At 43.3% G+C, this 288,358-nt stretch overlaps 1 protein-coding gene across 4 annotated transcripts; it reads right to left on the reverse strand.

Annotated features, from left to right (window-relative positions):
• Positions 1-29,727: 29,727 nt before the first annotated feature.
• KCNMB2 (potassium calcium-activated channel subfamily M regulatory beta subunit 2) lies at positions 29,728-207,069 on the reverse strand. Of its 4 annotated transcripts, none has more exons than XM_029616729.1 (5): positions 206,034-207,069; positions 97,101-97,220; positions 48,534-48,704; positions 42,382-42,577; positions 29,728-30,885 (listed from the first exon to the last, which is right to left on the reverse strand). In XM_029616729.1, exons 2-5 carry the CDS (start codon positions 97,154-97,156, stop codon positions 30,601-30,603), a joined length of 708 nt encoding a protein of 235 aa, XP_029472589.1. In that variant the 5' UTR covers positions 97,157-97,220; positions 206,034-207,069; the 3' UTR covers positions 29,728-30,600. The 4 variants fall into 4 exon arrangements, with proteins under 4 accessions (XP_029472589.1, XP_029472588.1, XP_029472590.1 ...); XM_029616728.1 differs by lacking the exon at positions 206,034-207,069 and adding an exon at positions 188,632-188,762; XM_029616730.1 differs by lacking the exon at positions 206,034-207,069 and adding an exon at positions 131,000-131,380.
• Between the last annotated feature and the right edge of the window lie 81,289 nt (positions 207,070-288,358).

Raw genomic sequence — 288,358 nt, forward strand, 5'->3', positions numbered from 1 at the left:
AGCTCATCCAAAGATTCAGACAAAGCTTTTTCATGTTGCACCTCCTCTGATATGGCCATAGCACTTTCTGGAACTCCAGCTCCTGTAATCCAGGCCAGGAGTTCATTTCAGACTGCTGTGCCTCAGTTCCAGACTGAACCAGCTGTGGTCCACTCGGTCCATTTGATCCACTCCAGGAGGAGCCCGGTCCATCTGATCTGCTCCAAGAGGAGTCCAGTTTATCTAATACGCTCCAGGAGGAGCCTAGGTCCAGCTGATCTACTCCAGGAAGAGTCCACTCCTGCAATCCAGGCCAGGAGGAAGAGGCCAGTGGGCTCCAGGAGGAGCCTACTCCTACAGCTCCACCCCAGGAGGTGCCTTCTCCTGCAGCCCAGCACCTGATAGACTCTGGCCCAGCTACTCAGCGCCTGAGAGACTCTGGCTCAGCCACCTACCTCCTGAGAGTCTCTGGCCCAGCTACCCACCGGCCAAGAGATTCTGGTAAAACCCTTCTGTGCCAGAAAGATTCCAGACTGGTACCTCAGCTTGAGAAAGACTCTGACCCAGCACTTAAGCGCCAGAGAGACCCTGATCCAGTGTTTCATTGCCAGAAAGATCTTAATCTAACACTTCAGTGCCATAAAAATTCTGGTTCAGCACTTCTGCCCCAGAGAGACTATGGCTCAGCATTTCTGCCCCAGAGAGACTCTGGTTCTGCACCTCTGCCCCAGAGAGACTCTGGTTCAGCACTTCTGCCTAGAGAGACTCTGGTTCTGCACCTCTGCCCCAGAGAGACTGTTTCAACACCTCTGCCTCAGAGAGGCTCTTGGCCTGCACCTCTGCCCCAGAGACTCTGGTCCCATACATCTGTTCCAAGTTCTTTTTTCCTCCTTTCAGGACCTGGACTACACTGCCTGTGACTTCAGGAAACCCAGTACCTACTGGTCACAGTCCTCATGGCAAATGGGACCCAGGAGGAAGGGGGGTCTCAAAAGGGGGGATGGGGTACTGTCATGGTTTTGCCTGCTATACAGCCTTCCTGACAGCAGAGGACATCAGCGAACCTTGCTCACGGCTGCTCTAGCCACCTCCTCACTGATCACATGATTCTGCAGTTCCAGCCCTATTTTAACACAGACTGTCCATTCCCTCCTTGCCTCTTCATCAAATCTCCCTGGGTCCTTGACCTAGCTGTGCTTTCCTGCTTGCTTGGTGGCCTACCTTGGCCTCCTGCCTTGCTCTGTAGTCTTCCAGGCCTCCTTGTATTGTTCTGTGGCCTTTTAGGCCTTCTTGCCTTGCCCAATGGCCTCCTGGGCTTAACTGTCCTGACCTTGTGGCTTCAGGATTTCTAGGTTCGCATAGCCAGCCTTGTACCCAGTTTGGGCCTTCTTGTTTATTGTTGCCTGCTCTATTCCTGTTTTTGTCCAGTCCTTGTCTAGTCCTGACTTTGTCCAGTCTTTATCTAGTCTTGTCTTGTCCTGTCCGGTCCTGTCCTTCCAAGTCCAGTCCTTGTCCTGCCCTGCCCATTTCAGTCTCTTGTCTGTTTCCCAGGCCTTGCCTTTGTCCTCTGTCTCAGGCTTTGCCCTTGTTCTCTGGTCCCAGCCTGCCCTTAATTCCAGTCCGTAGCTTCAGCACTGCCTGCCCTCAGTCTCAGCCTGTACCTTGTTCCAGCTCCCAGCCCATACTTTGTTCCAGTTTTTAGCCCATACCATGCCTCAGCTCCCAGCATGTACTGTGTCCTAGCACCCAGCCTATGACTTGATCTTGCTGCAGCTATGCTCCTAGACTCAGCTTATCTGGTTCCAGTTAAGTCCTGCTGGCCACCAGAACCCAAGGGCTCAACCTGCGAGGGAGATAGCTGGTATAGGCAGAAGACTTAATGCACCCTGACCCTAAGTCTGGCCATACTCCTGCTGTGGGAAATCCCAGCCCAGCCAGCCAGCCTTACCCATGACAGTGGCATTCCAGAGTAGGTTCCATTTACCATTACTCGCTGTCTCCTTTCAGTCAACCAGTCTGTGGTCCACTCTACCACCTTGGTGATGAGTCCTAAGTTTCTCATTTTATTCACGAACTTCCTATGCAGGACAGTATCAAAAGCTTTGCTGAAATTCAAGTAAATCACATCGAGTGCTTCTTCTTCAACTAATTCTCTAGTCAAAAAAAGTCAATCAGATTTGTCTGACAGGATCTTCCCCTGGTGAATCCATGCTGCCTCGGATCCAGCAAACCACTGGATTGTAGATAGTTCACTATCCTTTCCTTTAGCAGCATCTCCATTAATTTTCCTACCACCTATGTAAGACTAACTGGCTTGTAGTTTCCAGCCTTCTCTGTGCTACCACTCTTGTGAAGTGGGACCACCACAGCTCTTCATCAGTCACAAGGCATCACTCTCGTTTCAAGGGATTTATTGAACAGGTCTTTCAGCGGACCCACCAGCACATCTCTGACCTCCTGCAGTTATCCTGGGATGTACCTCGTTCTGCCCTATGTCTCCTTGTTCACTTTCATTTTTCCTAGCTCTTCCCATACATTCTCTTCTGTAAACAGAGTTTCATCTATCCCACCCCCATCTACGGTCTTCTCAACAAGCAACGGTCCTTCTCAAGGATCTTCTTTAGTGAATACCAAACTGAAGTATTTGTTTAATATTTCTGCCATTTCTTCGTCTCTCTCCATACATTGCTCCTTGTTACCATTCAATTTCACTATACCACGTCGGGTCTCCTTTCTTTCTCTGATATCTGAAAATTATTTATTTATTTATTTATTTATTTATTTATTTATTTAACACTTTTCTATACCGACCTTCATGGGCAAGCCATATCAGATTGGTTTACATCGAACCAGGGTAAACAACTGTAGAGACAATAAACTTAAAACAAAAGTGTGGAAGAGGCAAAGTTACATTGAACAAGGAAAATGGAACTTGGAAGCTTAATCAGCTGGAAAAATAGGTTATAGCATGCTGAAGTTTATAACTATAATACTATTATTAAGATAATGCTTAAGGTGCTTAGGAGAATCGGAGTCTATTGTCCAGGCAGGAGATAGGCTAAACATTCACTCATGTCCTTCAAGCCTAGAGTAAGGGCAGACTAATGAATGTCAGGGGGTTCAGAGAAGGCTTGACTGAAGAGCCATGTCTTGAGTTTTTTCCTAAAAGTTAGGAGGCAGGGTTCCAATCTGAGGTCTGCGGGGATGTTATTCCAGATATCTGGGCCTGCTATCGAGAAGGCTCGGTCTTTTGTCGAGGTAAGGCGAGTGGCTTTGGTAGGGGGAAATTTCAGTATTCCTTTGTGAATTTCTCTCGTTGGTCTGTTTTGAGAATGTAGTTTGAAAGGGATTTCGAGATCTAATTGTAGTTGGTGGTGGATGGATTTGTGTATTAGAGTAATTGATTTGTGTAGGATTCTAAAATTCACTGGTAGCCAATGTAGGTTCCTGAGGATGGGTGATATGTGGTCTCCACGGATGGTATTGGTTAGTAGTCTCGCTGCGGCATTCTATATCATCTGTAATGGCTTGGTGGTAGATTTAGAGAGGCCTAGAAGGAGGGCGCTGCAGTAATCAATTTTGGCGAATAACAAAGATTGGAGAACTGTCCTGAAATCTTGGAAAAATAGGAGGGGTTTGATACGTTTTAGAACCTGGAGTCTGTAGAAGCAGTCTTTGGTTGTGGTATTGACCATTCTCTTCAGGTTTAGGCGGTTGTCAAGAAATACCCCGAGGTCTCTTACATATTGATGAGTGGAAAGAGTATTGTGAGTGGTCTGATGGTGGAAATTGTTTTGGTTTGAGGAGAAGGACTTGAACCAGTTGTGGGCTGAGTCGGAGATACCGATGTCTGTTAGGCGCTCCAGGAGGATGGAATGGTTGACGGTGTCAAACGCCGCCGAGATGTCAAGCAGGACTAGTAAAAATGTTTTGTCAACTTGCTTTACCTCTTTGGCAATCCTTTCTTCTGCTTGATCTTTTGCTCTCCTGATTTCTTTCTTCATCTCCCTCAGTTTCCTGTGTTCCTCATTTTGGGATCCTTTATATTTCTTGAATGCTGTTCTTTTTGCTTTTATTTTAACTGCCACCTCCTGTGAGAATCAGATCGGTTTCTTTTTCCTCTTACTTTTGTTTACTTTTCTAACATATAGACTTGTTGCCTTTGTAATAGCTCCTTTTAATTTGGCCCAGCTCACTCATTAGCCCAGTCTTCTAGTTCTTCCTCCAGGAACATTCCCATTTTGACAAAGTCCGTATTTTTGAAATTCAAAACTTGGGTCTTTGTGTGACTTTTCTGAATCTTATTTGCGATATCAAACCATACCGACTGATGATCAATGGTGCTCAGATGGGTACCTATGCTGACATTAGAGACATTGTCCCCATTTGTGAGCGCCAGGTCGAGTATTACACCCTTCCCTCCATGTGGGTTCAAACAGAGCCCTCTATATTTATTAGAAACATGGCTGATTTTTAAATGACACATCACCTTCTTGCATATAACTTATTTTTCTGAGATTGTGTCAGATGCCTTTGCTCCATTTCTTCATTTGTTGGTTTATTCTGATAGAATAACTGTCTTAACCCCCTGCTTCAAAAGGTTTCTGCCTTATGCTTAATGGCTGTCTTTCGCACAGAGACCACTACTATCACCACTATATCATTACAACATGTATACGCTGGAGGAAAGGAGGGAAGGGGGAGATATGATAGAGACATTTAAATACCTCCAGGGAATAAATATATGAGAGGTGGGCATCTTTCAACAGAAAAGAGGCTTTAGAATAAGGGTTCGTAGATTCGGGAGTAATCTAAGGAAATATTTCTTTACAGAAAAAAGTGGTTGATTCATGGGATTACATCTCTGTAGTGGTGGAGAAAACAAGAACAGTATCATTATTGAAGAAAGCATGGAACGAGCATAGGAGATCTTTGAGGGAGAGGAAAGTACCATAAAGCTGGGCAGAAGATATAGATGGGCAGACTGGATGGCCCATATGCTCTTTATTGCCATTATGCTCTAAGTTTCTATGAACAATAGGTAACTACTTTCTGAGAAAAACACTATTCTGTCTCACCTACTTTGTTTTCCAAAATCATATTTTCAGCTATGTGCTAATAATACAATAAAAAGCCCCACAAGCACTACAAAAAAACACTCCAGGATATTTATCTAATTGATTTGGTTGGTTTTCCTTTGAGTGGTATATTTTCATTTTATTCTTAATAATCATGAATCATAGATAACATATTTCCATTCATTGGGAAATCAGTGGGGGGAGTCAATGATAAAGTGCTATTAAGTTATTACTTATACTTTAGGGGGCATTTGAAGGATAAGAGGCCTTATGCTTCAGAAAAGTACATTGCTAAGTTAGAAATAAACATACTTGCATTCGCAGGGTCGACTAGGCCTCTTAGATGTACAAACGTTCAGCAATGGAAGGTTCTAGGGTGTGTATTAAATTACTGAGTTGTATTCAGAGTCCATGCCCTAAAAGGTAGGTCAATTGTCAACACCTATAAAGGTGACTCTGAGTTATTGAGAGGAGTCGTCAATGAAGGGAGCAAAGGAGATACAGCATGAGACAAGGGCTGGGGATCTCCTTAGCTCCCAGAGGGGAAAGGGGTTTTGCCTTTCATTTCCACTGGGAGAAGCATTCTCTCTCTCTTGCAAGTGGTTGGAGGGATTCCAGAAGGGATCCCATAGTCTTCAGTGCTTTGCAAGGCATTTGTCCTTATGTCTCAGGTCACAGCTTATCTGGGAGACTGAAGATACCAATCAGGTACTGTTCTACTTTCCAAGTGGGAAAGGAGGATTCTCAGATTCCTGAAGGGTTTGAAGGCAGAAATTACCCCATTTGAGAGCAGGAGGAGATCCTAGTTTTTCTATTAATTGACTTAAGAGGCAGGAGAAGCTGTATTTTTGTGCTCTAGACTGGTGAAACCCTATTAATGGTCTTTTCCTATGCTTATACTGCTGACATGCTTTATTAAGTATATTTTATATATTTCGGCAAACGTTCTGGGCATTCTGTCGTTTGAGAGACTGCAAGTGATTCCCTTGGGTTTTACAGGTTTGCTATCCCCATGTAAGAATTCAGATCTGGGTTTCCAGCCAGATTTTCCTCAACCTTGCAGCACCTGAAGGTTACGTCCTTGCCTATTTTAGGGAAGCCCTGAGAAAAAGGGTTACACATTATTCAAATGTCATTGTGAAAAATAACTTATTAGAAACCAATCTGCTGTAGACATAAGTAATTTTCCTTATTTAACTAATTGAGCTAATCCTGATATAATTATACTGGTATTGATTAAGTAAAGTACTCTAATTTATTTAAAAAAAAGAAAAAAAAAAGCTTTATTGCAATTAACAAGCAAGGTGCTGATACAGACTCTTGTGAATGATACAGGTCTCCTTCATAGAGAGGATTTATGCATAGGAAAAAGTTAAATCAATCAATCTGATGTTGCACAACATAAAAATCTTATTTATAGGATGAGTTCTAACTCAAAATAAAAAGTGATAATTGGTCTTGTTGAACATCTGCTTGCAGTACCCTGTAATGCTGCCTGTGTCTTAGATTCATGGGGTAAATTTTCAAAGGGGCCAGATGCCTAACTCCCAGAGGTTGGCGGATAGATCAGCCCGTTTGAAAATTGTTTGAGGCTGAGTGGTTAGATTTACCACCTAATTTCCCTGTAAGTCTAAATTTGGATACTCTAAGTGTGGGAGGAACCAGGGGTTTGAGGTTTGATCAGGGGGAGGGAAGTTAGGAACCTTCTGCAGATTTTTAGCACCTGGGGCAATTCAACCGTGGGCCTAACTTTAGCCATTCCTGAAGTTCAAAAGTGCTAAAACTCTTATTGAATAAGGCCCAATGTTCAATTCCATTTCTGTGGGTCAATAGTGAATTGCACATGTAAATTGGCTGTATGTAAATTGCCCTCTCTCAGTGCTGCTAAATGTAGATAATATTGCATGTGGATAGAAGTGATGAAGCTTCAGTTTTTAATTTAGTTAGATGGGATTCCTATTCTACTGTCTCTTCATGACAGATATCTGACTCATACTTTTCTTTGGATCCTTGTTCCTCTATAACTTATAAAACTTTGAAACCTATCCCTTATGGCATTTGTAAATCATTCTCTCCAAGAAGGATGCATGCCTACTTCTTTTAATTTGAACAGTGGTATGGCCTTTAATAAAGAAAGCTTTCCTTGACCTTAAAGATCCTTGCAATTATCAATCTATTTCTAACATCATATTTTTAGGTAAAGGGTTAGAACGTGCTGTGCTTCAGCAGCTACAAGATTTTCCTGATGATAAATGAGATTTTGCATCGGTTTCATCACGTTTTCGCAAGAATCCTAGCACAGAGACCTTGTTTGTTTCTCTTTTTAATTCCTGGCTGGTGAATTTAGATCAAGGGAAATCTGTGGTAAAAAAAATTATTTTTACACCACTTAACCCAATAGTTATTTTTTATATATTTATAGTAATTAACTGATCAAAAAAATATTTTTTAAATGGAAGGCAGAGGTTTCACACACAGCCAATTAAAGTACCATCCAGGTTACCATGCATGCTACTTAATCATTAACTACCAGCCCATCACCATATTTCAAACAGTTAATACTGTGTATGAGCGTTTGAAGTTGACTGTTGGAAATGTTAAAAAGCTGGAGGGCTCTTTTTTCCACCAAAGTGAAGTGATTCTTCCCCTGATGAAGGATTGGCATCTGAAACGTGGCCACATTGGGCTTGACATCAGTGAGCGGGACAGCCATGAGTTTTCTCAATTGAGCTTAAAGTGGGACATCGCAAACATTTCATGAACTTAAGTATTGCCATTTTATAGATAAAAAAATTATTTTTCAGCTGAATAATGGGAAATTACATTGTTGTCTTTTAAGCCCATCTTAATAATGATTTATGGACTTTTCCTCCAGGAACTTATCCAAACGTATTTTAAACCCAGCTATACTAACAGCTTTTACCACATCCTCCGGCAACATATTCCAGTATTCAATTATGCGTTGTGTAAAAAAATATTTTTTCCTAAATGTATTACCTAATAACTTCATTGCATGATCCCTAGTCTTTGTACTTTTTTGATAGAGTAAACAATTATTATTATTATTAGGAAGGGAATGGTTAATAAAACGGAAAATGTCATAATGCCTCTATATAGCTCCATGGTGAGACCGCACCTTGAATTCTGTGTACAATTCTGGTCGCCACATCCCAAAAAGATATAGTTGCGATGGAGAAGGTACAGAGAAGGGCAACCAAAATGATAAAGGGGATGGAACAGCTCCCCTATGAGGAAAGGCTGAAGAGGTTAGGGCTGTTCAGCTTGGAGAAGAGACGGCTGAGGGGGGATATGATAGAAGTCTTTAGGATCATGAGAGGTCTTGAACGAGTAGATGTGAATCGGTTATTTACACTTTTGGATAATAGAAGGACTAGGGGGCATTCCATGAAGTTAGCAAGTAGCACATTTAAGACTGATCGGAGAAAATTCTTTTTCACTCAATGCACAATTAAGCTCTGGAATTTGTTGCCAGAGGATGTGGTTAGTGCAGTTAGTGTAGCTGGGTTCAAAAAAGGTTTGGATAAGTTCTTGGAGAAGTCCATTAACTGCTATTAATCAAGTTTACTTAGGGAATAGCCACTGCTATTAATTGCATCAGTAGCATGGGATCTTCTTGGAGTTTGTGTAATTGCCAAGTTCTTGTGGCCTGGTTTGGCCTCTGTTGGAAATAGTATGCTGGGCTTGATGGACCCTTTGTCTGACCCAGGATGGCAATTTCTTATGTTCTTAATTGATTCACTGTTAACCATTCCATTCCAGTCATTATTTTATAAAGTTCTATCATATCTCCTCTCAGCTATCTCTTCTCCAAGCTGAAGAGCCCTAACCTCTTTAGCCTTTCCCCAGCAGGGGAATCATTCCGTCTCCTCTATCACTTTGGAGTGGAGGAGTAGCCTAGTGGTTAGAGAAGTGGGCTACAGACCAGGGTTTGAGTCCTGCTGTTGCTCCTTGTGACCTTGGGCAAGTCACTTTATCCTCCACTGCCTCAGGTATAAACTTAAGATTGTAAGCCCTCTGGGGATAGGGAAATACCTCTAGTACCTGAATATAATCCACTTTGAAGCACTGAAAAAAAAGCAGAATATAAATAAATAAATCAATCACCCTACTTTGTACCTCTTCTAATTCTACTATATCTTTTTTCAGATGCCATGACCAGAATTGCACACAATACTCAAGTCTGGTAACTCTGTTCTTTTCCTAATAATTATTAGCATTCTATTTACTTTCTTGGCCACCAGCAAACACTAATCAGAAGATTTCTAAATATCTACGATGACACCTAGATCCTTTATCTGGGTGCATTGTGTAGCTATAATTTGGGTTGCTCTTCCTGACGTGTATCACTTTGCACTTGTCCACATTAAATGTAATTTGCCATTTGGATGCCCACTTTCTCAATCTCACAAGGTCCTCATGCAATTTCTCACACTACTCTAGGGGATCGATTTTAAAAGGTCCGTGCTTGCATCCATGTATGCATGGTTCCCGGCGCATGCACATGGATGCGGATATATTATAACATGTGCGCGTTGGCGCATGCATTTTATAAAATATGGGTCCCGCGCACAAATGCATGCCGTATTTTAATGTCCATGCGCGCATGTGTGGGTGGGTGGCCTCCTCCAAGTGTGGAGTGTGTGTGTGTGAAATTTTAGAAAAATATGTGCAGTGACGCGATCTGGCCTAAACCAGTTCCTTCCCAGTCTGCTCTGTTCCATTGCCGCGTATGCTGGGAATGCAGGACCCGCTCAACTTGCTCCTTTCCTGGACTGCAGATAAGTTGTAAAACAAAAAAAAAAGAATGATAGATAGCTGGGGTTTAGGGGTAGGGACAGATATGGGAAAAGGGAGGTAGGTTAGCTAAGGGGTTTAGGAAGTTCCCTCCCAGTCCGCTCCTATTGGAACTGGGGAAAGGCCCTATTGCATCGCCATGCATTTCTTAGAAAATTTACCCCCCTTACGCATACAAGTTGGCACTCGCGCACATGTACAAGCCAGTATAACATCGGGCACACATGTGCGCATGGGTAGCAGATTTTATAACATGCACGCGTTGGTACGCACATGTTATAATCATATATACATATAATCATATATACATATAATCATCAGCCAATACTAAACATCAACTTTTTAACATTTTTTAAACTTTTTTTAATTTATGTAAATAAAACTTATCTCGTTCCGACGTGAATTGAAACACCCCGACACGGGTTCATGTTTCGTTTACTACATCAGGGGGAATTCTCTTATAATAGCCAATGTTTCTTTCATTTATCAATCCTTTTAAATGTCAGATTGTTGCCTTCATCACCATAGTGTCTCTCTCGGTGCCAGCTTCCGGTTCTCTGATGTTGGCGCTGAGAGAGATGCTATAATGATGAAGGTAACAACCTGATATTTAAAAGGATTGATAAATGAAAGAAACAATGGCTATTATAAGAGAATTCTCCCTGATGCAGTGAATGAAACACAGACCCGTGTTGGGGAGGTTCAATTCATGTCGGAACGAGATAAGTTTTATTTGCATTAGTTGAAAAAAGTAAAAAATAAAAAGTTAAAGAGTTGATGTTTAGTATTGGCTGATGATTATATGTAAGGCAAAAGTAGAAATTCTGTGCCGGGAGTGTCTAGTATGATGGCCACATAGATGGTGAAAATATTCTGCTTTGGAATGGCAGCTGAGATTCAATGACAAGAAGAGCAGATTCATGCATCTGGGGTGTAGTAATCCAAAAGAACTGTATGTGTTGGGGGGTGATGTGCACAGAACAGGAGAGAGACCTCGGGGTGATAGTGTCTAATGACCTGAAGTCAGCGAAGCAATGCGACAGGGCGATAACTAAAGCCAGAAGAATGCTGGGCTGTATAGAGAGGAATATCTAGTAAGAAAAGGGAAGTGATAATTCCCTTGTACAGGTCCTTGGTGAGGCCTTACCTGGAGTACTGTGTTCAGTTCTGTAGACTGTATCTGAAAAGGGACAGAGACAGGATGGAGGCGGTCCAGAGAAAGGTGACCAAAATGGTGGGTGGTCTCTATTGAATGCTTTATGAGGAGAGGTTGAGGAACCTGAATATGTATACCCTGGAGGAAAGGAGGAGCAGGGGTGATATGATACAGACCTTCAGATACTTGAAAGGTTTTAATGATCCATGGTCAACAACAGACCTTTTCCATAGGAAACAATTTAGTAGAACTAGGGGTCACAATTTGAAACTCCAGGGAGGAAGATTTAGAACCAATGTCAGAAAATATTTCTTCATGGAGAGGGAAGTGGATGCCTGGAATGACCTTCTGGAGGAAGTGGTGAAGACTAAAACCGTGAAGCCTTTCAAAGGGGCATGGGATAAACACTGTGGATCACTAAAGGCTAGAGGATGGGAAAGAATGAAAAGAAGTATGGGGGTAGTGGGCCTGGCAGTAACCTGCATGGAGCGGCAGTTGCTACCCTTGACACAATCATGAGGGTGACCTGCACGGAGTGGCAGTTACGACCTTTAACAGAATCATGGGGGCAACCTGCAGGGAGTGGCAGTCACTACCCTTAAACAGAAACATGGAATAACCTGCAGGGAGCAGCATTTACTGCTGTGGGAAGATTGCTGGGCAGACTGGATGGACCATTTGGTCTTTTTCTGCCGTCGTTACTATATTACTATGGAAGGTGGCTTATGTTTGTTTCCAATTTATTTCCTTACAGGCTTTATGCTTTGAATGTACTTGAAAAAGTTTTTCTTATGAGTTTTTGCTTCCACAGCAAGCTTCTTTTCAAAATCTGTCTTTGCCTTATCAATGCTATGCATCTAATTTGTTTATGCTGTTTCCTGCTTTCTTCATTCAGATCTCTTTTCCATTTTTTGAAAGATTAACTTTTGACTAGAATAGCCTCTCTTACCTCACCTTTTAAATTTGCCAGCAGTTTTTTGACCTTACACTTTTTTTAATGCATGGAATACATCTGGTCTGGACTTCCAAGATTGTATTTTTAAACAACACTCATGTGTCATGTAAACTTATGTAACCTTTGCAGTTGTTCCTTTCAGTTTTTTATTAACCATTTTCCTTATTTTATCATAATCTTCCTTTTGAAAATGAAATGCTATTGCAGTTGATTTCTTTAGTGTCCTCCCTCTAGTATGAAGACAAATAGGATCATATTATGATCACTGTTACCAAGTGGCCCCACTACTGATACCTCTTGCATCAAATCCTGTGTTTCACTAAGGACTAGATCTAAAATAGCAAACCCACTTATCAGCTTCTGTATCAGCTGCTCAAGAAGCAGACATTTATTTAATCTAGGATTTTTAGCTCATTATCATGTCCTGATGTGATATTTCCCCAATCAATACTGGGGTAATTTAAATCATTTACAATTACTGCATTGTTAATTTTGTTAGCTTCACTAATTTCATCATCTGTATGTTCATTCTGGTCAGGTAGATGGGGTAGTACACCCCCACTGCTATTCTATTCCTATTCTCACATGGGATTTCTATCTATATTCTATAGTGCATTTTGTTTCCTGTAGAACTTTTATTGTGTTTGACTCTATGCCCTTTTTAACATATAGTGCCATCCCTCCACCAATTTGATCATTGCAATATAATTTGTACTCTGGTATCACAGTGTCCCATTGGTTATCTTCTGAGATGCCAATTATATCTACCTCTTCATTCAGTGTTATACATTCTAACAGTAAATAGCAAGATAGGAGCACTACTGCACGCACAGAATCTCAGCAGTCAACAGGGAAATGTGCAGAAAAATGTGGACATTTAAATTTTTCTGCACATTTCCCTGTTGACTGCTGAGATACATTCTAACTGTCCCATCTTTTCTTTTTTTTAACTAGCATTTGTATACAGACATTTCAAAATATGCTTTTGTTTGTATAAACAGCCCTCTTATCAGTTGATGGGGTAATCTGGAATCTTTCTGCTCTGTCTGCTCTTTATTTAAAGGCAATTGGCTACTTTAGCATTTATTGCAATCTCTATCAGGATGCCCCAACTTCCCTGTATTGTTAGTATCCTTCAAAGATACATCATTTTGAACCATGCACTTCTGAGTGACTGTCCAGGTTGAAGAGTCTTAACCCATGTAGCCTCTCATCATAAGGGAGCAGTTTCATTTCCTTTATCATTTTTGCCGCCCTCTTCTGCAGTTTTTCTAATTCCATAATGTCTTTTTTATTTAGGTTGAATGATCGTAACTGCACACATTAATTAAGGTGCAGTCACACCATGGATCAATACAGAGGCAATATGATATTTTCTATGTTATTCTCCATTCCTTTTCCAATCATACCTAACATTCTGCTTATTTGATCACCATCGCACTCTGAACTGAGGTTAGATTGAGATCGATGTTAACACCACAAGATTTCTGAACTTTGATACAGGCTTTGGTTCTTCCATGTTGAGATTATTGTGATGTTGTTTATAGTAGGTTTCCTGGCACACTTTTGCACATTATTCAGAATGCAGGTGCCAGGATAATTTCTCAGGTTGCTCATCAGGAACATATGACTCCAGTGCTATAAAACCTTCATTGGTTACCCATTGCAGAGTGTATATAGTTTAAAATTTTAACTTTAGTTTTTCAAGCAATTCATAACTGGAGTCCTATATATTTGAGAGATTTACACAGGCATATGTTCCTTCCAGATACCTTCGGTCTGAGGGTGTTACACCAGCTAATTGTTCCTGCTTAAACTCTAATAGAAATTGTACCTTTTCGTTCGCTCCCCCCATTCTTTGGAATACTCTGTTGCGCGCCCCATCCGCGCTCGGCCTGCACATGGGCCTGCTCACCTCGCTAGCTCCTCTGCAGGTCATGGGTCGGCCTCCCCAGCTGCAGCCGCGAGCTCCTCCAGACCTCGGCGTCCTGCAGTGGTGGTCAACGGGCCTTCCACTGTGCACCAGGCCTCACGCCGGAGTTCGGCGTCCTCAGTGGTGTTGGCCATGCCCCTACGCGCACGTGGATTGCCCGGCCTCTTGTAGGGCCAGGGGTGGTTCCTAGCTCCGTGTCGCGTCCTGATTGAACGTACTACATAAGGAAGTTCCTGCCTGCACTTCCTTGCCTTGGCAATCGGGTCGGCACAGTAAGTGTACTAGTTTGCCTCCGCGTTCACAGTCTTGTTCCAGTCTTGCTCCAGTCTTGTTCCAGTGTTCTACTGTTCCAGAGTGCTACTGTTCCAGCCTTGTCCAACGTCCTCCTATTCCAGCGTCCTTCTGTTCCAGCGTATGTCTGTCCTGTCTCCCCAGGTAGTACCTTCGGACTGACTCTCTGGTACGGACCTCTGCCTGCTCCATTGATCATTCTGCTCACTGCCTGGATCTTGACCTCTGTCTGCCTTGTGACCTCATCTGACCTCTGGAACTTGACCCCTGCTTCGTTGACTACTCTCGGACTGATTCCTAGTATCTGATCCCTGCTTTGGCTGACTCTCCTTGGACTGATCCTCAGAACCTGACCCCGGCTGCTATTGACCACATCTCCTGATTCTGGATTTGTCCCTTGCCTTGTCATCGCCTACGCTGTACTGGCCTTCCCTGACTCTCCAGGCCTGTAGCATAATGACCGACCGTGCTGCCTTGCTGCTCGTGGGCACGTCTCTCTACTACTTCTCCAGGAGACCCTGCGAGGCCCACCTAAGTCCAAGCGGCTCGGGTCCTTACGGGCTCCATCTGGGGAGGGACCACAGGCTTCCAGTGGTGAAGCTCATCCTAGCCTGTCTCCTCCTGTGCTCTGCCCCTTGGGGGCAGGTGCTTCCTGGTCCCTACCAGGGAGCTGTTCTACACAGCTCCAGGACAAGGGTCCACCTCCAAATGCAACAGGTTGCCAAGGCCATGGACTCGGCGGAGTCTCCCGCCTCCAGGGCCCTACCGGGTTTGGCCGCAACAGTCCTGGAACATCGCAGAGCCTTGGAATCGTTAGCCTCTTCAGTGGAAGAGCTTCATTCCCAGCTGCGAGATACAGCTCTGGCCAATCCTGTGGGCCTATCGGCCTCTATGCTACCCATAGCATCATTGGCGTTCCCTGCACCTTCTCGATACAACGGGGACCCACGCTCCTGTCGTGGCTTCCTCAACCAGTGCTTCATGCAATTTGCACTGCAACCCTCCTTGTTCCTGAAGGAAACCACTAAAGTGACCTTCATCCTTTCCCGCCTAGAAGGGAAGGCTCTTGCATGGGCCTCTCCATTGTGGGAACACTCCGATCCCATGCTTTCCAAGTTATCCGAGTTTGTTGCTCTCTTCAAGCAGACCTTTGGAGACCAGGCTGCCAAGCTGTAGCCAGCCATAATCTACTCCACCTCCGCCAAGGGTCATGGACTCTCTCAGAGTATATGGTGGAATTCAGGACCCTGGCTACTGAGCTCGGGTGGCAAGAAGATTGTCTGCAAGCCATCTTCCTGCTCTCAAAGATGAACTCTTTCTCAATGAGACTCCCACGTCTCTAGAGGACCTGCTTTCCCTCACCGGGAAGATCGACCATTGATCGACCATTTCCGACAATGGCGCCTAGAAGTAAAGGCCTCTCACTCTCCTACTCCATGCCCCACACGTGTCGAGTCCTCCAGCCAAGATTCCATCACCACCACCTCCTCCCATGGTGGAACCCATGGAGGTGATCGGTGGGCGTCTGTCTCCGACTGGACATCTTCATCGGAGGAAGGAAGCACTCTGCCTTTACTGTGGTGCCTCCAGACATCTTCAGCAGTCCTGTCCATTTTGTCCTGAAAACTGCAATGCCTGAGCCTGGTGGGGGTCCCGAGCTTGAGCGCTACTGTCACTGGCCCTCAACCTTTGCTTCCAGTCTCTCTGAGCATCGAATCCCACCCCTTCGCCACCACTGCTCTTGTCGATACAGGGGCAAGTGGCAGCTTCATCATGGATGACATCGTCAAGCTTCTGAACATTCCTCTCCAGCCATTAGAGGTGAGCCTTTGTATTGCCTCCATCCAAGGAGAACATCTTCCAGGGCTCATCACCCATTGAACAGTGGCTGTTCATCTTACCGTGGGCACTCTCCATGAGGAGGAGATGTCCTTCTATGTGTTGAAATACTCCACACATTCAGTCATCCTGGGGCTGCCCTGGCTCCAGTCCCACGAACCCCAGTTTGATTGGCATCCCTGCAATTGGTGCAGTGGGGTTCCAAATGCCAGAAGACATGTCTACGTCAAGTATCTCCAGCTGGCTCTGTTTTGAAGTCTACCACCCTATCTGGTTTGCTACCCAGTATGCTGAGTTTGAAGATGTCTTCTCGAAGCAGAAGGCTGACACACTACCTCCACTAAGCAAGCTGAATTGCCCTATAGAACTTCTGCCAGGCACGATGCCTCCCAAGGGCAGAACTTATCCATTGTCTCATCCGGAAACCCTAGCCATGTCTGAGTATATTAAAGAGAACTTAGAAAAAGGGTTCATCCAACCCTCCGATTCTCCCGCCGGAGCAGGCTTTTTCTTCGTCAAGAAAAAGGACGGCAGTTTACGCCTTTGTATTGATTACAGAGGGCTCAACACCATAACCCGAAAAGACCGGTACCCATTGCCCCTTATCAGTGAGCTGTTTGACCACCTTCAAGGGGCACGGATCTTCACCAAGTTGGATCTGAGGGGTGCGTACAATCTGGTATGCATCCAACCTGAAGATATCTGGAAGACCGCATTCAACACAAGGGATGGTCACTATGAATATACCATGATGCCCTTTGAGTTATGCAATGCTCCAGCGGTCTTTTAACGCCTTATGAACGAAATCCTCCGAGACCTCTTGTTGTCATTCATAGTCATATACCTTGACGACATCCTGATCTTTTCTAAAGACCTTGAATCCCACCGAGATCATGTTAGGATCATCCTCCAATGTCTAAGAGAAAATCATCTTTATGCCAAGTTAGAAAAGTGCCTCTTTGAGTAAAATCATTTACTCTTCCTAGGGTACATCATATCCGATTGAGGGTTCTCCATGGATCCAGATAAAGTCCAGGGGATCCTGGACTGGCCCCAGCCAGTAGGCCAAATGGCCTTACAATGTTTCCTTGGCTTTAATTGCCAATTATTCTACATTAGCTGCTCCGCTTACCGCCATGACCAAGAAAGGGGCTAACACTCGTGTGTGGACTCCCAAAGCACAAGCCGCCTAAAAGAAGCATTCTGTTCTGGTCTCTGTCTTCAACACCCAGACCCAAGACATCCATTTGTCGTAGACGTTGACGCCTCTGCAATCGGAGCGGGGACCGTCTTAAGTCAGTTTTTCCCAAAGGGTAAATTGATAGTTTGTTCATTCTATTCACACAAGTTCTCTCCTACAGAGCAGCACTACACAGTTGGTGACCAAGAACTTCTAGCTGTCAAGCTGGCGCTCCAAGAGTGGCACCCCTGGTTGGAAGGGGAGCTACATAAATTTATCATTTTCACCGACCATAAGAATCTTGAGCACTTTAAAGAAGCTCAACTCTTGAACCCTAGACAAGCCCGATGGGCACTCTTCTTTGAACGGTTCAATTTTGAACTACATTATTGCCCGGCTTCCAAGAACCTCCGTGCTGATGCACTATCAAGATCCTTCAAACCAGAGGATGTTCCTGATGTTCCCAGACACATCATAGATCCTGCCTGCGTATCCCTTGCCATGACCACTACAGTTCCAGTTGGTAAAACTGTCATTCCACGTAGGTTACGTGAACGAGTTCTGAAATGGGCTCATGATTCCAAGTTGGCAGGACACTCGGGTCGTACTAGGACCCTAGAGATATTGCGGAGATATTACTGGTGGCCCAACATGGTGCAAGACTCTCGTAACTATGTAGATTCATATACCCTCTGTGCCCAACAGAAACCACCTACCGGATGGCCTTGGGGCCTACTCCAACTGTTTCCAGCACCTACTGAGCCATGGTCCAGCATCTCAATGGACTTCATCACAGACCTGCCTCTGTCCCAGAACAATACCATAATCTGGGTCATCATTGACCGTTTTTCGAAAATGGGTCACTTCATTCCCCTGCCGGGCCCCCCATCGGCCCCAGAATTAGCCAAGTTGTTTCTAAAACATATCTTCTGTCTCCATGGACTCCCAAAGGAAATCATATTTGACTGAGGACCGCAGTTTGCTGCCAGATACTGGCGCTCTCTCTGCAAAAAATTCAACATTGCCTTGAATTTCACGTCGGCCTATCACCCTCAGGCCAATGGTCAAGCTGAAAGGACCAACAGGACCTTGAAAACATTTCTTTGTTCCTACGTGAATGACCAGCAGTATAACTGATCCGATCTGTTACCCTGAGCTGAGTTGTCGCATAATACCCATGTTGCTTCTGCCACTTATGTATCACCGTTCTCCGTGGTAGTCGGGCGACAACCTCGGTTGCCACTTCCAGTTCCTGTCACCGTTCCTTCTCCAGCTGCGCAATTCATGGCCCACACCATTCTCCAGGTGTGGAATCAAGTCAAAGAATGCCTTACTCAGGCCGCTGAGCTCTCCAAGCGCACTTCTGATGCCCACAGACATCCTGCTCCACTCTTCCGTCCTGGTCAGAAGGTGTGGTTAAGCACCCGACACATAAAGTTGAGACTCTTTTCTCATTGCCTGGCTCCCAAGCTCATTGGCCCATTTCCAGTTCTCCGAAGAGTGGGAGCAGTGTCTTATCAACTTCATCTACCTTGTGCCATGGGCATCCACAAAACATTCCAGGTCTCCCTTTTGAAGCCATTGGTCCTCTCCTGGCCCTCTCACAGAGATCCTTCACCTCCGCGGATCTCTACCGATCCAGACTTGTCACTCCAGGTAAGAGAGGTCCTCAACGTCCGTCGGTGTCGAGGCAGATGGAAATACCTCTTATTCTGGGAGGGTTATGGGGCTGAAGAGAACTCATGGGAACCATCCCATAACATTCTTGATAAAGAACTCCTCAGAACATTCCACAGGACCTATCCTGAAAAGCCACGGCCGCATAGAGGGAGGCCTGGGGGGGGGGGGGGGTACTGTTGCGCACCCCGTCCGTGCTTGTCCCACACACGGGGCTGCTTACCTTGCTAGCTCCTCTGCAGGTCATGGGTCAGCCTCCTAAGCCGCAGCCATGAGCTCCTCCAGGCCTCGGCGTCCCGCGATGGCGGTCGCTGGGCCTTCCACTGTGCACCAGGCTTCAAGCCGGAGTTCAGCATCCTCAGTGGCATTGGCCACGCTGCTACGTGCGCGCATGCGGATCACCCAGCCTCTTGTAGGACCAGGGGCGGGTCCTAGCTCCGTGGTGCGTCCTGATTGAACGTACTACATAAGGAAGTTCCTGCCTGCCCTTCCTTGCCTTGGCAATCGGGTCGGCACTAAGTTTACTAGTTTGCCTCCTCGTTCACAGTCTTGTTCCAGCGTCCTCCTGTTCCAGCGTCTGTCTGTCTTGTCTCAGTACCTTCGGACTGACTCTCTGATACTACCTCTGCTTGCTCCAGTGATCATTCTGCTTGCTGCCTGGATTTTGACCTCTGCCTGACTTGTGTCCTTTTCTGACCTCTGGAACCTGACCTCTGCTTCGTTGACTACTCTCGGACTGATTCCTGGTATCTGATCCCTGCTTTGGCTGTCTCTCCTCGGACTGATCCTCGGAACCTGACCTCGGCTGCCATTGACCACGTTTCCTGATTCTGGCTTTGTCCCTTGCCTTGTCATCGCCTACACTGTACTGGCCTTTCCTGATTCTCCAGGCCTATAGCCTAGTGACCGACCACGCTCCCTTGCTGCTATTGGGCACGCCTCTCTACTACTTCACCAGGAGACCCTGTGAGGCCCACCTATGTCCAAGTGGCCTGGGTCCCTATGGGCTCCATCTGGGGGGGGGGGGGACCGCGGGCTTCCAGTGGTGAAGCTCATCCTAGCCTCTGTTTCCTCCTGTGCTCTGCCTGGTCCCTACCAGAGAACCGTTCTACACTGCTCCAGGACAAGGGTCCATCTCCAAGCGCAACATACTCTACCTTTAGATCTGCAATTAGAAGATTAGTATTTAGGAAAAAAATGAAACCCTATTTTTCCATCTAGATTTTGGTGACTTAAAAAAGAGAGTTTAAGATCTGGCAGTTTAGTTTAAAAGGGGTGCCTGTTGTAGTTTTATATTTTATTATTATTGTGACAATGATTTATTTTAGTAGCATGTTATGTTTGTGTAATATGTATGCTGAGTGAAAGAGTAATCTAGTGATTAGAGCAACAGGCTGTGAACCTTGGGTATGCCACTTCACTCTCCACTGCCTCAGGTACAAACTTAGGGCCTGATTTGCTACAGCTTTTCCTCCCAATATGTGTCTATGGGAAAAATGCTTGGTAAATGAGGCCCTTAGACTGTTAATCCTCTGGGGATAGGGGAATACCTACAATACCTGAATGTAATCTGCTTTGAAGGGTCATATGATGTATGTGATGAGTGGTGAAAGACTAAGATGTATGGATTGGGAGAGGGACCTTGAGATGATAGCATCTGGTGATCTGAAGGTGGCAAAGCAATATGACAAGGCGATAGCTAAAGCTAGAAGAATGTTGGGCTGTACAGAGAGAGGAATATCTAGTAAGAAAAGGGAAGTGATATTTCCCTTGTACAGGTCCTTGGTGAGGCCTCACCTGGAGTACTGTGTTCAGTACTGGAGCCCTTATCTCAAAACGGACAGAGATAGGAGGGAGGCAGTCCAAAGAAGAGCGACCAAAATGGTATTAGGTCAGCATTGAAAGTCTTATGAGGAGCGGTTGAAGGTTCTGAATATGAATACCCTGGAAGAGAGGAAGTGCAGGGGAGATATGATGCAGACTTTCAGATACCTGAAAGGTTTTAATAATGCACAATCTTCAAACTTTTTCCTTTGGAAAGAAATCAGTATAACTAGGGGTCATGAATTGAAACTCCAGAGAGAATGACTCAGAACCAACATCAGGAAATATTTCTTCATGGAGAGGGTGGCAAATGCCTGGAATTCCCTTCCGGAGGAGGTGGTGAAGACAAAAACAGTGAAAAAATTCAAAGGGGCATGGGATAAACACTGTGGATCCCTAAAGGCTAGGGGATGGAAATGAAGAAAAGTGTGCATGGGGGTAACTTGCTGGTGCGGCAGCTAGTATCCATTTCCAATAAGCCTTGATACTGTTGATGCAACTCTTATCATTTCTCTCTGCTTCAATGGCAGTGGGGAAAGGGGAATTGGATTCAGACAGCAACCAACAAGGGCTCCCACTTTTATGGTCTGGATAACAAATAAGCATAGGATAACTTGTTGATGTGGCTATTATTAACCAATAAGCCTGATACTTTGATGCAACTCCAACATTGCTCTCTGCTTCAACGGCAAGGGGTAAAGGAGAATTGCATTCAGACAGCAATCAACGATGGCCCTGAATTTTACAGTCTGGGAAACTGATAAGCATGGGGGTAACCTACACGGTGCAGGAGATACTATCATAAGCTTGCTGGGCAGACTGGATAGATCATTTGGTCCTTTTCTGTGGTCATTTTTATGTTTCTATGATTAAAAGGTATACATGAAAAAAAAAACATTATTAAATTATGGATGTCATGTTGTACAGTAGAAGAGGACCGGAAGGCTCATCTGCATACTGCTCCCAGTATCCCCCAGGAGAGGAGTCCAGAGGTCACCGCAAGCGATCCAGGGATTGAATTCCACAGCCCCAGCTGGCGAAGTAGTAGAAGAGGACTGGAAGCGCACGCCTAACGGTGCGCGAATCTCAAACCCTTCAATTAACTGAGTGAAGATCAAGTTAATGGTGGTTAAAGAGGATTGGTAAGTATTGCTTTGGGAAATCTTATAAAGGTTTGGTGAAAGGTGAAATAGAGAGATATATTCTTTAGAGTTTGTGTGTGTCTGAGGAGATAAGCAAGCCAGAGATAGTTAATTCCAGTGTTTGTCTTTCCCACCCACTCAACTCTTGATTTTTAGGCAAGAGACACTTTCTCATAAAAATCAATCAGGGTCTTATCTAAATCATACTATTGTACCAACCCTTACTAAAAATTTAATCATCCCCTTGTAGGACACTAGCTGATTAATTAGTAAATTCACCTGTAAATTTAAAGTACTCTAATTCCAACTCCCTTAGTATTCTAAACTTAATTAGGAACTCAATAAAATTAAGATGATGGCAGCAGTCTAGCAGCAAGAGAGGGGCTTTCCAGTCTTTTGCATTGAGTGTCACATGTATGATTTTTTACCCGCCAGTGAGAGATTGTATGTGTGCACTCAGTGCAAAGAGCTCCTGGCTCTCAGGGAATGAGTCCGATCTCTGGAGGCTAGAGTAGCAGACTTGGAGTTGCTGAGGCAGATAGAGAGGTACATTGATGAGACCTTCAGGGACTTAGTAGCCAAGTTCCAAATCCAGTCTGGCAGTACCAGTGCTGCCTTGGATCAGAAAGGTCTCCCAGTTGGAGAAGATCACCCTGGTGTAGCAGGAAGTGATCCTGTAGCAAGGACCTGCTCTCCAGGTGATGTATTATCCTCTCGCACTGAGGACAAGTCTCCCAGGGCTACTGCCCAGGAGGGAAGGGTTAGGCCGGCCATCATAGTTGGTGATTCAATTATTAGAAATGTAGAAAGGAGGGTGACTGGTGGACGTGAGGACCGCCTGGTAACTTGCCTGCCTGGTGCAAAGGTGGCAGACCTCACGCATCACCTAGATAGGATTATAAACAGTGCTGGGGAGGAGCCGGCTGTCGTGGTACAAGTGGGCACCAATGACATAGGAAAATGTGGGAGAGAGGTTCTGGAAGCCAAATTTAGGATTTTAGGTAGAAAGCTGAAATCCAGAACCTCCAGGGTGGCATTCTCTGAAATGCTTCCTGTTCCATGTGCAGGTCCCCAGAGGCAGGCAGAGCTCCAGACTTTCAATGCGTGGATGAGACGATGGTGCAGGAAAGAGGGATTCAGTTTTGTAAGGAACTGGAGAAACTTTTGGGGAAGGGGAGACTTTTCTGAAAGGATGTGCTCCACCTTAACCAGAGTGGAACCAAGCTGCTGGCACTAACTTTCAAAAAGGAGATAGAGCAGCTTTTAAACTAGAACAAGGGGGAAAGCTGACAGTCACTCAGCAGTGCATGGTTCAGAGCAATGTATCCTTGAAGGATACTAATGAAACAGGAGAGTTAGGGATCCCAACAGAGAGGTTCCAATAAAAGAAAACATAGCCCATGTGCCTATATGTAAAAAATCAGAAGTCTAAGAAGTAAGATGGAAGAGTTAGAATGTAAAGCAGTAAATGATGAGATTGACATAATTGGCATCACAGAGACTTGGTGGAAGGAGGATAACCAATGGGACAGTGCTATATCAGGGTACAAATTATATCACAATGATAGGGAGGATCAACTTGGTGGGGGTGTGGCACTTTATGTCCGGGAGGGTATAGAGTCCAACAGGATAAAGATCATACAAGAGACTTCGGCGATAGTACAAAATTTGGACATTGAAATTAAACAAGTAAAGCAGGTACAAGCAACACTAATCCAAGATTGTGGCAATATTAATAGAAGACTTGAGAATGTCGAGAACAACATGAGGCACTTAAACTGCGGGTATTAAATTTTCCCAGGGTGATGGGAGAATTACCAAGAATGACTGTTAAATGCTACTTTTTAGAAGCATTAGAAATTTCCCCTGACCATACTCCACCCCTGGATAAAGTGTATTTTCTTCCTGTTTGTTCTACCCAACAAGTACAAGTGGCCTCTAATGTTTTAGAGAACCTAACAACATTCTTGGAAACCTCTACATACGAGATAGTAGAAAGAACAACCTTATTGATATCCTTTTTCAAGAGGTGGATATGGGAAAGATTATGCGTGCCTACTTTAAAAAAAATTCAAGCCGTGTTTATGGGAGGAAATGTAAGGATTTATCCCGATTTAACTAAAGTGACTCAGATTAAGAGGAAGAATTTTCTGGCGTTGAAAGCTGAAGCATTAGCAGGGGGGGCATCATTTTTTTTTAGATTACTCTGCAAGTGAGTAATCAAGTATGGAGGGAATAACTACATCTTCTACCAACCTGAACAGCTTAAGAACTTTATAGAGGCAAAAAAAAAAATATTGTTGCAAATAGGCAACGTATAGTCCGTAAAATGGAAAATCTGGTTTTGCATGATGCCTTTTCTATATTGGAACTTATTTTGCTTTTTGATTCTCCTTTAATTTGCAGATATTCCTCCCCCCAGAGGATATTGGGGTCTAATGGGTTTTCTAACAATTTGCCTGAAATTTTGAAAATATTTCTTTTTCCTCAATTGTTCAAACCATATTACTTTGTCAAAGTGGATGATTCTTGCTTCCATTGTTAACTGGTTTTTTCCCCCTAGTTCATTGTAAACCGGTACGATAAGACCTGGTCTTGAGCATCGGTATATTAAAAGAATTTAAATAAATAAATAAATAAATAAATAAATAAATGATTTGTAAGAATGTTAAAACTTAATAAAGAAAGAATAAAAAAACAAAAACAAAAAACAAGAGACTAAATGCTCAGTAGAATCTATATGGATAGAAATCCCATGTGTGTTGGGTAAGAGTATAGTGATAGGAGTATACTACCGTCCACCTGGACAAAATGGTCAGACAGATGAAATGCTAAGAGAAATCAGGGAAGTTAACCAATTTGGCAGTGCAATAATAATTGGAGATTTCAATTATCCCAATATTGACTGGGTAAATGTAACATCAGGACTTGCTAGAGACATAAAGTACCTGGATGTAATAAATGACTGCTTCATGGAGCAATTGGGTCAGGAACCAACAAGAGAGGGAGCTATTTTAGATTTAATTCTTAGTGGAATGCAGTATTTCATGAGAGAGGTAACGGTGGTGGGGCCACTTAGCAACAGTGATCATAACATGATCAAATTTAAACTAATAACTGGAAGGGGGACAATAAGTAAATCTACAGCTCTAACACTAAACTTTCAAAAGGGAAACTTTGATAAAATGAGGAAAATAGAAAAAAACTGAAAGGTGCAGCTGCAAAGGTTAAAAATGTTCAACAAGCATGGACATTGTTTAAAAATACAATACTAGAGGCGCAGTCCAGATGTATTCCGCGCATAAAGGTAGAAGGAAGGCAAAACGATTACCCTCATGGTTAAAAGGTGAGGTGAAAGAGGCTATTTTAGCCAAGAAAACATCCTTCAAAAATTGGAAGAAGGATCCATCTGAAGAAAATAGGATAAAACATAAGCATTGTCAAGTTAAGTGTAAAACATTGATAAGACAGGCGAAGAGAGAATTTGAAATGAAGTTGGCCATAGAGGCAAATAACTCATAATAAAAACTTTTTAAAATATATACGAAGCAAGAAACCTGGGAGGGAGTCGGTTGGACCATTAGATTAAAGGGGCTCATAAGGAAGATAAGGCCAATGCAGAAAGACTAAATGAATTCTTTGCTTCTGTGTTTACTGAGGATGTTGGGGAGATACCAGTTCTGGAGATGGTTTTCAAGGGTGATAAGTCAGACGAACTAAACCAAATCACTGTGAACCTGGAAGATGTAGTAGGCCAGATTGACAAACTAAAGAGGAGCAAATCACCTGGACCGATGGTATGCATCCTAGGGTACTAAAGGAACTAAAAAATGAAGTTTCTGATCTATTAGTTAAAATTTGTAACCTATCATTAAAATCATCTATTGTACCTGAAGACTGGAGGGTGGCCAGTGTAACCCCAATATTTTAAAAGGGCTCAGGGGTGATCCGGGTAACTATAAACCAGTGAGCCTGACATCAGTGCCAGGAAAAATAGTGGAAACTATTCTAAAGATCAAAATCGTAGAGCATATAGAAAGACATGATTTAATGGAACACAATCAACATGGATTTACCCAAGGGAAGTCTTGTCTAACAAATCTGCTCCATTTTTTTTGAAGGGGTTAATAAACATGTGGATAAAGGTGAACCGGTAGATGTAGTGTATTTGGATTTTCAGAAGGCGTTTGACAAAGTCCCTCATGAGAGGCTTCTAAGAAAACTAAAAAGTCATGGGATAGGTGGTGATGTCCTTTCGTGGATTACAAACTGGTTAAAAGACAGGAAGAGAGTAGGATTAAATGGTCAATTTTCTCAGAGGAAAAGAGTAAACAATGGAGTACCTCAGGGATCTGTACTTGGACCGGTGCTTTTCAATATATATATTAATGATCTGGAAAGGAATTCGACGAGTGATTTGCAGATGATACAAAATTATTCAGAGTAGTTACATCACAAGCAGATTTTGATACATTACAGGAGGACCTTGCAAGACTGGAAGATTGGGCATCCAAATGGCAGATGAAATTTAATGTGGACAAGTGCAAGGTGTTGCAGATAGGGAAAAATAACCCTTGCTGTAGTTACACGATGTTAGATTCCATATTAGGAATTACCACCCAGGAAAAAGATCTAGGCATCATAGTGGATAATACTTTAAAATCGTTGGCTCAGTGTGCTGCAGCAGTCAAAAAAGCAAACAGAATGTTAGGAATTATTAGGAAGGGAATGGTTAATAAAACGGAAAATGTCATAATGCCTCTTTATCGCTCCATGGTGAGACCGAACCTTGACTACTGTGTACAATTCTGGTCACCGTATCTAAAAAAAGATATATTTGCGAAGGAGAAGGTACAGAGAAGAGCAACCAAAATGATAAAGGGGGTGGAACAGCTCCCCTATGAAGTAAGGCATAAGAAGTTAGGGCTGTTCAGCTTGGAGAAGAGTCGGCTGAGGGGGGATATGATAGAGGTCTAAGATCATGAGAGGTCTTGAATGAGTAGATGTGAATTGGTTATTTACACTTTCAGATAATAGAAGGACTAGGGGGCATTCCATGAAGTTAGCAAGTGGCACATTTAAGACTAATCGGAGAAAATTCTTTTTCACTCAATACACAATTAAGCTCTGGAATTTGTTGCCAGAGGATGTGGTTAGTGCAGTTAGTGTAGCTGGGTTCAAAAAAGGTTTGGATAAGTTCTTGGAGGAGAAGTCCATTAACGGCTATTAATCAAGTATACTTAGGGAATAGCCACTGCTATTAATTGCATCAGTAGCTTGGGATCTTCTTGGCGTTTGGGTAATTGCCAGGTTCTTGTGGTCTGGTTTGGCCTTTGTTGGAAACAGGATGCTGGGCTTGATAGACCTTGGTTTGACCCAGCATGGCAATTGCTTATGTTCTTACATTGCAGGAAGAATTTTGGACCTGTGGTTTAAAAATGAAAAATAAAATAAACGGTGCACAAAGTTTTAGCGGCATTGAGGGGATTCATTCTTTGGAGTTCTTTTAGGTGGGGGGAGGGAAAACTATGCACGTAGATTACATTTTCAACTGTCTTTTATTTGCTGAGGAGAAAGTCACTGCAGAAAAAGCAGGCACCAATGTCCACTGGTAATTTGTACCCACCGCAAGTTTGAAAGAGAAAGTACGTGTGTACTTCCTCTTTGAAAATTTGGTGGAGGCTGTGGGTGAAAAGTACTTGCTAACGTTGCCCCAATGCGGACAGTTTGAGAATGGCCCTCATTGTGCCGTTCCATGGGAGGATCCATGTACCTCCAACTTGGATCTGCTAGGTTCTACCATTAGTTTTATTTATAGACCGTCATTGCTTCTTCCATGCTTTGTACTGCCACCTACTACAGCCAAACTGCACAAACTTTATCCTTGCCATTCGTGGGTCATCGGCTGATAGCTCTTTCGATCAATGGCGACCTTCAGTGTTACCTGTGCTCAGGGTACCAACCAGTCCTTAAAGTCCTTTTCCTGAGCTGCGTTGCCATTCCACTCCTGTCTGCTACTGCTTGCTCAATTGACACAAATGCCACTTTTCCACATTTTAATGCAAACTGCAGCTTTTATTGCAGCTTGCTTCCTGAATCATTATCTGACAGTTGACTCGTAAACGCCAAGTGGAGACAGCAAGTTGGATACTCCTAACTTTGGCACAGTGTTTTTCCTGCACTGTTACAACCATCTATGGTAATTAAGATGCAAGTCATCTGCAGCAGTGGTTCCCAAACCTGTTCTGGGCAATCCCCAGCCAGTCAGGTTTTCAAGATAGCTGCAAGAAATATTCATGACAAAAATTTGCATGCACTGCCTTCATTGTATGCACATTTATTTCTTGCATATTCCTTGCAGTTATCCTGAAAACCTGACTGGCTGGGGATCATCCACTGATCTATGTAACATTTTTTTCTGTCATATTTAATGATGAAAAAAAAGTCTTCTATAAGAAACAAACTTCAGGATTGGTTACATCCCATTAAAAGATGTTTTAATGGTTTTATTATGGAAATATTCACTTTTCAGTATCTATAATTGTTTGGGTAGCTACAAATTATATTTTGAATGGAACTTAAAAGAGTTGTTAAAACAAACAATTTATTGAAACCTTGAGGATTTTTTTCTTTTTTTTTTATTACACATCTGGAATCCCAATAATATTCCAGGGTTTGTTTGCTTAAGAAAACCCATACTATGAATTACAACAGTGTTATTCAATTTGAGGCTTGACGTCACATGTGACCCCTTGGCAGCCTCAGCATGGCTTTTGTTTTTTGTACTACAGAAATTTTAAAATGCTGCAGAAAGAAAGAGATGTGGTTACTTACATTTTAAGGCTAAAAGAAGTTAGCATATGATTTTGTCTCTTGGAGACTTGGGCCCACCGCTGAAACAGCTCACTGAAGTGACAATGGTTGTATATCATCACATTACAAGATTGCAAGGTAAGCTAGATGACATTTCTTCATTTTATAGTTTGGACGACACTTGTGGGATTTGTATAATCCTGTGACGCCTTAACATTTTCAACACTACATAATGAAAAGGAAGTTCTACATGACAGAGCTGGAAAGAGAAAAAAAATATATACATCTATGCAAAACCACAATTGTGTGTTTTACCTACCAATGTTTTCTCTAACCAGCTCACGCCAAATGAATGGGCGTAAGCTAAGAGATTTCTTTAGATTGTTCCGTCAGTGTAAGTGCAAGTTTTAAGAAATCTCCAAATTGTCAGCAAACGTAGAACACAACATAGAAATCATGGATAGAAAACTAAACTTTGTAGAAGATGTACAATACCCAAGAAAGTGCCCACATAAGACAGGACTACATCTTAGCTTCAGCTCCTTTTCACACTGGAGCTTGGTACAGAACTCACACCAGCCAGCACTGCACTCTGAGTAAGATCATAGCATCCAGAAATGGCATCTATCGGCTGGATGGGATAGATGCAACAATGCAGACATCAAAATTCAATCCTATGTCACAACAAGACAGACCTTAATCTGACTGGAAATACAACATGGACAGCTGATAAGACAACATATTGTTCTTCGTGGATATTATGATCTTATTCAAGGCTGGGCGTGATGGAGCAACAATGGTATTCATTTTATGGGTTTATCAAAGAAAACATTTAGAATTACAACTCACAACTAGATATAGCATTTTTTTGATCCAGTACAAAATCTAAAATATTTGCAAGTAAAAATATGAAAAAACCCCCAAACCAACAAACAATAGCTGACAGTGTTTTCGATACAGCGATATGGCAGCAATACGAGACAAATGTTGAAGAAACCTTTAATAAGGTGTTCTGGTCCCATTTCTACTTATAGGGCTCAGTTTGAATTAGAAAAAATAAACATTTTTGGCTATAGCTTTAGTAAACAATGGATAATAAAAATATTGCAAAAATACTTCAAGATAAAATATGAATGAACAGGTTGTCTACTCAGCTTGAGCACTTTAATTAACTTGTCGTTGTCTATAACATGGACACTTTGAATGACCTTCCTTTGTTTATTCCTCCCCCTCTCCCTCACTTTCCACACTAGCACCATTTTCCTGCCCTGCTTTGCAGATGAATGATATCTGCAGCCCATTTACAATTTGGAGGTGAATCGGACATATGTTGTCTGATTGGCGTCAATCGAAGATTACACACAGAAATGGCCCCCGCTCCCCTCCCTCATTCCACAGATGGCCCATTCAAAGAAAAATGTAAAAAAAAAAAAAAGATGGCACATAAGAGAATTAATTGATGGTAGGCAAAGCTGGGGATCCGAAGGCTACCCTTTCAAAGTTGTCCATGTAACTCACACATTCCCTTTAAAATGCAGAATGCAGTCAATCTGAAACGTTTCGGAGGCCTCTGAAAAATAAGTGTGATTAATGGGGTAAACTGAGCCCTATTTGTGGCTGGTAAAAAAACTCAACACCGTAGTTCTAGTTCCGGCATGAAACAATGTTTTGAAAACAATGAACACAGTTTTCTTCTGCATAATAATAACATCATGTTTGCATATAGAACAGCTTTCTGCATTATTGCTCTACTTATAAGAATAGATTAAGGAACTTAGAAACAGATTACACGTTACAAACTTAAGGTTCTTTGGTGAAGAATGAAATAACAGCATATTGTAAATCAATGTCAAAAGATCCTTTTGTGTGTGTGTGTGTGTGTGTGTGCGCGCGCGTGTGTGTGTGCGTGTGGGCGCCTTTATCTGTTGATCCTTTGGATTCTCTCGCAGAGGAGGGAGAGGTACTGCGTAAGCTTCACCATAGCCACAATGGCAATTCCACCAATCATCATACAGGACGGCCAGAACAGCGAGTGGAACACCACATTCCAACTGTATAGTTTGGTTAAAATGACATTTTTCTGATTTCCTTCCGGATCATAGAAGCAAGAAAAGCGTTGGTATTTTCTGAAGTTTTCAATGATAACATTCACAAGAGACATGGATTCATCATAGTTCTTTCCACACTTGGGTACGTAGGAACACTGTCAAAAAGAATGGAAAACATTTTTTTTTTATGAATAAAATCATTTACCCATACTATGTTAGATGATCAAACATAAAAAGAGGCGCATTACATTTTTATTTTTGGTTTGACAAAAGAAGAAGACATTCAGATTCATGAGTTTCAGGGTCAGGACTGTTACTCTGCTGCAACTTTAGAAGTAATATACTGGTAACTCTCTTTGTATGCAGTCCCAATGTATGCACAGATAATCAATGTTTGACTTTGTTCTTATACTATTTATTTTAGTTTCACAATAATTTTTTAGCTCAACTTTGCACAAAATGCTAAAGATGGCTTACAGCATTATTTGAATTCAGGTACAATAAAATCCCTGCCACTAAGAGTTTATAACCTAAGTTAGTGGTTCTCTATAAACCCAGCCAGTGTATCTCCTGCATATTCAATGTGGAGATCCTGTAAATCAAACCTGGCTGCCATACTTAAGGAAGGGAGTTGCCTTTCCCTGCTCTCCCCATTAGGCTACTCCTTGTACATAGGCATGTAAGGAGAGAGGCAACCTTCAGCCCTTGTGGACACCAATCCACTTAGGTTTTCAGGATATCCCTAATGAATATGCATGAGATAGATTTGCATGCACATGCCTTCAATTGTACGTAAACCTAGCGCATACATGTTCATTAGGCATATGCTGAAAACCCAAGTGGATTGGTGTCCAGAAGACCTCGAGGTTGCCTGCATCTGCATTTAGGCTGCATACATAGCAGTTTATAACATTGAATATCACGTAATTTGAATAAAAAGCACGTCTGTGGTTACTGGTTAGTCCTAATATGCTTTGTTCAGAAAGGTTGGAAAACAAAACTAAAATACATAATTAGCATAATTCTTTCTCTTGACTACAATACAGGTATATATGTTAACTATGTACATAAGAACATAAGAAATGCCATACTGGGTCAGACCAAGGGTCCATCAAGCCCAGTATCCTGTTTCCAACAGTGGCCAATCCAAGACACAAGTACCTGGCAAGTACCAAAACATTAGATAGATCACAAGCTACTATTGCTTATTAATTACCGTCATAGCAGTTTATGGATTTATCCTCTAGGAACTTATTCAAACCTTTTTAAACCCAGTTACACTAACTGCTGTAACCACATCCTTTGGCAATGAATTCCAGAGCTTAACTATGCACTGAGTGAAAAAGAATTTTCTTCAATTTGTTTTAAATGAGCTACTTGCTAACTTCATGGAGGGCCCCCTGATCCTTCTATTATCTGAGAGAGTAAATAACCAATTTACATTAACTTGTTCAAGTTCTTTCATGATTTTGTAGACTTCTATCATATCCCCCTCAGTTATCTCTTCTCCAAACTGAACAGCACTAACTTCTTTAGTCTTTCCTCATAGGGCAGCCATTCCATGCCTCTTATCATTTTAGTCACTCTTCTCTGCACTTTCTCTAGTGTAGCTATATCCTTTTTGAGATGCGGGGACCAGAACTGCACACAGTATTCAAGGTGCGGTCTCACCATGGAGCGATACAGAGGCATTATGGCATCCTCCGTTTTATTTTCCATTCCCTTCTTAATAATTCCTAACACTCTGCTTTTTTGATCGCCACAGCACACTGGGCCGACAATTTCAATATGTTATCCACTATGACGCCTAGATCTCTTTCCTTTGCTATATGCAATTTCTAATGTATGCACATTTATTCGAGCTATGAGGGGTATGAACCTGAAAAGAGAATCTGTCATATGACAAATGGAAAATAAAAAGCATCTCACATAAGTCGTGAAACCCTAGAAATGAGTTGTTGACTGGGTGGAAAATTAATCTAACAATCTGAATGAAGACGCTCACATCATTCATAAAGAATGGCCGCTCCGACTTTGTGAGCCGACTAATTTTAATTATTTTCCTACTCGCCGAACATCAGCTGTTATTTTAATTTGGATTTCATTACTATATGTATATAAAAGCCCAAGTTAGAGAAATCCAAGGCAATTAAGCAGCAATCAATCTATGGCAGCATTTAATAGTGCTGTGCACATTCTGGCGCAGGCTCACACACTCGGTGCATGGGACACACAGACTCAGGGCGCAGCGCTGGTCCATTAAACCTTCCAGGACTCGGAAGTTACTAGGAAATATTCATGGCTGGTCCAAATTTCACCATTCAAGTAATGGCAAATTTTGCCCATATCCATGAATGGTATCTACCATACCTCATATCTACCATATCTGCTATACCTCGGTATATAAACTCTTCTAAATAAATAAAATAAATAAATACCAAATGACAATGGAGCACTGGCAACTTTAATACACACAACTGCAACTGCTCAGATACATGTAAAAGACTTCAGGTTCTGTAAACATTGCCCACTTTGCATTTAATGTCAATGGCTTTTTCAGCTTCAGTTATCAGACTGATGGGCAGTTGCTTAATATAGAATGTTTCACAGATATGAGCAACTAACTGTCTACAGTTATTAATGACTATAGGAAATTGGATGGAAAAAAATGGTCATGCTAATATGTATTTTACTTGTTCATTAAAATATTTTGTGCCTCTTTATCAGGAAATGAGGTATATGGTTGTTTACAGTTTAACCCCTGGTGCTGAATTGCTGATGAAAGAAAATCTGTCATTCCTTTCTTCTACACTTATGCTCATTACCTCTCTTCTCTTACCGTCACCTACATCCCTCCCTGTGACCTCTATTCCATCCAGCAAGCTGTCTGTATGGGTGCCCTTCTCCTCCGTCACCAACTCACCGACTATGCACTTTCCACCTCGCTGTGCCAAATGCCTGGAACATCATTCCTGAGTCGGTGTGTCAAGCCTCATCTCTGGCCATATTTGTCCCCACACAAAAAAACCTTCTTCAAAGTTGCTTTAAAATTTTAAACACTGGCTCTTCCTGGTCATAGCCTTCTCAATTTTACCCAGGTTTTACTGTAATTAATACATTTACTGACCCCTATTTGATGTATCTGTTTGTCTTGACTAGACTGTAACGCCACCAAATTGGGATTGTCTCTTGCACGTATCTGTAGAGTCCTGCACGTGTGCTTTAGAAATGATAAATAGCAGTAGTTTGGGATTGGAGCAATTAGCACTTTTAAAACTAAGATCAGGGTATGTTCCAGTGGTTTGCATGGTAATACCTATATCCTGTGATAAATACTTTATTCCTCTAACTTGGTTCTGAACCATGGGCTATGGTGGATTTTCTCGCTTTGTATACATTCACTTCCTTATGCATACACCCCCAGATAATCCAACTAGAGTGGTAATATTTTGCAATATATCTACACTCTCAGAAATCTGAGGCCAAAAGTAAACGAGACTGCACAAGAATAAGTATGTGATTGACAACGGAATTCTCTCTGATTTATAAAATTATACATAAGAACATAAGAAATTGCCATGCTGGGTCAGACCAAGGGTCCATCAAGCCCAGCATCCTGTTTCCAACAGAGGCCAAACCAGGACACAAGAACCTGGCAATCACCCAAACATGAGTGAATTCTTAAAAAGGTGAGATGAGATCAGCACTTGTAGTGATAGATTCATTCAGCAGAGTTGATCATTTAAATTATCATCTCCCAAACTCGTTTTAAAAAAATGTGTTCATTCTAAGATAAATGGCTAAATCATCTGTAGTGGGGACCAATTAAAAATTTTTTTTCTGGTAATATCTCACTTCCTATTTTTCTTTTTCCTTTTTTTGATGATTTCTTGATAGCCTCCTTTCCTTCATTCTCTTATGGGGACCTGAATTGCATTACGATTAGAATATATATTTTTTTATTGTTATTGACATTTCTGGTTCTATATCTTTATAATGCAAATTTGCTTGGCTTTTGTTTAATTAATGCGAGTAAATGCTAAAATATATTACATTAAAAAATGTGTTCATAAATCATCCATACATTAGTAATAATACTGTCCCTGAAATGGATACAAAATAAAAAATGGGCAATATTTTAAAATCTGTACAACAGATATTCAACAGGATAAACATTCTGCTGAATATCGCCGAATGGCCAGGCAAAGCTATCTGGATAACTTTGTAACCTAACCAGCAATATTCAAACCTAGCCAGTTAGGTTTCAAAGTTATCCTGATAATTTAACAACTGGCTATTTTGAAATAATATCTCCAGTTAAGCAATGATTACAATTAACCCCCCCCCCCCAAACTCCCAAATGCACCCTGTGTGGCCCAATCCCCCAATAAAAAGCTTGCTGGCCCTGCTGGGTGATCCTGGAGGCTCCCTCCCCAAATCCCTCTAAATAAACTATTAAAGTTGCAGGCCTCTAGGCCTGAAAAGCCTCCCTCCCCAAGGGATAAAAGCTGTTAATCTGAGGACCACATCAATATGCCTCCTCCCCCCTGCACCCCACCCCCACCAAATAGGCCCCAATCCTCCCGTCCCACCTACACCCCCAAACCTCAAATTGGGATTGGGAGCTTGGAACTTGAATTTGGTTTTCGGGTGCATCCAGCACTGCTGTATGCATATTGCTTTGACATTGTGAGATGTGGAACAGTGCTTGAAAACCCTCTGGGATGTATAACTTTGGTTTAAAGAGACACATTTGTGGCATAAATATGTGGATGTATGTAAGAATGTCCTCAAAAAGAGTATATTAGCTATATTTTGCTTGGTCAAACAGAAATGTGGTCAAATATATTCACCCCCAAGGACCTATAAGAACAATTTGCTAGTATATCTCCTGTCTATGGCCTTCCTATTTAAGGACCGAGCATGTTCAGTTTAGCGTGATGATGCTATTTAGCTCCTCTTCGGTAAGCAACAGGCTGGGTTAGTAAGCTAACACCGGTCCTAAGTAGATATTAAATAGTGTTCAGTTAGCGAGCGCTCCGTAAATTACATGGGAGGGGTGAGCATACCACCCTATTTATCAAGCACGCACCAAACTTCATTTGCATATGACACATCTTTATTTACATGCATTGGGATGCAAATTTTAGCATGCAAGATAAGGCCTTCCTGAATAGCATGCTATTTTTAGCTTCCACACCCATATATCAGCATCCATGCTAAAGTTTATTGCCTAGACCTCATAATGTGGTAATCATGTGTGTGATGAATCCATAATATACTCAGTCTGATGGTCATGCTAGAAATGTTAAATCACTAAGAATACATGTATCAAACAAGACTGTCTCCCTGACCTCAAGATATCATTCCTGATAAACCTGCTACAGTCACATGAGTATCAATACCCTTGTAAAGGTCCTTGACTCTTTGGATGGATGCTCACTTTACCTATAGTGATTATTTCTGCCTATAATAACTCGTGAAAAAATTCCTCATGCAAAATGTTGGCTAAACTATCCATGTTAAATATTAAATGATTTTTAACGACTAATAGCACAGCCTCATAGTGAAGTACAAGAGAGTGTTGATCCAATTTATTCTCCTTTAGGGCAACTGGCAGCCAGCAGCGGGGACGGTTAAAAGCTTAAGAGACTTTTATTGTTATAGTGCTGAGCATATCAAATGTACCAGTTCAGAAATCGAGAGAGGAAAGGAACAAAGAAATTAAGAGAAAATGAACATTCGATGCATCTGTCAACAGAGATTACAATAATGCAATCAGCACCACACATTTCCTGTTAATTTCAGACCCAAATTCATCTTAGAGCCCTTGCAGCCACTACATTTCTGATAAGATTTGATAAATCATTTGCTCTAGACTCTGAGCAAGGCTTTCCTTCTTGTCTAAACTAGAACAAGGGGGAAAGCCGACAGTCGCTCAGCACTGCATGGTTCGGAGGAAAGTATCTTTGAAAGATACTAATGAAACAGGAGAGTTAGGGCATCCCAACAGAGAAGGGTTGATTTTAAAAGGTGCGGTTCCTGGCGCGAGCACATGAATGCGCCGATTTTATAACATGCGTGCATGTTATAAAATACCATATCTGCGCGCACACACGTGCCCAATTTTATAATCGGTGCACACATGTGCGGGCGGGTGTCAGTCACGCATGCAACGGGGGGGGGGTGGATTTTTAAAAAAATAGATGCGGCGACACAGGAAGGCACACGTGTGTGTAAATTTCAGGGGTTATGCACGTGGCTGGGCCTTGACCACGCTGCGCGCATTTTACAAAGAGTTTTAACCCCCTAGGCCCCCTGCTGTTGTGCACCAAAGTGCCGGGCCTGCTGAAAGGGGCGGCCTGGGGGGGGCATAGTCTGGGCGGGAGGAAGCCTGAGACGGCGCCATTCGACTCTGTCCCCGGAGAAGCGCGTGCCAGCAGCCGGCCGGCGCACGGAGATTACTTCTGTAAGTAGCAAAAAAATAGGGGCTAGGTAGGGTTAGGTTAGGGGTCGGGGAGGAGAGGGGAAAAGGTAGGAAGGATAGGGTTAGGGAAGTTCCCTCCCAGTCTGCTCCTTAATTTGAGCAGACTGGGAGGGAACTGGGGGAGGCCCGATCGTGTCGCCGCGCGTACTTCATAAAATCTCCTCCACCCCTGCGCCAAGTCGCGGTCTGCCTGCGCACACGTGCGCAGATGTTCAAATCCAGTGGGCATGTGCGTGCGGTTATCATATTTTATAACTTGTGTGCGGCGGCGCGTGCTTGTTATAAAATCGGCGCGTCCATGTGCGTACACCGGGATACGCAGGCACATGGACGCGCGCTCGTGGCTTTGAAAATCTACCTTTATAGGGAACAGCCACTGCTAGTACTGGCATCAGTAGCACGGGATCTACTTAGTGTTTGGGTACTCGCCAGTTCCTTGTAGCCTGGATTGGCCACTGTTGGAAACAGGATGCTGGGCTTGATGGACCCTCAGTCTGACCCAATACGGCAATTTCTTATGTTCTAAGTTTGCTTTTTCTCGAGAGTGAGAGAAATGTGAACGTTGCTGGGAGGGTGGAAGGCATGAGGGATCCAGATTGAAACAGTAAGCAAAATGTTCTGCAGGGCAATTGCTACATCTGTCAGCATATGCCACTCTTTTTGCACTATTGATTTTCCCAGCACCAAATTTATGCCTTGGGCAAAACTTGTGTGATTTCCGGATTGCGCAGAAATATGCCTTGCGCCATTTTTGTGTGTCTCGTATTTGACATTTTTTTTTTTTTTTGCAGAGCTGCGGAAATTGTGACAGGGTATGTGCAAATCTGAAATCTGGTGCCAATGCACATTTATTGCAAATGTAAAATACAATTTTGTGGAGGTAGGGGAAAGGGGGGTTTGCAAATCTTTTAGCCCAATCCTTAAATCTGGCTCCTAGTGTTTCTCAAAGACCAACTAGGTTTAGCCAGTCAGCACACTGGCTCATTTGCACTAGCCTGATCTTCTAGATTGTAAACGCCTTTCCGTTCTCTGTATTGTCAGTAATATTTGGAATTTAATGAGACAGCTGCACGCTTTCAATCTTGATAATGCAAAGAGGTGGAGAAGACTGACAGCTGGCACCTAGGTGAAAGATAAAAAGTCAGTTACCCTGCATCCACATATCTTGCTTGCTACATGTCACCTCTTAGCCTTTTGAATGCATGGAAGCTTGTCAGGTTTAACAGTGGGAATCCCCCTGGCTTTCACTAGCTCCCTTTCACAGTTACTCCATGCTGCTGGCTTTCTGCAAAGAAGGCTATACACAAAGAGGCAGGATGGAAGATAATACAAAAATATTGAGCGCTTCCAAGAGTATTAGAAATACTCTAGTCAGATTAATTCTCTGGTGTTTCAGATACAAAATGGATTATATTGAAGTTTTGATTACTGTGGATATGAAAATATCATTATAAATAAACCTATGAAAGTTGAAGGTGTCAGGTGTTTTAGACAGTTACATCTATGGACTTACTACTATTTAAAATATCTTCTGCATTCAGGACCACGCACTTGGCAGTTCATCTCAAAAGCAAAGGAAACTCTCGTAGGACCAAAGCTTAACCTATAAAGCAGTCGTAGACTTGGCAAACAGAAGCAAGCTTTCCTGCTGATTAAGGAGGATGGAGTATTCAGGGGAATTAGAGAGTAGATGCTGACAAGTTAAATTTTGCACTGTTTTAAGATTTGTATTAACTCATTTGATGTATTTGTAGCCATTGTAGGAAAAAGCCTTTTTGAGTTGTTGTAATCCAAATACAGCACGGTTTTTTTTATTGCTTCCACTTCAGCCACACATCACATCTGCACTGGTTACTTGCTGAGCTAATCTTTCAGAACCATATTTTCAAAGAAAATACCAAACACGTACTACTAATACTGCTACTTGACATGTCTATAGCGCTACACGGCATACGCAGCGCTGTACAAACATACAAAAAGACAGTCCCTGCTCAATAGAGCTTACAATCTAATAAGACGTCTGTGTGACTTTGTAATGCAGTTTTGATCACCAATGCTTCTTATTAGCTCTTTGCCCATCAGGATTGCACCATTCCTATGTGGACATGATCATGAGATACTTCCCATTGCCTTAGAGAGATGGGGCAAGTGTCTTCTGATAGAGCAAATGCCATAGTTATGCTGATAATTAATGTTCTTCAGCAAACCCAAGGCATCTATTCTAGAAAAGAAGAACAAGGGTTTTTGAGGATGCTTTTACAGCTGCCTTTGTAAAAATAGCTTAACATACTCAGCAGCCAGCAATGCCATCTGCAAGGTCCCAGAGGAGAGAAAAAGAGAGATGAGTTGCTACGGTACCTGAACGTATCTCGCCTTGAGCTACCAATGAAAAGGCATGGGTTGAGTATGCAATAAATACAATAAAATAAATAAATGAAAAAACGAGCCTGGGGATTATCTTCCCCTGCAACTGCAGAGAAAGGGAGGAGAGACAAGCTGCTGCCAAATGGGCCATCTCCTTCCCCTAGGCCTTGATGGGAGGGAAGGAGAGAGGAATTGTCCATGGATTTGGGAACAGATGGTAGGATAGGTCCCATCCGCACATTTTTGCATATTGACACTTGTTACTGGACTTTACCTGAAGCATAATAATTACATTTTACTGATCAGTGCAAAGAACTCCACCAAATCATTTAAACTTTACTCAAGACATAAAAATTGGTAATTATACAATGGGTTGGAACAAAAATTTGATTTTACCTATTAAGGGTATACAGTAATGACACACGTGACACCAGGTCCTCCATGACCAAATCCTGCTCATATTGAACGATGCCCCTATTCAGCCACTGCCCGGCTGGCAAAGTTAGTCAGACAAACTTATCCAGCTAACTTTGAAGGGATATTCAACAACGTGGGGCGTACTACTGAATTTCCTGGCATTCTTAAAGTTAGCCGGAAAAGTTTATCTGTCTAACTACAGGATTGCTTTTTGGTTGTTCCAAAGTTATCCGCCCATGATAGCCAGATAACACTGAAAGCTGGAGTTTCCCTGGGTAATTTAGCTGGGTAGCTGACTCCAACCTGGAGCATCCCCCAGTTCTGTCTGAGGTATCCAGCTATCTCAGGGCCAGTCAGCCCGAACTTAGCCAGACAAATGGTGCTGACGCTCGGCCTCAAAATGTCCCATTTTCCAAACGGTTCTGCCGTAAACATAGAATGAAAAATGTATTTTAAAAATCCTTTTCGAAAATGGGGCCTAGAGTCTATGCTTAGCAGGTTCTGTTTGATACAATGGAGGACTTAACCAAGGTCACAAGGAGCACTGGCAGGGTCTGGTTTTCCTGGCTCTCAGTTTGTTGCTCTAACCATTAAGCTATTTCTCCACTTTACTAAGCCCCATCCTTGCCCTAAACCTGCCCTGATACCAGCCCTTATTCCTGGTCCAGACAGATAAAGAAAAATCAGCCTATAAAGCATCTTTTTCATAAAGGATACCTAAAACTTTAAATGACATAACATGAAAAATATCTTTTTTTTTATTTGATGAAAGTCCTGAAAATGAAATGAAATCAGGTCCCTGGTAATGATGCCATCCTTTAGTCAGGCAAATAAAAAAACATCCTAGCTATGTGTAACTCTGGACCATTCAAAGTAGTTAATTGCAGTACTAGGCAGATGGGGGATATTAGAAGAAGTCACGAGAAAATGAATTCAAAGTGCTATTCATTCCTACAAATAGACTCAAACTGGAATGTAGTACTGAGAATTAATCTTCGTGTAACTAATAGCTGTGCTGGCATATATCTTTATATTTGAAGTGCATATTGTTCTTTTGTGACTATGTGTTGTCTGAATTGCTATCAAAAACACAAAAACAATTTCTTACAATTGCACATTGATTGGAAACCAACTCAGTTGCATCTACTCTATCGCAATACTTTCCACGCCAGTTATCTTTTGATTTTTTTTTTTTTATACCTTTCTTCTCTTTGAAAGCTACTTTCATTTTTCACCACAGTCATAATATATAGTGCAAAGACACATTCGACGGCAGGTGCAGAGTCCCCCGTGTGCCTTTTCCTGCCATGGTTACCAAACTATGACAGATAATGAGAATGTATCGGCCGTCCTATTACCATGGCTACTGTGTTTACTCATTTAAAAGTCCTGCAGTCTCGCAGGCGCCGCCATTACCCGAGGTTTAATGAGCGACTTGGCCTACAGCTCAGGCACTTAATACAAGAGGCGGATTCTGGTTCCATACAGAGCCAGCTCCCTGCTAAGGCGGTTCCAGTACAATATATACATGATAAAGTACCAGAGTCGCACAGCAGGCAGCCCTCTTTTTTTTTTTTTCTCTCAGTTTCCTGAGTTTTGCACTTCTCTCGGTCACTGGCAGACATATTTGGGGTAAAGCGCAGTTTCCAAATCCAAGGAGAGGCCTACGCTCTTGAGACTGCATATTCAAATAAGTGCATTCATGGCTACCAATGGGCTGTCCCTTTTTGAAAACTGAGCCTAAAACGCTTCGGGCATTAAAACCTGATTTAAAAAAAAAAAAAAAAAAAGCTCTTCTCAAGTTTGGAAGCATAAAGAAGGGAACCAAAGACCCAGATTCAGTTCCTGGACCTGGTTCTTTCTTTTCTGTACTGTCAGGGGTTGGGAAGACTGTGGAGGCATTGATCAGAGCCCTCAGCCCACTCTCCTTGTGTTATGATCATTGCAAATTTATTTATTTATTTATTTAACTTTATATACCGACTTTCAAATTAATATCAAGGCGGTTAACAATGATTAGAATTTGCAGTAGCAGAATTCATAAAAACCAAAGCTCGTAAAACAGGTAACTCACTAAAAATTACATAGTTGATTCAAATATAATAATAAGCTAAAAAATAAATAAAATCCATTAGATTAAAAAAAAACTTAAAACATAAAAACAAAATAACAGTCTTAAAAACCTAAATTTTACCATTTAAGCCCTTCTAGCTACACCTCTATCTTTAACCTGGCCTAAACCTCGGCAGTTCAAACTCTCCCTCCTCCGCCATTTACCTGATGTCTTTTTTTCCTTCTTTTAAAGAAAAAAGGAGCTTACCCTTCCCCCAGATAGTGTTCTGAGTGTCTAAAAATGTAAAAGTGAATTAAAATCTGTTCCTACCTCAGAATTAGTTTTCATTGTCTCTTCATTGTGGTAGAGGAGGAGCTTCTGCCCGGAAGAAGTCAGATTTACGTAGACCTGTAGACAGGGGTATTGAGAGATTTTCCAGGAGTCTGGACCACAGCTAAATGAGCAGTTAAATGTTTCTGTGATGGATGCATTGAGTAGCGTGCATTGGGCCTCTTCGGTCCAAACGCTAAGTAAAGAAGAAAGTTACAAAATATCAAGACCTGACCTTACGAGCGAGAAACAAATAACTAGGATATTTAAATACAGCAGGGGGAGCCCTCACAGAACTGCTATAATTATTATTTATTTTTATATACTGACATTTGATCTGAGATATCACGTTGGTCTACATTCAAGATCACAAGGAGCGACAGCAGGACTTGAATGCTGGTCTCCTGCCCACTGCTCTAACCACTAGGCTATTCCTCCTCCCTTAAGGCTCTCAGCCACATTTTGCCTTTGTACTGTACGCTCGTTGAATCCTACAACTCCCCCCTCCCCAATAACATCCCCAAAAATACATTTTAGCCTTTTGGTTTCCAAACAAAAATTGTCTAACTTCGTAGTAATAATGATATCTCCTCATCCCTCAACTTTTCTCCACCTATCTGCTTCCTTTTCTCCACTCCCCTTTCTGGCTTCTGTCTTTCCTTTAAACCCACTCCCATAGTGTTCTCACTGTCACTACGCACCACTCGTCTTCTGCCTCATCAGGTCTCCCTTTTTATTTATTTTTTTAAACTGCATCTTAAGATTCACTTTTCCTTTCCTCACTCTTGATCTGTAGAGGTGGCATTTTCCCTAGAGGGAGGCTGGTCAAAGGGACTCTGTGGGTCAATGGGTGTTTACCTGAAGAAAAAGCCCCTTTCAAAATTACACCCTCCCCCCAGTAAACGGAAATGTATGCCCGCTCTCCACTCCCAACATGCTTTTCTCCGTGAGAAAAAATGGCAGGGCGAAGCAGGAAGCAAAGAAAGCTCCTTTGCATGCTGGGAGTTTAACGTCCTGCGTGCACCTGCAGCCTCTGTGAGTATTTACCGTAAGTGCTCGCAGCTCCAACTGGGCACAAAACCTTCAAAGGGAAACTGTGGGGAGTTTGGCATTGAAAATAAGCTTGTCTAGGATGGGGGAGAGGAGGACTGGAAATGTCCCCCCAGAAAGTACTTCAGGATAGGAAAAGATGCTCTTATATCATGTATGCATCCTGCACCATAGCAGATCATTGGACTGACACAGAACGTAATTCATGTAGACTCAAGAATGACACCACTTACTCTTTGACCAAGGGGTGTATGCAATAAAGGGCATTAAGCTTAATGCACTTTAAGCATACATTTGGCGTCTTAAAATAACTACCAGTTTGAAAAATGTTTTAGCACAACAAAAAGTGGGCTTTAATGGTAGTAAAAGAATGTGCTAAGAATAGTGCAGTTCCATGAAAATGCAAGGCTCATGAAGGTTAACGCTGAAATGTAGGTATTACTACCAATGCAGATAAGTGCATTGAGGCCTACTTAACTTAACACGGGATTTTTAACATGGAATCTTTACCTTGCCTTCAGAGATGAAGTTAAAGTTTAAAGCACTTAGTTTTCTGTATGATGCAAGTCGTGGGCAGAAGGTTAACAGCTACCTCCTGGGTCCCGGGGCTCTGTGGTCTGAGGCCTGGGAGTTCTGGGCCTAGGTGTATGTACATCTTCTTCCCATCGCCTCCCATTTCCATGGGTGTAGGTTCCAGAGCTCCCAGGCCTGGGTGTACTGGTTTATAGGGTTTCCAGGACTGAAAGCTCTAGAACCAACACCCCTGCTTCAGAGACCGCCCAGGCCAGACGCCTTCTGCCCCATGAACACAGACAAGAGACCCTCTGCCCCAGGACTAGGATTAGAGGGACCCATGGTCTTAGCTAAAGTTGTTCAATTAAACAAACTGTAGTTTTTGATCCAATGAAGAAAAGACAAGGTGCTCTTTAAACCTTGAGAGACTGGAGAACTGGGCATCTAAATGGCACTTGAAATTTAATGCGGACAAGTGCAAAGTGATGCACATAGGGAAAAATCACCCTAATTTTAGATGCACAATGACGGGTTCCTCATTAGGAATGACCACTCAAGAAAAAGAACTAGGAGTCATTGGGGATAGTGCATTGAAATCCTCTGCTCAGTGTGCAGTGGCGGCCAGAAAAGCAAACAGAATGCTAAGAATCATTTGGAAAGAAATGGAGAATAAAAAGGAGAATATCATATTTCCTCTGTATAGATCAATGGTGTGCATTGTGCAATGCTGGTCATCCCATCTCAAAAAGGATGTAGCAGAGTTAGAAAAGGTACAGAGAAGGGCAACAAAAATGATTAAGGAGTTGGAACGGCTCCCCTGTGAAGAAAGACTAAAGAGGTTACGGCTCTTTAGCTTTGAGAAGAAATGATTGAGGGGGATATGACTGAGGTTTACAAAATCATGAGTGGCATAGAACGGGTAAATAGGAAACAGTTATTTATCCTTTCAAATATCACTAGCCCTTTAAGCTAATATGCACCAGATTTAAAATAAATTGGAGAAAATATGTTTTTACTCAGCGCACAGACTGTTGAATTTGCTGCTGAAGAATATGGTCAAGGTAACTAGCATAGCAGGGTTTAAAAATAATTTGGACACGTTTATGGAAAAAAGTCCATACATAGTTATTAACCGGGTGACTCAAGGAAACCTACCTAATGTTGCCAACTGGCTCCAGATTTTCTGGACAGATTGATCCAGTCCTGCTTTTACCCCACTGCTTGCAAGGACTTGTAGTTTGGCTTTTTTTAAAGGAATGTATAGGTAAGTCAGAACTACAAGTCCCAGCATGCAATGGGGTAAAACCAGGACTGGAACAATCCATCCTGATTATCTGGAACCAGCTGGCAACCCTAAATCCACCATTCATCATAGGAAGTGAGCAATTGGATCTACTTGTAGAGATGGGTCCATTTGGAGACAGGATACTGGGTTTGATGGACTTTTGGCTGTAGCAGCATGGCACGTCTTATATTCTTAATGTGATAGACATGTTTATTCTAGACTGTTTAGTTTTACTTAACATGCAACATAGCTTATCTGCTACTTTCAGACAAGACAGGTGATTTTTTTAAATTGCACTTTTGCTGTCTGTAAATGTATTTAGAAAAATTTGCAATTTTGAAAACTAGCTATGCTGGGATGCAAGACTAGAAATGAGCCAGGTTGAACTTTATGAGTTATTTTCATTGTACTGCAACTGTGTTTACAGTAGCAACCTTAATTAGTAAACTGTGCAGACAGAAGAGAAAGTCACAAGGGAGATGCAGTGGTACAATGAGAAAAGCGTATATGCACACAATAATTCTCCAAATATTAGAAATCCTTTTTAGCAGCTTGCTAAAATAAGGGCTTTACACCGGTGCAGAACATCAAACCTTTCATTAGATTGAAATAACTTGTGGGTAACCTTTCGTCCCCACTAGCTGGCCTTAGATCCCTGCCTGGTAGGTAACAGCTAGGAGGAACAGACCTTCCCCCGAGGATGCCTGCAAAGGTTCAGGCCTTATAGTGAGTGTGGTCAGTTTAGTTTGGGTTTTGTTGAGAGAGGAGCTGGTCTTTGCTCTTGTGCTGTTTGTGGTTGGGAGACTGCCCAATTCCAGTGCACCCCTTGCCTGGTAGGGGCTATCCCTTCCCGAGCGATTTTCTAAATTTCTTTGTGCTTGGGTAAGGCAACCTCCATAACCACAGGGAGAAGACCTGGTTATTCCTTTTCAGCCAATGAGAGGACCACAGTGACTCCTCACCCAGTGGGGAAGTTTGGATTTTTGAAAGTTGTGTTTTAGTGGGGAGGTCTTTTTGTACCACCCCTCCTCACTGTGTGGCTGAGCCTCGAATGCTCTGCTGGTATCCAGAAAAAGACCTTTTCCCCCAAGACGTCAACTACAGAAAGAGTCCAGAGGAGAAGAGTTTTAAGATCAAATTGGAAACCCCAACCGGATCTGCACCCCGGGGAACATCTGGGACTCTGTATTAGGAGACTCCCCTAAATAGGTTTCCCTTCCTGGCTGGGACTCTAGACCCACAGACAAGAAAAAGGGGTGAGCTGCTCTCAGAGAGTAGTAGTAAGGGACACCTGCACAGAGTGAGGAGGAGAGAGTTCCCTCTGTATGACCCAGACTGAACATAAGAACATAAAAACATGCCATACTGGGTCAGACCAAGGGTCCATCAAGCCCAGCATCCTGTTTCCAACAGTGGCCAATCCGGCCATAAGAACCTGGCAAGTACCCAAAAACTAAGTCTATTCCATGTTACCGTTGCTAGTAATAGCAGTGGCTATTCTCTAAGTGAACTTAATTAATAGCAGGTAATGGACTTCTCCAAGGACTTATCCAATCCTTTTTTAAACACAGCTATACTAACTGCACTAACTACATCTTCTGGCAACAAATTCCAGAGTTTAATTGTGCGTTGAGTGAAAAAGAACTTTCTCCGATTAGTTTTAAATGTGCCACATGCTAACTTCATGGAGTGCCCCATAGTCTTTCTATTATCCGAAAGAGTAAATAACCACTTCACATCTACCCGTTCTAGACCTCTCATGATTTTAAACACCTCTATCATATCCCCTCTCAGCTGTCTCTTCTCCAGGCCGAAAAGTCCTAACCTCTTTAGTCTTTCCTTGTAGGGGAGCTGTTCCATTCTCCTTATCATTTTGGTAGCCCTTCTCTGTACCATGTTGTCCTGCCTGTTTCTACAGTTCTATCACCTCCAAAGGTGATAGTAATACATCTCAGAGAGGATTAACATTAACCACCTGGGCCTAAAAGGTAAGCCTTTCCCCCATAGAAAGAATTCCCTCCTTGGGACTTGTTAAAATTGGGGAACTGGCAAAAAGGAGATAGCCCCAAGACACCCTCGGACTACTATAAAATCTGAAAAAGGGTCACAAACCTTTTCTGCGTTTTGTCATTAAAATGAATGGTTTCTCTTGGTAGCTGACTATTTCTGTCATACACAAGAGGAGAGAAGGGCCACATAAATAACTCCACCTCTCAGCTGTGTGACTGAAAAAGAGCCTGGGTAGCACACCCACACAAGTAAATGTTCTCCCGGGGTGAGAGGCTGGAACAGAAAGTAAAAACAACATACAACAGACCCTCTGTGCGGCCCAAACTATAGTATTTTACAAACCTGCGTGTATCAGGTACATGCAGATTATAAAATACATGCATGTCCGCCCCCAACATATGTACATATAGAGTACATGCTTATGTGCGAAGAACTACAATGCATTTCCTACCTATTTTAGAATCGCACTTGGATATTTTACATGTGAGTACAAATTCTCACTCACCTAAAACCTCAATTTATGCACGGTAAGTTGGCATATTTTAAAACAGACAGCATAATTAAATCACCAGTTTTCCAGTCTGTTCACCAATCCACCCATTCCTTCTCCATGGAGACCCTCTTAGTTAGTATGAACTCTCCCCAGTTCACCCAGACTTTCCACACAACTAATAACAAAGAATAGATGGGTCTGACATCAACTGTGCAAAATAATAAGGTGTAAAATTTCGTGAATAAGTTGACAAGCGTATGAACGTAAATCTCTTATAAAATAGCAAACTGCTTGGTATCTCTGGGCCCCACCCAGAATGGCCCCTCCCCTTTCTTCAACTCATAAATGTGTGAGTGAGAGCGAAGATACGCACGTATTTTTGATATTTATAAAATAGCATGTATGTGAATACAATAAATAAATACATACTTATATGCATATAATGCTAATTTTACACACATAACTCCTTTGAAAATTCACCCCACAATGTATTACTATTACAAGTAATGCAAACAAATTCAGTGCATGCACATTTACATCATGCATTTGGATTCTCATATTCTATAGGAAACAGAAGCATATGGTATTATAGTAAAAATATATATATATATTAATGCTGGAAAATTAAGGACATTAGCTTTATGTGAGTTGTAACAAAAAAACCCAAAATAATATAGAAAGAGGAGTCAATCTGCTGGATATCAATGGTTTCAAATGCCAGAAAATGAAAATAATGTGTCAAAAAAACAAAATAAATAAGCACAAGATCTAAACCAGGAAAACCAATGCATATAAAGTTACCTTTGCATGTAGGATCGAAGTAGCGTGATACCTAGTAGAAAGTACATCATGATAGAGCAGGCCATCATCCCAAGTCCCAGCAGGATAGCCCTGTCTTCTCCTGCTTTCAGAGCGGTCACCGTTTTCCTTTTATCCAGAAGATCATGATCCCTGATTTTTTGGTAGATATTTCTGGGATTGAAAACAACACAACCTTTACAATAAAATCTGCACTCAGTTCAATATACCCTGCGCAGATAAAAAAAAAAGTCAAAATTATGCAAAATGAATTGCTTTTATTTTTACCATAGTACATGGCAAAAGCAATAATCGAAGCCATTTCTGCGGCCAAAACATGTAATAGACTTTTTTTTATTGCTGTCCACCCTCTCCATGGGTAAAAGTATCTGTGTGTGTCAGCAACGTGCAGACTTTTACTTACATATATTTGGAGGTGTTCCCGGAACGGGGTTTGATTGGGAGAAGCACTTACACAGGTGGTTCTGAATAATCCAAACTCCCCAGGCACGTTTTGCCTTGAGAAAGTACTCTCACAACAAAGGGGTCCAAAGTTGTTCAGGCACTTTTCTATGGGGCAATAATCAAAGCAAAACTACCCAAGCAGAGTTGCACTACATGGGTAGTGTTGCTTTGATTATTCAACTACCCATAGGATTTGCAGAAATGCAAGCAGTTCAATTATTACTTCCTAGAAATATGCACAGGAACAGCACAGAGGTTTTCAACCATTGCTTTTTATGCATTGTCCCTTCTGTCTTGAAGTTTCTGTTGCGGAAGTGAACCCTTAGGCCGAGGTGGAGTTGGCGCAACCCGCAGGGAGGAGCCCTGCAGTTCTCTACCATCGGCAGGCGGAGCTGGCTGGAGCAGAGGACCAACTGGAGCTTCACCAATACCAGCCCTCGTTCCCCTTAGGTTGAGCCCTTGGGTGCCGGGGCTGGCTGGACACAGGCCTCTGTGGAGGTGAAGATCCATTGCATAGAAGAGACTGCAGGCCAGCACAGTGAAGAAGGTGAAGTCGGGTCAAGCAGTGGTAAGGATAGACAAGAGTCAGGTTCAGGCAGTGATCGGAGGTGGGCGGAGTTCACTCAGTGTCGTGGTGAGGGCAGGCAATCATAAACAGTGAACAGGCTGTGGTCAGAGGCAGGGGAAACCAGCAGAGGCAGCGCCAAGGTCCAATCTGACGTCCGATCCAAGGTCAATGCCAAAAGTCCAATCTTATGAAACGAGGTACAAAGAGGAGGAAAGAGGACGAGGGGCCACAGAAGCAAGATGGGATGCTGAAGACAGATGAAGGGAAGACTGACCACGAAGATAATATCTCAGAGGATAACCAGACTGCCATGGAACCAGGACACAGGAACTCAGAAAAAACACACAGCAGAATCAGAATCTGGGAAGCGAGGAACCAGGATTGCAGTGGCAAAGTTCTTCTCCAACAAAGTCAACCTATTGCCGAGGCAACGGGCTACTGCAGCTGAGACCTTTATGGTCCCTCAATGGTGATGTCATCTGTAGGCGCCACCTTCCAATATTGCTCACACAGGCCATATCTCATCCCTTCATCTGTCCTGTGCAGGATGATGCCATCTCCTCCTTCCTTCTCCTTGGACAGATATCTCCTCCCTTCATCTGGTCCACCCAGGCTGATGCCATCTCCTCTTTCTGGCTTTCTGGATTGATGCTTCCTCCCCCTATTTCTTGCCCATGCGGACAGATAATGCTTCCTCTTTCCAGCTGTATGGGCTGACATGAATGCTTTTCTAAGCTGTGCACATACCTCCGTTTAATATGCCCTGCTTCAGCACTCTGGAGAAATATATGCAGATTTGCACGATTATGTAAGCGGTAATTAATTATGTACAAACTTTTGCTGTTGCATAATTGTATAATTCTCTGAGGGGTGCCTAAAGCAGGACATTGTGTGACAAAAATGAGTGCAGGTACGCTGAGTCTCTGCCCTGAAGACTTTGCAGTCTAAGTGGGCTCCTGAGGCCTCTGGCAATAAAGTGACTTGCCCAAGATGACAAAGAGCATCAGTGGGTGAAACAGGACTTGACGTCCAGTTTCTTGGCTATAAGTTCATTACTCTAACCACCCTAGGGTGTGCATCTGAAAATCTTTCATTTGTTTTCGTTTGTTTGTTTTTTAGTTTTGTGTTGTTATGTTTTTAACACATGCCAATTGGTTTTAGTGCATGTGAAACCCATATAGCATGTGTTTAACATGGGTTTTAACATGCGGTAAAAAAAATGTATGTGTGCTAAACGAAATGAAACGAAGCAAACAAAAGCACATCTTTAAACCACCCTCTACTCGAACACATTTTAAACTGTTTCTGAAACTGGTTTCAAATGTACAATGGAGAAGAGAAATATCCAGAACCATGTATATGAAATTAGCTATGTTTTCTTTTCCATTCTAACAGTGCCAAGAATTGTACAGTGAGCAAATATGGGAGTTATTAATGCTTTCAAGATTGTTTGAGTCCAGAATCAATTATACGTTGCTTGGCGCAATGTTAAATAATACAAAAAAACCCCTCTGTATTATTTTTCTGGCACTGTTATTGGTAAATCCCTTTAGAATTGGACTCATACATTTCAAAGTTTGATTTTCATTGATCAGAAATGTCAATGCAGTTTTAAATTGATGCTCAACAGAAAGGTGAGTCTGCACACTTCATTGACTCAGGTCTATTCTCAAGAGTATTTTTATATACTTTCATCAAGCTGAGCATAGCGTAGTTTTGCATTACTGTGCACTCTCAACCACACTGGCCTAATGCCTACAAGCTTTCATTACTCCTTGGTTTCATTGTGCGGGGATCAGATAGGCACCAGAACTCCTTTTATGCTGCAGGTTGAATTATCCCCACTCAATTATGTGTCTCAGGAAGTTTGCTGAACTGGGGTTAGTGTGATGTGATTATTCACCTCCTTATAAACATTTTTTTACAATTGTAGTGCTATTTTAAAATGCTCAGATAAACCAAAGTGTAAGTGCTCCGTGGAATGAATGTATCACACATATAACTTATCACTACAGTTGATGTGTTCATGTGTGAAGAGACCCTACTGATGGGACATTTTCCATGACCAGACCATGATTCTCCTCTCACTCTGGATGATGTCACAATGCAACTGTGACAAGAGGTCAAAAGCCTGGGAGTCATACTTGAATCTATCCTGACCATGGTGAGTCAAGCAGCAGCAGTAACGATAGAAATCTTCTGGCGTCTCTGCATGGTGAAGAAGACACTGTGCCCCTTTCGGCAAAAACTGACCTCAAAACCGTTATGCAGCCAGCAGTACTTACACATCTATTTAGGACTACTTCAAAAGATAATAACCAATCTACAGACACTCCCAAATGCTGCTGCCAGAACAATCATTAGCAGCAGAAAATGGGAACAGGCCTCCCCTCCTACTGTCTCTGAACTGGTTCTCAGTTTCTCTGCACATTACATTTAAAATTCATTCCTTGCATTGAAGGCAGTAAAGGGCATAGGCATGTCTTATTTGACAAAGAAAGTGAATAGTTACCACTCCACCCCAAATCCCCAATCTAGCCAAAAGCAACATCTGGCCACTCCTTTACATGACCTTCTGCTAAAAAACAAAAATAAAAAACAGGTCCAGTCACAGTAACACAAGATGGACGCTGCAGGATTGTATTTCCCGCGGTTCAGGCCTTTGAAATTCGGGGGACCTGAATTTCGGGTTAGTGCGCACTAATCTGAAAACCAAATTTTCCCGAAATTTTGGGAAAATTTGGTTCAGTTTTTGGGTTCCCTGAACCAGGACGAATTAGGCAATTTCAACGAAATTGCCTAATTCGTCCTAAATGATTGCACATCCCTAATAAATATACAGGACATTATCTGAACAGTTGACATAGTTGGACACAAACTTGAAACTACTATGGCCTTGACAGACATCGTATTCATCTAAGCAGCATATGCTGGTCAACAAGTATCTCTGCTAGCACATGTCCATTGACACATGAACCATGCGTGAATATGCCTGCTAAGAAGAAAACAGATTCTAAAACCCACCAAACATATACCAGATTGTCTATTTTGATTGTGGGGCATTCATATAAAGAAACTGATAAGGCTCCTGAAAGTTTTAAGAAAGGAGTAGGACAAAGAACGGTGCTTCCCTGTTTGCCACTACTTAGGCCCCTGCAGTGCCTGCTTGCCAAGTTCTTGTCTGTCACGTTGGTACATTTTATATGGTCCCTGCCTGTCTCAACTTGCTGGAAACTATCTACCAGGAGCTGTCTGCTAATGCTCTGAGACCCCATCTACAAGTCTCTGGGATTGATAAGAGACATCTCTAGACCAGCGATTTTCAACCGGTGTGTAGCGACACACCAATGTGTCGCCAAGCACCAGCTGGTGTGTCGTGGCTCCCGGTGTCCCACAACCCTATACTTCCCTTTACCTTTTTCCTGCCCTCGCAGGTCAATGGGAAGCCTCCTCCCTTCTTCCTGTCCCTGCGGGCCAATCGGAAGCCTCCTCTCTTCTTGCTGCCAGTGGGAGTAGGAAGAAGGGAGGAAGCCTCTGATTGGCCAGAGTGCAGGAAGAAGGGGGACATCTCATAGCTCGGGGGTGGAGTGGTTTGGGGGGGGCTGGGAGGAGTGGTAGTGTCCAGGCCCATGATGGCGAAGAAGCCCAACCCTGTTGAAGCAAGGCCACCACGGGCTGGAAGTGCTGTAATTAAACACAGCGGCAAGCCACAAAGAGAAGAAGCCAGCCGCACCAGGATTTACCGCTTCCAAAGTGGCAGGAAACTGCGATAGAGTAGGGATTCCCCAAAGCGGCAGTGAGTCACAAGCACGAAGAGGCCGGTTGCTCCAGGGATTCCCCCCCCCCCAATGCAACAGTGAGCATGGCAGAGATGCGATTAAAGCAAAAGTGGCACTTAGCCATGTTGATTACAGATGGGGCAATTAGAGCTCCTGGTGGCCTTAAAAGCAGGCAGATGGGGGGCTGTGGGAGGCTAGGGATATCCCGACAGCCAGAAGAAAGGCCTGAGTGCGGTGGCATATTTTTCTAAAATAAATGTTTGCTGCTTCAGTGCGGCTGAGAAGGCAGCGGCAGCACTGGGAAATCTGCCACTGCGAAATTAAAGGGGAATACAGCACTGGGGCTCTAAGCAAAGTGTGTGTGTGTGTGAGAGACAGAGACTGGGCATGGAGGTGACTGGGGTGTGTGTGAGAGACAGAGACTGGGCAGGGAGGTGACTGGGGTGTGTGTGAGAGAAGAGATAGACTGGGCAGGGAGGTAACTGGGTTGTGTGTGAGAGACAGAGACTGGTCAGGGAGGTGACTGGGTTGTGTATGAGAGACAGAGACTGGATAGGGAGGTGACTGGGTTGTGTGTGAGAGACAGACTAGCAGGAAGGTGACTGGGTTGTGTATGCTCAGGGAGGTGACTGGAGTGTGTGTGAGAGACAGAGAGAGATAGACTGGACAGGGAGGTGATGTGTTTCTGTGAGAAAGAGAGAGACAGACTGGGCAGGGAGGTGACTGGTGTCTGTGTGTGAGACAGACTGGTCGTAGGGTTTAATTGGGGTGTGTGTGTGTGTGTGAGTGACTTGTTGTGGGCCCTAAAGAAGAGGACCATGAGGACAGAGCTTCAGCAGCCGCTGCTGCTCCTGGTATGTGCTTTCAAGGGAAAAGAGTAGGAGAGTTGCTGGAGAGAGTAAGTAAAGGTGGCATTTTAAGTTTATTTTGCTTGATTGACTGCCATTTAAATTATTGGGTATTATGTGAGGTGTCTGCTGTTTTGAAATATTTTATTGATATTCGGACAATTTTTAATAATTTTTATGAGTTTATAATTGTTGGACGTTATTCTTTTCATCAGCTGTTTTAAAACATTTATTAATATAGTTTTACAATTATTTCTTTGTGGGGATCTATAGCAGCTTGGCTTGTTCTGTTTTCCTAATAGGAGGTATTTTAGTGTTTAGGGCTTAGTTTAATATTTGTAGTGTTGCCTTTTCATAGGTTGGGTTGTTACTGTTTGAATGAATTCCATAATACAGGTGTAACTTTGTGCTGGTTAGTTTGTGTGCATTATTATGTTAGGTGCTATATTTCTCTTTCCATTTCTCCAGGTTTGCACCTAATGCAGAGTGGCTTTTTTTGGTTTTCCATTCCAGTTTCTGTCTCCATATTTATAATTTGTGGTCTTTCTGTTCTTGGTGAAGTCAGTTCTGAGTGTGTGACCGAGGTAAGATATTTTACTAGCATGTAGACATTTGTATGAATCTTATTTGTTGTGTTTTCTCAATAGGACATGCATTAGTGGTAAATTATTGCCTTTTCATAAGGAGGACTATTGTGCCTGGTAGTAAAGGGAGTCTGCTTTGCTTTTACTGAGATGTCATCTGAACCAGAATATCTTTTTGTATGGTGAGTTTATTTATTTTATTTATTTATTTATTGCTTTTATATACCGACATTCGTTAGCGTACATCACATCGGTTCATATCAAAACAAATGGAATAGTATGACTAGAGGTCAAACTATTTTACATTAAAACATTATAACATTGTAACATTGTAACTTATTTTCGCATTAACATTGTAACTTATTTTCGCATTAACTTAAGAAGGAGAATAGGTGGCAAGAATAACATTTAACGAGAATAATTATAGATGTTGAGGAAGGTTAGTATGGTGGAGGGGCTCAATGCTGGAAGCCAGATGAACGAAGTTTGCAAAAAGAGAGCTTAGGAGGGCTAATGGTGGGGTGGGGGGAAGGTAGGGGATAGGTAGGGTGAAGGAAGGCTGGGGAGACGGGGAGTGGGGGTTAGGTTGTGTGTTGATAGGCTTTAAGGAATAGCCATGTTTTCAGTTTCTTTTTGAATGAGTGGATGGAGGGTTCCAGCCTGAGTTGGAGGGGAAGTTTATTCCAGAGGGTGGGGCCTGCTACAGAGAAAGTGCGTTGTCTGGTGGAGGAGAGGCGTGCTAGTTTAGTGTGGGGTATTGTGAGTAGACCTGTGTTTTGAGATCGCAGGTTTTTGTGGTAGTGTTGTGATCGGGGAGGGTCGTTGGTCAACTTGATATTTTGGGTGTTGATCGATTTGTGAAGTATGGTGAGAATTTTGTATTGTGATCTGTGTGATATGGGGAGCCAGTGGAGTTGTTTTAGTATTGGGGTGATGTGTTCGGAACGGTTGGTGTTTGTGAGGGATCTGGCGGCTGCATTTTGGAGCAGCTGGAGGGGTTTTAATGTGGAGGCGGGCAGTCCGAGGAGGAGGGAGTTACAGTAATCCAACTTGGATAGAATGAGGGATTGGAGTACTGTGCAGTAGTCATTTTGGAAAAGTAGTGGTTTGAGTTTTTTGAGGACTAGTAGTTTGTAGAAGCCCTCTTTGATTGTCGTGCTAATGTGTTTTTTCATGTTGAGATCGGAGTCCAGGGTGATGCCGAGATCTCTGACCTCATTGATGAGGCGAGAGTCTGGTTGGCTGGAGGCGATGTCTTTGTTGGTTTTGGTGGGAGGTTTGTTTGCTATGTGTAGTATTTCAGTTTTTTTGTGGTTGAGGGTAAGGGATATCTGCATGAGGAGGTTCTTTATTTGTGTGGCGAGGGTGTCCCAGAGTGCGATGTTGGTTAGGTTTTCTTTGATGGGGAGCAGAATCTGGACGTCATCTGCGTAGATGTAGAAGATGAGGTTCATGCTGGAGAGGAATTTACAGAGCGGGAGCATATATATATTGAACAGGGTTGATGAAAGGGAGGATCCTTGTGGAACTCCGTGGGGGAGTGGGTGTTGTTCTGATTCGCAGTTGTTGAGGTGAACTTTGTAGGATCTGTTGGATAGATATGAATGGAACCAATTGAGGGTGTTTTCACTTAGGCCGATCTCCACCAGTCGTGTCATGAGTATGTCATGGTTCACGGTGTCGAAGGCGGCAGAGATGTCCAGAAGGATGAGGAGGTAGGAGTGACCAGCATCGATGCCTCTTAGTGCCTCTTAGTGCTGTGTCTGTGAGTGATAGGAGGAGGGTCTTGGTGCTTAGGGATTTTCTGATGCCATGCTGGTTGGTGAAAAGGATGTTTTGACTTTCTAGGTGCTCGGATAGTTGGGTATTCACGTGTTTCTCAATGATCTTGGATATGAAGGAGAGATTTGAGATAGGTCTGTAGTTGGAGAGGTCGGATGGGTTGAGGTGTGGTTTTTTGAGGATGGGTTTAATTATGGCACATTTAAGTGCTTCCGGGTAAATGCCTTGTTCAAGTGAGGTGTTTATTATGTCTGTGATGGATTTGGTGATGATGTCAGGGATGAGTTTGAGGGTCTTGACTGGGATTGTGTCGATGGGGTGTGAGGTTGGGTTGATTTTCTGGATGATCTTCTTTACTTCGGTTGATGCGATGGGCTCAAAGTTGGTCCAGATGTTGGTGGTTCGTTGGTTGGGGTTGGTGGATCTTCGTTTGTATTGGGTTTGCAAGCTATGAGTTGGTGATTTTCTCAGAGAAGAAACGGGCAAGATCATCGCAGGTCTTTGCGTTGCCGTCTGAGGATGGAGTGATGTGGTTGGGTTGTGTCAATTTGGCGACGAAATCAAATAGTGCTCTGGGGTTGTGTTGATGTTGATGAATTTTTTTTCCGTAGAATTCACGCTTGGCTTTATCAGTGTCGGTTCTGTAAATGTAAAGGAGTGTTCTGTATCTGTCGAGGTGATGAGGAGATGGAAGTCTTCTCCAGGTTTTTTCAGCTTGGCGAAGGAGTCTTTTGGTATTTTTTAGTTCAGGGGTATACCATGGAGTTTTGTGGGTGCTGCTGTTGGGGATGGTTTTGGAAATGATGGGGCAGTTGTATGGGTAATGCCCTAGTTGTAAGGGTAATGCCCTAGTTCTGCAGTTGTATGGGAAATGCCCTAGTTCTGCTCTGCATCCATTGTTGGGGGTCAAGGAGGTTCCTGTGGATGCAGAATGTATGTTTATATTTAGCCCCGTGATGGTCACATGTTCAGCGTATCTCTGTATGTGAGAACCATCTGTCAGGTGTGTCCCGGCCGAAAAAAGGTTGAGAACCACTGCTCTAGACTACATAGATATTGACAATCTGTCTTCTTCCTGAACCACTGGTGTCAATACTGACCAAAACTGAACCCGTCAAGGTGAATAATTATGTAAACAATTATTCCCAATTCACCATGTGTAAGTGTTGAGACTTCAGTCACAATCAGTAACAAAATATCATGTAAAGAGAGAGTGAAGTGAATAGCAAATCTCAACTAATATCTTATAAGGAGTCCAGGAAAAGCAATAACCTTAAAGAGAGTACCTGGAAGGCTATGACCACAAATGCTCATAGTTTGGGAAATAAAATCCCAGATCTGCAGGCCCTAATGACTGAGGCAGAATTGGACATTGTTGCTATCACAGAAACATGGTTCACAGAATCTCATGAATGGGATACAACAATACCAGGCTACAACTTGTTAAGGAAGGACAGAGAGGATAGAAAAGGGGGAGGTGTGGCTCTTTATGTTAGAAACAACATCCAAGCATCTGAGCTACAAGGAAGTTGGGGTAAGGAAGAAGCTCTATGGCTCGACCTAAAAAAAGATGACGGAACGTCCATTTATATTGGAGTGGTTTACAGGCCTCCAAACCAAAAGGAAGAGCTGGACAGAGATCTGGTTGAAGACATCCATAAGATAGGTAAGAAGGGAGAAGTGGTGATCGTGGGTGACTTTAATATGCCAGATGTAGACTGGAAAATCCCATCTGCAGAAACTAAAAATAGTAGAGCGATAGTGGATGCCATGCAAGTATCTTTGTTCAAACAAATGGTGTTGGAACCCACGAGAGAAGGAGCTATACTCGACTTAGTGCTCACTAATGCAGATAATGTCTCAGATGTCCAGGTGGGCGCCCACCTCAGCAGTAGTGATCATCAAACGGTATGGTTTAATATCACTAAAAGAATAGGGAAAAGAACCACAAAGACCCGAGTTTTACAGTTCAAAAACACAGACTTTGAGGAAATGGGGAAGTACCTGGAGGAAGAACTTAAAGGATGGGAGAACGAGAGAGATGTGGATCAACAGTGGACCAATCTAAAAGGAGCAATCACCAAGGCAACTGCTCTATATGTTAGAAATGTAAAGAAAAGCAAAAGAAAATTGAAACCTATCTGGTTCTCAAAGGAGGTGGCTGACAAAATTAAAGCTAAAAGAATAGCATTCAAGAAATATAAAAGATCCCAAAGGAAGGAGCACAAAGAAGAATATTTGTATCAACTGAGGGAGACAAAGAAATTAATCAAGTTGGCAAAAAGTCAAGCAGAAGAGAGGATTGCCAAGGAGATAAAAAATGGTGACAAAACATTTTTCAGATACATCAGCGAAAAGAGAAAGGTCCAAAGTGGTATAGTGAAATTGAAAGGTGGTAATGATCAATGTGTGGAGAGAGACGAAGAAATGGCAGACATATTAAACAAATACTTCAGCTCTGTGTTCACTAAAGAAGACCCTGGAGAAGGACCATCTCTACACAACAAGAAACTGGAGGGAAGTGGAATAGATGAAAATCCTTTTACAGTAGAAAATGTGTGGGAAGAGCTAAAGAACCTGAAAGTGGACAAAGCCATGGGGTCTGATGGGATTCATCCAAGGATATTGAGGGAGCTCAGAGATGTTCTGGCAGCTCCGCTGTGTGACCTGTTCAATAGATCCCTAGAAACGGGAGTGGTGCCGAGTGATTGGAGAAGAGCGGTGGTGGTCCCGCTTCACAAGAGTGGGAATAGGGAGGAGGCTGGCAACTACAGACCGGTTAGCCTCACTTCGGTGGCGGGAAAAGTAATGGAGTCACTGCTGAAAGAGAGAATAGTGAACTATCTACAGTCCGGAGAATTGATGGACCAGAGGCAACATGGATTCACCAGGGGAAGATCCTGTCAGACAAATCTGATTAACTTTTTTGACTGGGTAACCAAGGAATTGGATCGAGGAAGAGCGCTTGATATCATATACTTGGATTTCAGCAAAGCTTTTGATACGGTTCCGCACAAGAGACTGGTGAATAAAACGAGAAGCTTAGGAGTGAGGGCCGAGGTGGTGACCTGGATTGCAAATTGGCTGACGGACAGAAGACAATGTGTGATGGTAAATGGAACCTTCTCTGAAGAGAGAGCGGTTTTAAGTGGTGTACCGCAAGGATCGGTGTTGGGACCGGTCCTGTTCAATATCTTTGTGAGCGACATTGCGGACGGGATAGAAGGTAAGGTTTGTCTTTTTGCGGATGACACGAAGATCAGCAACAGAGTGGACATGCCGGAAGGAGTGGAGAGAATGAGACGGGATCTAAGGAAACTGGAAGAGTGGTCGAAGATATGGCAGCTCAGATTCAATGCCAAGAAGTGCAAAGTCATGCATAAGGGGAGTGGAAATCCGAATGAACTGTATTCGATGGGGGGGGGGGGGGGGGGGAAAGCTGATGTGCACGGAGCAGGAGAGGGACCTTGGGGTGATAGTGTCTAATGATATGAAGTCTGCGAAACAATGCGACAAGGCGATAGCAAAAGCCAGAAGAATGCTGGGCTGCATAGAGAGAGGAATATCGAGTAAGAAAAGGGAAGTGATTATTCCCTTGTACAGGTCCTTGGTGAGGCCTCACCTGGAGTACTGTATTCAGTTCTGGAGACCGTATCTACAAAAAGACAAAGACAAGATGGAAGCGGTACAGAGAAGGGCGACCAAGAAGGTGGAGGATCTTCATCGCATGACGTACGAAGAGAGATTGAAGAATCTAAATATGTACACCCTGGAGGAAAGGAGGAGTAGAGGTGATATGATACAGACTTTCAGATACTTGAAAGGTTTTAATGATCCAAAGACAACGACAAACCTGTTCCGTAGGAAAAAAATCAGCAGAACCAGGGGTCACGATTTGAAGCTCCAGGGAGGAAGATTCAGAAGCAATGTCAGGAAGTATTTCTTCACGGAGAGGGTGGTGGACGCCTGGAATGCCCTTCCGGAGGATGTGGTGAAGACCAGAACTGTGAAGGACTTCAAAGGGGCGTGGGATAAACACTGTGGATCCATAAAGTCAAGAGGCCGCCAATGAAGAGTGGGTGACTCGCCAGAATGACAGCTACTGCCTGGAGACAATACCCTTATTCAATAAACATACACATGCTTACTGTGACTCCAACATCGCTCTAAGCTTCAACAGCAAGAGGAAATGTGGAAAAATGGATTTACACTCACAAAGAGGGGAGTAGCTGGCTTGTTACGGCGGTTACTACCCCAAACCAAATAAGCCTGATGCTTCACCTTCAATGCATATACAGCAAAGTTCTCTGCTTCAACGGCAGGGGAGAAGAAAAAAGGGTTCGCACTCACAAAGCGGGGAGTAGCTGGCTTGTTACGGCGGTTACTACCCCAAACCAATTGTGTCCGATACTTCACTTTCGATGCTTATCCAGCATGGCTCTCTGCTTCAACGGCATGGGAGAAGACTGATACATCACGCATTTCCAGCATAGCTCCCTGCTTCAACAGCAGGGGAGAAGAAAAACAACCAATAAGGACTGTATAACATAGTCTGGGTAAAACAAATAAGCATGGGTGTAGCTTGCTTATTGCGGCGGTTACTACCCCTACTACCCCTAACTAATCAAGCTAGATATTTCAATGGTGGGGGTGGAAGGGAAATAGAACCAAGAGCTAAGAGAAACAGATAAGTATGAGAGAAAAAAACGTGTGAAGCTTGCTGGGCAGACTGGATGGGCCGTTTGGTCTTCTTCTGCCGTCATTTCTATGTTTCTATGTTTCTATGTTTCTATGTAAAAGATTTGGTTCATAGTGACCTTCGTATATTCAGAGATGCTGCGTCACACTCATTAACACTCATTAAGCATAATCATCGGTCTTTGAACACTTGCTGTTTTTTTAAAATTTTTATATACTGCAATTAAAACACAATTTCAAGGTGACTGTTTGCACATCTTCAATGATTGTGCTGCCTATTCTGCTGCCTGACACTGTTCCAGTGTTTCATAGATCTGCATCAGGGGCAAAAGGAATAGATGTTAGCTATTAGCCATGATGGTCTCAACAAAAATCTCTCTAAAGCCAATGTAAAACTTATTGCAAGACACTACTGTTATGACCATTGGCCGCAGCCATCCGCGGCTGACCCAACTCACGTCATGTCATGCCTGGCTCTCCACTCCTGGTGAACTCGCGGCTGTGGCCAGCCGCTACCGCTGCATTCCTCCTGGCTCTCTGTGCTCCACGTGGCGGCTGGGACGCCGCTGACAGATGGCGCTGGGACGCCGCTGACAGATGGCGGCTGGGACGCCGCTGACAGATGGCGAGCGTGCGCCTCCTTAGGCGCACGCTCGCCATCTGTCCTCCCTTTAAAGGCCCAATGGCGGGAACTCCAGGGTCATCCCTGGCTGATAACATCACAAGTCTGAGATACTTAAGCACCTCCTTTGGCCTACGCTAACCGACTTGGCAACGAGTTCCCTGAGCTCCTCTGGTGCTTGTTCCTATTCTCCGGACCTGCGGTTCCTGCCTTGGATCTCTGCTCTCTGATTGAGGACTCTGGCTCTGGGTACCCACTCCTCGGGGGCCTGCTCTGCGCTTCCTTTCCTGGGACTCTGTCTCTGCGCTACCCCGCTCCTCGGGGTAGCCGTTGCACTACTTCACCAGAGATTCTGTCTCCACGCTTCCCCACTCCTTGGGGTAGCCTCAACACTACCACACCAGAGACCCTGTCTCTATGCTTCCCCGCTCCTTGGGGTAGCCTCAACACTACCACACCAGAGATCCTGTCTCTACGCTTCCCCGCTCCTTGGGGTAGCCTCAGTGTTACACCAGAGATCCTGTATCTACACTTCCCCGCTCCTCGGGGTAGCTTCAACGTTACCACACCAGAGAGCCTATCTCCACGCTTCCCTGCTCCTCGGGGCCACCTCAGTGTTACCTCATCAGGGGTCCTGTCTCCACATTCCCCATTCCTTGGGGCCTGCCCTGTGCGCTTCTGCATTGGAGATCCTTCCTTTGGTATCTCCTATCTCCTGACCTGCGATGCCATTCAAATGTCTCTCTCAGACCCCGCTCCTCGGGACACCCCGCAGTACTGCTTCAGTGCAGGTGCCTGCGATCACGTGGCTGTGACGCAGACAGCTCTTCTATGCCTCCTCTCTCCTGGGCTACAGCCATGGTCCTGTTGCCTGTGTTTCCAGTCTACCTCGCCTCCCAACGGTGGGGACCTGTGGGGCCCAACCCCTCAGATAGTGTCAACCCCCACCTCGGGCGAAGGGTCCACGAAACCTACAAAACCTAACAACTACTGGGAAAGTGCACCATATGAGATGTCTCTAGTCCACTTTACTTAGCTTCTGTATCAAAGAGGTTTTAGGTATGAGTGAGACTAAAAGAGCATAGTTCTCACTTGATATAGGTTTGTATTGCAAATGTCAGCGTCTCTATACAGTCAGAGCTGGTATAGCTGCACAGTTGCCATTTTAAAAGGGACAAAAGACCGGAGATAAGAACATGATGTGCCATACTGGGTCAGACCAAGGGTCCATCAAGCCCAGTATCCTGTTTCCAACAGTGACCAATCCAAGTCACAAGTACCTGGCAAGTACCCAAACATTAGATAGGTCACAAGCTACTATTCCTTATTAATTACCATAATAGCAGTTTATGGATTTATCTTCTAGGAACTTATCCAAACCTTTTTTAAACCCAGTTACACTAACTACTGTAACCACATCCTATGGCAATGAATTCACATCCTCTGGCAATGAATTCCCGAGCTTAATTATGCACTGAGTGAAAAACAATGTTCTTTGATTTGTTTTAAATGAGCTACTTGCTAACTTCATGGAGTGCCCTCTGATCCTTTTATTATCTGTGTTATTATTTGTGATAATTGTGGGTGGATCCTTGGGCCAGTGGCAGATGACCACACCCACGGGGGAAGATCCCGAGAGGGACCACCGGTCAGGCTCAGAGTTGGGAGACACACACTAGTTCTTTTATTAAACTGTTTTAGAGAACCACCAGAGGTGGCAGTAGTGAGCTTGAACAGCCCGCCTGGGCTGTAGTCCCTCAGGCACTGGAACAGCGATCCCAGGATGGCTGAGCTGTAGAGAAACTGAGATAGTGAGTAGGCAGAGTATGCAGAGTTCAGGAACAGAACCTTGATGGTAACACTCACACAATAGTCTCTTGGAACAGCCCAGGAGCTGGAATGAAGTTGGCCCTCGAGGAGCGAGTACCTGGTTCCAGGGAAAGCTCTGAGAGAGAGATGGTAACTCACTGGTGTGTAGGCAGCGGTGACTTCCTGGCAGAAGTTATATTCGGTAGCAGGTCCGGGAACGTGGGCCCTCGAGGAGCGAGTACCGGTTCCAGACTGCGACCTGAAAAGTAAAAGAAAGAGCGAGGCCCCTGAGGAGCAGGTAAAGTCTGAGGAGGCAGAGTAGCAAGGTATGCGGAGAGGGAATCCCATCCACAGTGATACCTGGAGGCAGCTAGGTAGGAAACCCTTTGCTAACTTAACTAGCTAGCAAAAGAAGAGACCTTAAATATCTGGTGATGATGATGTCATCTCAGGGGAACGCCCTTGAGGTTCGCGCCAACACTGGTACTTCAGTCGGGGCCGTGCCGCGTGCGCGCCCTTAGGCTTCAGGAGAACATGGCAGAAGGCAGCGTCGAGCCAGTCCAGGAACGCCGGAGGAGGTCGGCAAGATGACGCCGCGGCAGCCAAAGAGGGAGTCGCCAAAGAGGTAAGGAGGGCGGAGTGGAGATGTCGGGCAGCGACGGTCGCAACAATCTGAGAGAGTAAATAACCGATTTACATTAACTTGTTCAAGTCCTTTCATGATTTTGTGGACTTCTATCATATCCTCCCTCAGTTATCTTTTCTCCAAACTGAAGAGCCCTAACGTTTTTAGCCTTTCCTCATAGGACAGGCATTCCTGCCCCTTATCATTTTGGTCGCCCTTCTCTGATAGGTCAAAGTTCATACTGCTGATAGATAGAAATAATTTCAAAGCTAATATATAGTATACCAAAGTCCTCTTTGAGTCCATATGGAATGATAGTATTGAAATCAAAAATTCATCTCTATTCTTGATAATTCAACATTACTGTAATATCTCCGCCCTTAATGGATGTCCAAATAACTTGCAGTACTGTCCGCTGTAAATCTGCAAAAGTGCGCTGATAATCTATATAGTGTTTAACCATCAGGGCATTTAGTGTTTGATTGTTGATCTGACTCTGGTGTTTTCTGAGACAAGTATGGATTCTGCGAGTCTAATGTACACCAACTGACACAGACACTGTATTGCACAGATGATGTTATTAGTGGGGCAGTCAGAATATGATTTGCAGGTTATCTTTATATGAGAGGTGGGATGAGTCCAATGCTGGCCCATCATAGTATTAACACACATATCACTTTGGCCTGGATTTATCAAAATGCGTTAAATATCGCATGCGATGGGAAAAGGGCGTGTTTTATGGTAATAGGGAGTTTATCGCAATTTGCGCTAATACCTATGCGAAGAGCTAAGTTACTGCAAATTGTGATCATTTTTTCGCACTTAGACATTCAATGTGAGATGTATGAACAGAACAGTGCTCTCTTGTGAACATTTGATGATCCTCGGAGTGAGGAAACTCACCCAAAGATGAGATTTGTGCAATGTTCTCTCAACCTAGCTTGATATTACCCAGGTAGAGAGTCCATCAAGCTTGATATTTCCCAGGTAGAGAATCCATGCTTGCTTGACTGCTTTCTTTGGGTATCGTCTTTCCAAGAACTGCTGAGTGAGATCTTTGGACTGTCATTTATACTGTACCAAACCTGTGCAGATGCGCTGTGCTCTAAGAAATTGACTGACCATTTAAAAACCCTCAAGTGGTAACTTTGGAATCTAAAGAGATTGTTTCTCTTGCAAGGTTTGCAATAGAGATCAATCAGAATAGTAGTATCTTGTTTGTAAATGGTCATATTGAGAAATGAAATAGATGTTCTGCTATACTGCACTGGGACTTTCAAATTCTGGTCCAAATTACTCAACCATGTGTAAAATGACAATAAATGGCTTTCTTGACCTTCCCAAATAAAAAATATGTCATCTATGTATTGTGTCCAAATTGGTATATGCCTGAATTGTACACATATGCTTCTTCAAACATAGAAACATAAATATTAGCAACATCTGGAGCTACTAGAGATCCCATTGCCATAACGTGCCACTGATGATAAAATTGTGTTATGCTCAGGCTTGTGAACCCTTGGACCAACGGGAGGATGGTATACCTTAGGAGGTGGATCCGTAGGTTCTCCCATTGGGTGGCGAGGCAGAACAGAAGATGCGAGCAGCTGATCCTCGGCACTGGAGACTGAGGTGACTATGGAGGCAGACGAGGAGTCGTGAAGTCAAGGAGACAACTGAGTCTTTGCCACTGGAAGCCCGGGGTCCCCCCAGGAGGAGCCCATAGGGACCCGGGCCGCTGGGACTTAGGTGGACCTTTGAGAGGTCAAGGAGTCGTGAGATTGGTGCAAGGGCTAACTGGAGCTTCACCCCTGGAAGCCCACGGTCCCCCTGGGAGGAGCCCATAGGGACCCAGCCCGCTGGGACTTAGGTGGGCCCTTGGAGATGATGGCCCAGAAGAAGTCCAAGGTCAAGTGCCAGAGGATCGTCGCTTACAAGTCCGAGGTCACACACCAAGGGATCGCCGCTTGCCAGTCTGAAGTCACACACCAGGAAACACCGCTTGCCAGTCCGAAGTCACACACCAGGAATCACCGCTTGCCAATCCGAAGTCAGGAACCAGGAATCACTAAGACAAGACAGGGACCAAGAAGCAAGAGTCCGAAGCACAAGAAGACTCACTGAAGCAATCAGACTCGACTAACCCAAAAGTTGCCAAGTCAAGGAATGAGCAGAGGAAGTCTCCTTATATACTTCCTCTGATCTGGCTCATTGAACACAGGTGCAGGCACTTAAAGGGACGAGGTCCCTTTAAATCTAGTGAGGAGGCGCGGCCTCATGCCTAAGAATGGCGGCGGACATCTTGGATTCCCGGCCCGCAGGGGAAGCCGCCCAATGCTGCGAGGAGGGAGCAGAGACGGCTCCCAAGCCTGGGGACCATCGCGGATGTCCACGCCGGCGCGTGGGGACTACAGGCCTCAGTTTCCCATGACTTACCCGACGCTACCGCGGTGGCCTGCCAGTCCAGGTTAGGTGGGGGGATGCAGTCGCGGCCGTCTTCGGCCACGGAACACAACAAATTGGGCATCAAAAAGAAAATAATTCTCACAGGACAAGCTTGGCTACAGTATCTCTACAAGGAATGTCATAGATATGCGCTTTGGTATAGGGCAATGATCCAATACTTCTTCTGTTGCAGGATGCTAGTCTATAAGGATTCAATGTCCATACTCACTAGAAATGAATCCATGGATAATGCCTGTAAATTGCAGTTTGCATAACATATGGGACAAGTCTTGCAAAAATGAATGAGCTGATCTGACGTGTGTTTATAAAAAGTATCAAAAAATTATGCCAAAGGCTCCAAGCCTGACCCATTAGTGGATATTATAGGTCTACAAGGTGGCCTTACCACCATCTTATGCACTTTTAGTACCCCATACAATACTGGCCGTCTAGGACTAGAAACTCTCAAGAAGGCCGATTCTTGCTTATCAAAAAACCTCTGAGGCTTGCTGTAGTAATTCAATAATCATGTCAATAATATTGCCTGTGAGGTCATCTGCTAGTGTCACTTAATTGTCGCTACATTTCCTCCTTGTACAAAAGTATGTCCAGAACTACCACTGGCTGACAAGGGAGGCCTTGTCAGCCAGTTTTACAGTGATATGATTATCTGAAAGAGACCCGAAGGGCTTGTATTTTAGTATGGGTCAAATTGTGAAAAGTCTTAACTGGGCGATCCTCCATAGATTTCAAGTAATGTAACACAAGGTCTCTAAAGATTTGTAGGTGAGGGTCCACCGGGCCAGGTGGGATCCATCGTGATTTTTCAAGTGGTGTCTGTGCCGCTATACTAGCTCTGACTGGATAGAGATGCTGACATTTGAGTACAAGCCTACATCAAGTAAGAACTATGCTGTTTTAGTGTTACTCATATTATATCTAAAATGTCTTAGATACAGAAGCTAAGTAAAGAGGATTCTAGAGACATCTCATATGGTGCACTTTCCCAATAAGGTCTTGCAAAATGTTTTTCCATTGCCTTCAGAGAGATTTTTGTTGAGACCGTCATGGCTAACGTCTACCCCTTTGGCCAATACACAGGACTACGAAACACTGGAACACCTTCTAGTGGCACATAGGGGCCATACACATATGTAAGGCTGGGCTAGTTACTCTCTCATGCTGGGTATTTAGAAAACAATGTTCCTGGAATGCGCACGCTGAGATTAATTTGGCAATAGCAGTTTTAGGGTATTTGAACCAAGCATAATTTCATTATGTAGAACCACAAATTGAAAACCATGTCTAATGTAACTAATCTGTTGTGAGCTATTGCATGCCACAAGAAAACCTCATTAAAAACCATATGAAGTGTGAAGGAATCCAGTCTCTAAGGGCTCAGGATGCATATTCTGAGATCTAAGCAATTTCAGATAATATCTGTAAGCTTATCTTCCTTACAGCACTTAAGTGTCATTTTAATGTGATCCATTTACAGTGGCCACCCTCTAATCTTATTGTAGTCTTCCTTGAAGTGGCTGATCTGCCATGAAAGGCAGAACAGAAACCGAAAATTAAATTAAATTAGAATATTTAAGTAGAAGTTAGTTAAACTGAATAATATATAGGTGGTAATGAAGATTAACATGTGTGTGAAAAGAAAAAACCCCAGCATATCTCAAACCCCTTTGCATACTTTACCTTGCCAGGGTTGAGCCTAGGGGGGTTAAAGAACATGGGTTAGTTTAGCCAAAGTGGACTCCTTCCCCAAAGATTGGAGGAAGGGTCCCCCTCCCCCCCCAAGATATTGAAGAGCAGGGAAAAGGGAGAGGGGTACCTCCTGGTCTGATATTGATATCTCTGCTGTGTGGGCTGCGGTTGCTTCTGGCCCACCAGTGCTCCTGAGTCATACCAGACACTGGAGCAGGGTTACTAAGGCAACACAAGGGCCCCAGAAGAATAGGACCTGGATTAGTTTCCCTGATTTGCCCCCTAAAGGATGGTCCTATACTTTGCTGTCATTCCCCTAGGGGAGCTCATTCCCTTTACAAACACCACATAGGGTTCCAGGAACCACACCTCAAACATGGTCTTAAATAGTAAAGTTTCTCTTGATGTTAATTTCATCTGATGTCCCTGAGAAGGGGAAAGATTAATTTCGAGGCCCTGTGCATTGCTTTAAATCAAGTACCACTTTACAGTTCATTGTATGCAGCACCGACTATCTCTTAGTTGTAAGCAGCAGCTGTAATCACACTACAGACTGTTATGGTTTCCAACATAACTTTTATTGTGAATTATGCAATTGATAGAAAAGTTCTTTATAGCTTTTGTTATTCCCAGAACATGACGTGCAAGTTCCAGTGTTTTTTTCTTAATAAATTTGTGACCCTTCTCTCTCCTCAAATTCTAATACTCATTAAGGGCCAATTATCAAATTAAATTATTCTCCTGTCCAAACAGGTAGTAGGGACAACTCCCTCACAATGGATGAAAATATCTTTTTAGTGTATTCCAGAAAAAAATTCCCATTTTTCCTACCTCTCCTATAGTTCTCTTCTTGAATTCATCCTGCAGGGGGTACCTGAATTAATCCTCTTCTCCCATTATCTCCTCAAGATCGTAGTGAACCTTAGGGTAGACCCACGAAGACTCCTTCTCTCCCATTCCACTCCTTTAATAACTCCTATGCCATCCCTCCTGGAAGATACTGGTGATCCCATGATCCTCTCACAGTGAAAGGCACCCTTTTTTTGTAGTAGAACAGAAAAGGAAATATTAGAGTCCCTGGATCCTGAGGTACTCAGCAAACTCAAAAAGGACACCATACTCAATAAAGGATACCAAGAAACTGAGGTGGGAAAGGTAGAAAACTCCTTCCCCAGGCAAAGAAAAGGACTCCAAAAACATGGTACTCAAATGAGTAAAGGTACTCTGTCTCCAAACTTTTTCCACAGATCTCAGTCACAGGGATCTCAGAGTCATTTCTCAGCAAACTAAACAAAACAGCAATAATCATGCTGCCCCTGGAAGAGTCAGCTCAGGCTTCCACAATACAAAATGGTGGTGGGGGGTTTATATGCCAGAAACATTTTAGGCTTCCATATGGGAGATCTATGCCTCTCATAAATACTAATTCTGCTTCTCCCCTCCTTTTTTAGGAGAAACCAAATACTGCTGGTAGAGAACCTTGAAGCTTCTCTATATCAGAATTCCACAACTAAAAAGCTTCATTCTCCACTGAATCCATCCTAAGGTAATATGTTCTGATATCTCTATATAATACAATATTGTACAACCTAGCACAGCACAAGTAAGAAGAAAGGGAAAATATAGTCTTTGTAGTCTGCTAATGGGTTATAAAAACAGCAATATCACCATTCCTCAAGCAAGAAGCATAATTCTGCACTAAATCCATCCTTTATGTTTTTCAACTGGCTCCCCATGAAGGGCCTCTACCATTGGAGTCTATTTGGCTGCTTACAGTACTCCACCAAAAGTAATAACCCCCCATTTGAAAATTAGTTTTTAATATATAAAAAGCTCCTTGAAAGTTACAATCAATTTTACAAAATTCCTTTTTAATACTGACTTTTTAATTCCTTTCTGAAAACTTGAATTAGCAATCCCTAAATTCAAAGGCAGTGATCAATACCCACATTCACCTTCAGAACACAGTACTGAGCAATCAAGCACAGGAAGGGTGGGGAAGTCAAGGAAAATATGTCCTTTGTAGTAAGCATAAGGGGAGATGGGGAGAGTGTTTTGAAGGGCCTAGACCTCTGCAAAAAGACTTCAACTTTTCTAAGTGCTTTCAAAACCCCCTTAAAGACTGCCATTTGGACTGAAAAGAAGAGACAGATATTTACTGTATCATGAGAGTCTGCTTAAAACCGATTCTCAGAGCATGGGGCCCATCAGTACATAGAAGGGCATGCTAGCAAGTTTTTGTGTATTTTTTTCCTGCCCTAGCGTGCTGCATTTATGCTATAGAAAAAGAACCAGGCGATAGAGTTAATCTTCAAAGGCTGAAGAAGGGACTCCTGCTCAGTAGGTTTTTCCCGTCTGAGCTCTGCTGATCTGGTGAGCCAATCAGGTTGTCCCTTTTTGTTTACTCTGTGCTAGCCTGTATTCACGGGGTTTGTTTGGGGTTTTTTTTTTGGGTGGCAGGAAACCTTTTTTTTTTTTTTTTAGAGCTATGCTGGTTGGGGAAGCATCAGCAAGCAAGCGCCCTGGGGCCTAAGCCAGAGAAAGCCAGGTTCCTGGAAATTCTGGGAAGGATTGTGGCGTCTGACAGAGCACCAGCAGTGGCAGAGTGCAACTCAACAGGAGAGAAAGGTTGTGGTGAGAAATCCCTCTTTCCTGGAGTAAGATGGGAGCTGTAGAGGTAGCTGAGAAGCTGTGCTGGGAAAGCCAGCAGGACGTGGACTGCTCAAAGAAACTGTCAGTGCCTTGGAGGCTTCACTGAGAGACTAGAGAGAAGGGACTTCTCACCAGAGGATTATGAACAAGGCCTGCCTAATCAGTAGGCCAAGGTTTGGGTTACTTGGGGAAAGGGGTGCCTGTGGACCAGAGTACTGCTCAATTTGGGGGTTAAACAGCCTTCGGGGAGCTTACAGTGCGCCTCTAAAACCTGGGACAAATTGCTGGCTTCGAGGTCTCAATATCCCAAGGAGGTGTGTATCGGTTTATGAAAATGAACCCTAAGGAGCTGCATTTTTTTTTTTGTTTTGCCTGCCCTAAGATTTTTTTTTCCTCTCTTTTCCTCTGACAGGGACGGTGCATGTAGCAGGGGATTAAAGGGTTTTTCCTGTGCAACTGTGAAACATGTTTCTTTAAACTGTGCGGCCAGTTCCAAGGTAACTGTTACTAAATTTGCTTTTCATTTTCTGTTTGTATTGTCTCTTCCTTTACCAGTGATTTGGTACAACTCTGTCCTGCTTTCTTCATTTTACCTCTTCTGCTTTAGAAGTAAACATGTTTATAACAGTTCAAACTGTGTGGTATTGTGTTGCGGTACAGAGTTTGGGGAGTAAACTGCCATCCATACATTTCCTTTTTGGGTGCCCTGGGTGTGGTATGGGGGCCGGATATTATATTAACCGCCATCAGGCTTGTGAACGCACAGATATAGCAATTTGTTCTTTCTTCTATGGTGATTCCTGTTTCCTTGGTTCTGGGGGGGGCTGTGTGTGCACATAAACTAGTGGAATATAAAAAAACAACCATTCCTCCTAGTCACACTGACCTGCAAAAAATGCAGCACCTGGATAAGCTCCTTCCCTCTTCTTGTAGCTGGGCCATACAGGGTGGTAAAGCGTCATAGAACTGCTCCTTTGGAAGCTATTTATTTATTTATTCACAGACATAAGAAGTAGCCATACTGGGTCAGACCGAGGGTCCATCAAGCCCAGCATCCTGTTTCCAACCATGGCCAATCCAGGCCATAAGAACCTGGCAAGTACCCAAACAGTAAATAAATCCCATGCTACTAATGCCGGCAATAAACGGTAGCTATTCCCTAAGTCAACTTGATTAATAGCAGTTTATGGACTTCCCCTCCAGGAACTTGTCCAAACCTTTTCTAAACCCAGCTACACTAATTCCCTTTACCACCTACTCTGGCAATGAATTCCAGAACTTAATTGTGTTTTCAGTGAAAAATGATTTTCTCTGATTTGTTTTACATGTGCTACTTGTTAACTTCATGGAGTGCACCCTAGTTCTTGTATTATCTGAAAGATTAAATAACAGATTCACATTTACCTGTTCTAGTCCTCTCATGATCTTAAAGACCTCTATCATATCCTCCCTCAGCGGTCTCTTCTCCAAACTGAACAGCCCTAACCTCTTTAGCCTTTCCTCATAGGGAAGCCGTTCCATTTCCCTTTATCATCTTAGTGGCCCTTCTATATAGATTTTCTAGTGCAACTGTACCTTTTTTGAGATGTCGCAACCAGAAACATACACAGTAATCATGGTGCAGTCTCACCATGGAGCAATACATAGGTGTTACAACGTTCTCTATTTTATTAACCATTCCCTTCCTAATAATGCCTAACATTCTGTTTGCTTCTTTGACCGCTGCAGCACACTGAGCTGACAATTTCAATGTATTGTTCACTATGATGCCTAGATCTTTTTCCTGGGTGGTAACTCCTAATATGGAACCTAATATTGTACAGCTACAACATGGATTCTTTTTCACTATATGTATCATCTACACTTGTCCACATTAAATTTCACCTGCCATTTGGAGGCCCAATTTTCCAGTCTCCCAAGGGCCTCCTGCAATTTATCACAATCTGCTTGTGATTTAACAATTCTGAATAATTTTGTGTTATCTGCACATTTGATCATTTATAAATATACAAGCCATTAAGCCCGTTAAAACGGGCTACATCCCTCTGTCTCTCACCTCCCCCTCATTCTCTCTCCCCTACCTCCCTCATTCTCTCTCCCCTACCTCCCTCCCACCCACTCACCCACTCCTCCCCAGCCTCCCTCTCCTCTCACTCAGTCCCTCCCTCCCACTCAGTCTCACTCACTCCCTCCCCCTCTCTCCCTCTCACTCACACTCAGTCCCACTCACTCTCCCTCAGTCCCGCTCACTCCCCCTCACTCACTCCCTCCCCCTCACTCAGTCCCTCCCCTCACTCCCTCCCCCCTCACTCAATCCCTCCCTCTCACTCAGTCACTCCCTCCCACTCTCTCTCTTCGTCCCTCCCACTTAGTCCGTCCCTCCCTCCCTCCCTCTCTCTCCTCCCTCGCTACTGGCCGCTGCCGCTACCGCCGCCGCCCGCTACCGCCGCCACTGCCGCCCGCCGCTACCGCCTCCGCTGCCGCCCGCTACCGCCGCCCGCCCCCGCTGCCGCTACCGCCGCCGCCCGCTACCGCTACCGCCACCGCCCACCACCGCTGCCGCTACCGCCGCCGCTACCGCCCGCTACCGCTGCCGCTGCTACCACCGCTGCCGCCATGTTTTTTGGTTTTTTTTTGACGCCGCCTAAGACTGACGTGCTCGCCCGCACATGCGCAGTAGAGCTGCTCTCTACTGCGCATTTGCGGGCACGTCGGTCAAGCTTCATTTATCTAGTTAGATTGAAAAGCATCGGTCCAAGTACAGATCCCTGAGGCACTCCACTGTTTACCCTTTTCCACTGAGAAAACAGATCATTTAATCCTACGCTCTGTTCCCTGTCGGTCAACCAGTTTGCAATCCACGAAAGGACATCACCTCTTATCCCAACCCCTTTTTAATTTTCTTGAGACTTTATCAAACACCTTCTGAAAATCCAAATACACCACATCTACCGGTTCACCTTTATCCATATATTTATTAATGCCTTAAAAAATGTAGTAGATTGGTGAGGCAGTGTCCCATTAATCCATGTCTAGCTATATGTTCTGTGATTTTGTCCTTTAGAATAGTTTCCACGATTTTTCCCGGCACTGACATTTGTTTTTAGCTTTTTACCAGGAATGACCTCCTACCTACACCAATAAGTAGCATCTTACCAACAAATAAATAAAATAAATAAATATATATTTTACACAGTTAATAATCTGTGGTTAGTTGATTTACTCTATGAAAAGGGGTAATGATTGGGCAGCTAAAGAACTGTTCACAGCTGATTATGGAGTCATGACATAAATATGGCAATATATTACATTTCTTTCTTTTTTTTTCCTGATAGACACATGCGAAATGAAATCCTTATGTTGTGCAGGGCATGAATGGATGCTTCTTTGCTGGGAAGATGTACAGCAAGCTGTGAGGGCGTCTCACGAGCTGCGTGAATAGTCAGGGGAATATTTTGCCCCAGGTAGGTGCATATGGTATATCTGTTTCTTTCCTTCTGTGAATATTTTGCTTGTATCCTTCCTTGACTATTTCCATGCCTAATTCTATACATGTGTAGATGCTACTTTTTATTTTATATGATGTACTTCTTTGCTGCATGGATCATATGAAGGTGTAAGCATTATGATCAGTTTCTGTGGCAAAAAACTATCGTCTATGCAGTTCACTGGAAGGTCTCTTTTCTACCTAATTAAGGTCTTAATAATCATCAGGTCGATACTGTAAGACCGCGGGAGAGCGGACGAACGCCTGCTCTCCCGGCGCGCGCACCAGCCCTTCGCTGGTGCGGGCGATTCAGTATTTAAATGAGGTGACGCGGGAAAAACGGGGAAAAGGAGGCGCTAGGGACACTAGCGCGTCCCTAGCGCCTCCTTTTTGTCAGGAGTGGCGGCTGTCAGCGGGTTTGACAGCCGACGCTCAATTTTGCCGGCGTCGGTTCTCGAGCCCGCTGACAGCCACGGGCTCGGAAACCGGACGCCGGCAAAATTGAGCGTCCGGTTTTCGGCCCGACAGCCGCGGGCCGAATTCAAATTTATTTATTTTTTTTTTTACTTTTTTTTACTTTTGGGGACCTCCGACTTAATATCGCTATGATATTAAGTCGGAGGGTGCACAGAAAAGCAGTTTTTACTGCTTTTCTGTGCACTTTCCTGGCGCCGGAAGAAATTAGCGCCGACCCAAAGGTCGGCGCTAATTTCTTAGAGTAAAATGTGCGGCTTGGCTGCACATTTTACTTACTGGATCCCGCGCGCATACCTAATAAGGCCCTCAACATGCATTTGCATGTTGAGGGCCTTATTAGGTGCCGCGGGTTGGACGCGTGTTTTCCTCCCCTTACTGAATAAGGGGTAAGGGAAAACACGCATCCAGAGCAGGGTGACAGTGCGCTCCGACGGAGCACACTTTACTGTATCGACCTGCATGTTATTATATGCCATAGTTCTCGTTTAGTGCTGTCTGTAATGTATGGACAGTAGTTTCCAAGGTAGGCTAGTTGTCTGTTTGACCTTCACTTCAGGATCTGATGTGTTTGATGTCCCAGTGCTAACAGTTAGTATGTTACTATGATTTTAGGTTTTCAGTGTTATGACATTCTGCTCTCAGTCTATGGCTTTACTTTGATCTGATTGCATTATAGGGCTTGTTGTAGTCAATGTCATTATCACAGGCACTGAAAGCCAATGTTTCATGAATGTTTAATTTCCTTTTGACTCTTTTTTTTTCCACCTACAGAATGACATCTTCCTGGTTAGGAAGGAGGAAGCAACACAGAGGCAGAAGTCCCCCCACAGGACCAGGTGCTGAGAACAAGTGGACAGCCGAGATACTTCAGATTATTCCTATTTTTTTTTTCTCTGCAAAGCCAGAGGATTGCCGGCATATTTTTTCATACATTCTTGAGTCAGATATTTTCTTCTTTTTTTTTTTTTTTAATTTATTTATTGGCATTTATAAATCAAAGCATATGTTTCAACACTTTGTAGTGAGTCTTAAACAGAAATAACAAAGAAATATAAAAATGCAGAAACAATAAATGGTGTGCGTCCCGACCGCGTGGGTGCCGCGACCGGGCCTGCTCACCTGGCGTTATCTTCCACAAGCGCAGGCTTGCCCGCTGCTGCGAATCCCCGGTGCTCCCGTCGCTCACTGCGGCCTCCCTCTGTGTCTCCGTCCCTGCGGGCCTCACAGCGGAGCTCCTGTCGGGGCTCCGCGTCTTTGGCCAGCTCGGCCCCAGCCCTAGATGCATGCGCGGCCAACTTCTCCACTCTTAAAGGGAGCAGTGCGGGAAAACCCCGGGAGGCGCACACTGATGACATCACTAAGGCTCCATATATAAGGCAGGGCTCAAACCCCTGATCCCTGCCTTGGCAATCGGGTCCACACCGTTGGTGTGATAGTTTGCCTTCGTGTTCCAGTGTCTCCTGTTCCAGCGTTTCCTGTTCCAGCGTCTCCAGTCCCAGCATCTCCAGTCCCAGCGTCTCCTTCCCAGGTAGTACCTATCCGGACTGACTTCTTGGTACTGACCTCTGCCTGCCTGACCATTCTCTTGCCTGCTGCCTGGAACCGACCACTGCCTGCCTGACCATTCTCTTGCCTGCTGCCTGGAACTGACCACTATAGGGGGCCGTGAACTCCTAGCCGTGAAGCTAGCCCTCCAAGAATGGCGTCCTTGGTTGGAAGGGCACAACACAAGTTTACAATATTTACTGACCACAAGAATCTAGAACATCTAAGGGAGGCCCAATTACTTAATCCCAGACAAGCCCGCTGGGCCCTGTTTTTTGAACGTTTCAACTTCAAGCTCCGCTATCGCCCAGCAACTAAAAACCTCCGGGCAGATGTGCTCTCTCGCTCTGTCGAACCGGAGGATACACCTGAGACTCCCAGACACATCATCGATCCAGCCTGCATATCCATTGCAGTCACCACCATGGTACCAGCCGGGAAGATGGTGGTCCCCCGCCGTCTCCATGAGCATGTGTTCCGTTGGGCTCACAACTCTAAACTAGCTGATCATCCCGAATGAGCCCCGACTCTCGAGATGCTTTGAAGGCATTATTGGTGGCCTAGTATGTTAAAGGACTCCCACGACTACGTGGACTCCTGTCCAGTTTGTGCGCAACAAAAAACTCCAACTGGCCACCTATGGGGCCTCCTCCAACCTTTTCCTGCGCCCACCGAACCTTGGTCAAGTCTCGCTACTGATTTTATTGTGGATCTACCTCCTTCAGAAGGTAACACTGTCATCTGGGTGATCATTGACTGTTTCTCAAAAATGGCCCACTTTGTCCCACTGCCTGGTCTCCCCTCAGCTGAAGAACTAGCTAAATTCTTTTTGACCCACGTATTTCATCTGCATGGACTCCTACAGGAAATCGTCTCCGACCGAGGTCCTCAATTTGCTGCCAAATATTGGAGATCCCTTTGTAAGAAGTTTAATATCGCATTAAACCTAACCTCAGCCTATCAACCACAAGCAAATGGCCAAGCCGAAAGGACAAACCGTTCCTTAAAGTTGTTTCTACGATCATATTCCAACAACCAGCAAGATAACTGGGCTGACCTCCTGCCTTGGGCGGAATTATCCCACAATACTCACGTTGTTTCTGCCACGGACGTCTCACCTTTTGCGCTAGTTTTTGGCCGCCAACCACGCCTACCTCTACTGGTTCCGCTCACTGTACCTTCACCTGCAGCTCAGACTCTGGAATCAAGTAAAAGAGAGACTAAATCAAGCAGCCGAGCGGGCCAAATGCTTTACCGACGTCCATTGTTGGGCCGCACCCCTGTTCCGACCTGGCCAGAAAGTCTAGCTCAGTGCAAAACATATTCGATTGTGCCTACCATCTCAACAACTAGCCCCCAGATTCATAGAACCTTTCCCAATTCTTCGACACATTGGTGCAGTCGCTTATCAGTTGCAACTCCCTGCCTCCATGGGAATCCACAACACATTCCACGTGTCACTACTGAAACCCCTATTCCTGTCCTGGCCTTCCTGAAGGCCTCCTTCTCCCACACAACTTACAGCTGAACCAGAGAATATGCTACAAGTCAAGGAGGTCCTGGATGTTCGACGTCGATGGGGCCATTGGGAGTACCTCCTGTCATGGGAGGGTTTTGGCCCAGAGGAAAACTCCTGGGAACCCTCTCACCACGACAAGGCATTGCTCCAGACCTTCCACAGAGACCATCCAGAGAAGCCTAAGCTGGTAAGGGGGAGGCCTAGAAGGGGGGGTACTGTTGTGCATCCCGGCCGCGTGGGTGCCGTGACTGGGCCTGCTCACCTGGCGTTACCGTCCACAAACGCAGGCTTGCCTACTGCTGCGAACCCCCGGTGCCCCTGTCACTCTCCATGGCCTTCCTCGGTGTCTCCGACCCTGCAGGCCTCACAGCGGAGCTCCTGTCGGGGCTCCGTGTCTTCGGTCACCTCGGCCTCACCCCTAGGCACACGGGCAACCAACCTCTGCACTCTTAAGGGGAGCAGTGCGGGAAAACACCGGGAGGAGCACGCTGATGACATCACTAAGGCTCCATATATAAGGCAGGGTTCAAACCCCTGATCCCTGCCTTGGCAATCATGTCAACACCGTTGGTGTGATAGTTTGCCTCTGTTCCGGTGTCTCCTGTTCCACGTCTCCAGTCCCAGCGTCTCCTTCCCAGGTAGTACCTATCCGGATTGACGTCTGCCTGCCTGACCATTCTCTTGCCTGCCACCTGGAACCGATCACTGCCTGCCTGAGCCCTCTGCCGCCTGGAACCGACCCTCCCTTGTCACGACTACACAAGGACTGATTCTGGTATTGACCCTTGCTTTGGCTGACCTTTCTTGGACTGATACTCTGGCTCTGACCCTTATGCTTCACTCGGACACTCTCTTCTGACCCCCGGTGACCATTGGACCTACGTACTTGGATAACAATCGTGGCCTCCACGTGGCTAGACCTGCAGGCGCTGCCTGTCTCATCCAGAGGACCTCTCTGCACTGTTACCTTCCCGAGGTCTCCGGAGCTTCTGGTTCAGTTCTAGCTCAACCACTCTGCATCAGCCGCACACCCTTGCTCGTGGTGGGCACACCTCTCTGATACCTCTCTGGGAGACCACCAAAGGCCCACCTAAGTCCAGGCAGAAACCACAGACTGTTATTGGTGAAACTCCAGCTAGCCTCTGTCTCCTTGTGTGCTCCGCCTCCTGGTGGCAGGCGCTCTCTGGGTCCGACCAGAGGGCCGTACCAATCCTGCAGCAGGCCAAGGGTCCACCTCCAGTGCAACAATAAATAATCAACACATTTTGTTAAACTATTACAAAATAAGAAAATGAAAAGAGAAGCAATAAATAAAAAGATTATAAGGAAACTATAAAGAAAAGGTCATAGCACTGAATAATACTCCTGCTTAAACTAACGCAAGCAATATAGATCAACTAGGGAACTGGAGAAGATGTTACAAACTTCCTTGCATCAATAAAAGATCTAAGCTGTTCAGGAGAGATGAAAATGTAGCTAACCGAATGGTAAGTAACACAACATTTACAGGAGTAACAAAGAATAAATGTAGCACCTAATTCCAATCCCTCCTGTCTCAGAAGAAGAAAGCTTCTCCGTTCCTGAGTGATCCTCGAAAGGTCAGGAAAAATATGAATAGCCTACCCATGAAAATCTGAATTAAGATTAAGAAAATATAAAGACATTATCTTACTTAGATCCCCCTCAGTAACAAGAGAAACAAGTAAGGTGGCATGATCTATAACCTCACAGCCTGACAAATCAATAAGAGTAGCATTTAAAGAGGGAGAAGGAACAGAACTAGAAAGTAAGAAAAAAGCTTTATTAATAGAAGGAAGAGAGTCTGATGGAATTTTAAAGACATCCATAAAGTATCTCCATAAGGTCATAATGGGAAGTTCCCCCAAAACTTTAGGGAACTGCAGGAAACAGAGATTCAAATGACGTGAGGAGTTTTCCAAGAACTCAACCCTTCTGGAAATAGTGTTCTGTTCTTGAACTAATTGTGCCTGGATAGTGGTCATCTTGGACAAATCTTGCTGAATTGAAGAGAGTTTAATTTCATGATAAACCAACTTAGTCTCATGCATGCTCACCATGGGATCTAATTTCACCACAAAGGAATCCAACTTAGAAGTAGAGTTAGCCAGGGCCTGGCCAATTTGAGACATCGGTTTCCACAGAGAGTCTAAAGTTACCTCTGCAGGCTTGTTAGGAGAAAAACACTCTAACAATGGTGAAAACAAGGAAATACCTTGATCTGAAGGTACAGGCAAAGAAGCTGTCCCCATATTTTCCAAAGAAATTGTTGAGGAGATCAGCACTGCAGTATTTCTTGCCCTCCCAAAGATGAAATGCTGGATGCAAGACCCTTGGCATCCTCCTCTCGCATTGGCAACAGTCTGTCTTTGATCTGTGCTGCAGCAGTCAGAAGGGAATTACTTCCAGGAGCCAGCAAATACGCTTGAGGGCAGGGGCTGAGGGAAACCTCCTCCCTAGGAGAGATCAACGCTCCTCCATTGACTCTCACACTGGAACCTCCATCGCCCGATACAGGAGCTGGAGATGCAAACAAGGTGATAAATTGCTGTCCTTCAAGGTAAGGGGTCTTCAGGGGATAGACCCTTACCTTCCCTTTGTGTTTGGGAAGAGTGATAGGCAGAGTTCCTCAAGGATCGGTTCTGGGTAGGGTTGCCAACTGGCTTCAGATTTTCAGGACAGGTTGATCCAGTCCTGGTTTTACTCCCTGCATGCAGATACTTATTAGTCTTGTTTTTCATAGGGAATGCAATAGGGAAATCAGAATAAATCCCAGCATGCAAAGGGGTAAAACCAGGGCTGGCTCAACCTGTCCTGAAAATCTGGAGCCAGTTGGCAACCCTAGCTCTGGAACCGTTTCTGCCATTTGGATCCCTAGTCTCCCAGTCTTGCATGATCCTCACTTGCAGTTCATAAGAACATAAGAACATAAGAAAAAGCCATACTGGGTCAGAACAAGGGTCCATCAAGCCCAGCATCCTGTTTCCAACAGTGGCCAATCCAGGCCATAAGAACCTGGCAAGTACCCAAAAACTAAGTCTATTCCATGTTACCATTGCTAATGGCAGTGGCTATTCTCTAAGTGAACTTAATAGCAAGTAATGGGCTTCTCCTCCAAGAACTTATCCAATCCTTTTTTAAACACAGTTATACTAACTGCACTAACCACATCCTCTGGCAACAAATTCCAGAGTTTAATTGTGCGTTGAGTAAAAAAGAACTTTCTCCGATTAGTTTTAAATGTGCCCTATGCTAACTTCATGGAGTGCCCCCTAGTCTTTCTACTATCCGAAAGAGTAAATAACCGATTCACATCTACCCGTTCTAGACCTCTCATAATTTTAAACATCTCTATCATATCTTATGTTCTTATGTTACGCCGGCTATATCATCAGCGACAGGCAATGCCTTAGGTGGAGCAGGGTCGCCCTTACCTGACTCCGACCCTGCTCGCATTTGCAAGTCATGAATAAATATGTTAAAAAGCAGTGGTCTCCACTATTCACCTTTCTCCATTGAGAAAACTGACCATACTTGGTTCTATCTTTTAATCAGTTCCCAATCTACAATAGGACATTGCCTCCTATCCTATTAATTTCCTCAGGAGTCTCTCATGAGGGACTTTGTCAAATGCTTTCAGGAATTCCAGATTCACTATAGCAACTGGCTCACCTTTATCCACGTTTATTGAAAAAAAACTAGTAGATTGGTGAGGCAAGTCTTCCTTTGGCTAAAACCATGTTGGGTTTGTCCCATTAAACTACGAGTTTTTGCTTCCATGGCAAGCTTCTTTTCAAGTTCTCTCTTTGCCTTCTTTATCAATGTTTTGCATCTAACTTCCAGTGTTTTTGCTGTGTTCTGTTTTCTTCATTTGGATCCCTTTTCCATTTTTTGAAAGATGTTCTTTTGGCTAGAATAGCCTTTCCTACTCCACCTTTTAACCATACTGGAATTCATTTGGCCTTCCTTTCACCTTTTTTTTTTTAAATTTGTGAAATACATCTGGTCTGGGCTTCCAGGTTTAACCACATCCATGCTTGATGTAAACTCTTAACCTTTGCAGTTGCTCCTTTCAATTTTTTTCCTAACCATTTTACTCATGTTATCTTAACCTTCCTTTTGAAAATTATATCTTGTAGATATCTGAGAACATACAGTGGTTTGGGAAATGTCGGTATGAAAGATGTTATATATGGCTTTCAATTGCCCCAATTCAGAGAGTAAATTCTGGGCTCTGGTGCCTTTGCCAGTGTAAAGTGGTGATTCGGCTTGTTACGGTTTTAATGTTTTGAGAAATATTTGTCTACTTTAAATAATAGATTAAGAAGGGCTAGGAGATAATAACCGGCTTGCATCATCTTCCTGTTATTCATTGTGCTTTTTACTCTGAAAGCTTCTGCAGTGATTTGCTTCATTTCCAGAAGATGCCAAGCTGGGGAAGGCGAGGGGTGGTGGTGGGGGCGAGGGGGGGTGGTGGGGCGAGGAATGGTGGTGGGGGCGCCACTCCAGAGTTATACCGAATCATACAACGTGATGAATGCCGGTCCGTTCTCACAACAGAAGCACAGCATGTTCCAGCTACCAACACAGTCAGAAAATAAAAGATGCAAATCAAGGATTTAGCAACAAATGGCAAATTGTGTTACATACATTCTCCATATGGTTGACTGGAATGAAATCTAGAAGAAATCACTTCAAGCGTGTGGTGCATGGATAATACTGAACTGTGTTACAACAAGAAAAGTTCTCTTACTGTATCCTACAGCAGGGCTGCTCGGCAAGGACAGTAAACGGTTTGAATTTTAGCATATCTGCCACGAATATTCAGCAGATGTATATTTTGCATAGTATTGTTACCCTGAAAACCAGACCAGTGTGCGGCCCTCCCAGCCTACAGTTCAGGACTCCTGTCCAAGAGCAGAGCATTTAAGCCCAAGGGTTGATTTCACTTTAAATTCATCAAGTGCACGCCTGCTCTCGTTAATATAATGTGTAATTTCCTTGAAATACAAGTTTGGCAGGGAAACCTTAAGCATCAGGGCACTAGATCTCCCCTCTACTTTGCTTGTTCATGAGCAATCGAAGAATCAATGATTTAAAAAGGGAAAAGCCTCACAAAATGATTTCTATTTTGGGCACTTAATGGTTCTCTTTATTCCAGGTGCAAACATATGGCACTTCGAATGGGTATTATTTAAAAGAGATACTTCTCTTTAAGAGTGCACGCCTCTCATGCTGGCCTAAATGTTCAGGGGTCACAGTGACAGTGGTCCTGTGGTGTGGTGAAGTGGCCCTCTTGGTAGGGTGTGTGATGTAAATTCCCTCCTATCGGGCAATTTATATTCTAGAAGATCGCTGCTGGTACGTCACTAATGTGACCAGAGCTGACGAAACGGCATACATAGGTCAAGCAGCTTAACAGATGGCATTCCTGTCCACAGCTGGGCTGTAAATACGCATGATAGACTTCAGCCCTTACACAACCAGTCTATTGAGAGCCTCTCGTCCGTATGTTCACCATGGCATGCAGAAGTTTTAAAAAGCTCGACAAAAACTACAAGATGCAATTTATAAAATGTGATTGCCAGTTTCCGAGAAAGGATGCACTACTGACCAATGGCAAGTACATGTTTATGCACAATACCGAGAGACTGAAAAACCTGTTCACACTCATCATCAATGATGACCAGCAACAAATCATGAAAAATGTGCGTCAACACATTGCTATGAACACACTTTATTTCTGTGGTGGAAAGCAAAGTAAATCTGGCCTTTGATCTAAAGTTGATACTTGACCGAAGCTAAACTAATGTTGTACTTACATAAAGGAGAATATTTTTATAAATCTGATAGCATCACTTATTTTATTCTCTGCATTCATTTTCATACATTGAAATTGTGACGTAATCAGTTTTGCAATAGTCTTGAGATTTAGGGGTGTTCGTGGTACAATTTTATCATCAGTTTCAAAATGTGTTTAATTAATTCACTTTGCCCAGCAGCTTCCTCTTGTTCCTTTGGATTTCCAGCTGAATCAGACGTGGTCTCCACGAAAGAGCCATCATTTCCATATACTCCGGGTTTCTAATCTCCTTTCTAACCCTTTCTTCCCTTCCATCAAGTCCAGCTGTAATAGTGACATCCTCTGGCCAGAGGCCACAGATCATAGCTCCCTGCAGAACCCTGTATTCATGAACCCTGAGCCTGTCCAGTGGATGTCACTATAATGTAGTGACTTGGACTCTCTCAGTTTCGCCTGGGAGGCTGTGAAAGTTGCCTGTGCAGCAACCTCAGACTCATCTAGCCAGAAGAGCAGGAGCCAGAATTCAAAGTCAGGGGGCATAAGCTGCGAGGTGTGGGGGCCTTGTCCCCCTCACATGTGACTTAGGTCCTCCCCTAGCAGCAGGACCATGTCACATCTGAGCCCTTAAATCTGCAGCAGTTAAAGGACCTGGAGGCACTGGAATCAATGTCAATTCATGCTCACCCTGCCCATTAAACTAGCTAACTTGAACAGGGAAACAACACTGCCCTTGGGCTAGTCCTGTAAAGATTTGAGGCCAGCAAAGTCTTGCTATTAACTTTTGGCAGGTAATTATCAGCACCTTAAAACTTCAGGAAATGCCTGGCCTGGTTGGAAGAATTGTTTGCATAATCCAGGGGTGTGTTCTACAATTAGGCAGGGTGGGGTGTCTGCCTCAGGAGGCAAAATTTGGGGGGGCAGCAGCAAATGTCCCCCCCAGAAAACCTGCACGTCTGCTTCACTTTTTATTTTAATTGCTAATACCAGTAGGGTTCCCACACCCCTCTGGCAAGAAGGCCTGCAGTGGCACAGATTGATGCTCTGGCAAGATTCCCGCCCCCACCAGCGATGAAAAGACCCTGCAGAACCTACCGCTGCAGGATGACATGCTAGCACAATTCCCACTTCCCAGTAACAAGAGGAGCCCACGGCATTAGGAAGAAGACCAGAGATGGGGGGGGCGATGTTAGTGACAGAGGTAAGGGAAGTGGTTAAGTTGGAAGGGAGAGGGAATGAGTAAGAGGAAAAAAGATTAGTGGGAAAAGAAGGGGAGTTAATGAGTGGGATTAGTGGGAAAAGAATGAATGAATGAGAGTGAAGAGATTCAGTGGGAAGGGGCTGAGAGGAAAGGGGATCAGTGGGTTGGGAAGGGGAGTGAATAAGTGAGAGGGAAAGGGAGTGAATGAGGTGTGAGTAAGAGGAAGGGAAAGGAAGGTGGTATGAGTGAGGTGTAAGAGGAGAATGAAAAGAAATGAGGGGAAACAGTGGGAAGTTGAGAGGGAGCAATACTGTATAGGGGGTGTGGGTGGGAGAATGAATGATTGGTGGAAGCACTAGGTGGAGTATGTGGCTACCTACAGCACCACAGTTTGTGTTTTTGTTTTGTGTTTTTCAGTCCTGGAAGAAGTTGTTGTGTTGTGAGGACCTGTGCGGGTGGGAAGGAAGGCAGTGCAATCACTGCAGCCAGAAGAAGGAGGAGCAGTGTTGCCCTTGTGGCTACAAGAAAGGAACAGGAGTAATGTCAGCCTGTGTCCCGGAAGGAAAGTGAAGAGTCCCACTGAGTTGTTGCCACTTGTGTGTTCTGGACGGGGAGAAGAGTGAGTGTGTGAGAGTGAATGATTGTCAGTGAGCATGAATAGGAGAATGAACGTGTATGTGTGTGTGTGTGTGTGTGTTTTGGAGAGTGCGTGTATATGAGGGAGGACAAAGTTTGTGTGCAGTCCTCATCTCCCACCCTTCCCTTGCACTAACCTACAGCAGTATGAGGGTGACTGGAAATCAAAAGTTCCCAGGTATGAGGAGTATGGAATTTTTAAAATCCTTATTAGCTTTAAATATTGCTTTTTATTTGAAGTGTCTGGTATTTTGAAAGACTGTATTGGGTTTTGGGAAATGTAACAAATGTTTAATTATTGGATGTTATTCTATTCATCAGCAGTATTAATTGTATTAGCATGGTTTGCTATTATGATTGCTGTTTTATATTTTATTGTTTGAAGTTTAATGAGGAATGGTGATGTCCATTGTTAAAATGCATATAGAATGTGGCTTGTTGTGGTTTCCAGTTCAGTTTTTGTTTGTATGTTTCCAGTTATACTTTATGGTCTCTTTATTCTGTATTTGATAAGATCCATCTGTGTTCTGCATGTGTGACCAAGGTGAAGTATTCTGCAAGCTTGTAGTATCTGTGTAGGGATATATAGCAGCCTGGCTTGTTCTGTTTTCCTAATAGGAAGTGTATTGGTGTTTTAGGGCAGTGTTTTGTATGTATGTTTTAGGGCAGTTATGGTATGTAAGGATTAATATACTGTAATTATAGTTCAAATTATTCATGGCTTTCTGTGGGCCAAGTCCATACCCAACACACTTTATTATAGGTCTAATACCAATTGGGGTCCAAATGTCATTTTTGCAATGCATGTAAGTGTAATATACATGTTGTTGTAATAAGTGATATTTTACCTCATAATGCCACTCTTCCATGTAAAATCTCCCTTTTTGGTTTGGGTAGGTGATTAATAAGAATTTTTAAAATGAAGAAAAAATACATAATATTTAATTGTGTTGGAGGGAAGGAAAGGGAGCGAAAGGCTGTAACATTCCCCTAGGGCACCTAATAATGAGGTGAAATGAGGATCCCACCCCATGGGTGGGATCCTCATTTCACTTGTATATAATCCTTTCCTCCCTGTCCTCACCCTCATTTTCCCCTATTTAAACTTATACCCCTTCATTCCTTTTTCTCTCCTACAGTTTCCCTGATACTATAATAAGTTATGTTATTATAACTATTCCATAATATATTATCTATATATATCTATTTATATTTGTATAACCTGTTTTTGTTAATGCATTTAACTGTTTTAATGTATTGGTTCCCAGTTGTTTTCATACTGTTTTATGTACAACGCAATTGCGTATTTTTTCGTTCTCTGTACACCGACGTGATATCTCTGAGCGGCGGTATATAAAAACCAATAAATAAATAAATAAATAAATAAATAATACCCTTGCACTATCCCTAAGAGAGTGCAACACACAGACTTCCATCTGTTATGACCATCGGCTGTGGGCGGCCGCAGCCGACCCAACTCACGTCATGTGCGGCCCTGTTCTCCTCTCTGGGCGAACTCGCGGCTGTGGCTAGCCGCTGCCGCCGCATGCCATCTGTCTCCCAAGATTTCTCATGGTGGCTAGGACGCCGCCGAATGCCACACCTCCTCCGGGCCTTCCTATGCGTGCGCGCCACCGAACCTCTCTTTAAAGAGGCTATGGCGGGAACCTCTGGGGCGTCCTCGATTGATGACATCACAAGCTGGGGTTTACAAGCACCTCCCTTGGCCTACACTAATCGACTTTGCAACAAGTTCCTTCACTACTGGTGCTTGTTCTGTCTCCTCAGATGTCAGTGTCGGACTCAGATCTCTTCCTGCGGTCGTGGACTCTGGCTTGGATACCCGCTCCTCGGGGGCCCGCTGGGGCAGATTTTATAAATCTGCGCACACGCGTACTTTTGTTCGCTCACCAGGCGCGAACAAGAGTACGCGGGATTTCAATAGATACGCGCGTAGTCGCGCATATCCATTAAAATCCGAGGTCGGCGCTTGCAAGGCTGCCCAAAATCGGCAGCCTGTGCACGCCGAGCCGCGCAGCCTGCCTCCGTTCCCTCCGAGGCTGCTCTGAAATTGGAGCGGCCTCGGAGGGAACTTTTCTTCGCCCTCCCCCCACCTTCTCCTCCCTTCCCCTACCTAACCCACCCCCCCGGCCCTATCTAAACCTCCCCCCTACCTCTATCATGAAAGTTACGCCTTATTGAAGCAGGCGTAACTTTGTGCGCGCCGGGCCGGCTACCGCGCTCCATGTTCCGGTCCGGGGGCTGGTCCAGGGCCGCTGTCACGCCCCCGGGCCGGAACCATGCCCTCGGACACGCCCCCGAAATGCCGCGTCACTCCCGGCACGCCCCCCGACACGCCCCCAACATGCCCCTCCATGCAAGCCCCGGGACTTACGTGCATCCCGGGGCTTGCGCGCGCTGCCGAGCCTATGCAAAATAGGCTCGGCGCGCGCAGGGGGGGGTTGGGGTAGGTTTTCGGGGGGGTATGCGTGTACCCCTTTGAAAATCTACCCATTTGTGCGCTTCCATGGGAGACTTGTCTCCAGTCCTCCCCGCTCCTCGGGGTGGTCCCTGCGCCTCTCCAGAAGTCCTGCATGCTGGCCTCCCCACTGCTCGGGGTTGCCTTGAGAACTGCCTTGCCACCGTAGCCCTTGACTCTGCTCTTCCCCGCTCCTCGGGGCAGTGCCTACGTCACTACACCTGCGACCTGCTCATGCTTCCATGCTCCTCGGGGCAGTGCCTATGTCACTACATCAGTGACTTGCTCCACACTTCCCTGCTCCTTGGGGCAGTGTCTACGTCTCAATACGAATGACTTTCTCCCGCTCCCTCGCTCCGCAGGGTAGCCTATGTCACTACTGTCCAGATTGACTCTGCCCTTTCCCTGCTCCTCGGGCAGCCTACGTCATCATATCAGAGACTCTGATCACTACGCTGTTCCGCCCCTCGGGTATAGTCTCTGCAACTCGCCTTCAGGGGACCCTGTCCTTGCACTCTCCGCTCCTCAGGGTCTGCCTCATAGCACAGCTCTGGACTTGTCTGCGATCACGAGGTGGTGACGCAGGATGTCTTCTCTACTGTACTACTACCTTGTTTCCTGCTACAGCTGACCTCGCCTCCCGACGGTGTGGACCTGTGGGGCTCCACCCCTCAGGCTGTAACAACCATCACCTTGGGCCAAGGGTCCACAAAACCCACGAATCAAAACACCACCATTTACCGTCTCTCACATCACCAGGGAGCAGATGCTGGAGAAAGGTGGGAGGCAGGTGGTAGGGTTCCCAGGAGTATGGTAGCATTGCTGGCTTTCTGGAAATACGATTACGTCTGACAAACTATCTGCCACTCTGCTGGGATCCCTGACCCCTGCCTCCTCTCCTTCCCCAGCATTACAAATCAATAAAGGGGCCAAGGGGGAACTCCCCCCCCCCCCCCATCCATGGCCCTCTTGGTGATTTCACATGTGCTGCACCATGGGGGAGGGAGGCCCATTTCATCCCTCACCTCAGGCAGTGGATTGCCTTGAGCTGCTCCTGTACATAATCGCTCTAGAGACTGACACTTGCAGAAGGTAGCCAGAGCACGGAAAGACAATACAGAGTGTTGCCACAAATTAAATATAGGATAAGGGATAGGATAGGGTGGGAAGCTAGCACAGTGCACCCCATGTTAACTTTGGGACCCCCAAAAATTCAGTTCTGGCTATGTCTCTGTTCTAAGTTATTTTCAAAGTGAAAATACAATGGTAAAATTGTGCGTTTTTAATTAGCAGCCAAAAATGATCTCTCTGTATGGAGATATATGGCTAGAGATTGGATGATTCTTTGCTATTGAGCACCAGCTTCTAAGATCTGTTTTATACACATGTAATATTTCCATTATGCCTGTCATTTGAAACATCTGATTCTCTGCTTTCCAAATGGCATGAGACGTGAGAAACATTTCTAAGAGGAAACTGATGTTGATATTTAAATACAGTGGGCAGACTAAGATTCTGAATTCATTTTCAGAAAGTGACGATATTTTAAGACCCAGACTGTTTCAATATCTTCAGGTGTCTTCTCTAAATTATAAGAAATCAAGCTTTAATTCGAATTTCTACCCAGATCACACCCATTAGTTATTTAATTCAGTTTGATGCCAAACAAGAATAAAATGTATTCCAAGAGATTTGCTTTTCAGCAGTGATTTCATTCCCTTGATTCTGGTAGAATGTGTGAATCTGATTGGTGAATCTTTACTGTCACATTTGTGGACAGATTTCATGTTTTACTATAACCTGCCCTGAGTAATCTTGGAAAGAAGGGGGTAAATATTTACATAAATAAATGCCATGCTTTTTGTGTATTGGTTTGATGTGCTTGGGGAAGTGTTTAGTCTGTATGTGATGCCTCTGAGACTAGAACAGGTAAGAGCAAGTGAAAATATTCATACAAAAACTTGCATTACAATATTTTATTCGTCACAGTAACAAATGAAGCAGATCTGGCCACCATAATCATATACCATGATCTGGCCATGATAAGTGTGGAATTGTCCTCATTTTAAATTGCAAAGTGCTGTTTATGTATGCTTATTGAAAAAAAAAAAAAAAAAAAGAAAACCCAGTAATGGAGGCAGATAAATATAACAAAAGATAACCTCCAATTGCTGTTAATGAAGTGAGATAATTAAAGAGTCCTTCATAAAGACATAGCTGAGCATGCACAAAATGGCATCATAACTTTTACATAAAAAGTCACCATCGGTGCTCATCTGCTATGATAAATTTAATCATAGGTCTCAAACAACCACATGTCCATTGTGTCCTGGACTGTTTTTTTTAAATTTTGGCGTATAGCATCTTTCAAGCGAATCCCGAAGCTAAGATAAGTTATTTTTATTTTATAATCACCATATTGGATGCTATGTTTTGCACTTGCAAACAAAAATAATTTCCCCCAAAAATGGACACAATGAACATGTGGTTGTTTGAGACCTATGATTAAATTTATCATAGCAGATGAGCACTGACAGTGATTTTTTTATGTAAAAGTTGCGATACCATTTTGTGCATGCTCAGCTATGTTTTTATGAAGATCTCTCTAATTATCTCACTTTGTTAACAGCAATTGGTGGTTATCTTTTGATATATGTATGTTTATTGGCCATGTGGCTGAACTGAACTCAATGGATAAAGCCTTCTCATCCAATCTGACCAGCAAATTTGGTCTTTTTTTTGGATGAATATTACTAAGAAACTTGGTCACATACCAGACACATAAAGGGTCTGATCTACTAAGACTTCTTCCCATTCTGTGTCTATGGAAAAAAAAATCCTGAGTACTCATCTCTTTCCTGAGCCAAACTGAAGACTTTCAAGGAAACATACGGTAATTTTCTTGAAGCAGCATGAAAATCATGTAAATGGAAGCAACGTTTAAATATACCAGCTTGAACATGCAACTTCCATTTTGTATGGATCAATCAAAATCAAATTGATATTTCATCTATCTGATGTTCATTGCAAACCAATGGGGCAGATTTTCAAAGGGTTATCCGCGTAACTCCGAAAACCTGCCCCTGCGTGCGCCGAGCCTATTTTGCATAGGCTCGGCGACGTGCACAAGCCCCAGGATGCCCGTATGTCCCGGGGCTTGAAAAAGGGGGCGGGGAGTGGGTGGGGTGGTCCAGGGGGCGGGGCAGGGACATTTGCTGCTGTGCCCAGGATCGCGGGCTGGCCATTGGCTGGCACGTGCAATCTACGCCTGTCAGGATGGGGGTTTAGGTAGGGCTGGAGGGCGGGTTAGGTAGGGAAAGGGAGGGGAAGGTGGGGGGGAGTGGAGGGAATAGGGAAAGCCATCGGGGCTCCCCTAGGGCTCGGCGCGTGCAAGGTGCATGCATGTTATAAAATCGGGCGTCGATGTGTGCGTGCCGGGTTGCGCGCACAAATCTACGCCCGCATGTACGTTTTAAAATTTGGCCCAAAGTGTATACAGAAGGAAAGATTTACTAATGGTTTCCCCCCCAGTTTTATGACTTTGGAACACACAGCTTACAATATCTGGCCCAGAGATGTTTATGGCTTATGGCACTGGAGGAATGAAGGGGAAGGGTGGGATGGGATGGAAACCATGAAGGCAGAGCATGCATTACATATTCATTGTAGCAATCCTGAAAACCGGACTGGGTTACAGCCTCAAGACCTAGTTTGGGAACCCCTGCCCTAAATGTTCAGCAGACGTCAATAAAATGCAAGAAGGTACAATTTTCCATAGAGGAAGACAATGCTATGATATAAAGTTGGGAGGAAGGGAGGCTCAGAGACTATATAAGGAAATACTTCTTTACAGAGAATGTGGCAGGTGGTGGGAGCTGGAGGTAACTCTTTCTTGCAGTCCACAGCATATGAAGAGGAATGCCACAATAAGTAACTGCAGAGAGATGCCTTCTAGTAGCTGAGTAAAGTAAGTTATCAGACCTCACAAAGTTGCTTAATTTTCTTGCTCTCTGAAATTCACAGCACTATTGCTCAGTGCTCGGACTGTAATATTTTTATTTGTTGCAATATATAATTACAATTAGCATTATCAGGCCTGGTGCGACCGGGTGTGCACACTGTGCATTTGCATGGGGTGGCACACCTGGGAGGGTGGCGGCAGCAGAACCGGCTGCGGGGCTGCCAGCAGAGCTGAACTCACCGGCAGCGGCGGCGGCAGCAGGAGAGGTCGCAGGCCGCCAGCCAAAGCTGAAGAAAGGCCGCAGCAGTTTCTGCTTTTAGCTGCACATGTGCGCACAGCTTTCCAGCAACCTCACCCCCAGCGCTTCGCAGAAAGGCCGGAGGTGGGATTGAAGAAAGAGTAGCCCATGGGGCTGTGGTGGAGCTCATCCTACCATGGCCCAAAATGAAGAGGATGGAAGAGCCCACGGTGGAACCCATCCCATGGTGGCCTGGAGAAAGGAAGTTCTGTGTGTGTGTGTGTGTGTGTGAACCTGTGTGCATGAGTCTGTGCCAGAGCTTGAGTGTATTGAGTGTGTGTCTGTGTGAGAGCCTGTATGCAAGTGCCTGTGTGCGTGTGTGTGTGTGTGTGCGCCTGTGAGAGCCTATGTATCACATATAGGTTCTCACAGGCATGCTCACATATACACTTAATGTGTCTGTGAGGGAAAGAGAGTAAGTGTGTGTGAGAACATAGGCATGTATATAAGAGATGGAGTATGTGTGTGTGTGTGTGTGTTGAAGATAAAGTTTGTGTGGCCTCCCCGACAATCTCAAGGTCACTGGAAATCAAAAGATCCCAGATACAGAGAGCAGGAGATTTTTAATCTTTATTAGTTTTAATTATTGAGTATAATTTGCTGTTTCTATTGTTTTGAAATATTTTATTGATTTTTTGGGAAATATTAGAATATATTTTAATTATTGGATATTTTATTCATCGGATGTTTTGAAATATTTTATTGGTGTTTGGGAAATGTTGGATATTCTATTTGTTAACTGGTTTGAAATATTTATTCTTTTTATGACTATGATTTTACTATTATAACTGATGTTTTATATTTCTTTATTTTATTATTTAATGTTTTATGAAAAATGATACTGTTTCTGTTTTTCCGTTGTTGCTCTGCTTATAGAGGCTGGCTTGTGGGTTCCAGTTCAGTTCTTCTTAGCATGTTTCTATTTATACTTTCTGGTCTCCTTATTCTGTATTTGATCAGGGTGTGTCTGTGCTCTCCGAGGTGAGGTATTCTGCTACCATAATTTATCTGTAGTGATCTATAACAATCTGATTTGTTCTATTTTTCTAATAGGAAGTGTATTAGTGTTCTAGGGCCTGGTGTAATAAGTGCAGTTACCTTTTGATAGATAAGGTTGTTTCTGTTTTTGTGCTAGCAGTTAGGATTGTTTTGGTTTGGGAGGTTTACTATATTGTAATGGTAATTCCATCCCATGGTGTGTATTTTGTTAAATGTAAAATAGTACGACCCTCCTCATACTATTCCATTTGTTGTTATGTGAACCGATGTGATGTATGCCAACGAATGTCGGTATATAAAAGCAAATAAATAAATAAAAATAAATAAATAAATGTATTCATGGTTTTCTGAGGGCCAGGCCCACATTACTAAAAAATATAATTCCATAGGAGTTCCAAGTGTCTTTTTTTGCAGGATTTTCTGGTTGGCACCACAGCAGTGCATGTAAATATAATATGCATGTTGTGATATGTTCGCCTCAGAAGACTGTACTTTTGAATATTCTTTTTTCATCTAAAATCTGTTATATATGCATGATTGAATTGTGTGTGCGACTGTAGAGGGTGTGTGTGTGTGTGTGTGTGTGTGTGTGTGTGTGTGTGTGTATGTGCAAAGCTGTAAGGTTTGCTTAGGGTACCTAATACCCTTCCCTTGACCATGGGTTCTGTTTGGGGGGGTGTCAGTTTTAAAAAATATAGATTGCTGGAGAGAGCTGGGCTTTTTTTTGATGGGTGCAGGACAGAGACTTAATGATGCGGGGGAGGGGGGGGGCTGCAAAGTAATTGTTTGCACAGAGCAGCAAAAAAGCTAGCACTGGCCCTGAGCATGGTGTTTCCCTTTCAGAAATGAGCTTGCAGGTATGAGGATACCGATGGAGCTATAACCTCACAGAGCAATTTGACTATCGGCACCATAATGATCTATAGGTTTCCAGATGAATTTAAATGTTCTGTTTCCTCTTATATTACTTGACTGCAACAGCTTCATGTTTGTAGGTCAAACATACTATACTGCATTAAGTATGTATTTCTTTTCAGTTTCAAGGATGACTTTGAAGGCCAAGGATAGCAAAATATCAATTTCTTATTATGGATAGAAAAATATGTGCACGTATAGTAGACACATAGAGGTCCAAATTCCACCTCTGTGCAGCTTGGCAAGTTAGCTGATAAATTTATCCAGCTAATTAGTGTAATATATTCAGCGGCACAGCCGCATCACTATATATACACCCAGCTATCTTAAAGTTAGACAAATAAGTTTATTTAGCTAACTTTAGGACAGGTCTACAGGACAAACAGAGTTAGCTGGATAAGTCATCCAGCTAACTGAATATCAATTATGCCTCCAAAACATCCCTAAATTATCCAGCTAAATTCTAGCTGGATAAGTCCCCAAATTTTCATTTAGCTGGATAGCTTCTCAGGTATCCAGCTAAATGCTTTTGAATATGAACTTCATGATCACAGACACAGAAAGAAATTGAATTAGCACGTTTGAAACTTGTCCGTGGTAGCATCGGTCATCAAGGCTGCAGGCCTGACTGGTGTACACGTTTACTTGGAGGTGTAGGTTTGATTATTCAAATCCATGAGGGTTGTTTCCAGTTGAAAAAACTACTCACAGAGAATACAGGTGCAATCTGTCTGGTTAATTTTTCCAAGGGCAGTCATCAGAGGAAAGGCTTGTGTGGACTTTCGCCTTAATTATTGATGCATTCCTCATGGGTAAAAGGAACTGTGCAGTTTGCACCAACCTGGGCACTTTTAATGATCACTCCCTAAGATTTTGTATACCCAGCCATTTCTGATCCCAGCATGAGGTAGGTAACTATGAGATATACACTCCATGTATGATTAAAAGTAATTTTGCTCTTTTTCTTAAGATGGTTGAATTCTGAATGCAGATGAAAAATGCACAAATGGACCAGAGGCTAGGGTTGAAGCTTTGATGATCACTGCTGCTGCTCACAGGTTTTAAACCTGTGCTAATTCAACCCTGTTTTATATCTGTTGCCATGTGTGCAATATATGTGCACATATTTTTCTGCGCAATTAGATGAATTTTACATATGTACCAAGGATTCGCTCTTTCCAGATCAAAGGAAATGGATCCCTTATGTGGCTGAGATCCTCATCTGGCTGTGAATACGCCAGGAGTACCTTTAATTGAATTGGACAATCTAAAAGCCTAAAAAGAATTAAACAAGCTTTGAAATTTATATTGGAATAGGGTGAGGATTGTGGCAGGATCACTGGCAATATATGATTCTTGCTATATTTTCTGTGATGTAAGCTTCAATCCCCAGGACAGTGTCTCAGCTACTTAATAAGAAAAATGTGCTTCTCTCCCCTCCCTGGACAATCATCTCTGCCTGCAAACCTATTCCCCTGTTGATATTTACATTTTCCAATGAAGCTTCTTGAGAGTTTCCAGCCATTTCAAATCCAAGCATGAGGTAAGCAAATGTGAAACATACTCTCCACTTTAGAGGAAAAGAAAAGTTTTTTCTTAAGCTGACTGAATTATGAATGTAGGTGAAAGAAAGTACAAATGGACAGTAGCCAGGGCTGAAGTCTTGATAACTGAGGCTACTGTTCACAAGTTTCAGGCTTGCACTAATTGAATTTTACGGACAGAAATATCCTCCATAATTGCAATTGGCTTCCAAATAATTAGAAATGATATTCAGTACTGAATGTCTGTAAGCTTTCCCCATAGTCCTGTGGAAATGTCCCAGGCTCTATGTGGCAAAACCAACATTTCTTATCTTCCCCAGCACCGAGTTTGGAGACTTTTGAACTGAGTTCAGACTGCACTATGAGTAACAAAATAGTTAGAGCTTTTGCACAGGTGCTGTATAGGCCTCTAAGTTCTTCTGCTACATGTTTTCATCCTCCATCCAACTCCCAGTAAGTGTACTCTGCAAACGCTGTTAGAACTACAAAGCCACTTTTAGAGGATGCCAGCATCTTATCACAAATTTAAAAAACATCTTTGGTATAATTTGATATCAGTCCTTCCTACTAATATACCGTGTAACTGAATCCATGTACCGCTTTAACAACTTACTAAGTCAAATTTCATCCTTATCTCTTGAAAGATCATAAACATTTTGCCTCTTAATACCCAATCCAATGTCCACATGCCTTGTCTTTGCCCCCTAGGCCAATTAAAGCCATAATTGTTAAATACTGGGACTCCCTTACTGCCTCAACCAATACCATAGAGGGAGACCAGTACCATAGACGCATACTTCTAAAAGAATATACGTAAAATTAGTATTATATAAAATAGTATTACTATTAGTATTGCTATTTCTCTCTTCGCCCAATTCAATCACCCTTGTTGTTTGTAACTGCTTTTCTCCGCACCTTAGATACAGTTAGAAGTTTTTTTGCACCCCTGTTATACTGTAAACCAGCATGATGTGATTGTATCATGAATGCCGGTATATAAAAAACCTAAATAAATAAATAGTAAAATATATAAAATGTAGTTCAGAATAAACTTGAGCAATAATGGTAATTAGGAGGAAATCACTGAATTCAGCTTTCATTTACCTTCTTTCATCAGGTCTGTATGATGATGAGGTCCGGCCACTGGTCCAAATGAACATTTTAGAGGAATTCCTGGCCTCGCTCTTCCTGACTGCGGAGGTCTTCGAGGAATGACGTAAGGACCTAGGAAAGGGACATTGCACATCATACATTTAAAACACATCAGAGCAAGACAAATCCTTGCACAGTCATCCTTAGGGCACTGCTCTTATCAGCCTTGAAAAGGCTCAATGGATTTTCAGCCGCACAGACGGGATTTCTGATTCTTGCAGGCAATGTAAAACAAGGGAGCTGACCTTTCTCTCTCCTTCCAGGTTTTAATTGACAACATTAAATAATCTTCTTTTGCTTGGCAGGTTTTCTTTTTTTCTAGCATTTGCTCTCCCTCTTAGGTAAACCTCTTTGTATTTCTTTTAGCTTTTGCCACTGCAAGAACTTTTTTATGCAGTTGAATTGCCCTTGGAATACCCTGGCAAAATCTAGATGGTGAAAAAAAAAATCACCTTGGCACATACTCAGTAACGGTTAAGCAATGCCCATAAACCTTTTGCATTTCATATTTTTTTTTCTTTCCTTTCCATCCCTATGCTTGCTCTAAGTGGCAATGGGTCTGAAATAATTATGTGAATCTATGGTGCATTGAGAATGCATTGATCTGCTACCAAATCTCTGGGTAAAATTTATCTGCAGTTTAAAGTCCCTCTCCCTGCTGGCATTGTGATTGGCTCTGTTTGAAAGAATCATAGCAACATGGACAAGGGCTCCATGACTGCTCATGGTTACTGATGCATGCAAAGTAAATTTGGAGGTTTGTTTACCAGTAGATTAACTCTTTATGGTCTGGGGCAAATCTGGTCATCGTATTAAACTCCAGGGCCATCTAATTCACTGGAACTACAACAGCGTTTGGATGATTCTGCTCTAGTTTTATAACTTTTATCTTTGGTATTTTATGAGACTACAAATAAAGAAGAGCTTACCACACCTGCCTGGTGATCCCGTAGCCAGTCGTATTTTCAGAATATCCACAATAAATATGGATGAGATAATTTTGCATGCATTTGAGCCCCAGTTCATGCAAAGTTATTGCGTACATATTCAAGGTGGATATTACCTGTGGGATCATCAGGCTAAGTTTGGGAAGCTCTGACATAAGGGGACTGAATTAAAGATTTGCAACCATTTAGTGTCTATGGAAAAATGCTTAGCACATACTGGGATTTAAGCTGCTAGCCACATTTGGGATGCAGAAGGAATTTTTTTTCACTGTGCTTCTGAATTGGCTACAAATGCAGCTTTTTTCCCCCCCTTGTCCTTATATTATCATAAAGATACAACTGTTAGGCAATTAGACAAAGGCTGGCCTCAATGGCTCCCTCTGTCTTTTTTCAGCCTAACCACAGACTACGTAATCATGCTTTTTGCATATTCTATTGAGAGTAAATTTACTATTAGTGAAAAAATTCTGCCTTGGCTTATGGTAGTCAATAAAAATCCTGTTCTGCTAAGATATTTTCTCAAGGTTAAATCATTACTAAATGTAGATGTGTAAAAATATAGGGAGTGATCTGTGGGCACTTTTTAGCTGCAGACTTCACACCACATTTTAAAAGGGAAACCACATGTACTTTCCTTTTGAAAACTGCAACCAGTACAAACTACTCATGGATTTTTTTACCTCCTTTTTTTTGTTGGAAATGAGATAACCAAGAAGAAACAAATTGGGTCCAAATCTACTGATATGCCTGTAACCTTCTTCACAACTCCCCTGACCATATCATAGTCCCCTGACCATTTTATTATAAGGCTAGTGCCATTATAGCTATAGCCCCTATGATACAATCTAACTGGGGTCATTTGTATTCTGTAAATTATTTAATACTGTGATTCTCTACATTAAGACACAAAAGCACATTTATGATTAATCTAATTAAATACTTTCAACTGATTTCTATCTAAACGGAAACCAAACCACTTATTTCAAGCCTCTGGTCCTCAAGAGCCACATATAGGCCTGGTGTGCAGGGTCTCCATAATGAATATGCATGAGCTATATCTGCATACAATGGAGGTAGTTCATGCATATTCATTGTGGATATTCTGAAAACCAAACTTGTTTATGGTTCTTGAGGACTGGAGTTGGCCACCCCTGCCCTATACACAGGGGAGTTCTATGATTCGATTCATCAATCAAGCATTTATCCATTTTGGATAATAATTTGTTATATTCTCTCTTTTTAAAGAGATGGAACCTAAACAATATGGTGCTCTGAAATCTTAGCTCTTTTACTTACTTTGTCCTGTATGACTGTAGATGGAAATATTGATAAAATGGAATTTGAATTCCTGTGCTTTGTTCAGTCAGTTCCCGGACATAAAACCTTATTAGCAAATAATTGTGACATCTGAACCAGATCATTTTCCCTAAGTTGGCTCATTAGCATGTTAAACTCTAAAGAAATGATGGTGCTATAATGTGCTATCTTAGTTCAGGGGAATATTCAGCTTTTTGTGAACTGCCTTCCACATAATCATCAGTAGTTTAATAAATGGGTGGACAATATCATAAGCTACCTGTTGCATCTTTTTTTTTTATATAAATATACTATGGCACCAAAAAATCTTGAATAATTAAGAACAATTTTTCCATTTGCAACCACTTAGCCTGGAAAGGAAAAGTCAAAGAAAAACATTGCCACTTTAAGTATAGTGGCATTTTTTTCTGATCGAGAGGTATCTGCTTTTTTTTTTCACCTTTATTAATCTTCTCTTAACTCCTTTTTCAGTCTCCTTTCCATTTTCCATTTTTTTCTCTTTCCTTTTCCTCCCTTCCTTGTCATCATCTGTCTCTGACATTGATCTTCCTCTTTCATCATTTTCCATTTCTGTCTTCTCTGCCAGTAACCACTCATAGACAGATTTCACCTCTCCTTCCCCTCTCACCCTCCTTCTTTCATATCTCATCTTCCAACTAGCTTTCCAACTTCTATTCCCACAGCTCCCTATTCCCCCAATCTCTCTCTCCTTCCACAATATCCTACTCCCCCATATCTTTCATTTACTTCCTAGTCCCCCATTTCTATTGCCTGTATTCTCCCTCTTCTACCTTCCTCAGATCCCTTGACTGGCATTAGCTCCTTCCTTGTCACTCCTCCTTTACCTGGTCTCCAGCCCCTTTCTTCTCTTACCCCCTGCCAAGCTTCCCATTCCCACTTTTACCTTCTCCCCAGATCCCCCATTTGCATTCTCTCTCACCCCTTTCACAGACCTGCCCCTTTCTTTTTCCACCTCTTCCACAGCCCCCTGTACCTTTCCATTTCTTCTCAACTTCTTCCCACTCCATTCAAGCCCTTCCCAAATAAGAACATAAGATTTACCATACTGGTCAGACCAAGGGTCTATCAAGCCCAGTATCCTGTTTCCAACAGTGGCCAATCCAAGTCACAAGTACCTGGCAAGTACCTAAACATTTGATAAATCACACGCTACTATTGCTTATTAATTACCATAATAGCAGTTTATGGATTTTCCCTCTAGGAACTTATCCAAACCTTTTTTAAACCCAGTTACACTAACTGGGTTTAAAAACTTTGAGCAATTTGACACAGCAACTATAACACCTTGGTCGAATTTCGACCCAATTTCAAATACTGAAACGGAAAAAATGCTAAGAAAAATAAACCCAGCTCGGAACGATCTTGATATAATCCCAACCCGCGAGTTAAAGGAAATGGCACATATTATTGCTCCAACCATAGCAGCTATAATAAACAAATCACTCGAAGAAGGTGAACTACCATCTAAACTAAAAATCGCAACTATCACTCCAATACTGAAAAAAAAGAACCTGGATCCAAAAGATTTGAATAATTACCGTCCTATCCCTAACCTTCCCTTACTTGCAAAGATTACAGAGAAAGCAGCACTGATACAACTCAATGAACACCTAGAGAACAACAATATTCTTCATCCCTCACAACACGGTTTCAGAAAGAACCGCAGCACAGAAACCCTGCTACTCAATTTATCTAATAAAATAATAAGAGGATTTGACAACAAATTAAGCCACTTACTAATCTTATTCGATCTCTCTGCGGCATTCGACACCGTAGACCACAAAAGCCTGATATCAAGACTTGCAAGCATAGGTCTATCAGGCAAAACTCTGGAATGGTTCACCTCATTCCTAAATGACAGGTTCTTCAAAGTCACCATTAATAACAACTCCTCTGATCCCTTCCCCCTTGAAACAGGGGTACCACAAGCCCTCTCGGCCACCCTCTTCAATATCTACCTACTCCCACTCTGCCAACTCATCTCAAGTCTAGGCGTCACATACTTTATGTACGCAGATGACATTCAACTCCTCATCCCAATAACCTCAACGATCGAAGATGCACTCAGTCTTACAGCAAAACACCTTATCTCAATTAGAAACATGCTGAACCACCTAAAGTTATGCCTCAAGATGAACAAAACAGAATGCATCCTCAGTGAAAGAAACAACTCAGATCAAATAACCCCAATGCCTTCCTTACAAATTGACAACACTAACATCCAACTGAAGAATAATGCAAAGGACCTCGGAATTTGGATCGACAATGAACTGAACTACAAAAAGAACATCGCAACGAAAACGAAAGAAGGCTTTCACAAACTTCACATACTCAAACACCTTAAACCGCTTCTACACCAACATGAATTCAGAACCGTCCTGCAATCACTCATTTTCTCCAGCCTCGATTACTGCAACTTGCTCCTGATTGGCCTTCCAAAATCTACCTTAAAACCACTCCAATTGTTACAGAATGCCGCAGCCAGAGTACTTACCGGCAAGAAGAAATCAGACCACATCACCCCTGTTCTGAGGAGTCTTCACTGGCTACCGGTCGAACAAATACAAAATTTTAACAATCTTACATAACACAATCTACAAAGCAGATAACACCGCCCTTGATAACATGATTCAAAAACACAAATCACAACGCATGTCAAGAACCACCAGCAAACTGCACCTAGTCATACCCTCTCTTCCTTCAGCTAAACTGTCCAACACTAGGAACAGAGCCTTCTCAATTGCAGGACCGAAAGTATGGAACTGTTTACCAGACTACCTAAGCACAATCAGTGACACCAACACGTTCAAAAAGGAACTCAAAACATGGATATTTAGACAAACATTCACAGATGGCGTTGGATAAGCTAAACGCATCTTCTCCGACACATTTTCCTTCCCAGCTTTGCTCGAACTAATTTCTTGTGTGAACTCCTCCCACGACATTCCTCACTTACCCACTGACTATTAATTTGTGTCCTTTGATTAATTTTAGTTTGTCTCTCGCTGACTCCCGAGAATTCATCCTCCCTCTCAACCCCTATCTTACCTATTCAAGAGAATTAAAAAACACACCAGTTGCTCTATAACACATTTAAGTTACTACGTTATATGTTTATCTTTATCTGTCTTCACACTGTTTATACACAGTAAATCCCGTTACATGGTTGTACACTATAATACCTGTTTGTACACTATTGCTTTATGCTTTAACTGTAATAAGTTGTTTGTTCACGGTTAAAACTGTAAACCGGAGTGAAGGCAGCTTGCTATACTTCGGTATATAAAAGAGTCCAAATAAATAAAATAAATAAATAAATAACTGCTGTAGCCACATCCTCTGGCAATGAATTCTAGAGCTTAATTATGCGCTGAGTGAAAAATAATTTTCTTAGATTTGTTTTAAATGAGCTACTTGCTAACTTCAGGGAGTGCCCCCTGATCCTTCTATTATCTGAGATAGTATATAATAGAGATGTGAATCGGAACTGAAATCCGACCCGATTCTGGTTCCGATTCACATCTCTAGTATATAACCAATTTACATTAACTTGTTCAAGTCCTTTCATGATTTTGTAGACTTCTATCATATCCCCCTCAGTTGTCTCTTCTCCAAACTGAACAGCCCTATCTTCTTTAGCCTTGCCTCATAGGGCAGCCGTTCCATGCCCCTTATCATTTTGGTCACCCTTCTCTGCACTTTTTCCAGTGCAGCTATATCCTTTTTGAGATGCAGTGACCAGAATTGTACATAGTATTCAAGGTACAGTCTCACCATGGAGCGAAACAGAGGCATTATGACATCCTCTGTTTTATTTGCTATTCCCTTCCTAATAATTCCCAACAATCTGTTTGCTTTTTTGATCGCCACAGCACACTGGTCTGACGGTTTCAATGTATTATCCACTATGACGCCTAGATCTCTTTCCTGGGTGAAAGCTCCTAAGATAGAACCTAACATTATGTAACTACAGCAAGGGTTATTTTTCCCTATATGCATCACTTTGCACTCATCCATGTTAAATTTCATCTGCCATTTGGAAGCCCAATCTTCCAGTTTCACGAGGTTCTCTTGCAATTCATCACAATCCGCTTGAGATTTAAAACTACTTTGTATAATTTTGTGTCATCCGCAAATTTGATCACCTCACTCATCATACCCCTTTCCAGATCATTTATAAATATATTAAAAAACACTGGTCCAAGTACAGATCCCTGAGGCACTCCACTATTTACCTTTTTCCACTGTGAAAACTGACCATTTAATCCTACTCTGTTTTCTGTCTCTTAACCAACTTGCAATCCACAAAAGGACATCGCCTCCTATCCTATGACTTTCTAGTTTTCTTAGAAGCCTCTCATGTGGGACTTTGTCAAACGCCTTCTGAAAATCCAAATACACCACATCTACTGGTTCATCTGTGTCCACATGTTTATTCACCCATTCAAAAAAATGTAGTAGATTTGTGAGATAAGACATCCCTTAGGTAAATCCATGTTGGCTGTCTAAATGTTTTGTGATTTTATTCTTTATAACATTTTCCACGATTTTTCCCAGCACTCAAGTTAGGCTCACCGGTCTATAGTTTCCCGGATCACCCCAGATCCCTTTTTAAATATATGGGTTACATTGGCCATCTTCCAATCTTCAGGTACATCAGATGATTTTAATGATAGGTTACAAATTAATTGAAATAGGTCTGACATTTCATTTTTTAGTTCTTTCAGAACCGTGAGGTATATACCATCCGTTCCAGGTGATTTACTACTCTTCAGTTTGTCAATCAAGCCTACCACATCTTCCACCTTTTTAAGCCCTGTCTCACACCCCCAATGTATCTAATGTACACCTATTCGTATCTCCAGCCAATTGCTTAGTCTCCACTGAGTCCACCCTCAATTTTTTAGTCCCATGTTTTCCTCAATCCCTGGATACCCATCAAATTCCTGAGTCTACATTTTCCTATACAGTCCCCCCTTCTCTGAATCTGTGCTCTTCTGCTGTCCTACTCAATCTCCCAAATTCCTGTTCCCCTTTCTCCCTTCATACCAGGGTGTCTACTACCCTCTCCAATATATGAACTTGTAGCCTTTTCCTCCTAGGGCCTCTATTTTCTTCACTTCTGTACCAGCACAGAGCAGAAATCAGGTGCCATTGGCTAGGGCTTATTCCTCTGCTGTGACAGGTGCCTCTTTCTCCCACATAATCAGCTAGGGAACATGGAATAGTTAAAAAAAGCTGACTGCAATTTAAACTAAGTGGGAGAAACAGGCCCTGAGAACAGCAAAAGAGGAGCAAATAATTTAGGAGAACCTGGCCACCCGCATGTTTTTCATGCTCTCCACTTGCTCATGAAAAAGAGAGATTAGCAGGTCTAGTTTTAGACCCAGAGCAAAATCTTGGTAGGAGATGTTGGATCCTGGGACCTTCCCTCCCATCCTCCATGACCGTTTCCTGGGTATTTTCCCTTCTATCCTCACACCTCTTAGTCTTTCTCCCCCCTCATGGCCTTTTCTTCAGTGCTTTTTCTCTTGCTTTCAACACCCATGATCCCTTTCCAAGTCTCTCCCTTCTGCCCACTCACCTCTGTTGGGTCCCTCTTGGGTGCTTATCTGCACTGCCCCCCCACCCGTGGCTTTTTAATGAGTGTTCTCCCTCCTGCCTTTCCCCGCCATGGCACCCTCTTGTTCCTTCCATCCTTCACCCCATGGTCCCTTATTTGGTCAACTCTCTTCCTCCCTGCCCCCCCCCCCCCCCATTGCCTTCTTGGGTGCTTTTGCTTCTTGTTTTCCTCCATGGACTCTTCCTGGATGCTCCCTCCCACCAAGGCACTTTCTTGGGTGCTCTCTCAACTGCTTTCTCCCCATGGTCCCCATGCAGGAAGGGGATATGACTCAGTTTCTCACTGAGTCACATCCCCTTCCTGCATGCTCTCTCACCTGTCCTACCCTTCTTCCTTTTCTCTCTCTCCACCCCAATGGCTCCTTCCTGGGTGCTTTCTTGTTCCCCCCTCCTTCCTACCCATCCTTAGCCCTCTCATGCCTCACCTCTCACCATATTTGGCTGGCTCAAGGGCTGGCATTAGGGGAGGAGTAAGTAGGTCAATTGCCCTGAGACACCAAACCACAGGGGATTCTGCAGCCCAGCCAAGGTGAAGCTGATAGTAGCATGGCCTGGGCAGTGGTGATCTTTAGACTGATGGAGATCATAAAGAGATGTTTACTTATACACCCTGTGGTAGCCCATGCCCTCCTTCCACATGAGTTTCTTAGGAAACAGGAAGTTCATGCTGGGAGGAGGAAGTAGGGCCTATTAGTACACATGTCTCCCAGGCCACATGATGATTTTCTTTCTGATTTTCTTGGTGCCGGCCTGAAGGTCACCAGAGCATGCTCCTTTTGTCTTTGTCTTATGTGGGCCATAGTGTCCCTGGTGGCTTGGGGCTCAGGGCAATTGCTCTGCTTGATCCTCAGCTCCAGTGCTGAAGGATGGATTGGTAAAGGGTGTTAAGTCATATTTTGGAGGGCATTTGCCCCCCCCCCTCATAATGATGCCAAGGTCCACAGATAAACACCCATTTACCTGCAAGAGTCCCCTTGAAAATTGCCCCAGTATGATCTGCATAGAAGGCGATTTTATAAATCCCTCCCCATCCTGTACTGGTTTAATATTTAAGCGGATATGACACATGAAGAGTTCCATTGCTAATACAAAAAGCAGGGGAGATAAAGGATAGGCTTGCCTGGTTCTGTGTAAGTCAAATTCCTTGCACCTACGTACAATAATCAAGGCTTTAGGTTTATGGTAAAGGGTTTTTATCCAGGCTACATAATTACGATGAAAACTGAGGTATTTTGAGAGAAAGCAGATAACATCATTGTATATGGTCAAATGCCTTTTCAACATTGCATGAGGCAAGAATAACTTTATTTTTATTTACATCCTTGGATCACATTGATTCATTTTCTAATGTCTCCTGAATTTTTTTTTTCTTTTTATCACAATAAAAACTAAATCAGTGATGAATCCCTCTATTTGCTGTGCTAATATCTTTGCCAATATTTCCATTTCACTATTTAAGAAAGAGATAGATCTTTATTAGGTGCAGTAGATTTTGGATTTTCCTTTATTACACATAGTATCTGGTAGGGTACCCAAGACCTCCCTGAAGAAATTCACCAACACATATACAATTCTGTCTTTCATAAGATAATAAGATACCCATCTTCACCTGCAGCCTTGTCATAATAGGTTATGAATAAACAAACGCTAATATACATCAAGCCTGAGAAGGAATATTGTTCATACAGCATGAGATGAATGGCAAAAACTGTAACAGATAAGCAAGGTCAGCCACTGCGGTAATCAGATGGTATACCACTCTGAGGGGTAATGTTTTCCAATATTTTTGTAAGGTATTAAAGCAAACCTCTTCTTTTTCAGGCAGAGCATTCTAGAGTAAAAGGTTGGTGACTACAAAAGTCCATTCTTGATACTCTAAGAGCCAAACTGACCTTGTAGAGGGGACATCCAAGAGATGGCGGCTGACAGATCCTAGGGATCTGGTCGGTCTATAGATTTTTAGAAGACAGTTAATGCACAAAGGTGTATTATTTTAAAGAGCCTTGTGTATTAAAACCAACATTTTGTATTTTATCCTCCACTTGACCAGTAGCCAGTAGAAGGACTGTAAGACAAGAGTAATATGTTCAAAACGGCAGTGCCAGTAATTTCTCTTGTGGCTGAGTTTTGAATCATCTAATCACAAATATATAATCATACCCTGAAAGTAAGTTCTACCTCCAGATTTCTAACCCTCCAAGTATTCAGAAACTGAGAGTCTCTCGGACATGATCTGCAAGTCTTACCCTCTGTGTTTGAATATTTCCTATATGCTCCTAATATATCTCAATTACTTGGGGTAATTTAGTTCATATTCCCCTTCTCCAGAAAAATCCCCTTATCTCCTACTGCTTCCATTTCAAAATTTAGCATTTGTGTTTGAAAGAAGGATTCCTTAAGTCCATTAGGAGCACAAAGGTTCATTCAGAGATTTCTTGTTGACCAGCCATCCCAGTAATCCAATACATATGCCCAGGAATGTGCTGACCGGATTTTTATAAAATAAACGGAATCCTTTTATGCATTCGTGTAGCCAATACCTCTTTTCTGGGAGTCACTGGTGGAAAATAAAACTCACCTGCATCATCCTTTGTTAGAATTCATCCCTCATCAGGCCTATTCCTCATAAAACTGCAGTATCAACCCTTCTGTTTTGATAAAACTGCAAGTAGTCTTTTTTGCCTTGTAGGACTATGGAGGACAATCAGATTTAAAATTGCTATATTTAAACTCATGATGACCAGAGGTAAGACGGACCCTCACCCTTCCCTCAAATACATAAGAACAATCTGCTGGTGGGCAGGTGTGTTTCACTTTACTCTGCAGTCTTTCCGATCTGGCATCCCCATGGGCTTCCCCTATCAAGTGCAAAGAAACAAACTAATGTAACAACAATGCTTGATCCTCCTTCTCCCGGCCTCCCCATCAACTGAAGGAACTTATGACTTCCCCCACGACTCCCTACTCCCCCAGCACCCTGGTCTACACTAGGGATGGCCTTTCATTTAAAATGAAATATTAAAAATCAACATTTCTCATTTCGCTTTGTTTCAATTTGGAGATGAAACATAATCAAACAGAAGGAAATCTCGTTTGTTTTTCATGTCATTTATTGTTTTTTTGCTTTCCTCCCCCTTTGCTGACTAAAAAAAAACACTGCAGAAACTAAATAAAGAAGCTCCCCCCACCTGCTCATACTTCCACCACAGACCCTTCCAGATTTCCCTGCTTACTCACTATGTCCAGGGTCCAAAGGGGGCAGGAGTGATCCCCAGTAACCTCTGCCCTGCCTGTGCCGTATTTCAAAATGGCACCTGCAGATGAAGCGGGCACCATTTAGGAGCTCGGGCATCATTTGATGTGAGCCTGGTCCTACTACAGTTCGACCTCACTGTCCCTCTCTTTTTTTTTTTGCTCAAACTCCTTGCCAGAGTGCCTTAACCCTCCCAGCTTGACTTCACTCCCTGAAAGAGAGACTGGAGAAGGATGACAGATCCTAACGATGTGACGCCCGAATCCCTGTTTCCAGGACACGAGACTATGGATTTCTACCGACATGGAACGGAATTCTAGTAAATCATTTATTCCTTAGATTCTTGCTGTTTTACAACTGGAAAGAAACTGATATTGCACTTACTATTGTCTGCTATCTGACTTTTTCTTGTTAAAACTGGTTACTGACTGGGCTGAGCCCTCCTAGATATTCACCCACCCCAGCATCCCAAACAGCCAAATTAACTTTTTTTTTTTGGGGCGGGGGAACGAGAGGTGGAAGTTTCGCTGAAACAGTGCTGTGGCAGCACTGATTTGTATTAGTCAGGGCCTGAAATGACTGCAGACTGCTTAAAAGCTGGGGCTCCAGAAAAGGATCTGGTAGGGGTTTGAACAGCCAGACTCCCCTCATAGGGCAGCTGCCGCAGGGGGTTAACGGCGGCCTCCCACAGCCCTGCTGTCAGTCTGAGCAGCAGCAAATCTTTCCAGGTCGCCCTACTGCTTCCTAATTAAGAGGACTTTTTTTTTTTTTTTTTACCTGGCCTTAGCCAGGGAACGGCAGAGGTCTGCAGCAGCCCCTGCCTAAACAGGGTATCCTTCCGGCTTATTCATATCCTTCTCGCTTTCAGTAAGGGTTGGGATTTTCCACTGCAGCTTTGTGAACTCCTCACTGCCAAATGGAAAGGTTTGTTCTTTCTTCTAAGAATTCAGTTGTGGACAACCGAGCCATCTTCCCAGTACATTGGTTTGGCTTTCTACTTCAGATATGCTCTCCTGTTCCGTTTCAATTGTCTCTACTTTATGTGTTGCAGAGGCTTTTGTTTCACAAATCTCTGAGTCTTGCCACTGGAGGGTCCCTGTGCACATCAGCATTTACGTTTTCTTCCCAGCTGTGTTGCTGGTGGTAAATTTAGAGCAGACTCTGACTTACTTGAGGCTTTTTTTCCCCTGCTTTTTCAGCATATATTTCTTTTATGATTGTCCCTTTTTTTGTGTTTAAATGATTTTAGCATGCTTCCCTTCCCCTTTCTGGTTAGTTTTAATCCCCTGTTTTAATTGTATGCAGAAAGGGTGACAGTCGTGTGGAGTATGGATGTGCAGTCATTGAAAACAAATTCCTAAAATACAACGAATGATGCCATTTTTGATTCATTCTAAATGGAACAAACTGAAAATGGCCTTCGACGAATATAACCAAACATTAAGGGGTATTTTTATATTTGTTGTTAAAATAAAACCATGGCCTCCCACAGCCCTGGAGGCACCCTTCTGCCCTGCCACAAATGAACATGAGTCTCCTTGATCTCCTCCAACCCCCACTCCTGCCACTAAAGCGTAACTGAGCCTGGAGCCAGGGGGGTCCCTGGCTGAGCCTCCCCGGGACCCCCCTTCCCGTCTCCCTCTTGAAATCTGCCGGGGCTGAGGAGATCCCTCCCTGGCCCCCACCTATCCCCTTCCCGTGATGCCCACCTGCTCCTGCTCCAGGACTTTAACAATGACCCCGTCTGCCTGAAGTGACCTCGATTTAGCACTTGCTTCCAGTTCGACTGGTGTCATTTTGCCGAGTTGTTTTGGTGCATGAACTCAGGAGAACGTGAGCCCGGAGCTTACACCCTAGTGAGGCTTGCACAGCCCCTGGGTCCTGGAGACGTATCCCAACCCCATTCGGAGAATCCATGCTGGGACTCAACCCTGGGACTGAGGGGCTGTATATGCTTATTTAAATGTCACAACTGATGGAAAGAAGGAGAGAACAAGTTCCGCCAATTTATATGCATTATGGTATTACTTCATTTCTTTGACTCTTGAGGTTTCAGAATCAAACACTACTTTTAGCAGTGGACTGAAATACTAATTATTGGGGTTTTTTTTTCCCCCTAGCAGTTGAAGGAGTTGAAACTGAATGACAAATGCCATATTTTTGTTCAAGTAAACAGTAGTCACCAAGGTTTATTACTACATTGCAGTCTACTGAATGAGTAAGTACACTAAATGATTTCTTTCATGACTATGGGGATTGGGTGAATGGTTTCTTTCATTATGGAGTAGGAGTCACTGTATGTTTTTAAGCACTACATTTAACTTCTTCCGCTTCGGAGAACCTTTGGTTACAATTCTTTTGTAAATGTCTCATAAAGTGCTGTGAAACTTGCCTTGCTTGGCTCTATAAAGGGAATCTGTTCTTGTAAAACATCTCTTATAGAATCTGCTGTTTGAACCATAGCCCGGGAGCTATAGACTTGATAGTCTTGCTAACTTTCTATTGAAAGGAGCATTTTTCGGAATCAGATGTTCCTTCCAATGAAAGAAATTTATGTATTTTGCCGTAATTTGATGTGCCACCTACAATTTAACTTTAGAACTGTATACCACTGCAGTTTCAGATGTCTATGTGAGTGGTTATATACTCTGTGTGCTGGACTGAATTTAGCGTACTGTAGCCCTGGTGTCCCTCCGTGACTAGACTTAGTTTTTGAGTACTTGCCAGGTTCTTGTGGCCTGGATTGGCCTCTGTTGGAAACAGGATACTGGGCTTGATGGACCCTTGGTCTGACCCAGTATGGCATGTTATTATGTTCTTATGTAACCAGAGCGTTTCAGTGGATAGGAGCTGGCACAACTTTCTCTGTACCCCTGTTGGATTGGTGCTGGGAGGGGAAGACAAGTTTCAAAGCTCTACCTCTGGGGATCTCTCGGGGCCCCTTTTTAGCACTGTCAGCAGCACAGCCCCACCTCAAAGAAAGCAAATGACCAGGACTTAGCTGTACAAGCAAAAGTAAATTTATTGGAAATTGATGCAGGAGCAGTCCATAAAAATAAATGATAGCAGAAGATTTTAGTAGGTTACAGTTCACATCAAGCAGTGGCAGGCAGGATGCTTTTATGACACTTTTTTCCCAGACTTTCTTTCTCTCCATATAGAGGCTTCTTCAAAGACCACAAGCAGGAAGTTTTCTTTTTCAATTAGAGGAGTTTGTTTGCTGCTCTTCTTCTCAAGCTGGCAGCTCCTTTGCTGGTTAACTAAACCACTCCCTGAATCTGTGGTGAAGACAGACTCTTAACAGCGTTTTCCACCTACCTCAAAGTCTGCGAGACATCGGGGAGCCGCCACCCTGCAGCTCAGGGTGTTCCCAGCCTTGGAATCTTAGCACTGCCAGGGGCTGGTGGCAGGAAAAGGATCCCGTCCTTCCTACTACACAGAGTTCCACACTATGAGCCCAAAGAAATGCTCGTGTACCTATACCGCCACAGTACCATAATACTATATTGCTGACGGAGACCTTTAGCTTATTGTGATTCCATCTATCTAGGGCTGCCGGCATATTCTTTGAGAGCATTGCAACTTTTGCAAAACATGGTCGCACGACTTATCTCTGGGAAAAGCATAAAGGACCACATTACTCCGGCTCTGCATGACCTCCACTGGTTGCCGGTGCAGCGGAGAGTTCAATATAAAATTGCGATACTGGGTCCGTAATATGGTAAGGCTGGGCTCTCTCCCATGGGTAGATTCAGTGTTGTTGGGTGTATAATCCAACACGGGACCTTTGTTCCCCCCAGCGAGGCCTCTGATATTCCCTCCTCTTAAGTTAACGCGCCGGGCTGAGATGAGGGAAAGAGCCTTTTCGGTAGCTGCTCCAGTTTTCTGGAGCTCGTTTCCTGAACATTTACATATGACGACTTGCGTAAAAACCGTTAAATCATTGTTTAAAACCGTTTTATTAAAGCAAGCCTTTTAATGATTTACTTGTGGATATTGTTGTGAGTCTTTTGAATGTCTTGTAGTTTTATTTGTGTTCTTGAAGTTATTTATGTTAAGGTTTAGTTTATTTCTATTTCTACTTTATGTTAATTTTTCTTTTAATTATGTATGCTTGGTTGTGCTACCTAGAGACTTGGTATATAGGTGACTTAGAAATCGTTATAAAGATAAAAGATAGAAATCTGCAACCACTCTAATTAGTGGAGAAACTTTGTGACTCCTCCTTGACAGTAGTAAAACAGTAAGCACGAGTCACGTTTTATATTGTAAGATTATGGTTTTATAAAAATATTATAAGAACACATAATGGGCTGGCAGTATCAAGCATTTTCTTCATTGATACAACATAGAATGAAGGGGATATATCATTAACAAAAATTGAAGGTTGTTTCAGCACCTTTACTATAAGAGATATTGGAACGGTGACTGAGCGTCTCTTCTGAGAGAGTCTCATGATATGACCCACTGGAAGATTTGATCCTGTGATCTCAGCTTAGGCCCGCCACTCTTTGGAGACTGGGGCTGCAAGCATTGAGTTCACACTGATTTCCGTGGATGGGGAACTCAAAGGGCAAGATTTCCAAAGGAAATCACTCACCTACTGTTTTAGCCTGAGAAATTACATTGGGGTTGCAGCAAGTGGCAAAGGCAACAGTTAAGCGAAGGGAAGTGGGCAAGAGGAGGGTAGAGTTAAACAGGGAAAGGGTTAGGGGACTGAAGAAAAAAAAGTTTTCTTCCAGAAAAGAGAATCACTGTTGACATTTCCATAATGCCAGTGGTTCCAGCTGTCCATATGTGGTGATATTAATTCTGTATGGATCATTAGCTGCGCGATCCATAGCAACCTGAGCTATTTAACACATAATTACATACTTAATCTTGCAGAACACTGTAACGTTAATGACATCAGAGAAATAGTTCCAAAGGTCAAGTGTAAGCTACCAAATTTAATGGGTTTTTTTTAATGTATGGGTCATGCCAGATTTTAAAAAGTGAACTACATACACTCACAAGAAACTGAGGATGAATGCTAGACTCACTCTTTGATGGTGTTTCATAAATTAGATAACACTTTTGACACATTTTGTTAATTTCATAGGGCCCTTTCCCCACCAAAAGGATTCTGAGTGCACAAGCTACAAAAAGAAAATCTTTAAGTGGAGTTGGCTTATTCAGGCTTTCGGGTTTTTTTTTGGTTTTTTTTTAAGTAAATCGATGATTAATAAATTAGATTTCTCATATTCTTGTTGGCTTAGTACTTATATTTTTACAAACTAGCAGCTCACAATTCATGAAAAAAAAATTAATTACTGAAAAACTGACATCAAAATGCTATTCCCAATAAGCCCTAGCAGCAGTAGCTCTTTATATAATAAACCTGCTCAGGTTGTATGTCTGGACGTTACCATCAGCTGTAGCAGGCTTACATCCAAAGGACTGCGCCAAATCCTATGTGCGCAGCATCCACCGCAGGAGCTTACAGCTCACAAAAACACCTGACAGAGCAGTTCAAAAATGCTTTGTGTTTTGATGCAGTGTTCAAAATGTAATGCTATCTAGAGTCCTTCTACGAGCCTGAATCCACATCTGGCTTTGTGTATAGTGAAATAAGGGGAGTCTGATTGTCATGACATGAGTGATAAGAGGTATTAGAGAGCAGTTTCAGTTTATTTGCATGATGCATTGATGTGCCAGAGACTTCTCCGCTACCGAGGAAGGGTATTATTATTATGTGAAACTTCATGCACAGCAAACTGCCTCGTTATTATCTGTTGGCTTCCTTGTCCTTTAGAATAGTTTTCTGAACTGGGGAACAGACTGCATCTCTTGCATTTCCAAACCAAACACACATTAAATATTCATTTCAGGCAGTGAAATTTGGTTGTAAAGGGTTAAGACTGCTCTCAGTTTTCCCTTGTTGCTCAACATTTGCCATATACACAACCAATGACTCATTACTTACATAGCCTGTAAGGTGAATCTACTGTCTCTTTGGAAACTGAAGACTTCATAGCCTGCATTTCACAAGTTATCCTCCTCTCCAATACACCTCTACTAGCCTTCCACCCAATAATGCCCCCACACGCTTACCTCTGCCCCCCCATTTACCCATTCGGACACCCTATTTACCCCCATTTACCCACTCGGACACCCCTCAAAACTAGCCCTTCCCCCCTACAGCCACCAAAATTATCCCTCCCCACCTACAGCCACCACAACACTCAAAAAAGGCGTCTGACCTCCATCCCCATATCTCCCACCTCCCAAGCCCTCACCATCTCCCTCATTTCCCTTCTACTCATTAATGCCCAATCCCTAAAACAAAAAACACACCTCCTCCATGATATTCTAACTGACTCCAAACCAGAAATCTTTGCAGTAACTGAAACCTGGTTCAAACCCTGCGACACCCCCCCTCATTAACCAATTACCTTCTGACACCTATGACATTTTCTCCATCCCCCGAAAAAGAAAAGAGGAGGGGGCCTACTCCTCATAGCCAAAAAAGAATTCAAGCTCACCTCACAAACCTGCAATATTCCCAACCAATACGAAGTAGGCTTCTTCAAATCACAATCTCTACAAATCTGCCTTATATATACCCCTCCTGGTCTACTAGAAAAAGACCCCTCCCCCCTCATCGAACTCCTCACCATCTCCCTCTCTCCCGACATCCCCACGATACTCCTTGGCGACTTTAACCTGCATGTCGACTCCACCCCACAATCCCCTACATGCGAAGCCTTAATCTCATCCTTAGACGCAATGGGCCTTACCCAACTTATCCACTCCCCAACCCACAAAGCCGGTCATACCCTTGACCTCATTTTCACCAACTCACTCATCAACGTCATCCACTCCCCCACATGCCTGCCTGTTCCCTGGTCTGACCATTCCATCATTAACACAACTCTCTCTCTACCAACCCCTTCCACCTCCTCTCCTCCCCAGCCTAAATCCTTCCAATTTCGTAAAACCTGCCCTATAGAGACGCTGGCTACGGCTTGCTCCAACATCCCAAATCACATTGACCTAGAGACAGCAGATAGTGCCATATCCTCCTGGACAGAAACTACCCAGAAAATCGCTAACAACTTATGCCCAATCATTCAAAAAACAATCACCCAATCTAAATTATCTAAAAAACCCTGGTATACCCAGACACTCAAAACCCAAAAAATCCAACTTAGAGCAGCAGAAAGACACTGGCGCAAACATCCCACTACTGCCACAAAAACCATCTATTACCAACTCATGCATGCATATAGAAACGCCATTCAAACAACAAAAAAGGAATACTATGCCAAGAAAATTCACCACCTCCAATTCAATCCAAAGGCACTATTTTCCCTAGTCTCAAATCTTACCAAATCTAACGTGTCTACACCCCAAGTCCCCTCCACACAGACCCGATGCAATGAAATTGCCCTCTTCTTTAAGAACAAAATATCTAACATCACCGCCAAGTTTACCCCTAATACCAAAAATTCCCCCAACACAAATAGTATAACCCCCCCACCCCTTACACACCCAACATCCTCTCCTCCTTTGAACCCTCCTCAACACTAGAAATAGAAAACATCTTAAAAAAGATGAGACCCTCTTCCCACCCCTCAGAAACCATCCCTACTAAACTACTACTCGCTATTCCTAAAACAATAGCCACTTCACTCTCCAAAATCGTGAACTGCTCCCTAGAACACGGTCAGGTACCTAACTCCCTGAAACAAGCCGTGGTCAAACCCATCCTAAAAAAACCCTCCCTTGACCCTTCCAACCTATCCAACCTCCGTCCTATCTCCAATCTCCCTTTCCTCTCCAAAATCATTGAGAAACTAGTAAACTCCCGCCTCTCTGACCACCTAGAACAATCCAGCATACTCCCACCAACACAACATGGTTTCCGTAAACACCTCAGCATGGAATCCCTACTCCTCTCCCTTACCGATACCATCATCAAAGGAATGGATGCCGGAAACTCCTATCTCATCGCCATGCTAGATATATCCGCCGCCTTCGATACTGTAAATCATAACATCCTCATCAACACTCTCACCAGTATAGGTATCTCAGGTACTGCCCTCTCCTGGATAAAGTCCTTCCTCCAAAACCGCACCTACACAGTCCTCACCGACAACTTCACATCCCCCCCTGTTAATCTCGACTGTGGCGTCCCCCAAGGATCCTCCCTCTCTTCCACCCTATTTAACATTTACATGCTCCCCCTCACAAACCTCCTCTCCAACCTTGGTATTACACACTTCATCTACGCAGATGATGTGCAAATCCTCATCCCCTTCACAAACACTGTACTCACTGCACTCCATACATGGAACACCATTCTCGCCTCCATAAACCAACTCCTCACCGACATGCACCTTGCCCTTAACCCGCAAAAAACTGAACTCCTCCTCATCTCCTCCAGACATGCACCCATACCCTGTCCCTCCACTCTCCAGCCTCCTAACTTTCTCTCTAACACAAGAAACCTGGGTGTTATACTTGACAACCAACTAACCTTCAAACCATATATCAAATCTATCCTTAGCAGCTGCTACTTCAAACTACAATCCCTTAAAAAACTCAAACCCCTCCTCTACTTCCATGATTTCCGCACAGTACTTCAATCCTTAATTTTTTCAAAAATTGATTATTGCAACGCACTCCTACTTGGACTCCCTGCTACCCACATCAGACCTCTCCAACTCCTTCAAAACGCTACAGCACGCATCCTCACCAATGTCAATAAGAAAGATCACATTACTCCCACCCTCATTAATCTCCATTGGCTTCCCATCCACTCACGAATTATATACAAGACCCTTACCCTCATCCACAAAAGTATTATCAACGAACATTACAACTGGCTAAACCCACCTTTTCTCCCTCGTATCTCCACAAGACCCACCCGCTCCTCTCTTCGTGGAACCCTTATTCCCCCCTCCATAAAATCCACAAGACTCATCTCCACCACCAATAGGGCCCTTTCCCTCGCAGGCCTATCCCTGTGGAACTCCATGCCTCTTGACCTACGCACCAAAACCTCCACACCCACCTTCAAAAAGAAACTCAAAACCTGGCTCTTCCTCCAAGCATACCCCCAATCATCATCATCACCTACTAGCACTCAAACCCAACCTCCCTCTCGTATCAACACCCCCACTACAGGACCCCCACCCACCCTCTCGAAGGAACTACAAACCCCCACACTTAACCTCCTGCACATAATAAATTGCCACCTAGCAGAACCGCACACATCTTCTCACTTCTTTCACTGTTGGCCATGCGCTTAGACAAATTTTGTATATAGCCTATGTACATATCATTTCCCCATTGATTCCCTGTACATATTTTTTCCTCATGTATCTGTTCTCACCCCCCCCCTACCCCCTCCTTTGTCGCGATCACCCCCACCCCTCCCTCCCTTAGTTATCAAGTTATTTACTCTGTTACTATTGTTTATGTTACACACTGTTCCTTGTAAAGGCTTTGCCTATATATTTTTGGTTTGTAAGTTATCTGTAAACCGGCACGATGTGCAAACGGCTGTCGGTATATAAAATTAAATAAATAAATAAAAATAAATAAATAAATAAATAGCATAGGTACTGCTTTTGATAAGTACTGAGGGAGAGGGTTTTTTTTTAAATTGATTTGATGTTCTATATATATTTGATTATATACAAACATTTCACATGATAATGTGAAACAGTCCAGGAGATAAAGGTGTTAAACACTACAGACAGCATTCACATTAAGCTATTACAAGATTGTCTGTTCTTGTTCTGCACTAGGAACATTTATATTAATAATACTAAATCAGGTAAAAAAAAAAAAAATCTTCCATTGCCTTTTCTGGATGTTGGATTTTGTTTGAAAAGACAACATCTTTTCTCTGCTGTGTAAGTAAAACGAAGTAAATGAGGGACCGGAGTCATAAAGCACTGGAACAGAGGGATGTCCTCCACTGCCATCTTAATCTCTGTTAGCCTCTTTTCCTGAGCATTGGTACAAGCATGACTTCCTGCGTCATGAATGATCGATGATGTGCAATATCTCAGAAGCCCACAGAGAAAGCCAGTTTCACTCTAACAGGCTAACACACCGATCGCACCGAAAAATACATTTTGCCCATCATAATCCCTCTTCTGAGTGTGGCAAGTCATTGATGATTCTCCCTACATTCATTCATGTGTTAACAGGTAAGAAAGTGTGCATTTTATTCTTGAATATTTCCACTGAAGGCATTTCTGTAACATCTGAAGGCAAACTCTTTCAGATCCTTACTCCTTGTAATGTGACTGCCTGTGTCTTCTTGCATAAGTAAATGTTCATTAGTTTCTACCAAGGATTAGAGCGACCATCAAGAATTAGCCTCATTATCATTTTATTTAGCGGCAGAGATATTAAGAGAACACTAAGGGCCCTAGTGGAGAAAGATTTCTCAATGGGCAGAGTATGCAAAAAAGGTCCTATTTGAATAAGGCCTTAAGGGCAACAAGCACTAAGTACTTTTCCCCATGCATACAAAATAGGAGAACCCCCTGGTACATCAGGCTCTAAGACTCAGATTTATGCTTTTGTAATTGCCAGTATTAATCCTTCTGTTGTCCAAATGAGAAATAAATTCTCTGGCACATCAAGAGCACTGGCAGGGAACCATTCCATATGCAAAATGAAAACCACTAGTCACAGTTGATACTGTAAACAGGCAGCGCTCTCTTGATAGCAAAAGCAGTTGTCTTGAATCAATGTGAAAAGAATAATAATTTAATAATAATAATAAAACGCGCTCTACAAGCAGCAGTACTAGTGGCTAGGCTCTTCAAAATATCAACTTGCCTCTTTTGTTTCCTGTACTGATATTGCCTTTCCTTGGTCTCATTTCTTCTTGTGGATGGCCCCCACGTAGCTGGGGGCTGAGCCACAGCGAGGGCTCAGAGAAGGCCCACATGGGGCTGCCATGGGGGAAGGGAATGGAGAAGCCACAGGATCATTTTCAAAGGACTTGCATTGCTGGCACAGGTGAGAAGGCTGAAAGGAGGGGCAAAGGTAAAAGCTTGGTGTCTTGCTGCTCAGGTTGATCTTTCTCGGTGAGACCTTGCTGCCCTCAAGACCCTCCTCCCCACCCTTCTCCCCCCATAATGCACACCCTGTAAGGGTAACCTTCAAATAACTCTGTGCGGTTGCATATAGGCACGTATAGGGTCACGCGGAGATCTATGATAGTATTTTTATAACCTGTGCAGGTATTTACCATCCTCCCCCCCCCCGACATATGCATGTATATATGTTTATGCACGAACACAGGCAATGCATTGAGAGCAAGTATTTCAATGCATTAAAAGTGCGTATATATGCGCGTACATTTTACAAGTGAAAAAAAAGTAGGTCTTGCAAGCTTAAAAGCCAATTTACATGCGGAAGTTTGTGCATTTTAAAACATGTGCATGTAATTGCCATTACCGGTTTTCCGATTCCTCTGCCAGTTGGTCCAATCCTTCTCCACTGACCCGCCTAGTTCTACAGCCTGAACTCCCCCCAGTTCCCCCAGACTTCCCACCCAGCCAGTAGTACACAATAAATAAGCTTCATTTCAATTAACCAAGATAATTAGCAGGTGTAAAATTATGCGAGTCAGCTGCCAAATGTATGCAAGTCTCTTATAAAACTGCAACTCTCGTGCGTAACTGTTGGCCCCACCCTAGAATGCTCCTAGGCCGCACCTTTCTTCGCACTTATATGTGCGTGTGATGTTTATAAAATAGCTATTACATGAGTACAGGCCCCTCACATGCATAAATGCTAATTGTTATGTCCGTAACTCTGAAAATTCACCCTTGTGTGTTTAGGGTTTCATATGTATGGGTATGTATGTATAGGAATATGTATGCAAAAATGCATACTCAGTGTGGGGAGACCAGGAGGGAGAGGTTTTCTGTGTTGCAGCTGGTTTTGTGACTTGGGATTCAGGTGAAGGACAATGTATGATTGTAATAGATTCAAAGGACCCTCTCCTCCTTAAGCACTGACACATGGGATGTGACATGTGACCAGTGGCTGGTTTTTTTTCTGAAATAAAGTAAGTGTGTTCAACCTCGTTTCACTGCCGGTCGTAATGTAGTCAGCTTTTTCATAGCAGGGCACCATTCAGCAGAGTCCGTCTAGGTCAGTCCAAATTAGCCACAGATGTCAAGTTAAGCACTGCGGGCTACAAAATCAAAACACAAGTACCTACAAGGAATCAAGTGACAAGGTCACAGGGGTCCCCAGGCAAAGGTTCCTTCAGTGCATCCTTCCCTTTGGGCTCCCACGCATGCAGACTCACAGACCGACTTAAAAGGATGGCATAATGCCACCCCCCCTCCCCTTCGCTTATTTCCAAGGCAGTTGACATTCTTGCCCATCTCTTGCAATGGCTCTGATCATCCCCCTCATCCCCTGCACTTGTTCATGCTACGTTCAAAGCTTGTGCAGTGCATTTTCAATGATTTGCTTGGGGTTTGTAAACGAAAAATTGGCATATACATGTATAAGTAGCCTTTGTGCATACTAAGTGAATTTTCAGAAGGCTGTACTTACACCATCGCACATAAAAGTAGGCATGGAGAAAAGGGGAATTTCAAGGGGGTTCCGGGTTAGGGTCAGAAAGTACGTGCACACTCACGTATTTTATAAGCAAGCACACGCATACCTTATCAAACTTGCTATTCATGTCACAGACATTGAATCTGAATTCTCTTTGTTTATAGTTGTGGGTGGGTGGGGGGCTGGGGCAAGTAGTAGAGGTTGTAGGTGAACTGATGGAGGGTCTGATTCAAGTGGTGGAGGTTTGGTGAACATAAGAACTCAAGTATAGGAATAAGATGCCACAATCATACTTAAAAAAAGTACAAAAAATGTTTATTACAAAAAAGAAATGTTTACTTACACTTAATTACCTACAATACATATTTAAGAACACCCACATGGATACCTTCGTCATTATGAACATAAGAACTGCCATATTGGGTTTGATCAAAGGTCCATCAAGTCCAGTATCCTGTTTTCAACATGGCCAATTCGAGGTCACAAGTATCTGGCGAGATCCAAAATAGTAGATAGATTCCATGCTCTTACGCCCAAAGATAACTAGTGGTTTTTTTTTCATCTGCTAAGTTAATAATGATTTATTGACTTTTCCTCCAGGAACTTGTGCAAACCTTTTTTAAACTCAGCTACACTAATTGCCTTTACCACATCCTCTGACAATGAATTCCAGAGCTTAATTGTGGGTTGATTGAAAAAGTATTTTCTCTGATTTGTTTTAAATGTGTTACTTAGTAACTTCATGGAGTGTCCCCTACTTTTGTAGTTTTTGAAAGCATAAACAAAAGATTCACATTCACCCGTTCCACTCCACTCATTATTTCATAGACCTCTATCATATCTTCCCTCACTCTCTTCTCCAAGCTGGAGAGCCCTAACCTGTTTAGTCTTTCCTCATAGGGAACTGTTCCATCCTCTTTTTAATTTTGGTCACCCTTCTCTGTACCTTTCCCTGTACTCAGAAGTTACTCTGCTAAATGAATATTTGGGCACCTCTGCGGCTAAATTATATCTGTCTAATAAGTCAGCGGGCTAGAATTTAGCTGGCCAAGTTAGGGGTATTCTGGGGGCATAACTGGAAGGAATTAAGTTAGCCGGCTAACTCCGATATTCACAGTTAGCCGGATAACTTAGCTAGCTAACTCTGGTTGGGCCAAAGATCTGTCCTAAAGTTAGCCAGCTAATTTTAAGATAGCCAACTATATTCAATAATGCGACTGCTCAATTGAATATACCTCCAAAGTTAGCCGGATACATTTATCTAACTTTGCTATCCAGTCTGTGTCCGAATATGGACTTCTTAAAGTCCCTAGATATATTTCTTGAGTTTTCCAGTTTGTCTGTAAGTTTCTATTTTTAATTTATGGTCTCTTATTCTGTGTTTTACTTGTGTGGAAGAAGTGAACGATTTTGCTAGTGTTTAGTTTCTATCAAGCCGATACAGAAAAACGCGCGGGAGAGCTGGTGAGCGCCCGCTCTCCCGGCGCGCGCACAGGCCACTCTCCTGGGCGTGTGATTCAGGAGGGTGGCCTATGCAAATTAGGGCCCACGGTAAAAGGAGGCGCTAGGGACACTAGCGCATCCCTAGCGCCTCTTTTTTGACAGGAGCGGCGGCTGTCAGCGGGTTTGACAGCCGACGCTCAATTTTGCCAGTGTCGGTTCTCAAACCCGCTGACAGACATGGGTTCGGAAAACGGACGCCGGCATAATTGAGCATCTGTCTTCCGACCCATGGGCTGCGGGCCGATTTTAAATTTTTTTTTTTTTTAATTTTTACCTTTTTTTTACTTTTGGGGCCTCTGACTTAATATCGCTATGAGGGTGTATGGTGTACGGAAAATATCGCTATGAAGGTGTACGGAAAAGCAGTTTTTTCTGCTTTTCTGTACACTTCCCCGGCGCTGGCACTTCCCCGGCGCTGGCAGAAATTAACGCCAGCCTTTGGGCAGGCGTTAATTTCTGAAAGTAAAATGTGCGGCTTGGCTGCACATTTTACTTTCTGTATTGCACAGGAATAACTAATAGGGCCATCAACATGCATTTGCATGTTGATGGCCCTATTAGTTTCGGGGGGTGGGGGGGTGGTTGGACGCGTGATTAGCCCTTACTGTATAAGGGGTAAAGGTGGCGCGTTGAAAACACACGTCCAAATCTGGGCTAACAGTGCGTTCCAACGGAGCGCACTGTACTGTATCGGCCTGCAAGGAGGGATCAGTTTGCTTTGTTTTCCCAGCAGGAGATGTATTATATCTATACAGGCATAAGAATTATGCCTTTGGGGCTAGGGTCAAACTTATGTCTACTATAGATTATAAATTACAAGTGTTATCTTTCAAATGTAAAAAAACAAACTTTTAACAGTCTCCCTGCTCATGGTTTCGAGTGTTGTGAAATAGGTGAAGGCACAGTTTTTCAACTGGCCAAATTGCTTGGCTATGGCTCTGGGGCAGGTAGTCACTCTGAGGGTGGAGAGTAGAGTCAATATGTTCTTTCCACAGCTGAGTAAAGTATGAAAGGGAGTAAGGTAGTGCAAATTGCCTTTTTTTGTGCTGGACTATCCATCTATGTCCTATCCAGTTCGGATCGGGTGAACGTGATCTTCTCCATGAAGAATGTAGCCAGTTCATTGCTTTGTGTCTTGCTTGTGAGGGATGGGGGTAATGGGGGTGCGGTGTTCAGGGGTTTGTTTATGGTTTGGAACAATTCTCTAGGTGAGTTTTCTGCTTGGTTGTTTGCACTGGTGTAGTAGTCCCTTTTTGCTTTTGTGATGGCATTGCGGTATGTTGTCTGATGTCATCTGCTTTCGCCACTTTCATTCCAGTTTTCTGTCAGTTCTTTTTAGTTCTTTTAAGACTGGGTTTGGGATTCTTGCTGTGGGTGGTTTTTCATGGAGTGATTTTATCCATAGCTGATTTCAGGTCTGTGTTCCAGTTTTCTACCAGGATGTATGTGGTGGTGGATAGCTAAGTTATACATTGGAGCGTGAGCAGAAAGGAATGTGGGTTTAGGTGAGACGTTGGTCAGACTGGTCTTAGGGTTGTCTCTGGATTGACTTTTTGGGGTGAAAGTGGGTGCATTTCAAAGAGGATCTGGTAGTGATCAGTCCAGGAAGGTTGGGTGATCTGGATATTTTCTATTGCATACTGCTGTAACAGTTGGACTGGGGCTAGTATCAGGTCCAGGCTATAATCAGCTTCATGAGTTGGTTAAGTAATCAGTTGGGTCAGACCCAAGGTCTGTGGCCAGGAAGTCTTGGAGTGTGGCTAGGTGTGGTTCATCAACATGAATGTTAGTCATCTAGGATCAGTGTTCTTGGGCGATTCAAAAGGATCTCTGATATTAATTGTAGAGGATGTACAGGGTTTCAGTTGTGCAACTTTTTAAAATACCTGCCTCCATGCATGAAATGAGGGTAATTGCATACGTTACAAATATTTTGTACATAAAATATATGCTCTTACTTTAATAAGATAGGTTTGCAAACTATATGGATTCCTGCATTAAAAAAAATGTGCAGGTAATGGAACATACGTGTGCACTTGGGCGGTAGAAATACTGAGTATTTTGTAAACTGTGTGACACCCGCTGCACTGTTTATGAAATACAAGAATAATTTTTGCCGCACCAACTTTTGCGTGTGTGTGCTGATTTAAGCACACTATTGAAAATGACCCTCCCTGTCTGTTAAATGCCTACCTGGACCAAGCACTAAACACTTCGGTACAACACTATCCCAACTTATTGAGATTCAAAATGGTAGGCATGATAAATGAACAGAAACTGTCAAAAACTATAATCGCAAAACGTAAACAAGAACAAATACAAGTGGATCTTAAAGATCTGGTCAATGATGCTACTTTAAAAATGAGTTTGCATTTTCAGAGACATTTTTGACATTTACTAAAGAAAAAATAATTTTCCATGCTTGTTCCAACAGCATAGCCCTATTGTTTCGTGTTTATGTAATGATCCCTTCGTCTTCAGCTAGGAGCAGTACAAGCTGGTTATTAAGGGAGGCCCCATTCATTACAGCTCCTCCCTTTGAGGGAGCTGGGATGGCCGTCCCCAGGCCGGGCAGTAAAAGCTGCTCTCTTCCTGAGAGCTGGGAGGCAGTGCTTTTGAGTTGTGGTGTTAGGAGGAAGTGCAGGCGATTTTTCCTTTGTTGGATTTTGGGCCTAATCTATAGGACTCAGGCAGTCCCTACCTGGTGTCCCTGAGAAAGGTCGGGAAGCTGCCCTCCCGGTCCTCTCACTGGCTGGTTGTGCCTCCAGGGTTGTTTGGGGATTCCAGAGATTTTTCTTTGTAAGAAGTCTGTGAAACCCCTTAGTATTGCCTGGGTAGAGATCATGGGGAAACCTTTCCCTGGGGGGGGGGGGGGCCCAGAATAGGGAAGACCTGCCCTTCTGCAACCTCCTGGAGAACAGAAGTATGGGGGTGACCTTCTGCAGAGAACTTCTGGCGTTTTGGATTCAGATTTTGAGAAGAGAATTTTTGTTGAAAGAATGGGAAGAAGAGTTTTCCTGCTCCTACCCTTAAGAAGAACATCTGAGAGCCATTTGTTCCTGAGAGGATCCTTTTCCCCAATAAGGATTAGAGAGAGAGAGAGAGGGACAGAGAGAGACACACACAATAAATGGAGAACTGTGAGTAAGATCAATATTGAACTAATCCTGAGGACACCCACTTGGAGTCTTCACCCCTGGGGAGAGAGGAAATTGGGATTCTCTGTTTTACCAATTTTACCACCACTGGAGTGGTTTTCATGCCCACATGGAAAGCCTCATTTAATCCAAGCCCTGGAGGATGAGGGTTTCCCCTGCCCTGGTAGTAAGAGACCCTTGCACAGACAGAAGAAAGACTGTGAATTGCCAAAATCAATTTGTGGTGCTAAGAACTGTGCCATTTACTGATCTGATTCACCTTCAGCAAAGTTTACCTTTCGACACTCCAATCCAAGTCTCCCGGTTGTTACTGGCACCTACAGCACTCACACTGGGTAAAGGATTTATACTTCTCCCAGGGAAAACAGCCACAGTGTCACCCCTGCCACTCAAGGCCTTGAAGAAGGGACTCCTTCCCCCACCATCAAAGAATTTGGTGAGAGAGCTAGGATCCAGTCCCAAGAACTATAAAGACTTTCACGGCCCCGTTGGTAGTCAGCTCTTACCCTGAAACGGGGTTACATTTATGCCAATTTTAAAGCATGCAGGGCTGTAAGATATTACAAAAATTCAATGCAAGATTAATGTTGCATTTAATTGCCAATCCTTTGAGAAAAGACAAATGTACCTTGTCCCAGTGGTCTATATTATCTTGCAGTCACAGCTTTCCACTGAAACTGCTGTCCTGGAGCATTAGCTGTTTTTGCAGTTCAAAAGAATTTTCACTTCTTGATACAGCAGTGTCAACAACTCCAGTGTTAGTATTTTTGGGGGGCAAGAAAGACTTTTGGTTAAGTGCCCAGCAGGAAGATTTTTGCCCTCTTTCCTGACTAGAGTGGAGAAACAACCCAAACTGCTGTTTGGACATCGGATCCCACCCCATTGGGATCCCCACAGGAAAAGACAGGGAAAAGATCAAAGATCCTGAAGACCTACTGTGAGTAAGAGAATATCTACATCTTTGAGGACATCCATCCGGCGTCTTCACCTTGGGGAGTGAGAGAGGTTTGACTCTCTGTGTAAGGACAGGATTTTGGCTATCTTTGGAAGGGGTTTTCCGGACCAGTCTGCCCACTGGGACCTCCATTTCACCTAATCCAGGAGGGTGGATGGAGCCCTTGCCTGCTTAAATGATTCCTGCACAGATAGAGGTAAAGACTGTTACTAAGGAATGAACATATATGGAGCTGGATTCATATCTATTGTGCCATTAATCACCTAACTTCTGAACAGTAAAATTGTATTTTGGGCACTAACCCAGTGCGTCCTGCGTAGTTCTTGGAATATAGCACACAGTGAAGAGATTACCCCTCTCCCGGTGAAATTTTAATTAACGAGGAAGTCACCCCTGCGCTGGGCCCTGAAAGTTAACCTTTCCCCCCAACGAAAATAATCCACACCCTGGGGAAAGAGACACAAAGAAGAGCTAGCCAGGGTCCCTGCCCCAAAGAGTTTATACATTCTTTTATGGCAGGACAGGCACACCGGAACACAATATTCATAAGGAGCGTGATCGTAGGCCCATACCGTCCTCTTCACTTCATGATAGAATGTGAAACTCTTGAAAGATACTACAAAAATCCTAAAGGCTGAAGACAAGGCAAGCAGGCTTGGTAGGAAGGACAGACCAGCTGGATACTATGCAGGAGATGGAACTAGACAAGACAAGGGTCAGACAAGGCAAGGACAGGGCTCTGTACAAGCAAGACTAGAGACTGGAACAGATAGGACAAGACTCAGGTACAGGCAAGATTGGATAATGGAACAGACAGGATAAGGGAAATAAGGAAGACTAGGGCAGGACTTAGACAAAGCAGACAAGGGAACAAAGAACATGCAAGCCTGAAGGCAACAAGGCAATAGACGTTGAAGGCCTGGAGGTCTCAAGATAAGATACAAGGTAGATTAGTCCAGAAGGCCTCAAGGCAGAGAATAAGGCAAGCTAGGCCCGAGGGCCGCAAGGCAAGAGAGGACTGCAGGCCACAAAGCAAGAACAAGAATAAGGTTCAGGTCATAGAGCCAGAAGTGACACCATGAGAAGACAAGGCTGGAATGGCAGGGCAGGTTTACATAGGGCTGGGGCTTGGGCATGGCAAGGGCAGTGAGGAAGAGCTTGAGAAGGCTAGAGGTGAGACTTACTGAGGGCCACTGCTGGTGGGGAGGCATCATTGCAGGAGACAAGAAGGTAGGAAAAGGCTGCGCAGCAGGTGAAATCCTAACACCTATATTCTAAATGTAACATCCCTCTCAATGTATGTTTACTTAGTGCCAAGGGAGGGGGTTGCACATGAAAAATAACCCACACTTGCACCCAGAGTATGAGGGGGCGGAGTGGAGGGTTACGTTAGCAACTCTGGTTGTAATCCTAGTGTCCCAATACTCTTTTCTCTGGATCCCTGAGATTTGCACCCCAGACCTGGGAACAGGGTACAGCAAAGAAAAGCACCACTCCACTGAAAACATGGGCTGGAGCGCATTGTTAACCGCATTTGGATGCACGTTTTCGACGCGCTAGCTTTACCCCTTATTCAGTAAGGGGTAATAGCGTGCTGAAAATGCATGTCCAACCCCCCAAAACTAATAGCTCCCACAACATGCAAATGCATGTTGATGGCCCTATTAGTTATGCCTGCGCGATTCAGAAAGTAAAATGTGCAGTCAAGCCACACATTTTACTTTCAGAAATTAGCGCCTACCCAAAGATAGGCGTTAATTTCTCTCAGCACCGGGAAAGTGCACAGAAAAGCAGTAAACACTGCATTTCTGTACACCCTCCGACTTAATATCATGGCGATATTAAGTCGGAGGTCCCAAAATTTCAAATAGTTAAAAATTTAAAAAACAAAAATGTAAAATGGGCCCGCGGCTCACGGGTTGAAAACTGGATGCTCAATTTTGCCGGCGTCCGGTTTCCGAACCCATGGCTGTCAGCGGGTTTGAGAACTGATGCCGGCAAAATTGAGCGTCGGCTGTCAAACTCGCTGACAGCCGCCGCTCCTGTCCAAAAAGAGGCGCTAGGGGCGCGCTAGTGTCCCTAGCGCCTCTTTTTACTGCGGGCCCTAATTTAAATTAATTTACTGAATCGCGCGCACAGGAGAGTGGCCTGTGTGCGCGCCGGGCGCTCTCCCGCGATTTTTACTGTATCGGCCTGTTAATGCTTTTACTATCGTTGGAATAACACAATAGATACAGTGCTGATAAGGCAGGAATAGAGGCAAACATATTCTAATGGAGGAACAAAAAAAACAATAAAATGAAGTTAGGTATAATTTATCCTTAATGGTGTGGCACTTAAAAGATGCTACGTTAGCAATGGTAATATACAATATAGATCTTTAAGAACAATAAAGAAAATGTCTGCTTGGGCTATACCTTGTGATGGATACCAATTTATACCACAAAACCCTTAGACTAAATTTACACACTTGCCCATTCCCATTATATATATATATATATATATGAAAGTTAGGGTCTGTGTAATTTGGTGGAAGATGTTGATAAACTACCACCTCAAGAGTGCAGCTGTATTTTGGTATGGGTTGAATCCCTTGTGGAATAAACTCCAGTTCCCTAAATACTCAACGTGCCCAGATAGGCTGGGACCCCACCAGCCCTGTAGTGGGTCCTTGTCCACCTGAATTGGTTTATACTCAGTCTGGGACAACTAGTAGTGTGTCTCTGGAAACTGTTGAGCCAGGCTAACAGTTACTGTGGCTCTGTAGATGTTATAAAGCAGGCTCACAGACAGAAAGAGAGACCCACTAGTATGTGTATTGCTCCTGAGAAAGTTGATATTTGATTTATGGGTGCTTATCTTGGCTCTGTCCTTTGCAGGATGGCTCAGACACACTGCTCCTGTGTCCAGAGACCTTGGCAACCCTTTTCTGAATCCCCGGGGCAATCCTCCCAGCAGTCTGAAACTGCTCTCTGACAGGGCTCTACAAAGGCTGTTCCTTCTCCCTCTCCAGCTTTGTGTTTGCCTGGTTTTCCCTTGTCCTTAGCTCTCCAGTTCTCTGTAAACCAGCTTCCCTGTCCCCAGACTGCACTCTCTCTCTCTCTGGATTCTTGCCCCTGGACACTGGCCTTCCTTGCTTCGAAGCTCCTACTCTGAATAAGGGCACACACAAAAACCACAGGGAAAAAACAAACACAGTGCGCCTTTTTTCCTCTTCTGGCTTTCCATTGCTGGGCTCCCCTTGATTTACTTCCTGGATCTCTGCTGAGCTCCCATTCATTGACTCAAAACATGGGACCTCCTAGCTCACATCAGTCCACCCTGCCTATCCCAGCGAGCCCCTGCAAAAAGTCCAAGGAGCCCTGCTCTCTCTGTAGCACGCACCTCTGTTTACTGCAGCCTATGCTGGAAGAGACTTGCTACATTTTATTTTTGTAAAACATCAAACACAACTATGATTAGAGGCAGCTGTTCTGTGTAATTTCCCCCTTCTCTAGCTCTCAGCTGGAATCTGTAGTCCTTGGTCTTTAAGCAGAGACTGGTGGGAGGCAGAGGTTGATTTAAACTCATGTCTTGAGGTTAAAGGTTGCTTTATTCAGCTTTGCTTCTTAGTGCTCAAGAAATGATTACTACAAATCTGAGGTGATGATTTTAGTTTTAGTTTTATTTTTCTTTTTAGTCTTCAGTAAATAATGGAGAATGCTATGGTGCATTTTTCATTTTAATCTTTTTATTCTGGCTTATAAATGCAAGGGTTCCTGGAGACTGATTATTATTATTTTTTTTAAAATTAATTAATTAATTAATTTATAACTTTTTTTATACCGAAGTTCAGGTAACAGAATTACTTATCACTCCGGTTTACATTATAACAAGTAGAAAACAATGACAACATATGTCTTACAATGAACAAGGGAGTGAACAACTTGGATAATATAACATAACATAACTAGGAACAGTAGCAGTATGCACTATTAGAGCGAGACTAGCGCATGGGGAGGGAGGTTTGCTAATGGGGGGGAGGGGGAAGGAAGGTTGTTCATGGAGGGGGGGAGGAGGGGGAAATTTCTTATTGATGAGTAAAAACATGAGCATAGGTTCTGGACGTCAACAGTATGAAAACAGTCTATGGGAGCTGTGGAATTTAAGAGCTTTGGTTTAAGTATATGAGATTGCTCTCTCTAATCAATGCAAAATGTTTCTGCAGGTAAATTCTTAGACCCAAGTACAAACTCTTGCCACCTAGTTTATTAAAGCAACCATTTTAACCCTTATTAGTACTGTAAACAAACTTTGTGATTGAAAATCTGAAATTATTTAAGAATTCTTATGTATATATATAAACAGTGTGCTAATGGAATTGCCCCTGCCACTGGTCTATACTACCTTTACAATATGCAGAAATAAAGTTAGTATGTCAAATCTAAAAAAAAAAAAAAAAAAAGGCACCATCTCAGGAAGGGAGGGGGAGGCTTAAGTCTTACCCTGAAACGTATGGTTCTCAAAAAGCACAACTGCTGCAGTGAAGCAAGTCTGGTAGTACCTACAGACAGTTTCTTCTGGCTTCCTTTATTATTTTTCCTGTCTGGCAGCAGTGGACAGCTATAGATTGTGAGTGCCTCTCTTTTAATATGCGATGGGGAGTCAGTGTTCCAGTTCAATAGCACTCGCTGTCCATGCCCAAGCTTCACACAAGTACTCATGGAGGCAGCGACCTGTACTGCAGTATCCTGCCACACCGATGTGGGAGAAAGGGAGGAAAAAACCAGCCAGCCAGAGACTGGAAGCCTGTGCGCTCTGCCGTGGATACACTCCTAGACAGTGAAGCTAGGAGCCAGTCGAGGAAACTCCCTGCTGAGGATGATCTTTGAAGCCTGGGAGTTGAAGGGGTTCGTTACCTGTATTAATTGTATTGGGGTCTGAGCTTTGTACATAAGTCAGCCCAGCTAAGAAAAAAAAATCTGATAATTTTGGAAGAGCTGAAGTCAAACAAGTAATTTTTCTGGCTTGAATTCAACTGCTGAGACCTTATTTTGAAAGGGATATTTTTTATTAATTGGTTTTGTTCTTTTTAGTTTTTGAAAAAGGGATTTTTGTTTAGAAAGCAAGAGTAGAAGGGAAGGGCTCCCTGCCCCCCCATCCTAAGGTCAATTCCAACTTTATGGACTAACCCACTAATTAGGGGGTGGGACTACACAGAACAACTTGACATTGGTTGGCAGAGTAACACAAGGAAGTAATTTAGATACATTTAGTCATTTGTAGAATCAAAACACTTCAGGTGGAACTTAATTATAGTATATGCTTCAGGTAATTTATTTTTAATTGGTCTTATCTGTAGTAGCTAAGGCAACAGGATTGTTTATAGAATATACACTTAATAGATATAATTGTACCTATTAGTGACCTTAAACAAATAAGTATAAAATTAACACTAACAAAAATTGTAAGAAATAGGTCTATTAGAGACCATAGGTAAACACAGTAAGATCATAGATTAGGAAAAATTATTAGCTATCAGTTGGAGAAAAATACTGCTTGGTACCAGAAAGTGAAGGGATAGCAAATGATTTAGTTCAATTTGTTTCTTCTGCAAATAGAAAAAATTAAGTAAATTTCTTCTGAGCTTGATTGTTTGCATCATATTTGATCCTTGTGGTAACAATTTCTAGTTGCTCCAGTTTACTTTTATACCCGCAGCAACAAGAGTCCACAAAGAGATCAACCCAAAACTACATTTCTCATAGATTTATACAATAAATATACTTTGTAGTCTAAAAGAATAAGATAAGACACTTCATACTTCCAAGCATCAAGTAAGCAAGCAAAGAGGATCATAAGCAGGTATTCTGAGTGCAGAGTTGGAAGCTGCATGGCACAGGCTCGCTAACTTTACTTTCAGGTAGGGATGTGCATTCATTTGCGACAAAATAGGAAATAGAGACGATATTTCCTATTTCGTCGCATTTCGGGGGGGGCGACGAAACGATAAGAAAATCCATGAAATTTCATGTGGTTTTCTTATATTTCGGGGGAGGGGGGAAGAGAAAGGGCACGTTAAAAACAAAAACCCTAAACCCACCCAAACCCTTCAAATTTAATTAATTGCAATCCCCCACACTCCCAACCCCCCAAAAACTTGCCCAAACCCCCCCCTCCAAGACTTACCGAAAGGCCCTGGTGGTCCAGCAGGGTCCCGGGAGCGATCTCCCCCTCTCGGGCCGTCGGCTGCCACTAATCAAAATGGTTCTTTGCCCTTACCATGTGACGGGCTATCGGTGCCATTGGTCGGCCCCTGTCACATGGTAGGAGCAATGGATGGCCTGCACCATTTTTTAAGATGGAGCTGGAACAACTCTGGAGGACCCGAGGGGTTTCCACTACCCGGTGCTGAGTGACTTCCCGAGCTTCTCCCGCTCTTCTCGTGGTCCACGACCAGCCTCTTGGCCATGAAGGGTGCGAAGGAGAAGTGTGGTTTGTGACCGTCCAATGGGGCCACCCATTGGCAATGGATTGGTAGGGCGCCTGAGGGTCCTGCTCATCCCTCTTGTTCCTGTCTTCATCCTGAACTCCTCTGTGCTTTGCTCCAAGTTCCAAGGCCTTGCTTTCTCCGCTTCAGTCCTGTGCCAACTTGACCTCCGTCTAGCCTGTCGCCTCTGCTGCTCCCTGCGGCAGGTCCAAAAGGGCTGGGAATGGTCAGAGGACTGTTCAGAGACCACCATAATAGTGTGGTCTCCCGGGGCGTGTAGGTCGGCGTAGTGGCCGGGACTTGGACCGTCTTATTTATTTATTTATTTATTTATTTATTTATTTAAGGTTTTTTTTATACCGGCATTCATGAACTCGTTCACATCATGTCGGTTTACAGAAAACAGGGGTGCGAATAATACAACCAAAAACAAAAATAACGTGATGAAGAGAGGCAGTTACAATTAACAAGGGCTAATGAACTGGGATTGTAAGAAATAGAGAGAGATAGAGAAGGTTAATTATATACAGGTGTACAATATAAATATGGTGTCCCAAATATACAGCATCTTCACCACTGCAAGGGCACACCTCACTTCTCTTCCACCTAGCCTTGGTATGCCAAGCCTCGAGTGCTTGCTCGAGACTGACGCTAGCCATAACACCCAGATTACTATGGCTACTAGATCCTACATCACAACTCTAATTTCCCTTGAGCTGAAGAACCGGTATGCAGCCCTGAAATTGGGGGAGGAGAAACCATACCAGAATGAGAAGGAACCAAAACATGCAGACCCCAAAGCTGCAGGCTCAACAACCACTGCATCTAGGAGGCGAGAGTAGTGGAGGTTGGTGACTCACTTCTGAGGGGCATGGAGGCATCCATCACCGACCAGACATTGTCCTAGAAAGTGTGTTGTCTGTCGGGTGCCAAAATCTAAGACATCATGGAGAGATTGCTGAAAATCCACAAGCCTACGGACTACTATCTGATGCTGCTCATCCATGTTGGCACGAATGATACTGACAGATAAATGTGATCAGGTTTCCCACATGCTAGTGTAAGAGAGGAGAGACTGTTCTTATAGTTTAATGCAATGGAGCCGAGAGAGAGAGAGAGGAATTAAAAAGCCACAACTCTCTAAACTCCTTGAACTGGTCTGTTTATAAGCCTATCTGGTTGTTCATTTGATCCCTGAGACCAGAGTGAAATTAAGGTCTGCAGTAAAGAGCTGCATCAAAGCTTTCCTGATGCAGTGTTAAAAGACATTAGATCTAACTGCAGGAAACCTGTGGATCCAGACCTCATTATACAGATTTACTTCCACCCAGGGCTCCACCATTAAAGTGCATCAACAGCGCTGAAAATCTTATAAGATGCTGACCCACCAGAATTTGTCTTTCCTTTCACCAGCACTTCCCAAGACGTTTATCTGCAGTGCCACTAGAACATAGCTACTATATATATATATATATATAATGTTATTTTTGAACATCACTGCCATAATCCTGTTATCTGGTGTCATTAGAATATATACATATATATAGAAAAGTACTAACTATTTATGTTACCTATATGTTTTTATTCTGCATTAATACTTACCTACTATTTTTCCGCAGTTTACTCAAATTGATTGCAATAAAGTGTTAGAAGTTGATTTGTAAGCTGGTTGCCTATAGTATTTTGCTCTACGAAAGCAGGAGTTACAAAAGAAAAGAGAACAACGTAGATTGGTGTGGGCACGGGACTTACTTTCCCCAGTGGCTATACTGTAACCCACAACCCCCACCTTCTCCTCCTCCTCCACCCCCTGGGACAGGTGGGGGTTCTTCTGTCACAGCCTCCCCTCCCCACATCAAGAAAAGAAATCCAAGCAGTCACATAAATACAGTTCATCAGCAAAAAGGGGCTTTCCTGGACTTCAAAACCCTATCAGGATACTCTCAGGGATTCCTATACCTTGAAACTCCCTGTGGTATTGAGCGGTCAGAGGGTAGCCAGAGAAGAGACATCAGGCTGGACTCTGGCAAAAGCTTTTATAAATCTCTTTATTTGCAGAAAGGTAACAGCCAAAGCAACTTTGCTATACTATGCAGTTCGACTAATATAATGTGGTAATGCCACTTACAATGCAATTCTCTTTCTCGAGGTTTCCTTCTTCCTCCAGGGACCTGCCTAACTCCTCTGGGCTCTGCTCCCTTATCTGGCTGGAATCCCTTGCTGGGTGAGCGCTTAAGGAGGATTGGGCCAGATAACTGTAGCCAGTCCTTTAAATTGTTTGAAGGGAGTTTCTTATGCACTTCCCTTTTTGGTATCTGAATAAGCCTGATTGTTAGGGTTTTGAGGTGTTTGGGTGGATTCTTAGGTACTGTGGCAGATGACCACGCCCACGGGGCTCCTCCCCGTGGGGAGCCACAGTACTGGGCTAGACTCAGTACAGCAGATGTAAGCCACCAGAGGTGGCAGTAGTGAGCAGGTTCTGAAGTAGCAGTCCAGGGACCCTCGGCAGAGGGACCCTTCTCACCAATTTGGTATAGGGAGGTTCTGGTGTAGGTTTCCCAGCAGGGCAAAGCTGTAGATGAGATAGACTGAGAATTAGATTACTCACTAGATGGTAGCTGTGATGTAGAAGGTTTCCACCAGGCAGAAGTAGATAGTTCCAGGCACCGAGGCAGGGAGAGCAGGCCCTCGAGGAGCGATTACCCAGGTTAGTAGTTACCCCGAAGGGCAGAGGAAGAGCTTCCAGTGGCTGCACGGAAGTGGCAGAGCAGTGTAGACTGGAGGAGTCCAATCCGAAATCCAGTCAAAGTCCAGTCTTGCTAACTAGGTTAGCTAGCAATAGCGGGCAAGCTAAATACCTGGATGTTGTGATGTCATTCAAGGGGGACGCCCCCGAGGTTCATGCCATAGTAAGCCCTTGGGAGGAACATGGTGGGAGGCAACGCCATAGTCGTTCCGGGGACGCCGGAGAGGGCGGCTAGCAGACGTGGCGGTAGCCATTTTCCCAAGGTAAGCGGGAGGAGCCGAGAACAAGGTGAGGCAAACGGGGCGAAGCAGTCTGAGACTGATGGAGGCAAAACTGATGATTTAGCCTTCTCCTCAGAATACCCAGGGCAGAATCCCCTGAACCAGAATTAGATCCTCCTCATTCCAGTGTGTCTCCTCTGAGATTTTTCTTCCAATTCACACTGGCAGAAGAAATCTCTGCTGTCACTCTTCTGGGTGCAGAGTATTTTTTTACAGCAAATACACACCAAAGTCAGTGGTGGATTTATGTTTTTTGCTGGCCCTAGGCACATTTAGTGCCAACTGCACACCCCTCCTCCCAAGGAAAGTTGGACAAGAGCAGTGAAGTTTGTGTATATGTAGGATGGTACATTACCCCAATATAAACACCATACTTCCAATTATATAGACATACTCTGCATCCCCAGAAACTCCCTAACAACACGTGCAGATTACACCTAGAACTCACCTTACACCTTACAACTCACCATGACGTGTATTTTAATGTCGGTATAGAAAAGCTGTTAAATAAATAAATAAATATTAAAAAAAAAAAAATCCACATACTGGTGTCACCTCTGTATCAGCAACACAAACTCCCTCTACTACTAGGCACTTAGTGAAGTAAAACAGACCCAGCAAAATAAAAGTTACTCAAAATCTGTAGAGCAAATCTGCCATACCAAAACAGTACTAACTCCAAGGACTCAAACAGCAACAACACTGTCTATGAAAAGGCACCACACTCTAGGCCACCAATAAATCTATTGCAAAAAACCAGGCTGGACTGCTTTAGATTTATACTCACAAACCACAGTATATGCTAGTAGAATACCTCACCTCAGTCACACATCTGCCATGAACAAAATTGGGCGGGCTAGAAATTGTGTATAAATAAATAACTAGATAAATAAAATAAACACATGCTCTTGTCTGGCTCTTCAGACAAGCGTTCCAATTTACAGAATCCAACTAAGCACCTTATCCTGATTGAACCTTAAATTTATTGTTTTATACAGTTAACAATATTCAACATATATATATGCAATATTTAACTTTTTAATTATTTTAATTTAATTTAGGTCACGAAAACATTCAATGTTTAATTGTTAATTGTTATTTTTCAATGTTATTTTTCAATGTTCATTGTTCGATGTAAACAACCCCGGTCTGACCTCCCAGACTGGGGCAATCTTTTCGTTTATTGTAAACCGGACTGATTTGTATTGTATACAGGAATTCCGGTATATAAAAATTAAAAATAAATAAATAAATAAACAAGATGGAACGACCCACACCAAATACAGAACAAGTGACCACAAATTAGAAATTAGAAACATACAGACAAAAACTGAAATGGAAACCTGAAGAGGTCTGACTGGGCATGCAGTGCAACATTGGAGAAATAGAAGCACAAATGCGTTCTTCTTATACTGAGCAAAATACAAAGATATCAGAAATGCACATTCCAAAAAGTTGACATATTCCAATCATCAAAGTGGAAATGTAATGCTTTTTTCTGCCTTACACCTGGATGCATCTCACTATTGTGGGGGTGGGGACTAGTTCCCCTTCCCCCCCAAAACGTCACAGCTCTACGGTGTGTTCTTATGTCTTGCGGTCAAACACCTCGGGACAGAAAAATGTGGCTAGCGGCCTTTTAAGTGTGATGGCAGCCCCACCTCAAGGGACCGCCATTGCCTTAAAGGGCTGCTGCCAAAAAAATAAAATTGCCATGGAAAAACAAAAAGTTGAGTGGGGGTCAGGGCCGACCCCTGGCTCAACCCAGGGCTGCCACTCAAGGTGGCCTCGAATTCTCAAAGTTAAAAATAAGGGTTCCAGGTCACATGACAGGGGCAAGGTCAGGTTGGTGCCATTTTTCAAAATAAGTGTTGATCGGGCTGAGTGCTAGGGGCGCCCTGGACCCCATCGTTGGACATTCTTCCAATTTTTAAGGTTCAGGGGTGTGAGAGGGGGTCAGAGAGTGGGGGGGGGGGGGGGGGGTGCAGGGTGGTGGTGAGGGCACCCTGAACCCCAATGACAGATTTGATACATTTGGGGGGGGGAGGGGTGCCCATTTCTTTTCTCTCTCTTCCTGTCTTTTTGCTTCCCCACCTGTATCTGTCTCTGACTCATGACCTTAACCTTTTCATTATTTCTATCTCCTCTCCCTCTCGACCCACTCATAGCTAGATTTCATTTCTCTTTCTTCCCCTCCACTTCTATCTAGCTATGAGTGGATCGAGAGGGGGAGAGGAGATAGAAATTATGGAAAAAAATGGTTGAAAAGGGAAAGGTCACGTGTCTGTTACTTCCATTTTCCCCTCTCAGCCCCTCCATCTCACCCTCATCAGTCTCCAGCCACTGTATCTGTCTTCCTTATCCTCTCCCCTCAATAGCTCCTTCCTGCCTTGCTCAGCCCCCACTCCCATGCTGACTCTCTCTCCCCAACCTTCCCCCTTTCATTTACACCCCTCTAAGTTCTCCATTCGCTCCCTCTTAACGCTTACCCGTTCCTTGTCTCAACCTCTTTACCTAGGCCTCCTTGCCATCTTTCCAAGCTGTTTATTGTCTTACACTTTCCTTCAGACCCATTTGTGGTCTTATTCCTCCATCTCCCCTATCCCACCTCTGTTTCTCATCCCCTCTTCTTCCTGGTCCCCAGTCTTAACTCCATCTTGTCATCTCTTGCCTACTTACCAATTTCCCAGCTCCCATTCCCCTTCTGTCTCTCATTTCTTCAGCAGCTTTTTTCTCTTTCTTTTTTTTCACTCACTCCTTAGTAAGGATGTGCATTCGGATGATTTAAACATGAAAAATGGATCTGAATGAGTTGATTTTCAGGTCAGTTTATTGTAACTGAAATGAGGCTCGACTCATCGCAAATGTTTTAAGTAATTCGTTTTGACAAACACAATTTTGACAGACACAATGTGAAATTTGTGCACACAAACTGGAATTTGTGCATGCAGTTTGCATATTGTGTGTACGTTTTGCTAGCTGCATGCAGTTTGCCAGAACGAATGACCCAAAAAATCCAAAGGAAAAAAATGAAATGAAATGTGGCCAGAAAATGCACTGAAAACAAAAGAACTGAACTGAATAAAAAATGACTGCACAGCCCTGCTCCCTAGCTTCCCTCCTTCCCAGCCCTCATCTACTTTCTTCTGCCACTCATCCCTCACCTTCCGTTGCTTCCATTTTCTCTTTTATTCCCTCCTTAGCCCCCAAACGTTTCATCCTCTCTCAACCCCTTCACAGTCCCATATCACTGCCTACCATCCCCTTCCTAGCTGTTCAGGGCCTTCACACCATCTTGCAACCCTTTCCTACCCTTCACCCTCCCCCCTAATTTGCCCCCATCTCACATTCCCAGCCCTGATTCTCACGACCTGCTCATACCCCTTCCTAATCACTGTCCTCAGTGTCCCCATCCTCAAGTGCTCTCTTCATTTCTTGCTGAAATCCCAGTCCCAGCTCTGCAAATCAAACCCAGTTCCCACTCCCCACTGCTCATTCCAATCCCCAAGCCCCTTCCCAGATCTTGAAAGATGCTTCTCCTGCTATTAATCAAGTTTACTTAGGGAATAGCCACTGCTATTAATTGCATCAGTAGCATGGGATCTTCTTAGTGTTTGGGTACTTGCCAGGTTCTTGTGGCCTGGATTGGCCACTGTTGGAAACAGGATGCTGGGCTTCATGGACCCTTGGTCTGACCCAGCAAGGCAATTTCTTATGTTCTCCCTCCTCTCTGTGACTAACCCTGACTGGTAGGAGAGAGGGATCATCACTTCTAACCCATTCCTCTTGCTCCAAACTGCTCTTCCTGTGGCGCAGTTCAAACAGCGTACATGAACTGCATGGGAGAGAGTGGAGCTGGCAGCAGGAGGTACAGGTTAAAATCATCAAACTGCTTCCCTGCTCTTCTACTGGCCAGGACTATGTTGTGGAAAGGGTAAGCGAGGTAGTTTGAGCAGGGCCACACTCACACCTTGGGCTCAGTGGGATGCATTGGGGGTGTGGAAGAATAACTTCCTCAGCCCTGCTGCTGGCAGCCTCAGGAGGAAGGGTGGGCAGTGGTTCACTTCTCTGGTTCACTACAGGCTGCATTGGGAGGGGGAAGCCAATGACTCCTCTGATAGAAGCAGCGCTCCTTCTACCCTGCTGCAGGCCACGTTGGCTGAGGGTGTGCGGCTCTTTGATCCTACCCTGGGCCACACTGGAGGGGTCGTGGGGGTTTCCCCCCCCCCTTCAACTGCCATGAGCAGAGGCAGTAAATATTTTGCTTTGCTTGCCACTCTTTTGAGATTTCTGCCCTAAGTAAAGGCCTAGTGTGACTGTTGACAAATTAAGCCCTGGTTGGGGCTCATCCTGCTCCTGATTGCAAATCTACATCACTGAAAAATCTCTATGGGATCAAGGAGCTGCTTGAAATCTACATGAGATCCTCATGGATGCTCCAAACACTTACTCCTTCTCAGTGATCCAAGGACTTTGAGTTTAAGCCTCAAATCCCAACATCAGAAAAAGCCAGAAAGAGAGAAACTTCTGGACTCCTTGAGTTTTATTTACTCTACTCAGTCTTGGACACCTTCCAATGAGGATTGTCTGAACACTACCAACACTTCTGCTCTGACCTCAAAGTGAAGTGTCCCAGTGGAGACACCTGTATCACTAGGAAGGAACCGTTAGACTGTTATAATTTTTTAAAGTATTGAGGCCAACCAGGTCCATGGATGGTAAGGAACCAGTGTTCACAGGCTGGAATCTCAACCATCGTGCAATAGCAACATTTAGCGGCCAGACTCAGGATTCAAGCTTATCAGAGGGAGTCATGGGTCAGTAGCCCCTGGGAGAGGACTGTAGCGATAGTGGCTGGGTTAAGCTGTGGGAAAAGATGGATTGGTGAAGAGGAAGGAGAAAACCTCTGGTAGTAGCAAATGAAGACACATGGCACTGTAGCTCCATAGATATTGGTTCCAATTAAGTTTTAAGCCCAAAGGAGCAGGAAGAAACTGCAGGACAAAACCTGTCCTGAAAAACAAACAATCCCCCTTCCCACCCAACTAATGTAAGGGTAGTGCTACCAGAGGCCTCTGTGGAGTATTCTGATTCAGAGTTTTTCTCACTAATTTATGGGCTTGTGGTTCTTTCATACATAAAACAAGCGGAACCAAATGCTCATTTATGCAGTGGGCAAAACCAGAACATGGCCAGGGAGTCCTCTGTTAACTCTATGACAGAGTTAGATCTTCATAAACTTTCTCCCTTTTGGGTCAAGAATAGCCATCATTTTTCAGCTCTGGATAAGTCAGGCATGTGTGCACTACTCCTGAGGGTCTCATTAGCTGAGTCTTTCAGATTTTTTGACTGTATTATGATAATAAAGTGATGTAGTAGCAGAAAATAAAATCTCCCAGTATAGCTTAATAGTATAGAGCTGCACAGCAAAGGCAAAGTACTATAGGAAAATAATGAAGAAAACTAGTTAATACTACCAATAATGGCTTTCAGTAATTGATCAATTTCTTGGTCAAAAAAGATCTCAGTTCATTATGTCTATTAAAATTGATGGAATAGCATCCCTTTCAATGCATAGAACATATACCTTGTCCACAGATGATTTTGAAAGGTAACAGGGTGAATATAGATGCCTTATTTATAGAGGCTCTAGTAAGCACAGGCAATTGCTAATATATTACACTGCAATGAAGAATCCTTGTTATTTTAATCTAATTAAAGAAAAGCTTAAATGGCTTGTGGAGAATGGTTCTGTAGGAAACTGAAGCTTAATAGTATCTCCATCTATGATGTCATTGCAACTGCTAAATTACTGCCTGCCCACACACTCCAGAGAGCTGGAAATATCCAGAAAGTCCAGCAAATAAACATGATGTGTAAGTGAAGAGGCCATGTTGTACAGGAACTTACTATAAAAGGACCCGATATTTTTCATGAGGGAAAGCTGCATGGTTAATTTTGCCCATCCACATCAGAACGAGTATGCTATATTTGATTTTTCTGCACAGGCTCTTGGAATGCTTGTGCTTTGCTCCCTCATCAGTAAGATTACCACTTGACTTAGTGAAGAGCTAACTCTAGCATTTTTCAGACCATTCCTTAGGGCCCCTTACCTCAGGTGGTTGTGATTGGTCATCTGTGCCCTGTAACATAAACATAGAAACATAGAAATGATGGCAGAAGAAGACCAACAGGCCCATCCAGTCTGCCCAGCAAGCCCTCACACTTATTTTCTCATACTTATCTGTTACTCCAACCACTGAGTTCAGGGCCCTTTTTTTGATTCTAATTTCCTTCCACCCCTGTCATTGATGCAGAGAGCAGTGTTGGAGCTGTATCAAAGTGAAGTAAAATGTTTGAGAGTAGTAACCGTCATATCGAGCAAGTTACCCCGATGTTTGTATACTCATACTGCTCAGATCAATGCCTTGTTAGATGTTGGCATGATATAAATCCTATTTCTTAATTCCCCCTGCCGTTGAAGCAGTGAGCTGCACTTGATATGCATTCAAAGTGAAGTATCAGGCTTAATTTGTTAGGGATAGTAACCGCCACAATAAGCAAGCTACTCCCACGCTTATTTGTTTACCCAGACTGTGCAATTCAATCCTTTGTTGTTGTCTGAATATAAATCCTCTTTTCTTCATTCCCCTGCCGTTGAAGCAGTGAGCTGCACTGGATATGCTTTCAAAGTGAAGCAACAGGCTTAAATTGGTTCGGGGTAGTAACCGCCGCAACAAGCAAGCTACTCCCATGCTTATTTGTTTACATAGACTGTGCAATTCAGTCCTTGTTGGTTGTTGTCTGAATGTTAATCCTCTTATCTTCATTCCCCCCTGCCGCTGAAGCAGAGATAACGTTGAAACAGAGATTTACGCTGGATATGCATTGAAAGTGAAGTGTCAGGCTTAATTGGTTTGGGGTAGTAACTGCTGCAACAAGCAAGCTACTCCCACGCTTATTTGTTTACCCAGACTGTGCTACCTTGTTGGTTGTTGCCTGAATGAAATCCTAGGTTGAGCATGTGCAGAGTGGGGTTGTTTCTTTGGTTTTGGAGAGTAAAGAGGAGATTTTTGCACGTCCCCAATGTCAGGCCTCTTCCAGAGGGGATAGGACTTTACCCTACTTGCCAGTGCCCTCAATGACCTGGGAGAGAAGTAAAGAGAATGTTTTTGACCTTTTTGGAGATAGTTTTTGTTTTCCTCGACCTTTTCCAGTTCAGGAGGGACATCATCCATGACTGAGGGGACTTGGAGAGAGTGCTCTATGTGAGTGGGTTTTTTTTGCAGTTTCCCAGAAGAAAGAATTGAGAGTGAAGAAGTATTTTGTTTTCCATTTTTATTGGGAGGATATCTTTTTGTCACCACTTTCCTGCCCCCCAGGAGTTGTGTATTTTGGAAGTTCTTTGGGACTTTGCCATCTGAAGTCCAGCAATAGTGAGTACCAGGAGCCCACTTTTTGGTCATTCTAAAAGTTGGGACTTCCAGGTGTCCCCAGACAATAGGGACACTGAGTCAGAAAGAACTAATAGAGGGGTAGATCTATAATGAGGCAGGGTGAGGTGGCAAAACTGACTTCCTGTTCTGGTCGCCTCACCCTGTATTCAGGCCAACACCAGCGCCAGCAAGAAAACCCCTGATGCTGGCAGTATGGAGCAGTGACATGCTGGCGGGGTTCCCACTCCCCACCAGCAAAAAAAGATGACAGCGACGGGAAAAGAGGCCCTGTGATGCCGACGGCACTTCCTCTGCAGCTGGTGGCAGAAGAAGAGGCCCTAAGGTACCATCGGCATTTCCTCTTCAGCCGGCAACAGAAGAAGAAGAGGCCCTTCTGTGCAGCTGGCAGCCAGAGAAGAGGTCCAAAATATGTGTGTGTGTGTGTGTGTGTGTGAGAGAGCAAGAGACTAGCCCTGTGACAGTGAGTGCCTGTGAGTGACAGAAACTGTGTATGATTGAGTGTTTCTGTGTGTGTGTGTGTGTGTATGAGAGAGGGTGAGTGTGTATGTGTGTCTATGAGGGTGTCAGGGAGTGTGTGTATAAGTGGGCACATGTGTGTGTGTATGTATATGAGAGGGGGTGTATGTGAGGGTGTGTGTGTACGAGAGGGTGTGTGTGTGTGTGTATGACAGGATGTCTGTGTGTGTGTGTGTGAGAGAGGCCTCTGTATATGTGTGTATATGTGTCTGTGAGTGCCTATGTGGGTGTCTGTGAGAAAGAGTAGCTATGCCTGTGCATGAATCTGTGAGAGAGTGCCTGTGCAGGTGTCTGTGAGAGTACCTGAGCTTGCACATGTACGAGAGTGCCTGTATATATGTGTGGGAGAGAGGTTAAAGTTTGTGTGCCCTCCTCCAATCTAAGATAATGTCACGATGATTGGAAATCTAAAGTTCCCAAGTATGGAGAGTGGAAGATGTTTTTTTTTATCCTTGTTAGTTTTAATTATTGAATGTGATGCTGTTTTGAAATATTTTATTAGTGTTTGGTAATTTTTTAAACAATTTTATGTGTTTTTAATTATTGGATGGTGTTCTATTCATCAGCTATTTTGACATATAACTTTTTGTTGTATGTTTAATGTTTCATATTTTTTGATTGCATTACATACAGAATTTGGTTTCTTGTGATTTCCAGTTCAGTTTTTGTCTGCACATTTCAATTTATATTTCATGATCTTTTATTCTGTATTTGGTGAGAGTCTGTGTTCTGCATGTGTGACTGAGATTAGATATTCTGCTAGTGTGTTTCTTTTTGTACTCTCAGTTGACTATGAAGCAGTAAATTCGTCATGTATCAAAAGTGGCTTTCTATAAACTTAAAATGGTTAGACCATTCAGGTTTTTGTTACCTCATGATCTGTTTCGCCTAGTAATACAGGGCTCTAGTGGTAAATCATTTAGATTACTGTGGACTATTGTATGTGGGATTACCTGAGAAATTAACTCAATTGCTGCAACTGGTTCAGAATGCCACCGCTCGAGTTTTGACTGGTTTTCTCAAGAATAGAGCATGCCATTGGCTTTGCGAGATCTTCACTGGTAACCAGTTAAGTGGAAGGTAAGATTAAGGTAGTTGAACATGTCTGAAACATGTGTGTTTGAAGAAGTTTTATTGACTAGTGTATTCTGAAACAGACCTTAAGACCAGATAGTGCCCACTTGCTGGATGTCCCTCCTGTCAACAAGTTCAAATAGGTTCAGATGAAAGCATGGGTTTTCTCATCTGTAGCTGTTGCAGAATGGAATAATCTGCCAGTAGGGTTTTGGGAGCCGCAAGATATAAAAATGTTTAGAAAAGGTCTGAAGACAATCAGGCCGATACAGAAAGAAACGCGGGAGAGCGGGCGAGTGCCCACTCTTCCTGCGCGCGCACAGGCCAGTGTCCTGGGCGCGTGATCCAGTAAAGAAAAATATGCTAATTAGGGCCTGCAGTAAAAAGAGGCGCTAGGGACACTAGCGCATCCCTAGCGCCTCCTTTTTGACAGGAGCGGCGGCTGTCAGCAGGTTTGACAGCTGACGCTCAATTTTTCTGGCGTCGGTTCTGGAGCCCGCTGATAGCCACAGGTTTAGAAACTGGACGCCAGCAAAATTGAGCGTCCGGTTTTCAACCCGCAAGCCGCGGGCTGATTTAAATTTTTTTTTTTAAATTTTTAATTATTTTTTACTTTTGGGACCTCTGACTTAATATTGCCATGATATTAAGTTGGAGGGTATACAAAAGGGTATACAGTTTTTACTGCTTTTCTGTACACTTTCCCGGTACCGGCAGAAATGAACGCCTACCTTTGGGTAGGTGCTAATTTCTGAAAGTAAAATGTGCGGCTTAGCTGCACATTTTACTTACTGAATCGCGCGGGAATAACTAATAGTGCCATCAACATCCATGTTGCGGGTGCTATTAGTTTTGGGGGGGGGGGGGGGGGGGTTGGCCGCACGTTTTCGGCATGCTATTACCCCTTACTGAATAAGGGGTAAAGCTAGTGTGTTGAGAACGTGCGTCCAAACGCGGGTTATTGTATTGTATTGTATCGGCCTGAATGTTTTTTGAATAGCCTTTTAGATGAATTATATGCATTTATTTTTGTGTTTAATATTATGTTTTATAGATTTACGTCATTTTATGTGATTTTATGAGTGTATATTGTAAACCTCACTGAACAGATACTTGAAGCGATGCATGACGTACCCGTACGTCATGCATGCCCGTCCATGTGCTTTCATTGGCTTGAGCGGCCGTGCACTACGGACGTGCGTTCGTCCGTCTTCGCCGGAGGGGGCCGCTGGAATCCGCTTTCGCCGCCGGCTGCCCCCTCCGGAGGACGGCAGAGAAGGCTGAAAGGGCTGAAAAAGAAACAAAAAGTAAGTTGGTTACACTTATTCACATATTTAAATGTCGAGTCGCTTGGGAGGAGGGGATTTTAGGTTTTACATATTTTACATGTCCAGTTGCTTCGGGAGGAGGGGATTTTAGGTTTTCTTTTGGGGTAAAGTTTGCCGTCTACCCTTACCCCTGCCTCTAACGCAGGGGTAAGGGTAGGCGTTAAATTAGCCGGTTAAACACGCGGCTAAACTGCAGGTTAAAAAGGCGATAGTCGGGGCGCGCGTTACTGAATGGGGGGGAATAGCTAATCCGATCGTTTACATCTCATATACATGCCGTGTGCGGAAGGGGTTACTCGTTGATTTAAAGAGGCGGTAAGAATGGGTTAAAGGGGATAGTGAATCGCGGGTTGGACTAACGTGGCCAAATTGTGAGTAGAAGGCGGGTTAGAAGCAGGGTAACCGCGGCCGCACTTTACTGTTTGGGAGCTAGCAGTTAACTACACTTCCAAAAGTGAATTTAAATTACCTTGATAATATGGTTGAAATAAATTTAATGCAACTTTGCAAATACTTAGGTAATGAGTACAAACCTCATTACAGAAGTATTTATATATTTAAATTGGAGACCAGATTAATATGTAATGCATGTAATATTTAATTCAGTTCTGCTAGAGGTAGTAATGCCATTGTTGTAGATCTACATTATGGAACATGTTAGTCATAACATGGCTTGGTGAATAGACCCCTGAGTATAGTATTATAAGTTTAACTAAAACAGTCAAATTGTGCAGGTTTGCTTTCCTCCCTTTTTTGTACATTCTATTCAAGCTTTGACACATATTCATTAGGGCAAATATATTCTTTCAGGCTGATTAAACTGGCTGATTAAATAGCTGGTTAGAACCCTATCCAGCTAAGTTACGATGTATATTCATGGCACAGCTATTCTGCTGAATTTACATGTATATATTCAACGGCATAGCGAGGGAGTTGGTTGGACCGTTAGATGATCGAGGGATTAAAGGGGCATTTAGGGAAGATAAGGCCATCACGGAAAGATTAAACAATTTCTTTGTTTTGGTATTTACTGAAGAGGAGGTTGAGGAGATACCCATTCCAGAGAAGGTTTTCATGGGTGATAATTCAAATGAACTAAACCAAATCATAGTGAAAACCTGGAAGATATGGTAGGCCTGATTGACAAACTGAAGAGTAGTAAATCACCTGGACTGGATGGTATACACCCCAAGGTTCTGAAAGAACTAAAAAATGAAATTTCAGACCTATTTCAATTAATTTGTAACCTATCATTAAAATCATCCGTTTACCTGAAGATTGGAAGATGGCCAATGTAACCCCGATATTTAAAAAGGGATCTAGGGGTGATCCGGGAAGCTATATATCAGTGAGCCTGACTTCAGTGCCAGTAAAAATCGTGGAAACTGTTATAAAGAATAAAATCACAAAACATTTAGATAGACAAGGTTTGATGGGACACAGCTAGCATGGATTTACCCGAGGGAAGTCTTTCCTCACAAATCTACATTTTTCTGAAGGGTTCAATAAACATGTGGACAAAGATGAACTGGTAGATGTGGTGTATTTGGATTTTCAGAAGGCTTTCGACAAAGTCCCACATGAGAGGCTTCTAAGAAAACTAAAAAATCATGGGATAGGAGGCGATGTCCTTTTGTGGATTGCAAGCTGGTTAAAAGACAGGGAAACAGAGAGTAGGATTAAATGGTCAGTTTTCACAGTGGAAAATTGTAAACAATTGAGTGCCTCAGGAATCTGTACTTCGACTGGTGCTTTTTAATATATTTATAAATGATCTGGAAAGGGATATGAAGAGTGAGGTGATCACATTTGCAGATGACACAATATTATGCAGAGTAGTTAAATCTCAAGTGGATTGTGATGAATTGCAAGAGGACCTTGTGAGACTGGAAGATTGGGCTTCCAAATGGCAGATGAAATTTAATGTGGATAAGTGCAGAGTAATGCATATAGGGAAAAATAACCCTTGCTGTAGTTACACAATTTTAGGTTCTATCTTAGGAGTTACCACCAAAGAAAGAGATCTAGGCATCATAGAAATCATCTAGCTGTGGCAATCGTCTAGCTGTGGCAATCAAAAAAACAAACAGAATGTTAGGAATTATTAGGAAAGGAATGGCAAATAAAACGGAGGATGTCAAAATGCGTCTGTATCGTTCTATGGTGAGACTGCACCTTGAATACTGTGTGCAGTTCTGGTCAGCGCATCTCAAAAAGGATATAGCTGCACTGAAGAAAGTGCAGAGAAGGGCGACCAAAATGATAAGAGGTATGGAATGGCTTCTCTATGAAGAAAGGCTAAAGTGGTTAGGTTGTTCAGCTTGGAGACGAGACGACTGAGGGGGGATATGATAGAGGTCTACAAAATCATGAAAGGTCTTGAACAAGTTAATGTAAATTGGTTATTTACTCTCTCAGACAATAGAAGGACCAGGTGGCACTCCAGGAAGTTAGCAAGTAGCTCATTTAAAACAAATCAAAGAAAATTATTTTTCACTCAGCGAATAGTTAAGCTCTGGAATTCATTACCAGAGGATATGAACATAAGAACATAAGAACATGCCATACTGGGTCAGACCAAGGGTCCATCAAGCCCAGCATCCTGTTTCCAACAGTGGCCAATCCAGGCCATAAGAACCTGGCAAGTACCCAAAAACTAAGTCTACTCCATGTTACCGTTGCTAGTAATAGCAGTGGCTATTTTCTAAGTCAACTTAATTAATAGCAGGTAATGGACTTCTCCTCCAAGAACTTATCCAATCCTTTTTTAAACACAGTGAAACTGGGATTAAAAAAGGTTTGGATAAGTTCCTAGAGGAAAAATCCATAAACTGCTATTATGGTAATTAATAAGCAATAGTAGCTTGTGATTTATTTAATGTTTTGGGACTTGCCAGGTACTTGTGACTTGGATTGGCCACTGTTGGAAACAGGATACTGAGCTTGATGGACCCTTGGTCAGACCCAGTATGGCATATATTATGTTACGTTCTTATAACTGCGCGGTTAGCAGGATAAATCTAACTGGCTAAGTTTAGACTTGCTCTATGGAACATCTAGCTCAGCTGTATAACTTATGCAGCTAAGTCTGAATATCGGCAATTAGCCGCATAAGTTGTAAAGCTAATGTCTCCACCCTGATCTGTCCACTAGAGATGTGAATCGGAACCGGAATCGGTTCGGTTCCGATTCCGATTATGCATTTTTTTTCATCCAGCCCGATCCGATAAACAAAAAACCTACCCCGACCCTTTAAAACTGCTCCCTTAGCCTCCACCACCCTCCTGACCCCCCCAAAAATGTTTTAAAATTACCTGGTGGTCCAGTGGGCCCCGGGAGCAATCCACAATAGGACACTGCCTCCCTATCCTATGACTTTTTAATTTCCTAAGAAGTCTCTCATGAGGGACTTTCTCAAATGCTTTCTGGAAATCCAGGTACACTATATCAACTGGCTCACCTTTATCCACATATTAATTTATGTCCCCATTAAACTATACCTATCTATATGTTCTGTAGTTTTTTCTTTGTGATAGTTTCTACCATTTTGCCTGGCACAGACATCAGACAGAAGGTCTGTACTTTCTTGGATAACCCCTGGATCCCGTTTTAAAAATTGGTGTTACACTGTCAACCCTCCAGTCTTCAAATACCATAGACATAAGAACACAAGAACATGCCATGCTGGGTCAGACCAAGGGTCCATCAAGCCCAGCATCCTGTTTCCAACAGAGGCCAAACCAGGCCACAAGAACCTGGCAATTACCCAAACACCAAGAAGATCCCATGCTACTGATGCAATTAATAGCAAAGGCTATTCCCTAAGTAAACTTGATTAATAGCAGTTAATGGACTTCTCCTCCAATAACTTATCCAAACCTTTTTTGAACCCAGCTACACTAACTGCATTAACCACATCCTCTGGCAACAAATTCCAGAGCTTAATTGTGAGTTGAGTGAAAAATAATTTTCTCCGATTAGTCTTAAATGTGCTATTTGCTAACTTCATGGAATGCCCCCTAGTCCTTCTATTATCCGAAAGTATAAATAACTGATTCACATCTACTCGTTCAAGACCTCTCATGATCTTAAAGACCTCTATCATATCCCCCCTCAGCCGTCTCTTCTCCAAGCTGAACAGCCCTAACCTCTTCAGCCTTTCCTCATAGGGGAGCTGTTCCATCCCTTTATCATTTTGGTTGCCCTTCTCTGTACCTTCACCATTGCAACTATATCTTTTTTGAGATGCGGCGACCAGAATTGTACACAGTATTCAAGGTGCAGTCTCACCATGGAGCAATACAGAAGCATTATGACATTTTCCGATTTATTAACCATTCCCTTCCTAATAATTCCTAACATTCTGTTTGCTTTTTTGACTGCTGCAGCACACTGAGCCACGATTTTAAAGTATTATCCACTATGATGGATAATACTTTAAAATGTCAGGAAGTATTTCTTCACGGAGAGGGTGGTGGATGCCTGGAATGCCCTTCCGGAGGATGTGGTGAAGACCAGAACTGTGAAGGACTTCAAAGGGGCGTGGGATAAACACTGTGGATCCATAAAGTCAAGAGGCTGCCAATGAAGAGTGGGTGACTCGCCAGAATGATGGCTACTGCCTGGAGTCAATACCCTTATTAAATAAACATACACAGGCTTGACTCCAACATCGCTCTAAGCTTCAACAGCAAGAGGAAATGTGGAAAAAAGGATTCACACTCACAAAGAGGGGAGTAGCTGGCTTGTTACGGCGGTTACTACCCCAAATCAAATAAGCCTGATACTTCACTTTCAATGCATATACAGCATAGTTCTCTGATTCAACGGCAGGGGAGAAGAAAAGAGGGTTCGCACTCACAAAGCGGGGAGTAGCTGGCTTGTTACGGCGGTTACTACCCCAAACCAAATGGGCCTGATACTTCACTTTCGATGCACATCCAGCATGGCTCTCTGCTTCAACGGCATGGGAGAAGACTTATACGTCACGCATATCCAGCATAGCTCCCTGCTTCAACAGCAGGGGAGAAGAAAAACAACCAATAAGGGCTAATAACATAGTCTGGGTAAAACAAATAAGCATGGGTGCAGCTTGCTTATTGCGGCGGCTACTACCCCAAACTAATCAAGCTAGATATTTCACTTGGATGCAGCTCCATCACTGCTCTCTACATTAAAGGTGGGGATGGAAGGGAAATAGAACCAAGAGCTAAGAGAAACAGATAAGTATGAGAGAAAATATGTGTGAAGCTTGCTGGGCAGACTAGATGGGCCATTTAGTCTTCTTCTGCCGTCATTTCTATGTTTCTATGTTTCTATGATGCCTAGATCTTTTTCGTGGGTGGCAGTTCCTAATATGGAACCTAACATTGTGTAACTACAGCAAAGGTTATTTTTCCCTATGTGCAACAACTTGCATTTGTCCACATTAAATTTCATCTTCCATTTGGATACCCAATCTTCCAGTCTTGCAAGATCCTCCTGTAATGTATCACAATCCGCTTGTGATTTAACTACTCTGAATAATTTTGTATTGTCCACATATCTGATAACCTCACTCATTGTATTCCTTTCCAGATCATTTATATATTTATTGAAAAGCACCGGTCCAAGTACAGATCCCTGAGGCACTCCACTATTTACCCTTTTCCACTGAGATAATTGACCATTTAATGCTACTCTCTGATTCCTGTCTCTTAGCCAGTTTGAAATCCACGAAAGGACATCGCCTCCTATCCCATGACTTTTTAGTTTTCTTAGAAGCCTCTCATGAGGGACTTTGTAAAACGCCTTCTGAAAATCCAAATATACTACATCTACTGGTTCACCTTTATCCACATGTTTATTAACCCCTTCAAAAAAAATGAAGCAGATTTGTTAGGCAAGACTTCTGTTGCTTATATCCATGTTGACTGTGTTCCATTAATCCATGGATTTTGATCTTTAGAATAATTTCCACTATTTTTCCCGGCACTGAAGTCAGGCTCACTTGTCTATAGTTACCTGGATCGTCCCTGGAGCTCTTTTTAAATATTGGGGTTACATTGGCCACCCTCCAGTCTTCAGGTACAATGGATGATTTTAATGATAGGTTACAAATTTTAACTAATAGATCAGAAATTTCATTTTTGAGTTCCTTCAGGTTGCATACCATCCGGTTCAGGTGATTTCCTACTCTTTAGTTTGTCAATCTGGTCTACTACATCTTCCCAGTTCACAGTGATTTGGTTCAGTTCGTCTGACTCATCACCCTTGAAAACCATCTCCGGAACTGGTATCTCCCCAACATCCTCATTAGTAAACACGGAAGCAAAGAAGTCATTTAATCTTTCTGCAATGGCCTTATCTTCCCTAAGAGCCTCTTTAACCCCTCAGTCATCTAATGGTCCAACCGACTCCTTCACAAGTTTCTTGCTTCGGATATATTTAAAAAAGTTTTTATTATGAGTTTTTGCCTCTGTGGCCAACTTCATTTCAAATTCTCTCTTCGCCTCCCTTATCAATGTTTTACACTTAACTTGACAATGCTTATGTTTTATCCTATTTTCTTCAGATGGATCCTTTTTCCATTTTTTGAAGGATGTTTTTTTGGATAAAATAGCTTACCTTTTAACCTTTATAGTAATCGTTTTGCCTTCCTTCCACCTTTCTTAATACGTGGAATACATCTGGACTGCACCTCTAGGATTGTATTTTTAAACAATGTCCATGCCTGTTGAACACTTTTAACCTTTGCAGCTGCACCTTTTAGTTTTTTTCTATTTTCCTCATTTTATCAAATTTTCCCTTTTGAAAGATGATTTTAATGATAGCTTACAAATCACTAAATCATGTCCACAATTTCATTTTTCAGTTCTTTCAGCACTGAGATATATACCATCTGGTCCAGGTGATTTACTACTCTTTAATTTGTCAATTTTCCCTATAGCATCTTCCAGGTTCACTGAGATGAATTTCAGTTCCTTTGAATCATCACCTTTAAATATCACTTCTAGCATGGGTATCTGCTTTACATCTTTCTTATGAAGACCGAAGCAAAGAATTCATGAATTCTCTCCACTATGGCCTTAAACCCCTTGATCATCTAATGGTCCAACTGATTCCCTCATGGACCTTTTGCTTTGCATGTACCTGAAAAAGGTTTTATTATGACTTTTTGCTTTCATTTCAAATTCTCTCTATGCCTTCCTTATCAATGCTTTGTGACTAACTTGCCAGTGCTTATGCCATTTCCTTTTTTCTTCATTCTGATCCCTTTTCCATTTCTTAAAAGGTGTTCTTTTAGCTATTATAACCTCTCTCACCTCACTATGGGGCAGATTTTAAAAAGTTGCGCAAGCGCGTACTTTTGTTCGCGCAGCAGGCGCGAACAAAAGTACGCCTGATTTTATAAGATACGTGCGTAGCCGCGCGTATCTTATAAAATCTGGGGTTGGCGCGCGCAAGGCTGCGCAAAATCGGAGCAGCCTCGGAGGGAACTTTCCTTCGCCATCCCCGCACCTTCCCCTCCCTTCCCCTACCTAACCCACCCCCCCGGCCCTATCTAAACCCCCCCCCCTTACCTTTGTCGGCAAAGTTACGCCTGCTGGAAGCAGGCGTAACTTTGCGCGCGTCGGCTGGCAGCCCCGCTCCATCCTCCGGTCCCGGGGGCTGGTCCTGAGGCCTTGACCACGCCCCCGGGCCGGCACCACGCCCCCGGGCCCGCCCCCAAAACGCCACGGCCCGCCCCGAAATGCCGCGTCAGTAGGCCACGCCCCCGACATGCCCCCGACACGCCCCCTTACAAAAGCCCCGGGACTTACGCACGTCCCGGGGCTTTACGTGCGCCGGCGGCCTATGCAAAATAGGCGCGCCGGCGCGCAGGCCTTTGAAAATCCGCCCCTATTTATCTATGCTCTTAACCAAGTAATTTAGCCTTCCTTCCGTCTTTTCTAATGTGTGGAATAAATCTTGTCTGGGCCTCCAAGATGGTATTTTTAAACAAGGACCATGCCTGATGTAAACTCTTAATCTTTGCAGCTGCTCTTTTCAGTGTTTTCCTAATCATTTTCCTCATTTTATCATAATCACCCTGTTGAAAGTTAACTGATGTCACACAAGATTTATTTTGTGTCCTTCCTCCAGATATTAAGTCAAATCTGATCATGTTATGATTACCATACCTGTGGACTTTTGAGTTGTGATCACCCTGAGATTGCTGGTGATTAGTAGATGGCAGTTTGGCTATGTATGTATGTGTGTGTGTGGGGGGGGGGGGGGGCAGGGGGAAGCAATGGAATAATATGTATCAGCTTTCTCTCTTCCACCCCCAACCCCACAGTTTCTCTCTCTTTCTTCCAGCCACCACCATCTGTATCCCCACCAGAGATGATTCTATGATACTTCCCCTTCCTATTCAAGCACTCTCTTTGTTCCCACCCCCTATAAGTCTCAGCTCCATGACTTATGTATACTCACTCTACTTTTAGCTGAGTGAGTCACAAGTTCTGGAATCACAGCTGCAGACTGTTTTGTGTGTGTTCCAGCCCCTCTCCAGTTACTCCCCACATGCTGCTTGCAGTGTCTGCTCTAACGTTACCCCACTTTTCCTGTTCTCTGCTGGCTTACTGAAGAAGGGGAGTGGCTGAGCTGTATACAGAGAAGCCCCGAGACCCTGCAACTGATGCAAATTCCCTCTCAGGGTGAAATTCTGAAAATTCCCAGGTATGGTGATCACTATTGCCAAACGGCTCCTACACTGTTATCTCTCACATCAAATCCTGTGTTCCACTAAGGACTAGGTCTAGTTTCCTTTCTTGTTGGTTCTTGTGTACCAGCTGCTCCATGAAGCAGTCATTTATTTCGTCTAGGAACTTTACCTCTCTAGCATGTTCTCATGTGATATTCACAGAGTCAACACTGGGGTAATTGAAATCACCCATGATTACTGTGCTGCTGATTTTGTTAGCTTCCTTAACTTCTGTTAGCATTTCATTGTCTGTTTGGTCATTCTGGCCAGATGGAGGGTAGTGCACCCCCATATCTATTTTATTCCCCTTTTCACCTGGAATTTCTATCTATAAATATTCAACATTGCATTTTGTTTCCTACACAACTTTTACCCTGATTGACTCAATGTTCTTTTTAACATATAGTGCCACTCCTCCACCAATTTGATCCATCCTATAATTTTGATATAATTTGAACCCTGATACCACAGGGTCTCGTTGGTTATCTTCCTTCCACCAGATCTCTGAGATTATATATATCTCTTCATTCAGTGCTATATACTTTAACTCTTTCAACCTTTTTTTTTTTTTTAAGACTTCTAGCATTCGTACAGAGACATTTCAAAGTATGTTTTTTGCTTGTATTATCAACCTGCTTATAAGTTGACAGGGGTATTTTGGAATCTTTCTGTTCTGCTGCTATTTACTTAAAGGCACCTGGTCTACTTTAGCATTTATTGCAACCTCTCTTCTGGGATGCCCTAAATTCTTTGTTCTATTAGTTCCCTTCAAAGATACATAATTCTGAACCATGAGTGATTGACTGCCTTCCCCTATCATCTAGTTTAAAAGCTGTGCTATCTCCTTTTTAAAGGTTAGTGCCAACAACCTGGTTCCACTCTGGTGCACAGTACAAAATAAAAATAATATGACAGCAGATAAAACCCACTAGGCCCATAAAGTTTGCCCAAGCCATGATGAACTGCTGTCATGGAAGGTAAGCATAAAAGATCTTATCCCATCTATGAACACTAACTTCTCCTAAACTGATTCACAGCGTTCCTTCCCATAAAGATACATTTCAAATATGAAATTGCTGATCTGCCCCTGTTAATCTGTAACATATTCACATCTGCCACTTTACCTGAACACTGGAGTATATCTAGTTTTTAAAATGGCTTCAAGGGTGCTCTGAGAAACTACAGACCAGTAAGCCTGACATCAGTGCCATTCAAAATGATAGAGAGTTTAGAACTGCTGGGAATATGGATAGGCCTGGCTTAATGGGAAAAAGCCAACATGGTTTTAGCAAAGGGAAGTCATGACTTACCAATCTATGAGAATTCTTTGAAGGTGTAAATAAACATGTGGATAAAGGTGAGCCAGTCAGTATAGTGTACCTAGATTTGCAGAAGATATTTAATAAAGTCCCACATGAAAGTCTTCTCAGGAAATTAAAAAGTTATGGGATAGAAGGCAAAGCCCTATTGTGGATAGGTAACTGGCTAAAAGAGAGGAAACAGAGAGTAGGTCTAAATGGTCAGTTTTCCCAAAGGAGAGATAAGTTGTGGAGTGCCCAGGGATCTGTTCTAGGACCAATGTTGTTTAACATATTCATTAATGATCTAGAAAAACATGTGAAACTCCTGGATTTGGGTTCTTTCTAGGAGTCCATGGTGCACACATTTGTTCTTTCGTTTTGTATAAATATAATATGTGTTGTTTTTTCTTCCATCTCTAGTTATGCATGAGGTGATGTGTTTGGTGTGGAAGCTGTAAGTACTAAGATATGATAGAGAGGATCACATGTGGCTTGAAGAGGATGTATGAGAGTTATGAGATCAATTTTAGCTGCTATCAGGCTGAGCAAGTTAGCCAGATAAAGTTGACTGGCTGACTTGGCCGAGATATTCAGTGGAGTGGGCCACACCGCTGAATATACTCAGCTCTCTTATAGAGAGCAGATGTTTATCAGGCTAACTAAAGGACAATCAAATAGCTGTTCTAGACTTATCCAGGTAACTAAGCCAGAGATGGCTGAAAATTGGCACTTATTTAGCTAAGTTAGCTAAATAAGTAGCTTCTCCTTGGAATGCCCCAACCTTTACCTATTCTATAGGCTGTTTAGCCAGATAAACAGTCAGCTAGCTAAGTGATGGTTGGCCAACCCAGTCGAATTTCCAGATAGCACTAATTAGCCGGCTAAGTTGGAGCTTAACTGGATGTGGCATTGAATATCAACATCTGTAATCAAACTAAAATGTACAACCAGTACTAACTGATGTAAATAAGTTATCTTTTATAATCTGCTTTATTTGCTGTAAATAAGCCAATATTCATAACCTCCAACTGCTGTAAATAAGCTACTATGTAACCAACCTACTATGTTTTAAACCCACGTTAAACCTCCAATTAATCTCTTGTAATTACCTCTCAGTTCCTGTGCTTTCTCAGCTGCTATCCCTTCCTCCTTTACTTTCTCCCCTTCTCCCCCTCCCCTCCTTTTTTCGAGCCTGCTCCATCACCCTCTCCCTGTTTTTTGTAACTTTCCTCCTTTCTTAAGTTTATTGTAAACCGGCGCGATGTGCTCGCACGAACACCGGTATATTAAAAGCTGTTAAATAAATAAATAAATAAAACATCTATGTACATAAAGTTGGTGTACTAGTACAGTGAGAGATGGTATCTGGAAGTTCTACAATCTACGATTTTGTTGTTGCCCTCAGAATAGTTTGTGTGTTACAATGGACATGTGCTTTGGTATGCATGCTCCAGGGATTCCTGTGAGGCATTCCATGTGTGGCTTCACTGTGTGTGAAAATGACTGATGGGTATGATGAAGAGATATATGCATGTGTACAGTGTGTGGATGAAAGACAGGATGTCAGCAGTATTCCCTGAGTTAGGAAAGGAAGATAGGATACTTTTTTTCTGTTCGTGATCAAAAGTGCAGTCAGTGTTTTTTGGATATCTGAAGGATTTTTCTCTCAGGGCATGAAATATGAGAGCAAGACGGTATAACTTGTTTAAGATAGGTTTCCTGTTTTTTCTATCAAAAGAAAAGAAAGCATGGTGGATGCATGGAATGACTACTCAGTGGAGGTGGTGGAGACAAAAAATAGTAACAGAATTCAAGAAAGTATGGGATAAGCATAGAGAGGATCCCTAATTACAAAGAAGTGAGGGGAAAGCCAGAGGTTGACTGGAGTCTATGGCATTGCACCAAGAATTTATTTATAAAAATGTATAGACCACTTCCCTGAACCAATCCAAAGTTGTATACAAATATAAAAATACAGTCCAAAAAAAGTACAGCATAAAAATTAAATAAAACAAAACAACAATGTCCAGTTACACAGGACATAATAATCAGCATAAAATAGTTCTCAAGTTTTTGTTATTTTAATGTTTCTTCTATTTTGTACATGATAGTTGGATTATTTTACAAGATGACAACAATAAAATTATTTTTTTAAAAAGTCAATAAACATAGCTATACAAATAAGAGTGAATTTTCAAAACATTTATGCGTGTAAAATCAGCATATACATGAGTAAGTAGTTTGTACACATGTACACGCTATTTTATAAACATCAAATGTATGCGCATATTTTTTGTCTCACGAATATATTTACATGCAAAAAAAAAAGGGGTGATCTAGGGGAATGGGGCCAAGAGGTACATGCTGTTTTCTAAGAGTCTTACATGCATGCATTTGTCAACTTATTTGCATAATTTTCCACTTGCTAATTATCTTGTGCAATTGATATCAGATTTGTCTATTTTTTTACAATTGGTCGGGTGGGAGGACTGGGTGAATTGGGAGGAGTTCAGAGTGAAGAACCAGGAGGGTCTCAGTGACCTGGAGGACTGGGGGATCTGGTGGAAGTTTAGGAAAACTGGTGATTTCAGTTACATGTGCATGTTTTAAAATTTACCGACTTCCGTGCGTAAACGGGGTTTTATGAGAGCAAGTCACGTTTTTTTTTTCGGACTTAAAATATATGCATGCGTGTTTTTACATTAGGTAGGAAAAGTATGCGCTTTCAATGCATTGCAGATATTCGTGCATATTTTAGGAAGTAGTCATACATGTGTTTTATAATCTGTGTGTACTGATACACGCAGGTTATAAAATACTATCGTAATTTTCCGTGCGACTACAAACTCCGTATATGGGGGCCACATGGAGATGTTTGAAAGTTACTCTTCCTACGCTGACATTTGAAACTGGACCTGACCAGCTGTGTGTGTGTGTGTGTGGGGGGGGGGGGGGAGAAAAACCATGCCTTCACTTTTTTTTCTGAAAGGCTAGGAAATTAACTTCTTGCCTAAACCCCCAGGAGCAGGTGCTGATATGGGATCATATCAGCACCTGCGCCAAGGTTACCACTGAACAGTGATCCTGACTAGACCTGAGGTCACAGCCGGATTTATTATACCAATCTGTGTGCCAAAGAGTGTCTTCATACCCCTCAAGCTCCGGAAGCACAGCGATAGCAATTGAACTGGGAAGACTAGATGGGTGTCATGTAGGGATGTGAATCGTGTCCTCGATCGTTTTAACGATCAATTTCGGCTGGGAGGGGGAGGGAATCGTATTGTTGCCGTTTGGGGGGGTAAAATATCGTGAAAAATCGTGAAAAATCGTGAAAAATCAAAAAAAACGTAAAATCGCAAAACCGGCACATTAAAACCCCCTAAAACCCACCCCCGACCCTTTAAATTAAATCCCCCACCCTCCCGAACCCCCCCCCAAATGACTTAAATAACCTGCGGGTCCAGCGGCGGTCCGGAACGGCAGCGGTCCGGAACGGGCTCCTGCTACTGAATCTTGTTGTCTTCAGCCGGCGCCATTTTCCAAAATGGCGCCGAAAAATGGCGGCGGCCATAGACGAACACGATTGGATGGCAGGAGGTCCTTCCGGACCCCCGCTGGACTTTTGGAAAGTCTTGTGGGGGTCAGGAGGCCCCCCCCAAGCTGGCCAAAAGTTCCTGGAGGTCCAGCGGGGGTCAGGGAGCGATTTCCCGCCGCGAATCGTTTTCGTACGGAAAATGGCGCCGGCCATACGCGGGGTGGGTTTTAGGGGGGTGGGTTTTAGGTGGGTTTTAGGGGGTTTTAGTGTGGGTTTTAGGGGGTTTTAGTGTGCCGGCTCACGATTCTAACGATTTATAACGATAAATCGTTAGAATCTCTATTGTATTGTGTTCCATAACGGTTTAAGACGATATTAAAATTATCGGACGATAATTTTAATCGTCCTAAAACGATTCACATCCCTAGTGTCATGGTCCTTACCTGCTCTCATGTACTGCCTAAAATGACTAAATCACTCCCATAGACTACAATAGGAAAAACACAGCTGCAGCAAAACCTTATGGAGGTTTCCCAGGCCTGGGCAAAAGTAAGAGCTTTGGAAGGCATATAAAAGCCGTGTAAGTATATGGGTAAGTAATCTTTTGGGGGTTCATAGGCACCGAGAGGGCCCTAATAGAGCCTCTTTGGGTGACTCTTCTTGCATATCTAAGGATGTACTTTGTAGCCATACCAAATATGTTTTGACCAAGGAGCTCCTGAATATTCCCTTTATGATCATTGCTATGCAGGAAATTCTGAAAGAGCCCTAGAAGAGGGTGAATTCAGCCAAATAAACACTTGGTCCCTTTTTGCCACCTGGACTGAATGAAAGATTCCAACAGAGAGGTCAAAGAATGTATAATATTATTAATCACCCAGTTACAGCTTTGTAAACTCCAGTGTTTTGCCTAAATTCACACAGGTTCTTCAGGTAACAGGAGATTGTAACATATGTCCTAGGTGGTCTCTTGAGGCCTCTTGTTCTCCTCCTCCCTGCTGTCCTATGGTCTTACCACTGAGAGAGCACTGCAATAAGAGGAGCTTGGAAATGAAAATATTTTATTTTAAATTAAAATGCGGAGTCCCATAACAGTTGTTTATGAGAATTCTGCTGCAGGCAACTGAAAGATGATCTGAGAGACCAGCACAGAGGATAGCGGCAAGGCTTGCAAAATCAGGAGAAGCAGAAAACAGAAACAATTTGCAAAAGAACTGTCTTTGGGTTTGAGGGGAACCTGCCTTATTAAAATCAGACCAACAATTAAGATTTTTTTTTATTTTTTTTTATAGTGAGATATTCTGAGCCCTGCAAGAAAAAAAAAAAAAAAGAATCATTGGCTGTGTAGCTTCTCTACCCTAGGCCAATGCTCACAAATGGTTAATGTGATAGGTGAGAAGAACGGAATTACACAGCTCTGAGAATGCATTACAATCCCCTTGTGTTAATCAGAATCCTGTAGGTGTTTCACCCATTTTTTTTTTTTTTTATTAAAGCAGAAATTTAATATATGAAATGTCAGTTCCTGAGCATATGCTGTGTCAGGAACTGATACAGGAAAAGGAATTAATAAAACACCTTCTTGGTTCTTGAGATTGCCATGGCTAAGGATCAAGGTAGTAGACAGGATGGTGTTTCATTTTTCCTTAAAAAAAACGAAGCAGCTGTTCAGTTCTAGACGCAAGAGAAGATGACGATAGGAAATGGCATGCCAGTAAAGATCACCGAGCCCCGTCATTTTAACTGATTGCAAAATGTTTAAGGAACTGCAGTTGTGAAAAGTCACGAGGGCGCTTTAATCTGGGAATTCTAGTTTGAAACTACCTGTATGAACGATACTTTATGGAATGAAACCAGAAAGAAGACACATCCATCGCGATATATTTAAATGCTTCTTTCTTGGCCTATCAACCAATTGAACCACTTTCAAGCTAACACATTCGTTCTTTTTCCACACATTTTGCATTTGGGTCTGTGATGATAAACTGTACCCATCTGACACTTGTGCCAATTGTACCTTCAGACACAAGCTTCTGCCGCTGTCTGCGTCCTTTTGAAATCCCTGCCTGATGAGCACTGCTGGCTCTACACTACCTACTGCTGTAAAGTATTGTTATTGCTTCTCAGGGACTAAAACAATCTTTTGCCAAAGAAATAAATAAAGCAAAAATTCCAAAGCATTGCCCTGTTTACTCCTCCTAAGAGGAAAAAAAATAGCTCATAAAATATCCATTAAGGCAGGCATCTCTGAAGGAGCCATTCAAACAGCTTGTTGGCTAAATTCTGGAACCTGTTCATATACTCTCATGAGTGGATGCCAAAGTAGAAATTATGACTCATTAGTGTTCTATGAAACAAGGAATAACTGAGATTAGCAAAAAAAAAAAAAAGATGATAAAGGGTAAAAGGATATCTACCATGATGCATAGTTTTCAAGTGTTGCACAGAGACTTCTGTGCGTTTTGTGTGTCTTCCTTGGAAACATTTCTAGTGCCAACAAAATATGCAGCATTTTCAAGCAGTGAATTGATGAGGAATGGGGATAGTTGTAATGAAGGCAAAACATGTCAATCTTAAGCCATATCAGGTTAGTCCAACAATGTTTATTTGTCACTTATCATTTCAGTAGCTGAATACAGCCAATATTTATTTTCAATGTTTAAGACAGAAAATAATGAAGAATTAAGAGGATATTTTTTTATTTTCAATTTTTTTTTTGTGTATCGAGTTTCAAGTTGAAATGAAACAGACTACAAATTAAGGAAAACAGTCTGCAAGACATGAAACAAAAATTTAAAAAAGCTAATAGGAAATTCCACAGACCCCTTAGCCCAAAATATTTAAAGGGGGGGGGGAACCCCCATTAGAGGAGATTATAAAGAAAGACAAATAAGTGGAGTACCTCAAGGTTTGGTTCTGGTACCGGTTCTGCTCAATATCTTTGTGAGCAATATTGCAGAAGGGTTAGAAGGAAAAGTTGTTTTTTTTGCAGATGACACTATGAAATGCAATAGAGTAGACACACCTGAAGGAGTAGAGAAAATGAGAAACGATCTGAGTAAGCTCGGGGAGTAATCGAAGGTTTGGCAGCTGCGATTCAATGCCAAGAAGGGCAGTCGTGCATTTGGGGTGCAAAACTCCAACAAAGCTGTAAGGAGTGGGGGCCGTTAAATGTTTAAATATTTTTTATTTTTTGCATTTTATAAATACATTCAAGCAAAACTTGGGGAAAAAAAACAATTGACATATGCTTTATATATATAGATAACCTGAAAATAGGCCTTCAGGAAATCAATGCAAGAAAAAGTGTAAATTATGCCAAATATTAATCCAAGTCCTCAAGCATTAGGATCCAAGCAGCACCCTATGGGAACTATAAAAAGATATACAGGAAATACTAGCACACAGAGGGGTATGAAGCCTTTATAAAGGACTTGCATTCACAACCTATATGAGGTCAATTAACATTTGAAGGTGGAAACTCAACAGCTGATCCTTTATCGCTAAGAAAGTTTGACAGCTGAGATGGGTGAAAGAAGGTGTAGGAAACATCATGATATTTTATAAGACATTTACATGGATATTTCAGAATAAAGAAGGCAACCAATTGCAAAACTCTAGGCCTCATTAACAGGAACTGTTTCCTCTTTTTCTGCGTGTGACTAGCTAGGTCTGGAAGGACTCGAATCTTTAAAGTTAAGGAAATATTCCAGATGATGTCTGAAAAACATTTTAAGAGTCAAATCCCTATCTGATTCAAGTAAAAAGGAAACAATTAAAGTTGCTGGTTGGCTAATTCACTATCAGAGGGACCTCTGAGATATTTAAATTACCAGCAACAACTGGAGATAAGGACTGCATATTCTGTCCCTCGTCAAGTTTTTTTCTTAAAAGGAGGTAAATTCTTGCAGTAGGTGGAATAGCTTGTTCTGGGACCTTTAGTACTTCGTCACATATTTCTTCCACATATCCTTTGCTGAAGTATAAGGAGCTTTAGGAAAATTAATAAAATGCAAGTTCCTTCCATGAATTTGGTTTTCTGAATTTTCAATCCTATTAGTCAAAACCTGATTTTCTTTCATCAATAGTTGCTGTAGCTCAGTCACATTGCCAATTTCTTGTTTACAGGTTTTGCATAAACGACCAATACCTATATTCTCCTCTTTCAAAAGCCTGACTTGATTTTCAAACTGGGTAACTTTTTTAACCACCGGATTTAACTGGGTGGTTAAATTAGAGTTCAAAGACTCAGTCACTTCCCATATAGTTTATAGGGAAAATACAGGAGGTCTTACCATGACAAAAGGATTGGCAGGAGATTCTTCCAAAGAGGAAATTATACCATGCGGGGAATCGTCTTCAAAATGCTGCTGGCGATCTCTGGAAGGAACTGCTTCTGAAACGCCAGCAATGACCAAGCTTCTGAAACGCCAGGCTCTGCAGCTCGGGCTGGGTTTTAAATTCTGATGTGCACAGACCGGACGAGAGATCTTGAGGTGATAGTGTCTGATGATCTGAAGGTGACAAAGCAATGTAAAAAGGTGGTGGCTAAGGCTAGCGGGATGTTGGGCTGCATAGAGAGGGGCATAACCAGCAGGAAAAAGCATGTGATAATACCCCTGTACAGGTCATTGGTGAGGCCTCATCTGGAGTACTGGATTCAGTCTGGGAGACCATATCTCAACAAGGATAGAGACAGGTCCAGGGAAGGGAAACCAAAATGGTGTTGGGTTTGAGCCAAAATAATTATGAGATGAAGCTGAAGGATGAGCTGCAGCAGTCAAAAAAGCAAACAGAATGTTAGGAATTGTTAGGCAGGGAATGGTGAATAAAATGGAAAATGACCTAATGCCTCTGTATTGCTGCATGGTGAGATCACACCTTGCATATTGTGTACAATTCTGGTCACTGCATCTCAAAATAAAATATACTTGCGATGGAGAAGGTACAGAGAAGGGTGACCAAAATGATAAATGGGATGGAACAGCTCCCCTATGACGAAAGGCTAAAGAGGTTAGGACTGTCCAGCTTGGAGAAGAAACGGCTGAGACAGGATATGATAGAGGGGTTTAAAATAATGAGAGGTCTAGAATGGGTAAATGTGAATCGGTTATTTACTCTTTCGGTTAATAGAAGGACTAAGAGGCACTCCATGAAGTTTGCAAGTAGCACATTTAAAACTAATCAGAGAAAATTCTTTTTCACTCAACGCACAATTAATTCTGGAATTGGTTGCCAGAGGATATGGTTAGTGCAGTTAGGGCCAGATTTTCAAAGGGGTATGTGCGTAGCATACGCGCGTACCCCCCCGAAAACCTGGCCGAAGTACCCCTGCGTGCGCCGAGCTTATGTTGAGTAGGCTAGGTGGCGCGCGCAAGCCCCGGGACGCGCGTAAGTCCCGGGGATTTCCTGGGGGGGAAGGGCGCGTCGGGGGGGGGGGGCGTGTCGCTGTGGCGCGTCATTTGGGGGCGGGGCTGCGGGTGTGGTTCTGGCCTGGGAGTGTTTTGGGGGTGTGGCTAAGGTCTTCGAAACGGCTCCCGGGCCTGGGAATCGCGTGCTGGCGGCCGGCCCGGCGCGCACAAGTTACGCCTGCTTTGGGCAAGCGTAACTTTTACAACAAGAGATGGGGAGTTTAGATAGGGCTGGGGGGGGGGTGCGTTAGGTAGGGGAAGGGAGGGGAAGGTGGGGGGAGGCAGAAGTAAAGTTCTCTCCGAGGCTGCTCCGATTTCGGAGCGGCCTCGGAGGGAACGGAGGCAGGCTGCGCGGATCGGCGCGTGCAGGCTGCCAATTCTGGGCAGCCTTGTGCGCACTGACCCCAGATTTTAATGGATATGGTGGCTACACGCGTATCTATTAAAATCCCGCGTACTCTTGTTTGCGTCTGGTGCAGATTTATAAAATCTACCCGTTAGTATAGCTGGGTTTAAAAAAGGTTTGGATAAGTGAATGGAGGAGAAGTCCATTAACTGCTATTAATCAAGTTGTCTTAGAGAATAGCCACTGCTGTTACTTGCATCAGTAGCATGGGATCTACTTAGTGTTTGGGTACTTGCTGGTCTTGATGGACCCTTGCTCTGACCCAGTATGGCAATTTCTTATGTCCTTATGACTTAAATATCAATACCCTGAAGGACAGAAGAGACAGGAGGGATATGATATAGACTTTTAAATACTTGAAAGGTATTGATAATGCACAGGAATCAAACCTTTTTTCAATGGAAAGAAAACTGTAGAACAAGGGGTCATAATATGACGCTCCAAGGAGATAGGGTCAAGATAAATGTCAGGAAGTATTTTTTCAAAGAAAGAATGACGAATACATGAAATGCCCTTCCTAAAGAGGCATTGAGACAAAGATGCTAAAATAATTCAAAAGGGCATGGGATAAACCCAGAGGATCTCAATGGCTAAAGGATGGAGATAAAGATAAAGGGTAATCCATGTTGTCTGGGGTAATCTGCACAGAGCAGCAAATACCCTAAGAATAAAATAAGAAAATAGCTTGCTGGGCAGACTGCATGGACCACTAGGGTCTTTTTCTGTCAACATCTACTATGTTATTGTTACGATTCGAAGAATTGGTGAACCCTTGGGCCGCAACGATATGTGTTAAGGAGCTTACTACAGTTCCTCGTTGGTGGGAGATGGACCTCAATGACAGCAACCAGGTAATGAGATGGTACCAGCAGTGGCAGCGGCTAGGCTGATGGTAAACTGAAGAATTCAAGACAGTCCAGAGTCAAGGGCAGGCGGCTGGCAGGGCAAAGTCTTGGTCCGAAACAGGGTCGAGGGCAGGTGGCGAACAAGACGGGGTCCAAATCAGAAGCAGGGTCGAACACGAGCAAGGTCCAAATCCGAGGCAAGGTCAGAGGCAGGCAGCAGGCAAGGCAAAGTCCAAATCTGAAGCGGAGGTCTAAGGCAGGCGGCAGGCAAGGCAAAGTCCCAATCTGAAGCTGAGTCAATGCAAGGCAAATGAAGCAAGAAACACACCAAGCTGGACCTATTGCAAGGCACTGTGGAACCCTCAGAAGCCTCCTTATATAGCCCTGGATAAGAAGTGGTTCCTGGGAGCCTAGGAAGACTTCCTGCCGTGGCTCCTTTAACTAGGGGGAGGAGCCAAGCGCCCGTCTCTAGTTGGGGCTAAGGCTGTCCCTGCAGGAGCAGTGCTGCCGGCTCCCTGCCGTTTCTGCCACCGCCGATGGCAGCGCGGGGAGCGACATTGAGACCTGCATCTACCGCTGCCTGTGGCCGTCTGAGGAACCAGCGGAGAGTTGAAGCAGCCGGGATGCAGGGGCCGGGTTGCTGGCTCCCTGCCGCGGCTGTCGCTGCCGGTAGGTGCGGTGGGCCGTGGGGGTCGGCCACCGCCGATTGCAACAGTTATCCTTGGGAGTGAGATACAAGAAACAGATCAATTATTTGGGATCTTCCAGGTTCTTGTGACCCGAACTGGCCACTTTGGAGATAGAATGCTGGGTTGATGGACCTTGATATGACCAAGCATGGCATTTCTTATGTTCTTAATAATTACACATGAAAAAGAATTAAGCATGAAATAAACATAGATATCATTATGACCATGTTTCAAGACCATATTAGACTTTTACCAGGGTAGAACGGTCTAAACATTTAAGGGTTGATTTTCAAAGCCCTGCATGCACGTCCATGTGCATGTGGTTCCTGGCGTACACACACATGGACGCGATCGTTTTGTAATGTGCCATCTGTGCGGATGGCCCGCGGCTCGCGCGCGCGCGCGTGTGTGTGTGTCTGTGGGGGATTTTCAAAAGTATGTGCGGCGACATGATCGGGCCTTTGCCCAGTTCCCTCCCAGTCCGCTCCAATTAAGGAGCGAACTGGGAGGGAACTTTCCTCTAGCCCTATCTAGTCTTCCTCCCTTTTCCCCTCTCCTCCCCGATCCCTAAACTAACCCTACCTAACCCATTTTTTCTATTTTCATACTTACTGCTCCTCGGGAGCAGAAGTAAACTCTGCACTCTGGCCGGCTGCCAGCGCGTGCTTCCCCGGGACATGGCTAATGGCACTGTCCCAGCCAGCCCCTCCCTGCCCAGACCATGCCCCCCCCCCCCAGCCCATCCCTTTTGCAGAGCCTGGCACTTCTGCACTCAAATCAGAACTGAGTAACTTCAAAATGTTTTTGAGACTCGGACTGCTCTTCAGCCTAAAGGCTCTAATGCTTATAGTGGTCTTTTGCTACATTAAAAATGTCAATGATAGCAAAAACCTTTATTTTCTGGGAACCTGTTGCTTGCCTTGTGTAAAGAAAGGCAGATTTATTTTTAACGTGCTCAAGTGGGTGTTAGTGTGTCTCCTCTGTCACTTCCTCCCCTCTCTCTCTCTGGCATTCTCTCCCTTGGCCTGCTGGTGCCCTGTAAAAGCTTTCTTTGTATATATTTTGGGAGGGGGCATTGACTAGACATTTGCCCCGTGGGTGGGCAGTCCCCCTGTATGGGAGGCCCACTGCTTTTGTGACAAACTAAGAAGTGGTGCTGCTCCCCACCCCCACAAAAAGTCTATCATTGCTAGATATTTAAGTACCAGGAAGGGAAGAGGAGGAGGATAGTACAGCCTGCCACCCAATTGCTAATTCTGAAACTCTCTCTTTCTTTTTTTTAGCAATTAAGGATTCTCTGCTCTTTTCCCATGCCCAGATGAGAGGCTAAGAATCCTCATCTTTTTGTACTGGCATGCTTAGCATGAAGTATGAGCACATTTGCTGACATTTTCTAGACCAAGATTTCAGCCTGAGGGATGGAAATGCAGCTCTTCTGTCTGTATATAGGGAATGCACAGGGATGTCCTGGGATGGTGTTTGTGTCTGGGAATGTACACTAAGGGCTGGTTGATGAAGAGCTGCTGGAAGGGACTCTCCAAGCCATGTTAAAGGCGGCTTCAGAGCCCTGGTTCCCTTCCCTGCAAGTTGGTCCATGAATGCTCCTCTCTATACTGCAGAATCCTGCTATCAGGATAAGGTGATCCTGAAGGAAGCTGAAAGCAGCCTCTTTCACATGTGTGCTCCTGCAAGTGGAAGATTCAGACTCCAGTGATAAGGAAAGACAGAGAGATTTGTTTCCTGGGATCTGGGGGGGAGTGTGTAGTGTAGACTGAGATTGTGATCATCATCTTGGGAGGATGTTTGTGAAAGAGCCCTTGGAAGAGCCTGGGGTAGCTCTTAGTACCGCAGAACTTTTATTACAAAGTCAAAACCTTATATTTTTGAACAATCTTGCATTGCTTGGGAGGACTCCAAGGGGTAATTTCCTTTTAAAATAGCTATTGCATGTATGTGTGAGAGAGATAAGCTGAAGTGCCTTAAGGTCAGTAATTCTCATCTGTTTTACACTCCTGTGCTTCCAGCAGAAAATTAGAAAAGGCCTCTTTTTCTCTCCTTGTCTAAACAACCATTTTTTATATGATGTTGTCATTTTGTGAAGATACCAGCATACTTGTGCCTCTTTTCCAGATGTGCACATCTGCACAATGCAATTGGTAGGAGGTTGAGGGGCATGAGAAATGCATATCTTAATGTGATACTAAAGGTGAGTAGATGCTTATTTGAGGGAGTTGATGCATTCTGTAGCCATGAACTGTGTCAGAGTTTGCAAGTCATAGAAACCTTGGTTACAAAAAAGTACTGATATAGATACAGTCTCGAACTTTGAATGCTACCACTTTTATTTCCAGCTATACTGGAATATCCTAGGGGAATTTTGAGAGCAGAAGATTTTGCAGGTGACCAAAGAGAATCGGTGAGTACTGCTTGCTGGATAATACCGGGACTTAAACGTTTGGGGAGAGGTGACATTGTGGGGTATATCGATTTTTAGTGCGTGTGCCTTGATTAAAAGGTTGGACAGGTAAGTGATTTCTTTTAGTGTGTGTGTGTGTGTGTATTTGGGCTTTGAATTAAAACAAAAAGCAGGCTAGGAATAGTAAGGGATTTTTTTTAGTGTGTATGTGAGCTAGTGTAAGTTAGTATTTTTGTAAGTATTAGAACTGTGAGTTTGCAAAGGTCACTTACTTGATCTGAATAGATTAGAATTCTGGTTCCTGGGCAATTAGTCACTGGTCGTTATAGTGGGTGATTTGATCATCTGAAATGTAGATAGCTGGGTGGCTGGTGGGCATGAGGATTGCTTGGTAACTTGCCTGCCTGGTGCAAAGGTAGCGGGCCTCATGTGCCACCCAGATAAAATTTTAGAGAGTGCTGGGGGATGAGCCACCTGCCATTGTACATGTGGGTAACAATGACTTAGGAAGGTGCAGGAGGGAGGTTCTGGAAACTACATTTAGGCTCTTAGGGAGGAAACTGAAACCCAGAACCTCTAGGGTTGCATTCTCAGAAATGCTCCCTGTTCCAAGCACAGGACCCTAGAGGCAGGCTGAATGCCAGAGTTTCACTGCATGGAAGAGACGATGGTGCAGGGATGAGGGTTTAGACTTGTCGGAAACTGGGGAACATTCAGGGGAAGGGGGAGCCTATTCCGATGGGATGGGCTCCACCTTAACCAGAGTGGAACCAGGCTGTTGGCGCTAACCTTTTAAAAAGGAGATAGAGCAGTTTTTAAATTAGATGATGGGGGAAATCCGACAGTGGCTCATAAATGCATGGTTTGGAATGATGTATCTTTGAAGAATACTAACAAAACAGGGAAGATAGGACATCCTGATAGAGAAATTGCAATAAATGCTAATGTAAGCCAGAGGCCTTTAAGTAAAGAGGAGACAGAGCAATAAGATCCAAATTATCCATGTCAATTGGTAAACAGATTGTTTAATACGAACAATAAACAGACTTTGAAATGTTTGTATGCAAATGTTAGAAGTATGAAAAATAAGGGAATTAGAATATATAGCACTGAATAAAGAGGTAGATATAATTGGTATCTCAGAGACTTGGTGGAAGGAGGATAACCAATGGGACATTGTGATAGGATGAAAATTATATCGTAATGATAGAATGGTTCAAACTGGGGGAGGTGTGGTGCTATACAGTATATTAAAAAGGGCATAAACAGGATAAACGTTCTGCAAGAACCAAAATGTGGACTCTTTATGGATTGAAATTTCATAAATGAAGGGGAATACAATAGCAGTGGAGGTTCGCCTGAGCAGAATGAGCAGACAGACAATGAAATGCTAACAGAAATTAGAGAAGCTAACAAAATTAACCGTACAGTAATAATGGGTGATTTCAATCTGGCATTGATTGGGTAAATATCACATCAGGATGCAAAGTTTCTAGATATAATAAATGACTACTTTATGGAGCATCTAGTACAAGAACCAACAAGCAGGGGCGCTATTTTAGATCTAATCTTTAGTGGAACAAATATGATTTGGTATGAGATTTAATAATGTAGGGGCAACTTGGCAATAGAGATAACATGATCAAAGTTGATTTGATAACTGGAGAGAGGACATTAAGGAAATCTACTGAAATAGCATTTCATTTTCAAAAGGGAAAGAATGAGAAAATGTGAAAAATGGTTAGGAAAAAACTGAAAGGAGCAACTGAAAAGGTTAAGACTTTTCATCAGGCATGGATGCTGTTCAAGAATATTATCTTGGAAACCCAGATCAGATGTATTCCATGCATTAAAAAAGGTAAAAGAAAGGTCAAATGACTATTGGCATGGTTAAAAGGAGAGGTGAGAGAGGCTTTTCTAGTCAAAAGAACATCTTTCAAAAAATGGAAAAGGGATCTGTTGCACTCGGGGGTGGACCTCTGTCCTGTGGTAGTACAGGGACTGCCCCCAGGGGGCAGAGCATGGAAGGAGACAGAGGCAGTGTAGAACTTCACTACTGGAAGCCCGAGATCCCCCTGGGAGGAGCCCGTAGGGACCCAGGCTGCTTAGACTTAGGTGGGCCTCACAGGGTCTCCTGGGAGAGTGTAAGTCCGGCGTGCCCACAGATGCTAGAGGAGTGCTATCGGGTTCGAGGCTGGAAACAGGTTGGAGGAGAGCGAACCAGAATAGAGATGATGATGACAAGGCTAGGGACAGCTCCAGGAACAAGCAAGGTCAGGCAAGCAAGGTCAGAGTCCAGAAGTCAGTCCGAGGAATGGTAAATGAAGCAAGGGTCAAGATCCAGAGGTCAGGCAATGTTGAAGAGCAAGCTGAGGTCTTTGGCAGGCGGCAGGCAGGCAGGCGGCAGGCAGGCTGGCAGGCAGCAGGCAGGCAGGTCAGGAACAAGCTGAGGTCTTGGGCAGGCGGCAGGCAGGTCAGGAACAAGCTGAGGTCTTGGGCAGGTGGCAGCCAGCAGGCAGGCAGGTCAGGAACAAGCTGAGGTCTTGGGCAGGTGGCAGGCAGGCAGGCAGGCAGGTCAGGAACAAGCTGAGGTCTTTACCAGAAGGACAGTCCGAGGTAAGACCGGGGAGACGAACAACGAACACTGAAACAAGCAGGGCTAGGAAGCAGGAACAAGCAGGAACGGAACTGGAACAGAAGGTTTCTGGAACGAGACTAGGAACAAGCAAGCAGGAACACAAGCAAGGGCAATCTCAGGAACAAACCGACCTGATTGCCAAGGCAAGGAAGTGAGGCCAGGAACGTCCTTTTAACATGAGTTCAATCAGGCTGCGCCGTGGAACTAGGCCCCACCCTGGAACCTACATCAGGGCGGCTGGTCCGCGCACATGCGCGTAGGGGCATGGCTAGCTGCTGTGACGCCGAGGCGCGGCATGAGGCTTGGTGTGCAGCCGAAGGCCCGGCAACCATCGCCGCGGGACGCCAGGGCCTAGCTGGACTTGCAAGGGCCAGAAGGGAGACAGGACCAGGACCCGCTGTGGAACCCCGAAGGTGAGCGGTCCCATGCACGGGACGACTGCGGGTTGGGCGTGTAACAGGATCCAAATGACAACAGGAAACAGCATAAGCACTGGCAAGTTAGAGGCGCAGCATTGATAAGGAAGGTAAAGACAGAATAAAGAAAATAAATTTGCTTAAGAAGCAAAAATTCATAATAAAAACTTTCAGGTACATTCAAAGCAAAAAGCCTGTGAGGGAGTCAGTTGGACCATTATATGATTGAGGGGTAAAAGGTGCACTAATGAAGGGACCATTATATGATTGAGGGGTAAAAGGTGCACTAATGAAGGCCATAGCAGAGAGATTAAATGATTTTTTTGCTTCGGTCTTCACTGAGCAAGATGTAAGGTGATGATTCAGAGGAAATGAAACAAATCTCTGTGAACCAGGAAGATGTACTAGGGTAAATTGACAAAGTGAAGAGTATCAAATCACCTGCACAAGATGGTATACATCCCAGAGTACTGAAAGAAATGAAAAATGAAATTGCAGAACTATTATTATTTAGCTATAAACTATTATTATAATCAACAGTACCTGAAGATTGGAGGGTGGCCAATGTAACACCAGTTTTTAAAAAGGGTTCCAGAGGTGATTTGGGAAACTACAGACCAGTGAGCCTAATATCAGTGCTGTAAAAAAAATGATTGAAACTATTATAAAGAACAAAATTGCTGAACATATATATAGTCATGGTTTCATGGAACAAGCTGAACATGGGTTTAGCCAAGGGAAGGCTTGCCTCACTAATCTGCTATATTTTTTGAAGGTGTTAATAAACATGTGGATAAAGGTAAGCCAATTGATATAGTATATTTGGACTTTTAGAAAGTACCCCATGACAGACTCGTGAGGAAATTAAAAAGTCATGGGATAGGAGGCGATATTCTACTATGGATTGAGAACTGGTTAAAAGATAGAAAACAGAGTAGGGCTAAATGGTCAATTTTCTCATTGGCGAAACGTGACTAATGGTGTGCCTCAGGGATCTGTACTGGAACCACTGCTGTTTAACATCTTTATAAATAACGAGTGAAATGATCAAATTTTCTCATGATAGAAAATTATTCAAAGTTGTTAAATCACAAGAGGACAGTGAGAAATTGCAAGAGGATCTTGCGAGACTTGGAGACTGGGCATCCAAATGGCAGATGTCATTTATTGTGGACAAATGCAAGTGATACCCATAGGGAAGAAGAACCCAAATTATAGATACGTGTCACATTGGCAGTCACCACCCAGGAAAAAGATCTAGGCATCATCATGGAATTATGTTGAAATCCTCTGTCCACTGTGCGGCAGTGGCCAAGAAAGCAAATAGAATGATAGGAATTATTAGGAAAGGAATGGAGAATATCATAATGCTTTTGCATTGCTCTATGGTGCAACCACACGTTGAATACCGTGTGCAGTTCAGGTCACTGAATCTCAAAAAAGATAAAGCAGAATTAGAAAAGATTCAGAGAAGGACAACCGAAGTGATAAAGAGGTTGGAAAGATTCCCCTATGAGGAAAGGCTAAAGAGGTTAGGGCTCCAGCTTAGAAAAGAGATGACTGAGGGAAAATATGATAGAGTTGTATTAGATGGGTGGGCTATAAATTCCAAATAAAATAAAAAAAAAGTATATAAAATATAAGTGGATTAGAATGGATAAATACAAATCTGTTTATGCTTTCAAAAATTACAAAGACTAGAGGAAATGTAATGAAGTTACAGGTTACATTTAAGACAAATAGGAGAAAATACTGTTTTACTCAATGCACAGTTAAACTCTGGAATTTGTTGTTGGAGGATGTGGTAAAAGCTGTTAGTATAGCTGGGTTTAAAAAAGGTTTGGACAAGTTCCTGGAAGAAATGTCCATAAACCATTATTAAGATGGGCTTGGGGAAATCCACTTCTTATCCCTGGGATAAGCAGCATGGAATCTATTGTGACCTGGATTGGCCTCTGTTGGAAACAGGATGCTGGGCCTGATGGACCTTTGGATTGACTCAGCATGGCAAAACATATGTTCTTATCTACAAATTTCACAAAATTGGGCTCCAATGCACATAAAAATGAAATACACAGAAATGCTATAATCATAACTTCCTGTCTGCTAAGGAAAAATTATCTAGCCATCAACAGTTTCAGTCTCTTTCTTTGTATTGGTAACATGAAAAAAAAATCTGAATGGATGCCTTCACGCAGTAAGAGCAAACACATGCATTTAGCTCCTTTCCATACTTTTAATTGTATAGCTCTCAAATATGCTTTTCATGCATCTGCAATAAAAGGGCAGAACAAATGGTAAATACTTAATTTAAAGTGATGCATATTTTCAAGTGACTGCTTACCATAACATGCTATCATGTAAGCAGTGACCCGTGACAGGATCATGCCCTGGGCGTGTTTCAGCCTTGTGTCGAACACCTGGAAAATCCACTTGGGGGTAGATTTTTAAAAAAAGCGCGATCGCGTACTTTTGCTTGCGCAGCAAGCGCAAACAAAAGTACGCTGGATTTTATAAGATACGCGCATAGCCGCGCGTATCCGCTAAAATCCTGGATTGGCGCGCGCAAGGCTGCCGATTTTGGGCAGCCTGCGCGCGCCGAGCCGTGCAGCCTGCCTCCGTTCACTCCGAGGCCGCTCCGAAATTGGAGCGGCCTCGGAGGGAACTTCCTTTCGCCCTCCCCTCACCTTCCCCTCCCTTCCTCTACCTAACCCACCCCCCCAGCCCTATCTAAACCCCCCCCTTACCTTTGTCCCTAGATTTACGCCTGCGAGAAGCAGACGTAAATCGACCCGGGGGCTGGTCCGGAGGCCTGGACCACGCCCCCGGGCCGGCACCACGCCCCCGGTCCCGCCCCCCGAAACACCACGCCCCACCCCCGAAACGCCGCGTCTTCCGGGCGGATTTACGCGAGCAGGGCTTTTAAAATATGCCCGTTAATGCATAGATTGGAACATGCTATTACATTTCTAATTTTATAATTACAAATAACCGTAATGGATGATCAGTGATTTTTTATTGATTTTATGTTCAAATTGTGGTTTGTGATGTGTTGTGTTTTTAAATTTCACTATGTATGTTTTTATTGTATGCCGCATTGAACATTTTGATATTTGAAAATTGCAGGTTATAAGAGTAAATAAATCATAGGACCACATAACCTATATATATCTCTATTTTGGTTTTACATTTTCCCTCAGACTTTTTAAAATCCTTTTTAAAAATGTTTTTTTTCAAGCATTTCGATTGAAACTTCGGCAGGGCCAGTGCACACTGTGATGTCATCAATGTTAAAGCTCTCTTGCCACTGGTTATTAATGTCATATGATTGTGTTGCACTTGTGCCACATGATATGTCCTAGAGAATGTGAACCCCTGCATTTTGAGCCCTCTTGGTATTGTCCCATAAAATGGTGTGAGCCTGCTTGAGAGGGACTGTGTGTGTCAGACTGCAGTTGGTGTTTGGCATGTAAAGCAGCATGTGTGTGAAGCTGCACTGAAAAGGGATGCAAGACGGAGAGCCTGTAGGAGGCATGACTGAAGACAAAATGCCAAACTCCTGGGGCAGCCCTGAGCTCCTGGGAAGAAGATGAATTCTCCATCTGTCCTCTAGGGAGGATAAAGAAACAGTGAGTAGTAAAGAGCTCCTTCTAATGCATACTTTAAGGGAAATGGAATCCCCCCTGTAAATTTGTTCATGAACAGACCAGAGCCCTAAAGGAAAAAAGCTTATTTTTCATGGAAACCAAGACTAGGCGGCACACATTCAGCTCCTTGTGCATTTCCAAGGAAGGATAATTGGTGAGAGGTTAAGACAAGGTTAAGGATCGCTCATTGGCTCTCGTGAACTTTGGGATCAATATTCAAAATCATTTAGTAGATATACTGTGTGTTATTCAGCTAAATGCCAACTTTTGAATATTAAGGGGAACTTTTGCGGACATCGTGTCCAGATGTTTCCAGATGTGGCTAGAACCACTCAGGCTAAGAGAAGGACTTTTTTGACCTTAAAATCCAAGGTGCTTGCATTGGGTGCAACTTTTTTTTTGAAATTTCCTTGCGTTTGCCTGATTAATTATAAAGGAAAAAGATTTGGATTCACAGACCCTTTACAATTAGAAACTTTTTTATTGGATAAAAATCTAACGTCACTATCTGAGACAGAAGCCAAGTAAAAGAATAAAATGCTCCTGACTCCTGTTTAATTATTATTGGGTACTTATAATGTAAGTTTTCCATAGTTCTCCTTCAATTATTGGGTATTTATTTATTTTTATTTTATTTATTTAAAATTTTTATATGCCGGCATTCATGATACAATCACATCATGCCGGTTTACATAGAACAGGGGTGTACAAAGAACAAATGAGTAACCTATTAGTGAGGAGGAAGCAGTTACAAATAACAAGGTACTAGAACTGGGAGTAGAGAAGAAAGGGAGAGGATAACATTAGATAAAGATATTTACATTAAATTAACATTTTTACAATGGGAGGTAGTTCAACAGGCTGCAAGGGTTAATCAGTGTCCGGGAATGCTTTTTTGAACAGCCAGGTCTTAAGTCTTTTCCTGAAGATTGGGAGGCTGGGTTCTTGTCTGAGGTCTGGTGGGATGGAGTTCCATAAAAGGGGGCCGGCTGTTGAGAAGGCCCGATCTCTTAGAGTGATGTGTTTAGTAGTTTTGGCTGGGGGTACTTGGAGGGATCCTCTGAATGCGTCTCTGGTTGGTCTGGAGGAGTTATACTTTTGGAAAGGGATTTGTAAGTCGAGTGGGGAGTGTTGATGAATGGTTTTATGTATTATGGAAAGAGATTTGTAGAGGATTCTAAAATGAATCGGCAACCAATGGAGATCTTTTAGGATTGGAGTAATATGGTCCTTCCTCCTGGAATTTGTCAGTAATCTTGCCGTAGCGTTTTGTAACATCTGTAGGGGTTTAGTGTAGGAGGAGGGTAGGCCCAGAAGGATAGAGTTACAGTAGTCGATCTTAGAGAAAATGACAGCTTGAAGGATGGTTCTGAAATCTTGAGTGTGGAAGAGTGGTCTAATTCTTTTCAGAACTTGAAGTTTATAGAAACAATCTTTGGTGGTTCTGTTGATGGAAGCTTTAAGGTTCATCCGGTTGTCTATTAACACTCCTAGATCTTTCACATGTGTAGTAGTGGGGGGTGGTTGGAAGATTAGAGATGGAGTTGTTGTTATCTGAGGAGATGAATAGTAGTTCTGTTTTACAGGAGTTTAGTACTAGGTTTAGGTTAGATAGGAGGCGTTTAATTTCGAAGAGACAGTTTTCCCAGTGATTCAGTGTTTTTGTGTAAGACTCTTTAATGGGTATCACGATTTGGATGTCGTCAGCGTAAAGGAAATGTTTGAGGTTGAGGTTGGAGAGGAGTTGGCAGATTGGTAAGAGGTAGATGTTAAAGAGGGTAGGTGACAGGGAGGAGCCCTGAGGGACTCCTATGGGAGCGTCCATTCTTGAAGATTCTTTGTCCTGTATCTTAACCTTGAAGCCTCTGTTGGAAAGAAAAGATTTAAACCATGAGAGTGCGGTGTTTGAGATGCCTATAGAAGCCAGAATGGAAATGAGAGTGTAATGGTTGACCGTATCAAAGGCAGCTGATAGGTCTAGTAGAATCAGGAGGAAGGATTGGCCTTTGTCAAGGCCCATTAAGATGAAATCAGACATAGAGATGAGGAGGGACTCTGTGCTCAATGATTTGCGAAATCCGTATTGTGATGGGAATAGGATTTTATTTTCTTCAATGTAGTCGGAGAGTTGAGTGTTGACAACTTTTTCTAGAATCTTGGCTATAAATGGGAGATTGGCGATGGGTCGGAAATTGTTAGGGTCTTTGGGGTCCAAGTTGGGTTTTTTAAGTAGAGGTTTGATGGAGGCCAATTTGAGGTCGTCAGGATATAGACCTTGGGTGAGTGAGCAATTTATGATGTCCGTTAAAGATTTTGCGATGGAGTCAGGGATAGCCAGGAGCAGTTTGGTGGGGATGGTATCCAAAGGATGGGAGGAAGGTTTCATTCTTCTTAAAAGAGTTTGTAACTCTAAGATAGAGATGGGTTCAAGTGTTTCCAGACCATTGTTATTGATGGATGACTGTTGAAGAGACTGGTACAAAGTGGGGTTGGTGGGGATTGTGGGCAGTTGTATTAAAAGGCTGTTGACTTTATTAGGAAGTGTAATAAATGTTTATAATGTATATTACCTATAGAAGGATATGGTTAATGTATTACATTATTACTAATTTTCTTTGTTTTCATGAAGTGTAAATACTGATGAAAATTAAAAAAAAAAAAAAAAAGAATATTAAGGGGAACTTATCTGGCTAAATTTTCACCAATAACTAATTTTGGTGAAAATTTAGCCACATCAAAAAGTGTTCTGAGGTGGAGTAAACTTATTCGGCTAACGTAGCCAATTTTCAGCTGTATTCAGCTGTTAGAGGATAACTTTAGGTCTGCCTCAGAACAATCCTAAAGTTATCTGGCTATATATAGCTGGATAACTCTGATCTTATCCGGTTATATTCAAAAGAATAGTGGGTTAAGTGGCCATACAATTTAAAAAACAAAAATCCAACTAAGGGGGTTATTTTCTATGTGGATCGCACGCGAAAAGAGACTTTTTGAGTGCAATAGCTAAATTGGGGTGGGTTCTGTCTGCACCAGAAGGGGAGGAGTTGGGTGGCACTGCAGGCAGAGAGAGAGAGAGAGAGAGAACCATAATGCTCTCACACTAGATAGGTATTTATATCTCTATGGGAGGCCCACCTAGTAACGCGAGGTGAGGTTTAGGTATTAGTGTAGGGGTTAGGGGCCACTTTGACATTCAAAGTGAGACGTACGAACAGAACAGTGCACTCTTGTGAAGATTTGATGACCCTCAGAGTGAGGAAACTCACCCAAAGATGAGATTTGTGCAATGTTCTCTCATCATTTTGGTTGCCCTTCTCTGTACCTTCTCCATCGCAACTATACCTGTTTTGAGATGTGGCAGCCAGAATTGTACACAGTAATCAAGGTGCGGTCTCACCATGGAGCAATACAGAGACATTATGACATTTTCCGTTTTATTCACCATTCCCTTCCTAATAATTCCTAACATTCTGCTTGCTTTTTTGACTGCTGCAGCACACTGAACGATGATTTCAAAGTATCCACTATGATGCCTAGATCTTTATCCTAGGTGGTAGCTCCTAATATGGAACCTAACATCGTGTAACTACAGCAAGGGTTATTTTTCCCTATATGCAACACCTTGCACTTGTCCACATTAAATTTCATCTGCCATTTGGATGCTCAATCTTCCAGTCTCACAAGGTCCTCCTGTAATGTATCACAATCCGCTTGTGATTTAACTCCTCTGAATAATTTTGTATCATCCGCAAATTTGATAACCTTTCCAGATCATTTATATATTGAAAAGCACCAGTCCAAGTACAGATCCCTGAGGCATTCCACTGTTTACCCTTTTCCACTGAGAAAATTGACCATTTAATCCTACTCTCTGTTTCCTGTCTTTTAAAATGTTTGTAATCCATGAAAGGACATCACCTCGTATCCCATGACTCTTGTTTTCTTAGAAGCCTCTCATGAGGGACTTTGTCAAACACCTTCTGAAAATCCAAATACACTACATCTACCGGTTCACCTTTATCCACATGTTTATTAACCCCTTCAAAAAAATGAATCAGATTTGTTAGGCAAGACTTCCCTTGGGTAAATCCATGTTGACTGTGTTCCATTAAACCATGTCTTTCTATATACTCTACGATTTTGATCTTTAGAATAGTTTCCACTATTTTTCCCGGCACTGAAATCAGGCTCACTGGTCTATAGTTTCCCGGATCGCCCCTGGAGCCCTTCTTAAATATTGTGGTTACATTGACCTCCAGTCTTCAGGTACAATGGATGATTTTAATGATAGGTTACAATTTTTAACTAATAGATCAGAAATTTAATTTTTGAGTTCCTTCAGTATCCTAGGATGCATATCATCTGGTCCAGGTGATTTGCTATTCTTTGTATGTGTGTATGTATGTATATACATTTATGTTCTGTCTTTCAGACACAGGATTTGAAGCCTGGCTTCCTTCGTGATACTCTAGCTACTAACTTACTCCTGCACTACAGGGAGGTCCTCAACCTGACAATTATATTGGTTGCCTGTGTTATATTATTTAAGGTTTATGATTGCCTTTCTGATGTTCAAAGCTTTCCAGGGGCGAGGATGCCACGTATGTACACAGCTGATTTGCTCTCTTAAAAGACCCTCCATTGAAAAAGTCCAACTGGTACCAGGAAATGTTCTTTTTATTGTGTTGCCCCTCATGTCTGGAACTATTTGCCTCTTTTGGCTCATTTAGCCACCAGTTGATTGTACTTTAGAAAACCAGTTAAGACATTCTTTTTTTCTGATGCCATTGAGTAGTTTTGGGTCTTTTTTTTTTTTTTTTACTTCTATTGTTCCTGTTGTTTTTCGTTTTTATGATATATTTTATTGTTTGTTATTTGCAGTTTTTTTTTTTTTTTTAAGAAATTTGCCAATACTCAGACGCAGGGCCATCCTGGGGCTGGGGAGAATGGCGAGGGGAATATGGGTGACTGCCCTACCTCTTGCAACTAGCAGCAGAGTTCAGTCTCAGCATGTTCCCCCCCCCCCCCCCTTCCCATCCTACTTTCCACTGTCAGGAAGCACAAAAGAGCAGCGCTTTTACCTGCTGGTGTCTCCCCTGCCACTGTCATGGCATGGGAAAAGCAACAGTGGGGAAAGGAGGTTGAAAGAGACAAAGGCATCACCGGTGTTTTCTCTCTGTTCTCTCCATCCCCTACTGGCGCTTTGCTCAGATTTAGATTCAGGAAACATTGTCATGACAAAATTTGTACATGTGTTGCCAAAGTAATATTTAAAGGGGTGAAACAGAGCAAAAAGAAGAAAGAATACATGAGTGTTAATTAAAAAGCAAATATTGTATTGCCATTTGTGATATAATGGGGGGTTGTAATGACACATGGCAAGAGTTAGGGCTGGTTAGTGATGATAGGAGGAGAGGCAACATGCCAGCTCTTTAATCTAAACTCCTTCTGACATTTACCGAAACTCACAAATCTCAATGCAGTAATATAATTTGGACACTAATATGAAATCCTAGCACTGTAACCTTATGAAAGGAATAATGCTGAAATTATACTTCAATGGCACACTATCTGCCTGTATCTAAGGGAGATTGCATCTCTGGAAAATGCCAAAATAGAAAGCAGCTGTGCTATGAACAAAGAAGTAAAATAAAACAAAAGCAGCCTGTTGTATCTCATCTACGATGTTTAACCGGCGCACTGTTATTTCTGTCCCAATAAAAGCCATTGTCACTAAAAAGAATATCCTCCCTGAGGGTAAATGCAAGACTTATGGTTGGCTGTCTCTCCAAATTTGTCCTTGAACAGTCCAATGTGACGTCATTGTGCCATTGGATAGATGGATAGATGGACATAATGATTCAGCCCCTACATGCTGTACGAAGGCACACAGAAAAGTGCTACAAGCTACCAACACCACTTTGATTAAGAAAGCTTTGAGTTATTATGAGATGAAAGAGAGAATTCATAGATGTACAAATGTCATGATGGCGCAATTATGTAAGAGGAAGACAGCTCCTTGGACTATTAAAGAAGATGGTTTCAATGCAGAACTCTACAACGTCAAACTAGCTTTTCAAAAGGGAATACCTCTCGCATAAGTTGGGCTTCTCATGCACAGCAAACAATTAATTTGCCATCTTCCATACGCCCCCAACATTTCAGGCCCCCAATTACCTCCAGGTAATTTGAAAATGTCAAGTAAAGAATCAAAAAGAATGCCTCTAGCTGGACTGGTGACAAGGAAACAGCACCGGTTGTTGCATTTTGACTATATAGTTGAAAGGATGTCAGAAGATTTGGAAAATGCAGTTACTTGTGGTCTTCTTGGCCCTATACTATACAGAAACTGCAGTTAGCTGTTGTTCAGGATAGTAGAAGTATAAAAGGAGAATATTTGGTTGCCAGAGGGAATGACTTTGCTCACGCCGATATGCTTCCAGAATATATTCTTATCTGCAGAACATCTGAAATAGGTACTGGACATATTACAGTGGGAAATCTACTTGAAAAATAGGTAGAAATGGAGGGACTGATTTTGGCTAGGAAAACAATTTGTAGAAAACTTGTATATCTGTCTGAAGGGAACAATACTCCCTCAGTAAGGTTGAGTTGATACAGAACATACAATATTTTATAGCTAAGGTAGAATGGACTAAGACAGGAACTTGAACATAATCATATTTCTTTGGTGTAAGTCTCATACAGTAACTATTAGGTAGTGATATGAAAACCACTGTGATGCAAACAGTATATTATAGCAAATATAAATCACAAAGACAGCGGAGGAATAGTCTAGTGGTTACAGCAGTGGGCTGCAAACGAGGGAAACCAAGGTTCAAATCATTCTGTGTCTCCTTGTGTCCTTGGGCAAGTCAATTCACCCTCCATTGCCTTGAGTACAAATTTATAGTGAGAGTTATCAAACTGCGATAAGGATATAATGCACATTAAACAGCATATATATCACACAATAAACACTATATATTGTACAATGTTTGGGCCTGAAACCTGCCCTATTACAATGAGCTGCTATGCATAACATTTGCATGCATGAATGTTTCAAATTCATGCAAAGCATCTCATGCATACCTAACCCTATGTAAATAAAATAATAAAGCTTAGACATTTTTCAGACACATTATTTATCTATACCTTTGTCAGAAACGCTATTCTACTGTGGGAACACTGAGATCCTATGCTCCAGCAGTAGAATTAAAGGGCTCAACATGACTCCCCCTGATACGATTTAAATCTAACTAGACCCCCCCCCCCCCAGCAAGGCGCTGATCAGAATTTGCCCCTACCACATAGGGAGTACCCTGGACCCTCCTACTAGCCACCAATGATTTTTTTTAAAGCTAAGAGGTTGGCAGGTGTCCAGGGTGGGGGACACTAGCCCACCAGGTAATTTTTGGGAGATTGGGGGGACGGGGGGCCCCACCAGCCTAGACTTTATATAGACAGGGTGGGTCAGGGGGATGGGACTGTTTCTGGGGGATTGGGGGGCATCTGTTGGGGGTGGTGGACCCATTGGGAAGGGGTTTGGGCAGGTCATCACTGTGGGGTGGGTCATCGCTGTGGGGTGGTTTTTTTCTATTTTTCAACTTTTTTTTTGTGGGGCTACCTCGAAAGGTGGCCCAGGGTGGGGGTGGAGGTAAGACCCCCCCCATTGACTTTTTAAAAATTTGTCAGGGGAAATCATGTTGGGCTACATGGTCATTTAAAGCAATGGTGGCCCCATGAGTTGGGAGTTGCCATCACACGTCGACAAGGCTCCTGCCGCATTCTTTTGTCTTGTGGTCTTTTTTTTTTTTGTAAGATAAAAGAACGCGGAGATACTGCTGCAATATTTTATTGGGGAGGGGAAAAATATCATGGGACCGCCACCCTGTGATATTGGGCCCCTCCCGCAATAAAATATCATGGCTTAGTGAATCTTTGCAAAAACAATATTTTATTATGGAATCAACATCCAATGTACTTGGGTACCACACCACTTATCTGAAAGTTCCTATAACTTTGAGAAAGTGTGTGTGTGTGTGGGGGGGGGGGCATATATACTATTTCAGGGGCAGCGGAATATCTTTTATCATTGAGGAGGGGACAAATAAACCAACCTCTGCCCCTAATCCCCAAGTGCTCTAGTTGCTGATTCCATGTGGGCAAAATTTGGTAGGGCCATGGCCCCAGTAGTCCACCCCATTCCGCTGCCTATATACTGTTTTATTTGATTTATGCTATATTATTATTGTTATTTTTTGTGGATATGGCTTATATGGTATATGCTTAATTTACTGTAGCAGTTCTTATGATGCTGACAGTCAATTTTTACAAACTCTTAAAACTTCAGTTACTTGACCTGACTAGCATCTTATTTATTTATTTATTTAATGGTTTATACAGTAGTATACAGTAGTATTAGCTCCAAATTGTGCATCTGTGCACAATTTGGAGCTAATACTACTGTACTTTTAGAGCCTGATTTTCCAAGCCATTTACGCACATAAGACATGGTAAATGGCCGTTATAAAATAGCTGGGGGCTCTGCGGATGTAAAAATACATAGGTAACCTAGTTACATGCACACCTCTAAGTGACTTGGAATGAGACATCCTGGGAGGTGACGTTGGAGAAGAGCTGGAATCTTAAGCACATGTTATAAAATCGGGGGCTGGTGCACGCAAAGGGGTGCACACTAGTGCATCTTGTGCGTGCCGACACCGGCGGCCTTCCCCCGTTCCCTCCCAGGCCACTCCGATTTCAGAGCAGCCTCAGAGGAAACTTCCTAACCCCCTAACCTAACCTCCCTGCCCCTTCCCCTAACCCTTCTGCCCCCTAGCCCTATCCTAAACCCCCCGGCCTTTGTTTTACCTTTGCGCCTGCCTCCACCTGCCGGCATGCGAACCTCTGACACAGTGGCAAAAGGCTGCTGTGCCAGAGGCCTCTGACCCCACCCCGCCCCCAGACCGCTCAGCCCTGTCCCTTTTTCAAAGCCCCAGGACTTAGATGCGCATAGCCGGGCCTTTGTAAAATAGGCCCGGCGCGCATAAATCCTATGAAAATCTGGCCCTATGTGCACAAGTTATGCCCACAGTAGGTGGGGATAAATTTATATGGCAAGTTTGTAAGCATACTAGAGAACTTCACCCCCAGATTTTCAAACTGATTTGGATGCGTTTGCTTTGAAACTTTGGGATAAAGTCTGCACATAAAAGGTCTGTACAGGTTTTACTGCACTGCATACATTTATAAAATTACCCTCTGAAAATTGGAAAATAGCATATTTTACTTCCTTGCATTGTCTGATGCCCCTATTAAACAGTTGTGTAGTAAATGCATTTCTATTCTCAATTTACTAAGATTTTTGTAAGCTATATATTACTTTTCTTCCTGAATGAAGTGATCTGTTAAATTCACCCACGGGACTATCATGTTTCTTGAAAACAGGATAGTGTGTTCTGTTTTGTGCAGTTTAGAGATGTCAAACCATGCTACCCTAGGAGATGTAGAATGGAGAATGAGTCTTCAGGGTTATTGAAAGGAGAGACATAATTTTGAAGTAATATTCATCTAATATTCAATGCTGATTATAAGGGAATAAGCACAATGCAAATTGTTGAGTGTTGAGCCAGTATTTCTAAGTATATTTATGTCAGTTTTCCTTACTTTTGTAGAACAGCCTCTAACAATTTTAGAAATATTTTTTCAACCACATGTCATAGATTCTATTTTTCCTTTCTTCATTTTCCCCATTGATTCCTAAGAAGTTGGGCTATGCTTTTAGCTATTTTCATATAAGGCAGTTTGGTGGCAGAAATGTAAGCAAGTGGTTTTGGCTGCTTGCCCTTCCTGTGAGCCTCTTCCACCCTGATCCTAATATTGATGGTATTTCAGGAAGATAATTATGATTATGCATCTAGCAACAAAGCTGACAGAGGTCAATTTTCAATTGGATCTAGCCAGTTAACTGGATAGATCTATCGGGGTGAAACTCTACCCCCAAAGAGTGGCTAACTATAACTGCCTAGTTGAACTAGGTGGCTATAATTAGCCATTCAACAAAAATGGGCATTTTGGGAGGTGTGCAATGTTGGGGTGGGAGGGAAGGGAAACAACCTGTTAGCATGGAAATTTCAGCACTGATTTGCTAAGTTATGCAGCTATCCCTGTTCACAGGGATAGCAGGGTTAAATCGAACCAGCAATGTCATGCAGGCAATTAATCCGAAGGCAGCTGGCTAGCTCGCTATTGAGCAGCATTCTCCAAATTGCCCTCAGAAATTTATTGTGCATTTCTGAGCAAGGGATAGGGCAAGAATCATCACAAAAGTGGATTTAAAATTTTTTTTTTTACATCCAATGTGGTTATTTTTATTTGCTGCAGATGACAACGTTCCACCAGAAATTTTGTACGTCCTAAATTCGGGTGGCTAGACCCTTGATGTGCCATACAGTCTTCTGACATAGCCCAGTAAGACAGGGTTCACATTTATACCTCACTGAGAAAGAAAGAAAGACCTGCAATGATTATTCCCCTGGGCTATCAGTGTCTACCCCTTGGGAATTTTTCAGTTGATTACACAATTTCTGTCACCATTTCCATTGTCTTCCTATGTATCTTCTACTTTCTCAGCTTCTTTACATAAAGAAATGAAGGAATGATATGCTAATATTGCTGGAAAAGACAGTGCAAACGCCATTGCTCCACTTTCTGTGTACAGCTTCTAGCTGAGTTCGGGGCATGCTCTTAGTAGTACACCTTTGCCTGTCCTCTCTATGCAGAATTATAAACCTTTTGTAAATGAAAGAAAATAGATGCAGACAAAGGAAAGATAAACGTATTAAAGTCAGAGAGAGAGAGAATGCTAAGTGCAAAAGAAAAAAAATGTCTATCACTGGACTGGTTTGCCTTTACTGTGAAATATTAAAAGAGGAAAGAGCAAAAGCCATGACTTTGGGATATACAATATTTCTTTCTGAATATCAATTCAAAGTATGAACCTGCACACTCTCAAAAATGGTGACAGTACCAGTTCAACCATTAGCTGTTTCACTACATCATCTGGCCAGAATGACAGGAATCTTTATCCTTATTAGGATTTATGAATCATCTAAATCAGTAGTCTAGGCGATGTACAAATAAAACAGTCACAAATAATACAAATAAAGACAATTATAAAACAATTGATGTCTAGTCATAAAAATTCATGGGTTCCAAAGTGTTAATACGGGGTCTGAATGCTCGTCAGTGTAAAGTTTGAATACATTCTGAAACCTTGTCAAACGGTAACAATAAAAGATGTGTTTCAATCATAAAAAGGAACCACGGAAAAAAAAAAACCAAAACAACCACATACAAATAGATTTGCTTTAACAAGGAAAAATTTCACCCTTTCTTCTAAAACAGATTTGTCCACTATGAAAACCTGAAATATTAGAATCTGGGGTAATAATCAGCAGCTGGTAGTTTTCTGAACAGAGGATGAACATATTGGGTGTAATAGGAAGCTGTCATACCCAACAACCCTAAAATCTTCAGAAAATTGGGGATTACTTGGGGATTAATCTGAACCAAGTATGCATGTATTTTGTGAGCCACTTAAAACAATGGATAATAAACAGCAAAGTCAAAGAAAATATCAATAAATCCCCCCCCCCCCCCCACACACACACACAAATACAAGAAAAGACAAAAGACTGAATAATTCATACAACTGATGCAAAACCGAATACTAAATATATCATTAGACAACGCATAATGAAATCTAAGAATCCAATACTAGAAAAGCACAAACTCTAGTCCCTGGAATATATGAAAACCTTGCAGACTATAGAGATCCCAACATGTCCTCCTCAAATAAAGAAATTGTGTTTTTGAGGCAGCTGAATCAGAAATAAATGCCAAAGTTCACCTAACAACCATTTTTCAGAGGAACAGCATGCACATTACAATTCAGAGTGACTCACAAAAGCACCAAAGGTTGTGTTTTTAAGACTTGGCTGTCACCTCTCAGGCAACAGCAGAGCCTTCTAAAGGGCCACCACAGGAAGGTCAGAAAGTTTTCAAGCTATGAGGCAGATCTTATTGGTTAGAAACCCACTTTTGATCCAGTACTCGCAGCTCTCTCTAGTAAAGTGCTATGCAGCAGCTATGGATAGAGAGATGCCATTTCAGGAGATCACAATTCAATAATTGGTCAGCATTGCTTACCCCAGCGCACCGTTCCACATTGCATGAAAAGCACCACTTGGGAAAAAAGAAAGCAACCTCCCAGCAGAAAAAACGAGTAGCTATTTTCAACTGTAGTTTATGTTTTTGAATAACTTGACCTATCTTTCTCTCGGAAGCCTGATCTGTGCAGCATTTCTTAACAAGCAAGGTATAGCTTCAGAACTTCGAAAGACGCCTCCCCAACTGAGCGCTCCACCAGCACTTTGCAAAAATATTCTACAGCCGATGATTCCAAATGCACTTCTATCTTCCCAAGATAATGGAATGCAAAGAGTACACGCATGCCAGAAATAGCTCAACGTTGGACAAAAGCATGCTGATGAATTTGAAAACTCACAAAAAATCTTGGCAGAAAAATATGTCACATGGATTTAAGGCATATTGAACAAGCTCAGTAAGCTCTATAAAAGGCAAAAATAGTACAGAAGCATCCTTGGTGCTCTTGGTGCTTTTGGGGTCATTTTTGACTGTAAGAATTGTAAAGAGAGTGCCCTAAATCAGTGGTTTCCAACCTTGTTCTGGAGGAACACCTAACCAGTCTGGTTTTCAGAATATCTGTAATGAATCTGCATGAGATATGTTTGCATACATTGGAGACTCAGGAAACATCACTCATCTGAGACATTACTTCTCTCATTAACAGATTCAGTTTTAAGAGGGAATTGAAACAGATGAATCATATTGCCTTGTGCTAATTGACTTAACAGCCGCCTTTGACACTGTAGACCAAAACCTGCTATGCCATTAGATGAGAAACATAGGGATTAATGGCATGGTTCACAGGTGGTTTGCTTCATTTCTATCTAACAGAACATTCCAAGTCAAACTGGGCAACTACACATCTGACTCCTTCCAGTGTGAAACAGGTGTCCCTCAAGGCTCAGCCTTTTCAGCAACACTATTCAGCATCTACATGCTCCTACTGTGTAAATTACTAATGAATCTAGGAATAATTTTCTTTTGATATGCTGACGACTTACAATTTTACATGCCATTCTCTAGATCTTTTGAAAATACAGCTTTGATACTCTCTCTATATATGAAAGCAATACAAGAACTATCGCAACTTAAAGTGACATTAAATCCTAAAAAGACAGAAATCATCTGGCGGAGTAGAAACTCTTCAACAGTTAAACCAATTATCCTAGACCTGGGTAATTTTCAAATTAATCCCTCAAATCAAGTACGGGATTTAAGTATAGAGGAGAACCTCACAATGAAATTGCACATCAGTAAATTAATCAAGACAGGTTACACCTGTTATGTTGTGGACCCTTGGACCGGCTAAGAGACGTTGAGGAGCCGCTGGGGGAAGGCCCACAGCGGAGTCTGTAGCCGGGAGGCGGACCAAGACCAGGAGACCAACTGGAGCTTCACCACTGGAAGCCCGAGGTCCCCCCCGGGTGGAGCCCTTGGGGACCCGGGCTGCTTGGACTTAGGTGCGGCCTTCTGGCGAAGCAGGGAACAAAGAGAGATCCGGGTCAAGGCAGGCGGAAGTGAAGCAGAACCGGGAGTAGTCTAGTGGTCGTGGCGGGCGGCAGCAGTGCAAGACGAGGATGCGAACCAGCAGTCGGGGCAGGCGGCAGACCAGCAGAAACCAGAGGCAAGCCAAGGATCAGGACGGGCAGCAGACGAGAGATACCAGAAGCCAAGCTGAAGTCAGGAACCAGGAAGACAAGCCGAGGAGGAAGCAGGAGCAGGAAGACGGAGGACCAGAGCGGAGCAGGAACAGGAACACCGAGGCAGGAACAAACAGGTCCAGGATCAGGAACAAGATGGCAGGAACAAGCAGGACCAGGAACACGATGGCAGGAACAAGCAGGATCAGGAACATGATGGCAGGAACAAGCAGGATCAGGAACACGAACAGCAACTAGCACACTAAGGGTAAGAGTTAGAATGGGTCTATTTATAGGCCTGTGCTGGTGACATCATGTTGGGGGCTGGGCCGAGGTTTCGCCCCACTGCCCCTTTAAATTCCAGTCTTCGGCGCGCGCGCACACACCTAGAGGGGCAGTCAGTAGCAGAACTTGACGGTGTCTCCCTCGTGGGGAGAACGCCATAGGAAGGCCCCACTGCGGCCCAGCATGTGGAAGAGAAGTCGCCGGCGAGCTCCCGGCATTGTGGTTAAGGGAAGGGGAGCCTGGTCGAGGCTGTCTGCGGCCCGGTTTCCCAACAAAACCAAGTTGCTTATTTTACTATTGCTTGAAACCATTATTAACTCCTGCACACTTCCGTACTGTACTGCAAACTCTAATCTTCTCAAACCTTGAATACTGCAACTCCTACTACTTGGTCTTCCAGCAAGTCACTTAAACTACTACAACTATTGCAAAATGCTGCAGCAAGATTATTACTAGGATCTGGGAAATATGATCACATCACACCAATACTGATATCACTGCATTGGCTGCCAGTACAATCCAGAATCCACTATAAAGTATTAACAATAATATTCAACATCATTCACGACAATAACACTGGCTTATTAGGAGTGACACTACAACCTTACAATCCTCAACGAACACTAAGATCTCAAAACAAAGGAATATTGTCTATTCCCACAATACAGTGCACACATCGGACATAAATAAGAGAGCGTTTTCCATAGTGGGTCCAAAGCTCTGGAATTCTCTGCCTGAGGTATTGCACATTTTACCAGACAGAAAGAGATTAAAAAATGAATTCAAAACATGGCTGTTCAGGAACGCATATAATTTAACTTAGAGACATCAGAATATGCAGAACCACAAAAACAAGGAAAAAAATGTTAATAGAACCTGGAAGAATAAATCAAATGATAGAATGCAAGATCCTCAAAACAACTCACTAAGGTGGTTATTTACTAAAGGTTTATCGCATGTGTTAGGGCCTTTTCGCGTGCGACAGGATGTTAATTAGCTGGAGGGGAGGAGTCGGGGGTGGGGAGGGGAGGAGTCGGGGCAGGGAGGGGGAGGAGTTAGCCGTGGCACTGCTGCCGGCGATAATGTTAGGAACGTTCTTGCCGGCAGTAGCACGGCGAATAGCGCCACCTTTTACGGTGGCGCTATTCGCATGAAAGACTGCAGCCGGCCGCAGGCCTGCCCCCCCCGCCCCCCTTTTTGCGGGATTCCCTGTCCCGGGGAAGCCAGTATGCATAACTTACACCAGCTTGGAGGAGCGGGTAAGTTAAAAAAACAAAACATTCTAGGGTAGGTAGGAGGGGCTAGGGGTCAGAGAGGAAAAGGTAGGAAGGTTAGGTAGGGGTATAGCGAAGTTCCCTCTCAGTCCACTCCAATTTACTAGAGAGCCATTTTAGCACATATTAGTTTGAAGTGCAGTATCCAAAAAAGATATGTTTAAGTACAAGCCACTCCTCAACCCTGGCCCAGGAACAGCTCTGTTCACTGCCAGTTGGAACGGCATTCTTAATATGTGTTCTCTTGGCCAATCAGGGCATTCATTGTGGAAATCCTGAAAGCCTGAGTGGGTTTTGGCCCTCAAGGGCTGAGTATGTGGATCTCCTTTGCTATGATATATGATTATAATCTGAGGATACTGCTCTTCAAACTAATATGTGCTAAAATGGCTCTCTAGTAAATTGGAGTGGACTGGGAGGGAACTGGAAGTGTGCCGATCGTGTCGTCGCACATATTTTTCTAAAATCCCCTCCCACACACACACACGTGCAAATGGTCACCCGCCCGCACATGCGCATACAGATATTAAAATCCATCGTGCATGTGTGCGCAGAAATTGTATTTTACAACATGTGCACACTGGGAACTGCACACACATGGACGCATGAGCTGGTTCGAAAATCAACCCCTAAATATTTATCATATCTTTGCCTACACGTGGTCCAAGCTCCAGGTTAGTGTGCATACTGCACATGTGTACTGCCCTTAAGGACCACTAATATTGTAAAATCACTAACCACTGTAAAAAATGAACCCACTGACCACATTTCAGACTCATTCTGCAATAATATCACTGAATACTTTAAAGATAAAATCATAAATCTCTCTTTGAAACTCAATCATCTTCCAGTTTCAAAAAGTAATCTTCCCCTGGCAGTCAGCTCTTGGTGTGATTTCTTGCCTATTGACTCTTCTACAAAAATTCATATTCTCACTAAACTGAAAATATCAAATAGTCCTTATAACCCATGTCCTGGACAATTACCAAAAGAAATCAGAGAATCCATTTCTCTGTCATTTAAACAATTAGTTAACCTGTATCTATCCTCTGGTACTTTCCCAGATACCTTGAAACAAACTTATTCTTCCAATTCCCAAAAAGAAACTAAAAGATCCCAATGACCTTTCAAATTACCGTCCAATCACCTCTTTAACCACTTTGGCTAAAATAATTGAATCGGTAGTACTTCATCAACTAAATGACTACATCAATGAAAATAATATACTTCGCCCAGACCAACACGGCTTCCGTAAAGGACATAGTACAGAATCACTTCTACTCTCCTCCTTTGATTCCATAATCTGAGGTTTTGACTCTAATGTAGATTACATTCTAATATTTCTCGAAATTTCAGCAGCTTTTGATACTTTAGATCAGAACATCCTCTGTACCAATCATCAACATATTGGTATCAATGGTACGGTTCTCCATTGGCTTAAATCATTTTTAACTCACAGACCACAACAAGTTAACCTTGGACACTATCATTACAACTGGTACTATACCAACTTGGGTGTCCCTCAAGGGTCTGCTTTATCCGCTGTCTTAATTAACATTTATCTGTTACCTCTCTGACATCTTCTCTCTGGTCTCAACATAAGATTTAAAAAATATGCAAATGATATTCAATTCATTTTGCTATATAATACTTCTTGGAGAACACATTTTCACTACTCAACCTCTGTCTAAAATCAGTAAAAACGTGGATGTCACATAATCAACATACTCTCAATTCTGCTAAAACCGAAATGATATATTTATTAACTTTTCCAAATTCACTACATGCTCCCCCTTCGGAACTTACATTTAACAGCATCACTATTCCAATTACTAGACAGGCATGTAATCTAGATGTTATTCTAGATTCCAATTTATCCATGATTGCCAATACATCTGTTAAAAAAAATTAAAACCACTGTTATACCCAAATGACTTCCGTTCCATGTTACAAGCTTTAATACTGGCTGGTTTAGAGTATTGCAACTCACTCTATTTAAGTCTCCCTGACACCACACTATGTCCCCTTCAACTAGTCCAGAATGCTGCTGCCCATTTACTAACCAATACAAGCTGAAAAGATCATATTACCCCGGTTTTAAAGTATCTTCACTGGTTACCTATATGTCAACGTATTCATTATAAGATTCTATCCACCATTCACAATTTGATCCATAGTACATCAGCCATGTGGTTATGTTCCTCCTTGCGTCTTTACCAACCTCCGCGTCACTTAACACTCTCTTGATAAAAACTATCTGCAGGTACCAAATATCAAAACAGCCAGGCTAGACTTAACTCTTAAACGTGCCTTCTCCATGGCAAGCCCCACACTGTGGAAATCATTACCAAATCCCATTGGACGACTTCTCACAAACACAAGACTTTAAAAAGGCCGTAAAAACCTATTTATGCTCTCTTGTTTTCACCGAACATCAGGCATGATGGCCATTTCTTTTCTGTCCTGCTCTTCAGTTTATGTTGTACTGTTGTGTGTGTGTTCTAATTTTATCCAGTTTTCATTAGTTTTAATCTTTTATTTCCTTTTAAGATTGTTTTTTGTATGTCAGATTTGTTTATGTATGTTACTGGCTTAGACCTGCATACTGTATAGGCAGTATAGAAAAGCTTTTAAATAAAATTAAAAAAAAAAAAAAAGAGTTAAGAAATCCTGCGCTAGGCACTAAACCTCTTCCTGGTCCATATAAAATAGTCAGGTATGCTGTTAGGGTGTTATGATGGATGTGGCACATCAGTGCTCTGCAGAGCCATGGCAGGCCTAAATGGCACCATCGGTGGTGAAAGTTCCCCCTCAGATGATAATGTGGCCTGCTGACAGTCAGGGTGGGGAGTCCTTCCCTCTGATGTGGATGCACAGGAGCAGCTTCATGGAACCACTTGCTCAAGTTAGTGATGGCATGGCACCCCCTCCCCCCTTCTCTCCCTGTCTGGTGGGGTCTCTCTTTTTTTGATGGTCCTGGTGCTCTATGTTGAGAGAGGCCCCTAGAAATGGTTCCTTTTATTTTACAAACAGACATGAATAACATATGTGCATGGCCTGGATAACATTTATTTTCATTTGTTACATAATAGCACTATGAAATAATAAAAGGAAATCTGTTACAAATATTAAGGGGTTTTGCAATGCTCAGCCTTACTGGAGACCTGCACTTGGCTTCTATTCATTGAGCAAATGAGGGCTAGTGATGTTGAGATGTTGCAGCAGGAGCACATGAACAGCCCCCGAGTGAGAGAGCGAGCCAGCCGCTGCTGACTAATGATGTTTACTGGCTCATTTAAGAGTGAGAAGGTGTTAGGCCTCAAAGGAGTCACTTTCAGTACCTCTCATTACTGGTCCAGAGAAAGATTATCAGAATGGTTCAGGGGCTAAGAGCAGAAGTCCTATGAATTGAGGGTTAAGGACCTAGAGGAGAAGAGAGACATTCATATACCTCAAAGGTGTTAATGCATAGGAAGTCAATCTTTTTCAGAGGAAATGGTATCTTATTTTACGAGGAGCAACATCAGGAAATATTTACTCACCGAAAGGGTGGTGGATGCATGGAATGGCCTTCTTGGTGGAAGAGGTAGAAACAGAAATCAATGACAGAATTCAAGAAATCATGGGAAAAGCACAGAGAATTTCTGGTTATGAAGAAGCGAGAGAAAAGCCAAAGATCATGTGGGATCTATGGCTCTGCAGCAGGAATGGATTGGGCAGACTAAATGGACTTTGAGGTCTTTATCTACCATCATATTCTCTATTTCTGTGTAAAATCAAATATATATATATATATATATATATAAAATATAAATATATATATATATATTTGATTTTACACAGAAATGCATCAACATACTGTGTCCTTAATTTAAAGCCTATGGGGGTGGGAGAGAGACCCAGCCATTGCTCAAAGTGACACCTACTGGTCAGATTCAGGGAGCAAATGTGCTGGGATTTAGACAGAGCTGTGGTCTGATGACTGGCTGGGGGGGGGGGGGGGGGGGGGGGGGAATTGGGGAAATTTGGAAGCAATGGAAGAAGGACCCTAGGTAGTCATGAATAAAATCCTCACCGACAATTTCACGTCCCCCCTATTAATCTCGACTGTGGCGTCCCCCCAAGGATCCTCCCCTCTCTTCCACCTTGTTTAACATTTACATGCTCCCCCTTACAAACCTCCTCTCCAACTTTGGGATTACACACTTCATCTACGCAGATGATGTGCAAATCCTCATTCCTTTCACAAATTCTGTTCTCACTGCTCTCCAAAAATGGAACACCATTCTCACTTCCATAAACCAACTCCTCACTGACATGCACCTAGCTCTTAACCCGCAAAAAACTGAACTCCTCCTCATCTCCTCTAGACATGCACCCACACCCTCCCCCCCCCCCACCCTCCAACCCTCTAACTTTCTCTCTGACACAAAAAACCTAGGTGTCATACTTGACAACCAACTAACTTTCAAACCATATATCAAATCTATCCTTAGCAGCTGCTACTTCAAACTACAAACCCTCAAAAAACTCAAACCCCTCCTCTACTTCTCTGATTTCCGTACTGTACTCCAATCCATAATCTTTTCAAAAATTGATTACTATAACGCACTCCTACTGGGACTCCCTGCTACCTACATCAAACCTCTACAACTCCTTCAAAACGCTACTGCACGCATCCTCACTAATGCCAAAAAGAAAGACCACATCACCCCCACCCTCTTTAATCTCCACTGGCTTCCTATCCACTCACGAATTTTATACAAGACCCTTACCCTCATCCACAAAAGCATAATCAACGAACACTACAACTGGCTAAACCCACCTTTTCTACCTCGTATCTCCACAAGACCCACCCGCTCCTCTCTCCGTGGAACCCTCATTCCTCCTTCCATAAAATCCACTAGACTCATCTCCACCACCAATAGGGCCCTTTCCCTCGCAGGCCCTTCCCTTTGGAACTCCATGCCTCTTGACTTACGCTCTGAAACCTCCACACCCACCTTCAAAAAGAAACTCAAAACCTGGCTCTTCCTCCAAGCATACCCCCAATCATCATCATCACCTACTAACACCCTAACCCTACCACCCTCTCGTACTAACACCCCCTCTTCAGGACCTACACCCACACCCTCTAAGGAAATACAAACCCCACACCTAACCTCCAGCACATAATATTTGTCACTTAACGCAACTGTACACACTTCCTCACCTCAAGTACTGAGCCTCTACGTGCTTATACAATTTTGTATATAACATATGTATATGTCAATAATCACTCGACCCCTGTACATATTTTTTCCTTATGTACCAGTTTTCACCCTCCCCTGCCCCCTCCTCTGTCTCGATCACCCCACCCCCTCCTTCCACAAGTTATCTAGTTATTTGCTCCGTTTTTGAGCTTATGTTATACACTGTTTCTTGTAAAGGCTTTGCCTATATATCCTTGTAAGTTATCTGTAAACCGGCACGATGTGCAAACGGTTGCCGGTATATAAAATTAAATAAATAAATAAAAAAAAATAAATAAATAAAGGTCCATGATCTCATGGCTACAGCATGGGCTGGCTCCAATTGAACTCAAAGCCCAAAACAGCTAGAGAAATCTGCCAGACCAATAATCCAACCCCCCCCCCCCATTCCAAAGAAATAAAATGCTCCACCCATCCATTTCCATTCAGAAAATAAAAGTAACACACATTAATTGCAAAGTGTAGAGAATTTCCATGACTGGATTGCCATAATATACAGTTCTATAACCATACCAGAAATACTTGTGCTTTGTGAAGCAATAGCTGCCGTTGAAAGGAATTTACCCTAATGTGTAACAGACTACCACAGAATTCTCTGTATTAAACTGGCAAGTGCCACTTATATAGATACTGAAACTGTCTAACTCTTAGCTGCTTGTGCTGAAAAAAATGGATTATTTGCCTGTTAGATTCTTATAAAGCTTCTGTTTGCCTCTTTGTGGCTGGCGTCAGTATGAGATACAGGTAGATAAAGCATCATAACAGGGAAGGCAAGAGATGTCTGATAAAATCTAGAAGCCAGGGCCAATGTAGCTTGCTAGAATTGTAATGCAAAATCCTATGCTAATAAAGTAATGGGATGCAAACCTATGCCAAAAAGGCTCATTACCTATTAGGGCATAGAAATAATACATGTTAAAATGCACAAAACTTAACACAGACCCGCTCATTGCAAAATCGTAACTATACCTTGGGGAGATGTAGTTGAGTTTTTGTGATAATGGCCACATTAACATGCTAATTTTAATGCTTGGAAATTAACACAAAACTCATTTGCATGTTATTAACATGGGCCAGTAACATAAGCAAGTTAGCATGCATTAATGGCTGATGTTAATGCACTCTAGTACATTGGCCCCCAGCTGTACTAAAGATATTTCTTTGCTAAAACTGTTTAGTCTGATTAGTGTTTTTTTTTAGCACAGATCGTTCTCCATTATTCCCCAAGAAAGGTCATTCTCCACTCGTATCCAAGTTTAGAGGGGATGGGAAGTGACGTGATATACTGACGAAGGTTTTGAGCCGAGTGAGGAGATTTTATGAATAGAACTTCAAATTCCTTCTATGGCAATACTCTGTGTGACCTTGAATTAATGGTTTGATCTTCCTGTGCCTCAGTTTAACCAACTGAAGTTGGGTAACTGTAATGGTTACTAGAGATGTGCTTTTTCTTTGAACATGAAAACGTCAACCAAAGCGAAATGAGAAAAATGACTGACTAAATGTTTTGTTTCATTTTCTGCTTTTAGTGCACCCCTGTTTGTAAATAGTGTGCCCTAAAATGGAAAACAAACTAAAACTACACAAAATTTTAAATGACACCCAAAAAATACCCCAACCCCTGAAAAATTTAGATTTTTCAGTGTACAGATCCCTAGTAATAATATTTATCCCTTTCTCCTCAATGGATGCTTCCATGCAGTCTGAGCTGCCAGTGTTCTGGAAGTCCATTCATATCGGAGGTGGCTGCATTTCTACTTTGTGTGTTAAATTGAAAAGTGTATTGGGACTCTGTAGGATGCCTGGAAGCAATATAAATCCGAATGACTATTATCACTCTCTCTGCAGATCCCAACTTTACAGCCTTCCCAAAAAGAACAAATAAATATTGAAAAGGCATCAGCGAGTATCACTGTAGAGATAACATGATGTGACACTTTGTCAAAGCACCAGAACTCTTTGTTCAGTGTGGGATAATGCACGGAGCAGTACTTCTGATTCACAGGACATGATACAGCAGGCGTTGCAGCTATGTAGCACGCTTTATGTCCAGTACTGAAATCTGCTTTGATTAAACAGAGAAGTTCATCTGCTCTCAATAAAGGATGAACCATCACACCCTCACCATTGTGCTGCTTTATTATTATTTAAGCAAGCATAAATAATGGAATTTTAGAGACCCAAGGGTGAGAATGAATCCCTACTGGAAGGAATGCATTCTTGATCTGACAGGTTCACAGCACTGGCGGTCTGACTGAAGACAGAGCTGGTGGTGGTGGTGGTGTGGGGGGGTTTGGTGCCCTGCATCAAGAGGGGAGGGCCTGGAAGTGCTCCCTTTTATTTGGTTACACTGGAGTGATGTACTGACAAATGTTAAAATGATGGGCTGGCTGTCGTTCCCTTTATGGCAGGATCAAAATTCCGTTTGTCATCCAAGAGAACGGCTTCATTGATACAAGAAAGGTCAGAGGGGAACTCCAAAATCTTTGCACATGGACTCCTGTAGCAGCAGAATACTCCTTCTGGTAAGCAGCACTTTACATGTCTTGTCTGTAAATTCTCAGTAAACTAATTGAGCACTGATTTATCTTGGATGTGCTTCAATGTCTCTGTAAGTTTATACCTTGACCTTGCTTTGCCTCCCATCTTGCGGCTACCTGACTGGGAAGAGAGGTACAGGGGGAAAGAAAGGGTGAGATATCAAGCTAGGGAGAAGAAGAAATCTGAAAAATATAAATCTCGTCCATTTCTTGGATTTCTTATTCTGAATTTAGAAATGTAAAGCACGCCGGGCTTTTCAGCCAAGCTTGCAGGGGAATGGTTCCGCCTGGCATGAGAAGTCTGGTTCAGGTGTGCCTGCTGCTTTGATTTACATAGAACGTGCTGGGATTTGGTGGTCTTCCTCATTTGATCTGTTTGATTGAACCCCTGCCATCTTTGCCTCTTTCTTGCTAAACTCCACGGTGTTCGACGAGTCATTGTCCAAGTGTCCCGGACGCACTGAACCCCTGGCCAAAAAGTGGTTTCCTTAGCAACAAGAGCCATGCGGAGGAATCCAAAACTTCTCCTCCTGGTTATTTGCTGGTAGGAGCGCAGGATGTAAAACCTTTAGTCTGAGAGTTGAAAGCCAACGGACGCACAGGGGAGGGATGGGGAGAGCAGTGAATGATCTTATTTTCGTATGAATAAACTTCCTTTGGTTTATTAATTCATAGAATTAACTGCCCTTTGCATTTAGAAATATAATGGTAGCACTAATTATGAATTCATAATTTGGGTTTTGGTTTAATAGCAATTTAATCTTCTGTTTCAGAACAGAAGCTCCTAACCAACCAGCTGAGATAGAGTTGTTCTAAAGAACCAGATATGACCTATAGAACAAAATCTGGGATTTTACACTAATGACATTTCAGAAATTATCCATATGGAATAAGTAGGTTAGAAACTTCTGTAAAAAGTCATTTTTAGGGATTACGACCTGAGAAGAGGCAGCTTGAGCTAATGACACCACAGCTGGGATGTCTTCTTAACAGTGAGGAACAGAATAACTGGGCAAGCTGGATGGGCTGATTGGGCTTTGTCTATAGTCATCTAGTACATTACTAAAATTAGTCTGATCCCACATGGACTTTTTATTTAGTTGTGATACCTTAATGGAATTTTGAAGATTTTTTTCACCCCCACCAGATCAGTTTCTGGATCACAAAATTCTGCTCATGGATTGCAGTCCGAACACAGGACCATGTCAAAAAGTCAGTGAAAACAAACAAAAAAAACAAACAAACCAAATTTCATGCGTTTTTCTTGTCATTCCATTTTTAAATGAAACAAAATGCAAGTGTTTTGTCTCATTTTTCATTTCGTTTAAAAAGGACTACATGCCCTTATTAAACAACACAACGTAAAATCTTGCACATTTGTGATAATATGTATAGTAGCCACTCATGAAATGATTCTAAGATGGATGGATGGAAGGAAGAAGGCATACTCTGAATAAAACTAAAACCATGGTATTGAATTGTTTCATGATTGCGGTTTCTAATGTGGTGCAACTTTTAGACACCATTTCTGAGTCAGGTAGTTTTGGTCCACACTATCAATGCTGAATTTTCAAAGTAAAACTGCGTGGTAAATTTGAAAATCTGGCATAATTCATGTATTTATTCAATCTATAGACCACCTACCCTTCCAAAAAGGTACCAAACATTTAATAAAAATCACATCAGTGTAAGTACTAGAAGACCTATAGCAGCAGTGACAAAGATGTCAACAAAAACTTCAGATACAACACAAACAGATCAACTGCAAAAAAGGTGCGCTGATCTTAGCACAGGTTTTAACTCGCGTTCTAGCTTCTAGCATGCATTTTTCTCTGCAAAATAAATCCTAGTATTTAACAGAGCATTATGCATGAAAAAACAAAGTGCTAAAATGCAGGTTAAAATCCGTGCTACGATTAGCGTATGCAAATGCAAATTGCAAAGTAATGAGCTTATTAGCTATTACCCTGCAATGCGGGGAAGTGTGTTAAACAAAAGACTGCTTTGCTCGGATATTTTTACCACGGGAAATTGAACTTCTGGGTCAGAGATTGAGTTAAATTTCCTGTGGTCAAAATATTCAGGCAAAGCAGTCCTTCCTTTGTCCTTCATAAGAAGGTAAGAACAGGACCAACCTCTCCAAAATACAGATTTGCAAAGAGGCTGTTGCTGTTGTGAGTGTCTCCCTCCTGCGCGGTGCGATCTCCCACTCCACAGAGGTCAGCTGTGTGTGCACTGGCAAGCCTGCAACTTCCCCAGGCTTTAGAATCACTGCCAGTATTTGCAAGCTTCCAGTCTTTTAAGTAAAAAAAAAAAAAAAGGCAGAAACTCTACCCTATAACGCATAGTCCGTGATTAGAACCTTAAAAACCATGCACCTATTTTTATTTCTTGCTTTTTATCGGCCAGATCTAAGCACTCGTGGGAAGGGAAGGTCAGAGCCACTGCTGCATTCAGCGTCTCAGCGTCAACCCCAGGGACTGATCCCGATTTAAAACCATGAATGCAAGCTGAGGAGGCCAACGTGCCAAAAGCCATTAAGACAAACTCCAACTCCTGCTTTGAAGTTGAAAATGAGCTGTGACTCTCAGGAGCTCCTCCATAAAGCCACCTATGTAATGAGAATGCAAGAACGGAATATGTGCACGAACAATTTCCATAAGGATTGCTTCAGCATGCACTGCATACTCGTGATACCCCCCTCTGGGAAAGGATCACCATATGCATACTGCTTTTCCATGGCAGTTTCCTCTTACTGCAGGCTAGAACTTTTTGCAGACCAGTTTGAAAATGTGATCTTACACTGCCCGGCATTTCTTCAACCTAGAAATACAAGGATGACGGGGGGGGGACACTTAGAAGCCTCCATGCGATTGGTGGGAAGCGATCAGCACTGATCTTTTGAAAGCTGCCAGGTAGTTATTTATTTATTTGAAAAATTCATACGCCACACGTGCATCCACAGCTCGAAGCAGCGCACGGCTTTTGGTACAAAAGTGAGTGGCGGGGACACAGTGGTGCAGATTTGCAGTTCAATGGCACAGAAATATGGCCCATGATTGAAAAACAAAGGCGATTTCTCCATGTAGCACACCTTCTTTACTCACGGAGCATTTCCATGCTATTAACTTACTGCAGGAGATCGACTGCAGGAGGTCGTTCAGCGGGGGTTACCGCCGCTGAACGACCTCCTGCAGTCGATCTCCTGCCGGCGCCATTTTCCGTATGGAAAACGATTCGCGGCAGGAGATCGTTTTCCGGACCCCCGCTGGACCCCCAGGGTCTTTTGGCCAGCTTGGGGGGGCCTCCTGACCCCCACAAGACTTGCCGAAAGTCCAGCGGGGGTCCGGAACGACCTCCTGCAGTCGAATCGTGTTGGTCTATGGCCGCCGCCATTTTGTGCCGCCATTTTGAAAAATGGCGCCGGCTGAAGACAACAGGATTCGATTTCAGGAGGCCGTTCCGGACCGCCGCTGGACCCCCAGGTAATTTAAGGCATTTGGGGGGGGGGGGGGGGTTCGGGAGGGTGGAGGATTTAATTTAAAGGGTCGGGGTGGGTTTTAGGGGGTTTTAGTGTGCCGGCTCATGATTTTCACGATTTTCACGATACTTCAAACACCCAAACGGCAACAATACGATTCCCTCCCCCTCCCAGCCGAAATCGATCGTTAAGACGATCGAGGACACGATTCACATCTCTACAATCATCCCAGGCCTGATTCCTGAGCAGCAATGGACATCCCCCCCACCTAATCCACGATGGAAGAATCCATGACATCCCCCCCTCCCCCCCCCACACACACACCCCTGATCCACGATGGAAGATTCATCCGTGACATCCCCCCCTCCCCCCGGAGCCCCCACGTGATCCCTACATTCACTATCCAATCCCTTCCCCCGCATCCCTCTCCCATCCACTACTCCTCCAGAATCCATACTTTCTATTCACGGGCAGAAACCTCCTGCTGGTTTGGCTGCTGAAGGGCACCCACTATGGGTGCTTCACCACTACACACATTATGAAACCGCAGGGCTATATTTTTTTTTTTAGTCGCCGTCCTGGGAAGCAATTTTCAGACAGAGCAAATCGGCATAAATAGACACGCATTGTACCCATGCCGAGCCCTGTGAAAAGTGTCCTCCCTCTGTTTAAGCCTTTAAAGGTTGCAGGCTGGCTCTCTTCTCCTGTCAGTATCATAGGTCCTATTGACAGAAGGGTCTCTCTCTGCCATCATTTTGGATCTATGACCAAACTTATTTTTACAGCTGGGCAGTCGGAGGCCGACTAATGCCGTTCAGAGCATTCTAGAAGCCTGGAGCCGAGACAGAACGGCCGCTTAGATTCCAAGCCGTCTGATTGGCTGAAGCAACTGGCCGGCTGCTTCCCTAGCTCAGGCCTGCAGGACCTTTGTGCTCCTGTCCGGGAAAATCCTCACAGCAGCCGCCGCCGCTATCTTCCGGGGCTTTGTCTCAGGCCCTGGCTAAATGAAGAAGGAAATGAGATTGGATGCGCTCCGAAAATATTGCCTGGAGGGAGGCTCAAGGTCAAACAAATACAAAGCAGACAGACACAATAAAAGCTGAGCACAACAGTGGCTAGAAACAGCGGTCACAAAGCCTCCCAGAACTAACATCTGGCCACCAAAGAAAGAACCAGAGCGGGACAGACAGAGAAATGAGGGAAGCTGTAAGGCTGCTCAGATTTCGGTATTTTTTTTATTTTCTTTTTTTAATGATCCTGGACACTTTTATGAGGAGTATTACTATGTATTACTATGTAATTCAAATTGTATATTTTGTTTTTCTTCTCTTTGACTATGTTACTTAAAGTTGCTTAAATGTTCATTGTTCCATGTAATGCTGTCAGGCAAGTTATTGTTCTTTGTAAACCGGTTTGATTTGCATCTAATGTAGGAAGGTCGGTATAAAAAAACAAAACAAAAAAAATAAATAAATAAATAGTGCTCATCGTATCTCGTTCCCATGCCCACCCATTGCTTTTATACTTTTTTCCATTACAATTGCTCATCTTACAAAGCTGTATGTAGGAAACTAGAACGGGCAAGGAAAATGTAGAAACCAGAACCCATTACCTTTTCTTTTCTTCAGTACCATTGCTTCCGGAGGCCTTTTATTTACTAGGGCCTAATCATCACGCGTGGCGATAGCTAAGGTCACATACTTAGCACTGCCAAGTAGAAAATTGATGGAGCATTGTTCATTGCTCGTGGGTGCTGCTGACAATTCAGCTACAAAACAGATTTCGTACTCCACTCTGAAGTGGGGTTGTCAATTTGGATCACGGCCTGTTGATTAATAGTTTCAGCGTCTGCACCTGCTTAGTAGGCTATCATTTGCATTTGAAAAGAATTTCACGAGTCAACATGCAATTTTGCTTTTGTGACAGAAATAATTTTAAAATAAAAAAATGTGTTTGCTCGGTGGTATTTTTTTTTTTTTTTTGCAATTAAGAGGAAATCACAGTCCTCAACATAACCCCATTGCTCTAGTGTTGAGACTTTCTGGTTTTTTTTGTCTGGCACTTTCACCCCTCCTCCTTTAGGTTTCCACCTTAACTGGAACCTGCTCCTGCTGGGACTACGCTGCAGTTAGCCTTCAGTTGCAGCCGCACAGATTTTTGATCCTCGCCTTTTCATTTAAACCCTCTCCCAAGCCCAACGAATACATGAAAAGTCCTTGCCAGGTCCCACAGCCCATGGCTGCCTCGGGAGCCTGGCACGTGTGAGCCTGGCCACCAGGTTTGTTTATGCAGGATGGCCGGAGCTGCCTGCCTCCGAGGGGGGGTCTGCAAATGCAGCATCCTCAGCCTCTGCTGGGCCCAGCAACAGAAGCCGAACTTGGACACCAACCCCAGGTCTTGCGTGTATGCAGCACACGGCACTGCCATTGGGCCATGTTGACATTGAACTACTGAATGCATCAGGTTTCTCACAGCAGCTCATTTACATACACTGGCATCTGCTTACACCCATTTTGGTAATTCCAGCTGAAGGCCAATAGTGGATTTTAGTCAAATTGTTATTTTTAAACTGCTGATAATCATCTGTATTCTTCTTTCATTGAGCTGTTGTACCTGAAGCCTTTGATTTCAGACCATAGATGTTCAGATCTGCTTATTTCATTCCTGTGATATATAAAAAGCTAATATATTCATTGCAAAACAACACATCAAATTCTTTGCCAGTAAAATGACCTCTGCTTGAAACCTTTCCTAACAGGTAACAAACTAATAATCTTTTTCTTTAAAATGTAAAAGTTCAGTGATTACATTTAAATGCAGCATACTAACTTTATATTACTGAATGGACTTTAGCTTCATGGTATCAAACTCTCGGATCATCAGTTCCTGACCACACACACGTTAGGGGGTATTATCCAGCCTGGAATTACCTTAGCAGCAGCAGTAGTGGATCAGCTCTTCCTGGTGCAGAGGTTGCAATTGTTATCTGACAGAAGGAATTTTTTTCCCCCCCACCTCCCTTTAAACTATGCTCTTGATGTTTTCACCTTGGAAGAACAATTCCTATTTGCGAGGGCAAGCTTCTCCGTAAGTCCGTTTTGAATATTCGTCCTGGAACTTTTCTTGATGTCCCAGCGGCATGGTCCCAGCAATACGCGAGGAAACGCGGGCGGCTCGCTGATTTTCTGCCCCTCCAGCCAAACAAAAAAAAAACCAAACAAACAACCCCAGTTAGGTGCTCTTTGTCCCCCCCCCCCAAAAAAAAGTCAATAGAAACCCAGCGGGCTTATTTGACAAAGCCCTTCTTGTCACAGTTTCTAGCGCTCCTCGTTCTCCGAGTAGTGTTGCTGGCTCCACGTCCTGCTGCTTGGTGCAGATGCTCCATGGACATTACGGTGCTTCCCATCAGCGGCAGCAAACTTCAGCCCCGCATTGGATCGGCGACTTCCCCCATCGGCTCTGCGCTGCTACCTTCCTTGTAAATAGGTGGCCGACTCTGCTCCCGATGAAGGTCCAGGCTTAAAAGTTAGCGCGTAGCTAGTGCGCACAAAGAGGCTGCCCCGGCGGTAGGATGCAACCCGGCTTGGGTGGAGGCTTTTTGCTGGACGCTGCTCCGGTTTGTTAGTCCTTTTCTAGGCGCAGGCATGCGAACGGCAAGGTGAGGTTTCTTAGGACACCGTCATTACCTTTGCAAAGGCGGCAGGCGGATGCATTTCCAAGAGCCTCTTGGCACGGCGTTGTCTGCTCGATTCCTGTGCTCTTCAGTCTTCACCCCCCCCTCCCCCTGCCCCCAGCCTCCGGCTGATCTCCCTTCTCCTCGGAGAGTACTTGTTTTTCTCAAATCATGCGTGATAAGGAGAAATCCCCTCCTCTCGGAGACCTCCTAAGCAAGCGAGATGCACGGGGAGTGCAGGCTCATTTGGCTCCTGTGCTACGAAGGAAAGCTTTGCTGCTCTTTCTCTTTTTTTTTTTTGGTTAGCAGCAGAAATTCATGGTCGGTGTCAGCCGCGTTTGAAATCTGTTTTCCTATGTGAAACGTAAGATCTCGTGAATTAGGAAGATACAGAACGTCCAGGTCTCTCTGATTCATCAGGGAGTCTCCTTGGAAACTGGCAGTTCCTCTTGGACGATTCCTGTTATAGGAAAGCTCTCTAAATGTAAAGATAAAATAGAGTGTAAACAGAACCAGAAGCCAGGCGTGTCTGAAAATGTCTGTCTGCTTCGTATTTATACATGCATTCGTTTTATGGAGGCTTACATGCATGGGGGTGTCCCCTTTGTTCTGTAAAACTGTAGCATCCTTTTGTGAGGAAACAAAGCTATGGTGACAAAGCCCCTACCTTTTATTTGTCAAGGAATCTGTGCAATTTGACGATATTTATTTAGTGTGTTTTATAATTCTGTTTGCTTTCATGGGCAAGCCCGCCTTTAACAAGAAGCTTGGCAGTGTGTGCTCTGTCAGACCAGTGGTGCAGGTTTTTGATTCTGATCATCACTTTCAAACATTAATAAACAGCACTGGGGGGACAGCAGCTGGATTCTTTCATGGCACTTAATTACCCATTTTCCACTAATTAAAAACCCAGAATGTCTCTTCTTAGGCTCCAAAAACGATACATGAGATCCTAGAGACCGCTAAATAGCAACGATACTGCATTTTTGAAAGAGCTTTTCCCTGTGGTTGCTGGCATGGTCCAGATAGCATGAAACAAACGCTGAGGGTGAAGTGAAATGGGAGGTCATGGATTAGTAGATAACAGCATCTTTAAAGGACATTTGCTTTGTCCATCAACATAAGATGAGCGATGTCTGCGAGGAATGTGTGTGTGTGTGTGTGTGTGTGTCAGTAATGGAGTTACTTGCTTTTCTTCCTCTATACGTACCCAGACATGCTTGACCACGCTCCAACAATACATTCTTTGCCTTCCACATATCCCCATACACGTTTCCTCCCATTGTCCCTCCCCTTTACTGCTTCTTTTCTAAATCTACCTCTCCATCCATCAGGAACATGCACTCTAGACTCGTACAGTATGAACAGTGGTGTCTTTAGGGAGAAGCATTTGGCCGGGACAAGCTAGACGTAGTGGGAGGCAAGCCAAAGCTATATTTCCACAAATCACACCCATCCTTACGGCAGTGATGTGCTATCAGAAGGCCTGTACACAGAGACACACAATAAGGTGGCACAGCTCATCCCCTCCCCCCCACCAACCCTCTGCCCAACAGCAGCGGCGGCAGCTCCCTCCCTCCCTCTCTGCCTCCCAGCTGCCTGCCCAGCAGCGGTCCCCGTCCCCAGATCCTCCTTTACCCCCCTGCCCAGAGTAAGCCCCCCCCCCCCCTTGCCTCTCCCTCCTGTGCTCCTCAGGCAACTGCTGTAGAACTTTGTGCAGAAATTAAATCAGCACGGGGCCTACGAGCCAGCGTATACTCACACAGACCTTGTAGTCCCAACTCTTCTCCCATACCAGCTTGTTCACGGAAGATGTCCTGAAAATCTGATCGGCCGAGGGTTCCCCAGGTCAGGCTTGTGAACCACTGCACTAGGCACATCTTCAGCCTTGCGCCTGTCCCCCAATTAACTTTCAGGCCCATAGGCTCCCCCTCCTCTGAGCTTTGTAAAATTAAACTCAACAATCATATCCCTACCTCCAGTCTCCCCCAAACAATCCTGTAAAATCATAACTGGACCTCATACTTTTAAATATCAAAAACTTTGCTTTAAATGCATATGCGTAATACAAATAGGTTTGAGAAATCATGACACAGTGCCTGATGAACGAGTCATCTGTGACTTTTGAGATAGGCAGCAACTTTGCAAATACCTGAATTTATCAATTAAAAGAAATGCATACTACGCTGGTTGCAGGTCATCTTTGAAATGGCCTGCTGGGCTGAACTTGGATGTTTCCTTCTTACTACTCGCCAAAGAAATAGAATTTAAATTACGTCATCACTTCAGTAACAATGACACAAAGTCCATCCAATACCAGGAACTTCGGGGTCCGAGTGACTTTTTCAGGGTTATGCATTGCTTCACAGCATTGACTCCCAGAACTCAAACAACAACCGTCCTATATGAAAAGGAAACAATGCAGATATTCCACTGGATCCTAATGTTGGGATCATCAACTCCTAAAAGTGTAAAAGAGAGGGAAGGCTCTTATACATGTCTGTGTGTATTGGACTAATGCACCGTTATATAACATAAGATAATGTTAAAATGTTTCGCTCTTTCTCTGTTTAGCACTTACGGCTTGTGATTGGGCAAAGATGTTGAGATGATGTTTCTCTTTCTCTCTGTTTGCTACTTTCAGGTTTCAACTGCTCTGCATCTGTGCTGCAGCCTTCTTGTTTTGCATAGATGTTTTATTTCTCAAATAATAATAAGTTTTAAAAACAGTTTCATATTTAAGTGGTATGTGCATTCTTTCTTCTGGGCTACTTACTTTGAACACAAAAAGGTTGAACTATAGCTTCCAACATTGGGGTTTGACACCCAGTGAGTACCCTTATTTTGACTGTAACAGGTCTTAAACACAGAATGTGTTTTAGCCGCACCAGAAAGTTTCAAAAGAATATATACATTTTTTTGTGCAACATAGCTCAAGTTAAAATGGAAGACCTTGTGATGCTAGAAAATGGAAAATCCTATCCTGCATGGTCAACCAAGATGCGAGCCCTCTTCAGCAAAATGGACATTATGGATGCATTTGAAAAAGACTTCCTGGCCAAGAGAGAGAGAAGCCAAGCAGTAGTGGAAAAGGCATGAAGACAAGCTTAAAGCACAACTCATCCTGCACATAAGTGATGACATCTTAAAGCTAACTGCAGATCTGCCTATAGGGAAAGAGATGTGGAAAAAGCTTACGGAGACATTTGCACTGGTGACTATAGTTTCTGTGTCTATAACAAAGGAGGGGAAGCTTCCAAACTGCAGTAATGCAGGAACACAGATCAAAAAGAAAATGTCAGTAATGATGTTAGCAGACAAATTGTTTGTTGAAGGTAAAAAACAACCCAAATCAAGACAGCAAGCACAGATGCTACCTGGATTTTGGTGCCTCATACCAATATGTGTGCAATGAAAGTGCACTAATTTATTTAGAGAAAATGTACAAAACAGAGATTTGCCTTGCAGGTTTCTTGAAGCAAAGGGAAAGAAGAAAATCCAGATAAGTTTCTTGATTGATGAGGGAGAAGTTAGAATTGTTGATGGATGTTTATTGGACTTCTGAACTGGAGGGAATTATCTAAGTCTTTGTTACATGATGGAAAAAGATTATGAGATCCATCTCAATAACAATGAATGTATAATGAAGAGAGATTGTGAGATTTTGTTAAAAGCAATTAAAACAAATGCAAACTTACTTGAACTGTTGTTAAAGCTGGCAAAGTCCTCAAGAAGATATGTTAAGTACATTTGCTTGAGTGACCTCAAAATTAGGTGCATGCACCTAATTTTGTGTGTTTTTTAAATCATATGTGTGCAAGTGTGCGCATGATTTAAAATTCCAGCTTCCCGGGGCTTTACGCGGGTCACCAGGCCTTTATAAAATAGGCCCGACATGCGTAAATCCTCTGGATTTACGCGTGTAGGGCTTTTAAAATCCAGCCCATTAAGCGCAAAACAGATCCACCTTTAAGAGCACAGCAAATTAAGTGTTCAAGCTCTCTTTTCTCTGTTGCTTCTCTTGCTTCATGTATTCTTTTTATTTGTTTGATTAATGCACAATCTGTTAAGAAAAGAGTAGAAATTTACTACGATTTTCTCGCTGATTCCCAGCTTGATTTATTATGCATCACTGAATCCTGATTATTAGATTCTGATAATGCTCTCTTAAATCAACATTGCCCACCTGGCTATCAACATTTCTCCAAGTCCAGACCTGTTAAGAAAGAAGTGGTGGTCTTCTCATATTTTCTAAAGGTCGTCTTGGCCTTAGTATGGGCCCTCTTGATATTGAACCCCCCTCATGAAATATTATTTGTTAATAATAAAGACTGGGGTGTTTTTTTTGTTTTATTGCCCTCCCCCCCCAGTTAACTTGATTACAACTATGCATCTGATGTGGACTCTATCCTCGAAAGTTCATGCCTCAATAAATTGGTTAGTCTATAAGGTGCCACCCGTCTCTTGTCATTTTTGCTACAACAGACTAACACGGCTATGTCTCTGAATATCTGAACTATGTCACTGTGATTGATATCCTACTAGAAATCAGACAAGAGCTTAATAACATCTTGATATTGGGAGACTAACTTACATGTCGATGTCAACTCCCTACCTCCATCGTGTGACAACTTTTTATCAGCTATGTATGCACTCCTCCATGCATGGGATTTTCGTACAGGACTACAAGCCTCACTCTTCCCTATAGTTGACTATTGCAACTTGCTTTATCTTGGATTACCCAATATAGCCATTAAGCCTTTGTAGCTATTACTCAATGCTGCTGCCTGCCTTCACTCTGGCTTAAGACTTTCTGATCATATCACCTCCGCTCTGATCGAATTACAGTGGCTTTCCATCTCTGAAAGGATAAAGTACAAGGTTGCAATGACAATTTTTAAATTGCTGAATGATGAGCTCTCTGTTTGGGCTAATGCCATGCTTCACTTTTATCAACTCACAAGATCCCTGCGCTCATCATAATGTGGTCTTCTTGATGCACCATCCCCAAGGTTCGCCAGACTCCATGTCACACATGAATGCACTTTCTCTATAGCAGGTCCTACTCTGGAAATCAAGACTCCATTAAGAATTTCAGAAAGTCAATTAAATCCTATCTTTTTAATTATGCTTATTTGTAATCCTTATTTTATTTCTTATTGTTTATACTGTTTTTTTGGAAGTCATGTTTTTAGTATTGTTTTATTTAGTTTTATGCTGACCTTATAACATTTTATGATTTTTGATGTTGTTGTTTTTATTCATTTAGGGGCGGATTTTCAGAGCCCTGCTCGCGTAAATCCGCCCAAAACCGGGCGGAATTACGCGAGCAGGGCCCTGCGCGCCGGTGAGCCTATTTTACATAGGCTCACCGGCGCGCGCAGAACCCCGGGACTCGCGTAAGTCCCGGGGTTTTTGGAGTGGGCGTGTCGGGAGGCGTGTCGGGGGCGGGGCCTGAGCGCGCGGCGTTGCGGGGGCGTGTCGGCAGCGTTTTGGGGGCGGGTACGGGGGCGTGGCTACGGCCCGGGGCGGTCCGGGGCGTGGCCGCGCCCTCCGTACCCGCCCCCAGGTCGCGGCCCGGCGCGCAGGAGTCCCGCTCGCGCGCGGGGATTTACGCCTCCCTCCGGGAGGCGTAAATCCCCCGACAAAGGTAGGATGGGGGTTTAGACAGGGCCGGGCGGGTGGGTTAGGTAGGGGAAGGGAGGGGAAGGTGAGGGGAGGGCAAAGGAAAGTTCCCTTCTAGGCCGCTCCAATTTCGGAGCGGCCTAGGAGGGAACGGGGGTAGGGTGCGCGGCTCGGCGCGCGCAGGCTATACGAAATCGATAGCCTTGCGCGCGCCGATCCAGGATTTTAGCCGATACGCGCGACTACGCGCGTATCTACTAAAATCCAGCGTACTTTTGTTTGCGCCTGGAGCGCAAACAAAAGTAGGCTATTCGCGCTCGTCTGAAAATCTACCCCTTAAGTTTTATTCTGTTTTTACATTTTATTATGTATGTTCCTTTGTATATCACCTAGTCCTCTTTTGTGTTAAGCGATTCATAAATTAATAAAATCTAAATCTAAATGGGTTCTACCCATTGCAATGAGCACACCTTGGACCTAGTTTTTATCAGTAATTCTATGTTAGCCCATGATTTCCCTTCTATTTCTTGTTAAGATACCTTATGGAGTGATCATTTTCTGCTATCATTTCATATCACTGTACCCACTGCAATCGTGAGCCTGTCATGAAAAGGGGATCTATTGACACTGACAAGCTAGATTTGTCCCCCACCCCCCTTATTAAATGTATGAATTCGCAAGACCTCTCAATGTTTTGCCCAATGGAATGACTCCCTATTGAAATCATTAAATAATGTTGCACTTCTTAAACCTTATGCCAAAAGAGCAACTAGAACCCCATGATTTACTCACAAACCGAGACAAGGCCCTTCTTTGAAAGCAAAGTGTAGTTTGTGCAAATGTTGCTCTGTTCTAAATAAGCAGATTTATTAGGAAAGATTGGTGACCTACCGAGATGCAGTTATCAATGCAAAAAACAGTCACATCGACTAATCAATTCGCTCTACCCTGAATAACTCCAAAGAGTTATTCTTTACTGTCACTAGATTAACCAACATTAAGACCAATTCTCTCTCGCATTCTCATGATATCTCTCCTAATAGATTTGTGGCCTTTTTTCAAGACAAGATTTCTGTTTTAGGCTTCTCATTAGCTAATTTACCTAAGCCCGTTGACTAGCATATTGAAAATGATGCCCTATTTGGTCTTCCTTTGAGGAAAACTAGTAAGGTTGAAATCATTTCAATAGTTAAAACTCCACTACCTGTGCATTGTACCCCTGTAGTACCACCATCAAAAAAGTGTTGATTGATGACATCTGTGAACCTCTTTCCAGAATTGTCAATTTGTGCCTTTCCACAGGCACTGAGGGAAGGGTACCAGTAGAAAGGGACAAATTAATCCCCTTCTCAAGAAACCTACTGACTTGACCAATTATAGATCCGTTTGCTCTTTGCCTTTCCCTGCTAAAGTAATGGAAGGTATTGTTCTGAAATATTAAAGATTCCAACAGAAGGATAATTGAATGTCATCTGCATAGATATGATATGGGAGACCCAAACCAGAAAGAATCTTACATAATGGACAAAGGTAAGTGGTGAAGAGAACTGCAGAGAGGGATGAACCCTGAGGAACCCATTTGGAGTGGAAACCAGTCAGAGGTATCTGTGCCACAAATTATTTGTTGAGACCTTTATGAGAGGAAAGAAGAGAACCGGTTATGAATGGTCCCTCCAATACCAATTTAAGGTAGACGAGTACATAAAATCTCATGATTTAAAGTGTCAAAGCCTGAAGAAAGGTCTAAAAGGACAAGAAGAAAATTACAACCCCCCCTCCCCCATCAAACCCTAGGTGGAGTGTATCAAAACTAAATCTGAGTAAAAGCTCTGTACTGTACTTTTTCCGAAAACCAAATTGGAAATTATCTAAGACATGATTATCATCTAAAAATTCTTAGATGATAATCATGTCTTAGATAATTTCCAATTTGGTTTTCGGAAAAAGTACAGTACAGAGCTTTTACTCAGATTTAGTTTTGATACACTCCACCTAGGGTTTGATGGGGGAGGGGGGGTTGTAATTTTCTTCTTGTCCTTTTAGACCTTTCTTCAGGCTTTGACACTTTAAATCATGAGATTTTATGTACTCGTCTACCTTAAATTGGTATTGGAGGGACCATTCATAACCGGTTCTCTTCTTTCCTCTCATAAAGGTCTCAACAAATAATTTGTGGCACAGATACCTCTGACTGGTTTCCACTCCAAATGGGTTCCTCAGGGTTCATCCCTCTCTGCAGTTCTCTTCACCACTTACCTTTGTCCATTATGTAAGATTCTTTCTGGTTTGGGTCTCCCATATCATATCTATGCAGATGACATTCAATTATTTTTTTCTTGTAATACTGACCACCAAACTACCCTTGGCCTGTTATCACTCTATTTATCCACTATCAACAGCTGGTTAGCCCATAATAGACTTTATTTGAACCTAAACGAAACTGAAGTTGTGTATCTTAGTTGGAAGAATGAGAACAGTTTTCAATCCAATTTTGACATCTTTGGTTGCTCCCTACCAATCAGTTCTCAAATCCATAATTTAGGTGTGATCATTAACACCAACTTTAATCTTAAAACACACACTATGGGCTAGATTTTAAAAGCCCTGCGCGTGTAAATCCTGCCGGATTTACGCGCGCAGGGCCCTCATGCGCCGGTGCACCTATTTTGCATAGGCCGCGGGGCGCGCAAAGCCCCGGGACGCTCATAAGTCCCGGGGCTTTGTAAAAGGAGCGGGAAGGGGTGGTCCGGGAGCGTGTCCTGGGGGCATGGCGATGGTTCGGGGGTGGACAGGAGGGCGGTCCCGAGTTCCCCGGCACTGCGGCCTGTGCCGGGGGATGCTGAGGCGGCGTGGGCAAGTTACGCCTGCTTCAAGCAGGCGTAACTTGCACAACAAAAGGTAAGGGGGGATTTAGGTAGGGCTGGGGGGTGGGGTAGATAGGGGAAGGGAGGGGAAGGTGGGGGGACTTGGAGGGAACGGAGGCAGCCTGTGTGGCTCGGCGCACGCAGGCTGCCGATTTTGCGCAGCCTTGCACGCGCTGACCCCGGATTTTATAAGATATGCGCGGCTACGCGTGTCCGGGGGCGTGGTGACGTTTCGAGGGTGGGCCGGGAGGGTGGTCCTGAGTCCCCCGGCACTGTGGCCTGTGCCGGGGGATGCCGAGGCGGCGCGCGCAAGTTACGCCTGCTTCAAGCAGGCGTAACTTGCCCAACAAATGTGGGGGGGATTTAGGTAGGGCTGGGGGGTGGGGTAGATAGGGGAAGGGAGGGGAAGGTGGGGGGATGCGGAAGGAAAGTTCCCTCCGAGGCCGCTCCAATTTCAGAGCGGCCTCGGAGGGAACGGAGGCAGGCTGCGCGGCTCGGCGCGTGCAGGCTGCCGATTTTGCACAGCCTTGCACGCGCCAACCCCAGATTTTATAAGATACGTGCAGCTACGTGCGTATCTTATAAAATCCGGTGTACTTTTGTTCGTGCTGGTGGCGCGAACAAAAGTACGCGCACGCATGTTTTTAAAATCTACCTCAGCAACTTTGGTACAGAAATCCTATTAGAAGCTCAGAATGCTGTGGCAATTAAAGCCTTACTTAAATCAAACAGACTTGTGCATAGTGGTTCAATTTTAATTCTACTAAGAACTGACTGATGCAATTTGCTCTTTCTCGGTTTACCTCTTTACACCATCAAATCTGTTCAAGCAGTTCACAACTCTGCTGCCAGAATTATTTCAGGGACCTCTTGTTTTGATCACATTACTCCTGTACTTAAAGGCCCTTCACTGGTTGCCTGTTCAATTTTGCATTCATTGCAAAAAGCTATTATTCACAATCCTCTCAATAATGATTTATCTTTTGTCATTAATCTGTCACTCAAACTTCACAGATTTGTGAGGAATTTAAGATCAGAAGGACAGTGCCTATTGGATATTCTCAGTCCTAAGAAAATTTACCTCACTGAATCCAGAGAGCTTATGTTATCAATAGCAGGAGCTCTGCTATGGAATCAATTGCAAGTCTCCCTTCGAAAACAAGCATGTTATAAAACTTTTAAAAAAGATTTGAAGACCCACTTTTTTATGTTTTGCCATTTGCTGAACCCTAGATAGTATTTCAGGCCATCAGTTCTGTGGCATTATTAACTTTTGGCAAAACAACAAGCACTGCTGATGTACCTTTTATTTAAAGAGTTTAAAACTTGTCATTCTATGCCTTGTTGGTCAATTTGTTTTATATATTGTTTTTTTTTTATTTTTTTATTTATACTTTATTGATTTTTCAAATAATTATGACAAAAAACTGTCAATACAAATATGATTTCCCATCTTTAACAAATATGACACTAAAAAATTATATAACAGCAAAACATAAAGGTAGTTAATACCTTAAGCATTTTAAACAATGGAAATCATCTGTTACCATGAAATTTTACATTATACTTCTTAATTAAATGAGCTTAATAAGAAATAAATCTAATAATATAAGAAAGTTTCACACTCCTTAATCTATTCTAACAGCTGTTAGATTGGCTTATATTACCTCCAATTAATTTTTTGGATTCTAAAAATCTTTTTAAATCTCCCGGATAGTAATATATGTATCTCTGATTTTCAAACCGCATTATACATTTAGCTGGATATCGTACCTGTTCTGATAGATTTTTCAAAGTTAGGAATTCTTTCCTTTTACGCTGGGTTGTTTTTACGATATGTTTTTTATTTACTCTGCTCTCTTCCTTACACTTTTACTCTTCTTTCCCCTGACCTTTTGCTTAATTTCTCTTTACCTACACATTCACCTTTTTCTACCAATATGTGGTATCAATTAATGTATAAACATTCTATTACATCGTACCCCAACACTCCTTGTATTGCGTGTTCTCAACATTTTCATACCACTCAAATGGCAGGTTTTGTTCTGACAATACCACTATCTCTTTCAAATGTTTCTTGCTACTATCATGCTCTTGCCTGTCCAATTGCTGGAACTCAAGCACAAGTTTCTTCCCTTATTTCTTCTTTTGCAGCTTGTTTTTATGGTAACCAGACTTTTGGACCTCCTTATTCTATTCCCCCTGCTGCTAATGCTAATCAATACACTAAATTTGGTTTTTCCTCTTCTACAATGCTTTCCTTGTGGAATTCATCTGTTATTAATGAGACTTCCCCTTCGTGTCCTCAGCATTTACTCCGTCAGCTTAGTTACCTTACTTATTCTTGTAGAGAGAAAGAAAAATGGACTATTTGTGGAACTTCTGATACACCTACATTGTGTGTTTCTGCAATTCCTATACAACCTTCAATGACCTGTACCTTTACTCATTTTGCTTCTGTGGTTAATACATGGCCACCTCCTTTTTCAGGTCCTTTATTTCATACTGCGCTTACCCATTTTCCCTTTTGTTTTTCACAAAATGGTACTGGACCTTTCCTAGGTATTTCTTCTTGTGATACTGTCTATCATGCTATGTATTTAGATTTTGGTTCACAGCCTCTCATGGATGTTTTCTGGCACTGGATAGATCCATATTTGATAGTCACAGAATTTTACTGATCTATTACGCAGAAATAATCTCAATACTGTATCCCTATCTGAGGGGAAAACAAATTTAACTAAAACTGTTCCTTTCTTTTCAACAATAGGATCAGCTGAGGACTCTAATCATTCTGAGACATTTACAGCAAATGTATGTTCCTCATTTACTGAGGTAGATGCTACATAGTAAATCTTAGCAATGGTGGGAAGAGCTTCTGTTGGAATCTTTAATATTTCCTTTAAGTATCTCTTAAAATGATCTTGTAAGTTAGAGAACTTTAATAAAGGAAAATTAATTACTCTTAAATTTAAGTACCTATTTTTGTTCTCTAATCTTTCTAAATTTCTAGCATGTAACAACTCCCCTTGTATCATATTTGTTTGTACTTTCTGTCCTTGGGAAATTTTTTTTCCCAATTCCACCAATTGCGATTTTTGTTTAACCAAGTTTTCTTCTGTTTTAAACACTCTATTCATTTCCAATGTAACATTAGTTAATTTTGAAATGGCTTTATCTAAAGTTACAATCACAGTCCAGACTGAGTCAAAAGTTATTATGGATGGTTTCTCAAGTTAAAATTTTGGCACTCACAGGCAGAATGCTGTGGCAGTGCCCCTTTGAAACTCTGCCGGCATATGGCTCTTAAGCATGCGGAAGTGAGCTCTTCCTTGGCCTGGATATTTGGCACCTTCAAAATTTGTGCCCTGCATAATTGCCTGTGCCTAAATCCTGGCCTAGCTGAAAAGCATGCGTGCAATTTGCCAGTTAGATGGCTTATCGTATGCCATTTAAACTCCAAATTACCACCACTTATTTTGTATACTATTCATCTTAGTGTGGCAGAGAAAAAAATAGGATACTTACAGCAAAATTGACAAAGCATCTCATAGCCCCTAAAAATCCAGATTGATCCTTGGGAATTGACAATGGGATTACTAATGTAATCCTGCCAAGAAGGTTTTCTGGAAGGTTCCTGCTTTCCAGGGTTCAGTGAGAGGACAGAGAACTTTGTGCATGCAGAGTTCTTGCAATTTGCAAGTATCCTTCTTATTAAGGAGGGGTTGGAAGGGAGATGAGAAGGTGTCCGCTAAGGTTGAGTGATAGGATGGTATAGATAAGGTTGGATAATAGTAGGAGGTTCATTCCCCAAAGGGGATGGATTTGGGAAAAGATAAATGGTGCTGTCACAGGCACTGTTAGAGAGAGAGATGTGAGCAGAGAGGATAGAGAGACTCAGCAGACACAGTCTAAGTTGACTACCCAAGAGAAAGGGATAGTGTGGTGGAAGACTTTGCTGCTCAAGATCACTGAAGGCAAGCAGAGGGAACTCAGCTCTAGAAGTTTTAGGGGTGTTTGTCCTTGCTGGGGAAGCCAAGGTGAAGACCTTAAGAAATTTTTTCTCTTGAAAAGATGCAACCCTGAAACCTTTGGGGTTAAAGATTTTTCTGACTTTCCTTACTGAAGAAGATTTCTACTATAAGATTCTGAACTGTTGTTTGCTGTTTACTACTGGAACTGACCCCAGAGATTATTATTCTGTTCCTGATATGTTTACAATTTGGACAATAAATTCTTTTAAATTTTTGGAACCAATCTGCTGTGTGGACGTTGAGTTCTTCAGTGTATGTCTCCTTTTGGACCTCCCAGAAGATTCCTGGTGCCTACCTGGTGATTGCTGGAGGACTTGGATTGATCCCACAGAGCTGCATTAGTGTTTCTCATCACTTGTGCAGCTTCTGAAGATGACTCTGAGAAAAGGGAGGTGTTATACTTGACGGTCCGTGGGCTAACCCCGTGGACTACCACTCTCACCTCTACCCCGGTCTGGTTAAAAATGCTGCGTTCTGGTGTGGTGAGGCCTCCCTGAAGTACTGTGCCGTGCCCACTGCAGGACATCGTCAGCAACCGTCTCACGGCCGAACACCGCCACTCTTCTCAAGACACGGCCTCCTAAGACTAGCGCGCGCATTCCTGCACTGAAGTTAAAGAGACTGCAGTTTTGATGAACACTGCATAGGCCTATATTAGGTCACTTCTGCAGTTGTTCTGGGCCTCGGCAAAAGATTTCCTCTTCAGAGTAGTGCTTTACCTCAGCATTCTTCACCGAAGTCTGCACCTGGTTCCTGCTATGATCCTTCTGTGTCTTTATCCCCAGTCCTCATCATCCTGGTAGGTCCTCTTTGTCCACCTCTCAGTGTTACTCCTAGTTCCTATGGCTCCTTGTTCTTTGTTGTTCCTTCTCTCCTCGGTTTCGACTTCTGGTTTTTGATCCTGGCTTGGATTTGACACTGCTTGACCTCCACCTACCTCTGATCTCTGCCTGCTTATTGTTGTCGACTGACCTCTGCCTGGACCTCATCCCTGAGTGTACTCTGTCCGTCTCTGACCACAGCCTGAACTTGACTCTGATTTTCCGCTGCTTGCCCAGAATGCTGACTGACCCGACTCCGCTTTCTCTTACTGTGCTGGCTCACATATTCTTCTACACAATGGATCTTCACCTCCACAGAGATCTAAGTCTAGCTGGCCTCGGAACTCGAGAACTCAACCTATTGAGTATTGGTGAAGCTTCTTTTGGGCCTCTGCTTCAGTTAGCTCTGCCTGCCGACAGTGGGGACCTGCAGGGCTCCTCTTTGTAGGTGGCGCCAACTGTCCCTCAGCCCAAGAGTCCACTTCCACAATGGGCAGGGGGGGTGTTGTGTGTGTTACACTAGGAACAAGACAGTGTTGCCAGCGATCAAGCTGTGAGGATACAGAGGAAACACATGAGCCTTGTGTTCTTACAGAAAAATGAAAGTGTATCTGTGCGATGTTTAACCCAATCCAGACCGGTCTGACCTGTGAGTTTGCCTTTTGAATCTGCTAACTTACTACTGAATCCAGATTTGTATTGTTCTTGAAGAGAAGGGACCTATAAGTGGAATAAGCCAGGAAGTATTTATGTTTCTCTTTAAAGTATGTAGCAAAGTAAAGTCCGGTTGTGGGACTGGAGTGAGTTACTTGCAGATGACCCCAATGACCTTACAGTTTGCCCAGAACGTTATACTCTGCCCTTCTGCTTTTGCAGCCAGCTGGCTAGAGTAAGTTGCAAGAAGCAGCCAGAAGAAAAAAAAAAAAAGGTCTGCAAAAAGTCCTGACTGTTTTTGATCCCATTATCCCTCTCTTTATTTTCTTTTACAGACTATAAGGGCTAGCTCTAGTCTGGTGTTTAGTTAGGCAATTTATTTATTTCCAAGCATCTGATCTTCTGCTTTTTTCCCCCCAAAAAATGGCAGATCACAGTTAATTAGAATAAACTTACAGGCATACCAACAATAACTTTAGTTGAATGTTTGAGTTCAGTCATCATTGAATCAAATGTCCTGACAAAATGGATATTTCTGTTTCTCTAACAAAGCAGTCTAGGGGGAAGGCCTGGTTGAATAGCCATTCCTTTGTTTATTTTTCCCCCTAGAATGTGAGGTAACATGGCTGCAGGCAAAGGGGTAGTGGTAATTCATTCCAGATTTTGGGTGTCCAGCAACTGAAAGCCCGAGGCCTATTAAGTCACACATTTAAAGGCAAAGCGGTTGACCTAAGATGGGCTTTGGCCACTGCCAGAATTCTGGCCACATTATTCTGCAAGAGCTGTTTCAGATTGTACTGAGAAATGCCGTTCAGCAGAGAGTTGCAAAAGTCAATTCGGGTGGTGATTAATGGCCTGAATCAAGGTAGCTATGTTGTGCTTATCCAGTGAGTTGTGCAGTTTGAAAATCTAGATACATAAGGGAGGATCTTACCACCTTTGAGATGTGGAATTCCATAGTCAGATATTGATCAAGTTGAACTCCGAACTATAGCGAGTACTCAATTAGAGCCAGAGTTTTTGTTTCATGAGTTGTTTTTTGATGTGGTGCTGTAGACAGAAAGCCTTCACAGGTGAGATACTATCCCAGCCTTTAGGCTGCAGCTAGAAATTTGCATTTCAAGTTCTCTACATAAGCCCTGTGTCTGTAGTTTGTGTGCTCCTAAAATGCTGTATTGAAATTGGTTTTGTAAAGATATTTTCTGTACCTTACCATGCTTAATTTTCATAGCACTACATTCTCACCTGGAGTGATCCTGCCTGTAAAATCTATATTTCAGAATTGTGTCTAATTCTGTTTTTAATAAAAAGGAAGTTTCTGTGTCTCTGTCATAGCATCCCATCACAGAAACCACAGGGGCACTGTGACAACAGATCTGTGAAGTACAGATACTCGGTTGGAGACTCTACAGAGCAAATAATTAAGTTTAACGTAAGAGAACCTGCATCTAAAGGCAATATGGCCAACTGATGTGGTCCCTAACATTCCATCCTCATATCAGTATGATGGAAGTAATGGGTGCTACCAGGGAATTACCTTACAATGTAAAACTGCATTTCCAGTTCTACCAGAACTACTATAATATCCATAACACATGTGTGGACAATTCTTTGTTCAAAGTACATACAACAGAGAGTCTATATTACAACCCCCACCATGAGTAATAACTCATAAATCCTTACATGGGGGTAATAGCAATATTACATATTACACCAAATTATAAATACATTAATCCATTCAAACGTGCATATAATACACATATTGGTTATGGCAGACATAACGCCATTATACACTAATATCCCCCAATGTGGGGCTTTGGAAGTTATACATCAGGTATTGAAAAGGTTGGAGGTGCCTACTAATAGATGTATTGTCATCGAACATATGGCGGATATAGTGATCAGGGAATTTTATTTTGTGTTCCAAGGAGTTTATTACAAACAAGTTAAGGGGATCCCGATGGGGTCCCCATTAGCCCCCTCAGTGGCATGCCTATATATGGCAGCATTGCTGCCTGGAAAAGGTTTATTGACGATCTTTTTTGGGTTTGGATGGGTAGTGAGGAATAATTGGGAGAATTTGGTAAGTGGTTAAATTCCCTGAATACGAATTTGATGTTTACTTGCATTTTTGGACATGGCTGTACAATGGTCAGGTAATAGGCTGGTTACTACAATTTACACTAAACCGACTGATAGAAATTCTATTTTGCATTTTAAGAGTTTTCATCCGCTGAGATTAAGAGAGTCCATACCCATTAGTCAGTTCTTGAGATACTGGAGAATTTGTACGTTGTTCCAGGATTATAAAGTAAGAGCACAGGGACTTATCCAGAAATTTTTGGATAGGGGATACCCAAGGAAGAAGAGCTTACAAAAGGGCATTATATGCCAATAGGGAAAATGTATTAATTAGAGCTACCCGGTCTCGGGTGGATAGATTGATATGTTGCATACCTCACTTGTCTCGGGACTCCCACATCAGGGATATCGTAATGAAATATTGGCCTGTGTTACAATCATTGCCTGGATTTCAGGGTAATCCTATTTTTGCTATAAAAAAAAAAGGGTAGGAGTTTGAGAACATTGATAAAAGGTAGAGACAGAGGGGATGTGAGTTTTGTAAGTTTGGGCCAACTGAGGTGCTCTGGATGTTCTGTTTATGACAATGTGATGGTTATTAAATCATTTTTCCACCCAGCTTTAAAATATCCATATACCATTAATGGATCATTTTCCTGTAGATCAGAGAGGGTTATATATGGAATTGTGAGTCCGTGTAATCTTATATATATTGGTCATACGAAATGGATGATACATCAAAGAATAGTGGATCATAAGACAATATCCGTATTAACAAGGAGGCCGTATAAACAAGGAGGCTGTTAGTGGCCCATTGGGATTTATGAGGACACCGGGTTGATGATCTTAGATTTTTTGATATTCAACAGATTTGGGAGGATTTTCGAGGTGAGATTACTTGAGCCCTGTGGCGAATTGAACAAAAATGTATTTATTGGTGGAAGACTACGTCTCCACTGGGTTTGAATAGTAATGTGGAGTGGGAGGCGTTTTACTAAATCTGTAGAGGGGATTGGTTTAGGGTACCCGATTGTGATTGGATAGTTAGGGTCATGGCTCAATTTGATTGGTGGACTCCGATAATCAAACGTTGGATTGTTGGGTGTCGGCTTATATGAATGGTGACGTCCACAGCTTTTGTGGCTCCGGTTTGTGATAGCTTGTATTGAAATCATTAAATTTCAACAGTGTAGAAGGTGGGTACTGAAGTTTAGTTTAAGGTTTGTAGGTTTATTAATTAAATTGATGTATTGATGATATACTTTTTGTTGTAGGCCTCATCGGGGAGAGTTAGTGTTGTATAGTTCTGTGATGCAAATTGAAGGTGTGTGATATTATAAGGTACTCAGGTAAGATGAGGTAGGGATTATCCCATATATCATTGGATAGTTGAGACTTGAGTAAAGAGATATTGCTATATTAAGTGTTTGATGTATTTACAGATAAAGGATGTGACAGATGGAGCTCGGTTTGAAGAATATATTGGATTGTGTGAAGTATGTATTATAGGTTGCACTCATGGTATATTGGTAGTGTTTTGGTATTTATGACTTGTTGATAGGTTGTTTGATGACTTTATGTTTTATTTTTTATGTAATATTTTGCTATAGAATTCCTGAGAAGGATGTTTGAACGAATCATAATCTGGAATAAGCAGGCGTCCGTGTGAATCGCCATTAGATCAGTGCTGGTGCAAGAGCCTTTTAAGACACCCCCTGGGGAAGCCCGTGGAGGGTGAAACAAGGGACCTGCTTGGGGTTTTGGCATACAGTGGGGGTTTGGATAATTGGTGGGATTTAGGTATCGGGATATAGTATTGTGGTATGGGGAATACTTATGTGATTTTAATATGGGGTTGTAGAATGAATGAGTGTGTATGAATGATGGGTAAATGTGAGTTATTGATTTACAAACAGCTATTATGAAAATAGTGATTTTATGATATATGGAGATAATTAATTTATGTATTTATGCCAATCCCTTGTTCAGCCACTAGATGGCCCTAGGTCTTTTACCATCAGGACTAATAGCAACGAAGTGGGATTTTCCATTCTCTTTTCAGTTTCTCCAATAAGCTACTGTGATTGGTTATCCCAAGGGCATAAGGTGGAGCTAAAGCTAGAGAGTGTGTGATTATTTTGAGCTGGCTCTTGAAGAGTAAGGAGCAATTTTTTTCTTTCACCCTGCTGAGTCGGTATTTTTCCTGCATTCAGAGGAGATTCTTCATCAGTACACGCTCTATCTGCTAGGGTCTGCCTCAATTTTGAAGAGAGATTTTTGGAGACTTTTAATCAGATTTTGGATTAATTTTCTCATACTGGGACACACCCTCTCATTTGGAGAGGGACCCCAATCCAGAGAGCAGTGGCTGGAGACCTGTGAGCTACCCCTCTACTCCCTAAAGAAGCAAGATCAGTGACACTATCCAGCGTGCGATATTTTTGGATTTATAGCATTTTGGATTTTTTTCCCTTTTTGTTAAAGTGGAGGTTTTACCACCCCTCCTCACAACTTGGAGTTAGAAGAGTGAAAACATTGTTCAGATTGGAAACATTAGACTTTTATCCCAGAGAGGTCACACAGAGTGGAGAGAGAGATAACGAGATTGAAACATCAAGATCTGGAGACTCCCAATCGGATCTCCATCCCAAAGGGATCAGGGCGCAGGCTGTGGGCAAATGAATCAGGGAAGATCTTTTCATGGCTTGGGGCTCCCCCCCTAGGATTCTCCATCTTACTGGGCTGTTTGTACACAGATGAGGAAACAGGGGCAAGCTCCCTCCTATAAGCTAAAGAGATGGACACAAGCACCCCAGCAGAGAGAACATTTAAATAGTTCGAAATTACGATTTCATTTGTGGAAAGTTTGTGGGACAGTGATTGATGTTTTGGAAATAATCAGTAAACTTTGTTTGAACTCCCAGTCTGAGTCCAGCCTGTTTGTTCCTAAGGAGAATACTGCAGCTATGAGATACGCACACATCAGGAGAAACACTCCATCACCTGGGCCACAACGGATTTCCTTTCCCCCGACAGAAAGAGCTCATTCCCTGGGAGTTGTAGAGAGAAGGGGAAGGATGGAGAGAGGAGGCCTGAAATAAGATAATTTTATGGCCCTAGGAGTAACAGCAAACCCCTGGCAAAGGGTATAGAGTGCAGGGTGATCTGGGAAAACTCATGGATACCAGTGTTCAGATTTATTATTGATTAGGACAGTGTAAGGGGGAAGAAAGGGGATTGCCAGGATGGCCACACATTACCTGAACAAATCCCCTGCTCAATACTTCTGCAGAGGATACACTGGTTCTCATGTGGGTTGATGTTCTCTTTTGGTGAGAAACAGGATATGAGAGTGAGAGCTAAAGACAGTAATCTTGCTGCTTGTGATGTGGTGATGGTAGATGCTTTATAGCAAATCTTCCCAAACTGTGGGTCGCGACCCCAACTGGGGTCACAAAACCTCCAGCCGGGGTCACAAATGCCTCAAAGGGCAGTCCTGTCCAGACATCACCAGCAGCAGAAGTAGTGGAAATCAGCATGGGATCTTTGAACTAGCATGCACTCTCAGGTCCTGGAATGGTCCCGCCCTGCTTGAGGTTCTACGTTAACAGGAAGCCATGTGTGAGGAGGGACTGGGGTCACTGCAGAGCCTGTGAGCTTTTACTGGCTCAGAGATCCTGTGCTGACTTTCATTATTAATGCTGCTGCCAGTTGCAGATCAACATCAGGCATTGGAACAGTCATTGGGGAAGAGTGGGCAGAGTGTGCACAGGTCTGTGCAGGTTGTCACTTCTTCTCTATACTCTCCCATCACTGAACTTACCTAAGAGAAAAATGTTGCCCATCATCAGCCTGCCCTCTCTTCCCACTAGATGTCATCCACTTATCGTCTGAGGCCCAAAGGAAAATGTTGCTGCTGATCCTAGTCAAGGGGATGTTTGAAGGGGGGGATCAGATACAGAAAGGGTTTGAGGGTTGGAACAGTGGGAGAGGGACTGGCTATGGGAAGTGAGAGGGGGGATACAAGAGAGGAGCTAGGGATGAGAGAATCAACTGGTAGAGTATGTGAGAAAAGAGAGAAGAAGGGATGACACATGATCAATTAGGGTTACAAAAATGGCTTGGAGGTGAGTGTTGCGTTCGTGCCTGCTCTTGCCCTCGCTCCACCCTCTCTTCCTCTGTGGCAACTCCCTTCGGGTCTAATGGACAGTTGCTGCCGCGGCTTCTCCTCGCCGTTCCTTCCCGGAGTCCCCGGGCTGGCCTGATGCTGCGGATCCGCCATGTTCCTGATGACGTAGGGCACGCACTCTGAAGTTTGTACCAGCAAGGGCGCGAACCTCGGGGGCGTCCCCCCATAGTGATGTCATCTGCTTCCAACATAAAAGGTCTTTGCTTACGCTTACGAATCGAGTTAGCAAGGGTTTGATTGAGGGGATCATCTCCACCCGCTTCATTCTCCGCTGCTCTGCCTCGTCGAACTTACCAGGGGTACCCGCTCCTCAGGGGCCCCGCTCTCTCCTCTTGTTTTCAGATTGCTAAGACGGGATTCGATACTCGCTCCTCAAGGGCCTACGTCCCTGAACGCTCAGAAGACTCCCTATTGCCTGGAAGCGATCGCAGACGTGAACATTGTGAGTTTCTATTTCAGTTTGCATATAGGAACCGGTACTCGCTCCTCGAGGGCCCATGTTCCTAGAACTCTGAAGATTCTCTTCTGTCTAAGATGCTATCGCAGGTACGGAGATCGTGAGTTATTACAGATTGCAGATAGGAACCGGTACTCGCTCTTCGAGGGCCAATGTTCCTAAAACCCTCCGAAGACTCTCTTCTATTTCAGAAGTTATTTCATATACAGATATTGTGAATTCTTATTGCAGTTTGCATATAGGAACCAGTACTCGCCTAGAGGCTCCTGTTCCTGAATATACTAATTATTCTCTTTTGCCTAGAAACCTTTACAGAGATAGATAACTGTGAGTCACCATCGCTCTTTCAGAGCTGTCCCTGGAACCAGGTACTCGCTCCTCAAGGGTTTAACTCTCTCCAGCTACTGAGCCTTCTTATTAATCTATGTGAGTGTATCATCTACATCTGGTTATGTATCCAGCATACCCTGTCTACTCACTATGAGTCTCTCTCTATAGCTCAGCAAAACCTGGAAATAGCAGTTCCAGGATCTGAAGGACTTCAGCCCTGCCGGGCACATAAGCTTACTACTGCCACCTCTGATGGTTCTACTACCTGTCTAATAAAGAACTATCTGTGTCTGTCTCCATACTTCAGCCTAGTCGGTGGTTCCTCTCATGGTGTCCTCCTGGGGGCGCTGTCATCTGCCATCGGCCCAAGGATTCACCATTCTACATTAGAGTGCTCATCTCTCACTCTTCAAGAGCTGAGTACAACATACTGCTACTTTGCAGTCTACTCTCAATTGTTGCTGTCCTCTCCCCTCTGGGGAGCAACTCCATAACAGCTCCTACAACAGATTGCTACTCTGCAGTCCTAACCTATAACAGATTGCTAACCCTAGTGGAGTCGCTAACAGATTTGCTAGCTCCTCTCTTCTGGGGTAGCAAAGCTCAACAGGATTGCTAGCTCCTTCCCTTGGGAGGAGCGTACCCTAACAGACTGCCAACTCCAAGCAGAAACTCTGATTGCTAACTCCACCTATGGAGTCTAACAGATTGCTAGCTCCGCCCTCCTGGCGGGGTGATCGCTAACAGTGAGAGAGGTTCCATGGGGAGGATGTAAAAAGCTGGAATGGGTGAGTGAGGCTGGGAAGGGGAGAGGAACTGAGGGATGTAAGAAGGGATCAGCTGGAGGGGCAAAGGTTGAGAGGCCATCTGGAGATGGATGGAGGTTGAGAGAGGGGATCGGTTGAAGTGCAGGAATGGTGAGTGGAGGGATTGTTGGAGGCGAACTACACCCCTGCGAATTAGGTTTTGTTGTCCTCTGGGGTTCTGTGAATTTTCAAGTTCTAAAATGGGGTTACATTGGCTACAAGTTTGGGAAGCCCTGTTTTATAGTGATGTGTCCCAGACATCATGTCAACCTGGCTAGAGGGTCCTTGAGAGGTCGGTGACAGGTGGCCCCAGTCATCCCAGAGAGGTGATGGAAAAATGCCAGGGGGATTTGCTGTCCTGGGGCAGACAGAAATAGCTGAAGCATGAGAGCTGCAACATTTCCAGAATGAGGAAAACCATACATACCCTCTTCTCTGAAGTGGGTGGAATTAAAGCACTCGTGGTGAAGCTGAAAATGGCGGCGACAAATATCCAGAGAGACTTGGAGCACTAAGAAGCAAGGGGAAATTACCCTTGGGATGTGCTGCAAGGACTTGAAGGGAGTTTGCTGCACTAAACCAAACTGGGCCAGTGGCCGTACTGACAACTTATACATTGAATGCTATTTTCTTTAGGCCAGCGACTGGCACTGGTGGGACCAGGGGTTATAGCCACCCTAAATAATGTTTTCTCTCTTTTAATGGAATCTTTTGGCTGGTGATTATAAGTAATAATTTTATTTCAGCGAGTTCCTGAAGAGAAGTCCAGCTCTGCACCCACAGTGGAGCACTCTTTAGGCTGATTTAACCACCTGTATTTTATTCCAGGAAGCTTTGACCGGGTCTCTGCTTTTGTAGTTGGGATCCTATTCCTGGGGCTACAGGCGGGATTCTGTTCCCAGGGGAAAGTTAAGCACAGATGTTTTCTATTAGCCCTCTTATTTCTCCTTTTAGGGATTGTGCCCTAACGAACATTTTTAAAGATATATATAGGAAGCTGAGGGAGTGTATGGAACAGTAAGAGGCTATACACTAAAGATGGCCGATATCTTTCTGTGTCAGAAAAAAGCGATCATGTGAAAAATTCAGATCATATGTTTACAGGCATTTAAACTGGAAGACAGGGGCTGGCAGATGGAAGTCAATGGAATTGGGATGTCAACCCCAACAAACACATGTAGACGGTGGGGAAAATAGGGTTGAAGAGGAGAACAGGAGGATCAAGAAGCAAAGGCGAAGGCGAAACAGCTGGGAGATATGAGCACAAATGCTTGTAGTCTAGGCAAGAAACTTTCAAACTTACAAGCCCTAATACTGGAGGCAGACTTAGACTTAGTTGCTATTATGGAAACAAGGTTCAATGAGTCTCATGGATGTGATACAGCCATATCGGGCCATAAGTTGTTTAGGAAAGATAAGAGGTGACAGAGAAGGGAAAGGAGTAGCTCTTTATGTCAAAATATAATACCAAAGCAACTAAAATGCATGGGATTGTGAGCTGTGTGAGAAAGAGGCAATGGCACTTCCACTTACATAGGTTTGATCCACAGGCTTCCAATTCAGATGGAGGAACTGGACAGAGATCTGGTCAAAGACATCCCAAAGGGAGGCATGAAGGGGGAGGTGGTGTTGGGTAGGGACTAACTTGACATATGTGGACTGCAGTATCCCATCTGCAAAACTGGTAAGAAGACTAGTGAGATAATTTGTGGATGTCCTTAAAGGGGCTCTGCTGAAGCAAATGGTGATGGAAGCCCCGAGGGGGGAGGGATGATAGTAGCTCTGGTATTCACATGAAGACACTGTCTTTAATGTCTGAGCAGGTGCCCTAGCTGAGCATTAGTGACCCTCAGATGGTATTGTTTGATATAAAGGCCTAAGTGGAGAGAAGTCACACAAAGCTCAAAATCCTGGATTTCAAACACACTGACATTGTTTGAGGAGGAGCTGACAGGCTGGGAAGAGTTAGAGGAAGTGGAAGAACCGTGGGCTAAACTAAAAGGAGTTACAATAATGGCAACAAATCTTTTTGTAAGAAAATTGAATAAGAGTAAGAAGCAGGGCTGGTGGCGGCCACCCAGAGCGCCACAGGGGTGGGGGCAGTGACTGCATGGTCTTTACTTCTTCCCATTTGCGCAGCCTGGAAAAGGAAATGGTGGGACCACGCGGGCGGGAAGAAGCAGAGGCCTTGCAGTCGTGGCCAGAAGCCGAAGGAAGATCAGCATGTCCTCCAGGCTGTTGCGGGAAGATCAGCATTCGAGGGCACGTGGAGCAGCAACAGCGCTGCCCCTCCCCCCCCCGTGAGACAGGAAGCAGTCTCATCAGTTCCCGTGGCCTCAAGTAAAATGAAGAATCTTGTCTGCCAAGGGGGCCGAAGGAGGAAACTGCCACTGTTCTGATGGGGAGTGGTGGGGTAAAGTGTCCGTGTATGTGAAAGCAAGTCTGTGTGTGTGTGTGTGTGTGTGTGTGTGTGAGAGAGCATGTCTGTGTGCTAGAGCAAGTCTGTGTGTGTGTGTGAGAGCGTGTCTGTGTGTGTGTGTGAGAGCGTGTCTGTGTGTGCTAGAACATGTCTGTGTGCTAGAGCAAGTCTGTGTGTGTGTGTGAGAGCGTGTCTGTGGGTGTGTGTGTGAGAGCATGTCTGTGTGTGCTAGAACATGTCTGTGTGTGAGAGCAAGTCTGTGTGGGTGTGAGAGAGCATGTCTGTGTCTGTGTGCTAGAGCAAATCAGTATGTGTGTGAGAGCAAGTCTCTGTGTGTGTGTGTGTGAGAGCATGTCTGTGTGTGTTAGAGCAAATCTGTGTGTGTGTGTGAGAGCATGTCTCTGTGTGTTAGAGCAAGTCTGTGTATGTGTGAGGCATGTCTGTGTCTGTGTGTTAGAGCAAGTCTGTGTGTGTGTGTTTATAAGAGCAAGTCTGTGTGTGTGTGTGTGTGTGTATAAGAGCATGTCTGTGTGTGTATCTGTCTATGAGAGCATTTGTCTGTGTGTGTGAGGACAGCATGCTTGTGTGTATATGTGTATGTCTTTGTGTGTATGTGTATGTCTGTGTGTATATGTGAGAACATTTCTGTGTGTGTGTGTGTATGTTCTGTGACTGAGCATGTGTGTATGTATGAGAGAAAGGAAAAAGATTGTGAGCAACAACCCTTCTCATCTCCCCTGCTAATCCACAACAATCTCAAGGCATCTAGAAATCAAAAGATCCCAAGTATGGACAGCAGGGGGATTTTTAAAATCCTTTTTAAATTTTAAATATTGGGTGGTGTTTGTGTCTGATAATTTGAAATATTTTAATGGTCTTTGGAAAATGTATATGAGTTTTAAATTATTGGATGTTATTCTTTTTGGTCAGCTATTTTGAAATATTCTTTGTATTAGTATTGATTTGCTTCTACTGATTTATATTTCCTGATTTTATTGTTTGATGTTTATGAGGAATTGTAATACTTCTATTTTTCCATTGTTTCACTGCATGCATAGTTTGACTTGTTGAGGTTTACAGTTCAATTTTTGTCTGCATGTTTGTATTACTTCTTAATGGTCATTTTATTCTGCATTTGGTGAGAGTCTGTATTTTGCATGTGTGACTAAGCTGACATATTCTGCTAGTATATAGGTTTTGTGTAGGGATCTATAGCAGCTTGACTTTTTCAATTTTCCTAATAGTAGGTGAATTGGTATTTTAGGATGGTGTAATTATTGCAATATTGCCTTTTCAAAAGTAGGATTGTTAGTGTTTTTAGTGCTGGCAGTTATTGCAGTTTTAGTATGGGAGATTTACTATATTGAAATTGTAATTTAGTTTACTTGTGTCTTTCAGTTTACTCATAACCAACACACATTACAAAAGACCTAATACTAATTCCCAGGAACGTTTTTTCTTTTTTGAATAGTTTTACAACACTGCATATAACTATAATATACATGTTGAAAGTGATATTTTTCCCCAGAAGACTGTACTTTAAATGTTCATGTAAAATCAATTATAATAAATGCATAATTTGTAATTGTGTGTGGGAAGGGTGTCAGGGTGGAGGCGGGAAGCAGGATGTAAGTTTCATCTAGGGCACTTAATACCCTTTCTGTTGTGCTCGGGGGTGGACCCTTGTCCTGGAGCAGTGGAAAGCGGCTCCCTGGTAGGGACCAGGAATCACCTGCCTCCAGGGGACAGAGCACTGGAGGAGACAGAGACCAGGATGAGCTTCACCACTGGAAGCCTGAGGTCCCCCCGGGTGGAGCCCCTAGGGACCCAGGCTGCTTGGACTTAGGTGGGCTTCGCAGGGTCTCCTGGAGAGATGATAGACAAGCGTGCCCACAGACAGGAGAGGAACATGATCAGGTTCGAGACTGGAGGTCAGATGGAGCAAGGAGGACTAGAACAGTGTAGGTGATGACAAAGCAAGGAACAGAGCCAGAAGCTGGAGAAGTGGTCAATCAGGCAGAGGTGAGAATCCGAGGGTCAGTCTGAGGAGTGGTCAACAATGCAGGGGTTAGGTTAGGTCACGGGCAGGCCAAGGTCAGAAGGCAGGCAGAGTAGTCAAGGAGCAAGCTGAGGTCAGAAGACAGGCAGGAAAGTCAAGGAGCAAGCCGAGGTCATTACCAGACAGTCTGGAGGGGGAGACAACAGACGAACAAGAGGACACTGGAACAAAGTGGAACAGAAGGATCCTGGAACAAGGCTCAGAACGCAGTGACAATCTAGCACAATACTAACCCAATGCAGTGCTCAATCTTCATCCTACCAGGCCACATCTCTGGCCATCAGAGGAACAGGAGGACCGGACAGACACAGAACCGATCAACAGGAGTGAGGTCCGGGGCAAGCAGCTGAACAGGATAGTGATGTTCCTATGTTCCTGGAATTCTCGGTGGGAGCTTGAACCCACGAGCTTGGAAACAAGTGTTCTCGGATTCATGGATGCGTAGGCTGGGACCCACGAGCTTGGAATCAATTCTTGGAAGCTACTACCTTCGGATCAAGGTCTCTTCACCTTAGGCACTGTGCCACATGCCAAGGCAAGGAAGTACAGGCAGGGACTTCCTTATATCAGGGAATCAATCAGGGCACGCCGCGGAGCTAGGACTCACCTGGCCCTACAAGTGGCCGGGCAGTCCATGTGCATGCGCGTAGGGGCGTGGCCAATGCCATGGAAGGCGCTGAACTCCAACGTGAGGCCTGGTGTGCAGTGGAAGGTCCGGCGACCGCTGCCGCGGGATGCCGGGGCCTGGAAGAGCTCACAGCTGCCGCTAGGGAGGCCGACCCAAGACCTGTCGTGGAACCAGAGAGGTAAGCAGTCCCGTGCGCAGGTCGGATGCAGACAGGATGCGCAACACTTTCATGGCCCCTGTAAGAAGAAAAGATAACTTGATATGGTTCTCCAAGGAAGTGTTTGAAAAAATAAAGGCAAAAATTTCAGCATTCAAAAAGTACCAAAGGATCTCTAAAAGAGGAACACAGAAAAGAATTGAACAGCCGAAAGATATCAGAATTTCAAAAGCACAAGTGAAAGAAAATATTGCTAAAGTGGTAATGTGAGGTGAGTCAGAGAAAGGAGAAAGGCCAGAGGTGGAATTGTAAGAGCGAAAGGAGACAAGGAGCAATGTGTGAAAAGAAACGAGGAAAACGCTGAAATGCTGTGTGGTATTTATTGGAGAGGAATCTGGAGAAGCACTTCTGCTGGTCAGTAAGGGTACTTAGGAAAGTGGAGTAGATACCACCCCATTTATGGCAGAAGGTGTTTGTGTGGAGTTTGCAGAACTGAAAGTGGACAAAGCCATGGGACGGATGAGACACATCCTAGGATGCTAAGAGAGCTCAGAAAGGTTCTGGCAGGTCTGCTGAAGGACCTGTTCAATAGGTCCTTGCAAATGGGAGTGGTGTCACAAGATTGGAGGAGGGCGACTGTGGTCCCACTTTAGAAAACCAAGGCGGCATGGTTTTACCAGAGGAAGAGCCTGTCAAACAAATGTGACTGATTTTTTTTCAATTGGATGATCAGAGAATTAGATCAACGGCATTTACTGGATGTGGTTTAATTGGATTTCAGCAAAGCTTTTCTTACCATTATGCATAGGAAGGTCATGAATAAATGAGCCCAGGAGTGAGTCCCAAGGCAGTGGACTGGATTAGAAAATAGTTGAGGTATAGACTTCAGAAGGTAGTGATAAATGGAAGCCATCCTGAGGAAAGAAGGGTGATTAATGGAATGCCTCAGGAATCTGTTCCTGGGCCAATTCTGTTCAATATCTTTGTGAGCGTTATTGCAGAGAGTTGGAAAGAAAAGTGTCTTGCAGATGATACTAATATCTGCAACAGAGTAGATACCCTTGAAGGAACAGGCAGCCAAAAAAGCAAACAGAATGTTAGGAATTATTAGAAAGGGAATGGTGAATAAAATGGAAAATGTCATAATGCCTCTGTATCACTCCATGGTGAGACTGCACCTTGAATACTGTGTACAATTCTGGTCGCCGCTTCTCAAAAAAGATATAGTTGCAATGGAGAAGGTACAGAGAAGGACGACCAAAATGATAAAGGGGATGGAACGGATCCCTTATGATAAAGCTTGGAGAAGAGACGGCTGAGGGGGATATGATAGAGGTCTATATCCTTTTTTGGATAATAGAAGGACTAGGGGGCACTTCATGAAGTTAACAAGTAGCACATTTAAAAGAAATCAGAGAAAATTCTTTGTTACTCAACACACAATTAAGTTCTGGAATTTGTTGCCAGAGGATGTGGTTAGTGCAGTTAGTATAGCTGGATTTAAAAAAGGTTTGGATAAGTTCCTGGAGGAGAAGTCCATTAACTGCTATTAATCAAGTTGACTTAGGGAACAGCCACTGCTATTACTGGCATTAGTAGAATGGGATCTACTTAATGTTTGGGTACTTGCCAGGTACTTATAACCTGGATTGGCCCCTGTTGGAAACAGGATGCTGGACTTGATGGACCCTCGGTCTGACCCAGTATGGAAACTTCTTATGTTCTTAAAAATTGATCTAAGAAAGCTTGAGTAGTGGTCAAAGGTTTGGCAGTTAAGAATCAGTGCTAAAAATTGCAGAGTCATGCTTTTGGGGTGCAGAAATCCAAAGGAGCAGTATTTGTTGGTTGTATGTGTGTGGCATTAGAGGTGGTGCTGAGAGACTGATGAGCATACCTGGGAACTCTCCGGATTTGGCCCGGAGACTCCAAAATTCTGAACGAATTTCTGGGTCTCCAGGCCTACACCCACAAACTCCGAGTGCCCTTGGGTTGCAAACTGTCCAGATTTTCTCCAGATGGTACGGAGATTTGAGGAGGAGTGTGCATGACAGTCAATGTGTGAGAGAGAATGAATACATAGGTTAGGGAGTTTGTGTATATGAGAGAGGATAAAGTATGCACTCTCCTTCTTCTCCATTAATCTATGACAATCTCAGGGTGACTGGAAATCAAAAGTTCCCAGGTATGCTGATGAGCATGGACAGTTTGAGAAACCTTGGGGTGAGAGTGTCTGATGATCTGAATTTATACATCAGTATTATTAACAAATACATGGCACGGCAATGGGGGCCACCATGGCCCCCAATATTACCTGTTTATATGGTTCAGCTTTTGAGTCCAATTTTCTTTATGATTCTCCTTTTTGGGATTTCATTTTTACTTGGTACGGAAACAGATGATGTCTTCATGATCTGGATTGGGTCCATTATTCAATTTTTTTCTTTTCATTGACTGGTTTAACGCATGTGATATCATCCTCCATTTTTCATATCATTACCATTTTTCCACAATTTCATTCTTAGACATTACCATTTTCATTATTGCTAATTGTTTCCATACATCCTTTTATAGAAAACCTACCGAAAAAAACACTCTTCCACTATAATAGCTGTCATCCTCGATCTCTGAGACAAAACATCCCTATTGGTCAATTTTTACGACTTCATCGGTTATGTTCGTTCCACAATGACTTTCTATCTAAAGCCCATATTATGTAACAAATTTTCTCTAGAGTTAGCCACCCCATGTTGTTATAAAAAGCCTTTAAACAGGCTCTGTTTATTAATCAAGATCTTCTTTTTACACACTGTCAGTTTTCCGACACTGATAAACCTACCCGTTCCCTTCCTTTTTCTCGCTTTTCACATGCCATTTGCAATATTATTCACCGTCACTGGTCAGTGCTCTCCTTTACAGATATTCCATACCCCTCTCCACCGATTCACCTTGAAAAGCAGGGGTAATCTCTGCGACTCTTTGGTTTCCTCAGATTTACTTCCGTTATCATCTTGGGACTCTCTCATTGTTACTGGCCACCAAACCTGTGGTTCTTATGCCGCTTGTGCTCCCTCACTCATCTTTTCAGAATTTATCCACCCATCTTTGGGACATTCTTATCCCTTGAAATATAACACTAATTGTAACTCTTCTGGGGTTGTTTATGTAATTTCCCGTTCATGCCCTCTCCTCTGCATTGGTCAAACTACACATAAGATTAAAACTTGGATATTTGAACACTGCAGTAATGTCTGTGCTTCTCACTCTACAACTTCTTTAAGTATCTTATTGGCTCCTTTCTAAACACCTCATAAATGATTTAAATTTCTTTATTCTGGAATCATGTCTCCCCCACCGTCATGGCAGTAACCATGCTGCTGGATTTACTCACTTCACATTGTACACCTGTTCAGTCTCAGTCATGAGATTGAATGGCTCGCATTCACTTAACCTGTTCTGATTGGTTATTTTTCCATGTTCTCATGCTTTCCCATTGGTTTTTAGTTTCAGTTATCTGATTGGTTCCTAGACATCATATGCTCATTTGGCACCTTTTTTCTCCCCTTTAAAAAATGCCCTCAGCCTTCATTCTTCACTTTTAAATCCATTCTCTGAAGCTTGAAGCTGCTGCTCATGTTCGTACGTTTTCTACCTTACATATACCCTTTGTATAAACCTTGATGCTATTTTTCTTATACTTTTCCCCTTTTCCATTACAGATAGCAAAACCATTTTACCATTCCCTCCTCTTGTGGCTTCCAGTAAATATAAACCCTTGTTTGTCTTTGCATGTAAGTGCGTATCCATTGATTATTTTATTTCCAATTTCTATTTTACATATGGGTTCATTCTTTTGCCTTATCTCATTGTCTTTATTTTACTTTGTAGATGTTTTTTCCCCTTCCTTGAGACAGCCCTGTGGAAGAACACTGCTCATGTTGGAATTTGGGATATCTGCTAGCCGCCTTTGAATTCTGCTTTTATGCAATGTGACAACGTTTGCTTCATTCACAAATTAAATACTATCAGACTCTATACCGTGATTTGAGCTCCATTGTGATACCCTTTATTTTTTCATTAATTTTGTTGTGGGTATACACCTACCTATTACTGAATGTAGCAAAGCAATATGACAAGGGTGATGACCAGGCCCTGAGGGATGTTAGGCTATAAAGAGAAAGGCACAACTAGCAGGAAAAAGGGGATGATAATGCCCATGTACAGGTCACTAGTGAGGCCTCATCTAGAGTACTGTATTCATTTTATTTTATTTATTCATTTTATATACCGTTGTTCCATGTGTAGATCACAACGGTTATTTTTGGAATCTGTATCTTAAAAAAAAAAATAATAGGGAGAGGACAGAAGCAATCCAGAGAAAAGGCAATGAAAATGGTGTGGGGTCTGCACTGAAAGATTTAGTAGAGGAGACTTGAGGAATTATACCCTGGAGGAGAAGAGAGACAGGGGGAGATGATACAGAGTTTAAAGAACTGAAAGGTATTAAAAATCCACAAGAGACAAACCTTTTCGAATGGATAGGAATCTGTAGAATTGGGCGGGTGGGTAGACTTGGGATCATTATCAGGAAATATTTTTTCATGAAAAAGGGTAGTGGGTGCCTGGAATGTCCTCTTGAAGGAGGTGGTGAAGACAAGTACAGTGACGGAATTCAGAAAGGCATGGGGGAAACACAGAGAATCCCTAGTTGCAAGATGATGAAAATGAAACACTGGGGTAATATATGGTAACTCTTTTATATGGGGTCAACCTGCATGGACTGGAAATTACAACTGTAGGGGGGGGAGCCCATTTTCTGCCTTTAGAAAAATGCCCCTGCCCCTTAGAAATATGCCATTTGTGGTTTCAGCTGGTTTGAGTGTCCACAGTGTGACAGAGGGTCTTCTTAGACCTTGCCTACATGTGGTGTCAGTGTGTCATCACCCTTTGGGAGAGGTTATAGGGAGGTATAAAAGCCTCTGCACCACTGGGGTAAAGGAGTAAGAAGAGAACAACAGTCGGGGTTCTAGGAACTGAAGTCCCTTTGGAGTGCGGAGTTGTCTCTGAAAGAAAAGATTTCATCTACCCACCAGGTACTGGGAGGTCTACCTGCCCATAAGAGCTTACCGGCGGGGAAGAGGTGTGAGGAAGCGGAAAGAGGATAGATTCTGCTTTTGTGATTTTGGATTGATTTACTGCTGTGGTACACTGCCCAAAGTGCACTGTGCTTGGACTTTATGCTTTGCCCTGCCATCAGTTTTATAGTAAAAAAACAAAAACCCTTTATCTATTTATTTATTTATTTATTTTGGGGTGCTTGACTGGTGAGCAGCCCCTGAGTGAACAAAATGCTAAGGCCTTGAAAAGATTCTGCTTTTCCTCTCTGTACAGGAACCCCAACAGGTCATGGGGCTTTGCATGGTCTGGGATCCTCCCTGTGTGTCCCCCGTGTCCAGGACCAGAATAGGACAGGGCCTAAAAAAACCCATGAACAAGAAGGCAAGGGGGTAATCTGCATGGAGTGGCAGTTACAGCCCGAACACCTCGTTGGGCAAATTGGATGGACCACTTTCGTCTTTTTCTGTAAACATGGACTATGTTACTATGTGAGTTGTGTGTATGTGCTAGGATGGTACCTTGCTATGGGCCAGCAGAGAGTGCTGCTTTGAAAGGTAGCATCTCCTGATAGCCAGTCCTGGACCCTGGACAGTCTAGGTAGGTGCCTGCAAGACACCCTTGGGATGATGTAAGGGTAAAAAGAGCTCTGCCCCAGTTTGTACCAGGGTTGGCCCTGCTTAGGGGCTGGAACTCTGAGCCATGATGTGGCTCCCTGGAGCAGAGGCTGAGTCGAAAAGAGTTTGCTTCCTCTCCCAAGCCCAGACCTATAACCATGCCCCGGAGACTGGTCCTCGGCGACTGATAAGGAGAGGTTGATAGGTACAAGAGAGTGTTTCTGGCAATTTGAGGGCTGGGGCTTTTGAATCTGCTCAAGTTACCATTGAATCCAAACTCCTAAGTTGTCCCTGAGGAGAAGGGTCCTATAACTGTTTCATAAACCTGCGTGAGTGAACCAGGACATATTTGTGTTTCCTCTTAAAGCGTGTACCAAAATAAAACCCTGTTGTGGAATGCAAGGCTGGCGTGGTTTACTTGCAGGCAACCCCAATAAGTAACCTAACAACAGAAGATATGGTACTTTAAAAAAAACAAAACCCTTTCATTCGGGCCATTACTGCAGACCTTGCTCCATTGGCGTTCTGTTCAGGCGTTGCCTTACTTAATTCTACATTAATGGGTATATTTTCCAAGCAGTTTCTGAATCCTTTTGAGAGGATCACAGCCTGAGACGATACAGTGTTCCATTAGAATTCTTTATTCAAATTGCCTTTAAAGACCTTTTACACCTCACTGCCAGTAAACAAATGAAATGAAGCAGAAATGATTATTTTTATGCCTTTTGGAAGGCCAGTAGTTTTGTATTATTTTTCTCCCCTGTGGTATTAAGTAATGAATGCACCTAACAGCAAGGCCCACAATTCCATTTTACATCAAACATCTCATGTATGATACATGAACTGTATTTCTTGCCGAAGGCAAAATGTTTTATTAAAATTATTTACCTGGTTCTTTGTACAGATAGTCCAGCATGTGTACGAAGACTGCCCGTGCAGTGTCACTTTTGTTTGCTTCATGTAATTACAAGAATGGGAATTCATATAAAATGCAGCATTAATTCCCTTCCTGTTAGTGTTTCTGGGTAGAGATCTATCATTAGGTCGATCAAAGCACTGTTTTTATATAGTTACAGGGAGCCTTTGTAGGCTGTAATGGTAGTTCCATTGATCCAATGTTTCTCCAGAAACTGCACCTGAACTGTAAACTAATACAACCACATGAAACTTTCCTTGGGTGAGTTACACTATAAATGTGGAAGAAGGGTCAGAATATCTATGAATATGAGAAAAAAAGAATTAAACATATCAAAAGTTTTGCCAAGTCCTAGAGACAGATATTCAGCAACATAGTAAATGAGGGCAGAAAAAGTCCAAAATGTCCGATCCAGTCTGCCCAGTTGAGATTTATCCACATTGGTTAGATGTGCGTATAAATTCCCATAGGTAACCCAACACCAAATTCCCCCTTCACCCCAAATATCTTTCAACTGACCTCTCAAAGGTCATGCCATATAGATAACCTCAATGCCTAGCTCAAAACTTGGTGCAAAGAATGTGGATTTGGATACCTTAGAGGCTGGGGCCATGTAAGGAGCAATAAAAGATTATATAGTAATGATAGTCTCCAGTTGTCAATGGCAGGAAAGAGGATGCTAAGTGAAAAATTCATATCATACATTATCAGGCATTTAAACTAGGAAATGGGGGTGGCAGGAGGGAACCAGGGAACTTGGCATGTCACCCCCAAGCAAAACAGGAAGAAGGAAGAGAAAGTAAAAAAAAATAATCAATCAGTTCAAAAATGTAGAAAAGTTGACTAGGAATAGCAGCTGGAAAGCTATGACTACAAATGCTCATAGTCTGGGTAACAAAATCCTGGTCTTGCAGGCCCTAATAGTGGAGGTGGACTTGGACATTGTTGTGATTACAGAGACATAATTCACCAATTCTCATGATTGGGATATGGCCATCTCTGGCTATAACTTGCTAAAAAGGGACAGAAAAGGAGGAGGAACATAAGAAATTGCCATACTGGGTCAGATGAAGGGTCCATCAAGCTTAGCATCCTGTTTCCAACTGTGGCCAATCCAGGTTACAAGTACCTGGCAAGTACCCCAAACACTAAATAGATCCCATGCTACTGATGCCAGTAATAGCAGTGGCTATTCCTTAAGCCAACCCCATCAATAGCAGTCAATGGACCTCTCCTCCAAGAACCTATCCAAACCTTTTTTAAACCCAGCTACACTAACTGCTGTAACCACATCCTCTGGCAACAAATTCCAGAGTTTGTGTGTTGAGTGAAAAAGAATTCTCTCCGATTAGTTTTAAATGTGCTACTTGCTATCTTCATGGAGTGCCCCTAGTCCTTCTATTATCCAAAAAGAATAAATAACAGATTCACATCTACCCATTCTAGACCTCTCATGATTTTAAAGACCTCTGTCATATTGCCCCTCAGCGATCTCTTCTCAAAGCTGAACAGCCCTAACCTCTTTAGCTTTTTCTCATAGGGGAGCTGTTCCATCCCCTTTATTATTTTGATCACCTTTCTCTGTACCTTCTCCAGTGCAACTATATCTTTTTTTAGATGCGGAGACTAGAATTGTGCACAGTACTCAAGGTGTGGTCTCACTATGGAGCGAGACAGAGGCATTATGATATTTTCGTTTTATTCACCATTCCCTGCCTAATAATTCCTAACATTCTGTTTGTTTTTTTGACTGATGCAGTACCCTGAGCCGATGGTTTAAATATATTATCCACTATGATGCCCAGATATTTTTCCTGGGTGTTAACTCCTAATATGGAACCTAAGATCATGTAACTACAGCAAGGGTTATGTTTCCTTATATGCATCATCTTGCACTTGTTCACAATAAAGTTCACCTGCCATTTGGATGCCCAAACTTCCAGTCTTGCAAGGTCCTCCTACAATTTATCACAATCCGCTTCTAGTTTAACTACTCTGAATAATTTTGTATCATCTGCAAATCTGATAACCTCACTTGTCATTTTCCTTTCCAGATCATTTATAAATATATTGAAAAGCACCAGTCCAAGTACAGATCCCTGAGGCATTCCACTTTTACCCTTTTCCACTGAGAAACTTGCCTATTTAATCCTACTCTCTGTTTTAGCCAGTTTGTAAACCACGAAAGGACATCGCCTCCTGAAAATCCAAATACTCTACATCTACTGGTTCACCTTTATTCACGTTTATTAACCCCTTCAATAAAATGAATCAGATTTGTGAGGCAAGACTTCCCTTAGGTAAATCCATGCTGTGTTCCATTAAACTATGTCTTTCTATATGCTCTGTGATTTTGATCTTTAGAATAATTTCCACTATTTTTCCTGGCACTGAAGTTAGGCTCACTGGTCTATAGTTTCTCAGATCACCCCTGGAGCCCTTTTTAAATATTGGGGTTACATTGGCCACCCTCCAGTCTTCGGGTACAATGGATGATTTTAAGGGTAGATTACTAATAGAAATTTCATTTTTTAGTTCCTTCAGAAACCTGGGATGCATACCATCTGGTCCAGGTGATTTGCTACTCTTCAGTTTGTCAATCTGGCCTACTATATCTTCCAGGTTCACAGTGATTTGGTTCAGTTCATATGACTCATCATCCTTGAAAACCATTTCTGGAACAGGGATCTCCTCAACATCCTCATTAGTAAACACAGAAGCAAAGAATTAATTTAGTCTTTCTGCAATAGCCTTATCTTCCCTAAGAGTCCCTTTAACTCTTTGGACATCTAATGGTCCAAGCGACTCCCTCACAGGTTTCTTGCTTTAGATACATTTTTTAAAGTTTTTATTATGAGTTTTTGCCTTTATGTCTAATTTCATTTCAAATTGTCTCTTAGCCTGCCTGAATACCCGTGAACAATTTTGGATCTATTGTTTACATACAATAGACCCGCTCGGATTGAATAAAAAAATCAATTGGTACTCTTTAATTTAAGGTGCCTATAGATAGATTGTAATCTATTTCTGATGGCCACTGGATCCCGAGAAAAGACTGTGTGAAATCATCTTGTGCCTTGTTCTTAGTATAAGTGCCCGCATGCAAGAAATTTATGTCTTTGTAAATATAGCAGCTTAAGCAGATGAGGACCATGTGCGCATAATTGGAAAATATGGACCTGATGGGAGAATGTGTGAGTGGTATATCTTTAAGAAGGAGGACGTGATGGAAGTCCATGGGCCCGCAAGGGATGTGATGTAACCATCAGAAAATGACGTGATGGTGGATTATTGTTTATGATCAAGACATCATTTCAACTGTAGATGGTGATTATGAGAAAATATACAACCTGATTACAATAGGCTAATGTGTGAGAATGTTCAGAGGTGTGTTTAGAAACGAGTTTTGAAGAGAAGTTGATCAGTGTAATATGGAAAAGAGAGAGGCAACCCGACGTGAAAGGAGACTCACCTCCCGACGCAATTTCTGGTTTCGGTATTTAAAAAGATCTCTCTGTTGAACTCCATGCTAAGAGCGGGTGCGGCTCAGGAGAGCTTGCTCAAGAAAAAAGAACTCGGGAGCCAAGAATAAAAGAAAGCTAAGGATGTTACAACACTAGAAGATGAATGGAGTCCTCGTACGATTTGAATGCAGATACTGAAGAAAATCCCCTGAGGCAGGACTCTGTCCGAAACGCGATCATGTCGGGATGTTAACCAAGGCTGGATTGGATGAATATTAATTTTTCCTCTCGTATCCTGTATTCTTGCGCCAGAGGCGGGTACAAATTATTCAGCACTCTATTGAATATTTAAAAATAGAGACTATTATTTTAACATATAAACAAAAAATGGATCAAAAAAAGGAGTTGTAATTAAAGTAAGGTGACCCTATACCATATCAGAGTCTGTGTCAAATACAGACCCTCAGAGTAAGGGGCCCACATATATATAGTTGGCTAAGGAATTATATTCAATTAAGTTTGACCAGTTCAACCATTATTGTTGTTGTTGTGAATATACATTGAGGTAAACTGGAATACAGGGATATTTTGGGGTAAGGTTTGTGATTGTTATCAATATTTTACACATAGCTTGACAATGCTTTTTCCTATTTTCTTCAGATGGATCCTTCTTCAAATTTTTGAAGGATGTATTTTTGGCTAAAATAGCCTCTTTCACATCACCTTTTAACCATGACGGTAATCGTTTTGCCTTCTTTCCACCTTCCTTAATGTGTGGAATACATATGGACTGCGCCTCTAGGATTGTATTTTTAAACAATGTCCACGCCTGTTGTACACTTTTAACCTTTGCAGCTGCACCTTTCAGTTGTTTTCTATTTTCCTCATTTTAGCAGTTTCCCTTTTGAAAATTTAATGATAGAGCTGTAGATTTACATATTGATCCCCTTGCAGTTATTAGTTCACATTTGATCATGTTCAGATCACTATTGCCATGTGGACCCACCACCATTATTACCTCTCTCACCAAATTCTGTGTTTCACTAAGAATTAAATCTAAAATGCCTTCCTGTCACAATAGTTCCTGGACCAATTGCTCAATGAAGCAGTCATTTATTCCATCCAGGACTTGCTAGAGACTTTATGTCTCTAGCAAGTCCTGATGTTACATTTACCCAGTCAATATTGGGGTAATTGAAATCTCCCATTATTATTGCACTGCCAAATTGGTTAGCTTCCCTGATTTCTCTTAGCATTTCATCATCTGTCTGACCATTTTGGTCAGGTAGCTGGTAGAATACTCCTATCACTATATTCTTACCCAACACACAAGAGATTTCTACCCATATAGATTTTACTGAGCATTTAGTCTCTTGTATGATCTTTATCCTGTTGGAGGCTATAAAGTGCCACACCCTCACCAAGCTGACCCTCCCTATCATTGTGATATAATTTGTACCCTGATTTAGCACTGTCCCATTGGTTATCCTCCTTCCACCAAGTCTCTGTGATGCCAATTATGTCTATCTCATCATTTGCTGCTATACACTCTAATGCTCCCATCTTATTTCTTAGACTTCTGGCACTGCAATACAGATATTGCAAAGTGTGTGTTTTTTGTTTGTATTAACAACCTGTTTTTCAGTTGTTAGGGATAATTTGGAATTCTTTAGCCCAGGTGATTCTTTACTTATAGGCACATGGACTACATTTGCTTTTATTGCAACTTCTCTGTTGGGATGCAGTAACTCTCCTGTTTCATTAGTATCCTTCAAAGATACCTTCCTCTGAACCATGCACTGCTGAGTGACTGTCAGTTTTCCCCCTTGTTCTATTTTAAAAACTGCTCTATCTCCTATTTAAAAGTTAGCGCCAGCAGCCTGGTTCCACTGGTTAAGGTGGAGCCTGTCCTTTTGGAAAAGTTCCCCCTTCTTCAGAAGGTTCCCCAGTTCCTTACAAAACTGAATCCCTCTTCCCTGCACCATTTTCTCATCCATGCTTTGAGACTCCGAAGCTCTGCCTGCTACTGGGGACCTGCACGTGGAACAGGGAGCATTTCAGAGAATGCCACCCTGGAGGTTCTGGATTTCAGCTTCCTACCTAAGAGCCTAAATTTGGCTTCCAGAACCTCTTTCCCACATTTTCCTATGTTATTGGTGCCCACATGTTCCATGACAGCCGGCTCCTCCCTAGCACTGTCTATAATCCTATATGGGTGATGCGTGAGATTCACCACTTTCGCACCAGGCAGGCAAGTTACCAGGCGGTCCTCACGTCCACCAGCCACCCTGCTATCTACATTTCTGATAATCGAATCACCAGTTATTATGGCTAACCTAACCCTTCCCTCCTGGGCAGTAATGAAAAGACAACGCATCACCTGGAGAGAAGGACCTTGTTATTTGATCACTTCCTGCTACACCAGGGTGATGGTCTCTAACCGGGAGATCTTTCTGATCCAAGGTAGCACTGTGGCTGCCAGACTGGATTTGGGACTTGGCTACTATGTCCCTGAAGGTCTCATCAATGTACCTCTCTGTCTGCCTCAGCTCCTCCAGGTTTTCCACTCTAGCCTCCAGGGATCAGACTCATTCTCTGAGAGCCAGGAGCTCTTCACACCGGGTGCACACATACAATCTCTCACAGGTAGAGTAGCTTTTTATGTCAAAGCAATATCCAAGCAACTGAATTGCAAGGGACATGGGGTAGAGAAGAAGCATTGTGGACTAGTGTGATCTACAGGTGTGATCTACAGGCCACTGACTCAAACAGAAGAACTGGACAGAGAACTCATAGAAGACATCCAATAGGTGGGAAAGAAGGGTGACGCGTTGCTCACTGGAGATTTTAATCTGCTGGAAGTGGATTGGAGCATCCCTTCTGCGAAATCTATGAGAAGTAGAGAGATAGTGGATGCCCTTCAAGGGGCTATGCTCAAATGGTAATGGAACACACGAGAGAGGATGTGATACTTGATCTAGAGCTTATTAATGGTGATAATGTCTCTAATGTTCAGGGAGGAGCTCACCTGAGCACCAGTGATCATCAGACAGTATGGTTCAATTTTGCAAATAAGATGCAGAGAAGACCCGAATTTCAAATTTCAAAAAAAGACATTGTCGAAATGGGGACATACCTGGAGAAAGAACTGGAAAACTGGGAGAAAATGGGTGGGGTGGAACAACAGTGGACCAAGTTAAGAGGACCTATTACAAAGGCAACAACGATGTGTTAGAAAAGTAAACAAGAGAAAGATTTTTGTAGCAGTTTCTAATGAGCATTGAGACTCCTTAAGACACTGAACATCCCTTTCCACGAGAAAGTTCATACTGGGGTTCTTGGTTTACTGTGGTTCTGCAGCAACTGCTGAAAAATCTTCCCTCTGCTGACAAAAGTTATGTTTGCTGTGGAAACTGGTAACTCTGTTGTTACCACCTTCTGCTAACGTTGGCCATTTCCCTTCTGCTGCACATCTCTGGCTGCCTGTGACAACCACCATTGTAGTTTTATGGTCTCTGCATGCCCCCCCCCCCCCCCACACACACACACACACTTTCCCAGGTAAATGCATACCTTCTGCCTACCTAGTCACTGAACTCTCTTTGAGCTGATGTACACTTTCTCTCCATCCTCATGACCACTTGATTCTCCTATCTGGTCACTAGACTCTCTTTCTCTCCCCCCTAGACCAGGCTGCTGGTGTCCCCCTCTACTCTCTCTCCTTCCCTCCCCTCTGCTCTGGGTAGTTGCAAACTATGTTTATCCTTATCTCTGCTTGCCATGCCATTAAATCTCTTTCTCCTCTCAAGTGCATACCTTCTTGTTTTTCCTCTCTCCTACCTGTCCACCTGCTACTGGTCCACATTCTCTTCTGCCACTGGGCTGTTGCATAGATTCACATGGCAGAAAGCCAGTGGAGGCATATGCAAGGTGGCATATGGTGAGGAAGAGCATGAGGGAAGAGTTAGACAGAGGACTGGGTGTAAAATACAGGGTGAATCTGTGGAAGAGGGTGAGGAATGGAGGAGTGAAAATGGAGGAATTACATCTTCTTGTTTTATCATTGAATTATTTGTCACTGAACTATTTCCTTGATCTAGACCTCATGAGGGTTGTTTTTTTTTTACAGGTTTTCTAATTGTTATTTTATTTACATTTTTTCAGAATCCACTCAGTGTTGCAGAAATAAAAGTTAGGATTTGCAGTATCTTCACTATTCTTTAAAAAACAAAAAAACCTTTTTAAGAAAGATCAGGTATTTGGAGATTGGGATATGTTTTATTGGTCCAACTGAAAGACGCATATATATGGCCACGTGGAGATCTATGATAGTATTTTATAACCCATGCGTATCAGGTATGCATGTATTATAAAATATGCATATGTCTACCCCAACTTACGCACAAATGTATGCAATGCATTAAAAGTAAGTGTTCAAGTTATACTTTTTCTACCACTTTTAAAAATATAAATTTATATATTTTATGAATGAAAAAAGCAGGACTTGCTCAGATAAAACTTAATTTATGTGCCGAAGACAGTATATTTTAAAACATGTGTTTTTAATTGAAATTAGCAGTTTTCCGATTCCTCCACCATTTTGCCCAGTCCTACCCCAGGTCATCGAGACACTCCTGGTTTTTCAGCTTGAACTCCCCCCACTTGATCCAAACCTCTAACACAGCCAATAGTACACAATAAACAAGTCTGATATTAATTATGCAAGTTAATCAGTAGGTGTAACATCATTCAAGTCGCCAAATGTACAAATGTAAGCGTCTTTTAAAATAGCAATGTATGCATATAACTGTTGTCCCTTCCCTGGAACGCTTTTAGATTGCCCCTTTATTCTGTGCATATATGTGTGTGGGCGAGAAACCTAAATTACTCACGTATTTTTGAAGTTTATAAAATAGCGATTGTGCAAGTAGAAGCTACTTACACACATGTATGCTAATTTATACACTGGTGGAGAGGAGAGGTAGTGGTGATATGATACAGACTTTTAAATACCTGAAAAGTGTTGTCAAAGCATAGGAATCAAACCTTTTTTGATGGAAAGAAAACTGTGGAACAAGAGGTCACAATATGAAGCTCCAAGGGGGTGAGTCAGGACCAGGTGTCAGGAAATAATTCTTCATGGAAAGCCTGGCGGATGCATGGAACACCCTCCCAGAGGAGGTAGTGAGGACGGTAATGGAATTCAGAAGGGCATGAGATAAGCAGAGAGGATTCCTAGTGGATAAATTGTGGAGATGAAGAAAAGGGTAACCTGCACAGAATAACAATAACCCTCAGAATAATAATAATAATAAAAAAAACCAAACTTACTTGCTGGGCAGACTAGATGGACCACTTGGGTCTTTTTCTGCCGACATTTACAATGTTACTATGTAAGTGCTTTGAAAATTCACACCATTATATGCAGACATTAATGTACATTTGCTTTTGCAATCTCATTGGTCTCTTCTTCATATGGCTGTGCAGCAACCGCAGAAGAAGCAGATTTTGTACCCTAAGATGTGCATTTTTCATGTTCTTCCTGGGTTACTGAGGACAGTAATCAACAAAGATGGAAACAAACCTGACATTTTGGTTCTCTAAGCTTCAGACACTGTAATCACTTAAATTCCATTCTGATCTCTTACAGAAAAGTATTTCTGCTACTTCAGGTATTGCTGCAGAAACCTAATTTCTGCTTAGCTCTTCTCCCTTGTTTCAAGACAGTACCAACCTGGAAAAGCAGGGAACACTTTACTGAGGATATCTGTACTGTCACCTCTATGCCTTAACCTTAATTAGATTCAGCCAAACATTTTAAGAATTACTATTAGGGGCCTATGCAGTAAAGCTTATTTAGCCTTTTGTGCTGTTCTGGTCCTGGGCACGGGGGGGGCATACAGGGAGGGCCACAATCCACAGTCAGGCAGGGAAAAGTTCAGTCTTTTCAAGGCCCTTAGAACTGTGTTGACACAGGGGCTCTTCCCACTCACCAGCACAATCTCACCAAAAAAAACCATGAGGTGCTCCCAGGCTGTTGTTCAAAACACAGACCGTTATGCTGACAGTGGGGAAAACAAAGTTCAAAAAACTTCTGGCACAGCCTAGTATGGTGCACCACTTCTGCAACTCAGTACCCCAAATGTCCAAGAGATTAAACACAGTCCCGTCAGCACCCTTTTCCACACTCATTTCCCCACACAGGCCACATGTCTGGGCCTGCCCAGTACCTGCTGGATGGTGGAAATCTTTTCCTGAAGAGTTCCTTTCATCTTCCAGTCTCCTGAGTCTCGGGCTGATTTTTGGTTGAATTAGTTTTTGACTCTGGTAGACTTTCCCAGGCAGGATGCCTCTCATCTGGCAGCTTCTATTATACTAGTCCCTTCCTCCTCAGAACACTTCAGGATCTGATGCTCTTCAGGAGCCTTTTCCTTTCACTCTCTGGACTTCCAGGAATTCCCTCTATCTGTAGCTTTTCTCCTCAGTCCTTTTCCCAACCTTCCCTGTAGTGAGATAGGTCCACTGGTGCCATTCTGTGAAGAGAGAGCCCCCAACATGCCTAGGACTCCAGATTTTAGAATCTTCTACTTAAAGCCAGCTTCTCCCTCTCTTGCATGAGTGGGTGGAAGGGCTTTTATACCCTCTAAGAAACCTTCCAATGGTGCTCCTGCCTATTACATTGACATCACATTAAGGCAAGGTCTAGTGAAACCTTTGTCACCATGATGACGTCAGACCAGCTGAAGGCTCTAAATGCATGTCTATAAAGGGCAGGGCTGCCTTCTTAGGAGAAAAAAGGGCACCCAGTCACAACTAACATGCATGCTAAGGCTATTTAGTGTGTACAAAAAAATCAGACTATGCAAGAAGGCCCCAGCATGCATACTAAACCAGACATCAGCATGTATGTGTATGTAAATGAAGGAACATCAGATGCAAATGAGGCTTTAGCAAGTATAGGCTCCATAGTGTGGAATATTCTCCTCAATGTGCTATTTGGCACACACTCACTAAGGCCTAAAATTAAACGCCTGCTTGCACCAGGTGTTAACTTTCTAGCATGCATGCTATTTCAAGGACTCAGCAACATATTGCTTTGGGGGTTACTGATAGAGAAGATGGGGTTGTTAAAGCAGGAGATATTGTGGGAGGTATGAAATAGAGAAAAAGGGAGAGACAGAGGAAAGTGAGAGAGAGAGAGAGGCCAGAGAAGAGGACACAAACACACACTTGAGTACTTCTAAAAAAAATCTATATTTATTTAGACAAGAAAATTTATTTTCATATCAAAGGTTCACTGATGACAATTGTTTTTCAAACATTGTTGTATACTGCACGGTGTATAAGACACAATGTTGTAATTAGTGCAAATAACGATCCATCCCCAAGTTCCAGTCAAATGATATGATTGTGCAGAAACATTGCACTGCATGTGTTCTATATTCTGCATGGTCTCAGATGGTAAGAACAGTGCGAAAGTCAGATGTTGCAGCAGAGTAGGGATGTGCATTTGTTTAAAACGAATGTACAAAACGAGATGAATAAGGCCATTTTGCTTCACTCGGGGGGGGGGGGGGGCTAGAAATGAATCAGGGCCCCCATGAATAAAACAAATCTTATTTTTTGCATTTGTTTTAAATTAATGCATTGGATCTAGGCCTAGGCCCAAGGCCAGAGCCTCACCTAGGGCACAGAAAAGGCCCAAAGCAAGGGCCATGGTCTAGGCCCAAGCACGATGCTGGAACTACAGTCTAGGCCTAGACCTAGGCCCGAAGTCAGGGCCTCGCCTAGGGCATAGGCCAAGGCCCAAAGCAAGGGCCGCGTCTTAGGTCCAAGTGAGATACCGGTGTCTTGGCCGAGCCCCCCACCCCCTGAAATAAACTTATTTGATCTGTCAGTTATCTACGGTCTGGCTCAGAGGCCGGGTCCTGATGCTGGGGCCTCAACCTGGATCCAGAACAGATGCCTAGGTCAGAGCCCAGACCCAGGCCTGATGCCATGAACATGTGTGGAGGCTGGGTCCCAAAGCTGATGCCTCGGCTTGGATGCAGGCTAACTTTGGAATCTGGCCTATGCCAGAGCCCGAACCTAGGCAGATGTCTCAACTCAAAGATTCTCTTCTTTGCATGTCTGTCATCCTCTTCTTTCCTCTTCAACTGATGCCGTCCACTGGGGTTGTGTCAGAGTTAATTAATTACCCCAGTGGACGGCATCAGTTGAAGAAAGGACAATATTTGCGTGTAGAAGAATACGTCTGAGCTCTGAGCTCTGGACCTGGGCCTGATCCTAGACCAAGGCCAAGGCCCAGGCATTGGGATTCAGCCTCCAGGCCAATGCCTAGCGTCAGGCCTGGGTCTGAGCCAAGGCTCCAGCATCGGGACCCGCCCTCTGGGCTGGGCCATAGCTTCGGGCCTGGGTCTGGGCTCTGGCCTAGGTCAAGGCCCAAGTATTGGGATCCGATCCCTGGGCCAGGCCCTGGCATCAAGCTTGAGTATGGCTGAGGTCAAGGTCATGGTGACCTGCCTCGGCCTACGCAAGGCCAAGGCTTCAGCCTGGTCCAAGGCCTTGTCGGGGGATCCCCACCGGACCATTTAAGTGGGGTTCAGGGAGCATCCTGGCCCCAACATTTTTCCAGGTGGGTGCCTGGGAGGCCTTGTTTTCATTTATCTGCTTTTTTTTTATTGTTTGCTTTGTTTTTTCATCTGAATGAAACAAATCAAATAATCCATGAACCAAAATTTGTGGGTAAAACACCTCATGAAGACAAAACAAACAAACAAAAAAAAGAATCTTATTCCCCTGCACATTTCTACAGCAGAGAGAAGGTTCAGTAGTTGAGCTGTAAGTCCCTCACAAAAGTCTTCAAATAGGAACTAGGGAGGATGCTCTCAAGGCACCCTCTTCTTTCCCAGTGTAGGATGTTCTTTGCCAGCCTTTACACCTCTGGTCTGTAGACCTCGGAGATGGGTGCTCCTTCATGATGTAGATGTCATAGAAGAGGTAGGTGTTTCGACCGTTGGGGCACATGATGATATTGGTGATTTTCTGAACTTGCTATGCTGATGAATTGCAATGGCCATTGCTGTGGTTAGTCTGTCTAAAGACCATGGCAGGCATTCTGAGGCTTCATCATGAAGAGCTGTCATTGTCTGTTGCTATCCCTATACTACATGATGTCTGTAGAAGGGGGAGGGCCAGGCAGATGCCAGAGTCCTTTGGACTAAGGACTGCAGGTTTACCTATCTGGGTATCAATGGGATGGATGTTCTAGGGTTGGCTGAGGATCCTTCTGATGTTGGTCCTTTTCCTTGGCGGACATCTGAGGTCCATGCTAATACTCTGATTTTTCTTCTCCTGGATGTTTCTTCTTTTTTTTCACCTCCTAAGGTTAAGGTACCACCCTGCTTCTGCCCTCAGCATTGACATCCAATACTCTACTTACTTTTATAAAGGTTTGCATTAAGAGAGCCGAGGAGAGGTAAGTGCATGCTTAATTTAGCATGTATATGCTATTTAATACAAAGGCATTATTAGGATACAGACGCTACAGTTGTATGGGTTAGCATGCATGCTAATAGAGTTCAGATGATATGGGGGCTCTTTTCTTTTGTGCACAAGCTGAAATTCAGTACATTGCCTGTTAAGCGGTGCTTTGTAATGCATGCTAAATGTTTACCAAAATGTATGCTAGACCTTGTTTGGCATGCAATTTAGTGCTAAGGCCCCTTTGTCATACACGTTTTGACTTTCTCTGACACCAGTGCTTACTAGATTGGAATGAAAAATGTAAAAAGACAAATGGAGGGGAGTAATTAAATTTCAGGTAGAATGAAAAGCCAAGAAGCTGTTGCGTGTCAGATGCTATGTAATTCTATTTGTGAGTTATTTAATATAGTTAGAAGGGGTAAAATAATATATCTCGCTTCAGTTTAGGAAGTGCCTGATGTCATTATCCTTCTGTATCTAATAGTTATCAGTCAGTTGTTCAAAAGCATAGCTTTCATTCTTGAGCTTAAACTTTCTTTGCTTTAGATCTTGTCTTACTTACAGTAAATAAAATCCGCCACTTACGTTGAGGATTTGTGGTGTTTCCCATCAATTTTCCTGCAAATGTATTAAAACCTAGGATGCCTACATCTTCCTCTTAAAGTCATTAGAACTGTAAAATATGCTGCAGTTCTCTGTATTTCCTTTAGTTACTGTACTAACAGTAAGGATGATCAGTTTCTATTCATGTTACTATAGACTTGATTTATGCCCTGGAATTAATTAATGCCCTTTGGCTGCAAGTATACGACTAAGCTTTGTTAGTAAAAAAATATAAAAGTATATAATGTTGGAGCACATATAGTTTCACAGAGCCCTTAGGGCCTGATTTTAAAAAGCATTTACTTGCTTAAAATTGGTTTTACATGTGTAGATGCACTTTATGCATGTAAGTGTGCTTTTGAAAATTGCTACGTTATATGCCATTGAACTGTCCATAGGATATTCACTTGTAAGTTCACTTTACGTGTGTAAAATGCCTTTTAAAAATTACTAAAATAATATATTACATTTACACATGTAACTCCTTTTAAAATTAATCTAAAATGAGGGACAATAACTTTAAAACAGGTGCATGAGCGCCCATACATGTGCATGGGCACACGGCGCACATATCCTGGAATATAAATTATGCATGCAATTAAGCACATATAATTTACAATATTCTTACTGTGCATATGTGTGCTCCTAATTTTAAGTGGCTACTCGAGCAAACGTATCTTGCATATCTTTCTTAGGTAAGCGGATTTTAAAATATGCTCGCGTGAAGGCCAGTTAGTCCACCATTTTGCCCAGTCTGTCCCGAGGTCTTCCATACCTCCTGGTTCGTCAGTCTGCAGTCCCCCCAGACCCCTCACCCAGTCAATTTAGGCCTAAATAGATATTTATGCAGACTTACACCTCACTAAGAGCAGAAATAAGCATGCGCAGCTAACAGCCTGCTGTGCGCTGCGGCCGCCGGATTTAAAATATGGATTTATGAGTGCAACTTTTGGCCCTGCTCTGGAAGAGACACGCCCCCAGCTCTACATCCATTTCTTAACTTGCGATTGCGCACGCACATATACGCACATAATTTGCAGCTTTTAAAATATGCACGGCTCGTGTGAGGTCCATATACTCTCTCACATGGGCCTTTTATTGCGAGCAGCGTTTTTAAAATAAACCCCTTAGTACACCAATGCTATCCTTGCATGGCCTCTGTCTTAGGTCAGAGAAGTCTCAGACATAGGCAGGGGGAGAGGGTGTGCAATAGACAGCTTGTTGATAGATAAAATGCGTGAGTGATCTGCTCTCTGAGGAATAAGCCAAAAATCAGTAGAGATGTGAATCGGACCTGGAATTGGTTCGGATTCCGGTTCTGATTCACATCGTGTTTTTTTTTTTTCGTCCGGCCCAATCGCGGTTTTGTTTATCGGCTGTGCCCGAGCCGATAATCAAAAAACCCACCCCGACCCTTTAAAACTAATTCCTTAGCTTCCCCCACCCTCCCGACCCCCCCAAAAACATTTTACAGGTACCTGGTGGTCCAGTGGGGGTCCCGGGAGTGATCTCCTGCTCTCGGGCCGTCGGCTGCCACTAATAAAAATGGTGCTGATGGCCTTTGCCCTTACCATGTGACAGGGTATCCGTGCCATTGGCCGGCCCCTGTCACATAGAGGGAGCACTGGATGGCCGGCGCTATCTTTAAAAATGGAAGACCAAAACATCGGAGGATCCTGAGGAACCACAAGAACAAAACGGAGACTTGATTGAATCATATGTAACTCTTAGTGGGGTTTTAACCCCAAGGGCACACAAACTAATTTGTTTCTCTTCAGAGGTTGCTCCAGCTAGCAAATTCCATCCCATGCTTAACTCTTAATCCCCGAGGGCATTCTTTTTAGGAGAGGAAGTTCTTGCTTGTGGCCAGATGGTTATGATGCTCCCAGTGTGTGTGTAGACTGTAGATCAGTGGTAGCGAACTCCAGTCCTCGAGTGCCACAAACAGGCCAGGTTTTCAGGATATCCACAGTGAATATACATGAGATATATTTGCATACAATGGAGGCAGTACATGCAAATCTTTCTCATGCATATTCACTGTGGATATCCTGAAAACCTGGCCTGTTTGTGGCACTCGAGGACTGGAGTTCATCACTGCTATATATGCATCTCATGAGATGAGATTATGAGAAATCAGATGGGACCAGGATCTGGGTGTTAAATAAAAGTTTACTGATTGGTAATCATAAATTAATGTCCATTTGTCAATAATATTGAAGTTACATCTGACTGCTGGCACAAGTATAGTTCTAGGTAGGTAGGTGTCCTAAATTCAGACCTCTGGGTAGAGCTCCCATGGTGATATTTAATGTGCAAAGTGCATCCTGCAGCTATCCAGGAATCCTATTAGAGGGGTCCCCAACTTCACAGCAAAAATCCTAATTAGGCCATCTTCTCCTCAGACACCCAGCCCGTCCTAGTCCCATTGTATGGAGATCCGGTTGGGGGTCTCCGATCTTGTTGTTTCTGGGGGGACTTCCCATGGGGAAAAGTCAAGTGGGATCAGGCTAGTTCTCAGCACTGCAATCCCAGTGGGGAGGGGGATCCAAAACCTTCCCTGTTACGATTCTGCTTGTGGGATAAGCCCACAAGCAGTCTCTCACCTTTTTTCCCCAGCCAGCTGTCCAGCTGTCCCGACGCCGTTGTCCTGTTGCTCTGGCCGCCGTCTTGCCTTACGGCCTGGGGGCCGCCGCTGTCATGGGTTGGAACCGCCATTGCTGCTTCCTTTCCTTTGCGGCAGGAGCCGCCGTTTGGTTTCCTCTTCGTGGCCTGGAGCTACCGCCATCATCTTGCCTTCGCGGCAAGAGTCGCTGACGTCTCTTTTTCATCCCGCGGCCAGGAGGCCGCAGATGCCGTTCCCATGTAGCCCAGAGGCCACCGAAATCTTGCGCTTCCCAGTGCGGCATGGTGCTGCCTCCACCTTCCTCTTCTTGTGGCCAGGAGGCTGCCCTAGAGCTCCTCTTCGAGGCCTGGAGGCCACCACTGGTGTTTTTTCAGCCTGGAGCCGTCTTCTCTTCACGGCAGGAGCTGCCTCCGATGCCTTGGGCCTGCTTCTCCTCTTCACAGCATGGCTGCTGTCCCTGGTCCTGCCTCCTTAGGCGTGGGGCCGTGCCTCTTCAGCCTACATAAAGGGCCAGTCCTCTTGGCTCCTCCTCATGATGTCATCCTAGGTGTTCCTCTTCAGCCCTACGAAAGGACTCAGTCTTCAGTTCCTCTTCGCCTTCGCAAGGAGTCAGTTCTGGAGTTGGACTGCTCCTGGATCCTCTGTTCCAGCTCTTTGGTCCAGGAGTGTCCGATGATGTCTTCCTCTGCTTCTTCAAGGGACTCTGTTCTTTGTGGGAATTCCCTGTCTTCCTTTGTGGTTCCTGATCCTTCGTCTGCATCTTCGTTCCATGTTTGGTCTCTCGCCGGATCCCATGTCCGTGTCTTCAGATACATTCGTCGTCTGACCCTCCTGATGTCTTCACCTTAAGATCTTCCTGAAGTCCTCACTTTCCAATGTCCTGTTCTTCCTGTAGACCGTCATCCTGTTGTTCTGCCTCTCGGAGCCTCCTCGATGCTCTTGATTGAGTGACCTGGGGATCCAAGGTCCAGATGTCCAGATGTCTCAGATGTCTTGTTCTCCAGTTCACTTGACACCTCTGTGATGCTCTTGACTGAGTGTCCTGGGGGTTGAAGTCCAGATGTCCTGACATGCCAGATGTCTTCAGATCCTTTTGACATCTTCGTCTTCAGTCCTTTTGCTGTCAAGCATTCAGACCCTTTTGGCTCCTTCGTCAAGGAAGCCTTCAGACTCTTTGGCTCCCTCGTCAGGGTAGCCTTCCTCTCGGATGTCTTGGTTCCGGATTTTACCTCCTAGTGGCCAATCCTCTCTTCAACTTCAGGATGACCTTTGGATGCGTCTTCCACGCTGGGTCTGAAGCCTTTGCTTCTTCAGGTTGGCCTGCGCCAATCACGCCTGGTCCCTGAAGCTCAGTCCAGGATGGTTGCTGCTACAAGTCATGGCCGGATACCTTCATACTGAGTTTTAATTCTTCTGTCATCTTTTCACTCAGCAAGTGTCTTCATCAGTGTCCCTGATGTTCTTCTCTTCAGCCTTGCCTCATCCTTATCCAGTATCATCTGACCCTGTCTTCAAGTATCGTCTGATCATTGTCTTCAGACTTCAGGTCTCGTCAGTCTTCAAGTCTTGTTCCAGTTTCATCGTCTTCCCTCGACCTCTGTCCGTCCTGGTGCATTTGCTGTTCTGTACGGCAGGTCCCAAAGGGCTATCAAGTGGCCGGAGGGCTACCCCAGAGACCAGCATTGCATTGTTGGGTCTCTACTGATGTGTCAGGTTTGGCAGAGGTCTGAGTCCCTGGTCTTCTGTTTGACCACCTGTGCTTGGACATGTCTCACCTGCCTCGGTGCTTCCATGGAACTCCTCTCTGCAGTCGCGTTGTGGTCCAAGGGCACACCACTCTCCCCAGAAGTGGGATCGCTGCCTAGCGCTCCCATAACACTCCCCACACTGTTCAGATCCAAAAAATACTTCAAAAGTTAAACTGGATACATCTTCTGCCCTCACTGTCTTTCGCAGCAGGATCCATCACTGGTGCTTGCTCACCTAGGGTTTAGAGTGGGCTGACAGGTATCAGCCATAAAAATCTCTCTCTCTGTAAATTAGTAGAAGGACACTCTGGCAGGGAGTGCACAATGTGGTGTCACTTCTAACAGAAACTCCATATGGGTATAGCCGGGAGGCCTCACCAGAGTTAATGTGTTCTAAATAAGGACAATGACATCGGGTGGCCAATCCAGGTGGCGGGGGGGGGGGGGGGGGAGAGGTTGCCACACATTAGAGATGTGAATCATGTCCTCGATCGTCTTAACGATCGATTTCGGCTGGGAGGGGGAGGGAATCGTATTGTTGCCGTTTGGGTGTTTAAAGTATCGTGAAAATCGTGAAAATCGTGAGCCGGCACACTAAAACCCCCTAAAACCCACCCCGACCCTTTAAATTAAATCCCCCACCCTCCTGAACCCCCCCCCAAATGCCTTAAATTACCTGGGGGTCCCGCTGAACGACCTCCTGCAGTCGATCTCCTGCCGGCGCCATTTTCCGTACGGAAAACGATTCGCGGCAGGAAATCATTTTCCGGACCCCCGCTGGACCCCCAGGGACTTTTGGCCAGCTTGGGGGGGCCTCCTGACCCCCACAAGACTTGCCAAAAGTCCAGCGGGGGTCCGGAACGACCTCCTGCAGTCGAATCGTGTTGGTCTATGGCCGCCGCCATTTTGCACCGCCATTTTGAAAAATGGCGCCGGCTGAAGACAACACGATTCAATTGCAGGAGGCCGTTCCGGACCGCTGCCGTTCCGGACCGCCGCTGGACCCCCAGGTAATTTAAGGCATTTGGGGGGGGGGGGGTTCGGGAGGGGGGGGGATTTAATTTAAAGGGTCGGGGGTGGGTTTAAGGGGGTTTTAGTGTGCCGGTTTTCCTGCCCTCCCCCTTCCCCCGATTTACGATTTTTTGACGATAAATCGGGGGAATTGGTATTGTATCGTGGCCCTAACGATTTTTGACGATTTAAAATATATCGGATGATATTTTAAATTGTCAAAAAACGATTCACATCCCTACCACACATATGTGCTGAAGGAGGGCACAAGCAGAGAATATGAACATGGGGAATTTTTTCTATTGCACCGTTATTATAATTACAAACAAGAATCTATGTATGGGTTATTGATTAGAACTTAACTGTGTAAAATCTGTGAGTCCATGAGAAAACTAGAAAGCACTGCTGTGATTGGTTCATTGAAGCTCGTATAATTTGAGTTTTGGGTTTGCAGGCAGATTTGTTGGGGACTGTGAAGTCTATGCGTAAGAATTTACTACAAGAACAAAATGGAGTATCGCTACACAATGTGAAGAATCTTCCAGATATTTCCTGTGAATGAGAATAGGGAGAATGTGGCGTTGTAATCCCAGTCTATATGGAGATCTTGCAGATATGTGCAAATACATTATTTAACTTTAAATGTGAACCAGCAAGTTTTGCCAAGTCAGTAGAAAATATAGAGATAGATATTTATTTATTTAAAGTTTTTTATATACCTCCACTCAGAGATATTGCGTCGGTGTACAGAGAACAGGAACATACGCCAGAGCGTTATACATATAACATAAGGTTAATATATGAATTCTTAAACATCAAACAAGTAAAACATAATTGTAACAAAATATCAATTATGAGAATAACAGAGATTGTGAGAACTGACCTAAAAGTGACAAAATAAATGGAGGTCAACCATTATGGGGGCTCAGTATTATACATACTAACAGGAAAAGGAGGTAACTGAATTCCAGAAAGATACAGAGAGAGCCCTGTATGATGTGGGAGCCATCAGAAAAACTGCTATAGTTCTGTGCATACCATGTGACAAGATTGATGTGTTTGTGTCTGTTGGCAAATCTGTGTTGGGGATGGAGAAAAACCATCGACCATGTGAATTAAAAACAGGGGAAAGATTCGGGTGTAACAGATCGATTTTAAAAGCGTTGCTTGCGCAAAAATGCCCACATATGTACACATGGAGGCCGTGCAGATTTTAAGAAGCCATGATATACATGTGTACGTACCCGTGTGCACACCAAGAATAAGGGGGTGGAAAAGGGGCGGAGCATGGGCATATCATGGCGAGGGCAAGACTTACGTGTGCAAGTCCGTATTTTAAAAAGACTGACCACGGCCCGCATTGGCTTTTTATCCGCGTAACTTTACTGCTGGTCCTGATGAGGAGCGAGTCTGGAGAACTCGTGTTTTAAGGCTTTTAGCACAGCAAGAGGGTTCGGGGACAAGTGGGGTCTTGCAGGATGAAGAACCAGAAGGGTCTTGAAAAACCTCGATATGAACCTGGAAAAGTGGTGGAAAAACTGTTTCTTCCCTCTCCTGAGCATGTTTTAAAATCAGCCTGCATACGCGTGTAAAACCATTAAAGCCTTAGCAGAAATAGGCGCGGGACATTAACTTGGGTCATGTCTTAAGATCTCACGCACACATATGTGCGGGAGGGGCATTGTAAATGATACGCATGTACTTGCGTGCACGATTTTATATTGCGGCGAATCTCCGCTCGCGCGCCAATACGCGCATTCCTTTTAAAATTACCCTGTAAGTGTAAAGGTTTCCAGAGGATTCCTGGGAAATTGCAACACTGTATGCCGCTTTTACCTAACATATTGAGCCCAAAAGAGTTAAAATAAAAACAAGTAAGAAAAGAGTTGCAAAGCAAATTCCTAGGAATGCTTTTTTTCATTTTTGGCATCTCTATCAGGTCTGGCCACTAGATGCCGCTATCCCTGTATTTAGAACACACTTAGAAAGGGAGCCATCCATCCATACCCTTCAGCCCCTCCCACCTGGAGATTCTGATTGGATGACTCAGTGCTATTTAGCCCGGCCATTTTAACACTTGTGGGGTTCAGTTAGAGAGAGCAGCTGCAGAGACAACATGTATTTTTTCCTTACTCTGGTAGGGTCTCCTGGCCTTGACCAAAGGAGTTTTCTTTTAGAAGAGATACCTCACCGTGCGCTCCCTGCCAGAGGTTCCTTCTTATAATTTACAGTAAGATGGACTTGTAACACCTGATTCCCCTTTGAGGCAAGGGACTCTCTTCAGGGGACCAAAGACCTGTGAGCCTACTCTACTCACTAGGCAGGCAAGCACCAGTGATGGATCCTGCTGCGAGAGACAGTGAGGGCAGAGAAGAGATCCTGATTAAGAATTAAAGTGTTTTGTAACTTGAGTAGTGGGGAGGTTTTTGGATCCCCTTTCCCCACTGGGATTGCAGTGTTGTGAATAGCCTGGTCTCCAGATTTTTCCATCTGAGAAATCACCTAAAGTAACAGATAAGGAAAATGAACTGAATCAAAAGAAGAAAGAACAAGAGAAGGAGATCCCATCCAGATTCCCCCCCCCCCCCCCGAAGGAAAGTGGACAGGCTGGGGGTCCACGGGAGAGAAGATTTCAAAAGGTAGGACTTTTGCAAAGGGGTCCCCTTCACGAGGATTCCCACAGCACAGCCGCCGGGAGAGTAAGCGTATTTATCACCTCCATGGGCTCTACCCAGAGGTCTGTAATAAGGACACCTTCTACTCAGAAAGAACACCCTGTAAGTACAGTCAGATGCACATTCATCAGTTTGGACAATGGACTCTATTTAACTTTAATAATCAGTAAACTTTATTTTAACACCCAGTCCTGGTCCTGTCTGAGTTCTTACAGCCTCTCACCTAACACTAAAGTACAGGACACACACTGGCAACCTTCTTTCATCGTCTGGGCCATAAGCGAGAGCTTCCCCCCATAAAAAGGATTCCCCCCAGGGATTGAGAGTCGGTGTGGGAATGAATAGCTATCCAGAGCAGCCCCAGAAGATATAATTTATTTATTTAGACATTTTCTATACCGTCGTTCCATGTACAGATCACAATGGTTTACAAAGTGACATTCATAGTTATTACTCAACAGACGAACCATGGTTGGTTACAGCATTGGTATTCATAGACGGGCATTAATATTTATCAAATTTAAATTTCTAGTACATATTAAGAATAGATCTCGTACTTAAGGCAAAAAGTATTGAAAATAATATAAAACGATGGTTTTTGCATCTTAGTCAATGGGTTGTTTTGACAATCTTACATTCTCTAATTTGATTTATTCTTCATGATTCGATTATTATCTTTTGTCCTTCTTGGCTTTGTGGTTCTATATATTATGAAGATTGTGTGCCCCTGGGAGTGCCTCTCCTAAAAGGGGGTTATGCCTGTTTTATGGGAAAACATTTCACTTTCTAGCTTTTATATTGCATAGATTTATTTTATTTAGATGTAGCTCAACACCTTTTAGTTGGTAGCTCAAGGCGAGTTACATTCAGGGCCTGTAAGTTTTCCCTTTCCACGGAAGACTTACAATCTAACAACCTCATTTATTAAGCCACGGTATATTTCTTGGAGGAGAAAATACCATGGGGTTTACAAAGCTGCTGCACTTGGTTCAACCATTGAAAACTTTTTTTTGCAACTTCGGCCACCTCCTGGGGCATGTAGGAAATGTGATGGGGTGGGGGGGGGGGGGGGGGGGAGGGTGACGAAGATCACAGGGTCTTATCCATACTTGGGGGGGAGGGTATAATGAGGCCAGTTGGCAGTGGCGTGTGGTTACATTCAAGGAAAGGGATTCAGTAAATGCACAACACCCCCTCCCCTCAACTATCTGGCATCATCGCATTCCTTTATTCCCCCCACCCCCCTCCTCCCAACAGTTGGCCTGGCCACATCTGGGGAGAGCCACAGACCCAAAGCAGTACAGCTTTTCCACGTGGCACCAAAATAGCCAGAGCTGGTGCAAAAGTATTAGGTGCCGTAACAAACATTACAGCCTTGCACCCTCTCCTCCCCCCTCCCCACACAACATTTAGAATAACAGATTTTACATGTAAAAGGACAATTTTCTGAGGCAATAATATTAGGGATGTGCAATCGTTTAGGACGAATTAGGCCATTTCAATGAAATGGCCTAATTCGTCCTGGTTCGGGGAACCCGAAAACCGAACAAAATTTCGGAAAAATTCAGTTTTTGGGTTAGTGCACTGCGCACTAGCCCAAAATTCGGGTCCCCTGAATTACAAAGGCCCGAACCGCGGGAAATACGAAATTTCCTGCGGCGGGTTGAAAACGAAGCCTGAACCGAAAGGTTCGGGCTTTACACATCTCTAAAAAATATCACTTACAGGATGTATATTGTATTTATATGTATTGCTGTGGTGCCAACCAAAAACCCTGCAAAAAAAAAAAAAAAAAGTGGAACTTGTATGGCATTAGGCCTATTATAATATACATTGGGTGTGTGCCTAGTCCTCAAAGCCACGGGAAGAGGAATAGCCTAGTGGTTAGAGCAGTGGGCTAAGAACCATGAGACCAAAGTTTGAGTCCTGCTGTCATTCCTTGTGACCTTGGGCAAGTCACTTTACCCTACGTTGCCTCAGGTACAAAACTTAGAGTGTAAGCCCTATGGGGATAGGGTAATACCTACAGTACCTGAATGTAAACTGATGTGATATAATAAACTGAATTACAAATGACAATATAGTAGGCTTCCCATACCAAAATAGCACTAACTGCCAGTACTCAAATAGTTATAATTCTACCTATGAAGAGGAAACACCACAAATATTACACCAGGCCCTAAAACACCACTAGACCTCCTAGTAGGAAAACAAACATAGCCAGGCTGCTATAGAGCCAAACACAGAAACTATGTGCTAGCAGAATATCTTATCTCAGTCACATGCAGAACACAGACCCTCATCAAATACAGAATAATGAGACCATAAAGTATAAGTAGATACATGGAAAGAAGAACTGTACTGGAAACTTCAACAAGCCAAGCAGGACTCTAAATCAAGAAATATAAAGCATTAATCATAAAAGTAAATGCATACTAACAAAAAGAATAAATAGTTCAAAACTGATGACTAGAACATCAAATAATTAAAAAGGCATATCAAAGTTTTAAAACATTTCCCAAACACCAATAAAATATTTTGAAACATCACATTCCTCAAACACCACCCAATAATTAAAATAAAGACAAAAAGTCCCCTACGCTTCATACCTGAAAACTTTTCATTTCAGTCACCCTTAGATTGTTGTGGATTAGTCGGGGGGTGGAGGTGCACACACATTTTCTCCTTTCTCTCTTATATACACACACTAATACATGTTCATTCTCACACACACTCATATCTGCTCACTCACAAGCACCCACTCTCTCTTGCTCATACACATGCTTCTTGATACAGGCTCACTGACTCAAACCCAGGCTTCCTCACACCCATGCTCACTGACTCACACACAGGCAGTCTCTCTCACTCACACATATGCTCCCTTATAAGCTCTCTCTCGCTCACACGCTGTTATGGTTTTGAGGTGTTTGAGTGGATTCTTGGGTACTGTGGAGATGACCACACCCACAGGGAGGAGCCCCGTGAGGAGCCACAGTACTGGGCTAAACTCGGGACACACAAACACAGGGGCCGATACAGTAAAGGCCACTCTCCTGTGTGCGTGATTCTCTATCCAAATGAGGCCCGGCGGTAAAAACAGGCAAAAGGAGGCGCTAGGGACACTAGCGCGTCCCTAGCGCCTCCTTTTGGACCGGAGCGGCGGCTGTCAGCGGGTTTGACAGTCGACGCTCAGTTTTGCCGGCGTCGGTTCTCGAGCCCGCTGACAGCCACGGGCTCGGAAACTGGACGCTGGCAAAATTGAGCGTCCAGTTTTCGACCCAACAGCCGCGGGCCGACTTCAAATTTTTTTTTTTTTTTTACTTTTGGAAACTTTCGGGACCTCCGACTTAATATCCTCATGATATTAAGTCGGAGGGTACCCAGAAAAGCAGTTTTTACTGCTTTTCTGTGCACTTTCCCGGTGCCTGAAGAAATTAGCGCCTACCTTTGGGTAAGCACTAATTTATGAAAGCAAAATGTGCGGCTTGGCTGCACATTTTGTTTTCTGAATCGCGCGGGAATACCTAATAGGGCCATTAACATGCATTTGCATGTTGCGGTCGCTATTAGGTTCGGGGGGTTAGACACGCGTTTTCGGCCCTTTACTGAATAAGGGGTAACGCTAGCACGTCAAAAACGCGCGTCCAATGGCGGGTTAACAGTGCACTCTGTACTGTATCGGCCCGACAGAGATTTGTCTTTCATTATACAGCTGATGTGTTCCAACAGAGGTGGCAGTAGTGAGGTAATCCAGAGGTAGCAGTCCAGGGACCCTCGGCAGAGGAGCCCCGTCTCACAGAGATAGTATAGGGAGATCCAGATGCAGGTTCCCAATGCAGCAGAGCTGTAGATGAGACAGACTGACAATGTTAGATTACTCACAAGAAATTGGTAGCTGTATAGGTGGAGATCCCAGCAGACAGATGTAGTTGAATACAGACACCGAGCCAGGGAGGGCAGGCCCTCGAGGAGCGAGTACCTGATCCCAGATAGGCCCCTGAGGAGCGGGTACCCAGGTTAGAGAAATACCCTGAAGGGCAGAGAGAGAGCTTCCAGCGGCAGCAAGGAAGCGGCAGAGTAGTTCAGACCGGAGACTTTCCATCCAACATGATCCTTGCTAACCCGATGAGCTAGCAAACAAGGGCGGGCTAAATACCTCCAGGAAGGGGCGGAGACCAGTGGTAGTAGGCCGGCCTTCCCGCGCTGATCCTTTTAAAAAAAAAGGCTGGCTTCGCCGCGCGCGTCTAGACGACGTCAGGGGGGCGGGGCTTCTGCTGCGAGGGCATCCCAACCGCATGGGTAGACCTTTCGCGGCAGCTCCCCGGGTCTATAGTGCATTGGACCGTGGCCGGAAGAGGTAAGCTGGGTCAGCTGACCGGCATAACACACGCATGCTCCCTTACAGGTTCACATAATCACACATTCTCTTTCTTGCTCACACACATGCTCCCTCGCACACAGGCTCACCGATACATAGGCGCTCTCCCTCTGTTTCTTACATATGCTTCCTTACACAGGCTGACACTTGCTCACTGACACAAACAGGCTCATGGGCTTTCTTATCCCCTACCCTCTCACCCAATAAGTAAATAAAAAATATTTTTCTTTCATTATGGTCAGGAGAAATCCAGGCAGGGCCCCAGGATCTATATAGGTTGCTTGCTGCTGCTCCCCAAGGAAGGTGTGCAAACTGTAATCTTGCTATCTGTATGCAAACACACACATACAGGTACTCTCTCTTACACATACATTCTCTGAACCTTTCACTCTTCTTTGGCTGCTGGCTGCAAAGGAAATGCCAGTAGCCTGCAGGGCACCTTTTTTGGTCACCAGCGGCTCCACAGGGCCTTTTCTTCTGCCTATTGCTGGCAGGGAGTGGGAACTCCACCAGCATGTCGTCATTCTGCATGCACTCTCACACAGGCAGTCACTTTTCACATACAGAAGCACTCGCTCACATAGGCTTTCACACACACATGTACTCTCTCACACACAGGCAGTCACTTACTCACAAAGAGGCTCTCTTTCACATGTCTCTTAAGTACATACAAGCAGTGGCGATCACTTTCTCACACACAAAGGCACTCTCTCACATACATTCTCTCCTATATACACACACAGGCACATGCTAGGCCTATCACTCTTCTTTGAATACCCTCACCAGGGGAAACACCGGTGGCCTCAAAGGGCTTTTACTTCTGCCGAGATGGCTTTCTTAGCGTTGGCAGAGAGTGGGAACCCCATCAGCATCTCATAATTCCGTGCCACGGGACCTTCCTAAAACTAGCAGGGAGTGGGAACCCTGCCAGCACATCTTTTGTGCCGCCACAGGGGCCCTTTTAGTGCAAGTGGGATCCCACCTCCATGGGTTTTGTTTTTTTTTTAGTGCTAGCAGAGAGTGGGAACCCCACCAGCATGTTTTCATTTCATACCAATGTGGGGACCTTATTAATGCTGGCAGGGAGTGGGAACCCCGCCAGCACGTCATCCCATGGCAGCCTCACAGTGGGGGGAGTAAAAGAGTGGGGCAACCCCCACAGGGGTTTTCTTTTCGGAAGTGGAGGAGAAACTTGCTGCTGCTCCCAAAATGTTGTTGCCCGAGGGCAGTGGCGTGTGGTCAGTGCCTTCAAGGCACTTGACCACACGCCACTGCCAATTGGACCCTTTAAGGCTCAGCCCTGGAAGCATTGGGACTCTTGATTTGTAGTTAACTTGGAATCAAAATGTAGTTTGTGATTTTGGGGATTATTTGATTTGCATGTATTAGGATAGTAATGAGCTGATTAGCATGCACCTGCATACTCATGGTGCCAGGGCAGTGCAACACACAGTATTTTAAGCATCACGTGTTATCACCTGTGCAAAGACAGACAGAAAATATATTAAGCAATTTTGTTTTTTGAAAACACACACTAAAAGGCACTCATTTGACTAGCTCTGCAGTTCTTTTCTCGCTTGCGCGTGAAATAGATGTTTTGTACAGACAGGATTTTACTTTTCTTGCTGTTGCATAAGCTAGGCATTTGCATCACTTCTCCCAGGTGGCCCTAGAGTTCCTTGCTTTGTGACCCTGACAAACTCAGCTGAAACTAGGGGCACAGCAGTTTTCTTCACAAGTTAAAAATCCTCTGCTCTTCCAGTCTTCTAGGTGGTGCTTTGCTCTCCATTTCTCACACAGAGCTCTCACTAGGCTGTGCCGCATTTGGTGAGACATTCACTGTCTTCGTATAATAATTGAACGGCATGTCACTGCGTGGAGGACTTTATTGTTCCCTTGGTTCGCAAGTCCTACTGGAAGAATGTTCAGCTCTCAGTAAACTCCACTTTCTTTGCTCTTACTGCGCTGATAAATCATTCTAAGACTTACAGGAATATTGTATTTAATAAATAAATCTTCTGGATGTTAAGGGTGAAAGGGTGGGGGAGGGGGGGGAGAGCTCCATTCAAAGCCACTTGTGCTGGCAATCACTGACTGAGGCACTTAAACCTGCTCTCTTAAAATCCTCCTCCTGGGTGTATTTGGAGGAGGCCTTCCTGGGTGGAATCAGGAAATATTACACAAATTGCATTTTCACTTCTACACTTTATTCTTTTCTGCAGAAAATCTAAATCTACTCGTGTGGATGTCCACAGGCACTTTGTATCTGAGGCAGATTACAAAATGAAACTTTGTTTATACGTTTTATCCATGTATGAGAGGGAGTTAATTTTGATGCATAATTTTAGTTTTCTTATACGTCTGTTCCAGCTCCTTAGAGCGTGTGGGGAGAGGGTTAGACTCTAGTCGGGATTTTTTTAAATCAATTTTTCTGTTGCTGTATTTTTTTCTTTATGTTTTTCTGATGTCTTTGATGAGTTATATTGTTATGTATGTATATATGTATGTGTAGCGGGTCCCCGGTTTGGGTAGATTAACCTCTTCCAGGGGTGCTATGGGTCTGGGTCAGGGTCTGGATGGGGAGAAAGATGGTCTTTCGGGCCCCTGGCACGGTCAGTCATTATCAGAGGGTCACTGTCCACAATCAAAACCTCCACTTGGTGCTGGCCAGATTGTATAAGAAACAGCCATAAGAGGCAAGCGAGCCATAAGACACAACCAATATTCGCACCAGGGTCCCTACATACAACCAGCGCCCAGTGAAGAGTAGGCAAAGGTCCAACAGAAATCCAGGTTGGTGTAGAAATCATTCTTTACTACAGCTTAAATAAAATAATCCAAGCTAGTATTCCAAAATCAGAAACAGCATAAAAAAGATTATGGCAATGAAAATAATAGACAATTTGCCTATGCAGTTATTTACTTCCCTTCTAAACTCTATTGCTGCCTCTTCAACACTGGTTCCATCTTCACAGGAACTTTTTCAGATACCTCAAAAACCAGCGATTATTACACTTGAATCTCTTTGGGAAACAAGGGAAAACTTTTCAAAGATTCTGTCTCTATCTGTCCTTAAAGTGGACTCTGTGGTTTCCAAATTAAATCCTTTGGTGGATCAGTATGAAAATGCTCTACATGAACACTCATGACAGCTTACTGCTGTTCAACAGGATATTGCTAAAATCCAGGGGATTCAATCTGGGCCAGATTTTAAAGGATTTACGCTCGTAGAGGGGGGTTACATGCACCGGGCCTATTTTATAAAGACCCGGCGACGCACAAGACCCAGGACGCGTCTAAGTCCTGGGGCTTTAAAAAAGGGGCAGTCCGGGGCGAGGCAGGGCAGGGGCGGGGCCAGAGGCCTCCAGCACAGTGGCCATTTGCTGCTGTGTTGGAGGATCGCGTTCTGGCAGGCTGCTGGCGCACGCAACTTGTACCTGCCCAGAGGCAGGCACAAAAGGTATGACAGAGGTCGGGGGGGGGGGGGGGGGGGGTTGGAATAGGGCTGGGGGAAAGGTTAGGGGAAGGGGTGGGAAGGTTAGATTGGGGGGAGGGAACGGGGGAAGGCCGCGGGCATCGTTGCACACAAGATGCACTAGTGTGCACCCTCTTGCGTGCGCCAACCCCTGATTTTATAACATGCGCGCGCCTGTATGCACATGTTATAAAATCTGGCATACATGTGCGGGCGCCGGATAGCGCACGCACATGTACGCTCACGCGTATGTTTTAATTTAGAACAATTTTATTATTTTCAACCAAAAAACGATACAGAGAATGCTGAACTCTGATACACTCTCCTTGAAATGTTCCCCTTATGAACCCCTTCTCAGTTCTCCAACCTCATCCCTAGATAGCACAAAAACCCACCAAGAAAGACCCCCCTCCCCCTTCCCCTTTCCCCCCCTCCCCCTTCCTGAGCCATATATTTTTTTCAAGCGTCCCATAAGCATGTTGATGCAAGAGTGTCTGTCCAAATTAATTCACTCATTGAGGATCAAACTGCGTGAGTGATGCGGGAGAGTCTGTATATACGGATCCCAGATCCTCATGAACAGCTTCTTGTTGCATGGAGATTGTCTCGCTGTCGCCACCTCCATTTGAAGCATCCAGTGTAAGCAGTTATGCCAAGTCCAGTAAGATGGAGGGGGTAACTTCCCTCCAGTTCAACAAAATGACCTTTTTGGCTACCAAACAAGCTTTACGAATAAGCAACCAAGCCCCCATATCCCTCACCTATAAGGAAGAAGTACAGCCAAAAAGTAGCCATAGGGGAGACATTGGGATTGGTACCTCCAACAAATTAACTAAATACCTTACAATTTTGCCCCAATAGTTCTTTATAGGAGGAGATTCCCAAAGAGCATGGGATAAGGTACCCCTAGGGTATTGTCATCTTTGGCAGGTTGCCGAGGATTATATTTTACATTGGTACGCCCCTTGAGCAGAAATATAGCCCCTACGGAGAAACTTGTACTGCATTTCTCTATAAGACATATTTGCCGATATTTGGGATATTCGTTTAATGCACCTTTGCAGTATGGACCTAGTGACTAGAAAAACCCCATCCCCATTCCATCGCTCAACCAGGATAGAGCATGTGTCAACATCCAGTATCTTATTTAAGCTCGTAGTATTTTGAAAGGAAGGGTGCCTTAGGTTGCTCGAACATGAATATTTTATCCATGTTGTGAAAAACTGAAGCTTGCTTCGAGACTAAGGGGAGTGACCCCACATAATGCTGAAGTTGTAAGTATGGGAAGACACACCCAGGCTGAAGACCATAAATGTCCCTAAGTTCTTCAAACAATAATATGTGACCTTCAGAAGACAGCACATGGCCTAATTGCATGATTCCCTTACTGGCCCATCCACGAAAGGCAGCAGTCTGAGACCCTGGTGTAAAATTTGGGTTCCCTTGTATAGGTAACAAATAATCACAAACTCGAGCAGAATCCAAAATACGGGTTAACTGCAGCCAAGACTGACGAAGCGGTTTAGTAAGGACATTTTGCATCAAAAACGTGGGAAGCACACTGGCCTTTGACTGGAGTAGAAACTGAAAGTCGAACGGGACTGCTAGCGCTTTATTAGCATTTATATCAATGAATGTGGACTTATTCAGGAACCAGTCTCTCATCACCTGGAGGTTGCAGGCCAGATTGTATAAAGCTAGATTAGGAACACCTAAACCTCCCATACCCCATTTTTCTCTTAACCATGCTAGTGGCACTCTCGCCTTTCCTCCATGCCAATAAAATCTCCGCTGTGCTTTATCCAATTGGATCAATTCAGTGCATTTTAAGTGAAGGGGCAAACTTTGCAGGAGGTAGATTGACTCTTCCTCCCAGTGATAAGGGCAATTTTTGCCAACTGAGCAATTTTTCTTGTGTGAACCTAATCAGTGGTAACACATTAAGTCTATAAAGCTTAATATATTTAAGCTTTATAGAATTAATAAAGCTATTAAGTCTATAAAGCTTAATAGCTTTATAGAGCTTTTTAGGGGGTCTCCTGCCCATTGAGGAGGGAAATCCTCCCCCCAGCGACTGTATTTCCTCTGGGTATGCCAGCGCTGTGGATTTGTTCATATTTAAACGCAGTCCCGAAAATATGCCAAATGCCAAAAATAACCTTAATAAAGGTGAAAGGGACTTTTGTGGATCGGTTAGGAAAACCAATATGTCATCTGCAAAAGCAGCATATTTAAAGTTGCCTTCTGAAAGCACATGCCTTTTATTTCCCAGGACATTTGAATGGAACAAAGTAATGGTTCCAGCTGGAGAATAAAAAGAAGCGGTGATAGTGGGCAGCCTTGTCTAGTGCCCCTACTAATGGTGAATGCCATTGGCTAATATGACTGCCTCAGGGTCCCGATATAGTAGGTTCACTGCCTGGAGAAATAGCCCCTCAAAACCCATCCATGTTAGCACCTGGAAAAGATAGGCCAACTCTACCCTATCAAATGCTTTTTCAGCATCAAAGCTTATAGCGAGAAATGGGGCTTCCATTTGCTGACACATTGTCATAGCCGCTAGAACTCTTTGAATACTAGTAGAGGCATAGTGATTCCACATAAAGCCCACCTGGCCAGGTCCAATAAGCAATGGAAGCACCATAGCCAATCTATCCGCCAGTATTTTTGCAAAAATCTTTTGATCAAAATTTAATAAAGAGATTGGGCGGTAGGATTCAGACAAGAGTGAATCCTTCCCTGTTTTGGGGATAAGTGTAATATAGACTGTATTAGTATGGGCTAGAAAAGCTCCTTTTTCTAATAACTCTGTGTACGTCCTTACCAATGGTTCTCCAACCAGGTCAACCACACACTTATAGAATTCAGCATTATACCCATCTGGGCCAGGAGCCTTAAGGCGCTTAGCAGTTCTAATAACAGAGGTTACCTCTGCCAGGGTTATGGGTGCATTCAGTCCTGCTTTCTGCTCCGCCGTAAGCTGAGGGATGTCTATTTGAGAGCAAAAACGGTCACATGCCTCTAGATCCCAACCCCCAGAGGAGTAGAGATCACTGTAAAATTCCCTAAACGTCTGCAGTATGGCATCAGTTTCCGTTAAAGCCACCCCCAGGGGAGAACACAAGGCTGGTATATGACGAGTCCCCCGAACTGCACACACCAGATTGGCCATCAATTTCCCTGCCTTATTGCTTTGTTGATAAAGCTGATACTGGTAGTACATAAAACTTTTACGGCTCTCTGATGTAGTAAGGTATTTAGTTCAGCTTGCACCGTTAAATACCGAGCTCGGGCCGAACTAGTATTTGTCCGGTTTAGCACTGCCCGGGCTCTATTCAAGTGAGTAGTCAAAGTTAGCATTTTGCAGTCCATGGCTCTCTGTCTATGGGCCATAAATGAGATTATCTCCCCCTATATTACTGCCTTAGCTGTATACCAGAAGAGCACCGGGGATGTAACATGGACTGCATTTGATTCTGCATAGCTCCGCCATTTGGTTCTTACATACTCCTGAAATTTAACATCATTGACTAAATAACTCCATTCAACCATTGACTAAATAACTCCATCTGATTCAACACCCCAACCTCAACCCCCATTGTCATTTACACTATTGTTAGCTATCTCTACTAGCGTTAGCCATTATTAATTAATAACTGTCCTTTCTCTTCCTTCTTCACCAAGTTCTAGCTACCCTGTTACATGTAACTGCCTTTTCCGCACCAATGTTCTAGTTTATGTTTATTATGCACTCTCGTTTTATGTGAACCAGCATGATGTGACTGCTGTCTTGAATGCCGGTATATAAAAATCCGAAATAAATAAATAAATAAAATAAAAGGGGAATCTCCATGTAGGGGAAGCAGCTTGCCGTCTGTCCAATTCCAGGTCCAGCCAGACTGGGGCATGATCCGAAATGACAATTTCCTGTATCCCTGCAGCACTTACTTTTGATACCGCACTGGTACTGATCAAGAAATAGTCTATTCTAAATAGGGTGCCATGCGCTCTAGACAAATGTGTAAAGTCTTTCTCCCCTGGGTGCAGAGTCCGCCAAATCTCTATCAGGTGTAAAGAATGCTCCAGAAAGGATGGGCCTTTACCACATCCTGAGTCTGGTTTTTGTGGAGGAGATTTATCCAGGAAAGGATCCTGTACTGTATTGAAATCTCCACCTATTATGATAGTCTCCCAGGTGTGGTACCAAAAGTTGATAGTTGTCTGAAGAAGCTAGGACTATAATTATTAGGTGCATATAAGTTACAGCGAACCACCTTACTCTGATGTATATCTGCTTCTAATATAATATACCGTCCCATAGGGTCCTTAATTTCCCTATGTACTCGGAAAGGTACATTCTTGTTGACTAGGATAGCCACTCCTGCTGATTTAGTTGTGGCGGAAGCATAATACACTTCTCCCCCCCAGCATCTCCGCAGTTTCTCATTTTCTGCATCATTAAGATGTGTTTCTTGAAGAAATGCAAAGCTGGCTTTTTTCTTTTTTAAAAGAGACAAAATCTTAGATCTCTTAATGGTTGAATTGATCCCGCATACATTCCAAGTAACTAAGCCAGTGTAAAAATTAGCTATTGCCTTCGGTAAGATTGTGTAGTATAGATACAAGTTTTAATCCACAGGGTGAGCCCTCCCAGCCGGGACTCCCCACTGCTTGTCCACCCCGAACAAACTCTTCTGGTGAAAAATGATATCAAAGATCACACTATGAGCACTTACATGACTCATTACTCCCCCCCCCCCCCTTCCCTTGTCTTCCTTCCCTCCCTACCCCCACTGTCCCCCTATCCCCCCATTGTTTCCCCATCCAATTTGTAAAAGCGAGACCACTACCATGCTGGCTCACCCCCCCCCCCCCCATCTTGACACCATCTGCTCCCCATCATTTATAATAAATAAGATGATAAATGCCTTATTATACTTCACATTAACGTGTCACTTCATGTTTAACAACTATTATAAAACATTTTTTTTTCCACGTGAGTAATAAAGGTCAATTTAAGTAGAAACAAAGCTGCCATAACTTAACTGGCTCAGTGAACTATAACTGGCAATATAAACACCCATATCGCCTTGTAAATGGTGGCAGAGTGCTAGGCTGTTAAAATAACCCCAGGCATTCTCACCAGCTCGCTGTTACATAGTTCAGTAGCACTAGGAGCGAAACAGAGAATAAAAAAAACAAACAACTATTCGCTCACAGAACCGGTGCCCACTGTCAAAAGTCCACTTGCGCTGATCGGAGTTTACACAGAGGTAAAATAGTGTAAGTTTAACAGAAAATAGAGCTGTACCATAAGTTACAATATAAGCAATCACATTGCTCTGTAGCAGATGATAGACTGCTAGGCTGCAAAAAACAAAACAAAAAACCATGTACTCTCTCCAGCTAGCTGGTGCATATCTCATTTGCACTAGTAGAAAACAAAGGAAAAAAAACCCTCTTTGCTCACAAAACTAGTGCTAAATGTCAGGGTTCTGCTTGCGCAGGTTGCGGACTGTTGGGACCTGAGGCTGTAGTTTTTAATAGTGCTTTCGCCTCCTCAGCAGAATTAAACCAGGAAACACCTTTAGCTGTGGCGACCCTCAGCCGAGCAGGGTAAAGAAGTGTGGCCCGAACTCCCTGGGCTATTTATTGAGTGCCAACAGGAGCCATTGCCCTGCGCTGCGCAGCCACCGCCGCAGAGAAATCCTGAAACACCAGAATCTGCATTTTCATAGCACAATTCTCGCTTCGCTCTCGCCGCCTGAAGGATCTCTTGCTTGTGGGCATAATTGAATATTTTTGCCACTACCACTCGCGGCCGGGCTGCATTTTGTGTACAAGGCCCGAGCCTATGTGCCCTCTCAATACGCAGCTTGCCATGTGCTCACGTTAGGCCCAGCTCCTGCTCTAACCAGGCCTCCAATTTTTCAGGTAGATTCTTGTCTTCAAGGGACTCCGGCAACCTCACAAATCGCAGGTTCGACCTGCGTGAGCGATTTTCCAAATCCTCAATCCGGGCTGCCTGTTTTACTACCAAGGCTTGTAGTGCCAAGATATCTGCCTGTGCTGTCTGGAGTCTATCTTGGGCATCAGACAGGCGGTTCTCCAGCTCTGAAAAACGCGCTTCAATTTTCCCCATATTCGCCGATATCTCAGTGATTTTAAGGGAGATATTTTTAATATCGGGTCCCAGAGCCTCCAGCACCTCAGTTTTGACATCAGCAAGTGCCGCAACGGAAAGCGATTCGGGCACAGGACTGGTGGCCATGACTGAGCTGGTTGAAGGCCTCTGACGCTCCTTCACTTTTTCTCTGTCTTTTTTAACCAGCCGGGTGGACATACCTTTCTTTTTCTATTTCCCGTTCGTCCAGCTACAGCGCCAAGCACAGTCAGACTCACGATTTGGCTTTTAGGGGGCAGATGGGGTCGGATGCAGTAGGCCCAGCGCCGAGCAAAGGAGGATTACATCCTCCTCCCTCACTGCATCACGTGATCTCCCCTCGCGCGTATGTTTTAAAATTTACCCCTCTATGTCTATTCAAGACAGTGGCGTGCCATCTCGTAGGCTTGAATTGTTGGAGAATTCATTCTGTCGATTGAATCTCAGGATTTTGAATTTTCCTAAGGTTTTGGGTGAATTCCCTATAGTTACTTTAAAAAAAATATTTTTTACAAGTCTTGGGTATTGTGCCTGAAGAATTTCCTTCAATTAGTAAAATAACTTTTTTGCCTTTATCTCCTCAAACCTCTGCTGGTGCCCCTGGTGGATCTCAATTTCCTCCTTTGAACCTCACTGACTTTCTAGAATCATTGGGTCCGGAAATCATAGGCAGGGCCACTTTATTAATATCTTTTGTGGTTGATTGATGTCTTTATAGTTCAAACATTTAAATTCTACTTTTTATGGGCAGAATCTTAGAATTTTTCCAGATATCTTGAGGATAACTCAGCAAAGACAAAAGGGTTTTTTAGCTCTGGAGCTGGGGGTGACTTTTGTATTACATTATCCTTGCAAATGCTTTGTGAAGTTTCATTCTGAGACTTTTATTTTTCTTGCACCCGAGCAGCTACAATCTTTTCTTAATGCTAGGAAGATGATTACGTCCTCACCAGTTTTGATAGATTCATAGTGTTATATAAGGATCGGTATAGAGAATGTCAGGGGTCCAGTACTTGTTATGGCCTTTGTGTTTCTTGTAACTCCCTTATATTTCTATTCTCCCCTCATTTTATTTTTCTTTGGGGATAACATTATACAAATGTTTCTTAGATACACAATCTGGATTGAATGTATAAGTATAATTGGATGGCGAATTTATTGTATTGTTTCTTTTTTTTTTTTCTTTTCTTTGCCTTTTTGTTATCTTCTTGTATCCATAACAAAGTTGTGTATATGCTTTGTTTAAAACTCTATAAATAAAAAGTAAAAAAAAACCAAAAAAATCCTGCTTGAATGCTTAAATTGCCTTCTTGAGATCCTGGGGCAATCTCCAGCTCTCCAAGCGCTCTTGCCGCTTACGAAATAGCAACATGTGCATGTACTTCTGAATCCTACCCTGAGATGCCCCCATTTCCCACCCCAATAAAATACATGCTCCATACTGCAAGCAAGCACAAACTCTCGAGGTTTATAAAGTAGCATACGCTCGTATGCATGCTGCCTATGCACGTATATGCTATTTTTACATGCAAAATCCCTTTGAAATGTAACTCCCATACAGAGAAGTCCCCATACTGATGGGTATTTAAGTTTCCAACACATCAAAAAGAATTTTTGTGCGCTGCTTAAAGCTACACACTCACATTACCTTACACCCACACTGATACTTAGAAGAAAATATTGCAATAAAAACGCGGCCAATTTTATTCCACTATGCCTGCCTTCTGCTTGGTTAACTGTGGCACTGTTTGGTTATCTGTGTCAGGGGTGATGGGTGATTATGTTCCGTGTGTAGGGGCTGGGGGGGGGGGGGGGGCGGGAGAGACCACTCAGGTACCCTACACGTTGTCATCGTTATGAGAATTATAATTCATGTGCATTTCCTATTAAAACCACAGAGCTTCAGTCCTCCCTGGCCCTGGAGTATCTTTTAATTGAGACGCTGGTGAGTTTCCCAGTGTATGTCTTTTAGTGTTTGGAGAAGGATGTCTCATTTCTGCGGAAATGCTGATAAACCTTTTGTTAGGAGAGAGGGGATGCCAGGCTCCATTCATCTTGTTACCACTGCATTCTTTGTTAAAGGCACCGTATGCTGTCAGGATTTATATTTCTCGCCACACTCTATGAAAGGGAATTTAATTCCTAAAGCATGTGTTGAAAGTCAGGACTGGGAATTTTTATGCAGCTACTGAATGGATTACGAGCCATATTTACTCAATTCTTATTTCCTGGTGAATGCAAAAACCCGTAGTTATTCTGCACAATGTGGGCATGCCTTGTTGCCAGTGCTATCATATTAAAATCATCAGCAGTAAAGCACCGGGATGGGTTTTTGTGCACTGCTTAAAGCCGCACTCTCACATTAACTCATGCCTACCACTGACGCTCAGAATATTGCATTGCCACATGGAGCTCTTTTATTACCCTTTGGTACAGCGTAGTCTCATGTATGGATTAATTACCTTATTCATGCTAGAACAGGGGTCAGCAATGTTTCGGGAAGTGCGCCAAAAACCCCACATCTCCAAATATGGTGGACAAAATATTGTCTCGAGGGAGGGGGTCCAGGGTTGCCAGCTCTCAAAAACATTACTGACAGTTTTGGGTTTTTTTTTAAACTAACAACTCAGTCTTTTTATTGACTGTCTTTTAAAAAAAAACAAACAAAAGGCTTTGGAGTCAGCTAAGTATAGTGGTGGTTCTCCCTCAGAAGGGAGGTGGATCTCCCTGGAAGGATATTGAGATTAGGGTGGGGGAGGGCTGCAGCTTTTTAAGGGACGTGTGGTGGATGGGAGATATGTAGGGACCTTCGTTTTCAGCTTTTATTTTGTTTTTCCTAAAATTTATCACTGCTTATTATAATGAACAAAAGCTGGAGAAAAACCAGGGAAAATAGCATGACGTTTTTTCCCCATTGATTTTTTCCCCCCGTTTTGGTTTGCTATGATAAACACTGATAAATTCCAGGGAAAAATAAAATGAAAACTGAAAACAAAGGTCCCTAGAGCTAGAAAGGCATGACAGTGGCATTGGCAGTGGTAGAGAGGCAAAGGGTGGTCCATCCGAAAGAGCGAGATTGAAGGCTAAAGAATTACATTTTTCAGGTGGTGCTTGGAGTATATACCTGGAAAGATCAAAGTGTTGCATTGCTTTGCAAATTAAAGGAACACTTCAAAATGATATTTACCTTTCTTTCCTTTCATTTATATTTCAAAAATTCATCCAAAAAAATGTATTTTTGCTTACAGTTTGAAAACACAAATAATATACAAAAATTACGAAAATTTCAAACAGAAACCAGTCAAAGCTGCTCCAGGCAGCATCTGCATTCTATTGCATTTTACACTTCTGTACTGCTGTGCATTACAAATATGAACCCAAGGCAGTTAAAACAAATGTGCATGAACCAATATCCATAACATCTGCTACCAAGAGATGTACAGCAATTTAAAACAAATATGCATGACAAAGTTAAATTAATTGCAGTTTTTTAATTCCATATGACAGCAAGATTAGAAAGGTGTTCCTTACAGTGTATGTGCGGGTGTGTATTTGCTTGTGTGTAATACGCATTCCTCTCTCTCCCATCCTCAATCATTTTTCCTCTCCCCTGTTCTGATTCTCTCCCCCATTACCCCTCCACCTCCACAAAGTCTCTATCATCCCTCTCCAACAACTCCATTTTTGGCCTCAATCTCCCTTCCCCTGCTCAGACACAACTCTGTCACACCTCCAGGGACCCTCTCCTCATGGACTGACATACTGAGTCAGACCAAAGATCCATCAAGCCAGTATCTTGTTTCCAACAGTGGCCAATCCAGATCACAAGTACCTGGCAGGATCCCAAGGGTTAGATAGATTCCAAGCTGCTTATCCCAAGAATAAATAGTGAATTTCTGCAATTCTTCCTTAATAATGGTTAATGGATTTTTCCTCTAGGAACTTTTCCAAACCTTTTTTAAATGCAGCTACACTAACAGCTTTCAGCATATCCTCCAGCAATGAATTCCAGAGTTTAATTATACATTAAGTAAAAAAATATTTTCTCCTATTTATCTTAAATGTATTACCTAGTAACTTCATTGAATGTCTCCTGGTCTTTGTACTTTTTGAAAGAGTAAACAGATTCACGTTTACCCATTCCACTCTACTCATTATTTTATTGATCTCTGTCATATCTCCACTCAGTCATCTCTTCTCCAAGCTAAAGAGTCCTAACTTTCCTCATAGGGGAATCATTCTATCCCCTTTATCATTTTGGTTGCTCTTCTCTGTACCTGTACTAATTCCAAGTTTCTTCTATTCACAAGCCCACCACTGCTACTTCTGCTGCCTTAATCAAAGCTGAAGATGCTTAATACTTCCCAGGACCCACATCTATTGGACTCCTGCTGCTCCAGTCCCTGGCTCCTCCTTCATTTTTTCAGCTGGTGGGGTCTGAAGAAACAGCAGCAGCAGTGCTGCTCTGGTCCTGGATTATCTTTTATTTACGGAACCCAATTAGTTATGCTGCTCCAGGTCCTGGCTCCTCCTTTGCTTCTTCAGCTGGCAGGGCTTGAGAAATCCTATCAGCTATGCTGCTCTGGAACTGGCTTTTCCTTCACTTCAGCTCCTGGTGGAGGTTCCAATGCATGAGAGGAGGTGCTTATTGCATGTGAGTATAAAATATCCTCAGATTGCTTGAGATTCATGCATAATGCGTGAGACTTAGCATGTCTGAAGTGGTGTAGAGCAAGCAGGCCATGGATGCTTGATGGAAGGATGTCAGACCTGTAATTCCTTTAGGCCAAAACATGGCACTTCCAACTCCTTCCAGACATTAGCCAAAAGAGAAATGCTTCCAGGATTGCTTACCGCCTGTAAATTTATCGGTAGCGTGAAGACTTATGGACCTTACAGATAGATTCATTTCATATGGACAACCCATACAATTATGGGAGATTGGTAGCCCTGGAGGTGAGTCCCTGGATGCACCACTGCTTACCAACCTAATCTTCCTGTCTTTCTTGAACATTGTTAAACCTTGCAGCTCAGTGCTTCTTGCTGTCCTGATTTTCCAGTACCTGGCATCAGCTCGTTTTGCACCAGCCCATAAGTTTTGAAAATGCTTACAGTGCCAGCAGCATACAGATTTAATGGGGACGGTAGCCAGCCAACAAAATAAACTTTTCTATGCTGAGAGAGTTGCCAGCGCTTGTGCTGGAGGGTTTCCTCTTATACATGGATGTATATAGAAGCCTAATATTCAATAAACTTTAGTTTGCAGGTTAAGGCTCTTGTGCGCATGCTAAAAATAGCACATTAAAAGGATCTGGAAAGATGTTAGCATGAGTGCACTAAATTTTGCCTGTCCGTGCATAGAAATGAAGGGTTTAGCATGTGCTTGGCAAAGAATGTGTTATTTATCTTCACCCTCCCTGCTATTTACCAAGTGCTTGTTAATTGAATATTTAAAACCTGCCTCATTCTGGTGTTAACATGCTAACATCCGGCCCAGTTTGTGAATTCATTGCCAGATATATTAAAAGGCTTTTTCCATTTTGGGTCTATGGGATAAATGCTTCGTACACAGGCCCTTTATCATGTGATTTTTTTTTTTTTTTAACTGTCCTTCAATTTTGCATAGGCTCCAGTTCAAACTATTTATTTTCCAGATGTGTATCACTGGCCCAGAGCTTCTCTTTCAGTGCATAAAGCACGGTGTGCTGGGAATATCTAAACATGCCTGAAGGAAAGGTCTGAACCAAGTTCGCATATATTTTTTTCTGCCAAAGAAAAAGGTTTCCTTGCAGTAAGGCTAGAATAATAATTTTTTTTATTTATCTATGAGTTGGGTATAATATTCCATTATCTGTCCTAGGCGATACGCTTTCTTTCAGGTGCTTGTTCATAGTCATCGGCTAACGCCACTAAAGGAGGGAGGGTAGTGGAATAAAAGACTTGGAAACTGATTTTTCTTTTTCTATTTTACAGTTATCTTTTTTTGGGGGAAAAACATATTTTCTTTTGCATGTGTGTTGCAAGCATATTCCGAATATTGATAAGTGCAATTATATACATTCACTTGTTACTAGAAAATATAGGAATTGGTTTACTAACGTATGGTGCAGGGATAATGAGCATTGCCATGCACTGTATACCGTGGCTCCTATTATTTCTAATGGAGCCAAATGCATGCACATTACCGCCACACCTTAGTAAATAGTGCGTTTTATTTCTCCATCTATGCTTCCTCTTGGACTTGATCCTTCTAACCTCACTAATAGCCATTCTATTTTTTTTTTTAATGAAGCCATGTAATTTGAATAGCTAATTAGAAAGTTTTTTTTTGTGTGTGTGTTGCTGTTTTTTTCCTTTTCATTTCAGTTTCTTCCATTAGTGTAACTTTCCATTTAAATGCTGGGGTGGCGGGGGTAGGGTATCCCTTGTCTAGCATGAGATTCAGTTTGCAAACTGCATTCCTCTGGCCTTCCTGATTTGTAGATCATGGAGGTAATTTTCAAAGGAGTTACACTTGTAAATGTAACATACTATCTTAGCAATTTTTAAAAGCCTATTTACGTTCTTAAAGTGAACTTACATGTGTAAAACCTATGGACAATTCAATGGCATGTATTGCAGTCATTTTCAAAAGCCCACACTCGTAAAGTGCATTTACACCAGTTTTAAGCATGTAGATCCTTTTGAAAATGATCTCCTATATGTGGAGTGGGAGGAGCTGCTGAATCCTTCAGATCCTGCAAAAATAACAAAAACAAACCTGTAAAAAAAAATAAAAATAATAATCTGCAAATCAGATTTCTTCTGCAGTTTTAAACTAGTGAGGTCCATATTCAATGGGTTTGTCTGGCTGATCCCGATGGCTCAAATGCCCCCTCTGCTCAGCACCTAAATATTTAACTAAGCCCAAAGGAGCTGATGCTGGGGTTGTTCCAGAAGCACCATTTATACTTTTTCCGGGCAGTATGGATATTCAGTAGTGACCGAACATAATTACCCAGATAACTCTGTCCGGATAAACAGCTGCCCTAAAGGTAACTTTATATCGCATATTCAGCCAACATGAATTTGAGCTAAACATCCAGGTAAAGTCATCCAGACAAAGTTGTCTGGATGACTTTATCCGGCAACCACTGACAGAATATGAAAATCTTGTATGTCTTTTACCCAAAGTGTACATTTTTCGTCAAGGGGAATTACATCACAAACTCCCCCCCCCCCCCCCAAACAAAACCTGTACAATCAAAAACTTGATCAAAATATGCTGCAGGACTTCTGGCCAAGGACTAATCCTACCTGGGGTAGGATGCAAACTTCTCTGGCTGTTATTGAGTGTGAAAATGCAAGCAATTGAAACACAACTTGTGTGTGTGTGTGAAAAATATGGCTTCTGAAAATGGAAATTGATCTGGATCCTCGTATATAAAAAGTATGCTTGATTTATATTCGTGCTTGGAAAAAGGAGTGACTAATGCTCGAGCCAGGTAAATGGAATTAAACACTCTGCATACGGCCCCTCCATAGCTTGGAAGCTGAATGATCGAATCATTCATAGCTTTTATAGCCCATTTCTATATTGCTAAGATCAATATGGAAATAGTGGCTATTTGTCAATGTTATCGCCCATTGGAGCGATTTGTGGGAGTATTTTTGTTATCTCAATAACCCAGTAACACTTGGCATATTGTACCTAAAAAAATCTCTTTACTGTAATGATCATTAATTAGCAGGAGCTATTTCATGACAATAATTCCTGGACGCCATTGGTTCTCATCTTCATTCACAATTCTGCCAGTGTTTCATGTACAAAGGAGGAATGGGGATTAAACAAACAACAAGAAACAGAAGCGAAAAGACCACTGTTACTCAGTACTATAAAAAGCAATATTTTATTTCTGTGTAAAATTTTGTTTTTTTTTTTTAAATAAAGCAAAATATCCAAACTTTAAGGCTGAAGAAAAACCACTTTTTAAAGATTTTTAGGGTTAATCGTACAGGACTGGTGACAGGTAACACATAAATCAGTCTAATGATTATAATCATTTACACCATATGTAATGTTTCTTTTATTGTGACATAAAATGTTTTCATTTTTCTAATTAAAAAAACACTTTCATTAGAGCAGCCCTTAACTCAAAGTGTTCTGCTGTTAAGTTCACCAGGAAAATGGCCTCCTCCTTCTTCACAGATCCCATTTGGAAAGGTGGGAACAAAATGAAATGCCAGAGAGACAAGAACGCCAATGTGGCAGGATGCTGAAAGTGCGAGTTCCTGACTTACGAGCCTCCTCCCCCCCAACACTCGCCTCTCATTTTATTTTCCTTTTGCAGTTAAGCACTGAGACCCAAAGTGTATCTAAGCACGGTCTCCTACTGTGATTCAGGGACTGGAGGACAAATTTGTTGTATCTTCGTCTCAGTATCCTGGAGCCACCATGGAGTGGAGGCTCAGCCAAAAGATACCTGGAGCTGGGAGCCACCTGAGGCAGGATGCCTCTCCCCCCCCCCGATGGGCTGCTGTGATGTAGCAATTTCCTCCTCCCTGTCCCCTGAAATAGTACGGGTGGTCAGGGGAAGAAGAAGAAGGAGGGGAGGAGGTAACTGCAATGTCGGGAGTGATATGGGCCGTGCTGAATGAGGAATCCTTAGCCAGCGGGAGCCAGTGTTTGAGATCAGAATTAGTTGAGCTGACTAGGGTCAGTGGTACCTCCTTGGATGTTGAAAAGGCTCCGAAGCCAGGAGTTGTTTCTCCTCCTATGGGGGTTTTGACGAGGCCATATTGAGTGTCTCCTGCTATTCCCGGGATCATCACCCTGGAAGACATCTGAAAGGTAGTAACCCAGTCTGAAGGCATTTTACTTCAATATATTACCCAGCTATATACTTTTACCCAAGAAACTACACATAAGTGTAACAGCCGAGGACAGGAGAATTAAAGGTAGATTTGAAGAGACGTGCCGATTTTATAACATGCGCATGTTATAAAATACAATACCCACGTGCACATGCACGCCCGATTTTATATCAGTGTGCACATGTGCATGTGGGTCCCAGTCACGTGCTCAGGGGGGGAATTTTAGTAAAAGCCACGCAGCGAAGCGATTGGGCCTACTCCAGTTCCCTCCCAGTCCGCTCCAATTAAGGAGCGGACTGGGAGGGAACTTCCCTATCCCCTATCTACCTTTTTCCCTCTCCTCTCTGACCCCTAAACCTACCGTATCTATCCTGATTTTTTTTATTTTCAAACTTACTTCCTCTTCGGAGTAGAAGTAAGATGCACCCGCCGGCCGACTGCTGGTGTGTAAGTTACTGGGACAGTGGAAAATGGCGTTGTCCCAGCCAGCCCCCACTGCCTTCAAAGTGTGGCGATGTGGAGGAGGTTTCCATGTGAACAGCGGTTCTGGTTCAGCATGGGTCGCTGGGTAGTAAGAGATAGGCTGGCTACACCCGGGGAGAGTTCCCTTTCCTTTGTGCAGAAAAGATTTCCTGAAATGGATTTGCCCCGAACGTGTGGAGGTTCCATTGGCATCTAGTGAATACCCAGAAGCTAACTGCTTATGCACTTTAGCTGAGGACAAATGAACTTGAAGAGCTCTCAGAAATAAGAAAACTGCTACTCAAGTCCAAATCTACAATATCAACCTATGTTGACTTTGTACCCTACAGTGCCTCTGTAAACTATGGGAACACAGAGGATGAACTAGAGTACAACTACCACCAGTTTTCTATAGTACTAGAAACATTAATGTTGGCACCTAAGAAAGATTTAGGGAAAATGGTCCATATTATGAAGGTCATGAAAACTATTGAGCATATGAAATATGCAAGCTCCAACATCTTAAGTCAGCTTTTTATGTTCTTACATTCCAAATGTTGCAAAACAGGAAAAAGAATATTCTGGAAAGAAGTGATGCACCAATACAAGATACTGAAATTAGAGATACTAGAACTAAACTCAGACAGGCACAGCATTTGAGGTTAGGCTCTTGTAGTGACGTAAGGGCTGGATGGACAGGCACAGCATTTGAGGTCAGGCCCTTGTAGTAACATAAGGGCTGGACAGACAGGCACAGCGTTTGAGGTCAGGCCCTTGTAGTGACGTAAGGGCTGGATGGACAGGCACAGCGTTTGGGGTCAGGCTCTTGAAGTGACATAAGGTCTGGATGGGCAGGCACAGCATTTGAGGTCAGGCCCTTGTAGTGACATAAGGGCTGGACAGGCAGGCACATATTTGAGGTCAGGCCTTTGTAGTGACATAAGGGCTGGACAGACAGGCACAGCGTTTGGGGTCAGGCCCTTGTAGTGACATAAGGGCTGGATGGGCAGCACAGTGTTTGAGGTTAGGCCCTTGTAGTGACGTAAGGGCTGGATGGACAGGCACAGTGTTTGGGGTCAGGCCCTTGAAGTGACGTAAGGGCTGGACAGTGGACAGACAGGCACAGTGGTTGAGGTCAGGTACATGTGCTGATATTATGTGGAGTATATGAGGCAGGTGGAGCTGCTGCAAGGCTTTAAATTGCTTTTATTCATCTTGCCATTCACAGGGAAAATTTGGAAACCCAAGCAAAGGTGTGGGTGGGTGGGTGCTAGTTTTCAAAAACACTAGCATTTCCATCAACTCTGGTGCCAACCTTGAGCGATGAGGGCTTATGATATCCCCTGTCATTGAAAATACACGTTCACTGGGCACACTGGTTGGTGGACATGACAGATATCGCTGAACCACTTTGGCTAGGTGTGGCCAGACAGTGGACTTGTGTGCCCAATATGCCAATGGATCTGTCTGCATGTCCTCTATGGGCTCTGTGAGATACCATGTCACTGACATTTGTGCTGGTGTCTCCTTTGCTTGAGTGGGCTGAGAGTCCTTCTTGCCAGCTGCTTTTGCTCTAGCCCATTCCAGAACAGATGCTTTTATAGGGGCAACATGGCTTTGGCGTACTGAAGTGGAGGAGGAATTACTAGCTGTCGCTGACAGAGTGCTGGTCCTGCTTGGGCTTGCACTACTCTCTGAAGTGCCCACTGTTTCCTCCTCTGCTTCATGCCTAATCTGACTCTGCCTATGGCACTCCTGTTCATGGACTTTTACTAACAGCAGGTCCTTCACAAATGTGAGACAATTGGACTGTAGGGCGAGTTTCCCTTTCACACTGGGATCACAGACTGTGGCGAGCATGTATGTGTGGTCTTTTGTTAAAGGTCTTAATCTCTCTTGCACCTGCTTCTGCAAAAAGTCCAGACAATGCAGCGCCTCTGCTGTCATTACCTCTTCCTGTTTAAAGCCCTCCAAATTTTTGTCCAGGAAATTAACTATAGGGATGATGTCAACCAAGGTGGCACTTCTGGAACTCAGCTCCTCCATGGCATCCTTGAAGGGCTGCAGGATTTTTACCAGCTGACTTATGAGTAACCAATCATGATGCCCTAGGGGACTCTGCACTCCTATGTCCATTGCCGCAGAAAGTTCATGAAGGGGTGTCTGCTGCTCCACTAACGCTGCAGCATCATATAGGTGGAATTCCACCGGGTGGCAATGTCTTGAATGAGACGCTTGTGAGGCATCTCCAAATCAGTCTGCTTTTGTTGGAGAACCTGCCCCGCCTTCACACTTATGTGGAAGTGCGCTGCTATGTTCCTGCACTTGTGTATTAACCTATGCAGGTATTCATTCTCTTTGTCATTGAAATCCAACCCCAGAGCTGACTTCACTACCATGTGCAGAGTGTGTACAAAACATCGGATGTTCTTAAAGCGCCGTCATTTATTGCCTTAACCATGTTTGCACCATTGTCTGTGACAAAGAACCCTGCCTGAGTTTTCCTGTCTCACTGGTGTAGTTGCCAGCCCTCCAGCATCTGTCTGATGCATGCTAGAATATTGGCTGCAGTTTGGGCCTGGTCCGTCAGGTGGGTGTGCAGTAAAGCCCACCTCCACCCTGATACTTGTTCACTAATAAAGCTGCTGCTTGCCCCTGCCTCAGCCAGGTCCCACCAGTGTGCTGACGGGGTGAGGTAAGAGTGTGCAGCATTCATGGCAATCCAGATATCACAGGTGAAATGGACACTCCTCTCTGCCTTAGCTAGCAGCGCTTGGATGCGACTGCGACACTGGTTGTACAGGCTGGGGATGACCTTTCTGCTAAATATGGTTCTGGAGGGGACTTTTTAATTTGGAACTAAGACCT

This window comes from Rhinatrema bivittatum, chromosome 9, assembly GCF_901001135.1.
Source record: "Rhinatrema bivittatum chromosome 9, aRhiBiv1.1, whole genome shotgun sequence".
Taxonomy (NCBI): domain Eukaryota; kingdom Metazoa; phylum Chordata; class Amphibia; order Gymnophiona; family Rhinatrematidae; genus Rhinatrema; species Rhinatrema bivittatum.

Bases quoted from the DNA above. Each gene is read 5' to 3' on its own strand.
- KCNMB2 (XM_029616727.1), bottom strand. From the start codon at position 97,473: ATGCTAGAAAAAAAGAAAACCTGCCAAGCAAAAGAAGATTATTTAATG. The intron at 42,578-48,533 runs GTAACTTTATAT...TTCTTTACTTAG, and splicing joins CTTCGATCCTACATGCAAAG to CGTTTGGACCGAAGAGGCCC. The intron at 30,886-42,381 runs GTAGGAACAGAT...TCTTTTTGACAG, and splicing joins CAATGAAAACTAATTCTGAG to TGTTCCTACGTACCCAAGTG.